Below are 288358 nucleotides of genomic sequence, written 5' to 3' on the forward strand. Positions count from 1 at the left end.
CTCAACCTGGGGCCCAATCTCTGGACCTGGGGATCACAATCTGAGCCAACCGACTGAGCCATCCAGGCAGCCTTGTTTTAAGTAGGCTTTATGATCAGTGTGGGGCTTGAACTCATGATCATGGGATTGTTTGAGACCCACAGTGGGTGTAGAGATTGCTTAAAAATAAAATCTTTTGGGACGCACGCCTGGGTGGCTCAGCAGTTGAGCATCTGCTTCAGCCCAGGTTGTGACCATGGAGTCCCAGGATGGAGTCTGCTTCTCTCTGTGTCTCTGCCTCTCTGTCTCTCATGGATAAACAAAATCCAGAGCATGAGAGTGAGCGTGAGCATACAAGCAGGGAGCCTGAAGTAGGGCTCAATCCCAGAACCCTGGGATCACGACCTGAGCTGAAGGTAGATGCTTAACCAAGAGAGCCACCCAGGTGCCCCCGAATAAAATCTTTAAAAAATAAAAAATACTGGCCTGCTTGGGTGGCTCAGTTAAGCATCCAACTCTTGATTTCGGCTCAGACCATGATCTCAGGATTGTAAGGTTGAGGTAAACATCAGGCTCTGCACTCACTAAAGAGTCTGCTTGAGATGCTCTCTAAATAAATATTTTACAAATAGATACCTGAGGCACTTCAATCTCAGATCCCTCATCTGTTACATAAATGATAATAATCTAATTTTATCCCCGCTGCTTTGAGGGAGAAAACAAAGGAGCTCATGCTCCTATACCTTCTTATAAAAGTAACCTGAGGGCAGCCCGGTGGCTCAGCAGTTTAGCACCACCTTCAACCCAGGGCGGGATCCTGGAGACCCAGGATCGAGTCCCACGTCAGGCTCCCTGCATGGAGCCTGCTTCTCCTTCTGCATGTGTCTCTGCCTCTCGCTCTCTCTCTGTGTCTCTCATGAATAAATAAATAAAATCTTAAAAAAAAAAATTAAAAAAAGTAACCTGAAACATAATCCATCTTACACCCTCACTTACATTATATTACAGTTGTCTGAGTATGTTTTCTATTAGAATGGGGGCTCCTTGAAGACATAAACCATATTATTATCTTTTCTTCACCATGGTGCTTGGTACTGAAGTTTCTCATTACTGACAACTTGGCTGACAGAAGAGAGGAGGGAAGAAAAAGGAGTTTTAAAGACTGAGGAAGAGAAAGAATTATACTGTTAGGTATAAGCAAAAATGTTAGGAAAAGGACTGGTTCCCAAATCAATCCAGTTACATTTTCCCATTCTACCACAATAAAGAGACAGTCCCATTTTCAAAGAAATTAACTTTTATTTGAAAGGAGACTACTTTTCCTCACACATATCTTCTAAAGACTCTATACTATACAATAATAGCCTGCTTAACCATTGTCCCAATACCAAAATTTCTAACAGCAAAGTATACAATTGCTCTATGTAATAAATAATAAGAGTTGTCCTTCACTGATTAAGGGAATACTTAAATTTCAATAAATTCAACACAAAAATCACACTTTAAATGTTAACAGATGTATTTTAAATACAACATGTTTTGTAGGAGCCCACAAGCTTTCATTTCTTAAAAAAAAAAAAAGAAGAAAAAAAATGACATCATTTTTAGGGTTCAAAAATTTCGTTCTTCCAAAGAAATGACCAAGTGTTTTCTTTGATAGCTTCAAACTTTCTATACTCAACTATTTGCTCCATGCCACCCCAAACTTTACATGACTGAACTAGTTTTTGTGTTACTATCTTCCCCAAAAGAAAGTTAAAAAAAGGAGTTCATCATAAATGGAGCTCTAGTACGATGTCTAATTCAATATCTAACACAAAAGAAGTCTTAAGATAATTTCTTTCCTCATTTGATTAGTCAGGAATTAATTTTCTGTAAAAGCAAACAAAGCAAACCAAAAGAGGAAAAAAAAAAAAAAGGAAGAAAGAAAAAAAAAAAAAAAAAAAAACATTTACAAGGCATAACATTGGGGGATCCTTTTTTTTTTTTACTTAGATGTTTAACTGCTCAAAATGACAACAATTACATCTTTAAGAGTTTAGTATACTAAAAGGGGTGGGAAGAGCAATACAACTGACAAAGTATAGATGGTGAATAAACCAAAGATTTTTTGTAAGGGTTCTTTTTAACAAGTAGAAGGATTAGAAGCTTGGGGAAATCCAGAATTAAACAAAACCAAACCCCAAAACCAAACCAAAACAAACAAAAACCCCCCAAAACCAAACCAACACACACACACACACACACACACACACACACACGAAAAAAAAGAGAAAAGAAAAAGCTGTCCTCATCTGCAATCATTCTGCTTATCAATAGCGTCCTGAAAGAGAACAAAAAAACGAAAGTCAAAATGACAATTATAGTTTGACTTGCCTAGTATTTGTCCTATTAACAATCTCCATACACTCTAATTTTCTAAAATAAACCATTAATCAGAAATGGTTCCTAATGCCACAAAAGTAGAAGTATACGTACTTGGGCTGTAGGAACGAGATCTCGATCGTGATCTGTACCGACTATAGTAAGGAGAAGGTGATCTTCTTCTGTAGGAAATAGAAGATTACTTAGTATACCACATAATCACTTCATTGAAGCAGGTGAAAATAAAAATTTCCCATCATTCAAATACATTCTTTGTGTGCCAATTAATATTAGAACAACGACCATATGGTACAACAAAATACTGGCAAAGATAATCTTTGCCCTCAAACATGAGAAAATAATCTCCCTCTTACTTTCTCAAGAAACCACCATATTAAATATTTGTATTTATACGTATATATAAAAATATATATAAAACACAAATTAAAAGTACCAAATAATACAACTATCATCTAATTTAGAACAGAAATTACAAATTAAAACATTACCTGTACCGGTAATCATAGTCTTCATATCTGTCATACCCACGATCATATCCTCTATCATAGTAAGAATCTCGACGCCTGCCACCTCCTCCACCTCCACCTCCGCCTCCGCCACCGCCACCACCACTACTACAGAAAAATGTAAAAATTTTACAACAATGTGATTATTTCCCAGTATTATTTAATACCAACCGGCACTTAACTAAAATGGAGGGAGGAAGGGAAGATAAGAGAAGAGAAATAACTCTCTTCATGTCAGCAACCCCATGTCTCATTTTGCGGAACTCCCATGGTATTATTCTGCTTTGATTTCCTATTCATTACATAAGTAATCAGGAATGATTTCACAAAACTCTGTAAACTATAAACTGCTCTTTTATTAACGCACTACCCAAATCAGTAGGACCTTTTGCTTCTGAACAAGATGAAATGGAGCACTGTGCTGGCAAACAGTATCAAAATGCTAAGATGTGAGTCATTAGAACGAATTAAAAAACAATAAACATCAAGATTTAAAAAAGGTTGTTAACCAACCCTGAACAGCAAAAAGAACTAAAACTACCTTACACTGAGGCCCAGCACTAAAACAATTTCAAGGTCTGATTTTTAAGTCTTTGGCAGCAAAATTAAACTAAATACTTTCTTCTATAATTTTTCCCAACTCCCAATCACAGGGACAATATTTTCATTTTAGCTTTCTGTAGGCTCTCCTTGCCAAACCTTACATTTTCCCCAGTTAAGGTTTCAAAGTAATCAAACACCTTCTTTCACTCTTAAGAAATAGTTGTACGATATTAAAAACGTTTACAAAAGACCTCTATTTCCTGCATGATGTGAAAACTGGCTTAAACAAAAAAATACACACCACTATCTGTAAAATCCTTCCCTATCCACAAGGCTTCTAAAGTCACATTAAAAATAGAAAGAGAATACTTAAAAACACACACTGCTTTTCCAGTATTTAATAATCGTTCTGTTTTTTTTTAAAGGCTTTATTTACTCATGAGAGATACACAGAGAGAGAGGCAGAGACATGGGCAGAGGGAGAAGCAGGTTCCCTGAGGGGAGCCCTATATAGGACTCAATCTCGGGACCCCAGGATCACCACCCGAGCCAAAGGCTCAACTACTGAGCCACCCAGAAGCCCACTAATTTTTCTATTTGTATGGCACCAAAAAGGACTCAGGAATGACTTTGATGGTTTTAATTTGTCTCTCTCCTCAAATAGATGTAAGAATATACACAAATAACTTTCAATTCTAATTTTATGAAAATCATTTTGTCTCTTCATTAATAAAAAATTTGTGTACATTTCTGCCTCTTACAGTTTAGCTTTAAAAACCTGAAATCTGGGGATCCTTGGGTGGCTCATCGGTTTAGCTCCTGCCTTCAGCCCAGGGCATGATCCTGGAATCCTAGGATCGAGTCCCACATCAGGCTCTGTGCATGGAGCCTGCTTCTTCCTCTGTCTGTGTCTCTGCTTTTCTCTCTCTCTCATATATAAACAAATAAAATATCAAAAAACAAAAACAAAAACAAAAACAACTTGAAATCTTACTGAGTTGGTCTGCCCATGTAGATGCCCGGTGTAGGTGTGTGTGCTCTTTTGGTAATAGAATAATCCACCCGAATTCTTCTACCATCCAGCTCCATTCCATTTGCCCTTTCCATAGCCTGTAAAGGAGAATACGCACAGAAAATCATGCATAATTCAATAATGAGAAACTACTAAAACTGCAATTAGACACATTTTCCATTTGAAATGTGAAAAAATTAAAATTCTCTAAACTTCTTTCCCCAAAAACAGACCAAGATTTTACATTCTAATCCTTGCTACGTGCATGTCAATAGCATTGAGTTTTCTAATGTACACACAGACACTTAAACAGGCCTCTGCTGAAAGACCAGGGGCAGCTGCTGAGAAAGAACCACACAACTTGGCTAACTCATGTCTAGGCAACTCCAACCAAATACTGCAATTCAGGTGACAAGCCTCGGTTAGCCAAAACCATTCCTTAGGTAACACACCGCCACCTAGTGAACTCCAAATATAAAAGAACTTCTAAACCCGCTAAACCTGCCAACTAGTTGCTGTCTTTTTATCTGCACTCACTTTCCCTATCAATTTGCCCCTAAAAAAAAAAAAAAAATTTGCCCCTAGGCACTAATACCAATAAATGGGATAGTAAGTCAACTACTTCACCAAATTTGCAAGTTCTTGGAACTAAAATTAAAGCTGCCATTTTCATTTTATTTTATAAAGAAACAAACCTGGCAGGGTGGTTATGGGAGCAATCAAAAGCTAGGACAAATACATTTTTAAAAATTTTAATTGTAGCAATCTATACTTCACAACTTTTTTTTTTTTTTTTTTAAAGATTATTTATTTATTGAGACGCCTGGGTGGCTTAACAGTTGAGCATTTGCCTTTGGCTCGGGGTGTGATCTCGGGGCCCAGAGACTGAGTCTCACATCGGGCTTCTCATGAGAAACACAGAGGCAGAGACATAGGCATTGGGAGAAGCAGGCTCCCCGGAGGACCCAGGACCCTGGGATCATGACCTGAGCCAAAGGCAGATGGCTCAACCACTGAGCCACCTAGGTGCTCCTATACTTCACAACTTTTATTTCAGGTCAGATATCTTACTCTTTAAAAATTTATACCTTTATCTCTTAATTGAGAACAGAAATAAATCACAAATATGTAACCTAAAAAGTCATATTATGTGATAGATTAAAACATTAGAGGGGCAACCTAGGTGGCTCAGTTGGTTGAGTGTCTTAACTGAATTTTGGCTCAGGTCTTGATTTTGGAGTTGTGAGATCGAGCCCCACACTGGGCTCTGCAGTGGGTGTGGAGCCTGCTTAAGATTCTCTTATTCCCTCACCCCCACCCCATCCCTGCTGGTGCGCATGCAAGCTCTCAATAAAAAGAAAATTAGAGAATGCTGATTAGAATGTCTATTACATTAGGTAATATGTAATTTACAACCTGACTGTTAGGTGTTATTTTGTTAGAATGACCTAGGGTTTTTTAACCTACACACTATTGATATTTTTGGACTACTAATTCTATATCGTGGGGGCCTATCCTGTGCATTGTGAGAGGTTTGGTATTCCTGGCCTCCATCCACTAGATGCCACTAGCATCTACAATTTTTTAAAGATAAGCTAACTTTTATTATGACTGTTTATGTTGCAATCAAATGTTGTTGATGCAGATATCAATGGCCTATGTCCAACTACTACCACATGTAAAATGGTACAAACAAGAAATGGCAGTATTTGCCATTTATTAGTTTGTTGTGTTTGTTTTTTTAAGTAAACTCTATGCCCAATGTGGGGCTCAAATTCATGACCCTGAAATCAAGAGTTGCGTACTCTACAAACTGACCCAGCCAGGTGCCCCACCATTCATTAAGGTTTGATTTAAATACCACCACTACCTACTTCTTGAGCTGAGGAATATTTAACTGAGCCACCCAGTTACCCTAAAAAGGGTTTGATACAAACTTAACAATGGGCTTCAAATTCTTTAAAATGGAATCTTCTAACCCAATCACAATCAACTTTTAGCATAGAAAGCAAGCCTACTGCTCCCTTTATAATCTAGTATGTAATATGTTAAGTAGCACAACTTCAGGGGCATTTGGGTGGCTCAGTCAGTTAAGTACTGCACTTTTTTTTTTTTTTTTAAGATTTATTTATTCATGATAGAGAGAGAGAGAGAGAGAGAGACAAAGACACAGGCAGAAGGAGAAGCAGGTTCCATGCTGGAGCCCGACACGGGACTCGATCCTGGGACTCCAGGATAGCGCCCTGTGCCAAAGGCAGGCGCTAAACTGCTGAGCCACCCAGGGATCCCCAAGTGTTGGACTTTTGATTTTGGGTCAGGTCATGATCTCAGTGTCAAGGCTCAGCAAAGTCTGCTTGACATTCTCTCTCTCCTTCTCCCTCTACTCCTTCCCCTGCTTGGATGCTCTCTCTCAAAATCTTAAAAAGACAAAACAGGGTAGCCCCGGTGGCGCAGTGGTTTAGTGCTGCCTGCAGCCTGGGGTGTTATCCTGGAGACCCAGGATCGAGTCCCACGTGGGGCTCCCTGCATGGAGCCTGCTTCTCCCTCTGCCTGTGTCTCTCTCTGCCTCTCTGTCTCTCTCTCTGAATAAATAAATAAATCTAAAATAAAATAAAATAAAAAAACAAAACAAAACAAAACAACCCACCACAATATCAAATCATTGATGTTGATAAGGATCACTATTAGGAAAAGAACAGGGATCTCTGGGTGGCTCAGTGGTTTAGCATCTGCCTTCAGCCCAGAGCCTGATCCTGGAGACCAGGGATCAAGTCCCGCATCGGGCTCCCTGCAGGGAGCCTGCTTCTCCCTCTGCCTGTGTCTCTGCCTCTCTGCCTCTCATGAATAAATAAAATCTTAAACAAAACACAGCAGCACTAAAACAAAAATGAAAAAGGACCAATACTATGTATTATATGTTAAATAATAAAACAGAGTAACAGATGAAAATGGATAAGCAAAGCTCTGTATCTATACACAGGCAGCTAATTCCACCTAAAATTAAACAGATTAAACCTAAATAACATATAATTTCTTTTTCTTAAAAAAAAGTTATTCTAAAAAAAAAAAAAAAAAAAAAGTTATTCTATACACCCAATGTGGGGCCTGAACTCACAATCCTGAAATAAAGTGTCACTCTCCTTCACTGAGCAAGCCAGGTGCCCCAAAATATAATTTAATTTTTAAAAAGTAAGTTTAATCATCTGCTTGGAGTATGAATAAGACTTAATCAAAAGAGAATACTTATGTAGTTTACTTTTCCCATTAATTCAAACACATATACCTCAGTGTGTAAAACCAGATTTTTCCCAAGATTTTTTTATTTATTCATGAGAGACACAGAGAGGCAGAGACACAGAGGGAGAAGCAGGCTCCATGCAGGGAGTCCAATGTGGGACTCGATCCTGGGACTCTGGGATCATGCCCTGAGCCAAATGCAGATGCTCAACTGCTGAGCCACACAGGCGTCCCCCCTAAAATCAGATTTCAATCAGGATATGCTTACATCAGGAAATAAATAGCTAGAAAGTGAAACTGGAAATTTCCTGTTATAATACTGAGAGGAAGAGTTTTAACCAAACTCAGGTCACAGAATGAAAGAGAACAGGTTATGGAACTGGGAAACTCTTAGTCAACTTTTAACAACATAATCACGCACATGAGAAAAATTTCAAACTGAAAAATAATTATAAAAACAAAATTACCTCCTTTGAGTCATCTATTCTTTCAAAATAAACAAAAGCAAATCCTCGTGATCGTCCAGTTCGCTGATCATAAACCACATTGACACCACTCAATGGTCCATATCGGGAAAATACTTCACGAAGATCTCTCTCTGTTGTGTATAAACTGAGGCCAAACACTCCAAGACAAGTGTTGGGATCTGGATTTGCCTGTTGAATAAAGATGTGATTTAATTTCAAGTTCCAAATTGAAATAAAAATTAAAACATACAGAAAATACTTTGCTTAGAACACCTTATCTAATACACAAAGTATACTGTTTCAAGTCACTTGGGAAAGAAGAATTAAAGAGGAAAAAAACCAGATGAGTCATATTTTACAGTTCACAGTACATTCAAGCCTTCTTTGGAGTATATTTCCATTGTAGCCTGAATAAAAAACATTCCTACTTCTTTTCTTTTTTAGATTTTATTTATTTATTCATGAGAGAGACAGAGAGAGAGAGAGGCAGAGACCGAGGCAGAGGGAGAAGTAGGCTCCCTGCAGGGAGCCCAATGCAGCACTTGATCCCAGGACCCTGGGATCACAATGTGAGCGAAAGGCAGATGCTTAACCATTGAGCCACCCAGGCAGCACCCCACATTCCTACTTTCTAGTCCAGCAACTTTCAGAATTAGACTAAGAATCTACCATAGCTTAAAGCCATATTTGTGGTTTATTCAAATGTTTTCTAGCTTACAGCTTTGTACTTAATACGACTGTATCCATTAAGCGCTGATCAGACATTCCTTCATTTTCATTCTTACCAAGGATATTTCAATTTTCCCACAATTCAGATTTGAAAAATCTATGTACAAATTTCAAAACATCATTGAATAGCGGACTCCATCACAGTTCAATAATTTGGTATCACATGAGGGAAAAGCACAGCACAGCCATTAAGCATAGGAACTTTAAGAGTCAAGCAGCTTGGCTGAAACCTGGGCTCTGCCAGTTAGCCAAAAACCAAACCTGACCGTCACATATCCAAGATTCAACTTCCTTATCCATTAAATGTATTGAAAACCTGTACAGTGCTCAGTATGTGTTAGCTATTATTACTACATGTATTTCTTTGCCAGCTTCCCCTACTCCTCACCAAAACTTTTAAATCTCAATATTTTCTTTTTTCTTTTTTTTAAAGATTTTATTTATTTATTCATGAGAGAGAGAGAGAGAGAGAGAGGCAGAGACACAGGCAGAGGAAGAACCAGGCTCCATGCAGGTAGCCTGATATGGGACTCGATCCTGGGACCCCAGGATGATGCCCTAGGCCAAAGGCAAGGCACTAAACCACTGAGCCACCCAGGTGTCTCTAATCTCAATAATCTTCAACTCAGTTTATGTTTTATTTTTATTTTTTTAAGATTTTATTTATTTATTGAGACATACAGAGAGAGAGGCAGAGACACAGACAGAGGGAGAAGCAGGTTCGGAACTAGAGGGGAAGACGTGGGACTTGATCCCAGGTCTCCAGGATCACACCCCGGGCTGCAGGCAGTGCTAAACCGTTGCGCCACCAGGGCCGCCCTATGCTTTTCATTTTAATTCACAGAGCATGTATTTCCCTCCCCCCAAATTCATCTTTTAACTACTCCAAAGTCAAGAAAATATATTAAAATGTATAAAAACAGGGATCCCTGGGTGGCGCAGCGGTTTGGCGCCTGCCTTTGGCCCAGGGCGCGATCCTGGAGACCCGGGATCGAATCCCATGTCGGGCTCCCGGTGCACGGAGCCTGCTTCTCCCTCTGCCTGTGTCTCTGAGCCTCTCTCTCTCTCTCTGTGACTATCATGAATAAATAAATAAAATCTTAAAAAAAAAAAAATAAAATGTATAAAAACAATATTCATATGCCTAAGGATGTTTTTGGAGTACCACCTTATTTTTTATTTCCTTAAGTAATCTTTACACCCAATGAGGGGCTCAACCACACCACCCTGAGATCAAGAGTCACATGCTCCACTGACTGAGCCCCTGTAGTACCACTTTAAAATAATGGTCTAGTCTCATGAAAGCAAGATATTATGCTCTGACTAAACATATAAAAGACAAGTTCATTAATTTTTCAAAACCACATACCCTGCTGCCTGTATGTCTTCTCCGGTTAGACATTGGAGAATGACTTCGGCTTCTTCGACGCCGGTATTCTGGTGTATATGACCTACTTCGAGAGCGTCTCCTGTGAGAGTGAGAATGGGATCTGGATCGAGTGTAACGTCTATGAGAATGCCTCCTTGACCTCGACCTTTGAGAGAAATAAATTTAGGTAAGTATACTGAAGCAAGATGGCTAGTGCCACGGATCTATACATGTATCCCAGTTCCTAAGGAAAGAATATTCTTCTTGTTCTCCTCATCACTATTCATGTTCTCAGTCTGTCCTTTCTATGTTCACTCTTTTCACTTTATATTACAAGCATGTTACAACTCTACCTTCTCTAAAAAGAAAAAGGGATGGGGGGACAGGAAAACAAGGAGCCACTACTTAATGGGTTTCAGTTTTACAAGATGAAAAGAGCTCCTGGGGACAGACAGTGGTGGTGGATGCACACTGTGCAACCATGTGGATATATTCTCCACCACTGAATCATATACTTAAAAATGATTAAGACTGTAAATTTTATGTTATGTGTATCTTACCACAACAAAAACAACACAAACCACCAACTACCATAGTAAAATCCTTTGATTCTTACCATCTTCTCAATATAGTTCTAAACTCCCTTCACTATTATTATTATTTAAGATTTTATTTATTTATTCATAGAGACACAGAGAGAGAGAGAGAGAGAGAGAGAGAGAGAGGCAGAGACACAGGCAGAGGGAGAAGCAGGCTCCATGCAGCGAGCCTGATGTGGGACTCAATCCCGGGTCCCCAGGATCACACCCCGGGCTGCAGGCGGCGCTAAACCGCTGCGCCACCAGGGCTGCCCCTCCCTTCACTATTAAATACCGTTTCCTTTCTAATCTTTCCTTAGCTCACTGCAATCTAGCATCTACTAAATTAATTCAACAACCCAAATGCCCATGTAACAGTCTTCATTTCCTCAAGCTTAGTCTTCATTTCCTCAAGCTTTCTACAGCATCTCACCCATTCCTTCCACTGCTGATTCCCTAGTTCAACTCTTATCTCTATTTCCGGTCACTGATTCTCTTTGCTTTTTTTTTTTTTTTTTTTTTTAATTTATTTATGATAGTCACAGAGAGAGAGAGAGAGAGGCAGAGACACAGGCAGAGGGAGAAGCAGGCTTCATGCACCGGGAGCCCAATGTGGGATTCAATCCCGGGTCTCCAGGATTGCGCCCTGGGCCAAAGGCAGGCGCCAAACCGCTGCGCCACCCAGGGATCCCTCTCTTTGCCTCTTAATGCAACAACTTCTTTTTTACTATTCATGTGACTCATCCCTAATAGAACACCCAGATCAGCAGTGATCACAGTCTTACAAAATAACTTGTTTAAGATGTTCAATAAATGTTATACATGTTAAGGGCCAGAAAGTCTAAAAAGACAACACATGGGTGAAAAGAATAAACTAAGGAGGGCAGTTTATTCAAAACAAAGAAGGCTAACGATAAAGCTGAGAGATATAAATTTTACTAGGTAGACAGGGGAAAAGTGTTCTAGGAATATCAAGAGCAAAGGTTCTTTGGCAAGACATGGAGATATGGTTCCTGGCAAATTTAGGATAGTTTTAGGTATTTTTCATTTTCCTTAGCATTATTTTATAGTCTCAATGAAAACAACAACAACAACAACAAACATTAATAAGAAAACCTGTCATTTAAAATATCAATTTTGGGGCACTTGCATGGCTCAGTCAGTTAAGCACCTACCTGCCTTTGGCTCAGGTCATGATCTCAGGGACCTAGGATGGAGCCCCATGTCAGGGTCTCTGCTTGCAGGGAAGCTGCTTCTCCCTTTCCTCCCTGCTTGTGCTCTCTCTTGCTATTTCTCTCAAATAAATAAACTCTTTGAAAAAGAAAATATCATTATTTTTAAATAGTAATGAAAAGCGAGACATTAATTAAAAACCCTTATGGAGGGATCCCTGGGTGGCACAGCGGTTTAGCGCCTGCCTTTGGCCCAGCGCGCGATCCTGGAGACCCGGGATCAAATCCCACGTCAGGCTCCTGGTGCATGGAGCCTGCTTCTCCCTCTGCCTGTGTCTCTGCCTCTCTCTCTCTCTCTCTCTGTGACTATCATAAATAAATAAAAAAAAAGATGTTAAAAAAAAACAAAAAAACACAAAACCCTTGTGGAGTGCCTAACTTTCCTCTAAATCGGATAATGATTAAGTGTTGTAAGAGAATAGAGAGCATGCATGCTCTTTAATGTTTTCAGGTGATGCTCAAGCAGAGAATGAATTAAGTGACTGAATATCTTGAGGGAAGAGAATTCTAGGCTGAGAGCAGCATGTGCAACGGTCCTAAAATGAAAATATGCTTATTTCTGTTTGCACATCCAAATTCTACACAGTGCTATTCTGTCACATGTATATTTAACAAGAATGGTTATTAATTGAGTTGGATCCTGGCTATGATGGAGAAAAAAAGACATAGCTGTGGACTCAAAAAAAGTACAGCCTTTTAACCAATTGTCTCATGCTCCACCATCAAGCAAACTCTACACAAAGACACATTATGTCTCTAATCAAGAAATTATTTATGACTTAACCATCCAGGTTGTTTTTAAACTTTCATCTATTCCCGCACAGCTGGGACATCTGATACAATGAACTTTGTGGTGTTCACTAGTCTTTACTGTCAGTGGAAACAACAGTGGTAGGGGCTTCTGAATCACCCAGAGAGGGATCCCTGGGTGGCGCAGCGGTTTGGCGCCTGCCTTTGGCCCAGGGCGCGATCCTGGAGACCCGGGATCGAATCCCACGTCGGGCTCCCGGTGCATGGAGCCTGCTTCTCCCTCTGCCTTTGTCTCTGCCTCTCTCTCTCTCTCTGTGACTATCATAAATAAATAAAAAAATTAAAAAAAAAAAAAAAATGAATCACCCAGAGACTCCTCCACTCCCCACCCCAATTACATCTGGCCAGATTTCCACTCTGGACCTGTTGAGTCTCTATCTATCTATCTATCTATCTATCTATCTATCTATCTAATCTAATCTAATCTAATCTATCTAATCTATGTAATCACGACCTGAGCTGAAGGCAGCTGCTCAACCACTGAGCCACCCAGGTGTCCTGGAATGTGAATCTTAAAAAATCTTTACTGAGCTAAATCACATACCAAGTCTCCAACGGAGAAAATTACGTTTTTGTTGTACAAATATTGCTGAAATAAAATCAAACTCCAATCCTCAATAGCCAAGTACATTTACATCAATTAACATATTTAATTTATAAAGCCAGTTTTTTTTTTTTTTTTAAGATTTTATTTGAGACAGAGAGAGAGGGGGAGAGAGAGAGGGAGAGAGAGATGCAGAGACACACAAGCAGAGGGAGAAGCAGGCTATATGCAGGGAAGCCCGACGTGGGACTTGATCCCGGGTCCCCTGGGCTGAAGGCGGCACTAAACCACTAAGCCATATGCAGGGAAGCCCGACGTGGGACTTGATCCCTGGGTCCCTTGGGCTGAAGCCAAGCACTAAACCAGCAAGCTACCAGGGCAGCCCTAAAGCCAGTTTTTTTAATATATATATGTGTGTGTATATACATTTATAAATAAAATAGCTAGCTATAATAGCTAGATAGGCTAATTGGGTAAGAGATGACTCAACTCTGCCTTATCTAAATCTTATCTTGGAACATTCATTTCTTTATTTTTTATTTTATTTTATTTTATTTTTTTAAAGATTTTATTTATTTATTTGAGAGACAGAGGGAGAGGCATAGGCAGAGAGAAACAGGCTCTATGCAGGGAGCCTGATGTGAGATTCAATCCTCTGACTCCAGGATTACACCCTGGGCCGAAGGCAGACACTCAACCACTGAGCCACCCAGGCACCCCTCATTTCTTTATTTTTTGAGGTTTGAGAGAGAGAGAGAGAGAGAGAGACCAAGCGCGTGCACACACAAGAGAGTCAGCATAAATGGGAGGAGGGGCAGTAGGAGAGAAGCAGACTCCTCCCTGAAGAGCAGAGCCTGATGCAGGGCTCAATTTCAAGACTCTGGGAATCATGACCTTAGCAGAAACCAAGAGTTGGATGCTTAATGAACTGAGCTACCCAGGCACACCTAGAACATTTATTTCTCAACTCCACATTATTTTTGTGAAATTTCTATACAAAATGCAGCAAAACCGAGGGACTTGGTAAAAACCACCCTGCTCTAAAAAAATCCAAGTTAAGTATCTTTATTATTATTTTAAGCACACTTACCTGGATTTTGATCTTGATCGAGAATGGGATTCAGAGTGTTTGGAAACTCTTGATGGACTACGAGATCCTGACCTGCTCTCCGATTTTACACGAGCAGGAGTTCCCGTTGGAGATTTTGACTGAGAGCGAGACTCCTAACAAAGAAGACAGTATTACAAATGGCACTGGTCACGTAGATGCCTAACACCTAACATTTAATGTACCGTAATTATTTATATTGATTGCTCCTGAAAAACAAATGGTTAGGCAACACCCTCCAGAAAAAAATTTCAGCTCATTAATAACCCATTGTTAATACTGCTAACTGTCCTCAATAATTCCCTACTTGAACCAGATCACCAATTCTCTATTAACTAAGAAATCATGCAAATTCATCTACAACTTGATCATACAGACACTGGAACATAAACCATACATTTACTTAACCTAGGACCCATTCATTCTTCCAGATTCTTTTAATTCTACTTCACTCTTGCTTTCTACTTCTCTTCATTCTTCATTGAGTTTTTCATTTTTCATACTTCGTGTATTCTTCCCCAATTCAAACAATTCAAAATAGCCTTAAAAAAAATATTCAAGTGCTTCTATCTGACCAATCTTCTGTTCAATTTTTTCCCCCATTCAATTTTAATTTTCTGATCTTTAATACTTTTCATTAGCCTTCTTTTATCTTGATTTATCTTCCACATTCTTGGAAAAAACTCTTCAATTTCTTCACGAACATTAACCTTAATGGAAAAAGAACATTTAGTATATTTAAGCACGTGGGGATTATAAAACTCTGCTGGAGTTCAGAATGTTATCTACCAAATGGAAAAGCCAGCAGGTAAAGTGCAAATAACTAGTTTATTAAAAAACAATTTTATAATCTTTAAAATTGTCCAAAGTCTAGTTTCTAACAATTAAAAAATTTACTGAATTTATCTAAATGTTTTTACCATATTCTTCACCCTCCTCCCCTCTCAGGTTTCATCCTAGTTCCTAAAACGTGAACAATTTTAATATAAGTACTTAACCCAAGCATAAATCTAACATTATCTGTAATCCCCCCCCACCTATGTCTTACGTTTTTACTAACTTGTAACTTGAAGATTCTTAATCATCTTAAAATAAGCTTTCACTAAGCCATACTAAGATACCAAGGTACAATTAAAGCAAAGCATTCTAGGCTGAAATTTGTACACACCCACCTAAAACTCACATATTACAGGACACATGCTGAGGTTCAAAGAAGTAAAAAAAATTATATTGGTGAAATTACTAACATCTTCTTCCAAGTATGTTTGACCACTATCTTTGCACACGGACTTAATCAGAAACATATGGTCTGATGTAAAAGCAGTATAAAGAAAAAACAAAGGGGAAAAGGGCATGAAATTCTTAAAATTCCCCCTTTGGTTTGTAAATTACTATTACATGTAGTTTTGCAACTGTGCCATTTTAATATTCTATATTATCCATGAAGTATCATAACGTACAAAAGTTACAAAATTAGTATCATGGTCTTTATTTTTTAGTTACACCAATTTTACTCATAGTTTTGCATATTTTATGCAGTTATACATATATACATATATCCCCCCCAATGACTATATTCTGTAGAAAACTGGCTTCTGAAAAGCTGGATATAAATCAACTCTCCAAATCAAATGATTTAAAATTGATTAAGAGATTTTAAAAATTTGACAGATATATGAGGCACTGATGACCAAAGTAGGACAGTTTGGTTTCTCTGTCCTTTTAAGTCTTGATTATTAGTGTTAAAAAAAATAATAATAAAAATTAATCACCGCAACTCCACACCAATTTTCATTTATGCCACAAGACTACCACGCAACTTCCTTAAAATTTTCCCCCTATTTGGAGTTTAATGTCAAAAGACTTACTTATCAAGAACTGTACTAATGCTGCTACGCCTATTTGGTTTTTTAGATGCAAACAAAAGTGAAATATATAGATAGCTACCTTTCTATTCATTATCAACCTTTCCCATTTAAGCTACCTACTACAGTAAGTCTTTCAAGCACATCTCTGATACTCTCTAAATTCCTGGACAGATGCCTGGAGCAGCAATTTAGGCTTTTTCATTCACTGAAACTGTAAAAGCAGCATATTCAGTACTAAAAAAAAAAGTAATAGCTAATTTGCTTGTAATTGAAGCATCACATAGACTGGTTCATTAAACTGAAAAGAATGATCTTCCCCTCTCTCTTGGCTTTCCCTTCTATAAAACAAATCCTGTGGTATAACATTTATCTTACTGTAGAACAGCAGTAGATGGAATATTACCTATGAACATCACCACAGCTCATGTTATACATACATATCAGAATGTACTCTGTAACACTATAAAACCTTTAATTTTACAAGTATAAAAATCAAAGTCTTATATTAAAACTGAAAATTTATTCTTAGAAGCTTATGTGAAGCTTCCTAGTGCATAATAAAAATATTATGGTCCAAATATGTGTACATTCGATTTCCAAGTCTTCCCTCATAAATGTAACAGTTGAAAATTATTCAAAAGTGATGAAAATGCCACTTCCTAGGAATTAATATAAACTAGGAAACTTCGTAGCACCTTAAAGTTTAAATTTCAGTTCTGGCACAGCAACTCATTGGAAATAGTTTAACAAAATATTAAGATATAAGAGTATCTTTTCAAAAGACATTAGAATATTCTAAAACAATCCTGCTTTTTAATTACCTAAGGTATCACCAATACCTAACAACTCCTTTGTTGCCTATCCTTCAGTTTTTATATACCAGGGAAACCTGAATCGGCCTTCATTTCTTTGCAAAATCATTCAAGGTTAAGAAAGAGTCCTCTTAATTCCCTTTCAACACCTAGTTATAAAGTTGTCACTACCATTTTAATCTCCAAAAACAATTTAGAGACTTCTCTCAAAAGGTAAATCAATTAACTGTCAGTAAACTTAACTTGAAGAACTACAAAGCATAAAATAAACTTTTAATTCTTCAGAATTACTTTTGCTATAATACAAAAAAAGGGGGGGGGCGCGCGCATCATTCTAAGAACTGGTAAAGTCTTCATGCATAGAAAAATGGTCATATGAATATTTGCCATTTTTCAGTAACTTTATTTTTCAAAAGCAGTTCCAAGTAAGTACCATTTTCATTAAACTGTGCATTAGAAACCAAGATACAATAAGCCCTTTATGGACAAATGCTAGATTATCTTTTTCTACCTTTGACTTGTCTTCATTACGAAATGGTAACTTCTTTTTTTTTTCAAAGAAATACACACAACTATTCAAAATTTGGAAACTGAATTGAAATTGCAAACAGCAAAATAAAATACTGAGAAAGGATGGTTATCTGTCCTGTTTCACTAGCCTATACTTAATCTACTCTTAAAGCTGTTCAAATTCTGCAAATTCCTCAGTAACCTGCATCTGAATCCAACAACAACAACAAAAACAAAAATACACTGTCTAGTTGAAATGGGCAGATTGACTCAACCAAATCATATCCAAGTTTTCAATAGGAATCAAACAGGCTTCCAGTCTACCTTACCTATTATAAACCAGAATGCCAGGCAGAAAGTTTTCACAGTACAACGTGCTTAAACAGTGTGTGTTTGTTCTTATAACTATTCTTTGTTATCAAGGTACCTCTGGTGGTAGCTGAAGGACACAGCCAAAAATAAAAAAAGAACTAACCATGAATACTAAGAGAGTACCACAGTATCCAATTCAAGCAATCTGTGTTAAAAAATACAGCTGCATTTTACACACTGTAAATAACCACAACAACCATGTACTATTCTTTCAATCAAGACAAAGGGTTATTAAGTATATGCACAAGTTGTTGCAGAACATGAACAATTCCTATGGTAAGCAATAATTGCAGTATATCTTTTAATACAACTAGTATTATATAATGGGTGGAAGAAAAAAATTCCAACATATATGCTTAGTACTTAAAGCCCATTAAAATAAACATATAACATGTAGATGCTAAACTATATCCTATTCTAATATTATGGTAATGAAAATTCTATGCCAAGTCATAGTGCCAAGTTTATACAAATTCAAATCTATAATAGCATAAACTTTTAAAACAAACTATCTCAAAACATTTTCCCACTACTTTATGAAATCAAGAGATCTATTTCTCTAAAAAAAAAAAACCACTAGAGCATTTAGGTAAATTTTATGTCCCAAGGGGGGTGGTACTTAAAATTACTCCAATAGCTTATAATATTTATTGTACTAAGAACTTCATTCTTTGGGGCTTATGGGAAACCACTGTTTATTCAATTCTTTAATTTCAGTCTACATAAATAGCAGTTCTGCCTACTTCCTGAGTACAATAGGCTGCTTCTCTTGGACTCTTTAAGCTTATAAAAGAAATCCACTCTTAACCCATAACTGCTATGAAAGCAATTCCTTAAAAATACCTGTATACTACATTTTTTTATTTTTATTTTTTTTTGTGTATACTGCATTTTAAGTGAGATTAAAGCAGTCTTTCCATCTGCAAAGGCTCACAGATATTCTAACACTGTGTCTTTACATTCTCTGAAATTTGGAATAATTTTGGAAATGCTTAAAGAAATTACGTAGGAATTGGCACTTGTGCATACATAATAAAATTTAAACTAGTCATAAGTGCAAAATTACCTGTAAAATTTATCTTTTGTACAAATTTTAAATATGGTTCATAAACTGGCCAGCTTATTTGTCATGATCAATTGTAATGTCCAAAAGGTTTAGCTATATTAAAAGCCAATAAATAACAGCTAAAACCAAATTGTTCACTAAGAACCTGTGATAGAATTTTCTACTTAGATTCTCATCTTCTAAGATCATAGGAGTATTTATGAATCTTGAGTAAGACAGACTACAGGGCCTTAGTTTAAAAACAACAACAACAACAACAACAACAAAACTTCTACCTCAGATTGGTCAGGCAGCCCTAGTCACTTAAACTTTCGGTGAAAAATCATGAGACAATAAAGATTATACACAACTACCTACTGATAGTAATTTAGAGGTGGAAAGGGAAACTACATTTCCTTTCCTTATTCCTCTCAGAATTTTTTTTTTTTTAAGTGTTTACTGATTCTTTTTGTTATCTGATCATTACACCATTTTCTCACCTGCACTTCTGTCCTGCTAAATCTGTTAGGACAAGGTGAATAAATAACAATCAGTATTAACTCATTTAGCATACAAATATATACTTTTTACAAAGGTTCCACGGTTAGTTATTTGATGCCTGAGCACCCACTGATAGTATCAAAGAGGTTTTCAAGCTATCGGGAAGATTTTAAGAAATTATCACGTTGATTATCCATGGCCATCTCAACTTGTTCCACTACACATACCATGGGTGAATAAATTCAGTTTTCAAAATTAAATCCATAAAGAAAACTCATATGTATTTTTTTACGACTCTCATTCCTAAATATTTAAATCTCTTTGCATTCTTTCAGATCTCATGATTTTTATTATCTTTAGGAATGGCACAAGTCATTAAGCATCTATTAACAAATCTGTGCACCATGGACCCAAGTCACATTGCTCCTTTTAAAAATCCCACCTTCTTCTTATATCAAGTAAATTAGCACCCTTCAGTGCAATAGTCACAAATATTAAAAAATCGAGCATTAAAAAGTTTCCTTAAGTTTACACATACTTTGCTTAAAATATGACAGGAGGAATAAAAAAGCATTAAAATTGGATAAATGATGGAACTTTAACAACCTAAGACGAGACTGTCTTGTTTTTTTTTTTTTTTAATTTTTATTTATTTATGATAGTCACAGAGAGAGAGAGAGAGAGAGAGAGAGAGAGAGGGGGGGGCAGAGACACAGGCAGAGGGAGAAGCAGGCTCCATGCACCGGGCGCCCGACGTGGGATCCGATCCTGGGTCTCCAGGATCGCGCCCTGTGCCAAAGGCAGGCGCTAAACCGCTGCGCCACCCAGGGATCCCTGTCTTGGGTTTTAATAGTATTACGAGAAAAATTTTATCCTTTTGTAATAGGTGGATGTGATGATAATATATGACATTGAATTGCCAAAATAACTATTTTTTTAAAGATTTATTTATTTATTTATTATAGACAAGAGAGAGAGAGAGAGAGACAGACAGACAGACAGACACAGGAGGAGGGAGAAGCAGGTTCCATGCCGGGAGCCTGACGTGGGCCAAAGGCAGGCGCTAAACTACTGAGCCACCCAGGGATCCCTTTACTAAGTATTTTTTAAGAGATAAATTGCTGACCTGATATTTTTATCTATAAAAGAGATTTTGTCTTTTTTTTTTTTTAAGGAAGAGGGTAAACTTCCCTTGTACTCTCACATTTACTTAAGTTTCATCAATAAAAAAAAAAAAAAGTAAAACCTAGCTTAAGGGTTTGTTTTGTTTTTAAAGCCAGTCACCAAGATGGGTTCTGAGTGGCATAATCAACACTCCAATTATGTCAGGTTTCAGGGAAGAAATAAAAGCTTCCCCTATTTCTGCTATTCTTTAATGAAATATCTTAACACTCACATTTTAATTCCCAATGGGTACAGAATTTGTATTTATTTTGCTTTTCACTTCTGTCATCCAGTCAAACCATCTAGTATATTAAGAAGGCGAACACCAGGAGTTGCTTAAAAATATTCTAACTACTAAAGATGCCAGAATGAACTTTGTTTTTTTTTGTTGTTGTTGTTGTTGTTGTCAGAATGAACTTTGAAAAGGAGACAGGAATAAGTATTATCTTTCCTCTTTAATTGTACTGCAAAGTATAGACAATATGGAATTGTAAGATGGACTCCTACATGAGAATCATTAACCTCTATTAAAAACAATGGGCCACTGTATGAGAAAAAAAATTGGGCTTAACATTTTCCTAAGATTTGTCTAAAAAAAAAAAAATTAGGGATAGAGGGTGAATAAAGTAAAATGATAAGAAAAGCTTAATTTTCATTTCCCTTAATTTCTATGAAGGAGACTAAGATTTTTTTTGAGCCCTAAACTAATTTTAGGTGAAGCTGTGTGAAGCAAACTCTTTAGGAAGGTGACAGGCAAAGTCATAGCTGAAGTGCCAACCTCAATCTCAGCTCCAAAAACCATTTCTACTTAAACTATTTCTGTTGATATACATACCCCAAGTAAACTGCTTTAATCAGCCTATTTATTTTAAAGGCACCCCTATTCTCCTGGATCCCTTGTAAATGTTTCACTCATTCTTTACATCCCACTGCTGTCCTGTTTAGACCAGTTTTCATAGTTTCCTTCTTTAAATAGTTCAAGTGGGCCTTACTACTCTTCTTGTACTTCTTGTACTTCTCTTCTGCTCTTTACTAAAATTCCTTTCATTATGCCACTCCCAGAATTAAGAATTAATACATGCCTTCTTTCTGCGTATCGGATTGTGTCCAAATCCCTGTATCTAGAATTCAAAACCCTCCGTCATCTGCATAGTAAGGCAAATCTACCTTCTCACTACCTCAGTAACCTCCTCATTGTCATATCCATACAATCTATTCCCTAACCATAAAATCCAATGTGAGTTTTACACATTAGGTAAAACTTTCTCTTCCCCCAGCTCACAAAACTACTCAGCCCCGTTTTCTAAATTCTATTAATTCTAGAACAGGGCACTCGATTATATACTTACTTTTACCTACATTTGAGCTGTCAGTCATCTCAAATTAGATTCCTAGTTCTTTTTCCCTCAAGAACACCTGACCTTTACTAAAAAGGCAGTAGTAGATGCTTAACAGTTCTACCTCGGGCAGAAGGGAATTTTGACAGGGTTAACTATTAGGGTTACTTACAACAAAATGCAGCCAATTACATTTTCTTTCCTAAAGTTCTTTTACTCCAGTCCTCTACATTGGAAGAGACATTATATATAATCATAATCTATGTATGCAATGAACAATGGCATTGGGATGACAGGAGGAATAATGGCAATGGACTGGGACCTGTAAAATTGATTAGTGACTATAAGATCTTCTAGGCCTCAAGTTTTTAATTTCTAAAACGATTTGAATATTCCAGTACTTGTAAAAAGATTGTAAGCAGTACATTCAAAAATATGTGAAAAATCTGGCAGTGGGGTGGGGTGTGGCAAGATTCTAAAATGCTATAAATATCAGAACTATTAGTCCTGTTTCTTCAATGTGTTCTACAGTCCACAGAAAATTACCCTCTAAGTATCTTTTCAGTAAGATGGGGTTAATGGTTGTACTATTTATCCCATAGATACAGCAAACAAATCTGACCTGTCAATGTTGACTGTTACTTATAAAATTTGAACCACTTAAAAAAACCTCAAAGACATCATTTGAAAATCCTGTTTTGAGCCTCTCTAAATGACAACACAACTGTATTCTATAAAAACTTTTAAAAACTGGTTTGTGGTTAGCAGATAAGAGATCAGAGTAGTTTAAAAACCAAAAGCACTAGTGAATACTAAACTGTTGAAACAATTTTTAAAAAGGTACACCCTTAGAAAAGCTCCTGGCATTCTCCTAATTCTTTAACCAATTAAAATTTCTATAACCAACCTACAAAAAAGAAAAAAAGATGTAACAGGTAAGGGTGCGCATATTTATTATTCAATCTGCTGAGTTCATTTCCACTAAAATACCCTCAGATATCACCTGACAAAAATATTGCTCTATGACCGTAAACACTGTAAGGTGGGAGAACCCTTTTTCTATGAAAGTAAAATGTTAATGTCTACATACATTTTAGCATAATACTGGGTGGGAATCTTACATACACTGCTTTCTTAAGTGGGTGACAGTTATCTAGAACTTGTTCCATTCCTTGACTTGATGAGTAATTAAAACATTAAGAACTTAAAGGAGAAGAAGGTCCCACATAGTCCTCTTCACTTTCCCATAAACCAAAACAAACATTAGCAAAAAATAAATTTCTGTACTGAAGTCAACGGACGAAAAGATTAATGGACAGCAAAAATTACTTCCCATAACTACCTAACATGATCAAAACAAGCAACTTACACCAAATATTTTTCTTACAAGATTTTTTAAAAGTTTAGTTGGGACAATCAATATCCCATCCTAAGAAATAAGCAGGCTCAACTACTCACTATACCTTTGATAGAGATTTTAAAAATCCAATCTTAAAGGCACTACAAAGTTGTTTGGTTTCTAACCTATTTAAATCTCTTTCCTCACAACAAATTGATCTTCTGATATAACTGGTTTCGAGTACTTTTATTACGAGCTTCTACAAATGATAAAATTCGTGCCATCCACCACACACCATCAGTGTTTTTATGCGTTTCCCCTAGTGACTACAATACCAACAAAACAAGAACTTGCTGCCTGGGGATTTTCTTTTCAGGGTTTCACACGAACCCACTTCCACCAATTACCACTAACGAGGGTAACTTCGGAAGCAGAATTCAAATTATCAATGTTCCTACTACACCTAGGCTGAGGATGACTTATCTTTGTGATCTTTATAGTCACTGACCCCCAAATAATGGAAATCCTTGAGCCCTCTTTGCTGGATGCGATTAAGAAGAGAAAATAGGGAGAGGGACTTTAGTTTTCAGGTAGCATTCCGAGTTGCAGAATAGTATTAAAACTCACTAGGTATTTTTAAAACACTGAGCCACAAAATTTGTTCAGTTACGTAAGAATAAGGTTTGTGTTTTTTTTTTTACCGTAAAAACCTGCAAAGAAGTGGTTTTTAGATGAAAGATCACAGGAAGGAATGCATTAGAAGGTGAGATATAAAGAGAGAGAGGGGGGGAAAAAATAAAAAACCCAACATCAAGGAATTAGAAAATTCAGGCGTTATAGCATTTCCACATTCATTTTGAAGTGAAAAGAAAGTAGAAGGGGACATTAAGGGAAAAGGGCTCCTCGCGTAGTTTTCCCCTCACAGCTCTCGTCTTAAGAACGCTTAAGGGTCGGTGCGGTCGTTGACTAACCACTTCATTAGGCTCGTCCCACCTTCAACCTCAAGGCTTTCGCCTTTATAGACGCAACGCCGCCGGTTCCAACAGAGACGCGGCCGCTCACTGCAATAGAGAGCCAAGGAGACACAGGCCCCAGCTAGTCCCACGCCAGCTTCTCCCCGCCCGGACAACAGCCCCGCGCAGTTTCGACCCCGAGACCCTCTACGATGCTCGGGGGTCGCCACAAATGCCACCGCAGGAAGCACCTACCACTATCCGGCCGGAGGGGAACTCCCTGCCGTCTCCTCCCGCCCCACCGCGACGGGGACCTACTCCTCGGAACAGAGGTGAGGAAGCCTCAGGGGTTGGGGAGAAGGGAGGGCGCACTGCGGGGGGGAATCGGACCCAGGAGTCCAGGTATCAGTCAGTCTCCAAAAAACGGGGGGGGGGGGGGTTATCCGCGGTGTTTGGGGGGAAAGAGTGGAACCCAGAAGCCATCTTGGTATGTGAGGAAACCACCGCGATGGCTCCAGAGAGGCTGCTCCCCGCGGGCCCCCGCAGGACTCCCCGCAACCCCGCCCGACCGCGCTCGTCCCCGTGAAACCCCGAGCATCGGGCCGCCGCCGAAGACGGCTCCCGCGGCTTTGTACTCACTCTGCCCTCGAAGTTGTTCTCCTCTACATCACTCATGTCGGCCAGGCGCTCCCCAGAACTAAATAAGAGACAAGTCTCGGCTTGAGAGCCGATGGCCTAATCAACCGCTGACTGGACCGTGGGGAGGAGGAAAGAGTCGGCAACAACGGCCGCTCCACTCCACTCCCACTCGGTCGCAGGCTCCGGCAAAATGGCGCCGGCCCCGCCAGAAACCTTCTGGCCTCCCAGTGCGCGACGTAAGGGGGCGGGCGCTCCTGTGACGTCACTAGCCCCGCCTCCCGCGAGGCTTTGTGGTGGTACCGGCCTACCTGGGAGGCGGGCGGGGGATGGCGTGTGCGGGGCGCCGAGGTGCCTGGGCTCAGAATCCCCGCAGAGTGACCTTTCTTTCTTTCTTTCTTTTTTAAATGTTTTATTTACTTACTTATTCATGAGAGACAGAGAGAGAGAGAGAGGCAGGGAGCCCGACCTAGGACTCGACCCCGTGTCCCCAGGATCACGTCCTGAGCTGAAGGCGGCGCTAAACCGCTGAGCCACCTGGGCTGCCCCAGAGTGACCTTTCTAACACGTTCTATTGAAGATTTTGAGTCACCAGGTGGGCTTTTATTGACCTTGGCCCCTTTAAATATTTTCCAAAGGGATTCTGATGGAACGGAAAAAACTGGAAGCATATACAGGATAAAATTTAGTATGTTCTTATTTTTGGGGGTATTCTCAATGCTCTATTCCTACCCTTCAACCTTTGCCCCTTGTAAGGCTATCAACATAATACCTGCGCAGGGGGATTTTAATGAAAAGTCACAGTTCTTGCCTCACTCCTGGCTGTCCCCAGTCCTTCCACCCAGAGATAACTCAATCAACTTGTTTTTTTCCTCTTTGAGTCATTTCCTTACAGCCTTGGAGCCAAGATCCCCCCCCCCCCGCCCCCCCCCCCCAGACCTATCCACTTGGTTCTCAGTCGGGGTAATAATGTGTGAGGTGATTCTGAGCTTTATCTGTATTTCACAATTTTAAAAATTAGTTTCCTCCTAAAAAATTTCCTCCCATAATACTTGGTGATAAAAGAGTTGACCTAGACTTTGAACCACAGTTTTGTTAGGAAAGTTAAACGAACAGTATTATGGAGATTACTATTCCTGAGCAAGATTTCAGAATGTGGGGCAGCCCGGGTGGCTCAGCGGTTGAGTGCCTGCCTTCAACCCAGGGCGTGATCCTGGAGACCCGGGATCGAGTCCCACATCGGGCTCCCTGCTCAGCAAGGGGTCTGCTTCTCCCCCTGTCCCTCCCCCTGTTCATGTTTGTGCTCTCTCTCTTTAAAATAAATAAAATCTTTAAAGAAAAAAAAGATTTTATTTATTTATTTTTTGGCTTTTAATTAGGCTCCATGCCCGATGTGAGGCTTGAACTCACAACCCCAAGATCAAGAGTCACATGTTCTATTGACTGAACCAGCTGGGCACCTCCCCATTACCTAATTTTAGCAAATAGTTTCTTCCCCATATGTATAGTATGTATGTATGTATTTATTTATTTATTATTATTATTATTATTATTATTATTTTGTATAGTATTTATTAATCCGGTTTTTTTTCCTGGAATAATTTAAAGCAAATCCCAGGGGTGCCTGGGTGGTTCAGCTGGTTAAGCATCTGGCTCTTGAATTGGGCCTAGGTCATAATCTCAGGGTTGTGAGATACATACAGCCCCGAATTGGGCTCTGTGTTAGGTGTGGAACCTACTTAGGATTCTCTTTCTCCCTCTCCCTCTGCCCCTCCCCACCTCCCTCTCCCAAACCAACAAAAACCCTAGCAAATCCCAGAGAGGGATATCTGGCTGTCTCAGTCCATAGAGTATGTGATTCTTGACCTCAAGGTTGTAAGTTTGAGCCCCACACTGGGTGTAGAGATTACTTAAAAATAAAATCTTTAAAAACAAAACAAAAAAAATATAGGGGCACCGTGGGGGCCCACTGAATTGGGAACTCTCTTGGTTTTGGTTTAGGACATGATCCTGGAGTTGCAGAATCAAATCCTTCATTGGCTCCAGGCACAACTCAGAGTCTTCTTGGATTTCTCTCTCTCCCTCTCTTTCTGCCTACCCCACCCCTCATCTCCCCTTATAGAACACACAGGTGGACACATGCAAGTGGTTTCTGTCTCTCAAATAAATCTTTAAAAAAATTTTAAAATAAAAATAAATAAAGCAAATCCTAGGTATGTCATTTCATGGTAAAAACTTTTTTCTTTAAATATATCCACCACACCCTTATCACATCTAATAAAATTAATTCCTCAATATCATCAAATGTCTAGTCCTCATTCAAATCTTGCTGTCTCAGAATAGTTTTCTTGAATCAAGATCATGAAGTACTTATTTATGTCTCTTAAAACTCTTTTGTTTATTTAATTTTTTAAAGAGTTTATTTAAGAGAGAGAACCAGTGCCTGTGCATGTGCATGGGGGGAGGGGCAGAGGCAGAGCCCAAGGCAGTTGCCTAACCCACTGAGCCACCCAGGCACTGCCAAGTTTTTTTTTTAACAATATATTGCAAGACTGAGGCGCCTGGGTGGCTCAGGGGTTGAGCGTCTACCTTGGCTCAGGGCATGATCCCAGGGTCCTAGGATGGAGTCCTACCTCTTGCTCCCCACGAGGAGCCTGCTTCTCCCTTTGCCTGTGTCTCTGCCTCTCTCTCTCTCTCTGTGTCTCTCATGAATAAATAAAAATAAAATCTTAAAATAAAAACCCAATATATTGCAAGAAACTACTTTTCTTATGTCATGTTAAACTGCTAACAAAAGCACTTTCCACAACTTTACAATAAACATCTCAGAGACAGTATTTTGAAAGATAATTATTTGAATAGACAAGTTCTATTTTTTCTCCTTGTTTTGAAATCATTTCAAGCTCATTTTAAAAAATTATAAAAATAGTTCAAACGATTATCTTCATCCAGCTTCCCCAAGTGTTAATGTCTTATAAAACCTCAGTACAATTGTCAAAACCAGGAAATTGACATAGTATTGACAAATCTGCAGTCTTTATTCAATTTCATCACTAATATCCCCTTTCTGGGCTAGGATATAATCCAGTATTATGCACTGCATTTAATTGTCCTCGCCCTTTCTTCAGAATAGTTCCTTAGTCTTTGTCTTTCATCTTCAGTCTTTGTCTTTTATGACCTCCACACTTTTGTAGAGTACTAGCACTAGCCAGCTTTTTGTAGACCTACTTCAATTTGGGTTTCTCTGATGTGTCTCCTGATTAAATTCAGGTTGTGTGTTTTGGCAAGAGTATCACAAAAGTGGTGTTGTATTCTACTCGATGCATAATATCTACAGGAACCTGATGTCAATGTTTATTACTGGTGAAATTAACCTCAATCACTATTTATCAAGTAGTGTTTGCTGGATTTCTCCAGTGTAAAATTGCTTTCTTTGTCTTTGTAATAAAAGAGTATCTTGTGGGGCAATTCTTTGAGACTATGTAAATATCCTGCTTCTCATAATACCTTCTTGCTTCCAGGAATTATTACCACAGAATTTGCCAAGTGGTGGTTTTCTATAACCATCATTCCTTCTACATTTATTTTTTTATTTTTATTTTTATTTTTTTTTAAGATTCTATTCATTTATTCATGAGACACACACAGAGAGAGAGAGAGAGAGAGAGAGAGAGAGAGAGGCAGAGACACAGGCAGAGGGAGAAGGCTCCATGCAGGAAGCCTGATGTGGGACTTGATTCCGGGTCTCCAGGATCAGGCCCTGGGCTGAAGGCAGGTGCCAAACTGCTGAGTCACCCAGGCATCCCCTCCTTCTACATTTATTAATTGGTATTCTACTCTAAGGAAAAGCTTTCTCTCTTCTCTTTCTTTCATTCGCTCAATTTATTTATTCAGTTATTTATTTCTATCAGTATGAGCTCATAGATATTTATTTTATTCTATGTGTTATAATCTATTGCTATTATTTTTTTGCTCAAGTTGTCTCAGATTGGGCCATAAAGAATCTCTAAGTAATTCTCTATGAATTAGTTTGAATCTATTTTTTAAAATATTTTATTTTTAAGTAATCTCTACACCCAACGTGAGGCTTGAAGCCACCATCCTGAGATCAAGAGTCACATGTTGTACTGACTGAACCAGCCAAGTGCCTCTGAATCTTTTTATTATTTTATTGCCTTTGGATTTTGAATCATAGTTAGAAAACATTTCTCTACATTGAGGTTAAAGAGGAGTTCATTCATGTTTTCTTCTAATCATTGTATAGTTTTGTATTTTACATTTAGATTCTTGATCCACTTGGAGTTTATTCTTACGTATATTATGGAGTATGGATCTAATTTTACCTTTTACTAAATGGCTACCCATTTGTCAAAGTACTATTTATAAAAAAAAAAAAAAGTCTTTGCCCCAGTTAAGTAAGATACCACTTTTATCATATACTAAATTTCCTTATGCACTTGAATCTGTTTTTGGGTTTTTTATGGTATTCCCCTGGTCTGTTCATGCTCCAGTACCATATTGTCTTTTTCTTAAAATATTTTATTTATTTACTCATGAGAGAGAAAGGGAGAGAGGCAGAAACATAGGCAGAGGGAGAAGCAGGCTCCCTGTGCAGAGCCTGATGTGGGACTTGATCCCAGGACCCTGAAATCATGCCTTGAGCCGAAGGCAAGCACTCAACCACTAAGCCACCCAGGCATCCCACCTATACTGTTTTAATTGTAAAGGCTTTTTAGTTTTAATATTTGATAGGGCAAATCCTCTTTCTATATATTGTTTTTTTTTTTTTTTTTTTAAGATTTATTTGCTGAGGCTCCTGGGTGACTCAGTTGGCTGTCTAACTCTTGATTTCCTTTTTTTTTTTTTTTTAAGATTTTGTTTATTTATTCATGAGAGACATACACACACACACACACACACACGCACACACAGAGAGAGAGAGAGAGAGAGAGAGAGAGAGAGAGAGAGGCAGAGACACAGGCAGAGGGAGAAGCAGGCTCCTCACAGGGAGCCCAGTGCGGGACTCGATCCCAGATCCCGGGATCAGACCCTGAGCCGAAGGCAGACACTCAAACTCTGAGCCACCCAGGCGCCCCTGAATCTTGATTTCAGCTCAGGTCATGATCTCAGGGTCCTGGGATCAAGCCCCTTGATCTATAAGGGCTCTGTGCTCAGTGAAGAGTCAGCTTGTCCTTCTCCCTCTGCTTCTCCTCTCACTTGCATGATCCCTCTCTCTATTTTAGAGGGAGAGAGGGAGAGAGAGTGCACATAATGCAGGAGTGGGAGGGGGAGGGTGGGAGAGAATCTCAAGCAGGTGCTCTAGCAGAGTGTAGACCTCCATGCAGGGCTTTATCCCATGACCCCAAGATCATGACCAGATCTGAAACCAAGAGTTGGATGCTTAACCAACTGAGCTACTCAAGTCCTTTCTGTATATTGTTAAGTAAGGCTCATTACTTAATAGCCACAATCCACTTAATGGGAAAAATAGTACCATTTCATTATGGACTTCCTAACAAAGGAAAAGAACTATCTTCTTAATTCTCTCCTCATTATCATCATCATCATAACATTTCTATGATCATGATGCCATCTGTACTATTTATACCCCCTATTATGAATCATTTTATATACATTTTCTCATTTAATAAAGCATCAATATCCAGGCAGATCTTGGGAGATGTTGAAAATACGGTAAAGTGTCTTTCCTTTCCCTAAGCTCAACTTCTCACTCCTGACACAGGAGGTGGTTTTGGTTATTTGAGGCTAACTTCCCTGTTCGTCTATGTTAGTGAAAGTTTAGTAGGACCGTTCATGATCAGAGATATTAGAAATAGATGGTATCTCCAGTCTTCTCATTTCAAATGCAGAAATGAAAGCTCAGGGAGAAGTCATTTACACCAATAGATAGTTTAGAAGAAAAATCTAATCCACTGTCTTGATTTTACAGAGGTGGAATTTGAGTGACCCACCCAAGATCATGTAGTAATTAAAACAGCTTTGGGTCCTCACCTTGCATCAGGCACTGTGTTAAGTATCCTACATAGTTTACCTTATTTCCATGACAACCTAATAAAAAGTTAAAAATATTGTTGCCTCTATTGCATGGGTAGGAATACTGAGGCTGAAAGTTGGTAGAGTAGATCGTCCAAGATGAGTCAGACAGCTGGCACAATGCAGAGTTGGGATTTAAAATTGGCCATGGGGCAGCCCTGGTGGCTTAATGGTTTAGTGCAGCCTTCAGCCCAGGGCCTGATCCTGGAGACCTGGGATCAAGTCCCATGTCGGGCTCCCTGTGTGGAGTCTGCTTGTATCTCTGTCTCATGAATAAATAGATAAGATGTTTTTTTTTAAAAAAAAAAAATTGGCCATGTTTTAGTGTGTCTGGCTGGATCAGTCAGAAGAACATGTGACTCTTGATCTTGTGGTCATGAGTTTGAGCTCCACATTGAGGGTAGAGTTTACTTAAAATCAATAATAAAAAATAAATAAAATTGGGTGGATTTATACTCCTAAATGTTAGGCTCCAGTGCTCCCAGCATGCCTCTAGCACCTCAGATACAGAGTTCAGGTGAGTAGACCCAAGATTTATATTAATCATTCAATCATTAATTAATTAATCATTCAAATCCTACTTGTTTATCAGGAATGGAAGTGTTGAAATTGTACACTCATTCATAAAAGTAAAGTAAAAGCAAATATACAAAAGAGTTTATACAAATGATTTGACAGTGCAGCAAGATGGTCCAAAGAAGTCATTATTTTGCAGTGATAGTTTTTTTTTTAATTTGAGTGTTTGCTTTTTTTTTTTTTTTTTTTTTGAGTGTTTGCTTTAAACATGCATACAAAAAAGACTGTTATGCATAAGTGTTTTAATGAAATTGAAATATCCTGATATTGTGTGACTTTCAATATACATCTCTTAAAAAATGACTTTTCTTATATAACTGGGGCACCTGGGTGGCTCAGTGGTTGAATGTCTGCCTTTGGCTCAGGTCTAATCCTTGGGCTCTGGGATTGAGTCCCGAATTGCGCTCCCTGCATAGAGCCTGCTTCTCCCTCTGCCTATGTCTCTGCCTCTCTCTCTCTCTGTGTCTCTTATGAATAAATTGAAATCTTAAAAAAAATAACTGCAACAACCTACAATACCATTATCACACCAAAAATTTTACAATAATTCTCTGGTACTATCTAATACTCAGTCCATATTCAGATTTCCACTACTGTCCCTAAACTTTCAAATTTTTTTGTTGAAATCTGAATCTAATCAAGCATCATGATTGCTTTTGCTGGTTTTGCCTCTTAAATCTTTTTTTTTTTTTAAGATTTTATTTATTTATTCATAAGAGACACACAGAGAGAGGCAGAGACATAGGCAGTGGGAGAAGCAGGCTCCATGCAGGGAGCCCGATATGGGACTTGATCCCGGGTCTCCAGGATCACGCCATGGGCTGAAGGCAGGTGCTAAACCGCTGAGCCACCTAGGCTGCCCTTAAATCCCTTTTAATCTAGAAAATTCCTAGTTTTCTCTTTCCCTTCTGCCTTCTCCCCTTTCTTTTTTAAAGACTTATTTATTTGAGAGAGCGTGTACTCACAAGTGAGCAAGCACAGGGGAAGAGCAGAGGGAGAGGGAGAGAAAGAATCCCAAGCAGAGGAACACCAGGGTGGCTCAGCGGCCTTCCGCCCAGGGTGTGATCCTGCAGTCCCGGGATTGAGTCCCACATTAGGCTCCCTGAATGGAGTCTGCTTCTCCCTCTGCCTGTGTCTCTGCCTCTCTCTCTGTGTCTCTCATGAATAAATAAATACAATCTTTAAAAAAAAAAAAAAAAAAGAATCCCAAGAAGACTCTATCTTAAGCTTGGAGCTCTACACAGGGCTTGATCTCACAACCATGAGATCATAACCAGAGCCAAAATCAATAGTTGATTGTTTAACCAACTAAACCACCCAGCACCCCTCTCCCATGTTTCTTCTTTTTTTTCTTCTTCTTTCCCCTTTTCTTTCATTCTTTATTTCCCTTTCTTCTTTATTTTTAAGTGACATTTGCTTGTTGGAGAGACCTGGCAACAGAGGTGTATTATGTCCCTCTTCCTAGATATTTGATTATTTCCTCATAATGTCATTTCACTTGCTCCTCTATTCTCTATGTTTCCTATATTTTAAGGGCTTGTTAGATTCAAGTTAAATATTTTTGGCAAGAATACTTCATGGGTGATGCTGTACAGTATATATCAGAAGCTACATGATGTCAGGTGATCATACTGGCAGTGATGCCAAGACAAATCACTGGGTCAAGGTTGCAATAGACAGGTCCCTTCCCTGCTAAGCTACATTCTACCAACAAGCAATCAGGGAATGGTATTTCCACACCATGTGAATATGCAATTTCCTACCAACTCTGTTGGAATCAATCATTCTATTCAAAATGGTGATTTACCACCTCTGTCTTATCTCTATATTCACCAACTGGCAATCTTCTGTCAAAACAATAGATATTTTGGAAGACCTTTCTTAATCACCCAAAAATTGATGACTCTGAAATATGGTTCCTATTAGAAAGGATAAATGTTTAATTCTTTCCCTTTAATGTCAATTTCAAAGTAAGGTGTTGGTATGATAGTTACCTCTAAAGGTGGCATAGAAGTTTTTCTTTTTTTTTTTTTTTTAGAAGTTTTTCAATGATAGATCTGAAAGGGATTCCCACTTACAGTGTTTTTCCACTTACATACATCATATCACCTAGAGCACTCATAGCAGGTGACTGCCACATTCACCTATAATCTGTAACTTTAATACTTAAAAGTAAAAGAGAGATCAATATCAAATAAAAAATAGATAAATTAGACTTCATCAAAATTTAAAACTTTTGTGTGTCAAAGGACACTATCAACAAAGTGAAAAAACATGTAATAGAAAGTATTTGCAGATTACATCTTTGATAAGAATCTAATATCTACAATATATAAATAACTCTTACATTTCAACAACAGAAAAACCCAAACAACTCTATTTGAAAATGGGCAAAGGAGGCATGCCTGGGTGGCTCAGCAGTTGAGCATCTGCCTTTGGCTCAGGGCGTGATCCTGGTATCAAGTCCCACATCAGGCTCCCTACATGGAGGCTGCTTCTCCCTTGGTCTCTGCCTTTCTCTCTCTCTGTGTGTCTCTCATGAATAAATGAATAAAATCTTAAAAAAAGAAAATGGGCAAGGACTTGAATATATCTTTCTCCAAAGTAAATATACAAATAACCAATATGCACATGAAGAGAGGTCTAACATCATGAGTCATTAGGGAAATGCAAATCAGAACCACAATGAGATTCCACTTCACACCTACTGGAATGGCTATGATGATAATTTTAAAAAACTGGACAATAATAATCGTTGATGACTGTGGAAAAATAGGACATTGAAACTCTTATACATTGCCGATGGTAATATAAAATAGTCAGCTGATGTGAAAAACAGTTTGGCAATTCAAAAAGTTAAACACAGAGTTGCTATATGATTCAGCAATTCCACTTCTAGGTGTACACCCAAGAGAACTGAAAACATGTTTGTATAAAAACTTGTACACATACGTTTATGGCAGCACTGTTCCTAATAGTTAAAAGGTGGAGACAACCTAAATGTCCATCAGCTGATAAGAAAACAAAATATGGTATATCCCTACAATAGAATATTATTTAGCCACACAAAAAAAGAAATATTGGGGGCATCTGGGTGGTTCAGTTGGTTAAGTGCACAACTCTTGATCTCAGCTCAGGTCTTTATCTCAGGGTCATGAGTTTAAACCCTGTGTTGGGCTCCACACTGGGTGTGGAGCCTACCTAAGAAAAAAAGAAAGAAAGAAAAGAAATACTGATAGATGCTAAAATATGGATGAAACTTAAAAACATGGTAAATGAAAGAAGCCAGACACAAATGGCCACATATTGTATGATTCTATTCATGTGAAATGTCATGTGTAGGCAAATCAATAGAAATAGAAAGTAGATAAGTAATCATTCAGGAGATGAGGAGGGGAGGAATAGGGACTAACTGCTAATAGGTACGGGGTTTCTTTTGGGGGTGATGGAAATGGTCTGAAATTAGATAGTGGAAATGGTTGTTGCACAACATACTGAATATACAAAAACCCATTGAAGTGTACACTTTAAAATAGTGAATTTTGGGACTCCTGAGTGGTTCAATCAATTAAGCATCTGCCTTCAACTCAGGTCATGATCCTGCCAGGGTCATGCTCCCAGCTAAGTGGGGAGCCTGCTTCTCCCTCTTCGTCTGCTGCTCCCTCTGCTTGTGCTTGCTTTCTCTCTCTCTCTGTAGTCAAGTGGATGGGTAAAATCTTTTTAAAAAATAGGGAATTTTATATTTTATATCTCAAATTTAAGCATGCTATAAGTAAAAATGGAAAAATCAACAAAGAGAAAAAAGGCATCTAAATAATTTACCTGGGGGCACCTGTGTGGCTCAGTCAGTTAAGTGTCTGCCTTTAATTTAGGTCATGATCGGAGTTCTGGAATAGAGCCCCACATTGAATCAGGCTCCCTGATTAGCAGGGAGTCTGCTTCTCCCTTCCTCCTTTGCCCCCCTCCACCTGCCTCATCTCTCTTTCTCTCACTCTCTCTCAAAAAAATAAATTAATAAATAAATTTATTTATTTTATTTATTATAATAAATTATTTTATTTATTATAAATAAAAATAAATTAAAAATAAATAAAATCTTTAAAAACAAACAAACAAATAATCTACCTAGAATATAAAACCATTATATTGACTCTTGCTTTATTTTTTAATTTTTTTAAAAAGATTTTATTTATTTATTCATGAGAGAGATATAGAGAGAGAGGCAGAGACACAGGCAGAGGGAGAAGCAGGCTCCCTGCAGGGAGCCTAATGCAGGACTCCATCCCAGGACCCCTGGATCATGCCCTGAGACAGAAGTAGATGCTCAACCACTGAGCCACCCAGGCGTCCCAACTCTTACTTGCTTTAATTCCAAAATGATGCCAAACAAAATTGCCCCAATGAAGCAATGTGAATCCATGATGGTGATGATTTTTTTTTCCTTTCCAATTTATTGCAGCAGTAAAAAAGAGTCAGATGTTATGTTCAAGTAATAGAAGGACCCTATAGAAAAATTATGGTGCAGGGATCCCTGGGTGGCGCAGCGGTTTGGCGCCTGCCTTTGGCCCAGGGCGCGATCCTGGAGACCCGGGATCGAATCCCACATCGGGCTCCCGGTGCATGGAGCCTGCTTCTCCCTCTGCCTGTGTCTCTGCCTCTCTCTCTCTCTCTCTCTATGTGACTATCATAAATAAATAAAATTAAAAAAAATGTTAAAAAAAATTATGGTGCAAAAAATTTTTTTAAAAAGAAAAATTATGATGCTGTATGATGCATTAAATATAATTAATTATACAAACTGATAATGCAGTTATATATATATATTAGTGACATGCAATGTTATATTAGGTTCAGGGAAAGTATAAGAAGTTTTATGTAATGTAACAATATCATTTATAGTTGAATATGATGTTTTGCATTTGTCTAAGAATATTAACATATAACATATTAAAAAGATCTATTTAGGATCCATATTAGCTTGTATACACACAGAGTATCTGAAAGGATATAAACAGAACTGGTATTACTCCCTTCACCTAAGCCTTTCAGTTCTCCTCCCTGCAGATAAGGAATATTTTTTACTACAAACTTTTCAGTACTTTCTGAATTTTGAATCACGTAACTATCTTGATTACTCAAAAAATATCTTAAATCACCGACATTACTTATACAAGATCATTGATTAAACTTAAGTCCAATTTATGGATTCTTTTCCAGCTTTCAGAACTTCCCGTGATTACATTCTTTTTTTTTTTTTTTTTCCGTGATTACATTCTTAAATATGTCAACCTCGTTGTACCATGGAATTTTGTTACTGTCAATCGGACCTGCACTGATAGCCAAGTCTGTTAGCTTTTTGTCCCTGTCACATGGGAGCATCAGTCCAACCTTCATAGGGTGATGATAATATCAGGGAGAACAACTTCAGAAGCAGAGAGACACCTTTGCAGAAAACAGAGAATATTCATTGCATCTATAAACACCTCAATAGGACTGACCTTGATCTGTTTGTTGTTATAGTGATATAATTTGGGTGGTGTACAGAAGAACTTTCAGCTTAAATTTATCTCCACCTTTTCCACCATGCCTTCTAGGGCTCATGGTTAGTCATCTGCAAAACCCTCTATGTTCTAAATCTCTGAGTATTTCCTTTATCTTCTTGTGCTAGCCCATTGGTTGTCAATGGGAGTAATTTGCCCTGCTCCTAAGAGGGCATTTTGCAAGCTTTGGAATATTTTTGATTGTCACAATTGAAGATGGTGCTACCAGCAATTATTGGACAGAAGCCAGGGATGCTGCTAAAGATCTTACAATGCCCAGGGCAGTCCCCACTTTAAAGAATTCTTGGGCTTGGGGCACCTGGATGGCACAGTCAGTTGTGTCTGCCTTGGCTCTGGTCATGATCCTGGGGTCCTGGGATAGAGCCCCACATCAGGCTCCCTGCTCAGTGGGGAGACGGCTTCTCCTTCTGCCCCTCCCTCCACTCATGCTCTCTCTCTCTCAAATAATAAATAAAATCTTAAACAAACAAAAAAACCAAAAAAAAATAAAACAGAAGAAAGAAAGAAGAAAGAAAGAAAGAAAGAAAGAAAGAAAGAAAGAAAGAAAGAAAGAAAGAAGAAAGAAAGAAAGAAAGAAAGAAAGAAAGAAAGAAAGAAAGAAAGAAAGAAAGAAAGAAAGAATTCTCAGGCCTCAAACCTCGGTAGTGCTAGGTTGAGAAACACTGATTCTGCCCTGAAGGAACTGCTTTTTCTGGAGCCTTCTCAAATTGTGTCAGTGTTGTCTTGTATGGGAACTTGGAGATGGGGCAGGCTTCTTTCCTCCTTATCACTGCTTCAAAACTATTCTCCCTCCCTGAATTATTTTCTAGAAAAGTTTAGTTTTGAATTCCAGATCAGACCTTATCACTCACTGCCTCTCCCTACTGCATTTGCCTACTTAGCTCCGTTTCTGTCCTTCTCTTCAACACTACACCAGTCTTAAATCTGGGTGCTCTCCCTCTCCATGTAGATGCACTTTCCAACATCCTGGTCCCTTCCTGCAAGGCTCTTGCTCTCCCCCTCCTAGTCACTCACTCACTTATTATGGAGATTGGCCTTGACTCCAATTGCAACCCCTCCATCATCTCAATTCAAGCAGTCCATCTGATTGATTGATGGATTTGGATGAGAACACTTAAGTTCTCTCAGCAAATTTCAGTTATACAATATAGTGTTATCAATGATAGTTACCATGTTCTACATTAGATCCTTAGATCTTACTCATAACTGAAAGTTTGTACCCTTTAACTAACCTCTCCCTTTTTTCCCCATCCCTCAGCTCTGGCAACCACTATTCTACTCTGTTTCTCTAAGTTCACCTTTTTTTTTTTTTAAAGTTTCCATAAATATGATACTGTGTAATACGTCTTTCTTTGGCTTATTTCACTTAGCATGATACCTTTGAATTTCACCCATGTTGTCACAAATGGCAAGTTTCCTTCTTTCTCAAGGCTGCATAATATTCTATTATGTATTTATATATATATCACATTTTCTTTATCCATTCATATGTCAATGGAGACTTAGGTTGTTTCCATATCTTGACTATTGTGAATAGTGCTGCAGTGGACGTGAGATATATACCAAGAAGTGGGATTGTTGGATCATACAGTAGTTCTAATTTTAATTTTTTGAGGAACCTTCCTACTGTTTTCCGTAGTGGCTATACCAGTTTATATTCCCACCAACAGTGTACAAGTGTTTCCATTTTTCCTCATCCTTGCCAGCATATGTTATTTTTGACCTTTTTTGGTAATAGACATCCTAACACATATGAGGTAATATCTCATTGTGGTTTTGATTTGCATAAGCTATGCATCCTTTATGATTAGTAATGTTGAGCATCTTTTCATGTACCTGTTGGCCATTTGTATTTCTTTTCAGACAAATGTCTATTCAGGTCCTTTGCCCCTTTTAAAATTGGGTTATTTGGTTTTTTTTTTTCATGAAATCCTTGTATATTTTAGACATTAACTTCTTATCTATCTGGTAAGAGATAATTGCAACATGGTTTGCAATTTTTCTTCCATTCCATAGGGTGTCTTTTCGTCTGGTTGATGGTTTCCTTTACTGTGCAGAACTTTGTTATGATTTTGTTAAATCAACATTTGTTAAGTAGAGCCCTGTGGTGCATATGGCTCAATAAAAGACCACAAGAGAAATTGAGATATAGAAGCTTATAATAACTCACAGTCCTGGTGAGATATGTACCATGATGCTTCACAAAGCCACATGGGGAGGTCAAGGCAGGGTATAGGCCGAGAGAATTACAGGACCTGGAGCACATGCCCTTATTAGGGTCTGAGGATGGAGTGCTTCCTGGGCTGAGGCTGGATTTAAACAAAAAACAGTGGAGTTTTGGTAAACTCTATGGGAGGGGGGTGGTCTCATCTAAGGTGTGCACAAGGGGTAGGCCCTGGGAGATTGGAGAAACTTTATCACAAAGGCTATTGGAAGAGTCACATTGGGAATTTACATTTACTTGTGCTCCTGAGAGACAGGATATGTTTGTCATCTGGGAGATCTACCTGCATGATGGGCTGGCATCAGTTTATTTTATTTTATTTTACTTTATTTTTTTATTTTTTAGCATCAGTTTAAAGTCCCCACAGGTCAGTTAGCCAAACAAAATGGATGCCAAGGCCGCAATGCTGTGGAGTAGCTTAGCTAAACTCTCAGCAATCCATCTTGTGATGCTTCAACATCAGGGATAACAATCACTTGTGTGGCAGATATGTTCAAAGAATAGCTACTGTTTTCTGAAGCCATCGTAAAGCATATTTAACCAAGGCAATAATGATGAAGCCTATGATTAATTAACATGCTACTGTTTGAAATCCAGTTCTTATTTATCCTCCCAGGTCGATGGTGAAAGCCATGAGAACAAACCAGGGAACTTGAGGAGTGTGGGAATTTGTTGAAATATTTTGGATATATGATGAGTGATATGTAAATCTTGACACATCTTCTAGAGGTTGGTCTGTACCTGTCCTGAGTTGTTAATGTACATGCAGCAAGAAGTTCCCTGTAAAGAACAGATTCCACACCATTCAGCCAATAGGAAATCTAATGCCAGTTGATTATTCATCACCATTTTGTAGTAGTGAGCATTATTGCTGCGTCAGACTCAGTATGCAGACTCAGCGTCTGCATGTGGTTAGTTAGGGTAGCTGATAATTGTTGAGTGGTTTTTAATATTTTATCTTAATTTGGCTAGGGTGGAAGTATTGTTCCTATGTCTGTCAAACAGTGGTAATAGCCAGTCCCAGCAGGATAGGGATAAGAATGGCTTTCTTGGTACACTAGCAGGACATCTCTAGTGGAGAGGTGCCAGGAGTATAAAAGGTAGCTGGAATATTAGAGGTAACAATATTACAGTAATAAGGGTCATCTCTGTAGACTGCTTGTAGCATTGGCAGAGCCAAGTGAACTTGCTCCTGGCCTCTTGAATTGGGTACACAGTAGAATTTGAGTTTGAATGGGACATTATTTATTATTAAGGGGCTCTGAGTATATAGGGTGAGGTCCAACATTTTCTGTTTCAATGTAGTTGGTAGCCTTTATAAAGTACCACTGTAGGGAGTTAATTATTTTGATGCTTATCCACATGCCCTGTTTGGGGTCTAGATTAGGGGTTTTATTTAGCCTTAATGAGGTTCATGGTGTTTGAGAGGGTGGGGATTAGGACAAGGGCCTGATCACTAGGAAGAACAGTGGTATAGATAGTGAAATGGGGCTGTAGGTCTGACCCTGAATGGTAACAGATCTAATATAATTTTTAGAAAAGATTTTATGTATTTATTTATTTTGGAGAGAGTGTGTGTGCACATGCATGCATGCAAGATGGGTGGAGGAGGGAGTGAAGGCCACGGAAGAGGGAGAGGAAGAGGGAAAGAATCCCAAGTGAACTCTGTGCTGAGCACAGAGCTCAATACAGGGTTCTATCTCAACCTTGAGGTCATAACCTGAGTCGAAACCAAGAATCAGACACTCAACCAGCTGAGCCATCTGGGGACCCCCAGATCCAATATCATTTTACTTGTAAGGTCTGGGTTGCTGTGTTGGAAGTTTCTATGAATGTAATCATGTCAGATCTGGCTCACTTGTTGTGGTGTGGGGCAAGGTTGTTGCGTACAACAGGGAAGAGCTTTTGGATAAGATGAGTAGAGTAGTGTAGGTAGCAAATTCAGGTGTTGAGAAGATGTTGGTGATTGTGGTGGGAATAATGAGAGTAGTAGGGTTTGTCATAGAGGCAGAGGGTAGAAAATAAAAGCTGTAATCTAGTACATTGAGCAGTGAACACAGCAGCAGGAGGTCCCTAACCATGGAATCTAAGCAAGTCATGTTAGAGATGTTGTAACCAAGTGTTTTTGGCTAGTGCTGTTTAGAATGTTTGGCCTGATGTGAAGTGATGTCCGGTGTTGCCAGGGGCACTTACAGTTTTGCAAGCATTTTGATAGATGCAAAATTCATGAGGCAAGTAGTTAGCTATTTCAGAAAAGTAGAACTCTGGGATTCTCGATGTTAATCAACTGGAGGTATTTTTGCAACTTGGTCTTGAGGCTAATAGTCATCACAGTCACTTCTTTCTTGGTATGGAGGCAATCTGGGAGGGGAATGTCCCCATGTCCAGCAAGGCTGGAATGCTTTGTCTTCCTCATCTGTCTCTTGGGTTGTGGCATTGTCATCTGAAGTACAGTCGTCTCCAGCAGTGAGCTCTCACTCAGTCTGGGGCCATGTCATCTGAGATATTTGTGTGCTTGGGATGGCAGAGACCAGCCCGGGGAAGGATGGCCTTCCCAGGTGAGATCCATGAAGGGTATGAGTGGCTGGCTGGTGTTAAATTCCAAGTGTATATAATAAGAAAAGGACTCTTGGGACGCCTGGGTGGCTCAGTGGTTGAGCATCTGCTTTTGGCTCAGGGCATGATCCCGGGGTCTGGGGATCGAGTCCCACATCGGGCTCCCTGCATGGAGCCTTCTTCTCCCTCTCCCTATGCCTCTGCCTCTCTATCTGTGTTTCTCATGAATAAACAAACAAACAAACAAATATTTTTTTTAAAAAAGGACTCTTATTTTGGGGCACCTGGATGGCTCAGTCAGAAGAGCATGTGACTCTTGATCTTGGGGTTGTAAGTTTAAGCCCCATGTTGGGCGTAGAGGTTACTTAATAATTAAAATTTTAGGGGCAGCTGGTGGCTCAGTCGGTTAAACATCTGCCTTTGGCTCAGGTCATGATCCCTGGGTCCTGGAATTGAGCCCCTCCCTGCTTAGTGAGGAGCCTGCTTCTCCCTCTCTTGCACTCTCTCTAATAAATAAACAAAATCTGTAAAAAAAAAAAACTTTAGGGGTACCTGGCTGGTTCAGTCAGTAGAATATGCAGCTCTTGATCTCTGGGTACTGAGTTCAAGGCCCACGTTGAGTGTAGAAATCACTTAAATAAATAAACTTTAGGGCGGCCCCAGTGGCTCAGCGGTTTAGCGCTGCCTTCAGCCCAGAGCGTGATCCTGGAGACCAGGGATCAAGTCCCACATCGGGCTCCCTGCATGGAACCTGCTTCTCCCTCTGCCTGTGTCTGTGCCTCTCTCTGTGTGTCTCTCATGAATAAATAAATAAAATCTTTAAAAAAAATAAATAGATAAACTTTAAACATTTAAAAAATAATTCCTAGTGTATATGCTAGAGGCTTGACTCAGGATGGAACTACAAGTATGCACTCTGCTATTAGGTGAGAAGAATGACCTGACCTCCATCAGGTCATTAAGGATGTACCTGCAAGGAGCATGCAATGTCCATGACCAAGATTTGTGGAGACTCCATCCACAATGTATATAGATAATGGGCATATTAATACATTAATTGTAGGGAGATTTTGTGGATAGCAGTTTTACAATCTAGAGACTAGCCCATTACAACTATTGGAAATTCATCAGGGCACAAATCTGCCATCCAGATAAGTCTAATTTGGCTACATTCTGCCTGGGAAATAATTTGAGACCTAGGATAAGGAGGGAGTAACCATTTAAGTATCACTTTCATTGGCACCATTTAGTGTAGATGGAGGTGAGCTTTGGGTCAGGATCAGGGCTCCACAACATGCTGGCTAAAGCCTTTCTAACAGGGCCCACACAGTCATTCTGTGGTGCAGTCGTACACTTGGCTGATAATGTTCCAGCACATCTGAAACAGGGTTAGGTCCTGGGGTCTACTAGCAACCCTCTTATCAAGGCTGTGCATAATACCAGTAACAGCCACAACAGAGAACATTTGCATTTGACTAGCTTGTTGGGCTTTCTTCCATTGAACAATCTGAATACTGACCAAAAGAGGAGTGTACTTGCTTTGGAACAAGAGACCATTAACCTCTTTCTCTAAGGTGGGATAGGGGCCTTGTTTCAGTCTATTGATAAGGGTTATAGATCCCAGCATTTCTGTTTGGATTTCATTTCCTAATGTGACTGGCATCCACCAGGCAGAAGGCCTCTTTTCCTTTCTCTGAGATCTACACTGTTCTGCTAGTGGGTCCTAGAGCTATAACTTCAATCTTCTATAAAAATTTTTTTTAAAGATTTCATTTATTTATTCATAAGAGGCAGAGAGAGAGAGAGAGAGAGAGAGAGAGGCAGAGACATAGGCAGAGGGAAAAGCAAGCTCCATGCAGGGAGCCTGATGTAGGACTTGATCCCAGGACCCCAGGACACACCCTGAGCCGAAGGCAGACACTCAACCGCTGAGCCACCCAGGCATCCCTGTTTGTTTATTTTTAGAGTAGGCTCCATGCCCAACATGGGGCTTGAACTTGCAATCTTGGGATTGAGAGTTGCACGCTCTACTGACTGAGCCAACCAGACTGGGCCAATGATATTTATATAATCGCGATTGCTAAGCAATTTGGTAGAGGTTTGTCTCCTTGGGCTCTATATATTATAAGAGCGTGAGTTTGCACCATCTGCCCTTGGTCAGGTTGCTAGCATATGTAAGATGATGAGATGGTGGAAAAGTCAACACAGTAAAGGGAGCATTCTCCTGGTGAGCAGATGAGTGATGTCCTCTCTGAAATGAAAGGGGTAGAGGTTCCCTGGAAATGCTATCAGGGGAGTCCTTGGAGGAGACTGATGATTGATGTGGGAAATTTGGAGACATGAGGTCTGAGAATTAAGCAGTTTAAGAGCCTGGAATAAAATTACTATCCAATTGGGGACCCCTTACTGTTTAAAAAGCTTAGAAAGCAAGTCTTTGAGCAGGTCACTGTGCCTGTCTCTCTATAAGTCTAGCCTCTTGGGACCAGTAAGCTAGGTTGAAATTCCACAAGATTCTATGTTCTAAAGCCTGTGACCAAACAACTTGGGAGGAGAAATGGGTTCCTTGATCTAAATCTATGATGTCTGGTGAGCTGAAGGAGATGAGCGTATATCTGGTTAAGAAAGAGTGATATGCTGAAAAGTGGTTAGCAGCAGTCTAGTGAAGGTATCAATTATGGTTGTTATGTACTTACCAACTTCAGCAGAGGGTGGCAGCAGCTTGAAAAAAATCAATTTGCTGTTGTGAATAAGGTCTGTTACCCTAGGAAGTACATGTTTTCCAGAGTCTTGTAGAGTTTTCTTTAGGACCAAAGAGGGGCGGTTATTTACCATCACTTTAGCTAGAACCAGGGTGAGGGGGACGCAATGACAGTAGGCCTAATAAGGGAGTGCCATCACTTCCCCTATGGCCTGAGAGGATATGGCCCATCCTGCTAGTGGTTATGACATCTCTGGAGGAATAGTTGTGTCTGGAACTGTGTTCAATATTTTGGGAAGTGGCCCACACAGAGCCTTGGAACAGGTGTGTAATTTGGATAAGGCAGCTACAATGTTATTATAATGTATTTCTGGTGTTTGCTGGCATGTGTACAGAGACATGATCAAGCATGATTGGCATATGTGAGTTGGCTCTCTTTCCAAGTAGAGATAACTCAGATAGGCTTTCCCTGAATCATGAAATTATTCCTTTGTTACTGTCCAGACCAGACTGTGGGCCTATTGGCTACTGTTCAGGAGTCAGTAAAAATGTGTGCCCTTGGGAGTCTCATTTTCATGGCCCATTGTAAAGTCAGGCACACGGTCACTAGCTCTGCCAGTTGGGTTGAGCCAGGAGAGCTCCCCTGGACTAGGGATATGCAGCTTAGCTTGATGATATGCTCCAGCCTCCAAGCAGGTTGCATAGCATAGCATAGCAGGTCCATCCAAACTATTAGAGGGGCCCGCAGTGAAGGTGCTTCTCGCTGCACCTCAATATCAGTGGACAAGGGGCCAAGCATGGGGGAAGCCACATCCTTCTGTATTTTGGAAGAACCCTTGATATCAGGGTTAGTCCTTTCCTAAAGGTATGAGTTCCCATTTAACAGTGTGGCCTCAGTGGCCCTGCTGAGTCTCTTTTACATTGAAACCCTAAACCAAGGTAAGATGGGAACTTGGTGTGTGAAGCTGGAAGCCTGTTAATATCTTTTTCTCTAAAAGGGTCCAGTAAGCTACCAACTTGTGGTGCTTAAGTGTCATATACGACTGCTATTTGGGGCAGATGTTTGGTCCAGAACCCCATGGACAGCCAGGTAGAGCTATGCTTCATCCAGAGACTCCATGGTAATGAAACATCACCAGTGATTCAATTCAGAAGTCTGAACCTCAAGGGACTAAAGCAGGGCCTGATGCATATCTTGTTGGGCCAGCCATGATGCAGTTTATTGAGGTACTCCTCAATAGGAAAAAGCTGATTTAGTGGCACCTGGGTAGCTCAGGTGGTTAAGTGTTTGACTTCAGCTCAAGTCATGATCTCAGGGTCCTGGGATCAAGCCCCATGTTGGGCTTTGTGTTAGTGGAGAGTCTGGCTATCCCTTTCCTGCCCCCCTGTGTCTCCCCATAGTCTCTTCCCCCTGCCCCTCCTGTGCTGCTCATGTACTTTCTCTCTCTCTCAAATAAATAAATAAATAAATAAATAAATAAATAAATAAATAAAATCTTTAAGAAAAGAAAAAAGAAGAAAAGAAAGCTGATTTTCATGTAATGGCATAAATAGGCCTAAGTAATATGGTTAAGTGTGGAACATGTAGTCCAAAGATGAAAAGACATCATATGTGCTGTGCCTGCCATAGTGTAGTGGGAGGCTTAATGGTGAGGAGTTGATATTTTATATTTTATAGCAAGAGGAATTTTGTAGCTCTCACCTGACCAACCATGTCAAGAAACTGAATAGAAGTGGCCAGTCCTTGGATCTTATGTGGAGCAAGGGTCCATCCTCTTTGCTGTGGATGTTGGCTTACTAGGTGTAAGTCTTCCTGATGACATCCTCAGAGGACCTCCACAGTAGAATGTCATCTATATGATGTTGAAGGCAGCAGTGGATTAGTTTGAGTGAATTTAGATCTTGTTTGCATAGGGTATGTGTGATGGCAGGGCTATTTAGTTAATTCCTGGGAAGCTCAGTAAAGGTATACCGGGTACCCTCAAAACTGAAAGAAAATTGAAGTGTGGGTCTTCTGTTATTAGGACCAGGTAAAACATGTCTGACTAAATCTTGGACAGCAAAGTAGGGGCCCTGGGTTCTTTGGATGTCATCTATCATCTTTATAATATTGGGAATGGGAGCTATAGTGGCCGGAATCTGTGCTTTTATTTTATTTTTTAAAAGGTTTTATTTATTTATTTGAGAGAGAGTCTCTTTTGTCTAATGTAAGTATAGCTACTGCTGCTTTCTTTTAGTTTTCATTTGCATGGAATATATTTTTCCATCCTGTTGATTTTGGTCTATGTGTGCCCTTTAAGTTGAAGCGTGTCTCTTGTAGATAGTATGTAGTTGAGTTTTGTTTTTTTTATTCATTCAGCCATTCTATGTCTTTTGATTGGAGAATTTATTCCATTTACATTTAAAGTAATCATGGATAATATGCACTTGCAAACTGCACTATTGCCATTTTGTTAATTGTTTTCCAGATGCTTTATAGTCTCCTTGTTCCTTTCTTCCTCTCTCATTCTCTTCCTTTGTGATTTGATGATTTTTTTTCTATTAAAATTTTCAGTTCAGTCATTGCATTCTTCAGCTTTGTGATTTCCTTTTGGTATCTTTTTTTTAAAAAAAACAATTTTTTTAAGGGGCGCCTGGGTGACTTAAAAATCCACTTTTGGTTAAGCAACTGCCTTCAGCTCAGATCATGATCCCAGAGTCCTGAGATTTAGCCCTATATCAGGCTCCCTGCTCAGTGGGGAGTCTGCTTCTCCCTCTGCCCCTTACCTCACTTGTGCTCTCTCTCTGGCTCTCTCTCTCTCTCAAATAAATAATAAAATATTTTAAAATTGTATTAATTTGAGAGAGAGAGAGCGTGGGGAGAGGAGCAGAGAAGGGTGGAGAGGAATAAGCAGACTCCACTTTGAGTGTGGTATCTAACACAGGGCTTGATCTTATGACTCCAAGACCACAACCCTAGCCAAAACCAAGAGTTAGACACTTAACTCACTGAGCCACTCAGGTGCCCTTATTTGGTACTTTTTAATATTTTCTATCTCTTTATTGAAATTATTTGTTGGTTTATGCATTGTTCTGACCTATGACTGTTATTTTTTAAAAAGACTTATTTATTTATTTATCAGAGAGAGAGAATGGTGGGGGTTGGGGCAGAGGGAGAGAGAATCCTAAGCAGGCTCCACACCAAGTGCAGAGCCCAACTCAGGCCTTGATTTCATGACCCTGAGATCATGACCTGAGCTGAAATCAGGAGTCAGATGCTTAACTGGCTGAGCCACCCAGGCACCCTACTATGACTGTTACTTTGAACTCTCTGTTGGGTTCTCTCACTTGTCTCCATTTCATTACAATTTATTTCTAGGGATTTATTTTTTTAAAAGATTTTATTTATTTATTCATGAGAGACCCACACACACACAGAGGCACAGACACAGGCAGAGGGAGAAGCAGGCTCCATTCCATGCAGGGGGCCTGATGTGGGACTTGATCCCGGGTCTCCAGGACCACACCCTGGGCTGAAGGCAGCAGTAAACCATTGTGCCACCTGGGCTGCCCGGGATTTATCTTTTTTTTTTTTAATATTTTATTTATTTATTCATGAGAGACACACACACACAGAGAGAGACATAGGCAGAGGGAGAAGCAGGCTCCCTGTGGGGAGTCTGATATAGGATTCGATCCCAGGACCCTGGGATCATGACCTGAGCCAAAGGAAGATGCTCAACCGCTGAGCCACCTTGGCATCCCTATCTTTTTCTTTTGTTTGGAACATATTTCCCTCTTCATTTTCCTTGACTCTCTGTGTTGGTTTCTGTACATTATATGAGATAGCCGCATCTCCCATCTGAGAGGCATGACTTGTGCAGGAGATAAACCTTGCCAATCAGCCTGACCTGAGCTCCTAGTTGCCTCTCAAAACTGTGATGATCCAAACTACCATTTTTCTTCTTAATGGCTCCCAGTAACTTAAGGTGTGCCAAGACCTGACAGTGTCCCAAAAGGAAGGATCACAGTTAGCACCTAGATGCAGGCTTATTAGAAGCTGGACTCTCAGGCAGTAGCTATGAATGTTGGGAGTTAAACCTCTTTTGGAGAGAAACTGGGAGAAAAAACTGGCATTTTTATCTGTTCCCTCTATGCTGAGCCCAGATGTAGGGCTCAGGGGTGGGGGCAGGGAAAGTTCACCAATGCCTATTTAAAAACTACTTCTTTGTTTGCTGTGAATACAAGCCCCCTTGACTATCAAAGCAAGGTGATTGGGGGGCCCATCCCTTAGGTAGAAGCTTTACAAGTTGGGACACTAGATATGTGATCCAAAACCTTTGATCCTCAGAGAGAAGCTGGTTCTCCTGAGTGAGGACTGATCTTAATGAAATGGAGTTGGGGATTCTCTCTTGATTGTGTGGTACTGTACCAGAGGTGAAGTTTATGGGAAGAGTGTATCTCATTTGCCTGATGTGTAAAAATCACTCAGCTAATTTCTTGATTTCCCTCAGAGGGAATTGCTCCACATATAGCTATATATCTGATGCAACCATGGGAAAAAGAAAGTTCAGGAGCCTCTTATGTCACCATCTTGGTCCCTCCCTCCTCTTTCCTTTTTCTTTATTTTCAAAACTTATCCCTCTTCAACTCATTTGCTTCCTTTATCACTAGGAAAACAAGATAATTTCTTTTTTTTTTTAATTTTTTTTAAAAATTTATTTATGATAGTCACACACAGAGAGAGAGAGAGAGAGGCAGAGACACAGGCAGAGGGAGAAGCAGGCTCCATGCACCGGGAGCCCGACGTGGGATTCGATCCCGGGTCTCCAGGATCGCGCCCTGGGCCAAAGGCAGGCGCCAAACCGCTGCGCCACCCAGGGATCCCGAAAACAAGATAATTTCTATAAGCTCCCACTACCTTATCTACTCACTTAACAGCAAGCTCTACCAACTACTGTTTCTTCCCTTCCATTATTATGAATGAATCATCCATGCTCTTATGAAGGGTCAACTGATTCAGCAGTGGGTGCTGAAGCTTGCTCATACAGGCTTGCAAGGACTGAATGTTAACATTGTAGGAATAGGGATCCCTGGGTGGCTCAGCGGTTTGGCGCCTGCCTTTGTCCCAGGGCGCAATCCTGGAGTCCCGGGATCGAGTCCCGCGTCGGGCTCCCGGCATGGAGCCTGCTTCTCCCTCTGCCTGTGTCTCTGCCTCTCTCTCTCTTTCTCTGTCTATCATAAATAAATAAATAAAATCTTAAAAAAAAACATTGTAGGAATATTGTGAGCTGGTTATTAAACCACCAATAGTTGAGAATTAGCCACAACAGGAGTATTTATATTATAGAAATCAGCAAATGCTACAAATTGGTGCTTTTCCTCATGTTAACATGTGGTTAACCTGTACTCCTTGGCTGTTCATATAATGTAACTTAAGTTATACACACACAATTATGTTGATGAGATCCATCCATGTTAATATGTTCATTCATTTTTACTGTCCTGCCCACACCCCAAGAACATGAGCTCCATTTTCATCAATTATATTCTCTGGTATATTCCTAGGCTTGGAGCAATACCCAGCACAAAGCAGGCTCAATGCATATTTATTTGATGCAACAAATGGGGGTGTGTCTGCAGTTCTACCTCTGCCACCTCTCTGAGTTAATATGTTTATAAGTTATTTGGGATTTTAGTAATCTTTTTGTTATTTCTTAAAGTAAAATCTATGCCCAACATGGGCTCGAACTCAACTCAGAGATCAAGAGTTGCATGCCCAGGCCAGCCAGGCATCCCAGAATTTAGATCTTAATATGTTTACTCACTTGGGTTTTCATTTTGCATGTCCTTTACAACCAGAAGAGGACAAGCTTGGAGGGAAGAATAGGTAAGAGATGGCCAATCATAAGTGTGGGGATCCTCTCTGATGTGGGAATTCAGATGAGCTAGGGCAGCCTTCAGGGTGGTAGGACGGTAGACTGCTTTGGGGATTCAATGCCACCAGGTGGCAGTATGAGCATGCTAGAAAGCCAAGGGTAGGGCTCCAGGCCACATGGGTCCCTGAATGCAGGTAGGCGTCTCAAAGATACACATTTCCTTCTTTTTTTTTTTTTCTTTCTTCCCTTTGGCCAACTCATCTTTTATTAATATTAGTCTTCTGCAGCTTTATATAAGTTGTTGTTTTATATGTCCCCTTACATTTGACAAAACTAAATTTAAAATACCGGAGCACAAGAAACCAGATTAAAAAACATTTTTAAAAAAGTTTTAATTAATTTATTCATTTTCCAACTAATCTGTACAACCAACATGGGGCTTGAACTTACAACCCCGAGATCAAGAGTTGTATGCTTGTCCGACTGAGCCAGCCAGGTGCCCCCTTCCAGTTTTTTTATTGAGATAAAATTCACATAACCTAAAAATTACCATTTAAACTGCATGATTGAGTGAGTTTTAGTATAACTACAATGTTCTACAACCATTATTACTATTTTTTGAAGAATATTTTATTTATTTATTTATTTATTTATTTATTTATTTATTTATTTATTTATTTAAAAAAGAGAGAGGGCACCAGCAGAGGGGCAGCACTGAGAGGGAGAGGGAGAAACAGGCTCCCCACTGAGCAGGGATATCTATGCAAGGGCTCCATCCCAGGACCCTGGGATCATGACTTGAGCTGAAGGCAGGCACTTAACCAACTGAGCCACCCAGATGCTCCCATTAATACTTTTTTTTAAAAGAGATTTTATTTATTCATTCATGAGACACAGAGAGAAAGAGAGAGAGACAGAGACAGAGACAGAGACACAGGCAGAGGGAGAAGCAGGCTCCACACAGGGACCCTGATGCGAGACTCGATCCCGGGACCCCAGGAGCATGCCCTGGGCCGAAGGCAGGCGCCAAACCGCCGAGCCACCCAGGGATCCCCCATTATTACTGTTAATTCCAGAGTATTTTATTACTTCAAAAAGAAATCCTGTACCAATTATGTAGTCACTCCTTACCTTCCTTCCCTCCATCCTCTAATAACCATTAATCTATTTTCCGTCTCTCTAGACTTGCCTATGCTGGGCATGTCATATAAATAGAATTATACAATATGTAGCACTTTAAAAAAAAAGTTAAATAGGCTCCACTCCCAACATGGAGTTTGAATGCACAACCCTGAGATCAAGGGTTGCATGCTCTACTGATTGAGCCAACCAGGCACCCTTGTAGCACATATTTTTTAATGGCAAGATTTATCTATGGTGTCAAAATAAGGCTATGTTCCATCTAAAATATCAGAGTTTATACAGGATAGGAAAAGCATACAGTTTTGAAATAATAAGTAACTCTAATTTGCCTTAATATTTTATAATAGAGTTTTAGTGCCTACCCAAATTGGATTTGCCTGACTTCTTGGGCAGGAACACACTTTAATTCTTTTGATTACAGTGAGATAGAGACTAAAGGATAGAAACAACAAAGACTGATTAATGGTTCATGTCCCCTTAATTTCTTAGCAAATAAAAAGCAAAGCACCTGCTCCTGGCTGGCTCAGTCTGTTAAGCATCTAAGGTCATGATCTCAGGGTTCTGGGATTGAGCCCCTAGGCAGGCTTCTTGCTCAGCAAGGAGTCTGCTTCTCCCTCTTCCTCTGCCCCTCCCTCCTGCTCTTTCTTTCTATTTTTTTCTCTCTTTCAAATAAATAGATCTTAAACAAAAACAAAAACAAAACAAAGCAGTATCCAGACATTACCCACCATATATTCAGGCTCCTGCTAAAGACAGGATTCTTTTAGTAGTCTTCATAGCTTTAGGCCAGACTGGCTGCAGTTAGTCCCTCATGGGTTTTGCCCACAGCCAACAGCACTGACACTATGGGAACTTTTGAGCTATTATCAGCAACAGTTGAGGGAAACAGGGAGAAGGGTTCGTCCTCCTTTTATAACTTTCCCAATGGTAGAAATTTTAGGTTAACAGCAACGCTTTATCACACCTTTTTTTCATCTTATTTGGGATACACAGAATATCTTGTAGTGTTTTTATAGACTATCAAAAACAAAAGATGCTTCAAATTCTGTCATATGGAATATCACCTTCTCAGTTTGCAAAGGGCATAGATCTTTCTTTAAAGCAGTTGTCAGGATGCCTGGGTGGCTCAGCGGTTGAGCGTCTGCCTTCGGCTCAGCGCATGATTCGGGGATCTGGGATTGAGTCCCACATTGGGCTCCTTGTGGGGAGCCTGCTTCTCCCTCTGCCTATGTCTTTGCCTTCTCTCTGTATCTCTCATGAATAAATAAAATCGTAAAAAAAATAAAAATAAATAAAGTAGTTGTCACTGGCTGTTGGTCCTTCTGCTGACCATGAAAAAGAAAATCATTACATGTAGGTGTGAGGGGTGTCAGGCCCAAGAAGGTTTTTCTGAGCAGCTCCCACAGCCTTGAGTTAACATCTTTACTAGTTACAAACACAGAAAGATGTATATGCTTTTTTTTTTTGTATATGCTTTAAAAATTGGAATTAACGGAAGAAAAAAATGACAGTGATGTAGGGGGAGAGTGACTACCTAAGTTATAAATTTTTATAACAATAGGAATATCCAACTATATCTTAAAAAGTACAAAAATGGGGATCCCTGGGTGGCGCAGCGGTTTGGCGCCTGCCTTTGGCCCAGGGCGCGATCCTGGAGACCCGGGATCGAGTCCCACGTTGGGCTCCTGGTGCATGGAGCCTGCTTCTCCCTCTGCCTGTGTCTCTGCCTCTCTTTCTCTCTGTGTGACTATCATAAATAAATAAAAATTAAAAAAAAAAAGTACAAAAATGTTCAGATTATATAAAGTTCAAAGAAAAAACAAGCATAAATCCATGGAAGATATTTTCATTCACTTATTATCATTCATTAAATATATATTTGCCCTGTTCTGTGCTAGATGTTCAATGATCAAGAGGATTGGGTTGCCTTTAAATATTCAATTCTGATTACATAATTTTATTTATTTATTTGTCTATTATTATTATCTTTTAAGATTTTATTTATTCACGAGAGACACAAAGAAAGAGGCACCATTTTGATTATCCTCATTAGGTGCCACAGAGGCAAGAGGGTGGTTTTCCTGAACGAACTGAGCAGTGGCTTATTACTTGTGACCAGACCTCTGGCTCTCAGTTGGATTTCTCTGCATAGAACACTAGAAATTTTTTTTTTTTTAATTTTTATTTATTTATGATAGTCACACAGAGAGAAAGAGAGAGAGGCAGAGACACAGGCAGAGGGAGAAGCAGGCTCCACGCACCAGGAGCCCGATGTGGGATTCGATCCCGGGTCTCCAGGATCGCGCCCTGGGCCAAAGGCAGGCGCCAAACCGCTACGCCACCCAGGGATCCCGAACACTAGAAATTTGTTGTTGCCACCTCCACCAAAATTGATATCAACAGTGTGAAAATCCTAAAACACCTTGCTGATGCTTACTTCAAGAAGAAGCTGCATAAATTCAGACACCAGGAAGGTGAGATCTTCAACATAGAGAAAGAGAAACGTGAGATTACAGAGCACAGCAAGGTTGATCAGAAAGCCATAGACTTACAAATTCTGCCAAAAATCAGAGCTGTTCCTCAGCTTCAGGGCTACCTCCATTCTGAATTTTCTCCCACAAATGGAATTTACCCTCACAAATTGGTGTTCTAAATTTCTTACAAAGAGGCATTGCTGAGTGGCTCAGTTGGTTAAGTGTCTGTCTTCAGCCCAGGTCATGATCTCAGTTCCTGGGATAGAGCCCCTTGTCAGGTTCTGCACTCAGTGGGGAGTCTGCTTCTCCCTCTCCCTTTGCCACTCCCTGCCCACCTTGTGCATCTTCTTTCTTTCAAATGAATAAAATCTTTTTAAAAATAAATAAATTTCTTACAAAGAACCTAATTAAATAACCAATCCATTAAAAAAGAAGGGGAAGATGGAGTACTCGAACCTGATTTTGCTTCTAGGCAAGATTCTGGAAAGGATCAAAGTATCATTTATGTGCTCTTACCAAATAAACACATTATTGCAAGTGAGAGTTTGCTAGGGACATGTATTTTAAGATTAACATTTCTTTCTTTTGATAGGATTAATGAATTTGTGAAAGAAGAAGTGAAAATGACAGTAAGTACTGAATTCTACAAGGTTTTGGAACAGTTTTCTTATTGCATCTTCCAGACTCCAAGGTCCTTGAGTGTAAGGGATTATGCTTCATTTGTCTTTGTGTCCCCAATGCCTGAAACAGCTCTTAATAATCTGCTATAGTCTGTGCTCTGGATAAAGAAGTATATTAATTGAGTGAAGAATACAAAAATACAGCTCAGATGCTGGTACAATTGAGTGGTTACCAGGTAGACAATCTTGCCTAAAGGATCCAGCCAATGGATCAATATCAAACTAGACAAATGAGAAGTTCAAACTGTGAAATAATAGGTAAAGTACAATACCAATTTGGTTTTGAAAAGGGGATATATTTGTGTGGAATAATAGAGAAAATATGTACTTCAGAAGGGAGTGTATGACTAATATGGCTGTTCTAGTGAGCAATCAATATTTAGTGAAATTAAAAATTTGATTCCTGAGTTTGTATCTCAGAGATACTCTTCACAGATCCTTGAGGAGACAGAAATGAGAATGTTTATCATAATTTTGTTTGTAGCAAAGGACGGGAGGCCATATAGGTGCGGTACTTTAGACCTGGGTGAAGGCACCTCTACTCTGGACTCTGCACTTTAGATGTCTTCACATATCACAAAGAAACAAAAAGTACATTTCTTAAAGTATACATGGGCACCTTGGTCACTGACTTGGTACTTAGGGCTAGCATGGCTTGACCTATAACCATTTGCATCCTAGGTTAGAACTCATGCTATTTAGGCCTCAGGGAAACACTTCCGCATATCTGTGTTGTCCTATGTCCTTAAAAATAGGTATGAACCCCTTCATGGTTGTGAAGGTCTGTAGGTTACACTGCTGCCACCCTTGGAGGTGGACGTGACTTTGGAGGACAGGGAGCACTTGGATGGCAAAAACGCTTAGGTGAGAGAGAAAATGAATTAATTACTTGACAAATCCTTCCTTTCAGATGCTACAAATGCAATAGATTATTGCGTAATGAAGTGTCCTTTCTCAGTATCACTGAGCATTCATTTCTTTGCTGCTCTCTATTTCAGTTTGCAGGACTCCTACATTAGCACTGTTTGTGACAGATAAATGTAGCAGCTGAGGAACTTTTGCAATAACGAACAATTCATATTACCAAATGTGTATGTGTAGTTTAGACATAACATGCTTAAAATGGAAAGTTGATGCTTTAAATTGGACATTGAAAGATAGAATTAAGAATAGTTTTGCTTTCATAAAAATGTTAAAAGGCTTAGTTAAATTTTCAGAAAACTGAATTTAAAATTCAGCTTTATTTAAACAATTTTGGCTGAATACTCTAATATCTATTAATTATAATTTGTGTATTGCATTTTAACGTAATAAATAATTTTGGATACTTTAGAAGAAAAAAGACTTCTTTGAAAGTAATATATGAAATTTCATTTTAATTTTTATTTTACATGTATTTTAACTTTTTAAAAAATTTTATTTATTTATGTGATTTGAGAGAGAGAGAGACAGAGACAGAGAAAGAGAGAGAGAGCAAAGGGAGAGGGAGAGGAAGAAGCAGACTCCTTGCTGAGCAAGGAGGTGATCAGTGGGCTCAATGACAAGGGGCTTGGGGCTGCATCCCAGGACCCTAAGATCGTGACCTGTGCTGAAGTCAGACTCAGATGAGCCACTCAGGTGCCCCTGTATTAACTTTTAAAATGAAAATATATTTAAGTTGTGTAAAATCTGAATATATTACAGATTATTTTTAATTTAGATCATTGAGAATAAATACAAGTCAAGGTCATCACAGATACAGAAAATACAAAAATGGAGCTCAAAAATAATAAAAGCTGAAGAGAAATGAAAAATAAAGTCTTTTTTAAAAAAACATATTCTGGGATCCCTGGGTGGCGCAGTGGTTTGGTGCCTGCCTTTGGCCCAGGGCGTGATCCCGGAGACCCGGGATCGAATCCCGCGTCGGGCTCCCGGTGCATGGAGCCTGCTTCTCCCTCTGCCTGTGTCTCTGCCTCTCTCTCTCTCTCTCTGTGACTATCATAAATAAATAAAAATTAAAAAAAAAAACATATTCTATGCCCATCATGGGGTTTGAAATCATGATCCCCTGAGATTGAGAGTAGTATGTCTGTTGACAGAACCAGCCAGGCACCCTAAAGTAGGAAGTCTTTAGAAGAACTAGTCTGCTTAAAATTTTAAAAGTTGAAACAATGATAGCAAGCAGACTTCTGTTGAGAATGATCCACTTAAGATTCTTGAATAGGAGATTGGAGATTGTATCTTTAATGGAGATTTAATAACCAATCAATGCAATAAAAGCAGGAAGAAAATTATTCTCTTCAAATACACAACTTGAATGGGTCAAATGAAATCTTAATAATTTCACATTCTTTACTGATTAAGGTAGGATTTGACTGAAGCAATTAGAATTAATAGAGAATTATACATGAAATCAGCAGGTGAGTGAGCAAGAGAAACCCTGAGGTTTTCAATGTTTGTTGAACAATGATCCTGGACAATGATTATCATATTCTTCTGTTTCACCTGAATGATTACAATTTTTAATTTTTATTTTCATTCAGCAAAAATTTAGTAATTTCCTTTGCACCAAAATGCTTTCAAATGGAATGTAAAACTATAGGATTTATATTTTATATTTTAAGTTTAAAGCTATGTATTCTGTTACTGTTACATATCTCACAACCAATTTTCAAGGTCAGTTTTGGCCAACAAAAGTATTTGTGACTAGAAATATTTAGATTTCTTATTAAAAGAACGGAAATGTCACTGGCACACACATGCTATTATGGAGCCGGGAAAAGAAAAGACTGAGTAATCAGCAAACAATGGTAGCATTTATCAACGCAAGTAAACACTGACATAGGACATTATTGTAATACTCTTAAAGTAATATTATTTTAATGGTGCAACATTTACAGAAAGCAGCAGAACATTTCGAAATTCAGAATAAATGATTTTGAAAGTTGAAGCTAGAATAGATAAACATTTAAGACAAATAATGATCACTATCTAGGATGGGGAAAATTAAGTATAAGATTATTAATTTAATGGCTAGTAAAGCAAGAAAAGAAATCATATACAAAAAACCCTGAAATATTTACATTATCAACTTCAACTGGATTGTACAGTCTTGTTGAGTAATTATACACACATGTATATACACACACTTTTTTTTTTTTTAAAGATTTTATTTATTTATTCATGAGAGACACACAGAGAGAGAGGCAGAGACACAGGCAGAGGGAGAAGCAGGCTCCATGCAGGGAGCCTGACGTGGGACTCGATCCCAGGTCTCCAGGATCACACCCTGGGCTGAAGGCAAGCGCCAACCTATCCAGGGATCCCTCAAAACATTAAGTTTTGTCAAAATAATTGGATTTAATTTAGACAAGATATAAGATGCATTAGAAAAGCTTAAAAAATAGAAGATTTCAAGCCAAGAGCAATTTGTGGCCTTTGGAGGAAAATGAAATTTTTTTGAAGTTGCACTGTTGACAATTATTTGGTATAAACTATTCATTGTTATTACTAATGTTAGCAAAATTTTACAAAAAAAAAATTACACAGCTGTTTAACTTTTGAAAATAATGAATTTTTTAATTTTAGAGAAAGTAGTTTTTCAAAATAAAAAGATATTCAACAACAATGCCATTCAAATAAAATATAAGGAAATTAGAACAAAGAAACAAAAAGGTTTTATATAAATTTCATAAATAAGATTCAGGTATCAATAACCATCAAACTAAGTTCCATGCAGCATATTTTCTGGCTGTGATAGGTTCAGATAGAGTCTCAAATGAAGAGACTTTAAACAAATTGATTAGTACACTTGTTTTGATTTGCTTCATAATATTACAACACTGAGAGTTTTAAAAGAGGAACTTAAGGGCAGCCCCAGTGGCTCAGTGGTTTAGCGCCGCCTTCAGCCCAGGGTGTGATCCTGGAGACTTGGGATTGAATCCCATGTCAGGCTTCCTGCATGGAGCCTGCTTCTCCCTCTGCCTGTGTCTCTGCCTCTCTCTCTCTCTCTCTTTGTGTCTCTCATGAATGAATAAAAAAATCTTTAAAATAAATAAATAAATAAATAAATAAATAAATAAATAAATAAATAACTTAAATATTCTAAGGATCTACGTGATTTTAAGAGATAATGAGGTGGCAATATAACTGAAAACTAGTAAAGTGAGAATATTTGTAATATTTTGTTACAATAATTTATCATATGCATTACAATATTGCAATGTGATGGCACCATTTTATTATCATGGTATATAAGGTTAGAGATAATGATGCAGAAAAATGTTAGGGTTTGGAGCAAATAGCCAAAAAAGAATTCCTGAGACATCTTTGGTGCAAAAAGTGGTTTTATTAAAGCATAGGGACAAGATCCATGGGCAGAAAGAGCTGCCCTGGGGTCTTGAGGAGTGGCCAATTATAGACTTTCAAGTTGGGAGGGGATTAGGAAGAGCATAAATCTCTAAGGAATTTTGGAAGCAAGGTTTCCAGAACCTTGAGGGGCTAGCTGTGGTTAGGAAAAGGTCATTTATTACCATCTAATAAAACTTAAACATGAGACCCTTCAGATATTTATTGGCAGACCATATGCTTAGGGGATGATTGCTGACATATATCTTTTTAAATTATTTAATTAATTTATTTTATTGGAGTTCGATTTGCCAACATATAGTATAACATCCAGTGCTCATCCCGTCAAGTGCCCCCCTCAGTGCCTGTCACCCAGTCACCCCAACCCTCCGCTCACCTCACCACCCCTTGTTCGTTTCCCAGAGTTAGGAGTCTCTCATGTTTTGTCTCCCTCTCTGATATTTCCCACTCATTTTCTCTCCTTTCCCCTTTATTCCCTTTCACTATTTTTTATGTTCCCCAAATGAATGAGACCATATAATGTTTGTCCTCTGACTTATTTCACTAAGCGTAATACCCTCCAGTTCCATCCACGGCCAACATATATATATTGAGGGGTAGAGATAAAGGAAGTTTCCAAGGAATTTTTACACGCTAAAGTAGACTTACAGAATCCTGGGGGTTAAACTGAGATTGCCTTTTGCCCTTAGCAAAGTATTAACATCAAGGCACCTGAGCTCCCAGAGGAAGGTTGCTATACCTGTTTCAAGGACTCATCAATGGGCTGTAAGTAGCAAGGAAATTTAATTTTTTCTTTTGCCTTTGTTTCCTACATCAATGAGAATAGTGGTCCCTTTGTGGAGGCACAGACTGAAAGGGACACTAGGGAACCTTCTGAGGAGCTGATCTATATTTTGATCTGGATGATGGTTACATGACCATAAGCGAGTAAAAAGGTATTGACCTGAAATCAAGAGTCAGACGCTTAACCAAATGAGCCACCCAGGCATCCTTCATCTATTTGTGAATAATTTTTGAATTATTTATTTTTGACTCTAGGTGTGACCTCGGCTGAGCAAGATTTCTGCAAATTAATAAAAAAAAACCCTATATAACAACTATAATCAAGAAAGTTTAAGTTGGCATTACTGCCACTAGGAAACAAAATAGGGGGACTTTTTTTTCATAGTATGAAATTAGTTTTTATTTTTACTTTAAAATAAATGCTTAACATTTTTCCAAAACTGAAACTCAATGTGGAAAGAAGGGCAAAGGACCCCTGCCCCGGAAGCCAGTGAGCAAGGCAGACATCGTGACTTTAGTGGTTCTTCCTGCAGGACTAGTCTAGAATAGAACCCCCTTCCTGTCCTACTGTCAGTCGTCCCCACCAGGGTGCTGGCCGCAGGGGGACCCCACCCCCACCCCACCCCACCCCCAGACCCACACAAACAAGGGATTTGAAAAGCGCAGAGGGGGGTGGGGGGACATCGCTTAACAAGTGAGCAAACATTGGCAGAAAATCCTTCCTAGGGCAGCTCGGGTGGCTCAGTGGTTTAGCGCCGCCTTCAGCCCAGGGTGTGATCCTGGAGACCAGGGATCGAGTCCCACGTGGGGCTCCCTGCATGGAGCCTGCTTCTCCCTCTGCCCATGTCTCTGCCTCTCTCTGTCTCTGCCTCTCATGAATAAATAAATCAAATCTGAAAGAAAGAAAAAAGGAAAGAAAAGAAAAAAGAAAAGAAAAGAAAAGAAAAGAAAAGAAAAGAAAAGAAAAGAAAAGAAAAGAAAAGAAAGAAAATCCTTCCTAAGGAGACTGAGTGGAGGTGGATCTCTGGGGGCAGGGTGGTGGCCTTGGCCGGGTCAGGCAGTGCAGGGCGCTGGGCACCCTCATCCCTGCATCGGGAGGCGCCCTGGCCTCTCACTCCAGCTCACCACAGGGACATCTTGAAGTTGAACTTGAGCTTCAGCAGGTATTTCAGATTGACTTGAGCGATGTCAGTAGACAATGTACTGGTTGGCTACAGCAGGCAGATGTTGTTGATGCCAGAGGAAATCCCAGTTCCAAGAGGGACTTCTGTGCCATCCAGAGTAATACTAGCAGGAGGGTCAGGGGTCGTCTTGCCCAAACCTTTGACACCATGCTTGCCTTTGGGTAGCTTGCTGATATGATATGATAAAGCGTGCTTTAGCTCGTACATGTTCCCAAGGGCAACTTCTCCCAGCAGGATCAGGCTTCTGGGTCTCTCTGGGACATGTGGCAATAGTTGGCACTCTTGGAGACCGTGTCGGCGAAATAGATCCCTTACCAAACATGTAGCCTGTCACAGGTGCTCCCCGGTGGGGCTATCCAGAGGCCCTGGGACAGGATCCCCGTGAAGTTGGTGGCCCTGGACCCGTGCCACAGCAGCCTCTGGTTACACAGCTCCTTGAAGGGCTTGTAGCGCTGGATCTTGCCCTCACGCTCGACCTTAAAAACATCAATTACCTCTAGGTCATGTGCTTTGCGCGTGGTCGCGTGAGTGTTCTTAACTTACTTCCTGATGGTCTTGGCTTCCTCAGAATCGCTGTCCACCACCTTAATGTCAGTCTTGAGCTTCTCAGAGTTGATGTTGATGGGGTCCTTGCTGCTGTCGTCAGAGCTACCCCTGAGCAGACTGTAGGCGACCTCGATGTCCAGCAGGTTGTCTTGCATTTCCACCTTGGCCTGCACGCAATCTGCGTTGCTCAGGAATGGGGGCTTCTTCATCTCAAAGTCGTGGGGGATCAGGGTGCAGAAGTGATTTGAGAGATCCAGGATCTGGGAGTCTCTGCTGCCCTGGGACACCGCCTGCTACACCTCACTGAGGATGGAGATCCCGGGATCTGCCGTTTGCTCAGCTTCCCCAAGGGCATCTTCTGAAGGTCAATCTCATACTCCACCATGGCTTTCTTCATACTTTCCACGTCAAAGATCATCTTAATGAGGTCCTGCACGAGCTTGGGGAACTTGGACTTGGTGCTAGACTTCACCGTCAGCTTCTTCACTGCCTCTTTGTCCTGGCCGAAGTCAATCTCCAGAAGGTAGAATTTTTGAGGATGCTTCATTATGTTCTTGGCGTGCCAGGCATTCCCAGTTTTCTCTTCATATGATTTCATAAAGTACTCAATGACTTCCTCCTTGGATGGCAACCGGCTCCAGTTTGTTGCTGCCAATGATGGTGGGAGGACATTTTGATTATAACGATTTTAATGGAATGAAGGAGAGAAAAAATTCTGGAATAAATATCTCATTTTAAAATTACATATGTCACAGCGCCTGGGGGCTCAGTCAGTTACGCCTTCAACTTGGGTCATGATACTGGGGTCCTGGGATCGAGCCCCACATCAGGCTTCCTGCTCAGCGGTGGGCCTGCTTCTCCCTCTCCCTCTGCCCTTTCCCCTGCTTTTGCTCCCTCTCTCTCTCTCAAAAATCTTTAAAAAAATAAAATAAAATTACGTATGTCATTATTACTCATCCAGGTGTCACCAGTCCATCAACAGAATAACCAGACATGTGCAAAAAGAATTAAATTTAGTCCTCTTAGGTGTTTTTGCCAATTCTAAGTCATGTAAAAATCAGAGTTGTACAACTATGTTTCTGTTTTGTGCTTATGAAGGAATATTTGTCAAAGAGAATAATTTTACAGTGTTATGTAAAATATTTAGACATATGGTATATAGGCCTCCTGGGTCTTTTGCCTTAGGCCCCAGAAATGTTAAGGATGAGGCTGATAAAGGGAGTGGACAGGTAAAATGTGGCATGTGGTTAGATTTATATATCATGATATGGTTGATTAATAAAAAAATAACATTGAGAGAAATAAGCTGAGTACCAGTTAGGATTTTCAATGATGCAGATTTACTTAACATTAATTTAGCATCTACACAGCACCTGATATATGCTAGACACTGTTCTTAGCACTTAATAAATATTAGCTCATTTAATATTCATAACAGTCCTATGAGGTAAGTACTATTTTTTCTCCATTTCTTAGATGACAAAACTGTGATACATAGCCTAGGCTAGGTAGCTTGCCCACACTCACACAGCTGGTAGTGTACTCAAGTCTGGCTCCAGAGTCTTTATTTTTTTTATTTTTATTTTTTGTTAATGAGAGACACAGAGAGGCAGAAGCAGACTCCCAGTAGGGAGCCTGATGCAGAATTTGATCCCAGAACCCTGGGATCACGACCTGAGCCAAAGACAGATGCTCAATCACTGAGCCACTCAGGTACCCCTGGCTCCAGAGTCTTAACCAGTACTCTGTACTTTTTACCTAAATAAATGTAAGGAAGTATATGGGAAGAACCTCCACTTAATTACATTGGAGTGGGTTCCTGTGAGGGGAGGGGAATAGGATTGGAAGTAAAGGAATGAGTAAAGGCGCTAATACCTAAAGATGAGCCTTGCATGGACCCATGTGATTATGAGATGTTAGGACTGCTATAACAAAATATTATGGATTGGGTGGCTTATAAACAGCAGGAACTTATTTCTCACAGTTCTGGAAGCAGGGAAGTCTGAGAGCAAGGTGGTGGCAGATTTGGTGTCTGGTGAAAGCCTGCTTCCCCCAGTTCACAGACAGCCTTCCTCCCTGTGTTGTCCTTTGGCAGAAGGGGCAAAGGAGTTCTTTGGGGTCTTTTCATAAGGCTACAAATATCATTCATGACCTAGTCATCTCCGAAAGGCCTCACTTCCAAATTTCATCACACTGGGATCAGATAGATTTATTTATTTATTTATTTGGATTTTATTTATTTATTTGACAGAGAGAAAGAGAGAGAGCACAAGCAGGGGGAGTAGCATGCAGAGGGAGGAGTAGGCTCCCCGCTGAGCAGGGAGCCTGATGTGGGGCTGGATCCCGGGACCCTGGATCAGGACCTGAGCCTAAGGCAACTGCTTAACCCACTGAGATTGGGTTTAACATATGAATTTTGAGGCAGTTGGAGTGGGGGTGGGGACACACAATCATTCAAATCTATGGTATTGATTTTCAGTTTCCGTACTCTATTTTTCCACGCTTGATTTTTTTTCCAATCAATGGGTATTATATTTGGAATAAAGAAAACTGCATGCATATGGTTATATACATGTATATGCATCTATAGTATTTATGAAACTACTAAGCTGAAGTGAGGTTTCTGACTCTAAATCCACCATGCTCTGTCCTTGAGGCTGCCTAAAATTTTCATTGGTTACTTGGCTTAAGAAATTTATGGCTGGTCCACTGAGATGACATACAGATTTTTAAAAGTCTAAGGGGAGTACAGGAATATTTATGTAATTTTGTGACAAGTATGTTTAAATTCTGCCTTCATTTTTCAAGGAAAAGTTAAGAGCACAGACTCTAGAAATGGAAGGTCTGGATTCAAATTCCTCTCTACCACTTGTTAGCTATAGGCCATTGGGAAAATTACTTGACTGATCTCTTTGCTTGAGTTTTCCCATCTGTAAAATGGGAGTCATAAGTAGTATTTATCTTTTGCGTTATTATGAAGATTGGTTGATTTAATACATGTGAAATGCTTAGAACAGTATTTGGAAAGCAGAAATTTATCATTTATTCTTTGCTTAATGATGCAGAAATCTAGGACTTTGAGCCAATCCTTTGAGTTAATCCCAAGATATTTCTTTTTTTTTTACCCTTATCTGCAGAGAAATGCAAGTCAGTATCCTTAATTCGCACATTGGAATGTAAATCTTGCTCCATATATGCTGGTGCTGAAACGCTTGAATGTCCTTTTGGTCTCCCCATGAATCTCTGCTTCTGGGTTTTCACTCATGTTGTGAGCCTTGTGAAAACAACATCAGCAACAGGAGCACCTGGATGGCTTATTTGGTTAAGTAACCAACTCTTCATCTCAGTTCAGGTCTTGATCTCAGGGTCATGAGTCCAAGCCCCAGGTTGGGCTCCATGCTGAGTGTGGAGCCTACTTAAAAAACCAACAACACTGTCCTTTCTCATTTTAAAGGTAATACATCTTTATCAGGAAACTTTGGGAAATATAGATTAGCAGAAAAAAAATTGCCCATAATCTCAGCAACCAGATATGTCAATTTTATTTATTTATTATTATTTTTAAAAGTTTATTTAAGTAATCTTTATACCTGATATGGGGCTTGAACCCACGACCCCAAGATTGAGAGTTGCATGCTCCTCCAACTAAACCAGCCAGGTTCCCCCAGATATGCCAATGTTAATATTGCTGTTTATATTCTCCTAGTCTTTTTTTTTTTTTTGCAAGCCTATATATAGCTTACCAAGCTGTAATTACACTATAAATACTGGTTTATAATCAGTCTTTTCACTTAACAATGTATTGAGAACATTTTTATATATGATTAAATATTCTGCTACTGCATCATTTTAATGGCTGCATAGCATTCCATTTTATGGATGCACAATACCCTAACGTATTCTAGCAGTCCCCTACAACTAGACGTTAAGATTATTTCCTCTCTTTCTCTGCTATTACACTTGAGACACAGGAAAAGAGCCCCTAATATCTGGGTGCTGGTTTGGTACTATCAGCTGGTGATATTAGTACTATCAGCACCTTGATGCTACTATGACCTGGCCTGGCACTCACAGCTATGCCTTGATGTCCTCCTGTTAATGTAAATAATTTCACAGAAAGCCAGTATTAGACAAGGCTGCTTTGTGATTAGGATGGACACCTGTCTGAACACAGACAAACACATATAGTACATTGTCCAGAATTATGAAAATGACCAACCAACTCCCTATCCTGGAAAAATATGAGTTGCTTGTTTAGCAATTCCACCTTTAGCCTCAATTTAGCTTTAGCCTCTTTCCTACACCTAGATAAAGCTTATTAAGATAACAAATCATATAATTGTTTCAGTTTCTTGATATCACCTAATATTGTCCAGCACTGGATATGTTTCTGATGATCCTTTGGCTGGAGAACATTGGTATAGTCATCCTAGTTTTCGAATTATTAGCTATATTATACTTGCAAAAAATATTCCCTGCAAAAGCAATAGGTATTCAAGTGGGACAACCCAAGAGAAATGTTAACTATCTATTTCTATAAATTCTGTTTTACCCCTATATCCAATCAAATTATCATTAAGCAATATGTTTGCAATGTGTTACCTGGGTTTCCTAAGAAATACCTTTCTCTCATTTTACACTGTATTTTGACTTTAAGAGTCAGATTACAAAAAAAGGAGGGTCACATAAAATCATGGTCAAAGGTAGCATACCTTTGTATTTTCTATAAAATTTTTATAAAAATATATGTAATGGTGGGGCAGCCCTGGTGGCTCAGTGGTTTAGCGCCGCCTTCAGCCCAGTGCCTGATCCTGGAGACACAGTATCGAGTCCCACATCAGGCTCCCTGCATGGAGCCTGCTTCTCCCTCTGCCTGTGTCTCTGCCTCTCTCTCTCTCTTTCCCTCTCTCTCTCTCTCTGTGTCTCTATGAATAAATAAATAAAATCTTAAAGAAATATATATATGTAATGCTTTATAGTAAAGTGCTAGGGAAAAAAGTTGACTCTCTTTGTGGTAGCTGTTCTCCAAGGCTCCAACGAATTTTCCTGATATTCAGACCCTTGTGTAGTGGTTCCTCTTACAAGGAATCCAGCTGCCCTATGACTTATTTTAACAAACAAAATGTGGCAAAAGTAACACTGTGTCAATTCTAGGCCTACTGTTTAAAAAGACTGGTAACAGGGCACCTGAGGGGCTTAGTCGGTTAAGGGTCTGCCTTCGGCTCATGTCATGATCCCAGAGTCCTGGGATCCAGCCCTGCATCGGGCTCCTTGCTCAGGAGGGGCCTGCTTCTCCCTCTCCCTCTGCCTGCTGTGTGTTCTCTCTCTCTCTCTGTCAAATAAATAATAAAATAAAATCTTAAAAAAAAAAAAATAAAAAGACTTGTAGCTTCTACTTCTGTTTTCTCGGAACACTTAGTTTTGGGAACTCTGAACTCAAGTCAGAAGTCCAGTTACCCTACTGAAGAGGCAACAAGAAGAGACCAAGTCTACATGGGGAAGAAGAGATGGAGGCCCAGAGACTACATGGATAGGAAGGCCCAACCCTCCTAGTATCCCAGCTGAGCAATTCTCCCAGCTGTTCACCATTGTGCAGCAATTCTGAGTGTCATCTAGAACTTCTCCAAGCTGTTTGAGCTCCCAGATCTGGAACACTAAAAGCATCCAGCTGATTAGCCCAGTTGACCCATGGGATCGTAAGTGGGCCATAATTAAATGGTTGTTGTTTAAAACCACTAAGTTTTAGAGTGGTTTGTTAGGCAGTAATAGACTTATTTCCTTATGCTCTGTTAAGAATGTTGCCTTTTCTTCTTTTCCTTACTGTGAGAACTGTGTGATTCACTGTGATTTTCCTTCCCACCTTCACTTCCCGGAAACTTAGAACCCTTTAGTACTCATTTTGAGTTTCTTCCTTCTGTTAAGGTTTGAGTTTTGCTGTTGTCATTGTTTTCTAGAAGTTTTGTTTTGTTTTGGTGTAATCATCCTCTCTTTAACCTCCATGATCTCAATTGGCCACTGCCCTCCCACTTCTGGGTTGAGTGTTTCTGTCCTTTGCACTTTGTGGCTGATATGAATCCTTGCATTTAGCTAAATATTGTTTCCGATCCTTTGTCCAAGAGCAAGGTAAAAGCTGGAGATAAATTTATATAGTGAGTATGGGGAAGTGAAAGCATTGTGGCTATGAGCATGAGCTTGGAGTTAAAATACAGGTGGCTTTCAGTCTGGGCTTTATACCTTACTAGCTGTCAGATCTTGGGGATGCCATTTAACTTTTCTGAACCTCAATTTTCTCATCTGTTAAATGATACAGTGATAAAAAGTAAACTGAGGCAATGTATGTAAGGCATATCATAGTAAGTGCTTGATAAACAAATAGAGCAAATTCCTTAAGTAACCTGATCAGAATCTAAAAAGACACAAATACCCAGAGCAACAGGCTGTATCTACCAATGTGAAATTTGTAAACATACATTTAAGACACTCATTTTGGGATTTCAATTCTCCTTTTTATTATCTGTGACCTAGGGCAAGTTATTTAAACTGGTAAAGCCTGTTTCCTTGTGTAATAGAATGTTAAAATAGGACTCTTCTTATCCCCATTTAAAAAAAAAAGATTTTACTCATTTATTCGTGAGAGACAGAGAGAGGCAGAGAGAGAGAAGCAGGCTCCATGCAGGGAGCCAGATGTGGGACTCGATCCCGGGACTCTGGGATCACGCGCTGAGCCAAAAGCAGATGCCCAACCACTGAGCTACCCAGGCGTCCCTCTTATCCCCATTTTGAATGAGTTCCCCCAAAATGATTACCAACTATCCAAATTCCAAAGTGATGGGTAAGCACCAAATTGGAAGTGGAAGTGAGGTGGCTGAACGTTGGTTTCCCAACTCATAACTGACCACACCCCTATCCTGAGGGGAAGGCTGGAAAGAGAATAGCATATTTAGAGAGAACTATCTCTCTAGGTATCCTGTGAGGTCCTGACTCTGAAGTGGTCATGTATTACATTTAGTGTCATGTATCTTGTTCTCCTTTAATCTGGGCAGTTCTTCGGCATTTTTGTCTTTTATGACTTTGGTATTTTTAAGATTATAGGTCATTTTTTTTTTTTTTTTTGTAGAACATCTCTCAAATGTGATTTTATTAGATGTTCTCTATGATTGGATTGAAATTTTGCATTTTAGCAGGAATATTTCATAACTGACTCTGTGTTCCTCTTAACATTTTACATCAAGTGGCACATGGTGTCAGTTTGCTCCATTATTCATGTTAACTATTTCTTTTCTTCTTTTTAAATAGGCTCCAGGCCAAATGTAGGGCTTGAACTAATTCAAGAGTTGAATGCTCCACAGACTAAATCAATGAGGGGCCTCTCATGTTAACTTTGATTGCTTGGATAATATGATGTCTGCTAGATTACCATAAAGTTGCAGTTTTCCCATTTATAATGAATAACTATTTTGAAGGAAGATATGTTGAGACAACATAAATTTCCTTTTTCTTCATCAAACTTCCACCAACTATGTTTAACACTCATTGATGATTCTTGCTTGAATCAATTAGCGCAATGACAATTGTAGAATGAGAAGTTGGAAGTCAACCTATTACATGAGACTGGACATTTTAATTATTGAACTAAGACTATTTTAGAAGCCTAGAAACAGACTTTTTATTTTCTGAGTGACCAGAAAATAACAGGACTTGCCTTAGATTTCATCTCTAAAGAACTGGTTTGAATGGAAAGGGGAGAAAAGAATGACAGTTTTTTTCCAATTATAACTCATGAGAGTCCTACCCATCTAGTGTATTGGCCATCCTCATACCTCATATGACATAATAATAGTGCCTACTAAAATGGTTGTTGAGGAAAGTAGGTGAGCTAATTTAAGTCAAATGCTGAGCACCTCCTGGTATGATACCCCTTTTTATTGTGACTTTGCTCCTCCTCCCAAAAAGAAGTGGAGTCTAGGTATCTACCTCTAATTTGAGCTGGCCTGTTTTTTGTTTCAGTCAACAGAATGTGGCAGAGCAACATGGTGGAAGTTCATAGGCTGGGTCTTAAAAGGCCTTGCAACCTCTGGTTTCACTCTCTTGTTGTCCTGACACTATTGGTAAAGTAGTCTAGACCCTCTGGGGACAAGAGACCATGTGGAGAGACTTGGAACTGGCAGGACAAACATGTCAGTGGGGCCATCTTAGACCACCCAGCAACAACAGTCAAGGTGTCAGATGATTCATAGTGATTCCAGGTGAGACTAGTAGAAGAGCCATACGGTTGAGCTAAGCTCAAATTGTTGACCCTCAGGACTGAAGGACCTTGGAAAAGAGAAGGCACAATGTGGGGGGTGTGGATGGGACAGGCCACAGGTGGAATGAAGAATGATTAGGTTTGAGAGTATAGTCCTAAAGGATAGGACTTAGGCCAAGAGGTGGATGGCACAGGAAGTATTTTGTTGTTGTTGTTGTTTTTCAAAGTATGGAAGAGGGATCCCTGGGTGGCTCAGAGGTTTAGCGTCTGCCTTTGGCCCAGGGTGTGATCCTAGAGTCTTCGGGGTCGAGTCTCGCATCAGGGTCCCTGCATGGAGACTGCTTCTCCCTCTGCCTATGTCTCTGCCTCTCTCTCTCTCTCTCTCTGTGTGTGTCTTTAATGAATAAATAAATAAAATCTTTAAAAAAATATGGGAGAAATTTAAGCAGAATTTCCTTGAGATAAACTTCCTTTGAAAGTCGTGAGTTTAATATCACTGCAAGAATTTTAAAAAAGAACTGGGTGACCTTCAGGGATGGTCATCCCTACTGTTGGGGATGTTGTAGAATGGATGGATTAAAATCTTGTGTGATTCCCTTCCACCCTTACAGTTCTTGGATTCTTTATTTATTTATTTTTTTAAGATTTCATTTATTCATGAAAGACGCAGAGAGAGAGGCAGAGGCACAGGCAGAAGGAGAAGCAGGCTCCACTGAGGAAGCCTGATGGACTCGATCCTGAGACTCTGGGATCATGCCCCAAGCCAAAGACAGACGCTCAACCGCTGAGTCACCCAGGCATCCCCAGTTCTTGAATTCTGAGAAAACTCTGCACATTGGTTTGGCCTGGCAGTTCTGAAAATACTTTCTTTTTAGTATTCACTATAGTAACAATTTTAACAGTTTTCTACAAGTTTACAGTAACAAAGATGATTCATTGCAAACATCTGTCAAAGCTATTCCTTTTCGTCCTTTCATTTTATAAAACTACAGAGTTTGAGCTCCTATAGTCTTCTGAGTCCCTTAAAATTTTATAAATTCTAATAATTTTATAAATTATAAGATATTTTCACATGTTGACATCTGTAAAATCAGGATGTATCTGCAATCACCATCAACCAGGTGGTAGTTATGACATAGATATAATTATCAGATTAGATGTAAATATGGCCATGGCTGTTTAAACTGTCATCACTTCAGCTGAGTCAAATGTATTATGGGTAACACATATTTTGAATGCAATTGATGTTTTGAATGACTTACAGAATGAATGGTAGTAGTTTGATAGATAATCCCAGAGATAATTTGTAGTGCTTTTTATTTTTATTTTTATTTTTTTAAGTTATGTTTAGGGATGCCAGAGTGGCTCAGTGGGTGAGTGGTTGAGCCTCTGCTTTTGGCTTAGGGCGTGATCCCAGAGTCCTGAGACTGAGTCCCACACTGGGCTCCCTGCATGGAGCCTGCTTCTCTCTCTGCCTATGTCTCTGCCTCTCTCTTACTCTCTCTCTCTCTCTCTGTCTTTCATGAATAAATAAATAAAATCTTAAAATTTTTTAAAAATTTATTTGAGGGGGCGGGGTTGGAGGGCACTTGGAGAGGGAAAAAGAGAGTCCTAAACAAATTCCTAGTGGAGTCTGATGTGGGGCTTGATCTCATGACCCTAGATTACTACCTGAGCTGAAACCAAGAGTTGGATGCTTAATTGACTGCACCACCCAGGTGCCCCAAAAGATTTTATTTTTTTAAATAATCTCTGTACCAAACATGGGGTTCAAACTTGACCCCAAATCAAGAGTGGCATGCTCTCCTGACTGAGCCAAGCAGGTGCCCCAGGGAGTGTTCTTTTAAGCAATGCTGCATCACCAACATTCCTGATGGTATGGAGGATGAGATTGTATAGAAAAAGTCTAATTTATAGAAAAGCATTGTGTCAGAGTTTGATTAGAAGTGGTTTTCTTTTATTATAATTCATAAAATAAGGATATATTCTACAACCGGTGGCATCAATTGATACTGATAAAATACAGTAGCGATTAACTTAGCTAACCAGTGTTAGCACTTACTACATGCTGGCCAGGCATAGTAGGAAGGGTTTTAAATGGGTTATCTTGATTTAGTCTTCATTGGAACTCTACAAGGTAGGTACGTTTATTATCCAAATTTTTTAAAATGTGGAAAGTGAGGCCCAGAGAAGCTGCTGTTCCTAGGGTTTTGTCCCTAGTGAAGGATGGAGGCAAGATTCTAATGTAGGCAGTCTAATTGTAGAAAAGGGTTTTATTTTATTTTATTTTTAAAAAAAGATTCTATTTATTTATTCATGACACACACACACACACACACACACACACACACACACACTGAGGCAGAGACACAGGCAGAGGGAGAAGCAGGCTCCATGCTGGGAGCCCAATGTGGGACCCGATCCTGGGACTCCAGGATCATGCCCTTGGTTGAAGGTACATGGTAAACCGCTGAGCCACCCAGGGATCCCCAGAAGGGTTTTAAAAAGCACTACATTGAATTGTTTCCCATTAGTACTGTTTGGCCCATGGCATATGCTCTCTTATTTTGAAATTTCTTATATTTTTTGTCTTCCCACCTAGACCATAGGGATCATTCAGCCAAGATTTTTTTTTTTTTTTACCTCACATCTGGGTCTTCAAAACCTTGGCATTGTGCCCAGTTAATGCTTATTAAATATCCAGAGACAGAGCAGAATTTTACATTCTGTGTTCTGACTTGGTCTTAGGTTACAGCCTTCTTCCAGGGGCTATGTCAGTGCTAATTTAGTTGCAAGAAACAGAAACTATAGTAGAATTTTCACCTTTTTTGGTTATCTAGCATCCGAGGCCTTCTTGTATGGGGAACATCTTATTAAGATGGCAGCTTTTGGGGAGACTGTGCTGTGCTCCCCTCCTTGGTTTCTGCTGAAGGGAGTTCCTTTCTCTCCTACTCTTTGCAGCTGGAACACTGGTAAGTAGCCTTAGGCCTGACCCTTTAGCCTCTCCCACCTGGGCCTTTAAAGTCTGGAGCAAATGGTGCATGGGTGAAGAGACTGTTAAGATTCATGAAACGTACCTGTGAAGTGAGCAGTGTCACATAGCAATGGTAAAGGTATTCTGACCAGATTAGCCTTGTTAAAAGACAGTCATTGGACCACTGAACACTCCAGTGAAGGCTCAATTCCTATCCATCTTCTCGCTTTGGTTTTAGAGTGTCTTGTTGATTCACTGAAACCCTGACATACTTCCTTTTATTTTTCTTAAGATATTTAAGATCAGTTTCTGTTGCCTGCAATCAGGAAATCCTACTGATCCCTTCAATCAAGATGGCTTAAGACAAGGGCACATTTATTATAGGGATAGAGAGGTATCTCATAGAACTCATTTCAGATAGGCTTCTCTGCATAAAATAGCTATGATGCCCTTTGCCACTTTCTATCTTATCTTGATTTCCATCTTGATTTACTGTTCTTTCTAGCATTTATCATCTGACTTAGGATTCCTTTGTGTATTGGCTTCACTGGACTGTCACTCCAGGAAAGCAGGGGCTGCTATTTCCCCAACATCTGGTTCATTGCTGAAGGAATGCTTAAATAAATGAATACAAAGGCTGAAACAGAATTGAGGTTCACAAAGGATTGGAATCAAAAATAGGAAAACCATCAGGAATGGGGCAGGTTCTCTCCCAAGGATTAATCTTTAGGCCCATGTGTTTTTCTCTACCTTTCTCTTCCCATTTGCTTTTTTATTTTTATTTTTTTTAAGTAAACTCTGTGCCCAACATAGGGCTTGAACTCATGACCCCAAGATCAAGAATTACATGTGGCATGCTCTACCAACTGAGCCAGCCACCTCCTTCTCATTTACTCTTTTATTTCTCTTTACAGACTAATCTGAGGGAAGGGAGGAATAATGAGAAACAAGATGCTTTAAACCAGAGGTTTCCAATCCCGGTGGCTCATTAGAATCATTGTGGGATTATTTTAAAAACATTAATTCCTGAGCCTCACTCAAGAGCCCCTGAATAAAAATTTCCATAAATGGGGCTCTGGAATAGTTTTAAAATCCATATTTAGTGAGCCAGGTACTGAATTATAGTTCTGAGAACATCTGCCCCCAGCAAATTATTATTTCCCCAGAATATTATATGGGGTTGATTTTAACAAATGTTTATTGAGAATACCTAATATGAGCCAAGCATTGATGTAGGTGCTAGGAAACTGTAGGAAAGAAAACCTAGGGGCGCTTGGGTGGCTCCGTGGTTGGGGGTCTGCCTTTGGCTCAGGGCATGATCCTGGAGTCCCGGATCAAGTCCCACATCGGGCTCCCTGCATGGAGCCTGCTTCTCCCTCTGCCTGTTCTCTGCCTCTCTCTCTCTGTGTCTCATGAATAAATAAATAAAGTCTTAAAAAAAAACAAACAAACAACACCAAAGTCTCCAGTATTCTTTTTTTTTTTTTTTTTAATTTGGGAAAGACAGGGTGCACGAGAGAACACAAGTGGGGTGAGGAGCAGAGGAAGAAGTAGACTCCCTGCTGAGCAGGGAGGCCAATGCGGGGCTCTATCATGGGACTCTAGGATCACGACCTGAGCTGAAGGCAGACGCCCAACCTACAGAGCCACCCAGGTGCCTCTAAAGTCTCTAATATACTTATGATCAATCCCATATATAGGAAAAGGGAAAGAAATACTTTTATTTTTTTTGTCTCATCACACAAGTATTCAGACTTCAACAATTATTAAAAGAGTAGAGTCCTAGATGGGATGTCAAAAGGTTCAATTTCTAATCTTGCCTCTGCCACCAATGGTCTGTGTTTTCTTGGGCAAGTCTCTATTCTGGGCCTTAGCTTCCTCGACAAAAAAAGCTGAGATAATATCTCCTTTCTGTACCTCTCAAAGTGTTATAACAATTAGATGAGATAATGCAAAATTGAAAATTATAATTTTAATTATAATTATAATATTTATCACTGGAATCATATGATTTAGTAATATCTATATTACTCTTTAATTACTTTCCTTATTGGGCTCGTTTTCCCAACCTCCTCATAAAATCACCAGGCATAGGGTCTGTTTTGTGCTTGCCGCCTGTTCTCCAAGTCACTAGGCATAAAGCTGGGTAGTTGGTGCTCCATAAATACTTGTTGATAGAGTGATTGAATTTGATAGTTATTTGTACAATAACTGAGAATATATGCCCTCTTGTTATCATCAGCTATAAGAGCAGGGAGGCAGGAAGTGAGGAGAGAGTATAGTTAATGCCTGCCAAATTTTCTCTTCATTCCCTCCCTCTCATTTTTAGTGGAATCTGAGACGGCTGACAGGATGTGGGTGGGAATAGATGGATCCGACAGGGACTAAGAGTTTCAAAGCTACATCTATCTGTTCTACTAAAGAATTGATCTGAGTAGTGTGCAAGGGGAATGTATCGGAATGTGTGAATTTTATAGAACATGTTAAAGTGGAATGTATGACAGACAAAGCTCTTGGGATTATACAAATTAAATACAATGAAGTTGGGTGATGCTTAGACCAAAATGTTAATACAACTTTGCACTATGTAACATCTTTTTTCTAAATTGACAGTGTCATCCATCTTGATTGACTAAATCTCATAATCTGCTTGAGAAAAAGTAGAGATATCTATATATTAACTTTTTTTTAAGTTTAAAAATTTTAAGTTTTAATTTTAATTCCAGTTAGTTAACATATGTTATATTCATTTCAGGCATACGATACAGTGACTCAACACTTCCATACAACACTCTGCTCGTCACAAGTGCCCTCTTTCATCCCCATCACCTAGTTAACCCATTCCCTCACCTGATACCTATGCATTTTTAACAAATGGGTAAACTAAGACATTGCCTAGGAAAGCAGCTTAATCTTTGGGATTTAGAAAATGCAGTTATTAAAAATTGAATCCTTTTTATCTAATTTAGAATATTTGGAGGATTTATTTTTTTTTAAAGATTTAATTTATTTATTCATGAGAGACAGAGAGAGAGAGAGAGAGACAGAAAGAGAGAGAGAGAGAGGCACCACACAGGCAGAGGGAGAAGCAGGCTCCATTCCATGCAGGGAGCCTGATGTCAGACTCAATCCCAGGTCTCCAGGACCACATCCTGGGCTGAAGGCAGCGCTAAACCGCTCAGCCATCGGGGCTGCCTGAGGATTTAATTTCTAAATCTAGTTCCTTATGTGGAAAGAAGGTATAGTAATGAGATTTATTTATTTATTTATTTATTTATTTATTTATTTATTTAATTTTATTTATTCATTCATGAGAGACAAAGAGAGGCAGAGAGGCAGAGAAGCAGGCTCCATGCAGGGAGCCCGACATGGGACTCGATCCCCAGACTCCAGGATCATGCCCTGGGCCGAAGGCAGGTGCTCAATCGCTCGAGCCACCCAGGCGTCCCAGTAATGAGTTTTAAATGCAATAGCATCCATCATCTCATTTACTTTACATGAGTAATCATTCTGAATTTTAAAATAATGAACAAAATGTAGGTAATTTTGTGGCTAAAAAGATTTATATTTGCATCTTCTCTTTGGTTAAAATCTAACCCACTGAGTGTATGTGAGCATGACCTTCAGATGACTGGGAAATATAGTGGTCATTATGATCTTGATAATTTGGATGTTTATCTTTGCCTTTTTCTGCAATTTATATCTGGGAGTTTGTTTATTTGAGAGAGAGAGAGAGAGAGAGAGAGAAAGGATGAGCAGGCGGAAGGGGAAGAGGGAGAAGTAGGCTCCCTCCTCAGCTGTAGGGCTGGATCCCAGGACCGTGACATAATGACCTGAGCTGAAGGCAGATGCTTAACTGACTAAACCACCCAGGCACCTCTGATTCTATACATTACTCAGTGTTCATCATGATGAGTGATCATCATCTATTTCGCCCATCACCTATTTCACCTCATCACCTATTTCACCCATCCCGCCAACCACTTCCCCTCTGGTAACCATCAGTTTGTTCTCTGTAGTTAGGAGTCTGTTTCTTTGTTTGTCTCTTTTTTCCTTTGTTTAGTTTCTTAATTCCACTTATGAGTGAAAACATATGGTATTTGTCTTTCTCTGACTTATTTTGCTTAGCATTAATATTCTCCAGCTCTATCCATGTTGTTGCAAATGGCATTCTTTTTTATGACTGAGTAATATTCCAGGGTGTGTATGTGTGTGTGCGTGCATGTGTACCATATTTTCTTTATCCATTCATCCATCAGTGAACACTTGGGCTGCTTCCATAATTTGGCTATTGTAAATAATGCTAAAATAAACATGGAGGGGACATATATCCTTTCAAATTCGTGTTTTTTGTAAATACCCAGTAGTATGATTGCTGGATCATGGGGTAGTTCTGTTTTTAACGTTTTTGAGGTAACTCCACACTATTTTCCAGAGTGGCTATATCAGTTTGCATTCCCACCAACAGTGCAAGAGGGTTCCTTTTTCTCTGCATTCTCACCAACACTTGTTTCTTGTGTTTTGATTTTAGCCATCTGACAGGTGATATCTCATTGTGGTTTTGATTTGCATTTCCCTGATGATGAGTGATGTTGAGCATCTTTTCATGTGTCTGTTGGCCATGTTTTCTTATATTTTTGATTAAGAGCTTTCCTGTAGTTAGCAGGGTCCTCTCACATTCCCAAACCCCAAAGAAGAAAGGCAGATAAGGGTGTTCCCTCTCCTGGCATGGAGACTTCCCCAGATAAAACCTTTGGAACACTATGTGGAAAAATAACACTGTCCATGAAGGGTCAGCCAAATCACCAGAACATCATGATGTAGGAGGTACAAAGATTCCATTAACTTGAATGTGCCCCTCAAAGCCCAGTGGAAGATGCTTCTAGTTTTAGGCCATACCAGCAGTGGTGTCTTTCAGGGAGGCTGTATTCATTTCTCATCTGTGTTTCCTTCCTCCTATTCATACTCTAAGGAAAGAGCCACATCTCCCTATAGGTTTAGTCCAGAGTTCTTATGGCCTCACCAAATCTGAGCAATATTTCAGGCTGAGCTGTGTCCTCCTCTGTTTCACTAATAAGAGTAGAAATAGGTCCTCCAATTCCAATTCTTTCTCTCAGTTGGGTTTCTAACTCTTTTATTGTGGGACAGTATGGTTAACTTCTGGAAAGGCTATATTTTTAGTAGCATAATATTAGTAGCCTTATCTTTTAGGACTAGACTACCTTCTTTACTATTACGTTGCTAACAAGGCACTTTGCCTATCTGAGACTTCAACTCTGATTACATTTATTTGAACAACTGATTACAATCTTTTGTTTGTAGGTCTCGCTTTGATAGGTGAAAGTGAGTTTGGTAATACATCTCACTCCATCTAAGAAAATGGTTTCTAAGTTGCAAAGTGCTATAAAAGGTAATGATTATTATTATAACCTCCCAAACCTTCCAAATTAATTTACTTTTTGTCCACCAAGATGTGGGATAGAACAGAGGTGATAAGAAATCTAAAAATAGCATTGAATTAATCTCTTGGTCAAGGAAATCTCTATCAGAGTCAAACAGCATTTATTAAATATAAATGATGTCCAGAGATCTGTATATGAGGTCCGCAGAAAGATTCATTCATTCACCATGAATTTACTGAGTGCCTACTACTGGTGTCTGGTAACAGTGGATAATAATCTATCTTTTTATTTATTTTTATTAATCTAACATAGGAGATTGATTTAACATACCTAAACATTACATAACAAGAAAGAGTCTCATAGACAAATACATAACTATCTCCTCTTAGAACTTTGCAAAGTAAGTAAAAGTTCCTTAATTTGGCATTTAAGTTCTACCAAATTCTTGCTCTGTCCTACTTTTTTCTTTTCTTTCCCCACATATCTCCTTCGCAATATTATCCAATAGAAATATAATGCAAGCCACATATGCAATTTTATTTTTTCTTATAGTCTTATTTGAAAAGTAAAAGATAACAAGTGAATTAGTTTGAATAATGCATTTTATTTAACTGCATATACGGAAAATATTACCATGCTAACAGATAATCAATATTTTAAGACTATTAGAGATATTTTACATTTTTTGTACTAAGTCTTCAAAATTTGGTGTATAGATTATACTTACAGCTCATTTCAATTCAGACCAGGCACACTGCAAATTCTGAAAAGCCACATGAGCTTACTATATTGGATAGCTCAGGTAATCCAGATTACCCTGTTTTATACACATGACCTATATTGTCTCTTTTCTTTTATGCCTGGCTATCATGCAGACTATTAGATAGCATGAAATGGAGAAAACTTTCTATGTAGCAGGTACAGTCCATTGTGGCTGCTTGTATATTTACCTTCTCCTCCCTACCTCCTACCATAAGGGACCATCTCATGATTTTACTTGCCTCCATATCTTTAATACTTTAACGTGATCACAGTGATAACAAACAACATTTCCTGAGGGCTTGTCTTGTGCTAAGCACTATGCAACCTGCTTTACACATGTTAATTCATTTTCTCATTTTAATTTTCATAACATTCTTTGATGTACCATTACTATTACCATTTTACAGATGGTGAAACTGAAGCTTAGAAAGGTTAAGGAGCTTGCCCAGGATCAGACAGTTGTAGGCTCTAGAATTGAAAAAATGCAATCTGACTTCAGACTTATGCTCTTTTATTTTTAAATCGGGAAACATAATACATACATGGAAAAATGTATAAATTATGCAAATAAATGTATAGTCTAATTATTATAAAGCTCATAACAGTGTAATCCCTATGCATATCAAGAAACAGAAGATTTGAGGGGGCCTGGGTGGCTCAGTTGATTGTGTCCAACTCTTGATCTTGGCTCAGGTCAGGTACTCAGGGTTGTGAAATTGAGCCCCATCCCCGGCTTCCCTTGGGTGTAGATCCTGCTTAAATTTTTCTCTCTCTCTTCCTTTGTGTCCCACCCCCCCCTCTCTAAAATAAAAAAATAATTATAATAGAAAAAAGAAATAGAAGATTTGTAGAATTCCAATCCATTGCTTCTTCCCAGTCTCCATAGAGTTCCTTCTTAGAGGTAGCCATTAACCTATTTCCTTACTCTTCTTCACAGTTTTAACACCTAGTAGGCATTCTTTTTTTTTTTTTAAGATTTATTTATTCATTTGAGAGAGTGAGAGAGACAGAGAGCATACAAGTAGGGGGAGGGGCAGAGGGAGAGAAGCAGACTCCCTGCTGAGTGCAGAGCCCAGCAGGAACCTGAGATCATGAGCCCGGCTGAAATCAAGAGTCAGATGTTCAACCTACTGAGCCACTCAGGCTCAGGCACTCCTTAAGTATGCACTTTATTCATATTTTTTAACTATAAAAATGGAATAATACACTGTATATTTTATTGTGAGCGGTTCCTTTTTTTTTTTAACATTATATATACGTATATCTCTTTTCGAAAGATTTATTTTTAAGTAAACTCTACACCCAACTTGGGGCTTGAACTCACAACCCTGAGATCAAGAGTCACACATGCTCTACCAAGGGAGCCAACCAGGCATCCCTTAACAAGTATGCTAGGGATACTACCTGGCTGGCTCCCTTGGTAGAGCATGTGTGACTCTTGATCTCAGGGTTGTGAGTTCAAGCCCCAAGTTGGGTGTAGAGTTTACTTAAAAAAAAAAAAAAAAAAAAAAAATATATATATATATATATATATATATATATATATATATATATATACTTGTTAAAGATTTTATTTATTTGACAGTGAGAAAGAGAGCACAAGCAGGGGGAGAGGGAGAAGCAGGCTCCCCACTGAGCAGAGAGCCCAACTCAGGGCTTGATCCAGGACTCTGGGATCATGGTCATGAGGAGAAGGCAGGCATTTAACCTACTGAGCCACCCAGGTGCTCCCTTAACATTATATTTTTAAGATTCATATATATCGTTGCATATAGTTTGTTCATTTCCTGCTATATTCCATAATACAACTATGCCATAATTTATTTAGCCATTGTTATTGGTAGAGGACATTGGATTGTTTATCATTTTTAGCTGGAACAATAGTACTGCTATTAACATTCTTTGACATACATCCTAGTGCCCATAGCATGACTTTCCTTTTTTTTAAAAATATTTTATTTATTTATTCATCAGAATGAGAGAAAGAGATTGAGAGAGAGAGAGAGAGAGAGAGGCAGAGACACAGGCAGATGGAGAAACAGGCTCCATGCTGGGAGCCTGACGTGGGACTCGATCTCAGGTCTCCAGGATCACACCCTGGGCTGAAGGCAGCACTAAACCACTGAGCCACTCAGGTTGCCCTAGCATGACTTCTAAGAGTATATACGTGAAAGTGACATCCTGGCTCACATATGGGCCTGTGTTCAACTTTAGTAGATAGGGCCAGTAGATTTTTCCAAACAGGACTATTAATTTACTCTCCCCATAGTGAAGTGAAAATTCCCATTGCTCTACTCCTGGTTGACACCTTGTCGTTTTCCATCTTTTTCATTTTAGCCACTGGGTGGTATAGTATTCTCTTAATGTGGCTTCAATTTCCCTGTGTTCATAGAAAGTTGACACTTTTTCACATGTTTACTGATTATTTGGATTTATTTCTTAGTAATGTGCCTGTTCAAATCTTTTTCTTATGATTGTAGTTCTTTACATGTTCTGGATGCAAGACACTTCTTGGTTATAGGTGCTATACATTTTTTTTCAGTTTTATTGAGCTATAATTGACATTCAGCTCTGTATAAATTTAAGATGTATACTATAATGCTGTAAGTTTCTTATTAGACTCTAAAGCTTGCTTTTTGACTCCTTAATGGTGTCATTTGATGAAACTGAGTCTTAAATATTAATGTAGTCCAATTGATCAGTTTATCTGTTATAGCTAGGATTTTTTGGATTAGTTTAAAAAGTCTGTCCTCCAGTCTTTTTTTTTTTTTTTTTTAAAGTAAATTCTATCCCCCATGTGGGGCACAAGATCAAGAGTCTCATGTTCTATGGACTGAGCCAGGCAGGCAGTCCAACAAGTCTATCCCCTACTCTCACGATCATGAATATATGCTTCTATTTTATCTTCTAAAAGCTTTATTGTTTTGCCATTCAAATTTATGTCTATTATCCACCCGGAATTGCTTTTTGTGTGTGCTGCAAAGGGCCCAATTTCATTTTTCCCCTTCCAAATGAGAATATATTTCTCCTAGCGCCAATTATTGAAAACAATTTTTTAGGTTTTGCTATGCATCACCACCATGACAACATAAATTCTATGTATGGGTGAGACTTTCTGGGGTCTTTATTCTGTCCACTAGTAACTCTGTCTATTCGTGATCCAGTATCACAATGTTTTAGTTACTATGGCTTTATTTATTTATTTATTTATTTTAATTAATTAATTTATTTATTTACGATGGTCACACAGAGAGAGGGAGAGGTAGAGACACAGGCAGAGGGAGAATCAGGCTCCATGCACCGGAAGCCCCACGTGGGACTCGATCCCGGGTCTCCAGGATCGTGCCCTGGGCCAAAGGCAGGCACTAAACCGCTGCACCACCCAGGGATCCCTACTATGGCTTTATGATAAAACTTACTATCTGGTAGCACAAGCCTTCCTCTTCCTCTTTTTCCTTTTACTTTCTTCGCTTCCTAGGAATGCTTACCTCTGCTCTTCCATAAAATTGTCTAATTGGCTTAAGTTTCACACATACAAACCCCAAAACACCTATCAAGTTTTATCTGGAACTGGATTATATCTACAGAAAATTTGGGGAGACTTGACCTCATTCAGTGTTGAAACTCCTATGAACATATCTCTTGTTTAGGTCTTCTTCAATGTTTGTTTGACTCCATGACCATCATGGGGCTTTGAACTCATGACCCTGAGATCAAGAGTTGCATGTTAGAGCAGCTGAGCCAGGCAGGCACTTTTTCTTCAATGGCCTTTTTTTTTTTTTTTTTTTTTTTTTTTTAAGAGAATGCCCAGGCATGCAAGTTTTAGGCAAGGTAGGAAGGCCCCCCTGAAGGTGAGGGAGAGAATCTTAAGCAGACTCCATGCCCAGTGGAATTTAATCCCACCACCCAGAGATCACCACTGGAGCTGAAATCAAGAGTTGGCTGCTCAACTGCCTGAGCAGTCACCCCTCTTCAATGTTTTTTAATTACTTCATGTAGGTCTTGCCCTTTGGTTTATTCCTAGGTGCTTAGTATTTAATTTGAAACTATTTTAAGTGGTATCTTTAACAAAATTCTTTTCTCCTAGAATATCAAAATACATATTGATTTTTTTAAATGTGATTTTATTTTTTTAAAGATTTTATTTATTCATGAGACACACAGAGAAGCAGAGATATATGCAGAGGGAGAAGCAGGCTCCATGCAGGGAGCCCAATGTGGGACTCGATCCCAGGACCAGAGGATCACTTGGGGAGCAGAGAGTAGACTCTCAACCACTGAGCCACTCAGGGGCCCTAAATGTGATTTTTTAAAATTAACTTGTTTAACTCTTATTAATTATAACAATTCATCTGTAGATTCTTTTAGATTTGCCACATTCATAATAATGACATCGATGATCTATGAAAAATAATTTGTTTTTTAATCGTTAGTCCTTTTGTTTTCCTTGCCTCACTCCACTGACCAAGGGCATTGGGGGCAATAGCAGACATTCTTGTCTGCAGCACACTTTTACTTTATCTTTTTTAAAGATTTTATTTATTTACTCATGAGAGACACACAGAGATAGAGAGAGGCAGAGGGAGAAACAGGCTCCACCCCGGGCTGCAGGCGGCGCTAAACCGCTGAGCCACGCGGGCTGCCCTGCAGCACACTTACAATCACTATTAAGTCCCTTTGCCTGCGGCTCACAACCTTGGAATTGTTAGTCGCCTGCTGGAGGGTCAGGAGTAGGACGCCCACACGCTCCTTTCAGCTACTGCAGGATGTTGAGACCGAGCGCCAGCCTCGGGTCAATTCATTTTCCAATCCAGTGGCAGCCGGCAGCTTCCTGTGGTTCCTACGCAACGGCGTCGCCCGGCCCCAGCAGTAGGAGCTGTCGGGCTTAGAAGCACGTGCCGCCTCTTCCGCATTCCTGGACTACATCCCCCATAATGCCGCGCGCCGCGACCGGCTGGTCTCCGAAGTGGGGGAAGGGCCAGGACGGGCCGGGAGGCGGAGCGGAAGCGGACTGCGAGGGACGAGAAGAGTAGAATCTCCACGAGCTGGGAACCACCTCGTCCGTGATTCTCCGTCTTTGGCCTTTCTCCCTCCCGACCTGGAGGCTGCTCCGCTGGCGCGGGACGCCACTGACGCCCGCTGATCGACTTTCGCTACGCCGCCCCGGCTCGGGAGCCCGTTGGCGGCGGCGACAGTGACAAGAAGCCCGCGGGCAAGGTAATGGGGAGGGGGCGAGAGGGAAACGGGGCGGGGGGGGGGAGGCGACTGCGCCCGCCCGCTCGCCCGCCCGCCCGCTCGCCCTCCGCGCGCCTCTCCGGTATTCCCCTCAGGCCCGGCGGCCGCCCTGCCTCCGCGGGGTCCCGCCCGTGCCCCCCGCCCCACCGGGCCGCTGCCCCCAGGTGTCCGCGGAGAGCCGGCTCGGGATGGGCCGGTCGCCCGCGGCGGCGGAGCAGCCTCTTTGTGTCCCTGCCCCTCCGGGTGTGACCGCCGTGGCCCCGTGGGCCCCGGGGCGGAGAACCGAGCGGGGCGGGCTCAGCCCGGTGGCCGCGGGCGCGGGGGAGCGAGCTCCCGGCGCAGGGATGGATGGAGCGCCCGCGCGGAGCCGCGCTCACTTGTTCTGCTCTTGACAGCTCAGCCCTGTTCCACTTTGAGGGAGAAAGTCAAACGCCCCCCTCCCTCACCCCACTCCCCCCCCCCCCTTCAAACTCCGCTCCCGGGTGCCTGGTAAAGATGAACTTAAACTGCTCGTCGACTGTGACTTAAGACTCTGGAAAGCGGCACTGAGAGTGGCTCAGGCAGCCTGGGTTCCCATCCTGGGCGACTCACTCACTGCCTGGCTTCGTGACCTTGGTTCATTAAAAGGCTCTGAGCCGGGGGTTTTCTCGTCCATCAGAGGGAGATAACAGTACACACCTTTAAGTCGTTGGAATAATAATAATAATAAAAATTAATGTGCCAACAACGCCATTAATTCCTTTGATGAAATAATATCCTTCGAGTATTACTTTCCTTAGTTATGCTGAAGTGGCCTCTTCTGGATTTATGAGTTTTGTGCTTTTCTTTGCTTAATGATTAGCGCGATTAGGTTGTGTGTTCTTCCCCTCGTACCTTGTTCAACCTTAAACCTAAGGAAGGAATTCCTTTAAAATACGCTCTCTTCTTAATTTCCAACGGCTTTAAGATGGCTGAGAATGTTCTTAGGAAACTGATGACTCCGCTTTTCGGAGGATCAGCTCTGGAGATACAAGGACTTTATACACCGTCTTTCCCCCCCCCCCCCCCCCCCCCCAGCCGTGCCCTTTGGGAGAATCTTTAGAGGAGCTTAAGTGTTTGTTTTAGCAGAGTAAGCATCTAGGTGTTCTGCAGTTCCTGATGTAGGGCTTCGCCATCTTTTACCTTATGTCAACTTTCCCCCCCCCCCCACCGGTCTCTACACTTTCTCACTGGTTAGTAATTTTGCCCCTGTGGGATTTTTGTTTGCCAGTGATAGTTTTGTTCCCAGAACAAGTTGAGTGAATGCAATAAAATTTAGGAGGAATGATTTGAAACAGTTCACATTAGTTCCTCTGTAGTTTTGATTCTTGCGCTGTTCTCTCCTGATATTCACTGACCTTGGTGATGAGTTTTTCTTTAAGGACATTCTTATGGCCCCTAGGTGATTTTTTTTTTTTTTTCATTGAAAATGTCTGTTTTGTAGTACTTTAGGGTCAATCACTATCGTGTACTATGTGAAATAACATGTCCCAAGTAACGCTGTTTTTAAATGTACGCTTACAGTGGGAGAAAAGCCAGTAGGGCCTGATGAATTTTCTATGTCCTGTCTTCAGTGACTGATGCATTTAAGAAAATTTTAAGAAGAAAAGATGAAGTCGGATGAATGTGTTTCATGAGGATCATAGAGAGCAAGAAAATAAATAAGGGGAAAACCTATTTAAACTGTGGGAGATGACAGGTGCATATAAAGATTTTTGATTCTCTTAAAACTATGTAGCAGAAATTCTCATTTTGAAAAAAAAAAAAGTTTCCTTGTTGGTGTTAGGGCTGTACAGGACAGGGTAATGGACTGTGGAAATAGGAGCCCTTGGTTTTTGTCTTAGATCTCGGTCACTGTCTGTACCCTAATGTTCCTTTGTGTCCTTCTTTTCCTCATGCCTAACCTAGTGAATTGATCTGATCCCAAGGACTCTTCCAGTTCAGACTTTCAATGATGAAGTTTTTTTGGATGTTCCTTTTTAACATGGAACAAATGGATATAAGCCTTTTTATTCATTTATTTGTGTCTCAGGGTTTTTTTCTTTCCACCTGGAGGAAGGGCACACACAACTAGGAACTAGAAAGCTGCCACAAACTAGAATCTACTGATGGGTTCATTCCTCTTTTACGAATTGTACATGTTTTTTCTACATTCTTTTTTTTTTTTTTTTTTTTAAGATTTTATTTATTCATGAGAGAGAGAGAGAGAGACAGGCAGAGGGAGAAGCAGGCTCCGTGCAGAGGGAGCCCGACGTGGGACTCCATGATCACACCCTGGGCGGAAGGCAGGCGCTAAACCGCTGAGCCACCCAGGGATTCCCCCTGTTTTTTCTACATTCTTGACATGCTTAGTTCTCTTTCTCTCTACTGTGTATCCCTTTTATTTTGCTCATAGCCTCTGTTTACCTATTGTGCCCGTTTCTTCGTAATTCTAGTTTGTCAGTCCCCTAATCCAAACTTCATTCTTTTTGTGAATTCTTTCCCTTTTGCTTCAATTCACAACATCCTGGTGTTCTTAGGGGCTCTTTTCTTCCCAAGACCTCGGGCAGAGGTGCCAGGTGCTAATCAGCTATGGAAGGGGAGGTGGGCTCATGGGGCACAAAACGTGATTGGCTGAGGCATTAGGCAGGTGACTGAGATAACTGGTACAACACAGTATATTTTAGGTTAAATTTTTCTGTGGCATAGTGATTGAATAGTTTCCCTTTTGCCCTAAAATTTTCTTTTCTTAACCCTGAATTACTTTACCCATTTTCTTACATCTTTGTACTCTCTAGAGCTATTAACTTCTCTCTTTTCTCCCAAGTATACCATCTAAAGATGATCTGATATCTCAATATATGTTTCTGTATCTTAGCTGGAATTTTAGTGTAGTTTCTATCAAGGCAGTTCACATTTTAAATCTTAGACCTAATTAGGAGAGAATGGCTGTATCTGTTATTTTTTTCCCCCTAGATATTAACTTTGGGCAATATTGTGTAGAAAAAATATTTTAAAAATGGGCCTTTCTCCCTGAAATTACATTCCGAGGTCAAGTCTGTGGAGGACTTATTTCTGAATTTTTTTTGTAGAGAACTGTCTGAACCTCTGAGCTCTGGTGAACATACTGTGGTTTTTTTTTGTACAGAATATCTGCTTCTCTAACTGTAAATTCCTTGGGAGACTATTAGGCTCTGATCTCCTGTAGGACCTTTGGCTGCGTGAGAGCTTCTCTCCTTGCTAGTTGCTGCTTTTGCTGTTACAGCTACTGTAGTATATGTGCCACCAAAGCGAGCACACTGTTTAATAGCTACTTTAACTATAGTCATGAACAAGCACAGGAAGCAGCACTGAAAAATGCAAAAACAGGATTTGAAGGGAAAATTTTTTTTAGATAGATTACTATCTATTATTAATATTTTTCATGTTGCTAATTGCAATGTTTGCATTAAAAGAAAAACCCAAGTATTTCAAGACAGGCAGTGTGGTATAAAGTGTTTTTAAAGTTTTTGACTGCAACCCATAGCAAGAGATATTTTTATGTCAAGACTCCATAGATAACACAAGTGTGTTTGTGTGCACGCATGTGTCTGTGTAAGAAAAAAAATATAGGTATATAACTGAAAGAAAACTGACATAAAACAAAATCTGTAGTGTGTACAGTCTACTTTGATAGTTTCTATTTTACCTTTTTTTTTTTTTAAGTGCCATTTGCAGACTGTTAGGTTGATTTTTGTTCTTTGCTTTAGAAAAACACAGGAGTCCTGTGCTGAAAGTTTGGGTGCCCAATTTCCCCCCATTTGTTTGCCACCAGGTAGTCATTAATCCTCTTTGTCCTTCACTCTCCTTTTCTTTAAAATGAGGGTGAACCTCTGCCTTGACTATAGTAATAATGTTGAACTAAACTATTTGTCTTCACATTCCTGGCTAGGGAGAAACCACTGAAAAATAGCTTAAATACCTAGTTGTTTGCATGTTAGCTATTTGTTAAGTGGCATTAAAGAACTACCTAGATTTTATCCGATACCCCATCTTACCACATTACCTTCTTCGTATTATTAGAAAACGTTAATAGGAAAATATTTATATATTTTTCTGTGCAAGGATCACGATATCAGATTATTACTATTCCTGTATATTACTGAATAGTGAACTGCCATTCTCATAAGAAAAGGGAACACAAAACTTTTTGCTTGTGGATTTCCTTCTGTTCACTTTGGACGATTTCTCCAAACCAGGCCATTCCATGCTGGGGATTGGGATCCCCTCCCATTTCCATTTATTTGTACTAAGAAGACCTAGGAATAAGGAATTTACTGCCTGCTCCCAAGATTCTGGTCAGAAAAGAATTCTAAAGGTTTTAGTTGGAGAGAAATTGGAACCAGACTTTATTTCCTCTTCTTTCTCAGATCAGACCTCCTTAGAGGGCCTTCCTTGACCTGATATTTCGCGTAGACTCCTCAGATATCCTCATGTCACCCTGTTTAGTTTCTCCATAGCAGTTTATGACAAGTTGAAATGAGCTTGTTTCTGTGTTTGCTTGATTATTGTCCCACTCTGGCTGAAACATAATTGTCATTAAGAAAAAGAATCCTGTCTTGTTTTCACCTTGCACATCTCTAGTTTCTGGCACATAGTAGGTACTGCAATAAATATTGTGAATGAATAAGTGAGCAAATGAATGAATAAACTGAGTTCTTTTATGCTTTAAATGAAACTTCATATAGTAAAGGTTGTTCCTGAGCCTAGGCCTTTATGTAGCCCTCCCCTACCCCCAAATTCTTTTTTCTGGAAATATGTTTTTTCTTATCAGTGCCTGCTGATCATTGTGAAGATGTCTTCATCTAGAAGATCTTGTATTTATCTTTGCTTTACTTCATATTTTTGTGTTGTTTTTTTTATTATGTAAAAAAAGCTAAGCTAAGTTTTTAAGATTTCTTAAAAACTTATTGTAGCAACTGTGTAATACTTTGATTTATGATAATAAAGTGTATTTGAAATTTTAATGTGCCTACTTGATAATTTAATCAATAGTCCAAGCATATATTTTCAGAATTTTAAGATCATAGCTCTAAACTGCTATTACTGTTTTCTGGTTATGTTCTTTTTTCCTTTTTTTTGGATTTTATTTATGTATTTGAGAGAGAGTGAGAGATAGGTTGGGGGGAGGGGCAAGGGAGAAGCAGACTCCCTGCTGAGTAGTGGGGGAAGGGGGAGGATGGAGGGCTGGATTCCAAGACATGCCCTACCTCCTCCCCTAGCCTTAGATGCTTAACTAAATAAGCCACCCAGGCACCCTCTGGTTATGTTCTTTTAAAGCAAAAGAGAATAAGCTTCATTTAATATTATAGTTAATCCAGTATTTATAAACCTAGCCTTCCTAGTGGAGGTAAAGAAAGTAGTATGGTATAGAGAAAAACCTAAATAGTGAGTCAGGATCTGTCTTCTAGATCTATATAGTTTCTGCCATTAACTGTCTCATTTTAGTCAAGATACCCGGGTTTTATTACATTTGATATGTCAGGGGATTGGATTAGATATCTTCTTAGGTTCATCAAGCCCCAAAATGGATGATTAAAGATACTTTAATTTTATCTCGAAATTTCCATCTCTCTGCCTCTTTACCTTCCCCCACCCCAAAACATTGCTGGGAAGTCATTGTTGCTTGGGAGAAGGTGGGGTTAGACTCAGGGAGTGTGCTTAAAGTAAACTATAAATATCCTTACTGATTGCCCACAGAGCTCTGTGGGAGTTGTGGCAGTAGTGTAGGGGAGGTTACTCTTGCCCTTAGGAACATGGGATTGAGGAGACAGGGCTCATGACTGGATGAGAAGATGATGTGTGAAATCAGCTCATATAAAGTAATGTGCTGTAAGAGAGAATGAGTGTGGACTAGGGTAAGGTGATGAGGTTTTGTAATCCTTCTGGCTAAGGTAACATTTAAACAGATACTCTAGTCTCATTTTAGGCTATTTGGAAGATGGACTCTTCTCATCAACAGTATGCCATTATATCATCTTTTAGGACTGGATAATTCTTCAGTGACTAGTACCAATGAAATATTTCATGTTTTCTGCAAATTCTGAGAAACTTATTCAGACCTTGCTGATAGCTATTAACTAACTGAATAAGAGAATGTAAGGAAACATTCTTCATAAATAAAAATAATATAAATGTAAGATGTTATTACTATCATATAAGGCAGTGAGAAGGCTGGCTTGACTGGGGAGATATTTTTGTGACTGATGGGAAATAAATTTGCCTTTGGGGACTGGATTATTGGAGGGCCATGAGAGCTAATCAGAGGAGTTTTATTTGGGTCTAATAAAACATCTGTGTTAACTCAGATTATCAAGAATTACTGGCATTGCTGCAGTAGTGCCTGACACTAATAATAAAGATGAGTGTATATTGAATAGTGTGAGGTGTCATTTATCTTTACCAGTATTAGGTAGCTACTTTTGTCCCCATTATATAAATGAGGACATCGGGGTCTAGGGAGATAAAATAACTTGCTCAAGGTTTTAAAGATAGAATATGTAATTTCGTATGGAGTACCTTGAGGCTGGAGGTGGGGCAGGAGTGGGAGTGCTTCTTCTTTTTGAAGAGGCAACATTTGAGCTAAATAATACTAAAAAATGAAAAGGAACTAGGTACAGGGAGAACACCCCAGGCAGGTGAATAGCAGTGGTATATAGATCCTGAGGTCAGAAAGAATTTGGTTTGTCTTGCCTAGTGTGGCTGTAGCACAGTGAGCAAGGTGGAAGTGGTGTGAGATTAGGACAAGAGATAAGGGCCAAAGTCAGGTTTTGCAGGGCCTTGTGGCCTGATGAAGACTTTTCATTTTATTTTAAGTGCAGTGGGAAACTGTTGAAGGGTTTTTTTTTTTCTTTTAAAGACTTATTTATTTATTCATGAGAGACACAGAGACACAGAGACACAAGCAGAGAGAGAAGCAGGCTCCACGCAGGGAGCCCGATGTGGGACTCGATCCCAGGACTCCAGGATCACGCCCTGAGTCGAAGGCAGGCACTAAACTGCTGAGCCACTCAGGGATCCCCTGTTGAAAGGTTTTTAAGCAGGAGAGTGATATATGACTTTGTGTGTGGTAAAAAATACAAACATAAAATGTACCAATTTAACCATATTTAAGTGTGTAGTTCAGTGGCATTAAGTATGTTCACATTCTTGTACAACCATCACTATTACACATCTCCAGAACTTTTTCATCATCCCAGGGTAAAACTCTGTACCCTAAACTTTATTTTTTTTATTTTTATTTTTTTAAAGATTTATTTATTTATTCATTCAGAGAGAGAGAGAGAGAGAGAGAGAGACACAGGCAGAGACACAGGCAGAGACACAGGCAGAGGGAGAAGCGGGCTCCATGCAGGGAGTCCGACATGGGACTCGATCCTGGGTCTCCAGGATCACGCCCTGGGCTGCAGGCGGCGCTAAATCGCTTCGCCATCGGGGCTGCCCTGTACCCTAAATTTTAAACGATAGCTCTCTTCTCCGATTCTCACCCCTAGCCCCTGGTAACTACCATTCTACTCTCTGTTTCTATGTATCTAACTGTTCTAAGTACCTATATTAAGTGGAATCATACAATATTTGTCTTTCTGTGTCTGATTTATTAACTTATTATGATATATATACACACACATACACATATATTTAAAGTAGGCTCCATGACCTACATGGGGCTTGAACTCATGACCCCGAGATTAAGAGTTACATGCTCCACCGATTGAGCCAGCCAGGCACCCCTTAATATTGATATCTTTAAAAGTTAATGTTGTAGCTTGTATCAGAGTTTTATTCTCATTTAAAACTGAATAATATTCCATTGTATGTATATACTGCATTTTATCTGTTCATTTTTTGGATACTTGGGTTGTTTCTACCTTTTGGCTATTGTTGAATGATGCTGCAGTGAATATATAGGTGCACGAATACCTCTGAGGCCTTGCTTTCAATTCTTTTTTGATTATACCTAGAAGTGGAATTGTGAGATCATGGTAATTTTGTGTTTAATTTTTTGAGGACATACTGTTTCCCATAATGGCTGCACCATTTCTCATTCCTGTCAGCAGTCCACAAGAGTTTGAATTTCTCCACATCTACCATACACTTGTTTTTTTGTTTTGTTTTGTTTTTTTGATAAATGTTATAGAGGAAAGAAAAATTTTTTTATCCTCTACCTTTTTAGGTTCAATACCTGGGGCTTTGCAAATTAAACTGCCAAAAGCCAGATTAACTGGGGGAAAAGGTTTATTTCATATGCAAATGAGGGGCATTACAGAAAATGAAATGAAAACTAAAGAAGCAGGTAGGCATGAGAACTTATATGTCATTTAGACAAAGAGCCGTAAATTGTGAAGATCTGATAAGACAAAAGAAAAGGAGTTTTAGCTTCTAGAGGCAGTAAATTGTGAGAAGGTAATTTATGGAGGAAACTAATGGAAGGTAAGGGTTGTTTAAAATGTGTTTGTACGGATTTGTCTGAACATCAACTCCCTGTCTACCATGATGAGAATGTTGTCCCCTCCCTCCCTCCCTCCCTCCCTCCCTCCCTCCCTCCCTTCCTTCCTTCCTTCCTTCCTTCCTCTCTCTCTCTTTCTTTCTTAAAGATTTTATTTATTTATTCGTGAGTGACACAGAGAGAGAGGCAGAGACACAGGCAGAGGGAGAAGCAGCCTCTTGGCCAGGAGCCCGATGTGAGACTCGATCCCAGAACCTGGGATCATGACTTGAGTCAAAGGCAGACACACAACCACTGAGCCACCTAGGTGCCCCAGTTGTCTTCTTCTTTCTTTCTTTCTTTCTTTCTTTCTTTCTTTCTTTCTTTCTTTCTTTCTTTCTTTCTTTCTTTCTTTCTTTCTTTCTTTCTCTTTCTTTCTTTCTTTCTTTCTTTCTTTCTTTCTTTCTTTCTTCCTTTTTTCTTTCTTCTTTCTTTCTTTCTTTCTTTCTTTCTTTCTTTCTTTCTTTCTTTCTTTCTTCTTTCTCTTTCTTCTTCTTTTTTTTTTTTAAGATTTTTATTTAGTTATTCATGAGAGACACAGAGAGAGTCAGAGACACACACAGGCAGAGGAAGCGGCAGGCTCCATGCAGGGAGCCTGATGTGGGATTCAATCCTGGGACTCCAGGGTTATGCCCTGGGCCGAAGGCAAGCAGTAAACCGCTGAGCCACCCAGGGATCCGGGATCCCCAGTTGTCACCTTTCTTTTTTTCTTTTAATTTTATTTATTTATTTATTTTTTAGTTGTCACTTTTTTTTTTTTTTTTTTTAGTTATCACCTTTCTGATGGGAAATTCATATCTTGGTTTTAGGTGGAAATGGGGAGAGCAAGGCAAGGAATGCTTCCTGCGTCTACTGTTTCTTAGCTATCTTCAGTTCCAAATAATCCTTAAACCACAGTGGGATACATACTTTGGGGTGGTATACTCTGATGCCTTTTCTATCATCCTAATAATGGGTATGAAGTGGTATCTCATTGTGGCTTTAGTTTGTATTTCCCTAATGACTAGTAATTTGTACATCTTTCAATGTGCTTGTTGTTCATTTACATATCTCCTCTGAGAACCATTGGAATTGTGACTATTGAAATTGTGACTTGTATTTATTTATTTATTTATTTATTTATTTATTTATTTAAATTTTATTTATTTATTCATGGTAGACAGAGAGAGAGAGAGAGAGAGAGGCAGAGACACAGGCAGAGGGAGAAGCAGGCTCCATGCAGGGAGCCCGACATGGGACTCGATCCTGGGTCTCCAGGATCACGCCCTGGGCCAAAGGCAGGCGCCAAACCGCTGAGCCACCCAGGGATCCGTTTTATTTATTTTAAAAAATATTTTATTTATTTATTTGAGAGAGAGAGATAGAGAGAGAGATAGCAACAGAGAGCACAAGCAGGGAGGAGACAGAGAAGCAGGCTCCTCGCTCTTCAGGGAGCCCAACTCGGGGGCTCCATCCCCGGACCCTGGGATCATGACCTGAGCTGTAGGCAGATGCTTAAGTGACTGAGCCACCAGACACCCCTGTGACTTGTTTTTATTTTTATTTTTAAAATTATTTTATTAGAGTTCAATTTGCCAACATTTAACATAACACCCAGTGTTCATCCCGCCAAGTGCCCCCTTCAGTGCCCATCACCAAGTCACCCCAACCCCCCTGCCCACCTCCCTTTCCACTACCCCTTGTTTGTTTCCCAGAGTTAGGTGTCTCTCATGTTTTGTGTGGCTTGTTTTTAAAAGAATATTTTGTCTGCTCTGAGGACAGTGGCTTGAAGTGGGGTTGGAGAGAAATCTGGGAAACCACTTGAAACAGCTGCAGGAATCCAATTGGAGATGATGATACTTGGACCACACTCCATTGCCTCTTCAGAAGATCTAGTGCTCTATAGATAACTTCATCTTAAGTGTGTCTCCTCTCCTTCATTCTTCTGTTTTGGGCCATATACATTAATATCATTTGTAATTTCTGCCATTGCATGAGAGCTTTCCCCTGGGAATCCTAAATATATTTAGGAGTCTGGGGCAACTGTGTGGCTCAGTCATTTAAGCAGGGAGCTGGCTTCTCCCTCTCTCTCTGCCACTCTCCCTGCTTGTGCGTGCGCTCTCTCTGTCAAATAAATAAATCGTTAAAAATGTATATATTTAAGAGTGTATCTTAGGTCAAAGTAACGATGATGAAGGTATCGATGATTTGATTTTGGCCTTTAAAAACTACTTGGGCCAAATTTGAAGTTTGACTTTTTAGTCAGTAATAGACAGTTAATATGGTGGTCTAGAAATTGGGATTAAAAGTTTTCAGATTGTACACTATTTTGGTCGAGCAAGGACTCTAATAAATACTGTGCTCGATTGTAGCCATAAGCCATGGGCGACAATGCAGATCTTTTAGGTCTAGTTGTTATTTCCCTTGTGATGACCTAGGTGGCCTTCCAGGAGCTTGGACCAGTAAGATCTTTTAGGTCTAGTTGTTATTTCCCTTGTGATGACCTAGGTGGCCTTCCAGGAGCTTGAACCAGTACTTGAAACTGAAGGAAAAAATGGGGAAGTTCAGAGTACAAGTTCCTCTCTCACTTGCAGCTTTGAATGTTGCACAGAAAGGAGATATTAAACCCTCCCTTTTTTTTTTCTTTTTCTTTTGTAGAGATTGAGTCTAAGAATAATTTCTCTTTAAAAATACTAAAATAACTTGCCTTTAGTTGCTAAACAATTAAAATCTTGTCTGCCTTTTTCTTTCTATGTGGCATAACAAAATATCTTTCAGGGAACACAACAATATATTCATATTGATCGCAGGGACTAAAGTGATTCCAGAAGAAATTGTTTTCACTCTCCTTCTACTTCTGTCTAGTAAATGTAGGGCTTAGCTTACTTACCCTGGCAGGAATGACTTGGGTTATGGCAAAGATACTATTTTTTCCTGCTCCTTTTTCCTTCCCTTTAGGGTCATTATAGGTAGGTCCAGGTAAGAAGCCTCTGTCACTCCTGATGCACTGACTTGTACCATTGAATTTAGTGGTCCTACCAGTAACTCTCATTGCTGCTTCATGAAGAAATTTGAGATTTGGCGAGGGGTTCCCATTTTTTGCTGCACATTAAAATAACCTAGGGTGCATTTTAAAGGTATTTATTTATTTATTTATTTATTTATTTATTTATTTATTTATTTATGTGAGAGAGAGAGAGTGAGCATGAGAGAGCGGGAGAGGGAGAAGCATGCTCCCCATTGAATACGAAGCCCACGTGGGGCTCTGGGGTCATGACCTGAGCCACCCAGGGGCCCCTAACTTAGGGCTCTTAAAAACAAAACAAAACAAAACAAAACAAAACAAAACAAAAGCATAACAAGATGGATTCCTGGCTCCCTCTCCCTAGACATGCTAATTTAATTGGTATGGGGTATGACCTGGCATGGGGATTAAAAAAAAAAAAAAACTCTTCAGGTGAGTTTAATGTGAAGCATTCTGAGAAGATGCCAAAGGCATGTTTATATCCTTTTGGGAATCTTAGTCACCTCTGCTGGTCTTGCTTGGAATTACTTGTGGAAATGAACCTTTATAATAGTTTTCAGACCCTCTTGGATTGCTTCAGAGAACCCTCATGGGCCTTTGAACTGCTCAGCCCTTTGTCAGGTATTAGCTGCTGGCTCCAGGCCATCTTTTTAACTTGGAGAAGGCTCCAGGGTGCCTTTTCTCCTTAGTAGCTCACTTTATTCCTTGGTGTCCTTTTATAGTTCCCTAGTATAGAGAGGGATAATGGCTCCCAACTTCTCACTTCTTTGCTATTCTCAAAAACAAACCCTTTTCCTGTTAAACGCTTAATTTCTTGGGGTACCTGGGTGGCTCAGTCAGTTAAACATCTGACTCTTGATTTTGAGTCAAGGCTATGAAGACCTTTGTTTTTTTTTTTTTTTTTTTTTTTTAAGATTTTATTTATTTATTTGAGAGAGAGAGGGTGGAGGGAGAAGCAGGCTCCAAGCAGAGCAGGGAGCCCAACATGGGGCTTGATCCCAGTACCCTGGTATGGTGACCTGAGCTGAGGGCAGACATTTAACCAACTGAGCCACGTGGGCACCTCTATGAAAACCTTTCATGTAGGCCTCTTTTCTGAATTTAATAGTCAGCTAGTATATAGTTAATATAGAGCAATAAGGGGCTCGTTACTTATTTTTAGGCCTCCCACCCTGAGAAACACTCCCTGTCTCAACCCACCTCCCTTCCTGGATCTCTTGTTCTCTGTCTAAAGCCATTACAGTCTGGGGGTTTGTCATTTGGAGTTTTGTAAAACCTATGAATTCTAGTAGGGCTGGGTTTAAGGACCTTTTCTAAAGAAATAGGCAGACCCTGAATGGAGTTATAGATTCCGAGCTTGTGGGCTTGTAGCTCTTGCCAGAGTTCAGGCAAGTGAGGTCCATGGCCTAGGTAAAACTCTTAGGCAGGTTTTTCCAGGTTTTGAGGTCATTGCAAATAGTGAATGAAATAGCTGTTGTGAAGTATTTCCTTCATTTGATAAGAACTCAGTAGTTGTTTATGGCTATAGTTTCTGCTGTTTCTGTTTTTTTGCTATTGCTACAAAAGAGGAGCAGAGGTTCAGGGTTTGAGCTTTGAATCCTATCTCTACCACTATCCAGTTGTATGACCTTGGACAAATTAACTTCTTTGCCTCAGTTTTTTTCACTTGTTGAGTGAAAACACTATTAATGTGGGAGTTGTGAAGATTTAATGAGTTAATTCATATAAGGAGCTTAAGCCAGAATCTGGTGCGAAGTAAGTGATTGTAGTAAGGCTGTTATTTAACTAAAGTACTCTCTTTGCCTCTGGTTTTGGCCTTGAATATATATAGTGACCTAAAACTTTCCAGGCCATGATTTTAACCTTTATTTGCCAAAATACCTAGGAGTCTGTGTTCTTAATGTCACTATTCTGGTTTTGTTGTCATGCCAGCTATAGAACTCTGTTGTGACAGCTTCAGGGCAGATACCCCGTTGGTCCATCTACTGGGTGCTAGGTCAGATCATGTAGCACACAGGTCAGACTTGAAAAGACATAGGAGCCAGTAAAGTATTTCTAAAGGAAAAATATATTTAATATACTTATGCAAAATAACTCTTTTAAAATTTTCTTGGGCTTCCAGACTTCCATTTTCTGAACTCAAAATATCTGTAGAAAAAATACTAGGTTATGTTTACTTGACTTTGTTAAGTAAAGTTCAGTAATACAGTATTGATATTAATAGTAGTATTTCAATAACATCATTCATTGTATGGTAACTAAAGAAATAAGTAGAAGTAGAAGAAAAATTGAAAAGGCAGTTAATTCTTATTTTTTAATATAGTTATTACTTTATTATAGTAATTAATATATTCTGTTAGTGTAGTGAGGATGGGCGCACTTCAACAAGAGTAGATGGGTGTTCTTCAAACCTCTGAGACCCAGAATTTATTACTAGTATATCAGGGACTGGATGGCAGGGTAGGTGGAAGAAAGAGAGGGACTTTTCTAAACTGGACAAGTGAATTGCCAGGGTAGAAGATCCCCTGCTTACACATATCTCAACACATCTAGAGAAGTTTCATTACAAAATTTTGTATTTTGATTTTTCACGTAAGATATTAAAAGATACTCTTTATTTTTTGTTTAAAAAAAGATTTAAAAGCACCTGTGCTATAAAGCAGAATTTTAGACCATGGAACCCTAGTTTCTCTCTTGCTTAGCTTATATGTCAGCTCAGTAAACATCTGTTAAAAGTGATTAAATGCTCTGCACAGTTAGCCTTTATTCATTTCTGGTCTTATCCTCAAACTAGATTTTACTAGTTTGGCTATGTGATTATACCCTATTAAGCAGATTAAAATCAGTATATCTTTAATTTGCTCATACTGCAGGAAGTTAAAAAAATTTTAAGGATTATTTTTATTAAGCTATGAAATGCAGTTTTTGACTCTGGATGTATTTCTACATAAAGAATTTAACTCCATTGGGTATAATTGAAGAGTTTTCTTTGCTGGACACTTTAGTGATCCATATACATTACTGTCTAGGTCTTTCTAGATTTCATGATTGTCATCACCTTTATCTTTTTTTTTTAAGTATAATCTTTCAATTTTTCTTTAAATTATAAAAGTACATTCTGGTATCATTTAAAATTTAGAATTGCAGATTTGGAAATACAGGGAAATTTTTTGAACTGTTTTAGCACTTCTCATTATGTCTGGCATAAATTTAGAAGTATAAGCTTAGAGACTGTAACTTCTCATTTTAGGTTGGATGCTCGAGATGATCTTGTTGCCATTAGTAATATTATCTAGTGACATTTCCAAATATTGTCACACTTAATTATATTGTGGGATTTTGATTTCCCAGACTATTTCACCTTTCCTCATATTCTTTCACTTTGGTATCTCCTTTTTTTTTTAAAGGAAGAGGAGGAAGAGGAATAGGTTTTAGACATTTAGGTTGGAAACCTGTATTTGAATAGACTCCTATAAATCTTATTACAAATAAGATTTAGTTACAAATGACAAGTCATTCAAAGAGTTTTGTGACCACGGTCACACTTCAATTCATTGGCGTTTATGTCTAGTTTAAATTGTTGAAGAGCAATGTAAATGAAACTAATAAAAGACCTAGAAGCTTGCATAGTGCTGGAGAGCAAGTTGTCAAAGAAGATCATACAGTTTCAAATCACAATGATTTATAGAATATCTTCTTAAGTTTGTCATTGTCCTGTTACTAGTATAGGTTAGGACTAATTACCTTTTCTCTCCTCAATTTTACAGAGTTAATTGAGAGTTGGAGCAAACTTGCTGAAGATGAAGAATATACAATATTAGAGAAGGAGATTTTTTTTTCAAAAGTCTTGATTGACGGCATACATCTAGTCATCGTTCTTCAGTTGAGTGTGTTTGCTTCATCAGAAATGATTTTTACAATCTCAAGAAAAACCATGTCCCAGAAATTGAGTTTACTGTTGCTTGTATTCGGACTCATTTGGGGATTGATGTTACTGCACTATACTTTTCAACAACCAAGACATCAAAGCAGTGTCAAGTTACGTGAACAAATACTAGACTTGAGCAAAAGATATGTTAAAGCTCTAGCAGAGGAAAATAAGAACACAGTGGATGCTGAGAATGGTGCTTCTATGGCAGGATATGGTAAGATAACCATAGAATCTTCCTGATTTTCTCCTCATCAACCTACCCCATTTAAAGATAGTTATGGAAGGAAATCTAGTTCGTTACTTCATGCATAGGTCTTTCCAAAGCAAATTTTTCTTGACTTTTTATTATGAAAAGTTTAAAATGTATGGAAAAATAGAAACTATGATAAATACCCATATATCTGTTGCCTAGATTTAACAATTATTAACATGTTACAAAATTTGTTTTGTCTAATTTTTAAAGACCAGTTAAATAGTAGAAATTGTGACATTTCACTGCTAGATATTTCCATATGTATCTCTCAAAAAATGACCTTTTAGTACGCAATTATAAAGGCATTATAATAATAGCTAGTTCAGGGGTGCCTGGGTGGCTCAGTTGGTTAAGTGCTTGCCTTTGGCTCAGGTCGTGATCCTAGGGTCCTGGGATCAAGCCCCGAATCAAGCTCCTTGCTCAGCAGGGAGCTTGCTTCTCCAACTCTCCCTCTTTCTGCCACTCTCCCTACTTATGCTCTCTTTCTGTCAAATAAACAAATAAAATCTTAAAAAAACCTAGCTGTTATTTACGTTTTTCCAGTTGTGCCAATATAGACCAGCAATTATATAACATTTATCAGTTCTTAAGAAGCAACATTTACCTGTATCAACATTTAGTTGATTTGTTTCTTAAACATTGTTTAGTTGCCATTCTCCCCTTCACATCATGAGTTCCTGCTGTGTTTTTTTCCTGCTGTGTATTTTTTGTATTTTGGGGTTTTTTTTTTTAAAGATTTTATTTATTTATTTGAGAGAGAGAGAATGCGTGCATGAGTAAGGGTAAGGGTTAAAGGAAGAGGGAGAAACAGACTCCCTGCTGAGCAGGGAGCCCCACACAGGGCTTGATCCCAGGACCCTGAGCCAAAGGCAGATGCTTAACTGACTGAGCCACCCAGGAGCCCCTTCCTGCTGTGTTTTAAGGTCTCTATGCATGTTATGAAGTTCTTTCTTGCCTTCAAGACTTAAAAAAAAAAAAAAAAAAAAAGAGAGAGACAAGAGAACACTTTGTATATGAGTGTGTGGGCATTTTCTCTATTTCAGTGTTTTGGTTTTTTTTTTTTTTTTTTTGTTATACATGTACGTATTTAAAGACTCAAAATGTGTTGAGTCTGGTAATTTAAAAGGGTAGTTCTTCCCATCCCCAACAGTCCTTAAATTTCCCATTCCTTAGAGCCAGTCATTTAAAATTATTTAATTTGACTTATTTATATCTCTAAATAACATGCTATATGAGCTGCTTCTTGATTTTTCAATTATTTCCCCACTGTGCAGGGTGAGGGTTCAGCTTTTTTTTTTTTTTTTTTTTAAAGATTTTGTTTATTTATTCATAGAGACAGAGAGAGAGAGAGAGAGAGAGAGAGAGGCAGAGACACAGGCAGAGGGAGAAGCAGGCATCATACAGAGAGCCTGACGTGGGACTCGATCCAGGGTCTCCAGGATCATGCCCTGGGCTGCAGGTGGCGCTAAACTGCTGCGCCACTGGGGCTGCCCAGCTTTTTTTTTTTTTTTTTTTAATCCAAAATTGTATCCCACCCACCTGAGGCTGCTTTCACACACACGTCCTTCTAGTCCTGCCATCTTCCCATAATAATTTTGTTAGAACAATATTCAGTATTTGCATTGTTAGTATTAATTATGTTCATTACTGAGCCATGTAATACATTATTACTTTTCTTTTCATGTATAACTTTATTTTCCCCTCTAGAATTAGTAAGTACTGATTTTTGTTTCTTTGCCTAGTTTTCTACCCTAACTTCCCACAGTTCAGTCTTCTCCCAGTATATTCAGACACATTAGCTATTTCATCACATTCTTTATCTTGAAATCTTTCCTAGAGCCTTCTGTTCTGTTCTTGTTTGGACTATTTCTTCTCTAGGCTTGTGGAGATGAATTATTCCGGGATCTTACTCCACAATCATCCTGGACCTCCCTTTACCTTTCTTGTTTTTGGATCTCCTATTCCCTAGAATCCTGTGGCTTCTTCTTTATTAGTGACTCCCACATTTTAGAGGTACAGATCCTTGTAGTTTCCTCAGAAAGGTATAAAGGAAGTCAAAGTTTTGATTCCTTGTATATCTGAAAAGATCTTTTTATCCTTCTATCTTCATGCTTAATTGAAAATTTGACCGAGTATAGAATCCTAGTTTGGAGATAGTTTCCCCTTGGATTTTTATTTTTTTTAAGATGTATTTATTTATTTATTTATTTATGATAGACATAGAGAGAGAGAGAGAGGCAGAGACACAGGAGGAGGGAGAAGCAGGCTCCATGCCGGGAGCCCGACGCGGAACTCGATCCCCGGACTCCAGGATCGCGCCCTGGGCCCAAGGCAGGCGCTAAACTGCTGAGCCACCCAGGGATCCCCGCCCTTGGATTTTTAAAGGCTTTTTTCTTTTTTTTCCTCCTTAGCTTCTGGTGCTCTTTTTGAGACTCTAATGCTGTTCTGATTCTTCATCCTTTATATGACTTACTTTTTGGAAGTTTGTGTGATCTTTATCCCATAATACTGTTCTGAAATTTTTCCAGATGATGTCCCTGGTATGGATTTCTTTCATACATGTGCCGGGACCTCAGTGGGCACTTTATTTATTTTCCCCCAAATCTCAAAAGTTTTTTTTTTGTTTGTTTGTTTTGTTTGTTTTTTACCAGTACTTATGATATCTAAGAGATGTAACATTCATGACTCGGGATAATGATCATGCTATGTTTGTCTCCACATATCACCTACAACATCCCGAGTGGTCTCCACCAAGTCAGCTGCTTCCAATAAGGATATACTGTTCCTGTTATGAAATTCCTAAAACCAAAATATATCAATTTTTAAAACATAATTATACCTTAGCAATATAGCCAGAATGTTTTCAGACTTTTCAACTGCTATAACTCTAATAATACCTGTTATATCACTTTTTCACTTTTTCTACCAGATGATATATTACACCTTTATGCAGATACCTTGCAAATATAAATTTCATGAAAATTAGTAGAAGAAAAAATAAGAATTGCAGAAAGTCTATTTTATTTTTACCCTTGGCCTAATATTTATCTAATAGAGGTGGCCTTAATGCCATATAAATATTATCAATTATGGTTCTCATATCTATTCACTCATTTAGTGTGTTGCATGATGTTACCAGTGATGTAATCATAGTACAAGGTTTATTTTACATTTCATCATTGTTACAAAAAAGTTTAATACTGAAATAATATTGGGAACAAATAGAAAATTACTATATATTTTGAAAAGAATAGACTTTTTTTTTCTTTTTTATTTATTTAAAGAATCTCAAGCAGACTTCCTAACTGAGCTGGGAGCCTAATCTGGGGCTTGATCTCATAACCTTGAGATCGTCATGATCATCAGGTCATCTGAGCCAAAATCAAGAGTTGGACACTTAGCTGACTGAGCCACCCAGGTTCCTCTAGAATAGAATTTTTTGGAACTACTAAAAATGGTCACTTACTTAACCTCTCTGTAGATGTCAAAGAATAATCAAGTATAGAACTAAGACTTTTTCTATTTCAATTACTTTAATATGCTAATTTGAATAAAATGAACATTCTTTCAAAAGAATGCATTACCTCTACGTAGATAAACTGTTAGTGTATTAGGTTTTTGTTTTTCCCTGTCCGCCTGCAAAAGTAATTATGTTTTTTTTTTTTTTTTTTTAGTAATTATGTTTTGAGAAAAGTATTTACTAGAGATGAAAGTTTAACTTTCTTAAAAGTTTGTATTTCTAAGATGTATCCATGTTAAATATACATCTTAAGTAAACCCTGCTACTTGTGAAGGATATATTTTGTTTGTAACCATCAAGTCATGATTTGATTTGATTTTTTAAAATTTATTTAAAATTTTTTTAAAATTTAAACTCAATTTAGTGTATTATTAGGTTCAGAAGTAATTCAGGGATTCATCAGTCTTATATAATACCCAGTGCTTGGGGCATGTGGGTGGCTCAGTGGTTGAGCATCTGCCTTGGGCTCAGGGCATGATCCTAGGGTCCCGGGATCGAGTCCCACATTGGGCTCTCTACAGGGAGTCTGCTTCTCCCTCTGCCTATGTTCCTGCATCTGTGTCTCTCATGAATAAATAAGTAAAATCTTAAAACAAAACAAACCTAGTGCTCATTATATCCCATGGCATCCTTAACGTCCATCACCCAGTTACCCTATCCCCCCACTCCCTACCCTCCAGCAATCCTCAATTTGTTTCCTATAGTTAAGAGTCTCTTATGGTTTGTCTCCTTCTCTGATTTTGTCTTGTTTTATTTTTCCCTCCCTTCCCCTATGATCCTCGTTTTGTTTCTTTTTTTTTTTTTCTCGTTTTGTTTCTTAAACTCCACATATGAGTGAGATCATATAATTGTCTTTCTTTGACTGACTTATTTTACTTAATGTTGTACCCTTTAGTTCCATCTGTGTCATTGCAAATGACAAGATTTCATTTTCTGACGGCTGAGTAATATTCCAGTGTGTGTGTGCATGCGTGTATACTGCATCTTCTTTATCCATTCATCTGTCAGTAGACATCTAGGCTCTTTCCATAGTTTGGCTGTTGTGGACATTGCTGCCCCTTCCGATCATTACATTTGTATCTTTGGGGGTAAATACCCAGTAGTGCAATTGCTGGGTCATAGGGTAGCTCTATTTTCAGCTTTTTGAGGAACCTCCACACAGTTTTCCAGATTGGCTGCACCAGCTTGCTTTCCCGCCAACAGTATAAGAGGATTCCCCTTTCTCCACATCCTTGTCAACATCTGTTGTTTCCCAACTTGTTAATTGTAGCTATTTGAACCCATGTGAGGTGGTATCTCATTGTGATTTTGATTTGTATCTCCCTGTTGCCAATGATTTTGAGTGAGCATTTTTTCATGTGTCTGTTGGCCATTTGTATGTCTTTTTTGGAGAAATATGTATGTCTTTTTTGGAGAAATCTGTCCGTATATTCTGCCTATTTCTTCTTGACTGGATTATTTGTTCTTTGGGTGTTGAATTTGTAAGTTCTTTATAGATTTTGGATACTAGCCCTTTAAGACATTTGCGAATACTTCCTCCCATTCTGTCTGTTGTCTTTTGATTTTGTAAACTGTTTCCTTTGCTGTGCAAAAGCTTTTTATCTTGATGAAGCCCCAGTAGTAATTTTTGCCTTTGGAGATGTGTCTAGCAAGCAGTTGTTCTGGCTGAGGTCACAGAGGTTGCTGCCTGTGTTCTGTAGGATTTTGATGGCTTCCTGTCTCACATTTAGGTCTTTTATACATTTTGAGTCTATTTTTGTGTATGGTGTGAGGTCCAGTTTCATTTTTCTGCCTGTGGCTGTCCAATTTTCCCAACACCATTTGTTGAAGAGACTGTCTTTTTTTCTTTGGATATTCTTTCCTACTTTGTCGAAGATAAGTTGACTCTAGAGTTGAGGGTCCATTTCTGGGTTCTCTATTCTGTTCTGTTGATCTGTGTTTCTGTTTTTGTGCCAGTTCCATACTGTCTTGATGATTACAGCTTTGTAATAGAGTTTGAAGTCTGGAATTATGCCACTGGCTTTGGTTTTTCTTTTTCAACATTCCTTTGTCTATTTGGGGTCTTTTCTGGTTCCACACAAATTTCAGGATTGTTTGTTACAGCTCTGTGAAAAAAGTTGAAGGTATTTTGATAGGAATTGCATTGAATGTGTAGATTGCTCTAGGTAACATAGACGTTGTAACAATATTTGTTCTTTTAATCCATGAGCATGAAATGTTTTTCCATCTCTTTGTGTCTTCCTCAGTTTCTTTGATGAGTGATCTATAGTTTTCTGGATACAGATCCTTTGCCTCTTTGGTTAGGTTTATTCCTAGGTATCTTATGGTTTTGGGTACAATTATAAATGGGATCTACTCCTTAATTTCTCTTTCTTTTGTCTCATTGTTAGTATATAAAATGCAACTGATTTCTGTGCATTGATTTTATATCCTGCCACTGCTGAATTCCTGTATAAGTTCTAGCAATTTTCAGGTGGAGTCTTTTGGGTTTTCCACATACAGTATGATGTCATCTGCAAAGAGAGTCTGACTTCTTTGCTGATTTATTTCTATTTGTTGTCTGATTGTTGAGGCTAGGATTTCTAGTACTATGTTGAACAACAGTGGTGAGAGTGGACAGCCCTGTCATGTTCCTGACCTTAGGGGAAAAGCTCTCAGTCTTTCCCCAATGAGAATGATATTATCTTTTCGTATATAGCTTTCATGATATTGAAGTATGTTCCCTCTATCCTTACACTGTGAGAGTTTTAATCAAGAAAGGTTTGTACTTTGTCAAATGCTTTTTCTGCATCTGTTGAGAGGATCATATGGTTCTTGTCCTTTCTTTTATTAATGTAGTATATCACATTGATTTGCAGATGTTGAACCACTCTTGCAGCCCAGGAATAAATCCCACTTGGTCTTGGTGAATGATCCTTTTAATGTGCTGTTGGATCCTATTGGCTAGTATCTTGGTGAGAATTTTTATATCCATGTTCATCAGGGATATTGATCTGTAATTCTTTTTGGTGGTGTCTTTGGTTTTGGGATCAAGGTAATGCTGGCCTCATGAATTTGGAAGTTTTCTTTCGTTTTCTATTATTTGAAACAGCTTCAGAAGAATAGGTATTAATTCTTCTTCGATGTTTGGTAGAATTCCCCTGGGAAGCCATCTGGCCCTAGACTCTTGTTGGGATATTTTTGATTACTGCTTCAATTTCCTTGCTGGTTATGGCTCTGTTCAGGTTTTCTATTTCTTCCTGTTTCAGCTTTGGTAGTTTGTATATAGTCTCTAGAAGTGCATCAATTTCTTCCCGATTGCCTAATTTGTTGGCATGTGGTTTCTCATAATATGTTCTTATAATTGTTTGTATTTCTTTGATGTTGATTGTGATCTCTCTTCTTTCATTCATGATTTTATTTATTTGGGTCCTTTCTCTTTTACTTTTATAAGTCTGGCAAGGGGTTTTTCTATCTTATTAATTCTTTCAAAGAACCAGCTCCTAGTTTCATTGATCAGTTGTACTATTCTTTTGGTTTCTATTTCATTGATTTCTTCTCTAATCCTTATTAATTCTCTTCTCCTGCTGGGTTTAGGCTTTATTTGCTGTTATTTCTCCAGCTCCTTTAGGTGTAAGGTTAGGTTCTGCATTTGAGACCTTTCTTGGTTTTTGAGAAAGGCTTATATTGCTATATACTTCTCTCTTAGAACCACCGTTGCTGTATCCCAAAGGTTTTGAACAGTTGCGTTTTCATTTTCATTTATTTCCATGAACTTTGTAAATTCTTTAATTTCCTGATTGACCTATTCATTCTTTGGTAGGATGCTCTTTAACCTCCATGTATTGTGATTGAGTTCCAGTTTCAAAGCATTTTGGTTTGAAAATATGCAGGGAATGATCCTAATCTTTTGGTACTGGTTGAGACTTGATTTGTGACCCAGTATGTGATCTATTCTGGAGAATGTACCATGTGCCCTTGAGAAGAATGTGTATTCTGTTGCATTAGAATGGAATGCTCTGGGGACAGCCCGAGTGGCTCAGCATAAACACACTGCTTTTGACCCAGAGCATGATTCTGGAGACCCAGGATCCAGTCCAGCGTTGGGCTCCCTGCATGGAGCCTGCTTCTCCCTCTGCCTGTCTTTCTCTCTCTCTCTCTCTCTCTGTGTGTGTGTGTGTCTCTCCTGAATAAGTAAATAAAATATTAAAAAAAAAAAAAGATATAATGCTCTGAATATATTTGAAGTCCATCTGGTTCAGGGTGTCATTCAATGTCCTTGTTTCCTTGTTGATCTTATGTGTAGATGATCAGTCCATTGGAGTAAGGGGGGTGTTAAAGTCCCCTGCTATAACTGTATTATTATTAATGTGTTTCTTTAATTTTGTTATTAATTGGTTTATATAATTGGTGCTCCCGTGTTAAGCATAAATATTTATAATTGTTAGATCTTATTGGATAGGCCCATAAATTATGATATAGTGTCCTTCATCATCTTTTATTACAGTCTTTGGTTTAAAATCTAATTTGTCAGGCATCCCTGGTGGCTCGGTGGTTTAGCACCGCCTTCGGCCCAGGGTGTGATCCTGGAGACCCGGGATCGAGTCCTGTGTTGGGCTCCCTGCATGGAGCCTGCTTCTCCCTCTGCCTGTGTCTCTGCCTCTCTTTCTCTCTGTGTCTCTCACGAATAAATAAATGAAAATCTTTAAAAATAAAATGTAATTTGTCTGATATAAGGATTGCTACCTCAGCTTTCTTTTGATGTCCATTAGCATAATGTGTGGTTTTCCACCCCCTCACTTTCACTCTGGAGGTGTCTTTGGGTCTAAAATGAGTATCTTGCAGTCAGCATATTGATGGGTCTTGACTTTTTAAAAAATATTTTATTTATATATTTGAGAGAGAGAGAGAAAGCATGAGCCAGGAGAGGGGCAGAGGGAGAAGGGAGCCTGATATGGGGTTTGATTCCAAGATCCTGGGATCATGACATAGCTGAAGGTAGACACTTAACTGACTGAGCCATCCAGGTGCCCCTGGGTCTTGCTTTTGCTTTTTTTTTTTTTTTTTATCTAATCTTACACCCTGTGTCTTTGCCCATTTACATTCAGAGTAACTACTGAAAGATATGAATTTAGTGCCATTGTATTACCTGTAAAGTCATTGTTTTTGTATATTGTGTCTGTTCCTTTCTGGTCTATGTTCCTTTTGGGCTCTCTGTTTGCTTAAAGGACCCCCTTTAATATTTCTGGTAGGGCTGGTTTAGTGATCACAAAATTCTTTCAGATTCTGTTTGTCCTGGAAGCTTTTTATTTCTCCTTCTATTTTGAATGATAGCATTGCTGGATAAAGTATATTAGCTGCATGTTTTTCTCATTTAGCACCCTGAATCTATCATGTCAGTCCTTTCTGGCCTGCCAGATCTCTGTGGATAGATCTCTTGCCAGTTTACTGTTTCTACCCTTGTAGATTATGGACCTCTTGTCCAGAGCTGCTTTTAGGATTTTCTCTTTGTCTCTGAGATTTGTGGGTTTCACTATCATATGTTGAAGCATTGACCTATTTTTTTTTAAGATTTATTTATTTATTCATGAGAGATAGAGAGAGAGAGGCAGAGACATTGGCAGAGGGAGAAGCAGGCTCCTCACAGGGAGCCCGATGCTGGACTCAATCCTGGATCCCAGGATCACGACCTGGGCCAAAGGCAGGCGCCCAACTGCCGAGTCACCCAGGTGTCCCGCGTTAACTTATTTTTATGGATTTTGAAGTGGGGGTTCTCTGTGTCTCCTGGACTTAAATGCCTGTTTCCTTCATCAGATTAGGGAAGTTCTCAGCTATAAATTGGGCTAGTATACCTTCTCCCCTCCTTCCTTTCCTCTTCTTCTGGGGTCCGAATTATTCTAATATTGTTTTGCTTTATGGTGTCACTTATCTCTAAAAATCTCCCCTCATGATCCAGTAGTTGTTTATCTCTCTTTTTCTCAGCTTCTTTATTCTCCATCATTTTGTCTTTATCACTAATTCTCTCTCCTGCCTCATTTATCCTAGTAGGTGGAGCCTCCATTTTTATTGCATCTCATTAATAGCCTTTTTGATTTCACTTTAATTAGATTTTAGTTCTTTTATTTCTCCAGAAACGAATTCTCTAGTGTTTTCTATGCTTTTTTCAAGCCCAGCTTGAAGAAATAATTGTTATAATCGTTATTCTGAACTCTACTTCTGATATCTTATGTCCATACTGATTAGTTCCTTCAGTCAGTACTGCCTCTTATTCTGTTTTTTGAGGGGAGTGTTTCTGTCCTGTCATTCTGTCTAGAGAAGAATAGATGAACAAGAGAACAAAATACTAAAATGGCAACAGCGACCCCAGAGAAATATACACTAAACAAATGAAAAGAGACTTTGCAGAAAGTGGATGCCTTCCTATTTGTAGAATTGCAGCAATTTTTTTCTTAGATCTCCCGTTGAGTTTGCAGGTGTTCAGAATAATTTGATAGCTATCTAGCTGAATTCCTGGGACCAGACAAAATACAGTCTCCTACTCTTTCACTCTCTGGGACTCTGCTTGTCAAATCATGATTCTTTATTTTCCAAGTCATGATGGAACTAAATGGAACTAAATCCGTGAAAATTGAATCCTAAAGTACCTTTATCAAAAGACTGATATATAGCTACTTATCAATTACAACTCTTGGAGCTGTTTCAAATAATTCTTTAAAATAATTGGTTCTTTCTTCACTAATCTATTTATTTCCATGATGTGCTTGTTTTATCCAAAACTGGAACTCATTAATTTGTGTAGGAATACTGACTATGTTATATTCTTATGATTCAATTTTGACAAGTTAGTGTCTGATTTTCATAGAACTATACCCAACCCAGCTTTCTAGATTACTCAAAAGATTCTGTTGTTTGGGACTAAAATTTCTGCTCCATTCCTGATCCTCTAACAACATTGGTGCAAATACTTACCTTGCTGCTTGCTTGGGAAAGGAATTTATAGGTGATTCTAACATAGATAAAGAATGTTGTTATGTAGATTCTGATTGGCAATTATTTCAGGTTGCAGCTTGAGAAACACCAGCACTTTATCTTTTGTGTCATCAAAATTAATCATGTTGGAAAAGAAGATTCCAGTGTTGGATTACTGTACCCTAAGGGGCATTTGATTCCTGTCATTCAAAAAATTGTGATTTCAGTATAGTTGTATATCAGTGGCCAGTCCCAGGGTCCAAAGTAACTCTGGGCACTAGTGAAGATGAAAATCTTTGGAATGTCCCTGTCCCACCTGCCATGATTTTGGAGATGAGGAGAGAGCATCAGTGGGTACTTTAAATTTAAATCCTGAAACTTACATTCTTCAATTTGGGGATATTTTTCTTAAATTATTTATTTGACTTCTTCTGCCCTATTGTTTTCATCCTTTCTTTCTGAAATTCTGTTTTTCAGCATTTGGGCCTTCTGAACTGATCCTTGAATTTTCCTTTATTGACTCTCCAATTTTCATCTCACTATCTTTTTGCTTTATTTTTTGAGATATTTACCATTTTCAACTCTATGGAGCTTTTCATTTTCTCTCATATTTTTAATTTTTTTATATTTTTAATATCTAAGAGCTTTTTTATTTCTCAAAGATTATCAGTGATAGGTTTTTTTTTTTAAGGCTTTATTTATTTATTTGACAGAGAGATAGCAAAAGCAGGGGGAGCAGCAGAGAGGGAGAAGCAGACTCCCCACCGAGCAGGGAGCCTGACATGGGGCCTGATCCCAGGACCACAGGATCATGACCTAGCCAAAGGCAGATACTTAACTGACTAAGCCACTAAGCCACCCCAATGGTAGGCTTTTTGAAATGTTTTTTTGTTTTTTAAGATTTTATTTATTTATACATGAGAGACACACAGAGAGAGGCAGAGAAATAGGCAGAGAGAGAAGCAGGAGCCTAATGTGGGGACTCGATTCCTGGACCATGATCACAACCTGAGCTGAAGGCAGATGCTCAACTGCTGATCCACCCAGGCATCCCTCTTTGTTTCATCAAAATATATCTGATGATCCTTAACCTTTTGCAACTTTATTTATTTTAAAGATTTTATTTATTTACTTTATAAAGAGAGAGCGAGAGCAGGGCTTGCACCCTTGTAGAGATTGAGGAGAAGTGGACAGGGGAAGGGAGAGGGACAAGCAGACTCCATGCTGAACACAGAGCCTGTCATGGGGCTTGATCTCACAACCCTGAGATAATGCCCTGAGCTGAAATCAGAAGTCAGATGCCTGACTGAGCCATCCACATGCCCCAAGATTTTATGTTTTTTAAGTAATCTCTACACCTAATTTAGGTTTCAAACTCACAACTCTGAGATCAAGAGTCCCACATTCTATCAACTGAGCCAGCTGGACTCCCCTGAGGCTTCTTTAAAGAGTGAGATACTAAAAGTTTAATAGGACGTGTTGAGTTGTCGTGTGGCATTCAGTATAATATGATCTGGTTGGGACATTTTCTTGGTAGTATCTGTAATATTTGTAATGACTTCTGATACCAACTACCTGGAGTTAGGTCAAGTTTCACAGGTTAAGAGCATAATCCTCCACAATCCTGCCCTCACTTCACACGTTAGCCATAAATTTGGGTGTTTATAGGCCACTCTCAGTTCTGACCAGTTGACTAGAAATTTGAGTGTTCCCACTACCCCCTTAGGGTTGATAATGAATTAGATCACCTTAAAGAACTCCCTGAAAGCACTATACTTACTATTATTGTTTTATTATAGCAAAAAGAAAACTAGAACTAGCCAAAGGGATACACATAGAGCAAGGTCTTGGAAGGTTTCAAATGCAAATTTTCTGTTGTTTTCTCTTTCTTGAATTAGTTTGCATTACCGCAGTGTGTGACCATATTAAGAGTACTGTAAATTAGGGAAGCTCACCTGAACTTTGTATACAGAATTTTTATTGGGGTTTTATTGTGTAGGTGTGATTGCTTGGATTATTGATCAGATGGTCGAATTTGATTTCCAGCCCTTCTCTCATTTGAGATTACTGAAAAGTCCGGAATCCCAAATCACAGAGTTTGATCTTTCTCGCATGCCAGCCCCCATCCTGAATAATCTCATTAGCATAAACTATCTAGGGGCCCAGTCTGAGTCACCTTGTTAATGTAAACTATCAGGTTGGGTCCCAGGGTTTAACTGTGAATAACAGACTCTCTTATCACTCAAGAAATTTAAAACAGTTGGAGGCTACCTTCCAGGAACTAGGGGCAAAGGCCAGAGGAACTCTATTATATAATCTCAGTGGCTGTTTGTGGTATCCCAAATATCAGTGTATTTAGGTCTTTCCTCTTGAGCTGGTCAGATTCCCTAGAGAAGGACTTCCAATCTCTTGCTGGAGAGTGTAGGCCTCCCAAGTGTTCTAGGATCTGAATGAGAGGAAAGGCTGGGCAGCAAGAGGTAGTCTCAGCCTCACTGAGTGAATGAAATGTAAATGTTAACTTACTCCTTGAGTCTTCAGTGTGGTCCCCAGGCCCTCAATTGTTTTACTGGCTTCAGAAAATGTATTTTAGGGATCCTTGGGTGGTTCAGTGGTTTAGTGCCTGCTTTCAGCCCAGGGCGTGATCCTGGAGACCCGGGATTGATTCCCACATTGGGCTCCCTGCATGGAGCCTGCTTCTCCCTCTGCCTGTGTCTCTGCCTCTCTCTCTCTCTCTCTCTGTGTGTGTGTCTCTCATGAATAAATAAAATCTTTAAAAAAAAAATGTATCTTAGATTTTCTGCAATGAGCAAGGGGCTATTGCCCAGTTAGGGAGTCTTCTAGATAATTTAGGAATCACATATCATTATATGTAAATTTTCACTCAATTCTCCTGTTTTAGTCCTATCTTTACCTGTTTCCTTTTCTTTCTTTTTTTTTTTAAAGTAGGCTCCGCGCCCAACATGGAGCACATTGAGGGTCTTGAACTCTTGGTCCTGAGATTGAGACCTGAGGTGAGATCAAGAGTTGGATCCTTGGGCACCTAGGTGGCTCAGTGGTTGAGCTTCTGCCTTTGGCTGAGGTCGTGAACCCGGGGTCCTGGGATTGAGTGGGGAGCCTGCTTCTCCCTCTGCCTGTGTCTTTGCCTTTCTCTCTGTGTCTCTCATGAATAAATAAATAAAATCTTTGCAAAAAAAAAAAAAAAAAAGAGTTGGATCCTTAACTGACTGAGCCACTGAGGTGCTCCAACCCCTATTTTCATTGGTACCCTCTATAAGAGTTCCTGGGCCTTTTAAGAACTCCACAGTTCAAAAAAAAAAAAAAAAAAAAGAACTCCACAGTTCTGTGAGATAATTAAATTGCTTCTTGGTTTTTCTTCTAAGATCCAACTTTTTCAGGTTTGCTAAGTCAGTGAACACTCATCCTGCTTTCCAACTTCTGGAGTTGTGTTACTATTGTCTCCTCTTCTGTTATCTTTGGCCTCATGGATGTATGCTTTTTTTTTTTTTTAATATTTATTTATTTATTTATTTATTTATTTATTTATTTATTTATTTATTTATTTATGATAGAGAGAGAGAGAGAGGCAGAGACATAGGCAGAGGGAGAAGCAGGCTCCATGCACCGGGAGCCCGATGTGGGATTCAATCCCGGGTCTCCAGGATTGCGCCCTGGGCCAAAGGCAGGCGCCAAACCACTGTGCCACCCAGGGATCCCTGGATATATGCTTAAAAAAAAGAAAGAAAAAGAGCAAAAAGCGCCCTTACTATTTTGGTGGAGTATCCACATACCTGGGATGCAGGGATGTAAGAGCATCTGGCTCTGGGGGCACTGAAATGGAACAGGTTCTGCCCTTGCCTTGACAAAATCCAGAGGCAGAGACGTGGGCAGTGGTGAAACAAGAAAGGAATTGATTTCAGTGAGGCCACTCCTGGGAGACAGTGGACTAGTGTGTTCCAAAGACTGTCTCCAAAGTGCTGAAAATGCTTCTAGGTTTATGTAAAGAAAATGTGGGACAAAGGTTGGTAGTTTGGTGGGGGTAGTTTGGGTTCCCATCTTGGGATGCTTTGTCCACAAGATCTTGAATTAAGAGATAAGCTGGAAAGAAGACCTTAATCAATTAGAAAGTACAGACTGAGGTCAAAATGAAGGTGGGTGAAGTCCTCTTTTCATCCAGAGTCAGCAAAGGTTAAATATCTTTTGAATTTATCTTTATCTGGAAATGCCCTGGACACTTTCTATTTTTTCTTCTCCCCTTTATGATGGTTCTTATGAATTGATGAGGGTTAGCTTGCATTGGCTCTTGAGGATCAAATTAAGATGACTTAGTGATAAAGGAGTTGGTATACACTGAGATGGAGGTACTTGTGGCAGATAGAGATGCAGAAATTACATTGTTTTGCTTTCTGCTTAGTCCAAGGACACTGATAGAAACAACAAAGATACAAACCTTTTAGAACAAGAGGAATGCTTGAAAATAAATTCCTTCTACTTGAGCAAAATAACTGTTATATTTTAAAGGGTAGCAGCCATCTGTGCTATGCTGCCCAGCTGTGCATAACCACTCGATTTTTAAAGCAATCATCAGACCTATCTACATATGGTATTTGATAAACTATGTTTTAAAATTTAATATAAGGTAAAAATATTTCTGCCATTGAATACATACCTATATAATTTAATGGCCACGTGGTATTTAACCAATTCCCTGAAATAAGGCTTTACTTATTTCTGATTATAAATATATGTTTATTATGAACATTCAGATATTGCAGAAATATACAACATAGATAAGTAAAAGTAGGGCAGAGAGAATGTCAGTTAATTTTACCCGTATTGGGGGAGTGTACTTTTCCTTTAAGAGCTAAATAGTAAATATTTTCAGATTTGTGGGTCATATGGTCTCCATTGCAATAAATGAGAATGGCTGTGTTCCAGCAAATCTCTTTTATTTACCAAGAAAGCAGCCAACCAGCTGTAGTTTGCCTACACACTATCTAGCACATTGTTTTATTTCAAACAAAAATAGGATTGTACTGTGGATAGTAGTTTGCAGCTTATCTGTTTTCACTTAATTACTGTGAATATCTTTCCATGTTATTACATATAGGTCTATTATCTTGTACAGTGACTTAATGTTTCATTTTTAAAAAATATTTCATGTTTATGTGAATGTTTCTGAAGGATAAATTTGCTAGAAGTGGAATTTCTTGGCCAAGGATATGTATGTTAAATTTAATAGATATCTGTAAGATTGTCTTTCAGAATGGCTCCACCAGTATACATTCCTATTACCACTTTCCCACCAGTATGAAAGTGCCAGTTTTTCCACACTGACAATTTAATTTTAAATGACCTCTACATGTTTGCTTTTGCATTTCTTTGTTTACAGGACCGGTTAAAAGATTTTGTTAGCTATTTGTATTTCTTGCTTGTGTGAGTGAATTGTTTGTATCCTTTGCCAATTTTTCTGCTGAGAAATTTCTTAATTAACTGATTCTTTATAAAAACATTAATGCTGTTATTAAATGTTACAGATGTTTTTCCTCTGGTTTTTCAGTTGCCTAATAACTTGGTATATTATTTAAAAATTCATGTAGTAGAATGTATCTTTTTTTATGTTTTAGTTTTTTTTTTTTTTTTTTTTTTTTTATGTTTTAGTTTTATGTTTAAAATTTTTCCTTCAAAGCTTACACTCTAATATGGTAGGGTTTTTTGTTTTTGCTTTTACATTTATGTAATGTAATTGAGATTTCTGGTGTAAGTGGGAAGAGATGCAGGTTCTTTTTTACAAATTAGGTAGCCTGTTATTCTAGATTGGTTACTTGAATCCTATCTTCTGCTTCATTAATTTGACATGGCAGTGTAAATTACAATAAAATGAGAATTTTACAAGTTCTGGAGTACTCGAACCTTTAACCATCTATAGAAACTATTTCACTTCCTGTTGTTACACAAAAAAGCTATAGTTGATCAAAAATATTATTGAATGGTCTTCCCTTGAAATATTTATTTATTTATTTATTTATTTATTTATTTATTTATTTCTTTTCCCTTGAAATATTTAACCTTTTTTTTCCCAATTGGGAAAAAAAAAGCTACTTTATTTATTTTTATTTATTTTTTTGCATAAGCTACTTAAAAAAAAAAGATTTTATTTATTTATCAGCCAGAGAAGGGAGCATGTGTTGGGGGAAGGGACAGAGAGCAAGAGGGAGATGCAGACTCCTCACTGATCAGGGAGCCCAGTGTGAGGCCTAATCCCAGGATCATGACCTGAGCTGAAGGCAGACGGGCTGAGCCACCCACCCCTAAGCTAATTTTTAAAAAAAAAATGTTAGTCTACAGTGGATTGTTAACTATTGCAGAGGTCATAGGCAGATCAGTTCAGCTTTATAGATCACTGTCTGATGTAATTTTGTTTCTTCTCATATAACATTATTTCTTGGATTCTGGGTTTAGCCTAGAACAATGAATTTGGGATACTTGATCTGAGTTTCACAGTGACTATTCATGGAATGCTTTGCAGTTGATGCAATGTTTCCTATACTGTTTCTGAATCTATCTATAACAATACCAGTGTTTATCAGTACAGACTTTTTCCATCCAAAGACTGACCTGTCTTTTAAGAGTTTTGGTTTTATTTATTGTATGCCAATGTGACTAAACATTTTTAAAAGATAGACTTCAAAAACATTTTGGGAGAATTGGAGAACAATTTAATGTTAATATCTATTTATTTACTTATTTTAAAGATTTTATTTATTTATTTGAGAGAGAGCAAGAGAGTGCATACAAGTGGGGGTAAGGGCAGAGGGAGAGGGAGAAGCAGACTCCCTGCTGAGCATGGAGCCCAAGGTGAGGCTCAGTCCTAGGACCCTGAGATCATGACCTGAGCTGAAGGCAAATGCTTAACTGACTGAGACATCTAGGCACCCCTAGAGATGGGGACTTTGGGAAGACGGACATCCCTCTTTTCCCTGTTCTTGTAATACCCATTTAAGTACAACTGAAAACTCTGAACATTTATGTAAAACAAACGTAAGGATCTGGAAGAGAAAAAATAAGACTGGCTACGGATGCGAGGACATGTATGATCCCTGTTTTGTTTTGTTTTTTGTTTTAAATTTTTTTTAATTTTTATTTATTTATGATAGTCACAGAGAGAGAGGCAGAGACATAGGCAGAGGGAGAAGCAGGCTCCATGCACCGGGAGCCTGATGTGGGATTCGATCCGGGGTCTCCAGGATCGCGCCCTGGGCCAAAGGCAGGCGCCAAACCGCTGCGCCACCCAGGGATCCCTTGTTTTGTTTTGTTTTGTTTTAATCTCATGTATTCCAGACTTTGAGCTGAAGAAGCCAGTAACCTCCCCAACAGAAGCCTGTTGTAGCCCAAGAAAGGGGCAGCCTGGCAAGATAGAAAACTTTTAGACAGTAACACTTCTCCAGCCAAATATCACAGAAAAATATTGTGGCTGCACCAGGACCTGCATGATCAAAGGCCAAATGGAAAACCTATATTTCCACCCTTGTGGCTATAATGAGGCATCCACATCTCCCTTCCTTATGGTAGACCTCCCTTATGGAGACCACATGAGGAGCCAGGACTTCCATGCCCACTGGCAAGTAATGAGGTGCCCATCCCCCACCCTTGGGGTGATGTCAGAGGAGTCTTAGTGGAGTGTCAGGACTTTCACTATTGCCCAGGGATAAGGAGACCATTCCTACAACAATATCAATGAAAAGTATCAATGGGGACCTGGAACTCCTGCCTCCATTCAGCAGTGATGAGGAGCTCATCACCCTCAGATGACAATGGAGGCTAAATGGGGAACCTGGGTTTCTTCTATCTGGCAGTAGTAAGAGGTCACCCCTCTGCCCTGCCACAGTGGTATTACAGACTACTAACATAGGATGTTTAAATAAGTCCAGGACTTCATAAACTAATATATGTGTCCAGATTTCAAATATAAATCGCTTGTTGTACCAAGAATTGGGAAAAGCTCTAACTGAATGAGAAAAGAAAATTGACAGGTGTTAGAATTATCTGAAAAATATTTTAAAGCAGGCATTAAAAATGCTTCAGTGAGGAATTAATGAACATAGAACAAAGGAAAAAGTAGCCTCAACAAAGGAATAGAAAATCTTAGCAGATAAATAGACCATATAAAAAAAATGGAAATTTTTAACTGAAATGTACAGTAATTGAAACAAAAAGCTCAGCAGATTGACTTAACAGAATGGAAATGAAAGAATCAGTGAACTGGAATATGGAACAATATAATTACCCAATCTGAACAAGAGGAAAATAGACTGGGAAAAAAAACCCCTAGAGATTTAGAAACCTGTGGGGCTATAACAAAAGATGTAATGTTTGTGTCATTGGAGTTTTGGAAGGAGAAGAGAATAAGGGCAGAGCTGGAAAAGTACTCCAAAAATAATGGTTACCTGAGATGCCTGGGTGGGTCAGTCGATTAGATGTTTGCCTTCAGCTCAGGACATGATCTCAGTGTCCTGGGATCAAGGCCCGTGTTGGGCTCTCTCCTCACTGGGGAGTCTGCTTCTTCCTCTCATTCTCCCTCTGTTCTCTCTCTCTCTCTCTCTCTCTTGTAAATAAATAAAATCTTAAAAAAAGAATAATGGTTGTAAACTTCCTAAGTTTGGTGAAACATAGACCTCAAATTCAAGAAGTTGAGTGAACCCTAAATAGGACAAGCCCCCTAAAATATATCAAAATATATCATAAATAAACTTCTGAAAACTTAAAGAGCTACTAGAAAAAAAAATCTTAAATGCAACTGGAGGAAAAATGACACCTTTCTTCACATAAAATGAGTCAGAGGTGGTAAAGAGAGGTGAAGCTTATGTATTTCACTCAGATTGGTAAAATGACTGTGATAAGTTATGTATATGGTGTAATATCTAGAGCAACCAGTAAAAACTTTACAAAAAGATACATTCAGAAACACTATAGATAAATAAATTTTAAAAATTCTAAAAAATATTCCAAACGGCCTACAAGAAAGCAGGGGAAAGAAAACAGAGAAGTGAAAACCAGAACAATTAAAACAAAAAGTTAAATGGCAGACTTACATCTTAATGTATAACATTTGCATTAAATATAAATGTTCTAAATATACTGGTTAAAAGACATTGGCAGACTGGATTGGGAAACATGACCCAAGTATGTACTATCTGCAAGAAACTTATTTCAAATTTAATAATATTGACTGGCTGAAAGTAAAAGGATGGAAAAAGATATATAAACAATGTAAAGTAGACTTCAGAGTGAAGAAAACTAGGAAAGTCAGAGAAGGACATTGCATAATCATAAAAGGGTTAAACTGCCCAGAAGAAATAACAATTCTAAATTTGTATGTGTAAAGTGGTAGAAATTAAAAGGAGAAATAGGTAAATCCTCAATTATAACTGAGCTCTTAAAAACTCCCCCTCTCAGGAACTGATAGAACTACTTAGATCTTCTATATCTTGGCAGATATTTGAAGAACAAGTTCTAACCAATGGGATCTTACTTTCATATATAGAAGCTCCATCAACAGCAGCAGGAAATACTTGTTTTTTGAGTCCATCGAATAGTTACCAAAATAGATCATATCCTATGCCGTAAAACAAACCTCAATCCATTTAAAAAACTTGAAATTGTACAGAGCGTGTTCTCTGACCACAATGAACTAAAATTAGAAATCAGTAATAGGGAAAATCTCCAAGTAATTGGAAAGTAAAAACCACATTTCTAAATAATCTATGGATCAAAGAAATCTGAAGGGAAATTAAAACATTTTTTTTGAACTAAATGAAAATGAAATTATAGCATAAAAATTGTGGGAACTCTGTAAGTATTAGGGAAATTTAATTTATAGTTTAAGAATTTCCAAAAAAGACCTCTCTAGCCCCAGATGCCTTCACCGGAGAATTCTATCAGAAGTTTAAATTGGAATACCAATTCCACACGGTCTTTTCCAAAAAATGGGAGAGAACATTTCTCTCCCATATCTCTCATGAGCACAATTATGAAAATATTAGCAAACAGAATTCAGCAACATATAACAAGAAATTTTTTTTAAAAAGACTATTTGAGAGAGAAAGAGAGGGAGAGGGACAAGCAGACTTTGTGCTGAGAGCAGAGCCTGATGTGGGGCTTGATCCCAGGACCCGAGATCATGACCTGAGCTGAAATCAAGAGTTGGTTCCTTAACTACCTGAACCACCCAGGTGCCCCATAAGAAGAATTTAACCTCAAGACTAAGTGGTGTTTATTCCAGGGATGCAAGGCTGGTTCAAATTTTTTTTTTAATTTGTATTTATTTATGATAGTCACACACAGAGAGAGAGAGAGGCAGAGACATAGGCAGAGGGAGAAGCAGGCTCCATGCACCGAGAGCCCAACGTGGGACTCGATCCCGGGTCTCCAGGATCGCACCCTGGGCCAAAGGCAGGCGCTAAACCGCTCCGTCACCCAGGGATCCCGGCTGGTTCAATTTTTAAAATCATTCAATGTAATCTATCATGTTAACAGGCTAATGAGAAGTAAATGGGTGTTAAAATGAAAGGGTAATGGATTTTTATGGTAATGGAAATATTCTGCATTTTGTATTGTCAGTATTCTGATTGTAATGTGTATGTAGTTTCATAAGATGTTACTATTGGGAGAAACTAGGTAAAGGTACAGGAATTTCTGTATTTCTTACAATTATATGTAAATCTATCATTTTATCTCAAAGTTAAAAATTTACTACCATTAAATAAGAAAAGCAAACCAAACCTGTAATGAGTAGTTTTTTATATTCTAAATATGTTAAAGGAAAGTTAACTTCAGAATTTCTGTTCGAAGTGATTTTGATGTGGCTATTTAAAATGTAGCTTATTTATGGTTTATATTATTTAGTCAAGTTCATTTTCCAGCTTTTCTTTTCTCATTCAAGAAAAATAAGGCTTCTTTTATGTCCCTAGGCATTTAATTTGTATTTAAAATTTGACAGGAACATGTCTGGATCCACTTATGTGGTCTAAACACTGTGCCTTGCACTCTTAAGTAAAGAAGTAATATAATTTTTATCGAATGACACAGTTTATTCAGTAGTTAGTGGGAGAAGGTGGCTGTATTAGAAATGTAAAAGATTAAACAATGTACATTTGATTGTAGAGTTTATGAGGTTTTTGAAACCACTTTTACCTAATAGTACTGTCTTTGTTCAATTTAAATTAGTTCAAGTTTCTTAGGAAACATTTTATTGCTAGCTTCATAATAAACTTTATAGTGGGTAAGTCACTCTGATAGCTAAGAAGTGACTTCTAAGCTTTCTTCCTTGTACCGTTAAGCTATTGTTACTGGTGGTAAAATGTCAATTTGAATTTGAAAAAAAATAATAAGGAAACGTTTTTGACTTTTATATTAAATACTTTTATTTTCAGTAGTCATTTTGTGTTTTACTGCATTTTAGTACTTTTTTTGTGTACACACATGGTTATCTTTGTTTACATCTGCCTTTCCTATATGACAGATTTGAGGCAGCTCGTAAGAATACAAACAGAAAAACCTGTTGAGTTATAAATAAGAGATAAAGCAGAGAGACATAAGTTGGGGTTCCTGAAGGTGTGTATACCTGCTGTTTGTGCTGGTCTTGTGCCTGGTTGTCTTCAGATTTGTTACTTACCCTTTGTCTTCTGTTTTGTATTTCAAGGGAGACTGATTTGAGTAGGTGGTGTTCCCCAAGTTCCCAAATCAGTGAGCTTCTGCTTGGGTTTAGCCAAAGGAGGGCATTGGCAGTAGTTTGGAAAGTTGGAAGAGGGAAAGCCTTGATTTCTAATTTTCTATTTTTTTCCTTCTCCGTCTGCCTCAGATGGTATCTCTTTGGTAGCCCCAGCTTCTTACAAACTGCGTGCCTTGGTTTTGTTTGCCACTGGGTGTCCTTGCATTTGGGCTCTGGTCACATCCCTGCTTTCTCCCTCCGTTCCATAGGTCTTGGTATGACAGTGGCTTCCTACTATGCCTCACAGTCCTGATTATGCTTAGTGTAGTTATAATCTTTTTATATGCACCATCTTTAGTATATTTAATAGCATTATATCCTCCTTTTGGTTTTTGTGTATAGTGAAATAATTGGGCTAGCTACTATTTTGATGGTATCTGTGTTTTTGTTAGAGTTCAATTTTTTTTCTTTCTTTCCTTCCCCTCTCCTCCAAACTATTTGATTTCTTCTTCCAGAATAGGAAGCTTAAAGCAGAAATAGAACAGCATCAAAGGGCTTTACTTCTGGGGCACCTGGGCAGCTCTGTCAGTGAAGTGTCTGACTTCCAGGTCATGATCTCAGGGTCTTGGGATCTAGTCCTGGTAGGGCTCCCTGCTCAGTGGGGAGTCTACTTCTCCCTCTCCTTCTCCTCCCTTCCCCCTGCCTGTGTGCTCTCTCTCTAATAAATAAATACTTTTTTTAAAAAAAGGTCTTCATGGGATGCCTCGGTGGCTCAGTGGTTGAGTGTCTGTCTTTTGGCTCAGAGGCAGAGAAATAGGCGAATTCCGCATTCGGCTCCCTCCATGGAGCCTGCTTCTCCCTCTGCCTGTGTCTCTGCCTCTCTCTCTCTGTGTCTCTCATGAATAGATGAATAAAATCTTAAAAAAAAAATCAGATTTCCTAAATCTGATCCTTCACATCAGTCTCAACAATGATATCACCTACTAAACACGAGTCAGATATTGAAATGTTTATTTCAAACATTTGTTGGGTGTCTGCTGTGTGATAGGTATCAAAATGGTGAGCTGAGAATAAAAGGATGGATATAATATGGTCTCTGATTTCAAGTAGTTTTTAGGGGTTCTGAAAAGAGGCCCACGGTAGGAAAGGAGTTATTGCTAGCACCTTCAGTGATAGGGCTTTATGGAGAAATACTGTGGACTCTCATATAATATAAACATGTATGTAATTCCTGTAAATAGGTAATCCCATCAAATGTAAACATAAATTTATATTGTGAATTAGAGAAAGGAAATTTTGGTTATATTCAAAAGAATCTCAAGTTCAGGAAACAGTATTTTTGTTTGTCAACTGATTTTATATCATGGAGCAAAGTAGTTAAAATCTGTGTTTTTTTTTTTTTGTAATGTTTTATTAAAAACAGATGATTTTAGGGATACCTTGGTGGCTCAGTCAGTTAAGCCTCTCTCTTTTTTTTTTAAATTTTTATTTATTTATGATAGTCACACACACAGAGAGAGAGAGAGAGGCAGAGACATAGGCAGAGGGAGAAGCAGGCTCCATGCACCAGGAGCCCGATGTGGGATTCAATCCTGGGTCTCCAGGATCACGCCCTGGGCCAAAGGCAGGCGCTAAACCGCTGTGCCACCCAGGGATCCCGCCTCTCTGACTCTTGATTTCAGCTCAGGTCATGATCTTAGGGTCATGAGATCAAGCCTCGTGTTGGGTTCTGTGTTGGGTGTGGAGCCTGCTTGGGATTCTCTCTCCCTCTGACCCTCCTCCTCTCCTTGCTGTCTGTCAAAAAACAAAACAGTTAATTTTAGAATATTTGAATGGGTACATTTAACAATTTAGGACATCGGTTTTTGTTTTGTTTTGTTTTTAAAGATTTTATTTATTTATTCATGAGAGACAGAGAGAGAGAGAGAGGCAAAGACATAGAAGGAGAAGCAGGCTCCTTTTGGGGAGCCTAGTGTGGGACTGGATCCAGGATCCTGGGATCATGCCCTGAGCCAAAGGCAGACACTCAACCGCTGAGCCACCCAGGCGTCCCTTTAATAAACAATTTCTAATCACTCTCTACCATTACCCACCACTACTATTCTCACTACTTTCTGATTTTTTTTTCACTTTTTACACATTGTGATAACTATGTATATAACATAAAATTTGTCATTTTAACCATTTTCTTTTTATTTTATCTTTTTAAAGTTTTTATTTATTTTTTTGACAGGGAGAGAGCACAGTCAGGGGGAGCAGCAAGCAAAGGGAGAGGGAGAAGTGGGCTTCCTGCTCAATTGACGTGGGGCTCGATACCAGAACCCTGGGATCATGACCCGAGCCAAAGGCAGATGCCTAACCAATTTAGCCACCCAGGCACCCTCATTTTAGCCATTTTAAAGTGTATAGTTCAGTGGCATGAATTATAGTCTCAGTGTTGTACAACCATTACTATTATCTTTCTAAAATTTGCATCATTCTAAACAAGAAACTGACCATTAAGCAAGAACTTGCCATTTCCCCATTTCCTGACCTTTGGTAATCTCTAAGCTACTTTCTGTTTTTATGAATTTGTCTGTTCTAGGTAGTTCACATGGGTGGAACTATACAATATTTGTCCCTTTTTATATCTGGCTTATTTCACTTTGTATAATGCCTTTAAATTCATGCATGTTGTTGCATGTCTCAGAACATCATCCCTCTTGGGGCACCTGGGTGGCTCAGGCAGTTTGGTGTCTTACTCTTGGTTTTGGTTTAGGTCATGATTTCAGGGTCGGGAGATGGAGCCCTACATTGGGCTCCAAGCTGGGTGTGGAACTTGCTTAAGATTCTCTCTGCCTCTTCCTCTGACCCTCCCCACTCTAAAAAAAAGGACATCATCCCTTTTTATGGCTAAATAATATTCCATTGCATTCATATCCACATTTTGTCAATCTCTTCGTCTGTTGGTGGACATTTGGGTTGTTTCCACCTTTGGGATATTATGAATATTGGTGTACAAGTGTCTCTGGGTCTCTTTTCAATTTGGGGGAGTTTATACATACCTAGGAATGGAATTCCAGGGTCATATGGTAATTTTATGTTTAGCTTTTTGAGGAACTGCCAAACTGTTTTCTACAGTGGCTGTACCATTGTATATTCACACCAGCAGTGTATGGGAGTTCCAGTTTCTCCATATGCTTATTACTAAGGCTTATTTTCTTCTAAAAGAAATTTTTTTATTGGAGTATACTTAACAGTGTTAATATATTAATTTCAGCTATACGATATAATGATTCAGCAATTCTGTATGTTACTTAGTTCTCATCAAGATAAGTATACTCTTAATCCTCTATTTTATCTGTCTCCCCTATCTACCTCCCCTCTGGCAACTACCAGTTCTCTGTATTTGTGAATCTGTTTTTGGTCTTTTTTCCTTTGTTCATTTGTTTCTTAAATTCTTCATGTGAGTGAAATCATATGGTATTTGTCTTTTTCTGTCTTTTTTCACGTAGGATTATATTCTCTAGCTTCATTCATGTTGTTGCAGATAGCAAGATTGCATTCTTTTTTATGGCTGAGAATATTCCATTGTATGTATATGATACAACTTCTTTGTTCATCTATGGATGAACACTTGGGTTGCTTCCATATCTTGGCTATCGTAAATAATGCTGCAATAAACATAGAGATGCTTGTATCTTTTCAAATTAGTGTTTTTGTTTCCTTTGGATAAATACTCAGTAGTGGAATTACTGAATTATATGGTAATTCTATTTTTAATATTTTGAGGAACCTCCATACTTTTTTCCACAATGGCTACACCAGTTTGCATTCCCACTGATAGTGTACAAGCATTTCTTTTTCTCCACATCCTTGCTAACACTTGTTATTTCTTGTTTTGTTTTTGGCTATCCTGACTGTATAAGGTGATATCTCATTGTGTTTTTTAGTTTAAAGATTTTATTTAATTCTTTGAGGGAGAGAAACAGATTACACGAGCAGTGGGGAGAGAGAGAAGCAGGCTCCCCGCTGAGCAGGGAGCCTGAGGTGGGACTCCATCCCAGGACTCTGGGATCGTGATCTGAGTCAAAGGCAGATGCTTAACCAACTGAGCCACGCAGGCACCCCTCTCATTGTGGTTTTGATTTGCATTAATTTTCCTGATGATAAGTGATGTTGAGCATCTTTTCATGTATCTGTTAGCCATCTGTAGGTCTAATTTGGAAAAATGTCTATAATAGTCCTTTGTCCTCCCCCCCCCCCTTTTTTAAGATTTTATTTATTTGAGAGAGGGCCAGAGAGAGCACGAATGGAGGGGAGGGGCAGAGTAAGAGGGAGAAGCAGACTTCCTGATGAGCAGGGAGCCTGATGCAGGGCTCAATCCTAGGACCCTGGGAACAAAACCTGAGCCGAAGGCAAATGCTTAACTGACTGAACCACCCAACACCCCTGCTTTTGTCCATTTTTAATCATATTATTTGTGTTTTTTTGGTGTTGAGTTGTATAAGTTCTTTATATATTTTGGATATTCACCCCTTATTGGGTATATTGTTTGCACATATCTTCTTACATTCAGTAGGTTGCCTTTTGTTTTGATGGATTCCTTCCCTGTTCAAAAACTTTTTATTTTGGTGTAGTCCCAATACTTTAATTTTAGTTTTGTTTCCCCTTGCTGGAGAAGACATATCTAGAAAAATGTTTCTATGGCCAATGTCAAAGAAAGTTCTTCTTATGTTTTCTCCTAGGAATATAGGTCTCACATAAAGGTTTTTAATCCATGTTGAGTTTATTTTTGCGTATGATATTTAGAAAGTGGTCCAATTTCATTCTTTTGCATGAAGCTGTCCAGTTTTCCCAGAACCATTTGTTTTTTTTTTTTAATTTTTATTTATTTATTTATGATAGTCACACAGAGAGAGAGAGAGAGAGAAAGAGAGAGGCAGAGACATAGGCAGAGGGAGAAGCAGGGTCCACACACCGGGAGCCCGATGTGGGATTCGATCCCGGGTCTCCAGGATCGCCAAAGGCAGGCGCCAAACCGCTGCGCCACCCAGGGATCCCCAGAACCATTTGTTGAAGGGATTTTTCCTATTGTCTATTCTTACCTCCTTTGTCAGGAATTAAGTGACCGTATAAGCACAGATTTATTTCTGGAGTCTATTCTGTTCCATTGAGCTATGTTTCTATTTTTGTGCCAGTACTGTACTGTTTTTCCCTTTCTTTGATTATAGCCATCCTAGTAGGTTGAAGTGGTATCTCATTGTGATGTTGGGCGTTTCCTGTGCTTATGACGCATTTGCACATCTTATTTGGGGATATATCTGTCTATTCAAGTCCTTTGCTCATTTAAAAAATTGGGTTGTTCGGGATCCCTGGATGGCTCAGCAGTTTGGTGCCTGCCTTTGGCCCAGGGCGTGGTCCTGGAGTCCCAGGATCGAGTCCCACATCAGTCTCCCTGCATAAAGCCTGCTTCTCCCTCTGCCTGTGTCTCTGCCTCTCTCTCCATGTCTCTCATGAATAAATAAATAAAATCTTTTAAAAAAATAAATAAAAAACTGGGTTGTTCATCCTTTTGTTGTTTAATTTAAGACTTCTTTATATGTTTTTGAGATTAAGCCCTTGTCAGATACATGATTTGTAAATATTGTGTTCTATTCTACTTGTTATTTTCACTTTCTGGATAATGCTCTTTGATGCCCAGAAGTTTTCAATTTTGATGAAGTCGAATTTATCTGTTTTTTATTTTGCTTGTGCTTTTTCTGATCTCTTTGTAACAGAACCATCAGCAAACCTATCAATTGCTGTTAGATGATTGTTGGGGCTCAAGTTGCTTTTTTTTCGGTATCAGCATAAAATAGCAATATTAGTTGACACGGAGTACCTCATATATACTAAGTACCTTTAGGAAGCTTGAAAATATAATTCTAAGGATGAGTCATAATCGTATTCTTTCCAAGTAAATCCTATTGAAACCCCTTAAACCTCCAAAGAGATGTAAACTTCCCGGTCATTCTGGAAAAAATTTAAGTCCGTACCACTTGCTAGTATCTCTAATACACTGATCAGTTTTCTGGCATCTCCCCTGAATCCTAGGCTCTCTCACTCACACATACACTTCAGCCTCTGGAGGATCCAGGTTTCTTGTTTCTGCATTTCATTGAATTTCTTACTTAGCTCACCCAGTTTTTACCTTACCTGCCTTGTCCACAGTCATCTTTACAAACTGCTTAAGAAACTCAAGATAAATGGGGTTCCTTACAGAGGGAATACAACTCTGAACCAGACTTTAAGTGTGTTTTATTGCACTAGAAAAGTGAGTTTCCCTTACATTTATAACTCTGAAATTCCTTTAGGAAGCTCTATATATGATGCTATTTGCTATGCTATGTTAAAATAATTAGGTTTTTCCTATTTGTAGTATGAGTGCTTTCTCTCTAGTATATTTTCTCTCAGATGGCTCGGTAATGTTTCACTTTCCCTCTCCCCTCAAACTAGGAAAATACAAATATGAAGTGCTCTATCAGTGTTTAATACAGTTTATTCTGATTTTTTCCCCTAGCGGATCTAAAAAGAACAATTGCTGTCCTTTTAGATGACATTTTACAACGCTTGGTAAAGCTGGAGAACAAAGTCGACTATATTGTTGTGAACGGCTCGGCAACCAACACTACCAATGGCACCAGTGGAAACCTGGTGCCAGTAACCACAAATAAAAGGATAAATGCATCAGGCAGCATTAGATAGCAGTTGAAGATCACCTGTGCTGCTACATCCACCGGGGATTATATCCTATGGCAGAAAGCCTTTCAGTTGCTGGCTAGGATAGATTAATACTGTACAATAAAAGCCCCACGCATTTCTGAGGAATATGCTGGATTCACAGAACTCTAATTCTGTATATATATTTTAAAAGTTATTAGTTTGCTTTCAGGCAAGTCTCTTGAATGCTGTATTATATCCTTAAAGGGAATTTGATAACATTATTGATGTAGTAAGCAGGTAGGTGATCTTTGTATAAATCTTTTGTTTGAGATCAAGGTGAAACAAAAACACTGAAAGATATGGGTTCATTTCTATAAAATATTTATTTAAATATATCACATGCTTTTTTAGACAAGTGGAGAATATTGTTGTTGAATCATTTTGTCATTTGTTCTCAATAGATTTAACTGTTAAACCAAGACTATTAGAAAATGTGCTTACTTCCAGTACTATATTTTGTTACTCAGATTATGAGCAGAGAAAGGAAGTATAAAGTTGAAAATAGGATTTTGAAGTCATGACCCAAAGAATGTCTTCATTTGCACTATCCTTCAGAATAACTGGAGGTTAATTATTGTATATTTTGAAAAATTACATATCTAAGAGTATAATCTTGAAATGGTTAGCAGCCACTGTCCATAACCCATTCTAAACATTGAGACAAATAACATAAAAATAGTAATCTCTAATCTCATACATAACATTTTCTTACATGTATCATAAAGAATAGAAGATATTTTTATGATCAAATTTAACATAAGTATTCATGATTTTTCACATACATGAATATTAATTTAAGTGTTTAACCCTTTGAGTGTCTATGTTATGTGGAAAGTACATTATTTCCTTATTTGAGTAATTTTTGCTTTTATTATGTTGACAGTGGAAGGGGCGAGTGAGATATTTGTGAGACTGGGACATTTAAAGTCTTTAGCCAGGTGTATATAATAAAGGTATTTGTGTTGCATTAAATTGCTTGGAAATGTTGACATTATGTAAGAGTATCTGGCTTTATGAAGTTGTAGATTTGTGTAACAGATACATTAGGTATTCATTTTATATAATGACCACTTAAAAACAATTAAGAGCATTTAAAATATAATTTAAGTTATGAAGATTGACTCTCTTCAGGAAAACAGCTACTGTATATAGCACAAGAGATCCTAATCTTGGGTAATTCTAGGATAGAGCAAAGTACACCTTTATTTAAATTTCCGTTGTAGCAAATTTAATTGCCGTATAATGCCCAATATTTCATAGTATTTATTCTCTATTATAATAACTGCTTAAGTGCAGCTAGCTTCTAGACTTAGACTATATTGAATTTAGTTTTGGATATTGTATTGTTCGTTATTATAATATGCTACCACACATAGTAGCAATAATTAAAATGTTTTATTAAAATAAGTATGAGAAAATATTGTTTCATGAAAGGTAGCTTTCTAAACTCTTTTCTCTATACTCTATGTGAAGAAATTAATTACATACCATTGCCAGGTGAAGTTTGGAATAATTGTTCAGTCTTAATAGATGTGGACATTTTTGTTTTTCATTTGTTTTCAGGGATGAAATAAAATATATTATTTGTACTTACAAAGTGTAACAAGTTTTTTTTTTTTTCATGGTGGTTGTACATTTAATAAGTGGTAAATGATTGAAATGAATCTTAGATAACTTTGGGTTTTGTTCTATCAACTGCAGATACCTTTTTCAAAAGAAAACAATGAAGGGGTGCCTGGGTGGCTCAGTCACTTAGGTGGCCAGCTCTTGGTTTTGGCTTGGGTCATGATCTCCTGGTTGAGATCATGAGATTGGGCCCTGCATCCAACTCTGCACTCACTGTGGAGTCTGCTTGAGATTCTCCCCTTCTCCCTCTGCCCCTCCCACTCATGCTCTCTTTCTCTCTAAATTAAATAAATAAATCCTTAAAAAGTAAAAACTCAACAGTAAACTTCAACTTGAGGGTACAAACCTAGGAACCACCTCTGATCATAAGCACCAGACTTGGTCCCATCAATCCCTGAACTCAGACTCTCCTGTCATGAGTAAAGCAATTTTCCATTGTTTGTGGGGTTTTTTTCTAAAGATTAATTTATTTACTTGGGGGGAGGGGCAGAGGGAGAGTGAGAGTGAAGACCCTCAAGCAGACTCCGACTGAGCGGGGAGGCTGACATGGGGCTTGATCTCAGGACAGGAGTCAGACATTTAATTAGTTGAGTCACCCAGCTGCCCCTACTTTTGAGTTTTTCAAAGTCATAGCATACTATTTATATTTTAAGTTAATTAGAACATTAGCACAGGGCATCACTAAACATACAAAAAACTCAAATTTATTTCAGGGTTCCTTTGGGTTATTTCAGAATATCGTTAAGGAAAAAAAAAAAGTAAATGTTATTTCACATAGTTTATGATAACTTGGGTTTCATTTGTCTTTAAGAAATACTTAGGACCTTGACTCAGGAGTTAGTAGGCTATAGAGGCTCAGGTCTGCTTTTTTTTTTTTTTTTAAAGATTTTATGTATGTGAGAGAGCGAGTAAGCTCAGGCAGGGCAGCTGCAGAAGGAGAAGGAGAAGCAGAATCCTCACTGAGCAGAGATCCTGATGTGGGGTTCCACCCCAGGTCCCCGGGATCATGATCTGAGCCAAAGGCAGACACAACTGACTGAGCCACCCAGGTTCCCTATTTATTTAATTGAGAGAGAGAGAGAAAGAGCACGCATGCACGTGTGTGTGTGTGTGTGTGTGTGTGTGTGTGTGTGTAGGGGGGAGGGACTGACAGAGAGCATCCTAAGCAGGCTCCACCTTGAGCAGGAGCCCAATGTGGGTATCAATCTCATGACCCTGAGATCATGACCTGAGCTGAAACCAAGAGTTGGACACTCAGTGGACTGTGCCACAAAGCACCTCAGGTCTGCCTTTTTAGTGACATCACGTTCTTCCTTATTTTGAATTTATAGAATCTGCCCCATCTCATTTTATTCTGTCTCAGAAACCTGAAGTGTTGGGATCCCTGGGTGGCTCAGTGGTTGAGCATCTGCCTTTGGCTCAGGTCATGATCCTGGAGTCCCAGGATGGAGTCTCATGTCAGGCTCCCTGCGGGGAGCCTGCTTCTCCCTCTGCCTGTGTCTCTGCCCCTCTCTCTCTGTCTCTCATGGATAAATAAATAAAATTTTTTTTTTAATAAATAAAATCTTTAAAAAAAAAAAAAAAGGAAGGCTAAAGTGTTAATAGCCTACATGGGAACCTCTGACATGTACTTTTGATTTAATTGCAAATAGTGTTCTATTTTTAACCAAACACTTTCAGCTGAATAGCTATTAATCTAGTTATATTGTTTTATTTTTAAAGATTTTATTTATTTATTCATGATAGTCACAGAGAGAGAGAGAGAGAGAGAGGCAGAGACACAGACAGAGGGAGAAGCAGGCTCCATGCACCGGGAGCCCGACGTGGGATTCGATCCCGGGTCTCCAGGATCGCGCCCTGGGCCAAAGGCAGGCGCCAAACCACTGCGCCACCCAGGGATCCCCTATTGTTTTATTTTTTAAGAGAAGTGTTTACTTGCAAAGGGACATGATGTAATGAAAGAGACTTGAATGAATGAATGAATAAATGAGCGAGTTAATTGAAACAGTGTTTTAAATCATTGAAAGCCCTGAATGATTCTTAACTTTTGATTGGGGAAATGGTAGAGTTCATCTTTTGAGAGAGCTAAAGAGCTAGAGAAAAGAGAAATGAATATGAAAATGAGAAAAAATACAGAAAACCAAAATCTGAAATTTTTCTACCTACAGATAACTGTTGTTGACATTTTAGTATATAAATGAGAATCTCATCTCTCCTGCCCACATTCTCTATTGTCTTATCGTTTCTACTTAAAATAAATCCAGCATTCTTACTGTGGCCTGAAAAGCCCTAATTTGCTCCTGCCTGCCTCCTAACTTCATCTCTGCCTTCCTCTTTAATTCCTCTTCAGCTATATTGACTTTCTCTTCCTGGGACATTCCAAGCATGCTTTTGCCTCAGCAACTTGAAACTTGGTATTCCTCTATTTGTAACTTGAATTCCCAGATATAGTCACACCCTACCCCACAAATTCAGATGTTGGCTCAAATGTTACTTTTTAAAAATTAATTTAATTTTTTAAAAAATTATTTGAGAGACAGAATGAGAGAGTGGCAGAGACACAGGCAGAGGGAGAGGCAGGCTCCATGCAGGGAGCCTGACGCAGAACTCGATCTCAGGTCTCCAGGATCACGCCCTGGGCTGAGGGTGGCGCTAAACCGCTGAGCCACCCCGGCTGCCCTCAAACGTTACTTTTTAAGGGAAGTTGTCTCTGACCACCTACCTAAATTAGCATGCCTCTAGCACTCCTTACCCTTTTTACTTTTCTTCATAGTGATGATATACTTAACATTAAATTGTGTATTAATGTATTGGGTTTTTTCTGATGCTTCTGAGAATCTAGGCTCCATGAGGACAGGGACTTCATTTTGTTCACTGATACATAATCTGGGCATATGCAACTGTGTCTGGCACATAACAGGTGCCTGATAAATATTTGTTAAAAGTAGTTACTAAGCCATCCTACACTTTGGCTTTGTGCATCTATACCTGTATTTATATTTTTAAAAAATTATACCATACATTCTTTTTGTATAATGTATGAACTTCTTTTCAAGTCAGTAAGTATATAACTTTTATGGCTATTCTGTTGTGTGGCTATATCACAGCTGATTTATCTTTCACTCAATTACTAGACATTTTGGTTGCAGACAAAGGATTTAGACGTAGGTATGGGAAAAGGCTAAAGGTTATTCTCTTTTCATTATTCCATGCTGTCATTACTTTAGGTGGTAGTGGGTGATACTACGAAGTGTGATTAATAGCCATTTGGGGGAGATAAAATAAGGAGATAAAATATCTCCATTTGTATAAAATTACAAGGACAGAAAATCCAAAATGGCTGATCATCCTCAGACCTTGTTTTATAAACAGCAGGTTAGGAGTGTTTTGCAGAGTAGGGAAAAGACTAGGAATAAAATATGAAGTGACTAATTCATAATTGGGTTGGAGATCTGGGAGACGATTGGTTCGGGGTCTGACCTGTGCTTAATCAGATCAAGATAGTCCTTTTGCACCTTTTTGGCTTAACATGAATCAGTAATTTTAGTCTGTACTTAAGGAAGTTAGGCTATAAAGATCTTTAAAAAAAAATTTTTTTTTAGGTTTTACCAGTGTCCATATCTTTCAAACATATTTCCAGAATGACTTTAGGACCTTCTCTGAGTCCTTAGGTCAAGTATAACTTCACATTGTTTCTAATTGTTGATTAGCAGCATCATTTGAATAAATCATTTTTCATTTAACTTTCTCAGCTGCTTAACTCATCCACCTACCTTCCCCCTTTCCTTTACTATTAACCAATTTTCAGGCAAAGAAATAAACTATGGTTTTGAGGGGTCTTTTTAGGTGGGAGGGTACTGTGGTAGAAATGGTACCAAGGCTTAGGAACAAAACATTTTGAGCTACTGGTGTTTGGAAATTTACGCATAATGTTATGTTCAGTTTTGAGATAAATGGGGTTTTTTTTTTGGTTTGCTTGTTTGTCTTTCATCTTCATGAGTTTGAAAAAAGAGATAAAAAATCCCTTTTACTCTTTTCTTTGAATCTGAATTGGGAGTTTCAGTCCAAAAGCCTTGAGTGGATGACTGAAGCAGGAGGGCACAGAAAGGGGACCCCTGCCAGGTAAGGGTCACTTGCCTGCCTCTTGGTTGGAAGCTCTATACCTCCTATATTAAAATGATTCAAAACTGGAATGTGCTCTGGGAGGAAAGCTTTACAGCAGGAAGAATTTGGAGGGTTTGTTTTTAATAATGCCCCTCATTCAGTGGGATCATTATGGTCATAATGATTATTGAGCATCTACCAAGGACTGTGCCCTGTACTGTGCTCTGCATGTAAAGTAAGTATCATGTTTAATCTAACAATTTTGTGAGGTTCTATCACCCCTGTTTTCTAGATAAAAAGACTATGGTGCTGAGAAACGATATGGGTATAGATCTTACAGACCGTACACAGATTTAAACCCAAAAGGGTCTGTCTCCAGAGTTTGTGGTCTTGGTCACCATGTCTTACTCTGTATTCTTCTAATCTTGGCTTAAGTACACTCCATCTTGATCCTATGACATAGGAATTCCTTTCCTTTGATTCAAAAGAGAGATCTGCTTCTTTTCGCTCCTTGCTTTGCTCTTAAAGGCCTGTGTCAGCAGCGAGGAGTCTGCAGGGCATCACACGATATACATTTGACACCCAGGCATTGATGGTAACCCACCACTCAGGATCCTGATGCCCAGTATGCCCAGGGTTTGGGAATCATAGGAGGTGAACCCATTCCTGGGGAATTGGTTGGGAGCACCAGGCTCTAGTGTTTTTGAGAGTGTGTCTTACATCTAATCTTGGAATAAAGGGAAGAGAGGGATTGGCTTAGTGCAGATTCTTCCAGGGTGAACAGAATCTTCTCAGACTATCCCCAGGCCATTTTTTTTTTGTGCCCACCATGGGATTCAGGGCACTATTAATGCACCTATAGCAGTTTTCTGTCACCGTGAACTCTAGTACTAAGATTTTATTTGCAAGGCTCAGGTTAGGGATTTTTCTGGGTCCAAAATATTTCTATCATTTTCTACTTCCTAGAGGCTAGACAGAGTGGGATTCAACACTCCCTTGGTCTGTTTTCCTCCTTGTAATCTCCTTAGGTTTTATAGATGGACCACTTGATGACTCTTGAAGAAGCCTGAGATTGTCTCAGTAATGACTCGAGAGTGTATGATTTTTTAAAAAGATTTTATTTATTTATTCATGAGAGACAGAGAGAGAGGTGGAGACACAGGCAGAGGGAGAAGCAGGCTCCATGCAGGGAGCCCGACGTAGGACTCCATCCCGGGTCTCCAGGATCACGCCCTGGCCGAAGGCGGCGCTAAACCGCTGAGCCACTCGGGCTGCCCTCAGTAGTGTCTGATTTAAGAGTTTCACATATTTCTAAAATACTAACAGAGCCTTAAAAACTTCTAGCCATTTCTCCAAAGCTTGCCTGTTGATTTGAGAGCATTTTATTTTAAAATATTTTTTTTGAGTAGAGGAGAGAAAGAGAATCTCAAGCAAACTATGCTAAGCATGGACCAGATCTCAAGACCTTGAGGTCGTGATCTGAGCTGAAACCAAGAGTCGGATGTTCAATCTATTGCACCAGCCAGGTGCCCCAAGATTTGAGAGCATTTAAATTGTGGGAGGTCTGGATCTATGTCTTTTCTTTCTCTGGGATTACTTCTGCCCGCTGCACATGGTCCACACAGAGGTCATCAGACTGGAATTGATCTTTCTATAAAGTGAGGTAAAAAGTGACATGGAAGTCCTCCTTGTTTTTAGGCTTCTCCATTATTGTTGGCTCCATATAATAAAAGGGCAGCTGTTTGGTCTTCCCCTGAACCTGATGTATTTAAAAATGTAAAGAATGTACAGACTGCTTATTGCTAACCTGCTTACTGCTAGCTGTTTAGCTACAAATACCCTTCCTCCTTAGCTTCCAGGCAAAAGAGTCGCTTGTAGGAGGAAGGCAGGTAGAAATTGGGCGGGTGGAGGGGGTTGATATATGAATGTAGTTCTCTTTTTCTCCTCAGACAGGGTGTTGTCATTTTCTGCTTTGGAAAATAACTAAGTGGCACTCGGAAGTAAAGTCTGCCAGGGAAAGTGGTATGACTTAAGAATTTTAAGATACAATCTTTCTGTCTCCTCTGCATGACTTAATTCTTTTTATCTTCTTTCCTAAATATGTATTAAAAACAATATTGGGTTTTAATATGGTACTAAATAACCATGGCGAACAGCAGAAGGTAGCTGTTTGTCTGATTGGAACAAGTGACTTCTGACACAGAGCCTCAGCTCGAGCTGAGAGACCACCGAAGCAGTTGCTCTGCCCGTGTTTCTAGGGTGGTAAAGTCCTGAGGCTAACAAGGAGGCCAAGGCCACAACTATAAAAGGAGGCAATTGTTCTTGTTGGTTAGGACTCAGTTAACTTTATTTATTTTTTTAAAAGATTTTTATTTATTCATGAGAGACACAGAGAGGGGCAGAGGCACAGGCAGAGGGAGAAGCAGGCTCCATGCAGGGAGCCCCGATGTGGGACTTGATCCTGGGACTCCAGGATCGCGCCCTGGGCTGAAGCCGGCGCTAAACCGCTGAGCCACCCGGGCTGCCCGGACTCAGTTAACTTCAGCAGGGAAATGACAGCCTTGGATCCTTCTTTTACACTCAGGAAGATTTAAGCTATACCTTCCTTCCCCTCTGTCTTCTTTGGGGAGTCTATGCCTCACATACACTGGTGCCAAAGTGGGGAGAATCGGTTTCTTCACAACTCAGGCCAGATGGAAAGTATTTTCCTTTGCTTCTGCAAAATTGAAATAACCAGGATTTCTTCCTTGTGATGAGGCCTGAGTGCCGGCCACATGGGAAGCGTGTTCCAAAGGTAGGCACAAGGAGCCCTTTCGCCATCTCAGAATGTAATGCGGGAATTCCAAACAGAGGAAGGCCAGCCCAGAACTGGTCAGGACCATGAAGCAGTCCTATTGTTTCCTGTCTGTCGGGCTTGCCTGCCCTCTCTTACATCATATAGTCCAGACCTTTCCATTTCCTTGCCAACAGTAAAGGGACAGGCAGGGCTAGATAGGGAGAGCTAGGGGTATGTGTGTGTGTGTGTGGGGGGGTGTCACAGAAATCCCCAAAATGCAGACGGAAGTGGAAAGAAACCAGAGATAAGGGAACACTCCAGACCACCCCGCCCCAGGTGTCTGAGGAGGGAGTCTTATTTATGACAGTCTCTTGTGTCCAACAGAGAATAACCAGACCCTGAAAAGAAATAAGCCATTAAAGATGACATCGCTCATCCTTAATCAACGGTGCCACCAGTAGAGAAATTGGAAAGATTTAAGTTCCCTGCTTGGCCTTCAATAAAAGACTTACCTCAAAAGCCCTCAGTGTCCCAAGCACCCTGTTGGGCCCCCTCTTACCCCCGAGAGCTTCTTTCCCCCACTCATCTTTGCTTTATAAAAACTGTATGGCTTTACTCTCCTTTGTTGGAGAGATTTCATCCTCTGACTCCGTGGGCCGTGAACTCGCTCTCCTGTCACCTGGAATGCCCAGTCCTTCTCTCTGATGTACTCTCTAGTTTTACCTGCTTAGGATTCCAAGTTTCTGGTTCCCAGCCTCAAAGGATCGGTCCCTCTTCTCTGGGATCTCCTATCACCTGTGGTCTCTGTTTCAGCAGTCAGCCATTGACGCTCTTGCCTCTGGAATGCTCTTCTCTCTGCTCCTTGACCAGAGGCGGCTTCTCATTCTTCGAGTCTCAGCTGAACCAACACCTCCACAGAAGCCTCTCCTCACCTCCTCTGCGAATGCAAGAGCCTTTTCTGTATATTCAGAGTCTGGCAGGTCCCCAGCACCTGCACGGGTGGCTGCTCTGCCCTCTGTTTCTAGAATGATAAAATTTTCATCTTTGTAAGTTTGAAAAGGGGGGAAACATCCCCTCTTACTGTTTTCTTCAAATCCATACTGGGAGCTTCAGTCCGAAAGCCTGGAGTAGACGGTACCTGGCTTATAGTGAATAGTGAATATACACTGTGTTAGGTGGATATATTTTAAGTAGGATGTTATTGAACCTTTTATCCTAGTTATTTTTTTTAAAGATTTTATTTATTCATGAGCGATACAGAGAGAGAGAGAGCGAGAGAGAGAGAGAGCGAGAGAGAGAGAGAGGCAGAGACACAGGCAGAGGGAGAAGCAGGCTCCATGCAGGGAGCCCGATGTGGGACTCGATCCTGCGCCTCCAGGATCATGCCCTGGGCCAAAGGCAGGAGCTTAACCGCTGAGCCACCCAAGGATCCCCTATCCTAGTTATTTCTGTTTAAAAAAAAATAGTCATTATGTAGTTTAATATAGAAAATAAATATTATTTTGAAGTTGATTGTTTTAAAATACTTGAGATTTTTAAAGTTGAAGTTGAGAAAATTTGATTCTTAGCTTCCATTGCTAGACTTTTGGCAAATATGTAATTTCTGACTCAGTGCATCCAGATCCAAAGCTGATGCCATCCTATGTGACCTCATGGGGTTTGGTACAATAAACAGAGTGTGCCTAAAACCCTGTGAGTTCTTAAGAAGAAAATATATAAAAGAATAATCAGATTGTTCATTTCGAGTTCCTAGCATGAGGCCTTGTAGGTGTTCAAAATTTGTTAATTTAACACGAGAAAAGAGTCTGTGGACCAGCACATAGAAAGCAATAAAAAGATATTTTGTATATCTACAATTCTTTTTTTTTTAATTTTTTAAATTTATTTATGATAGTCACACACACAGAGAGAGAGAGGCAGAGACATAGACAGAGGGAGAAGCAGGCTCCATACACTGGGAGCCCGACGTGGGATTCGATCCCGGGTCTCCAGGATTGCGCCCTGGGCCAAAGGCAGGCACCGAACCGCTGCGCCACCCAGGGATCCCTATATCTACAATTCTTAATCATAATGCAGTGTATATCCAGGATTTATTTTCTTAAAAAAACCTTAAGGACTATGTAGTACAATGTTTCAAATGACAAGTTATGATTCATTAGGAAGATATATCAATTTAGTGGGTTGTGACCAACATTTTGAAGTCTTGGAACAAAATTGAAATATCAGATTCCATCATAAGTAATGAGGCTAAGTGTCCCTTGAAATTTTTGACTCAGATCTCTCTGTGTGTTTCCTGAGTCAAGATGTAAAATGTATTTCTTAGGTAGGTTGAGGTTTAAAAGTTTTTTTAAAGCCACCAATATAGTATAATTATACAGATTATAATTGAAATGGTGCCGTTCTCATTTTGCTTGATATAAGAAAAATAATTTGTATAGAATTCTAGTTTACCGCTAGCAGCAAGGAGAAAAATAAAAATCTATACTGGAAAAGCCATATAGGACCTCCCTGCCCTATCCTGAAGACTAATTATACATTTTTCTTAAAAGGAATGAAAATGTATGTTTTTCCATTCCCTGTGACAAGTCCTTTTCTTTCTTCAAAATATTCTTGCTTGCTCCTTAATATATGTACTTGAAGAAAGCTTCTTCACTGAACCTGCTTCAAAAAAGGCAACAGAGTTTTAAATTTGTTTTTAACATTTTATTATGAACATTTCAAAACTGCAGCAAGGTTGAAATAATATGTCCAGCATCTAGATTGTACCATTTTGTGTTATACTTTACCACATTTATCTATGAATCCATGTTATTTGTTTCTGCTTTTTGAAACAAATTGTAATTATCAGCACACTTCACCAGAGGTACTTGAGCATGTATATCAATCATTAGGTTCAATATTTAAAGGTTTTTCATTGGGTGTAAAATTTATATACAATAAAATGCACAAATGTTAAGAGTTTCAACAAATGCATTAACCTGCCTCAAACTCTTGTTTTTTTTCTTTTTTTTTTAAGATTTTATTTATTTATATATTTGAGGGAGATCACAGAGGGAGAGGGAGAAGCAGACCCTGCACTAAGCAGAGAACCCAAAGCAGGGCTTGATCCCAAGACCCTGAGCCAAAGGCAGATGCTTAACAACTGAGCCACCTAGGCACCCCCCTAACTCCTATTATATAGAGCATTACCCTCACACCAAAGGCCCCTCAGTACCTTTCCTTGTCAAATCTTCCCCCATTGTGCCACCCCCAAGGCAAATTTTTTCTACCACAGATTAATTTCACCTGTTTGAGAATTTCATATAGTATGTACTCTTGAATCTGGCTGCTTTTGCTCATCATCATGCTTTTGATTTTCACTTTATGCTGCTGCATGTGTCAGTAATTTGTTTATTGTAGAGTAGTATTTCATTGTATGAATGTAACACAGTGTGTATATTCTTTCCCCTTTTGTGAACATCTGGGCTGTCTCTAGCTATTATAAATAAAGCTACTATGAACATTATGGGGGGAACATTCTTAATAGAAGTATTTTTGTGAACATAAGTTTTCATTTCTTTTGGATAAATACCTAGGAGTGCAATTACTGAGTCATATGGTAAGTGTATTAAGATATACTATTTTTTTCTAAAGTGGTTGTGCTATTTTACATTCTCACTGGTGATAGAGTTTTGATTGCATGTGTGCACATTCCCTCGTGCTCAGGGTAGGTAATAGCTAATAGAAGGGTCATAGTACCTCATTCCTTTGAAACGTTCATCCCATTGTGCTCCTATGAGAACGTAGCTGTAGATGGTGAGCAAACTTGTAAAATAATGTGAGAGTCCTGAACTGCTCATACGTACACTGGAAAAAAGGATATTCCACCAACAGAGGGATGAAAAAGCATTGCCTTTGAGACAGAGAATAAAGGGACCCATGGAATGACCCTTGACTAGTAGCTGTTCTGATGTCCCAAAAGTTGTTTCATTGCTACTTATACAGAAAGTAAAGCCTAGCCCAGAGGAGAGAGTTGTTCCTTGGCAATATTCTAAACCAAGTTGCTAGCTATTCTCCTGGGGATAATTGCATATTTTTTTTCTTGTATTATAGGTTTATTATACAATTCTCAGGTACTTGGTTAGAATTGGTTTTTAATTTCTACTTCATATTCCTGTCAGTTTGTATGGTTTTCTTTTATTCTGTCAATGTGGTGAATTCCACTGACTAATTTTCAAATATTACCTACGTTTGCTTTCAAAGTTGTAATGTATTACTCTTTGTATGTGTTATTGTATTCAATATGCTACTATTCTGTTTTAGGGATTTTTTAAATTAAAAATATTTTTTTACTTTTTATTTTTTAATTTTTATTATATATGTATATTTTATTGAAGTTCGATTCGACAGCATGTAGTATAATTAAACATTTTTTTAAAGATTTTATTTATTTGAGAGAGTGAGCACAAGCAAAGGGAGCAACAGAAGGAGAAGCAGGCTTCCCTCTGAGTGGGGAGCTCAATGTGGGGTTCAGTCCCAGGACCCTGAGATCATGACCTGAACTGAAAGCAGACGTTTGACTGACTGAGCCACACAGGTGACCCAGTTTTAGGGATTTTTAAAACAATAGATTTATGAGAAAGATATAGATCTGTTATTTTCCTTATAGTTTTGATACTGAGTTTATTCTGGTGTCATAAAACAAGTTGAGAATTATTCTCTTTAAGAGTGTGTAAGAGGGATGTTATTTCTTTGTTGATTTAGAAGAAATTGCTAGTGAAGGATGTGGCCTTGAGATTTCTTTTGGGGAAGGTCTTTAAATATGGGTTCATTTTCTTTAATAGGTATAGAGCTATTTAGATTTTATTTATTTTCATAAGATTTTATTTTTGAGTTATCTCGATGCTCAGTGTGGGGTTCGAACTTACAACCCACATGCTCTACCAACTGAGGCAGCCAGGCCCCTATTTAGATTTTATTTTTGTGTTAGTTTTAATAAATTGATCTTTCCCTAAATTTTTCTCATTCATTTAAATTTTCAAGTTTATTGTCATATGATTGTTAATATCTTCTTATTGTTTTTAATATCTATAGTATGATTTGTAATGATGTTGTCTTTTATTTTTATGAGTTTTTGCTTTGCTCTTTTTTATGCTTTGTTCTATATTTCTTAGTTAAAAGGTAAGAAAGATTCTATACACATTGTTTGTGACATGATTTGTGCATTTAACAATATATTCTGGAGATGATTTCATAGCAGTATTTGAGAGATTTTCCTTTTTTTCTTTTTTACTTCTACATAGGACTTCATAATATGGCTGTTCATGCAATTAGTCCCCTATAAATGGATGTTTGGTTTGTTTCCAGTCTTTCTGTTGTAACAGTTCTGAAGGGAATAACTTAGTATATATGTATTTTTAAAATTTGTGTTTTGGTTATGATCTCATTTACATCTATGATTTAAAAAGCAAAACAAACAAAGAAAAAACCCACAAAATCAAGCTCATAGAGAACAGATTAGTGGTTGCCAGTGGCAGAGTTTAGGGGGTGAGCAAAATGGATAAAGGGAATCAAAAGGTACAAATTTCTAGTAATAGGATAAATAAGTCATGGCAATGTAATTTACAGCATGGCAACTATAGTTAATAATACTATATTGCATATATGAAAGTTGCTAAGAGTAAGTCATATCACAAGAAAAAAATTTTGTAACTATGAATGATGATGAATGTTAACTAGACTTATTGTGATCATTTCACAATATACAAATATGGAATCATTATGTTGTATACCTGAAACTAGTATAATGTATGTCAATTATACCTCAATAGAGAAAATGAGTGGGAAATATCAGAGAGGGAGATAGAACATGAGGGACCCTAACTTTGGGAAACGAACTGGGGGTGGTAGAAAGGGAGGTGGGTGGGGCTGGGGGTGACTGGGTGACGGGCACTGAGGGGGGCACTTGATGGGATGAGCACTGGGTGTTATGCTATATGTTGGCAAATTGAACTCCAATAAAAAATAAATAAATAAAAAATAAAATAAAATGAAAGTTTTTATCATGAAAAAAAAATAATACCTCAATAAAAAAATACATTAAAGAAATTTTTCTGGTGTTATCTTTGGGGTAAATTCTTAGAAATAGGATTTCTTAAAAATGGAGAAGTTGGGCAACCCTGATGGCCCAGTGGTTTAGCACTGCCTTCCGCCCAGGGCATGATCCTGGGGTCGCAGAATCGAGTCCCATGTCGGGCTCCCTGTATGGAGCCTGCTTCTCCCTCTGCCTGTGTCTCTGCCTCTCTCTCTCTGTGTCTGTCATGAATAAATAAATAAAATCTTTAAAAATGGAGAAGTAATAGGTACAGATTAAAAGCAAATAAGAGGGGATCCCTGAGTGGCTCAGCGGTTTAGCACTGCCTTCAGCCCAGGGCGTGATCCAGGAGTCTCGGGATCGAGTCCCACGTCGGGCTCCCTGCATGGAGCCTGCTTCTCCCTCTGCGTGTCTCTGCCTCTCTCTCTCTCTCTCTCTCTATCATAAATAAATACAATCTTTAAAAAATAATAAAAGAAAGATGTAACAAATATGATACATGATTTTTAAACTTTTATTTTATTTTAAAGATTTTCATTTATTTATTCATGAGAGACACAGAGAGAGAGAGAGAGAGAGAGGCAGAGACACAGGCAGAGGGAGAAGCAGGCTCCACGCAGGGAGCCCGACGTGGGACTCGATCCCGGGACTCCAGGATCACGCCCTGGGCTGAAGGCAGTGCTAAACCGCTGAGCCACCCAGGCGTCCTGATTGTTTTTTTGTTTTTGTTTTTTTACTTTTAAAAAACACTTTATTTATTTATTTAAGAGAGAGAGTGAGCATGAGCAAGCTAGGGGGAACAGAGAGAAGCAGAGACAGAAGTGGACTCCCTACTTAGCAGGGAGCCAGAGGCGGGACTGATCCCAGGACCTTGAGATCACCACCTGAGCTGAAGGCAGACACTTAACCCACTGAGCCACCCAGGTGCCCCACAATAGATGATTCTTGATTGATTCCTGCTATGAAAAAATAAGCTATATGTAACATTTTGAAGACATGGATAAATTTAAATATAGAATGGGTATGAGATGAAATTAGTTTTTTTTTTTTATGTTGTGGTAATGCCATTGTATCTAGATAGGAGAATGTCTTTTTTTTTAGATGTGTAAAGTATTTTGGCATGAAATGTCATGGTGTGACATTTACTTTGAAACAGCTCAACCATAATAATAAAAAATATGGATAGATAGATAAAGCTAATATGACAAAATGTAAATGTTAACAATGTTTGAATCTAAGTAGTGGATTTATAGGTGTTCATTTTATGATTTTTTTCCTACCTTTGTATATGCTTGAAAATTTCATAATAAATAGTTAAAAAATAAAAAATTGTAGGGGCACCTGGGTGGCTCAGTTAGTTGAGCATCCAACTCTTGATTTTGGCTCAGGTCATGGTCTCATGAGCCACGAGATCAAGCCCTGCACTGGGCTCTGTGCTTGGTGGGGAGTCTGCTTGTAGATTCTCTCCCTCTGCCCCTTCCCCTACTCACACATGTGCACATGCACCCTCTCTCTCTCAAATAAATAAATCTTTAAAAAACTATATAAAATTTTTATCTTTCTTATGAATTATTATTTATATTCTTATGTTGTGACTTTCCTTATCCATAATAGGAATTTTTTCTGGGACATCTGGGTGGCTCAGCGGTTGAGTGCCTGCCTGCCTTCGGCTCAGGGCATGATCCTGGAGTCCCTGGATCAAGCCCCACGTTGGGCTCCCTGTGTGGAGCCTGCTTCTCCCTCTGCCTGTGTCTCTGCCTCTCTCTCTCTCTCTGTGTCTCTCATGAATAAATAATTTAAAAAAAATTTTTTTCTTAAAAGTTTGTTTTGGGAACACCTGGATGGCTCAATGGTTGAGTGTCTGCCTTCGGCTCAGGGTGTGATCCCAGAGTCCCACATCAGTATCTCCACAGGGAGCCTGCTTCTTCTGCCTATGTCTCTGCCTCTGTCTCTCTGTGTCTCTCATGAATAAATAAATAAAATCTTTTTTTTTTAAAGTGTGTTTTGTCTGATATCAATGTAATTATCTCATAATACTAATATACTATCCTGGAATACTAGTGTAATTTCTTTGGGTTTATATTTGCTTGGGGGTCAGTTCAGAGGCTGCAACTAGAGAGGAACCATGTAAGGAGAGCTCTAAAGAGCTCTGTAAAGATGCTGTCTAGGGGTGGCTGGCTGGCTCAGTCAGAAGAGCATGTGACTCTTGATCTTGGGGTTGTGAGTTTGAGCCTCACTAAAAAAATGTAAATAAACTTTAAGAAAAAAAGATGTTGTCTGCGCATGTGGCTGTACATTGTGGCTTTCATCCTCTAGCAGAAGGCTGGGCTGGTCTCCAAAAATGCTTTGAAATCATCCTTAATTGTTGCTGGGAACTTTCATGCCTCTAACATTTGTCCTCAGAAGACTGGGACTGCTGGGGTGTCCTCTGTTTCTGAAGAATGTATTCTTGGAGCTAATACCTCTGCTGACCTTGAAGACACTGGTTGTGTCTTAAGTTTTGGTGATGGTATTGTTCGAATATCTGGGCTGAGGAATGCTCAAGCAGAAGAAATGGTAGGTTTTTCTTCCAAGCTTGAAGTGTATGTGTCTGAACTTGGAAGCAGATATGTTGGTGGTGTTGCATTTGGAAATGAATACTAAGGAAGGAGACACTGTGAAGAGGACGGGAGCCATTATGGATGTTTTAGTTGGCAAGAAGCTCTTAGGTCGTGTAGTAGGTGCCATTGGTGATTCCAAGGATCATAGGCAAGTTGGCCTGAAAGTGCTTAGGATCACTCTCCCAATCTCTGTGCAGGAACCAATGGAGACTGGCATTAAGGCTGTGGATAGCTTGGTGCCAATTGGTCCTGGTCAACATGAGCTAGTTATTGGTGGCTAGCGGACTGGTAAAACATCAGTGATTGACATAATCATTAACCAGATATGTTTCAGTGATGGATCTGATGAAAGGAAGAAGCTATATTATATCTACATTGCTGTTGGTCAAAAGAGATCCACTGTTGGCCAGCTGTGAAGAGACTTACAGATGCAAATGCCACGAAGTGCCCCATCGTGGTTTCAACTACTGCTACTGATGCTGCCCCACATCGGTACCTGAATCTTTATTCTGGCTCTTCTATAGGAGAATATTTTTAAAATATTTGTTTATTTATTCATGAGAGATGCAGAGAAATGCAGAGGCACAGGCAGAGGGAGAAGCAGGCTCCCTGTGGGAGCCCGATGTGGGACTCGATCCTAGGACCCCCGGGATCGTGCCCGGAGCCAAAGGCAGACGCTCAACCACTGAGCCACCCCCGTGTCCCTATAGGAGAATATCTTAAGGATAATGGCACACATGCTCCAGTCACCTATGGTGAGTTATCTGTTTAAACAGCCTGTTGCTTATTGTCACGTCTCTGCGCTCATGAAGACTATCTGGTGATAGGTTGTACTTACACTCCCATTTGTTGGAGAGAGCAGCCAAAATGAATGATTCTATGGTAGTGGCTCCTTGACTGCTTGACCAGTCACAGAAACACAGCTGGTGATGTGTCTGCTTATGGTCCAGTTTGTCCAGCCCTGATGGACAAATCTTCTTGGAAACCGAAATGTTCTACAAAATTATCTGCCTTACCATTAATGTTGGTTTATCTGTGTCCTGTATCAGATTTGGTGCCCAAACCAGGGCCATGAAACTGGTGGCAGGTACCACAAAGCTGGAATTGGCTCTTAAACATGAGGTTGCTGCTTTTGCCTGATGCAGTTCTGACCTCCATGCCTCCACTTAACAACCCTTGAGTCGTGACGTGCATCTGAGTGTCTGAAGCAAGAACAGTGTGCTCCTGTGGCTCCTGAGGAACAAGTGGCTCTTTGCTGGTGTAAGGCAGCATCTTGATAAACTGGAGCGGTTTCTATTTTATTTATTTATTTATTGGCTGGAGTATTTAAAAGCAGATTTTAAAAGGCATGGTATTTTATCCCGACTACTTCATTATGCCTTAAAAGACAAAAAAAAAAAAAAAAAAAAAAAAAAAAAAAAATTCTTCTATTACCACAAAGTAATTTTTATATTTATCAAAGTGAAATAAAAATCTCTTAGGTTATAGAACAAACCATTCAAATTTCCCTATCATCTCAAAAATGTCTTTCTTTTTAAATTTATTTATTTATTCATGAGAGATACAGAGAGAGAGAGAGGCAGAGACACAGGCAGAGGGAGAAGCAGGCTCCATGCAGGGAGCCCGACATGGGACTTGATCCCAGGTCTCCAGGATCACGCCCTGGGCCAAAGGCAGGCGCTAAACTGCTGAACCACCCAGGGATCCCCTCAAAAATGTCCTTTTATAATTATTATTTTTTCCAGCCAGGATCCAAACAAGGTCCACATTTAGTTCTTACAGTTTCATTTGCAGAAGTGGTCCATTTCCTCCTCCCTCATTTGATTTACTTCCTTTTTTTTTTTTTTTTGTAATATATTTTATTTAAATTCAATTTGCCAACAGATAGTGTAACACCCAGTATTCATCTCATCACATGTGATTTACTTCTTGAAAAAACTGGGTCTGTAGTCCTGTACAATGTTCAGTTGCATCTTTATGTTGCTTTATTTGCTTTCCCACCCCCTGAATTACCTGCAGTTAGAAGTTAGATCTAAAGACTTGATTAAATTCTATTTTAGATTCTTGATTAGAATATACTACAGGTAATGTTATAGGCTTCATATTATTTCATCATCTCAAGAACCACATAGGGTCAGATGTGTGGGTAACCAGCTGCAGAGCTTATTTGAGAACCGAATCTCATAGTCCTCAGCACATTGGGGATAGGTGAGGTCCTGAGTCTGTGGTCTTGAGTGAGCGCACGGACTCTTTTTTTTTTTTTTTTTAAGATTTTATTTATTTATTCATGAGAGACACACAGAGAGAGGCAGAGACATAGGCAGAGGAAGAAGCAGGCCCCTGCAGGGAGCCTGATGTGGGATGTGATCCCAAAGACAGAAGCTCAACCACTGAGCCACCTAGGTACTCCCCAAAGTTAATCATTCCCATAGCTAATCTGCTAGCTCTCTTAATAAAAGTTGGATGAGACAAAGCCTCCAGGTCCGAGTCTAAGTGTTCTCGGTCCCCCTGCTCCCACAGATTAAAATTCAGTGAGACTGAGTTTTCTTCATATTGTTGTCTCCAACTACCCTGGCTCCATGGCACAGATGGCTTCACTTTAACTAGTGCTTCAGTTGTTTATGTAGTGACAGTCTGATTCCTTCACTGTAAAGTTTTCCAGCAATCTTTCACTTAATGATTTTGGTATCCATTGATGAACACTCTGATTCACTTAAAAAATAATTATGGGTTGCAAGATGGTGATTTTTCAATCCAATCATTCCTTCATTTATTAGCTAGAATTCTTGCGTATAGAAGAACTTCCTTACATCCATGAGGATTATTTGGTTATCCTAAAATACTGTTCATACCAGGAAGGCAGGACAGGTCTTTAATTATTTCCTTTTAATTATCCAATTTTACAGTAATGTGTTAGTTACCTAGCAACCTCCGTGATGTCCATAGAGTCTTTCTCTCTCTTTTTCCTTTTTTTTTTCCTTTTTGAATAGCACTCTGAATTCACGGATTTACACATTCAATGTGTTTTTCTCAGTTGCAGTTGTTGACATTCAAATTATTCTATTTTGGGTACAAGTGGGAAACTTTTGAGGCTTCTGTGTTTGTTTGATATGACAATATTAGCTTTTGATAGCTTCTTTGTTTTCTGGCACAATACGATATCCCAAGCTCAGCTGGTATATTTCTTGGAATTGACTGTTTGTCTGGAAAATCCCGAGTCCTTTTAGTGTGAAATGGTGTTTTGAGACCACAAAATGGGATTCTTGTTTCTACTGAATTATTGTTACTTCTTGGCCTTTTCAGTGGAAGGACCTAGAAAATAAGTATAAAAAATTTTAAAGTACAAGTTTATACTGATTTTTTAAAGATTTTATTTATTTGTTCATGAGAGACACACAGAGAGACAGAGACAGAGGGAGAAGCAGGCTCCATGCAGGGAGCCCGATGTGGGACTCGATCCTGGGACTCCAAAAGCACGGCCCAAGGCAGATGCCCAACCGCTGAGCCACCCAGACGTCCCTATACTGATGTTTATAACTGTAATTTAAAATTACAAGTTTTTTTTAAGATTTTATTTACTCATTTGAGAGAGAGTATGAATGGAAGGAAGACGGAGAGAGAATCTGAAGCAGACTCCACACTGAGCACAGAGCCCAATGTGGGGCTCAATTCCACAAGCAGGAGATCATGACCTCAGCCAAAACCAAGAGCTGGACGCTTAATTGACTGAGCCACCCAGGCGTCCTGCTTTTGTTTTTGTTTTAAGATTTATTTATTTATTTATTTATTTATTTATTTATTTGAGAGACAGAGAAAGAGAGAGAGCATGCAACGAGGAGGGGCACAATGAGTGAGAGAGAAATAATCTTAAGCAGACCCTCCACTGAACATGGAACCCTACTCTGGGCTCGATCCCAGGTCCCCGAGATCATAAACTGAGCCAAAATCAGGAGCTGGGCTCTCAACTGACTGAGCCATCCAGACCCCTCACAAGGCTTTTTTCCTTTTTCTAAATTGACACTTTATGCTGAACATTAGGTCCCTAACAGCTTTAACATAAGTTTCTCAGTAGTAGTATATTAAAATATGGATATATTGGTTTCCAAATAATAATATAATTGTTGCTATTAACAATAAAACTACTAAATGACACTAGATAACTTAAGATTAGTTGCCTTTTTAATTCATTTGCCCTAAGAATATATCCCATTCAGAACTGTTAAGTCAAAATATTTTGTTCAAAGTTCAGTTGGAATAATTCTTTTTCTCCATTGTCACCAAACTGATACACCAGTAGGTTCATTTGCTTCAGTTTGTTTTCAAATTCTAGGTATTGGGTTTTATTTTCTTTTTATATTTAGTTTTGTGTTTTTGCTTCCTACCTCCTTCTTGAAATACTTCTTTTGGGGGAAGCCTGGGTGGCTCAGCAGTTGAGCATCTGCCTTCTGCCTAGGGCATGATCCTGGAGTCCCAGGATTGAGTCCCACATCAGGCTCTCTGCGTGGAGCCTGCTTCTCCCTCTGCCTGTGTCTCTGTCTCTGTGTCTTTCATGAATAAATAAATAAAATCTTTAAAAACAAAAAAGAAATACTTCTTTTAGGACAATACTTTTTCTTGGGTTTTTAAATTTTATTTATTTATTTATTTATTTATTTGGCCTCGCTGGGGCTTCTATTCAGTTTCCTTTCCTGGTTCCTCCTCCCCTCCTGCTGTAAACTTTGGAGTGTACTACTCTCTACTTAAGTTCACTTCCTAGTGAACACATCTTGTCTCATGGTTTTGTTTTGTCTTTTTTTTAAGAAATTAAAAAAATATTTATTCATGAGAGACAGAGAGAGAGAGAGAGGCAGAGACATAGGTAGAAGAAGAAGCAGGCCCCAAACAGGGATCCTGATGTGGGATTCAACTCCAGGATTACGCCCTGAGCCAAAGGGAGACGCTTAATCACGAGATCCATCCAGGCATCCCTGTTTCATGGTTTTAACCCCATTTGTTTTCTTACCACTCTCAAATTTATATCTCCTGCCTGGAATTCTTCCCTGAAATGCAGATTTAGATATCCAAGTTTTCATCTACTATCTGTACTTGGGTATCTAATAGGTAGTTTAAATATCACATGTCCAAAAATGAACTCTTGATTTCCATCCAACTGTTCCTCTTGGCAGCCTCCTGTATTTCAGTAAATGACATATTTCAGTATCGTGTCGCTCAGCCCAAATACCTAGAAGTCATCCTGACTCTTCTCTCTTATATTCCATAACTGTTCCATCAGTATATCCTGTCAGCTTCTATCCTTGGAATATATTAAGGATCCAATCAATTCTCCATTCCTCACCATCTCCACTGCCACCACCGCCCCCAACTAAGGTGCTATAAATTCACCAGGATTATTATAAAACTTTCATAACAGGTCTTCCTGTTTCCACCCATGCTTCTCCTTCACGAACTATTCTCAACTTGGCAGTCACAGCGAGCTGTTAAAAGTCATTCCTGTGTTCAAAACTCTCCAATATATTCCTTCAAAAATAATCTGGACTTGGGTACCAAAACATCTTTTTAACTTGTTTCATTTGTACCATTCCTTCAAATAAAGTAATTTAGTACTGCTCCCCCCCCCCCCCCCCGAATATCTGGGTTTAAGGAAAATGGATGGAAATAGGTGCAAAAGGGCTGGTCATTTATTGCTATTTATTAAAAGTGGGTGATAATGACATTAAATTATACTCTTCTCTTTATTTCTGTATATATTTGATAAATAACATATGGTAGCCATTAGCCATGTGTGACTATTGAGCACTTGAAATGTACTAGTCTGAATTTGGTTGTCCTGTGAGTATAAAATACACACTGAATTTTAAAGACTTAGCACAAAAAAAAAAAAAAAAGGAAAATAACTCATGAGTATTTTCCTATATTAATTACAGGTTGAGATGATAATATTTTGGATATATTGAGTTAAATAAAATATATTATTAGAATTAATTTTACTTGTTTCTTTTTACTTTTTAAAATATGGCTACTAGAGGGGCACCTGGCTAGTTCAGTTGGTTAAGCGTCTGCCTTCAGCTCAGGTAATGACCCAGGGTCCTGGGATTGAGTCTTGTATCAGGCTCCCTGCTGAGCCGGGAGCCTGCTTCACCCTCTCCCTTTGTCCCTCCCCCTGCTTGTGCTTGCTTTCTTTCTCTCTCTTTCTCGCAAAAATTAATAAATAAATAAATCTTTAAAATATGGCTAGTAGAAAATTTAAAATTACATTTGTGGCTCATGTCATCTTTCCATTGGATCCATAAAAAGGTCTCTTATGATCTGGGTCCTATTTTCTCTTTGATCTCATCTCTGCTTTTTTCCCTTTCCCTTGCTTGCATGACTCCACCCATATTGGTCTCTTTGCTAAGAACAAGCAAAATACACTTCTGCCTCAGGACCTTTGCACTTGCTAATCTGGCTGCCTGGAGTGCTCTTTCTCAGTGTCTGTGTGGCACACTCTCTTGTTTTTTTTTCAGGATTCTGCTCAAGTCACCTAAGTTTTCAGCAATACTTATTTGATCTATATAAAACCTTATCCCCTTCTTTCTATTCCTCTTAATCTTCCTTCTTTTTTCTTTGCAATACTTATCATTACATACTTTTTGAGTTTTGTTCATTTGTGTTCCTATATCCTGAGAATCCAGAATAATGCTTATACAGCATTGATATTTGGTAGCATTTTCCAGAAGGAATGTCTATAGATTGTGCAAATAATCATGTCAAGTTTTATACTGATTTCTGTAATTCTGCAAAAATAAGGTTCAGGTTTCCTAAATGTATGAAGAGTAAAAATTATTAGAGTAAAATAAACTTTAATTATAGCTACAAGAAATTACCTGCATAAGAAAACAGATACTTTATAAAATAATATAAGATGGCTGTTCCTTTCAAAAGAATTAAGGTAAAATAAATAACCTTATACTAATTAGTTTTTTTTTAATTTGGACATAAAATATATTAGTTTCAATTTGGTTATTAGTTTTAATTTGGACATAAAATATTATATTAGTTTTAGGTGTACAACATAGTGATTGGATAATTTTACACATTATTAAATGCTTACCACTCTAAGTGTACTTACTATCCATCACCATGCAACATTATTGTAACGTTATTGATATATTTTTCATCCCCATGACTCTTTATCTTATTTTTTAATTTTAATTTTTTTTTTTTAAGAGAGGGGTTGAGGGGCAAAGGGAAGGGGAGAGAAAGAATTTTAAGCAAGCTCCATGTCCTGCATGAAGCTCCACTCGGGACTCAATCTCACAACCTTGAGATCGTGACCTGAGCCGAGATCCAGTTGGATGCTTAACTAACTGAGCCGCTCAGGTCCCCTGATTTATTTATTTTATAACTGGAAGTTTGTACCTCTTAATCCCCTTTACCTATTTTGCCCATCCCCAACCCTCTCCCCTCTGTCAATCGCCAGTTTGTTCTCAGAGCTAATACTAATCAATTTCTCTATATTTGTGTAATTAGTAACAGAAATTTAAAAAATACTTATGATGAATTCAATAAAGTAAATAAAATACAGATCAAAACTTACCAAAGTGTTGGAAATGGTTTTTATCCAAAAGATATCCCATTTCTCAAAAGAATTTTCCATTTTACCCAAAAGATATCCCATTTCTCAAAGGAATTTTCCAAATTCTCTTATTAGTCTGGAATTTTTACTGTATAAATGGTAATCCAGTAAACTAGGTCATGCCAAGGAGCTTAAACATTTTTGGGGGTACACAGAAATTTTGTGGTGCTAGTAATTATAACAAAACTTGATCTGTTTATAAAATAACTTGACCACAGTCATTGTTCTTTATTTCAAGCTAAAATTACAAAGCAGGGAAAGGAACCAAAAAAGGAAAAATGCAGAAGGACTATTTTTAGCCTATTGTCTTTATCTTAAAATGTAAGATGACTAAGTGTAGTAATGAAAAAATTTAAAAGCAAGGAGATTTTTTCCTTATCTGAATATATTTGCTTCTCTATTTTAATTTCATATAGTCCTGTTCACAGCATCCCTTTAACTATAACTGAAAAACTGAAATGATACCAACAAGGTATATGACTATTTGGAAAATGAAAATTTCATAGGCAAAACTGGCATATCAGGACTAGCACTCTGTTGAAAGACCTTTCACTAAGTCTTTAAAAGTATACCCTTAGTGATTTTTTGGAACATTATTTTATCCTTGTTTAACAAACTTCTACTAAATGTATATTGTGTGTCAACACTGCACCAACTCCCCAAGGTTACAAAACTATATTTTCATCATGGCTATCCTTCACTGAAAACTGAAAGTCAAGTAAGTGCTTTACAGAGAGTATTTTAGTTAATTCTCATGGAGAGGGTGGTGGTTAATTTTATTACTCTCAATATACAAATTGGGAAACGGAGGCTTTCCAAAGAGTTCTGCTTTCAAAGAGCTAGAGAGATAACAAGAATGGATATAATATGAAGTGCTGGCTGCTGCTGTAGGCAGTACAGAAGGATTGCCTGGGGCGGGGTGGGGTGGTGGTGGCAATGAGGAAGGCCTTCCAGAGAACAGGATGCTTGTTCTAAATCGGAAAGGCAAGGAGGAGCATGCATGGTGAAGAGTGCAAAATATTTAGTGTATTGAAAGACACTGAAATCTGAAATGATTGGAGCATTAGTGAAAACTTTTCTAATAAGCCTTTGATTTATTCATCACATACCACACATTTGGTATTTCCTTAAACAAAGATCTGGCTTGGACAATGAGGGATCATCTGAGTCGGATGAAGGTCTGGGAGTGTTGGTCTGGTTTGCTAGGATTAGCATATTGGTGAGAACTCCACGTCCTAGGCTTGGGCTTTACCTTTGCAGGTCTCTCGGGGCAGAGTCCACTCTGAATAGCAGAGTGATTAAGAGAAGAAACTCTGTGCCAGACTGCCCGGGCTGAAATCTCAGTTCTGCCACTTCTTATCATCAGATGTGACCTCGGATAAATTATCTAATATTTTATTTTTATTTTTTTAAAAAGGATTTTATTGGGACGCTCAGTGGCTCAGTGGTTGAGTGTAATAAATAAGTAAAATCTTTAAAAAAGAAGAAGGAACATTTAAAAAAATAAATAAAAATAAAAAGGATTTTATTTATTTATTCATGGGAGACACACGGAGAGAGGCAGAGATACAGCCAGAGGGAGAAGCAGGCTCTCCAGTGTGGGACTCATCTCAGGACCCCAGGATCACGACCCCAGCCAAAGGCAGATGCTCAACCACTGAGCCACCCAGGTACCCTAGTTATCTAACATTTTAGTGCCTTGGTATCTTCATGCAGAAAATGAAAACAACAACAATAAAACCTACTTCATCATAGGATTGTCATAAGGATAAAAGGAGTTAATACATATAAAGGTCTGAGAACAGTGCCCGGCACATAGAAAGCTCTACGTAAGTATTATACTAGTATTACTTGAGACAGGTATTTAAACAGAAATGCTGGTTTGTTCCTTTATTTTTTTTTAAAAGATTTTATTTATTTATTTGAGAAAGTGACAGAGCAAGCATGAAGAAGGTGGGGGGTGGATGGGCAGAAGGAGAGGGAGAAGCAGACTCCCCTCTGAGCAGGGAGCTGATGCGGGGCTTGATCCCAGGATCCTGGAATCATGACCAGAGCCAAAGGCAGATACTTAACCACCTGAGCCACCCAGGAGCCCCTAGTTTGTTCCTTTAGAATAAACTTTGTTCCTATCTAATGATGCTTGAGTTTCCTAGCTTCTACCTTTTCAGTGTTAAGATACTTGAGAAGCTAAATTTTTTTTAAAGATTTTATTTATTTATGAAAGACACACACACACAGAGGCAGAGACATGGGCAGAGGGAGAAGCAGGCCCCATGCAGGGAGCCCGATACAGGACTTGATCCCCGGACTCCAGGATCACGCCCTGGGCTGAAGGCAGGTGCTAAACTGCTGAGCTACCCAGGGATCCCCGAGAAGCTAAATTTTGAATCAGAAAGTTGTTTAGTGGGGACTGGCATAAAGTATTTATCCTCAGCACTGGTAAAGGCCAGTGAAGCATTGGATTTCTTCTCCCAGAATCATTGTCTTACTGCTGTGTTTCAGTCCGCCCAGCGAGATGCAGCTAGTGGGTTCAGAGTGGAATGGAAATAGAACTTGGAAGGAATCCCAGAAGTGCTAGATGTTAAGTGGGATCTTTTTGATTTTTTTAAAAGTAATCTCTATACCCACGTGGGGTTTGAACTCACAACCTGGAGATCAAGAGTCACATGCTCTACCAACTGAGCCACCCAGGTGCCCCAAACCAGGATCTTTTTGTTAAGACATCCTCGGTGACCTGTTTGAGGCATTCCTCCCTATTTTACTACTTCCTCTGGTTGGAATGTGACTAGGCTTTCCCTAACTTGGAAAGACTTTGTAATAGTCAAGGAATTATAGGATATGATCAATGTCCCATATGGACTAGAGAGAGGGAAGGCTTTACTATAGAACTTAGAACCTTCAGCTAAGTAGAAGAGACTCAGGAACTTGGACCTCTGAGAGACATGTTTCTCACGTTTGGTTTGGAAGTGATGCTGCTATAGGCCATCAGAGACTCATGATATGTCAGGATGAAAAAAGTGTACTGTTCAGGTACCAAATAACCATGTCAGTATGAAGTCTTCCAAAATGCAGGCCATAAAATGCTGAAAGTGAAGGTACTCTACACCCAAATAATATTCCAATATGTTCATATTGATGGGGGCTTGTCAGGAGGCTGTTTTCCAATTGCCTCCTTCCAGAATGAAGGTGAAGTTATAGGCACCCTGGAGTTCTTCTTCTTCTTTTTTTTTAAAGTAGACTCTACATCCAGTGTGGATCCCAACATGGGGCTTGAACTTACAACCTTAATATGAAAACCTGAGCTGAGATTAATAGTTGGACACTTAATGAATTAAACCACCCAGGCACCTCATGGAGTGTTTTTTTTTTTTTTAAGAGCTTATTTATTTGAGAGAGAGAGAGAGAGCATGCATGTGAGTGGGGGAGGGGCAGGCAGAAAGATAATTTCAAGCTGACTCCCTGCCAAGCGCAGAGCTCTACTCGGAGCTTGATCTCACGACGTTGAGATCAAGGCTCGACCCTGAAACCAAGAGTCAGACTTTCAACCCAATAAGCCACCCAGGCACCCCTGGAATTCTTCATTAGTAAAGACCCCTTGCTCTAGAAGCTGGTTCAGAAGATCAGAGGTCAGTGAGATCCAATAACTCATGGGTAGACCAGTCTTAGACTTCTCCTGTGGCCATAGATACAAAGCTCACCTTCTTTTGTTCTCATGAAGAACACTGGGGCTACCTGTGAGATTTTAAAGGATTTTACTGTCATCTAGAGGGGAGAGACGAGTTATACAGTTTAAGTGCTAAGTTCTGTGATAGAAGGTTCTGGGAAAGGACAGTCTTTGGGAAGTGGGGGAATCAAAGATTTCATAGAAGATGAGATGCTTGTCCTGAATTTTAAAGGTGAGGAATTTGCATAGCAGACAAGGGAGGATATTGGTAGGTGTTCTGGAAATACAGCCATTTTAAGCACTAAGACCCGCAAACCTAAAATTATCTGAATATTCATGAAGAGTTTTCATACTATTAGCTATTTCAGTGTTTTTAAAGGGCCTAATACAGTACGGCTGGGAAATAAAATTCCTTCCTTTCCAGAGCTGGGGAAATTTGATCTGAGTTTTGGGGACAGGGGTTTGATAGCTGCGTATGTCCAGGAGGAGGGCTGATGCTGTGTAAGCCATTTTGTGATAATGAAGGCCAAGGGCCCAGCAGAGATGTCAGCCATGACGTCATTTAGCTGCTGAATCAGCTAGATTTTGTTTAAGCCATTTGAGTTTTCTATTATTTTTAGTAAAATGCATTCTTATCTCTAGAGAATTCAGTTCCATATGTGCTTAAAGAAAGAGACTCTAAAATATAGACTTGGCTGAGTAGAGGAGTTAGGATAGCAGGCAGTGAGGACCTAGGCTGGTGGTAATAGTAGGAAGGTTGGTCAAATTATTATTGACTATGTTCTGGGACCATGAATATGTAACAGTAACAAGGAGAAATGTTTGGGCAAATCTCAGATTTTTGATGTGTGTTGGCTGCTTGTTACTGTTGAAAATAAGAGGATTGAAAAGATATACAATCAACATAATGTAAATATAGTTTTATTAATATCAAGTAAAATAGAGTTTAAACCAAAAACAACACTGGAAATGGACTTACTTCATATTGACGTGTAGTTAATGCACCAGGAATATGTAACAAGTATAACAACTCCAATTCTAAACTTATATTGCCTAATACAGGCTTAGGATTCAAAATGTATAAAACAAAAAGTAAAGGAAGTGATTTGATAAAAGCAGAAGGGGCACATTATAGATTAGGCTGCTTACAACTGAACCCAGCAATCAATCTTAGCATTATGAAGAGAGACAAGCAAACCTTATATGTATATTCCAGATGGAAGTATCCACACCACCTATGAGGTATTCTTGCCAAAAATTTGGACCTCAATCTGAGCAAGGATTAGATACTTCATAGGAAAGGTAAGAGTACGAGGAATAGATCAAGTATAACCAAAGGATGACGATCAGGGACACTTAAGAATGTGGAAAATTCTATAGGAAAACAGGCCTAATGTTCTCATTTAAAGTGGGGAGTGGGGTGGGGAAGGATAAACCTATAGATTAAAATAGATTGAGGACACTGTCTTAGCCTGGGTTCTCTTGGAAGTGCAAATATTTTATGTGACAGTGTGGATCCAGAGATACAGGAAGTAAAATAGAGAAGGAAAAAGTCAGTGTAAGGACAGGTTATGGATCAGGAAACTGCTCACTCCTGTGGGATCCACATAAAATGCATCTCCACTCCTGTGGAGCCATATGAAATGCATCTCAGAAACATCTGTAGGGGAGAAAGAGGGACATATTTATTGGCTCACATTCCCCATTGGTTAAACTTTGCCCTCAGGGCATTAACATGCACTTCTGCATTTTTTGTGCGTGGATGAAGAGCAAACAGTTTCCAGCACGATGAACAGAGAACCCCAGGAACAGGGAGAGAAAGGCATGAAGGGTGGGTGGAGGTCTGTCCAGGTTGTACTTGTGTGAAGCAGGCTGAAGGCCCCCTGGCCAGTGCAGCAAGGTCTAAAATAACCAGATCACAGCGGTTTAGTGCCGCCTGCAGCCCAGGGCGTGATCCTGGAGACCCGGGATCGAGTCCCACATCGGGCTCCCTACATGGAGCCTGCTTCTCTCTCTGCTTGTGTCTCTGCCTCTCTGTCTCTGTCTCTCTGTCTGTCTGTCTGTCTCTCTCTCTCTCTCTGTATCTCATGAATAAATAAATAAAATCTTAAAAAAAAAAAACAAGATCTGAAATGGTACATGAGAGGTCCATGTATCAAAGTGTAATGTGTGGACCTTATTTGGATTCTGATTGTAACCAATTATGAACCAACATATTTGAGACAATTGAGGAAATTTAACACTGGATATTTTTAAATAAGTATATTTATTTTTTAGAGGTACATACTTAAGTATTATAAAAAACACAATTATTAAATATTAATGGAAAAAACTGATATAACTACAAGGGGAAATTGCCAGAATCATCAGAATGAAAGCTTTTAACATTTTTCTTTCAACAACTGCTGTATCAGACAATCAGTAACACAGACAATCTGAACAAATAATAAGCTTATTTTAATGGACATATAAAAATACTTCCCAAACAACTGAAGAACATGTATTCTTCTCAAGCACATGTTGAACATATCCATAAACTGGCCACATACTAAGCTATAATACATATCTCAACACATTTCAAATAGTAGGAATCATTCAGACCACATTCTCTGACTACAGTGCAATTAAATCAGTAACAAAAGGTAAGTTTAAAAAAACATATATTTGGAAAATATCAAAACATCTACATGGGTCATACATAAAAAAATCATAATGGAAAGTACAAGTCAAAAATGTATGATAATAGAAGTATTAGATAGCAAAACTTGTGAGATACAGATGAAACAATGACTATTATTATTTTTTAAACAGGAGCAGATGTGAGTATCTATCTTCTTTTATTTTTTATGATTATTTATTTGAGAGAGAGTGCACACCTGCAAGCAGTGGGGGAAGAGGCAGAGGGAGAGGAAGTTGACTCAGTGCTGCATGTGGAGCCCAACATGGGACTCGATCCCATGACTCTGAGATCACAACCGTGAACAGAAACCAAGAGTTGGACACTTAACTGACTATGGCACCTATGCATGCCCAGATGAAACAATAATTAGATGGAAACTTGTAGCCTTCAGTGTATATATTGGACAAGAATCAATGCTGAAACCTATTTAGCTAAGCATTCAATGTAAGAGGTAAGAGAACAACAGAAAATCCCAAAGAAAATAAAAGAGAAGTTCCATTTCTGGTAATATGGCAGGTTAGTTAGGCTATTTGGGCCAATCTTCCTGCTGAAAACAACAAAGTGTTAGCTAAAATATATATATTTTTAAATTAAACCGTCTTCTTAAAAGCATTAAACAGTTATCAGGTTATAGAGTATTATCATCATAACATTATTTTCCTGTATCATATTATGAAAAATTTCAAACACACAGAAACTTTATAATACAATAAATACCTGTATACTAACGAATTAGATTCAATGGTAGTTGAGCCATTGAAAGTAAATTGCTTGACATTATGAGACCTGACCCTAAACACATTTCAGTATGCATTTCCTGAGAATTAGAACTTTCTTTTTTTTTTTTTTTAAAGATTTTATTTATTTTTTCATGAGAGACAGAGAGAGAGAGGCAGAGACATAGGCAGAGAGAGAAGCAGGCCCCATGCAGGGAGCCCGACGTGGGATTAGACACAGGAACGCCAGCATCAGGCCCTGGGCCAAAGGCAGGCGCTAAACCGCTGAGCCACCCAGGCATCCCAGAACATTCTTCTATACAACCACAGTACTATTATAAGAGCTCAGACAATAGTAATTCCTAATATTATATGATATCAAAATCAAAGCTTTGTGGTACTTTGACTACCATACATTAATTAGTACTTGTTTTGAAGCTGCAATAATATAGGGGAATTTTGGTAAAGTGCAGACAAATAGACCATGATACATAATAAGGAGTCTATAATGAGATTCATACATATTTGGACACTTGATATATCAGTAGAAACAGGAAAGTTTTCAATAAATGATGCTAGGACAGTTGGATATTAGAACTGAAATACATATATTAGGTCCTTAACTTTATACCATAAACAAAAGTCAGTTCTAGCTAAATTAACATTCTAAATATAGCCTTTTAGAAAATAATATAGATGCAGATTACAGAAACAAATTGCAGAAAACAGAATATATAGTATATTTATTTATGACCTTTGGTAGTAAATGATTTTTGAAAGAGGACAGAAAAAGCACAAACCATAAACAAAAAATTTGACATTGAATAATTTGTGTTAATTTTGTGCTGCCACCTGGAGAAGATATTTATAGCATAAACAAAAAATTATTATACAATATATGTAAAGAACTCCTATAAATCAATGAAAGAAATACACAAAATGGGTAAATTTATGACCAGGCATTTTGCAAGAGAGGAAAATAGAGATGCTTAATAAAAATGAAGAGATGTTCAGTGTCATTAATTGTTAGGGAGATACAATTAAAACAACAATGTTGGCAAGAACGAAAAGTGGAAAATTTCAAATGTTGGTTACAATATGTTTTATACTGCTGCTGGGAGCACACTTTGGAAAACAATTCAACCTTGTATAGAAAGGAGGACACTCACATATCATTAAGACTGAGCAATTCTACACCTCTATACATACCATAGAAGAATTTCCAACCCACCAGAAGATGCATTAGAAATAAAAATTCTCGGGGATCCCTGGGTGGCTCAGTAGTTTAGCGCTTGCCTTTGGCCCAGGGTGCGATCCTGGAATCCCGGAATCGAGTCCCACGTCGGGCTCCCGGCATGGAGCCTGCTTCTCCCTCTGCCTGTGTCTCTGCCTCTCTCTCTCTTTCTATGTCTATCGTAAATAAATAAATAAATAAATCTTAAAAAAAAAAACGACAACAACAGAGAAATAAAAATTCTCAGAGCACCTACGTGCTTCAGTCAGTTAAGCATCTGCCTTTGGCTCAGGTCATGATCCCAGAGTTATTGAATGAGCGCCACATAGGGACTCCTGGCTCAGCAGAGAGCCTGCTACTCCCTCTCCCTCTGCCTGCTGCTCTGCCTACTTGTGCTCTCCTTTAAAAAAAAAAAAAAAAAAAGAAAGAAGAAAGAAAGAAAGAAAGAAAGAGAGAAAGAAAGAAAGAAAGAAAGAAAGAAAGAAAGAAATTAAATTTCTCTGTACCACCCTAGACCTAAAATCAGAAGCTCTGAGGATGGGGCCAACAATCCATTTTATAAGCTCTCCAGGTGACATTAACATACATTAAATTTCAGGAACAGTTGTTCCAGAGAAACTTGTTTAAAGTCATAATTTATTTTACAGCTGTATTGAGGTATAATTATATATCATAAAATTGTTTTAAGCATACCCTAGAAAAACACTTGTATGACGAAAGATGTACATTGGACATTCAGTAACAATGTATAGAATAACAAAAAACTGGAAACAACCTAATATCCATTATAGTAGAATGGATAAGTAAATTTTACATAATGGCTGTGGTCACTCATACATACAGTTGATCAAAAGAAAGAAAAACAGGGCGCCTGGGTGGCAAGTTGGTTGAACTTCCGATTGCATTTTGGCTCAGGTTGTGATCTTGTGGTTCTGGGATCAAGTCCTGCCTCTGGTTCTGCGTGCTCAGTGCAGAGTTGGCCTGAGTCTTTCTTTCCCTCTCCCTCTGTCCCTACCCACCTGCTCCCTCTCTCTAAAATAAATAAATCATTTTAAAACAGAAGAAAGAAAGAAAAACAGTTAAAGCCTGCTTTTTTTTTTTTTTTTTTTTTTTTTGCCTGCTAAATTTTTGAGGAAACTGTATAATCCTCAAAATCTTAACCCTGTTTGGAAAATTCATGATTCTTTCACCCTTACCATCCCCTGGATCCTGCATTTGCACCAATGGGGAGTGGATTGTGAAAGTTGTGTATTTCCCGCAGAAAAGTCACTTTCTCCAATGCCCACATCAGATGCTGCCATAGATGGCTTTGGTACCAAAGAGGTAACATCAGGGGTTAGGAAGGGATGGTTAAGGGAAATCCTTCCGGAGAGCTAAACAGGGTCTGCTCCATCTGGTGGGTCATGCAAGGAACTCTCTTCACTGTTGGAACTTGGAGTCATTATTATTCCTGCCTGGCAGGATGTGGTATTTACCATGGACTAGGGTTTTCTGTGTTTTTCCCACTCTCCCCTTTTCTGAATGAGAGTTTTTATTGTAATTATCCTATTCAACCCTTATTCGTGTAATATTGGGTACTTTGGGGAAGGTGAGGGGGGCAAACGACTGTCTCATCTTTCAGCTGTCAGCTGCCAAACTATTTAAGAGTGAATGGCAGAGCAGATGGCAGAGATTCCAAATCTCAAAATGGATGAATAATAAAATAGCTGGCTGAAAATTTGGGTTGCTTTCCTTCGGGGTCTGATGAATACATTCAATGTAAAATGCCTGCATGCGAGGAAAGGTATGCTTGGGTATTAAGCAATTCAAGGGGGCGCCTGGGTGGCTCAGTGATTGAGCTTCTGCCTTCGGCTCAGGTCGTGATCCTGGGGTACTGGGATCAAGTCCCACGTCAGGCTCCCTGCATGCAGCCTGCTTCTCCCTCTGCCTGTGTCTCTGCCTCTCTCTGTGTGTCTCTCATGAGTAAATAAATAAATTAAAAAAAAAAAAAGCAATTCAAGGGGTGAGCTATGGCAGATCTTATGGTCTGACTAAACAAGTACTTGTGTGTGTGTGTGTTTTAAGATTTTATTTATTTATTCATGAGAGACACAGAGGCAGAGATACAGGCAGAAGCAGAAGCAGGCTTCCTATGGGCATCTCAATGCAGGACTTCAACCCTGGACCCTGGGATAAAGACCTGAGCCAAAGGCAGTCAACCCCTGAACCACCCAGGCATCCCCCAAATGCATGTTTTTCACCCTCTCCTTGACCTTCTCTCTCATAAAGCCTGGGAAATTTAAGTACTGTACTTGTTTTCCCAGCCTCCTTTATATAACTAGGGGGTGGGGCATGTGACATAGTTCTGGTCAATGACACATAAGTGAAAAGGTTTTGGAGGGCTTTCTAGGAAAACTCTTTCTTGATAAAAAGGAATAGCTGATGTTAGCTGCCCCTTCTTTCTTTTCTTGAGTTGGGATATGATTTCAGGATCTCTTGTAACCATGGGGAAAATGCCCTGAACCAATGCCTGTAACTGTCTACCCCAACATTTCTTCAGAGTAACAATGACAACAAAACCCCCTATATTTAATTAAGACACTGTTAGTTGACTTATTTTGTTTGCAGAAGAAAACATCCCAAATATACATCACTGCAAAATGGTGATAATTCCTATCTTATTTTATGAAGACTATATATGCAAAATATCTAATACTTACCAAGGCAAATGTCTTTATTTCATGTCTCTCTGTCCATTCTATTTCCTAGATCAATTAAGACAACTTTTGGTAGGAAATTATAGTCCCATGGCACTTTTAATTTTTTAAAAGATTTTGTGTATTTATTAGGCAGAGGGAGAAGCAGGCTTCCTGCGGGAAGTCTATGTAGGACGATCCCAGGACCCTGGGGATCACGACCTGAGCCAAAGGCAGAGATGCTCAACCACTGAGCCACCCAGGTGTGCCAACACTTAAACAAACAAACAAACAACAAAAGTTAAAACCATATATAGTATTTTAATGAAAAGGTGTCATTTTCATAAAATGTTAGAGTAATATTTTCTATTTTGTTCCATAGTGTTGTCAGTGACTTCTTTGGTCAGAGTTGACTGGAAGAGCCTACAACTGCATTGTCTATTTTAATTATTTCCCTCTAGACTCATTAACTTGTACTTGCCTACATAGACACTCCCCTGCCAATTTTTTATCAGCTCACATAGCCTGGCACTTTCTGCTATATTTGTTAAGTTAGCTGATTTACATTGCCGTTTTAAAAAATTTTTATTTTAATTTTTGAAGATTTTATTTATTTATTTGAGAGGGTGAGAGAGCATAAGCAGGGGGAGCAGCAGAGGGAGAGAGAGCAGGCTTCCAGCTGAGCAGGGGTCCCCATGGGGGGCCGGATGCCAGGGCGCAGGGATCATGACCCGAGCGAAGGCAGGTCATGCTTAACCTTCTGAGCCACCCGGGCGCCCCACATCGCAGTTTAAAAATGTTTATTTATTATTAATTTTTTTAAATTGCAGTTTTTTAAATGCCAATTTTGAAACCACAATATCAGCGAAAAGCTCTGTACAAAGAACTAAGCCATGTTCTGTGCGTCCGCGATATGCAAGGCATCGCACTCCCTCGTCACTTGTTACCCTACAAGGAGAGCTGCGAGACCCGGGAAAGGGAGAGGCACCCGCGCCAGGTTGGAGCCTGCGGTAAAGAGCAATCCGGGCGGCTCGGGCTGCTCTAGGGGACGGGTTTCTCCCGCCGGGATGCCACGGCCAGGTGGAAGCGCGCACCCCGCGCCCCGCCGCGGTCCTCGGCCCGGCCAATCCGGAGGCGGGCGGCAGGGGGCGTGGCCGGCAGGGGCAGGCCAATCCGGAGGCGGGCGGCGGGGGGCGTGGCCGGCAGGGGGCACGGCCAATCTGGAGGCGGGCGGCAGGGGGCGTGGCCGGCAGGGGCAGGCCAATCCGGAGGCGGGCGGCGGGGGGCGTGGCCGGCAGGGGGCACGGCCAATCTGGAGGCGGGCGGCAGGGGGCGTGGCCGGCAGGGGCAGGCCAATCCGGAGGCGGGCGGCAGGGGGCGTGGCCCTCAGGGGCGCGGCCAATCGGGAGGCGGGCTGCCGGGGGCGCGGCCGGCAGGGGCGGGCCCGGCCTCGCTCCCGGGAGGCCCGCGAGCCGGCGCGCCCATGGCCGCCTCTCGCTTCCCCGGACGATGGAGCGGCTGACCTTACCTTCCGGCGGCGCCGCGGCCGTGGACGACTACCTGGAGTACCGGAGGTGAGGCTGCGGCTCGGCGTGGCGAGGAGAAGGCAGGCGGGCCGCGTCCCCCGCGCCGGAGGAGGCTCCCGGAATCTGATCCCCGGCTGTTGCGGGAGGCTCACAAACCTTCATTGGAGTTTCGTCTTTTTGTAATATTGTAATGACACGTAGCTCACCGTAGTTGCAATAAGTCTCTCCCGAGGCTGTTTAACAGATCTCCCGCTCCGACCCCTTCCAGGAGGGATTATTAACTCTTAGATTTGTGCGGAGGTGCAACTGTGTTTTTCTAAGTGGCCTGTGACGAGTTACGCTTGGACTGCTCGGGCCTCGTCGTTTGCATGGTGGTTTAGCAATAGGGTGTGTCGTGAGCTTCCAAATGCTCCCAACCCCGAGGTGCTGGTTTTAGGAGAAAGACTGGTGGTGGTGCGGGGGTTCCCGAGAAACTCCTCTCACGGAGATGGAAACATAGCTGCCGCTTTGGTTTGAGGATGCGACTCACTGCCCTGGGCCCTGACCAAGGCTGATGCACCTGCGGAGACATGTTATTTTTTCTGGTCTCCCCAAGAAAGGTTTTTGGCAGTTGGGAGACTGGGTGAGTGGGAGTTCCTGGAGAGGGACCAGCAGGAGCATATGGCTACGGTTGAAGGCGCCAGGGGCGTCGGGGTCGGGGAGGAGGAGAGGGGAGGCCGTTTGGCCAGGGAGGGGGTCGGAGGGAGGAGAGTGTGTGTGTGTGTGTGTGTACACGGGAAGTGAGGCAATCACTGCCCCGCCTGAGAAGTCTGAGCAAGAGGGGGTGCTCTGCTTAAAGACGGCCGCCCCAAATCACCCAGGGTTGCTAGGACAAACGGCTTGCTTAGTTGGCCTCCGCTCCTTCTGATGGTCCCGGTGGAAGTTTTGGGTAACACCTAGAAACGGTTGGTAATTCTGAGCCAGATAAGTAAGAATGAGGAGCTTGGTGAGTCAGGCTCATCCCCCCGGGTCTGGTGGGTCCAGGTAAGGCCGTGAGTCCTGTGCCCAGAACGGTTTCCACCCAGTCCTCACCAAGGGCAGGGCCGGCTCCTTTAGCCTCCAGGGCTTTTTCCTGGGAGTAAGTTGCTGGGCCTTGGTGTTGGTTGATTACTTAGATAATTAGTTTAGATAAGTGGACTGTCAGCCTCCAGATATGGTCTCTTGTCTGGTTCAGAAAATGTCAAGACCTGGTGGAAAATGATTTTTGCAAATACAGTTACCTGGAAGAATTCACTATAAAAGTTAGAGCCTTGCCACTCAAAGTGTAGCAGTCATGGACCAGTGGTGTAGGCCTCACTTGTGACCTTGCTAGAAATGCGCACTCTCAGAACCACTCCAGACCTATTAATCAGGATCTGCATTTGAACTAGATCCCTCGGGGATTCTGTAATTACTGTGAAGTTTGAGCTGTGCTGGCTTGGCTTAGCAAATACAAATGATCTCTATCTTTAAAGACCTGTATTGATTTTGATTTTTTTCAGTACCTATTGGTAAACTTCATGACAGCTATTATAATGTGAGATGACCCAAAACTTTTCTCAGAATAAAATCCCCCCCCCCTTTTTACTATTGTGTTTCTAAATTATTTAAGTAAGGAAGAAGGTTGTGATGGCTTCGTAGCTTCTGCATTGGTTTTATTTATCTACCTCAGCTAAAGGCTTGAAAGTATGGAAAAAGTATGGATTGCACAAAAAATTAAGTAGCATCCTACAAACAAACATCTTTCATGACTTTTAAGGGGTGATATTTTCAAGGAGAAATTTCTTCAATTCTGAATAAATTATTTTACTTGCGCTTCCTTTTTCTCCAGGGATGTCAACTCTTAATTTCTTAAGAAATTAAGAAATAGTGGTAGCTTAATTTTTCCCATAAAACTTTAAAGTTGATGTTTTGGAATTAAACAATGATTATCCTGGGATCCAGGGATCATGCCCTGAGCCAAAGGCAGATGCTCAACCTCCTGAGCCACCCAGGTGTCCCAGGAGTACTATTTTTAAAGAAGGGAAATATTAGATTTTTTTTAGCAGGTTAGGCATCAGCTTTAATTTTTTTATTTTTTAAAAAATTTTATTTATTCATGAGAGACACAGAAAGAAGCAGAGACATAGGCAGAGGGAGAAGCAGGCTCCATGCAGTGAGCCCAATGCGGAGCTTCATCCCAGGACCCAGGATCACGCCCTGAACCAAAGGCAGACGCTCAACTGCTGAGCCACTCAGGCATCCCAGGCTCCAGTTTTTATTGAAAAGTGTGAACATGTTTGCTTCAGAATCAAAGGAGAAAATGAGATTGAATTTGCGGTAATTGTTCGGTGGTAAACCTGGATCAGTAAAGTCAGATGTCATGAGTTCAAGAGTTTTTTTTTTTTTTTTTTTTAATAATCCTCTTTTACTTGGAAAGCAAAAGCTTTACTACTATTTTTTTTAAAAAAGTGTTTTTTGTTTTTTGTTTTTTTTAAGATTTTGTTTATTCATGAAAGACACAGAAAGAGAGAGGCAGAGACATAGGCAGAGGGAGAAGCAGGCCCCCTGCAATGTGGGACTCAATCCTGGGACCCAAAATCACAGCCTGAGCCAATGGCAGACACTCAACCGCTGAGCCACCCAGGTGTCCCAAGCTTTACTAGTATTGTGTGTAATTTTGCTATTAACATAAGCCTAATGTAAAAAAAAAAAAAAAAAAAAAAAGCAAAGCTGAAGCAGCATTTCCTTTGACTTTATAAGCATAGTTTAATTTTAGTTTAGTGTTTTTAACCTAGAAAATAAATATTCAAGGCTTAAAATAAATTTTTATTGTTGTAGAATAATAAATATTCAAGGCTTAAGAGATGTTTTTATTGTTGTAGAATTGTTGGTGATGACGATGGAGGGAAACTTTTTACTCCTGAAGAATATGAAGAATACAAAAAAAAAGTATTACCGATGCGCTTACAGAACAGGTTATTTGTGAGCTGGCGATCACCGACTGGAATGGATTGTAAGCTTGTGGGGCCAGAGACACTGTGTTTTTGTACACATAGGTAAGATATTGCTCTGTTTTCTGGTGATTAGAAAATATAAAACTGTAGCACAGCGTATCTTCCTTCTGTAAATAACATTATTTGTGATAATTGAGAAACATTTAAAAATAGGCCTTTATATAATACCCTAGAAATTGTCTGAAGTGTTTTTTTTTTTTTTTTTTTTTGCTATAATTAAAAATTTCTCTTATATCCTATGAGAACTTATTCTGGAGTCCATCAATCTAAGCATCTCTTCTCTTGCAGTTGGTAAAATGAGTGGTGACCCTGCAGCTTTGCTAGATGTCTACTTCACCCACTACCAGATAAGTTAGTAAAGGATGGGCCATCAAAATGCCAAACTGCTTTTAAGAGTTTGAGTTAACCCACACTGAACAGGTTATTTACCTATAGATAGAAGAAGCATTTCTCCTCAGACTTACTAATCTCCCTTTGTACTTTAAGAAACATGTGTTGATACCTTTCTTTTAAAAAATTTTAAAAAGATTTTATTTATTTATTCATGAGAGACACCCACAGAGAGAGGCAGAGACACAGGCAGAGGGAGAAGCAGGCTCCATGCAGGGAGCCCGATGCAGGACTCCATCTCAGGTCTCCAGGATCATGCCCTGGGCTGAAGGCAGGGGTCTAACCATTGAGCCACCCAGGGATCCTCTGTTGATACCTTTCTTAAACAAAAATACAAGCACACCGCTTTTTATTACAAATGGTCCTTTCCCAAGTAAAGCACACAGAAGGAAAGAAATTGCAGGAGATTCCAGTCACTGAGTGTGTATTGCCTGTACCTGAGGTTTGCATTTGGCCGTGTTTGTTGTGTTCTACTTTAAATTTTACTGCTGTCACAGGTCACAGTTGTAAAGCTCAAAAGGACAGAGTTGCTGCTTGGAAAAATCACTGAACCTATTATGTGTTTTCAGGTAACAACTTTTTAACTTTCTGTTCCAAAGAAACCATGGAAGGAGAACCGCCCTGTTCTGATAGTTTCTGGGGCTCTTTCATGAGAGACTCTTTGTATAGTTGCTATTTACATACAGACTTGCCATCTGCCAAAGGTTGTTAAGCAGTTGCTAGGATGAGTAATGTTGTATATAGATTGACTTGAAACTTATTTAGCAACCCCAACTAAAAACAGTGTGGAGAAATGGAGGATAAGGGTTATGTTGATATCTTTTAGAATTGAAGAGGAGTTTGGTAAATTTGTGTTGGTTTTATCACTTACTTTGTATAGATTTAGTGCCAGTCTCATTTATATATATTTATGTTGCATGGAATTAACCTTCAAAATTAACCCAACCTAAATTCAATCGAAAAGTTCTTTAGTACTGATCACTCAGTGAGATCCCTGTCTAAACTATTATTTTTCCCTATTACAAATATTGTAATTATTATTGAGATAAATGAAGAATATATAGAAAAATAGAAGGCTCACAACCCAAAGGCAGCTACCGTCAATACTTTTTACTCTGTTCATGCAGTTTTTCTTAGTTGCTAATTATGTGTACATATAAATATTGAACAAGTTTTTAATGACAGAGTATGACAAAGTATGTTTCCACATTGTTGTGTAGTAATCACAAATAAGATTTTTAATACCTGCTCAATATGCTATCTAGTCCGGTGGTGTGTATTGTGTGTTCCCCAGAGCTGTGAGGGAGTCTCAGGGGTACCCTTGGAAGGTCAGGTTAAGGGAAGGACAGAATCCAATTCTGGCTCTTTCCCTTGCTTTATCCAATTCTGCTTTTTATCTATTTTCTATATCATGGTTCTGTAAAAAACTATATTTACGGAAGAGGTTCCAGTGCTAAAAATTCTAGAAACTGTTGTCTAGTGATTTATTTACTCATTTCCTTACTAATATGTTGTGTATGTGTGTGTATTGCTATTATAAGTACTGTTGCTGATATTATCTTTCTGCACAAATCTCTATACACAGAATTATTAGGGTATATTTTTGAGAAATGAACTATCTGGTTGAAGGATTTTTTTCAATTAAATTTGATGGTTTTATTTTTATTTGTTTATTGAAGTACAGTTGATTTTTATGTTAGTTTCAGGGGTGTAACACTGATATGACAATTATATACATTAGGAAATGCTTTATGCGAAATTGAATACACCATGGAAAGGATGGATCTTAACTGTCTTGAAACATTAAGTGAGAGAGGTTCTTCTATAAGACTCTTGACAGCATTGTGAATTATGTATAGTTTTTTCTTTGCTAAGTGAAAAATGGTATCTCATTGCTATTTTAATTTGTACCAATTATATTAATATTAATAATAATAAGCTTAATATTTTATTGAGTATCTCCTTAAGAGCAAGAAGTGAGTGGCCTATTTAAGAAAATTAAGTGTTTTAACAAAGAGCTTTGGCTTTTAAAAATGTTGACACTTTATTTTGAAGTTAAAATTTAAAAATTAAATTACATTCATATATGTTTATTGAACTCATTTCAGTTTTAAATAGCAAACCTATGAAAAATTTAAGTAGTGTACTTTGATAAAAAGAATTTTGATAAAGAACTCTTTCCACACTAGTGCTAAGTATTTTAAGGGAGTTATAGTTCCTTGTATATTGTTGTGAAAATTCTTCTTAAGTAACTAAAAATGAAAATCTAAAAGAGTGAAGGTTTTTTTTCTGACCAACGCAATTTGTGACATAGCTGACGGAAATACTGTAAGGGAGTTTATTTTTGCCTTACTAACAAGAACAGGAAAATAAAAAGAATAATTTTGTGTTTAACAAAATAGAAATGGTAATTTCCAGCAATACTTGCACTGTTTTTTAATATCCTCCTTTTTATTTATTTCTTTTAGGTATAAACAACATAAAACTGACTTTGAAACGATTCTGCAGCAGCGCCCCATTAGTCTCCCTTGCCGAGTGACAGGCTGCCCATGCAGGACTTACCTCTACGTCCCTCTGAATGGCACGCAGCCCATTCGCTGCAGGTGCAAGCACTTTGCGGATCAGCACAGCCCTGCGGCTGGCTTTATATGCAGTGTCTGTGAGTTACATTATTATAAACATACCAACAGAATGTTTGTATTTCTTTATTGAATATTTAACATGCCTTTTTGCCAGTTTTATTCAGCTGGGTGGTCAATATTAAACAACTCAGAAAAGCTTGATGGAACTACTCTAAAATGTTATTTTTGTGGAAAACCTCTGATTTGTATGTTTTGCAATCAGAGCCGTAATCTCATGTAATTCAAATAAGTTAATGAGAACAATAGATTTTAAAGAATACCTAGATGCGATCTGATTTTAGTTTATTTATTTACACAACCTCGAGATTTAGAGTAGTGTGCTCTACTGACTGAGCCAGCCAGGTGACCCAGATTTAAATTTTTTAATGGGAATTTTATCAACTAAATTCTGAGAGGTTTTTAAAAAGGATCGGAAAAGTTGAAAAAGATTTTATAATTTCCTGGTAGATTATCATGTAATTGCCTAAAACACAGGCTGATGGGAAAAGCAAAAAGTAACATAATTTTAGCACATTATATGTGATAGCACCCTTACCTCAATACCTATACCCAAATCCCAGCCCCTATCACATAGGCCCTTTCACTTGATCATCCTTTTAAAAACCCCTTGACATAGGACATTACTTCAGTATTTTCTTCAGGAGGTAAGTTATTCTAGTTTTCATAGTAGTTGGAATTTAAATATGTCATAAAACATTTTTAATGACAGTGGCAGGAATAAGTGTATTTCATTGGCTAAGTATGGAAGTAGTTAGATAAAATTTAGTTATGTGCCTTGGTTTCCATACACATTTTTTAGAAGTGTGAGTGTGTAAAATTTTGTTAATAGTGAATTCTGGCCTCCACTTCAATGTGGCTTTTAATATATATATATAAAACTTTTATTAAGATATAATTCACATAGCATATAACTCATTTATTTCAAGGGTACAGTTTAGTGGGTTTTTAATATACTTATAGAATTGTGCAACCATCACCATAGTCAATTTTAGAACATTTTCATCACCCCCAAAAGAAACTCCATATCCATTAGTAGTCATTCTTTATTCCTTCCTCTTCCCCAGCCCTGGGTAACCAATAAATACTTCCTGTCTGTATGGACTTGCCTATTCTAGACATTTTGTATAAATGGAATAAGGTAGCCCTTTGTAACTGGCTTCCTTCACTTTGCATAATGTTTGTATGAGTCATTCATGTTGTAGCATCCATGAGTACTTCTTTCCTTTTTATTGTTAAACAATATTCCATTGTGTCCTTTCTATGTCTGTGGGTTGATTTTCCTATATGACTTTTATGGGGCAACCACAGGGAGGCCTCCACATTGTCTCTTCACCTGGTCCTACCACTGGGCTCACCATACCTGCTTCTAACTCAGTGTTTGAGGAGAAGGCCTGTATTTCCTGGCTTTCTAACGTTACCCCAATTTCTTTTAGTCCCACTTGGTTTTTTGAATACTTTTTTCCTGCTACATTCCTTACCTTATCTTACTCATTTCAGCATCTTCCAGGAGTAAGAGCAGTGGCTGGGAGGGAGTTCAGGGGCTGGAGGCTAGAGTTGTAGAGGCCAGAGGACAGCATATAAGGGATCCAGATTCAGATGATTGTGGCCAAGCTGGGCATTTTTTTTTTTTTTAAGCTGGGCATTTTTAGGGCAGAGAGCTCAGTACTTATTTTAGAGACATATTTAACTCCCTTTATGTATTGATTCAGGTTCCAAGTGTTCAGGATTCCATAGTTGCTTCACTTGTGCTTGTGGTCAGCCTGCATATGCTCATGACACAGTAGTGGAAACTAAGCAAGAAAGACTGGCTCAGGGAAAACCAGTGGGACAGGATGTTCCTTATGCAGCGATGGGAGGCTTAACTGGCTTCAGCTCACTGGCAGAAGGCTACATGCGATTAGATGACAGTGGGACTGGTAAGTGGTGATCTACGGAATGTGAGCTTGTCATATATATAGGGCGCCTGGGTGGCTCAGTCTGTTAAGTGAGCTTGTCATATTGTTTTTATGTGTGCTGACGATAGTGAAGTCCTGTATTTGTTTCACACTTTATATTCTTTAGTTTTTTTTTTTCTAGAAAACGTTCTCTCATTTGATTTGTATTTTTTTAAATAAAGGTTTTATTGCCGCTATACACTGTATGGTCCTTATAGAAAACACAAGAGAAAAGATCACTCCTACCCCAATACTAGGACCCAAATCCCAACCCATAACCATGTCTTTGTAGTGGCTGAGTATTTCTTTTATTTGATATAATACACTTCACTTGTTGCCCAATTATATGCAATTTTTTGCCATTATAGCCATCTCATTTTAGAAACAGGCTTATGTCTATGTGTGCATATGCCTATGCATGTGTATACATGTTATCACATTTATAATGTATGCACACACTGCTTGCATACATGAAGGTTTTAAGTATATAATATAGGGAAAAGTTCAGTTGGATAGATCTTGAGCTATTTTTTTTTTTATTCTTCTGAGTTGAATGAATAGGATTAGGAAGAATATGGTTCCTAATTACTTTTTTTTTTAAATTTTTATTTATTTATGATAGTCACACACACACACACACACACACACACACACACACACACACAGAGAGGCAGAGAGAGAAGCAGGCTCCATGCACCGGGAGCCCGACGTGGGATTCAATCCCGGGTCTCCAGGATCGCGCCCTGGGCCAAAGGCAGGCGCCAAACCGCTGCGCCACCCAGGGATCCCGGTTCCTAATTACTTTAAATACTTCTGTGTGTATGGATTTTTTGGTATTCAGTTTTTTTCAGTACAAAATTACATAAATATAAATGAATGTTATCTTGTTGTAAAAGATTCAAATAATAGAAATGAAGTATTGTAAGTCCCCCTTGAACACTTCTCTTTACCCTAGATTCTTTCCCAGAGGGTAATTTGGTGTCATCAATTGATAATTTATTTTTCTTTTTAGCATACATATTTATAGTTTTAACTTGGAAAAAATTGGAGAGCTTAACATATCAGAACACACAAATCTATTTAATTCTTTTAAACCCCTGCATAATATTCTATTATGTCACTTTGTCAGATTTCCTTTTTTTTTCTTTTACAAATAGTCCTGCCAAAAACATCCTAGAACTTGTTTCCTTATATGCTTCGAAAATCTGATCCTAAGGTAGACACAGAGAAGTAGAATTGTTGGGTTGAAATGTGGGAAGTTTTAATACACTCTGTCAAATTGCCTTCCAACAATGCTGTATTTGTTTATACTTCCTCAACTGATTTTTTTAGCTTCCCTATTTCTCACATTTATGCTAGTCACTGATGTTGTCAAACCTAATTTTCTGTCAGTCTGACATGTGAAAATGATATTTCAGTCTGATTTCCCTGGTTATCAGTGGGATGAGAATCTTCTCGTATTTATTGGCCATTTTACCTTCATATACTTTGCTCACTTTTATGTTTTTATCTTTTCTCATTTATTTATAGGAAGTCTGATATATTCTGTATACTAATCTGTCATTTATTTTGCAGATAGTTTCTTCCAATCTGTCCTTTTGTTATTTATTTTTTTTGTATAGTTTTTAAATTTTGGAGGCAATTTTATAATTATGTTCACCTTTATTTCACTTTAATACTTAATTTTTTTTTGTTTTTTATGTTTAGTTTTTTCATGTACTTGGAACACATTTTTTTTTTTTTTTGTGAAAGTGTGAGGTATGTGTAACTTCAGTTTTTGTTCAAATTGATGACAAGTTATCCAAATTCCGTTCTTTCCCAAATAATTTGAAACTTTACATTTCTCACATTCTGTCATACTTACTAGTTTGTGGCATTCACCTATTTGTCTATCTTTTGCCAATATTACTTATTTTTAATTATTATTTTTCATAGTGTGTTTTGATATTGATATGGTGAATGCCTCCTGTTTGTGTGTGTGTTTCAAGATTCCCTTGATTTATCTATGTATGCTCTCATCTAGGTAATTTTACAACTAGCTTGTTAAATTCCATAAATAAATCATTTTTCAATTTTCATGGGTGCATGATTATATTAAGCTCGTGGAACAGTTACTGAAAATCCAGTTCCCAATGGCAAAAAAATAATGATAATAATGATGATGTTGATGATGATTGCAGCTTTGTACTTCTAGGAGTCTTTCTAGTTTCTTTACATTTTTTTTTAAGTTTTCATTTATTTATTTGAGAGAGATGATGAGAGAGGGAAAGAGAAAGAGAGCATATGAGCAGGTGATAGGCTCAGAGGAAAGGAGAAGCAGGCTCGATCTCAGGACCCAGAGATCATGACCCAAGGTGAAGGCAGATGCTCAACTGCTCAACTGACTGAGCCACCCAGGTGCCCTCAGCCTCTTTACATCTATTAACTCATGTAGTTCTCACAATAACTCTGAGTTTGGTGTTATTATTACTCTTATTTTATAGATAAAGAAACCCAGCACAGAAAAGTGTATATCTTAGTTCTTTGTTATTGACCTAGTTAGTAAGTGGTAGGCTTGGGTTCAATCCAGAATTGTTCTGGGCTAATTGGTCTGCCTCACTGTTACCTATTTCTGTGTGCAACTACCATGATGTTTTCAATATTAAAACTTTATAATAAATTAATATTTATGACTTAATTACTTAAGAATTTTCCTGGCTTTTTCTTACTAATTTTTTGAGAACTTTGGCATTATTTTTTGGCAACATTCTATTATTTACAAAACATTCTATTTTTACAAAAACATCCAATTATTTAGTTGTTATCAGGCTGAATGTAGATTAATGTAGGAATAATTGATATTTTAAAACGTTGAGTCTCTGCATTTGTCTTCTGGGTAGCTGAGTAGAATTCTTTTTTTTTTTTTTTTTTTTTTAAGATTTTATTTATTCATGAGAGACACAGAGAGGGAGGTAGAGACATAGGCAGAGGGAGAAGCAGGCTCCTTGCAGGAAGCCTAATGTGGGACCCAATCCCTGGATCCCGGGATCACACCCTGAGCCGAAGGCAGATACTCAACACCTGGGCCTCCCACTGATTGGAATTCTGAAGTTATCTTCATGAAAGTCCTCAATCTTTTTCTTAATTTTCTTTCTGGGTATTCCATTTTTTTATAGCTACCATATGTAGGGTTTTTCCCTTTCTTTATATTTTCTAGCTGATTATTATTTGTTTATAGAAAAGCAAATGTTTTATGCTGCTTTTGTTACCAATCCTTTATTACTTAATCTTAGAGTTTAAAATAAATGGTTGCGGGCAGCCCCGGTGGCTCAGAGGTTTAGCGCCGCCTTCGGCCCAGGGCGGGATCCTGGAGACCCGGGATCCAGTTCCGCGTCGGGCTCCCTGCATGGAGCCTGGTCCTCCCTCTGCCTGTGTCTCTGCCTTTCTCCCTTTCTATTTCTCATGAATAAATAAAATCTCTAAAAAAATAAAAATAAAATAAATGGTTGCTGTTATAAATCATGGTATTTTTGCCTTTTCCAATATTTCTGGTCTTATTCTCGACTAATTACCATGGCTGGCATTTGCAAACAGTGCTAAGTGATAGTGGGAATAGCTGCCATCTTTGCCTTCTTGTGCCTTCTGGTATTTTGTCAGTCTTCTTTATAACAGAAAGAGAGAAAACCTCTGCTTTTTGGCCCCTGAGGGAAGGTAGGGTGAGGAAAGGTGAGAGTGAGGAGAGGAAGCAAGATGTTTTTGTCTTGATTTCAGATGTAGGGGAGCCTGGGGCAGAGGGTCATCTGCTCTATTAGCCATGTAGAGTCCTGGACAGAGATGACAACTTGCTGCTTTGGTTCCTTTTTGATGTAGGAGCCCATAATACCCAGCTCCTTGTGGGTGTTTGGAAGGCCGCTGAGCTCTAAGGCAGTGGACCTGCCATGATAGTTGTCATGGCAAGGGGATCCTGAGCAGAGCTAGAGGTGTGTCCTCTGAGCTCTGGGGGATTCAGTAGAGAAGTGGCAGGCATTGATGGATTTGTACTTCTAGAGAAAGCAAGTGTGAGGCCCTACCGAGCTGTGAGACTACACTACCACTTAACCAACCTTGAGCATTTGAGATCAGTAGTGCATGCAGCAACCAGAAGACAGCATAAGGACCTCAGTGGACCTCCAGCCACATGAGAGAGGAACTGGAGAAGGAGGGGGCAGGAATCTAAAAGAATGAGCATTGTCCCACACTGTTTAGGTCATAAGAGAGGACTCATTTTAAAAGCCGAATAGGACTAAAAGTTTATTTCCTTCCCTCTCTGCTAAATGGGGAGAGGAATGTAGGGGAGGTAGTGGTTTGTGAAGAAGACAGAGTGCTTAATATGTTTTCTTTACAGCTTCCTTCCTTTTGGTCCAAAGGTCAATGTTGTTAGCGATTGGCCTTTGTAATTTTGTGGTGTGGGGTTGTGGATATTTTTTCATTTCATTGAATTTTTCTTTACTTTTTCATACTTCATTTTGAGATGGTTTTCCAGTGAGGAACAGAGTAAAAATACACTTATTTTGCCCTCTTCAACTACAGGTTCTTTATCATGAATGTCTTGTTTTATCTTGATAGTGTTTTTGTGACTGTATTAAGGTTTTGTACTTCTTTGTCATAGTTCCACTCATGCATAATTTTTTCTGTGAAAACGATATCTGAGAAATACAAACATACTTTTACCTAATTCCCTTTTACTTTATATGGCAGATAAACATCTAAATAAAAATTCCTTTTTTATAGAAAGATTTTTTTTCTAATTATTCTGCTGAAGTTCTAACTTATTTTGCATTGAAATAACTTTTTTTTGTCCTAACAAATAAGGATTTAATTTCCATTCTTTTATTTTGTTCTCAGGTGCACCTTCAATTGAATTTTTAGACTCTCCAGTTACAACCATGGACCACCCATTTCTAAAATCATTTCAAGCATCATCTAGTTCTTCTCCAGAAACACTGAGAGATGGTAATGAAATGAAACTGACAGATATGTTTGGATGTAGTAAATAAGAATGTAGATTGATTTGTTTTCTTGATCTTATTTTTTTCCCTCAGTATTACCACAATTTAGTTTTCTTTTTTTTTTTATTTAGTTTTCATTTTACTTTTAGTTTGACCCATACTGAGAAAAAGCAAGAAACTTCCCTTTTTTTTGAAAATTGTTAAATCTGAGAATTATGAGGATTCTAATAATAAAATAATTTGAAATTTTAAAACCTTACACGTTCTTGTTTTGATGTCTGAATAAGACAGCCCTCTAGTGGCTCTCCCAAGCAGGATGTAATTTGGCAATAAGTATAGGTTAGTAAAGTTTTGTCATTTATAAATTATATGTGTACATATAAATTATACATAAACATTATACATATATATTAATTTTATTCATTTTTAAGCACTAGTATTCTATTTCCCTTATTAAAATAAGAAAAAAATTGAAGAAGGAATTTTTATGATATATTAGGTATTTAATATTTACAAATATTTTTATATGGGATTTTTCTTTTTATTTGTATTTTCCTAAAACTTTTTCATATACCCTGTCTCCACAAGGGGCTTTAGGGCTGCGTATACAAACAACACCCAACGAAGTAATGATAAAATATAGATAGAGGAAATCAAAACCAAGAAAAAGGACACAGTTGTGTCAACTTCTAAGGTTGATATAATTGCTGCTGATGCTTCAGTTTTGACTGAGTGTAGTGGCAGCTAAGGTACGGAGGAAGGTGTGCTTTTCATTGTTAGAGAGATACTCATATTATTATGGGTTCTAAAGTTATACCAGTGCTGGATTTTAAAGATGGCTCTATCATATGACAATGATATAGTGACCCAAGGTCCTTAACTTTTTCAGAAGACTACACAGGTGCACTCTCCTGCCTGTACCTTTCACCTCAGCCTGCGGTCCTAAGACACAGGTTACCCAGGTTTTCTCTGTATGGGGTCAAGGGTGGGGACAGAGACAGCTCCCCATCCCAAGACTCAGTATGTAGATCTTTCAAGATGGTGGTGATGAAGTCTGAGGCCGGCAGGGCTGCTTCCACTTACTTCCGTCCAGCCAAATATTTGCTGGTCATTGTCACTGGTCATTGTCCTGGCACTGGGCTATTTTGTGGGTTGTCTTCTGACCACAGAGTATTATCCCTTATCAGAGCTTTGGGCCTCTGGGACTCTTCACTCAGGACTTGGTGTACCATCATCATCACACCCTCCTGCACAATGGGTGTTGGCTTGTCTGGCTGATCAACATGGGAGAGTCCTTGTAGCCATGGTTTTGTGCAAGTGAAAAGGCATAACGAATACTAGGCCTCAACTACTCTGGTTCCTACAAATCTTCCTCTTTGGGATAGGGTCTCTTTCCATCTTGATTGCTTACAGACCAAAATGCCAAAAACACACGAAAAGAAGATATCCAAAAGCTTTCTTTATACTTTTGACATTCAGCTTCACTGTTTTAGTGGCAGGGGAGATGTTGACTTTACTTGATCTTTCTACTTTCCAGAAATGTAAGACCCTCTAGTTGTTCATTATTCTTTCAGATGCTCTGGTTAAGCTTGACTAGATAATTGGGAAAGGATTTAAGCTTCCCAATTCTACAGACTAACCTATGTGGCAGAGGGATTCCAGCTACCTTCTTGAGGTGCTTGGCGGTGATGGTGCTCTTTCTAGCATCTGGTCTAAGCTGTACTAAAATTGCTTATTGGTATAACTTTGCTCCCACCTTCTGACTAGAACACCTTACCCCTATCACCCCATCTTAGCTCTCCTTTCCCCAAATTTTTTCCACTTTTCTGAACCAAGGCAAAGGGACATTTCCACAACACATCAATTCCACACATACTAGGCACCTGGGAGGCAGGATCTTAACCTCTCAAATGTGCATTTCTCCCACCACCAAGAAAGGTAAGGAGGATAAACAAGTGCCAGGAATGGGCCAGGCCGAGCAGTAACATAGAGGCACAGAGGACAGGTTGAGGCCCAGGAGGAGAGGACTGGGAAATGCCTTCCCTGGTGGTGCCAGCCAGAAGCCATCCTTCCCTCCACGTGGCCCCGAGGACACAGCACCCTGTGGCGTGCAGGGGTCTGATGGCCACTGCTAGATTGTCCCTGCTGGTCAGAATCACATCTTAGATAGCTTGATTTTTTTTTTTCAGCACTTGACCCATTGCCTTGCCCACAGTGTTCTATCAGTGTTTTCTGATCAAAACTCTGATTGAACTGTCCTCTTGTTCAGGATCATTCCCGTTATAGGAAAACTGCAGAACCCTCTCAGTGTATATTCTCTTCTGAGAGAGAAGCACAGGACCACCCCTGGCTGGTGGTGCTGCCTTCTGTGGTCCCCCAGTAGGAAACCTGTATCTTTTTTGCACTTGCCTGTTGTAAGTCACTTTGTCTCCAGACTCTGTAACAATCTCTGTCCAGCCCCGGCTTACCTAGACATTCCTGAGCTACAGATTCTAAATGGAAGCTAGTTACTACCTCCCCCCACTCACCTGATTAGACCTTATTACTACTGACTGGTCAGGGAAGGAGGGTCACTGACTCTGTCCCCTGACTTTGGCAGAATGACTGTCAGAATGAAAACGTGATTTTCTTTCCTGAAGCAATTTTAAATTCCTTTCATAGCACAAATTAGTGCTTGTTTAGCTTTAAAAAGTGAATACCCACTGGGCGTTATACTATATGTTGGCAAATTGAACTTTAATAAAATATATATACATATATATTTTTAAAAGTGAATACTATGGAAAATGGTTAAAATTATTTTAGTTTTGAAAAGTTTCAAAGTAGGTAGTATCTTGGTTGCCTGTACAAACTGCCATAGCCTAGTCAGATGCTATAACAAAATACCATAGACTGAGTAGCTTATACACAAGAGAAATTTATTTCTCATGGTTTATTTCTCGCTAGAGACTGGAAGTCCGAGATTAGGGTGCCAGCATGGTTGTGTTCTGGTGAAGGTCTTTTCTTGATGCACAGCTGGCCCTTTCGCATTTTGTCCTCATACAGTGGAAGAGTTGAACAAGGATCTCTGTGGGGTCTCTTTTATAAGAGCACTAATCCCATTCATGAGGATTCCACCCTCCTAAGTACCTCCCAAAGACCCCACCTCCTAACACCATTGCATTGGGCATTGGGATTTCAACATATGAATTTGAGGGGAACACAAACATTCAGACTATGGCACAAATCTTCTGTAATTACTTTTGTATATTATCTGTTATGGTGTTACATGAAATTCTAGTTTTGCTATAAAATTTAAAATGTAGTTGGACAAAGCTAAGTGTGCTTTTATATGAAAGAGATATGAACCAGTTGCACATTAGGGGAATGTTTGCCAATAAACATTACTTTGTTTTGCAATGCTCTGCATTCTAAAGAATTAAGTAGGGGTGCCTGGGTGGCTCAGTTGGTTAAGCATCCAACTTGATTTTGGCTCAGTTCATGATCTCAGGGTCCTGGGATCAAGCCCTGTGTTAGGCTTTGTGCTCAGCTGGGAGTCTGCTTGAGATTTCTTTCTCTTCCTCTCTCTCTGTCCCTCCCCCGGCCCCCCAAATAATTAGGTAGTAGGATCAATTACCACTTAGATCATTCTGGTTTGAAAAATAAAACATTATCATCAGTAAGAGGAAAGTTTTATTTCTGTTTTTTTTTTTTATTTCAGCAGAATTTATAGTTCCATAAATATATTACTTACAGAATTATTTTCCTTATTAGCAGGTACAAGTAGTCAAGTTTCTTCCATAAAGAGACCTGAGGAGGATGATATGGCTTTCTTTGAAAGACGATACCAAGAAAGGGTAAGTCTGTGGTGAAATCTGCTTATACTAGGCATTTAACTTGTGACAAAGACACAATTACATGTTGATTGTGGAAAATCATTAAAAATAATTTATAAAGTCTTTAGTTATAGCTGATGTTGGCCTTGAGACTTACTTAGAATGATTCAGAGAGAAACAGGATGAATGAATAATATGATACATAATACAGTAGTTAATTTATGAAGGTCATAAAGATTAAATATACAGATAAAATTGTCAATAATAAACATCAGCTATCAGCAGATTTTTAAAAAATATTTTATTTATTCATGAGAGACACAAAGAGAGAGGCAGAGACATAAACAGAAGGAGAAGTAGGCTCCCTTTAGGTAGCCTGATGCAGGACTTGATCCCAGGACTCCAGGATCACGACCTGAGCTAAAGGCAGACACTCAACCACTGAGCCACCCAGGTGGCTCAGCAGACTTTTAAATTAAATGTACCTTGAATTCTTTTTAAAGAAAGATTTATATATTTTAGAGAGAGAGAGAGTAGGGGGAGGGGCAGAGGGACAGGGAGAGAATCTCAAGCAAATGTCCCACTGAGTGAGGAGCCAGATGTGGGGCTAGATCTCACAACCTGGAGATCATGACTCCAGTCGAAATCAAGAGTTGGATGCTCAACCAATTGAGAAACCCAGGTGCCCCTGGATCTTGAATTCTTTATAAGTAATATCTCTTCTCAGTATATCAGGTATATCTAGACTCAAGTTAAAATTATTCATTAGCCTTTAAGGAACTGGACACTAAATAGAAATGTATTTTAGCAATTCCCAGGGCTCAACAACTATATGATGTGTTCCCGGCTTTCTGTAGTGATAATTTTCATCAGTTATCTACCACACTATAAACTCCTTGGGGATAGGGATGCCTGGGTGGTTCAGCGGTTGAGCGTCTGCCTTCAGCCCAGGGCGTGATCCTGGAGTCCCGGGATCGAGTCCCACATCGGGCTCCCTGCAAGGAGGGAGCTTGCTGTGTCTCATGAGTGGATAAATAAAATCTTAAAAAAAAAAAAGAAAGAAAAACCTCCTTGGGGATAAACAGTATTTTATTATTCTTAATATTTTCCCCAGAACTAACTATAGTACCTGTACATAATAAGTTTTCAATAAATATTTATGGAGAATTGAAAAAGGAATTAATTGATACTTACTTTCAAACATATCATATACTTAGATATTTGATGTGTTTCATGGCCATGTTCACATTTGAGAGTTTTGTTTATGTTTGTTGCCAGATGAAAGCATGTTTGATAAGGTATGGGGGGTGGTATCCACCATGTGGTATAGTCCCCAAAGTGCTTTCCTTAGGATTATTTTATAGTTGCTATGTGGGTGTTTATTATCTCTCCAATTGGGTAATAAGAGTCATGAAAGTAAAGACACTCTTGTCACTTTTTGTTATAGCTTGTTAAATAACAGAAGGTGTGGAGAAAGGAGACCATTAAATAAATTCACCTTCCAAGAGGAGAGGAAGGGAGTAGGGGAGAGAGATCAGCTTGGTTTCCCTGATGAAGAATTTTGAAGTAGAGGGGGAGAGTCCTGGATGATTTAAGGCAGAGCTAGAAATAGAATTTTTTGCAGTGATGAAAGTGTTCTATACCTGTGCTATAGCTATTCATATGTGGCTAGATAATTCTAAATTAATTAAAACTTAAAAAATTATTTTCCTCAGTCACACCAGTCACATTTCAGGTGCTCAGTGGGCCATGTGTGGCCAGAGGCTACCTTACTGGAAAGCTCTCATCTAAGAGAAAGAGGAGGTAGTAGGATCTCAGGGAGGGAGATGAAATGGCCAGAGGGAGGGTTAAAAAAAGACTTTTTACAACATCATTAAGGCTAGACTTTTAATCACATCAATCTCCACTCTTGGAATACACATGCTCACAGCTGGATTTTAGTTTTTCCTTCACAGGGAAGGGACGGGATTCTAGAATTACTTCCTTTCCTCAAGAAGTCTGGGTTGTGTTGACTGCCTTGAAAACATGTCTGTAGTATTTGCTTGTGGGAGGATAATGGGGGGCAGTGATTGTTTTAGAAGATGTACCTGGCCAATCCAGACTGAGTATTATAAATAGACCTAGAATTTATGGATTTACAAGATGTAGTTTATAACTCTCCAGCTTGTGTGATTTATGGATTTATGAGACACAGCTTATAAACTTTCCAGCCTGTGTGATTAATGGCATATAAAAACAAAGAAGCTCAAACCTCAACAACTTCCTCTGAGCTGATATGTACTATACGTGTTGTTGGTACTTGGATTTTACTACAAAAAAACAAGATATGTACCACTGAGGGAAAAGATGATTAGGAAGCCAAATCTGATGGGTCACAGCCCCTTTAGAAAGCAATGCATATCTGGTTTTGCTTCTATCCTGGTACAATGGTAACATGTAGTATGGGGAAGAATCTACCATAAATGTGAGTTGGCTTTGATAATTGAAGCCTTTGTGGTAACATAGTGTACTAATTACTTTTAGGTATATTGAAGCGTAGGTATTATTGAAGAGTTGCATCATTGCTTTTTTTTTTTTTTTGATTATTATTTTAAAAGATTTTATTTTTATTTATTCATGAGAGACACAGAGAGAGAGAGAGAGGCAGAGACACAGGCAGAGGGAGAAGCAGGCTCCATGCAGGGAGCCCGATTCGGGACTTGATCCTGGGACCCCAGGATCAGGCCCTGGGCTGAAGGCGGCACTAAACCACTGAGCCACCCAGGCTGCCCTTCATTGCTTCTTTTATGTATTAGGTCAAGTTATTTTCTTCCATTGTGGATGGTCTTGTATCCCTAAGAAAGGAGAAGTTTATTAGGGAAACAATTATCAAAGGTGAACTAGGTGAAAGGGGCTATTAGTTCCAGGAAATTGAAAAAGAATAAAAGGAGCAGGAGGAGGTATCTTTGCTCTTCAGACACTAGATTAGGTGGATGTATTTGCTAAGTACTAAGTGAGAATGCCCTGCTTTGGCTTTGTTTGGTCATTCAGCATCTTGTCCCTTTTTTGACATTACTATAAATCTAACACTTGGCCATGAATGAGAAAGGAAAAGGGACTAGCATTTGTTGATTGCTTATTAAGTACCTGGATTTTGTATATATGATCACATTTATACCTTTAGAACAACTCTGAGAAGTATCTATTACTATGATCCTTTTTTTTTTTTTTTAAACAAATGAGAAGGGGCACCTGGGTGACTCAGTGGTTGAGCGTCTGCCTTTGGCTCAGATTGTGATCGCAGGGTACTGGGATCGAATCCCACATCAGGCTGCCTGTAGGGAGCCTGCCTCTCTCTGTGTGTCTCTCATGAATAAATAAAATCTTTTAAAAAAAAAAAAAGAGAGAAAACTGTTGGTTTAATATTTTGCCTCAAGTAGTTAATAAATGGTAGAGTTAAGATTCAAATACTCATACTCAAATACACATGCTCTTCTATGTGACTCCAAAGCCTATAATCTTTGCCTTAGTAAAGGGTATGCCTTTGGAGGTCCTGCAGATGACCTGCTGACTAATATAGTGTACAAGTGATATGAATGTATGGTTTTTGAATGAGATTCCCAACCAACTCAGGAGGGAGAGGGGAAAACGGGGGATGAGACAGAGGTGAGATATATAAATTTTATTATTGGGAAGTTATTATTTACAATTTGATGATTGGGTAGACTGGTTTGACTAGATCCCTTCTGGTTTCTTGATATTATTCCTGTTACCTTAAAAGGTAGGAGGCCCTCCACCTACCATGCCCCATACTTTCCACCCCTTTCTCCTTGAAGGATAAGGTAGTAGGTGCTGCTTCAGGAAATTTTAAGAGGCAGTGGGCTTTGTGTTCTTTGTGGCCTTTTTTTCCCCATAGAAAGGGTTTAAATGTTTTTAAAAGGTCAGAAGGCCACTACTTAGGATATGTAAAGATATGTCTTTGCTTCACTGACACTGGAAGGCAGCCTTCAAGGAGTTAACTGTGGAAATGTAAAATCCAGAATTATAGGTATCTGTCCTCAAAGCAGTCCATGTTCCAGAGATAATCCAGCTGCATTAGGTATGTTCTGTAGGGAATGTGCATAGACTGGATGTAAGGTTAGGTATTTAAGCTTTTGTAAAACATTTTTTTTAGTGGCAGGTAAAGTTAACTTATGAATTTTCTCCAAAGCAATATTCACTATATGTTATTTTTATAAAATGCTTCTGCAAAGTTGTAATCATACCATATTTTTTAAGAAAATATTTTATTTATTTATTTGAGAGGGAGAGAGAGCACAAGCAGGGGGAGCAGCAGAGGGAGAGAGAGAAGCAGGCTCTCCACTAAGCAGGGAGCCCAAAACAGGGCTTGATACCAGGACCCCAGAATCATGACTGAGGCGAAGGTGGACGCTTAATCAACTGAGTTACCCAGGCGCCCTAAAATCATACCATATTTAAAAAATGCAATTAGGTCCCCTTGACTATTAGATTTTGGCTTTAAAATTTAGCAGCTTAGGGATGCCTGGGTGGCTCAGCGGTTGAGTGCCTGACTTTGGCCCAGCGCGTGATCCTGGGGTCCTGGGATTGAGTCCCACATTGGGCTCCCTGCATGGAGCCTGCTTCTCCCTCTGCTTATGTTCCTGCCTCTCTCTCTCTCTGTATCTCTCATAAATAAATAAAATCTTAAAAAAAAAAAAAAGAATTTAACAGTTTAGTCACAGCTAAATAACTGTGAAATGGCTGTGATAAATGAGACATGATTCCAGATAAGGTGTGTATAACCTTTTTTTCTTTAGAATGTTTTACAGATTATTTTATCAACAAATATTTTAATTTTACAGATAAAGATGGAAAAGGTTGCTAAGCAGAAAGGAAAAGCACCATTGCCATCAAGTACAAAACCTTCATGAAGACTATTGGGAAAATTAAAACCATCATCCAAATAGATCTTGTTTGTGTTTATTTAAATATAATAATACACTTTATTTTCTCTCAAATTATTTACTTCTCTTACTATGTAGAAACGTCATTTTGATTGTTTCCTTTATTTAAACAAGTGAAAATACTTTATATTACTTTTGTCAACATTCATGATTTAATATTTTGTATATATTTTTTATCTCTCCTAACAAATGAGGTTATTTTCATATTGGTCAAAGCCTGAAAATACAGTAACTGTTTTTAGTTTGTCATAATTTAACTTTTTGAGGCTATTTAAAAAATTAAACATGTTATTGGGGGTTTTGAACAAATATATAAGGAGGGAACACTGTTTAAAAATAGTAAGTTAAAAATCTCTTTTTTATTTGTCAAACTTTGTAATCTTGATTTATGTTTTTAAATAAAAATTGTATTTAAAAATTATTTAGTCATTTTTTAGTGGTGTCTTCTTTTTTTTCTAATATATTTTTTTAAGATTTATTTATTTATTCAGAGAGAGAGAAAAAGGCAGAGACACAGGCAGAGGGAGAAGCAGGGTCCATGCAGGAAGCCAGACGTGGGACTCAATCCCCGGTCTCCAGGATCACACCCTAGGCTGCAGGAGGTGCTAAACCGCCGAGCCACTGGGGCTGCCCTAGTGGTGTCTTCTGATTTTTAAGTTGTTTTGTTGAGGGGATCCCTGGGTTGCTCAGCGGTTTGGCACCTGCCTTCAGCCCAGGGCATGATCCTGGAGTCCCAGGATCGAGTCCCGCATCAGGCTTCCTGCATGGAGCCTGCTTTTCCTCTGTGTCTCTGCCTCTCTCTCTCTCTCTCTCTGTGTGTCTCTCATGAATAAATAAATAAAATCTTAAAAAAAAAGTTGTTTTGTTGATTATGCATTGTATGTAATTGTATTGAACTTATTGTGCAGCAATTCAAATCCTCTTGGCCCCACCTCTTACTCAAAGACTGCTGTGAAACAATTCTAGGCAGGCTTCTGACAGCTTCTCATGGAAGCCATTTGATGGCATTTCATCTTGAGAACATCTCATGATTCTCTTGTTTTTTTCTCCAGGGATCCTCTGATTGTGTGGCTTGGGATGCTTACTGGAGCTCCTTTGCATCATAGTTGTATGTTGGGAGTGTTAATGACCTTGGGACCATCCTTGACTTATGGATAAATGCTCTTTTTTCTGCTGGGAAGAGAATTCTGAGATGCCTTTCATAAGCTTCCTCAGAAAATCCTGTGGGATTGACTACCAGTTACCCATAGCAGTGGCCAGCTCTGTAATTCATTCTTATGTTAGCTTTCTCTAACTTCTCCCTTTCTGATCCCTCTCTCTGGTTCTCTCAGATTACTTCTCAAAGAATGCTCACTTGTATGAGAGTATTTGTCTTAGACTTGCTTTTGGGTAGTGGGTAAACCCAAGCTAAGATGGGTACCAGGAATGGCCTTAGAAAGCAAACCCTCTGGATGGGATTCTGTGACTGGTCCATTCACTGGACAGATGACAATAAAGACCCCATAGCTAGAGGTAAGTGGCATAGTGATAACTCCTGTCATGTGGATGTGTCACAGTTACTGTATTAGATTAGGGCAACTCCGGTGGCTTAGTGGTTTAGCGCCACCTTCAGCCCACGGCATGACCCTGGAGACCCAGGATCGAGTCCCGCATTGGGATTCCTGTATGGAGCCTGCTTCTCCCTCTGCCTGTCTCTCTCTTTCTCTCTAATTAAAAAAAAAAAAAAAAAAAAAAAAAAAAAAGATGTGGGTAGAGTGTGGGTGGAAGGTGAAGTATTAGGTTATATAGTAGCTGTGACATTACAGTGGAATGGGACTAATGGAAATTATAAAAATGGAGGTGTTGGTTAGTTATCGTTAACTGCTTTAACAAAACTTTGAAAAAAGAAAATGACATAGATTCATGTTAGCTATTTAAGTCAAGGCATGCTGTAAAAGAGTGTCTCTATAGCACCCTTTAAGGAAAATCTAATCAGCAGATGTTGGCAATCTGTGCTGACAATCCAACCCAAATAGTAAAGGAAACTGAAGACACAGCCTTGATTATCTCCTCCAACAAAGTCAGCATGTTGACAGGAAAAGACTGGAACCTTGAATCATAGGGTGGGAACATTTGTGTTTGTGAGTCTGAGAATCTTGAGCCTTCATGTTTCCTTGATTCTCTGAGCTGCAGAAGTGGCCTCCCCTCCTCCACTTTTTTGGATGGAGAGCAGCCTTCACTTACTTGGAGATCCTACAAAGAATTTATCTGGGGGACTTGCATTGTAAGATGACACTTGTCGTCCTAAGACTTGTCCCTGCCACCTCTCCTTAATTCCAAACTGATAACTAGGGTCAGATCTCAGCATACCCTAACTGGGGAAATACAGTCCTTTCTATAGGAGGATAGGTTACAATCTGAATAAACTGCAGGTTCTGGTTAAGATGTATTGACAGGAGCCCATGAAGCATGCCTGGGAGTAGATCTTGAGGGTGTTAGAGGGGATGGAATATAAGGCCTGATAGGAGAATGTAACATGGTAGCACTTAAACTCTTGACTTGAGTTTTAATACCTTGGGTGTCTGGAGTTCGTCCTAACACATTGCTAGGACGGCATCTGGAAGGTATGGTGGAAATGCTAGAATTTATTTGGCATGGTATTGCGGAAGGGGTCACAAAGCTCAAGGAAGTCACAGTGTTAGAATGGATTTGTTGTTTGAAACTTGAGAAGCTACCACTGAGTGCTTTCCCTGGGAAGGCTCAGATGACACTCATAACTGAGGCAATAAAAAATGTAATGGTGAAGAATATACTGGCGACTTTGAGAAGCCTGGCTATGGCTGATCTCTATCTATAGGCTAGAATTGATGGTAGAAGATGCTGCCATGACACTGGGCTCCTTGATATCAGCATCGATGATGGGATGCAGAAGGGCTGAAGGCCAAATTGTGGAACCTAATTGTCAGATACCAATGGATATAATTTTTTAAAAGATTTTATTTATTTATTCATGAGAGACACGCAGAGGCAGAGACATAGACAAAGGGAGAAGCAGACTTCTTGCAGGGAGCCCGATGCGGGACTGGATCCCCGACTTGGGATCATGCCCTAAGCCAAAGGCAGATGCTCAACCGCTGAACCACCCAGGATGTACCCCAATGGTCGTAATTAATGGGTACCAAAACATGGATCTGTGATGGAGTTTAAGATCATGATGTTTCAAGGGGCAAGACAGAAGGACAGCTGATTAGTATGTTATTTGACTTGTTTCCTTTTAAGATTTTATTTATTTATTAGAGACAGAGAGAGGGAGAGAGGCAAGAGACACAGGCAGAGGGAGAAGCAGGCTCCAGGCAGGGAGCCTGATGTGGGACTCAATTCCCGGTCTCCAGTTTCAGGCCCTGGGCTGAAGGTGGCGCTAAACCGCTGAGCCACCCGGGCTGCCCTGTTATTTGACTTGTTTATCCACTTCTATAACTCCTGGATTCCTCACCCAGTTTTCAGTCTCAGGCAGGTCAGATCTAGAGCCCACTGATGGAAGGAAAAGCCCAGATTCCCTTAGGAAGGGTCCTCAAGTATATATGATACCCCAAAGAGGCAGCCATTTACCAGGGTATATGCAGTGGAGAAAGAGGAATACTCAGATTTTTCAACCAAGGCTTTTTTTTTTTTTTTTTTTTTAAGATTTTATTTATTTATTCATGAAAGACACAGAGAGAAAGAGAGGCAGAGACACAGGCAGAGGGAGAAGCAGGCTCCCTGCAGGGAGCCCAATGATCCCGGGTCTCCAGGGTCACGCCCTGGGCTAAAGGCAGCACTAAACGGCTGAGCCACCGGGGCTGCTCTCAACCAAGGATTTTTAGATATAGAGTCTGAGCTAATATGGATCCCAAAGGACCCAAAACACAATTGTAGTCCTCTGGTTTTATGCAAGCCCAGTGATAAATGGAGTCCTGACCAAAGTCCATCTCAGTAAGTATAATGGGTCTGGCCCCACTCTTTATTTCTGAAGTACCTAAATATACATAATTGAGATATACTCAGAAGCTGATAGAATCCTTGGGCCTACATTGATAGCTCTTGCTTCATGCCCCAGATACTTTTCAGATTCTACATGCTTTTGTCAGAGTTAATGACCCAGGGGGCTCCCTTGACCAAAGTGTTTTGTAGGTCAGTGAGATATAGAAGACTTGAACTATTAACCAACTTTATGTAATTGACATTCATGGAACACTCAACACAATAATAGTAGAATTACCCACCTCCCCCCCTTTTTTAATGCTCAGGTAACATTTACTAAGATTGACCATATTCTAGGTCACAAAACAAGTCTCAATACCTTTAAGATGATTCAGATCATGATGTTCTCTGACCACAGTGAAATTAAATTAGATATCAATAACAGATATCTGGGAATCTCCAAAATTAGAAAGTTATATAATACCTATCTAAATAATCCATGGACCAAAGAAAAAAAATAAAGGACTCAAAGTACGTTTAACTGAATGAAAATGAAAACACAACAATATCTGTGTGATTCAGCTAAAATAGTACTTATAGGAAAATTCATAGTACCAAATGCTATATCAGAAAAGGAAGATCTCAAGTAACCTCAGTTTTCACCTTAAGTAAGCAGAAAAAGGGCAAATGAAAACCAAAATAATTAGGAAAAAGGGAATAGTAAAGACTAGAGCAGAAATGGGAAACAGAAAGGCAATAGAGCAAATTAATAAAACAAAACACTGTTTCAGAAGACCAGTAAAATTGGTATAGCTAGACTCATCAGAAAAGGATAGAGAGAACACACAAATCACCAATATTAGGAATGAGAGCGATGACATCACTATATGTATAATAAGAATATTAGACGTACAACAAGGGAATATTATAAACAACTTTATGCCAACGAATTTTTAAAAAAGATTTTATTTATTCATGAGAGACAGACAGAGAGAGAGGCAGAGACACAGGCAGAAGGAGAAGCAGGCTCCTCGCAAGGAGCTTGATGTGGGACTAGATCCCCAGACCGGGATCACACCCTGAGCTAAAGGGAGACGCTCAACCGCTGAGCCACTCAGGTATCCCTATGCCAATGAATTTGACAGATTGAAATAAATTCCTTGAAATACAAAAACTGAAGCTCATTCAATAATAAATAGATAACCCGATTAGCTCTATATTATATACCATTAGCTCATATATCAAATAAAGAAATTAATTTGTACTTAAAAACCTTCCCACAAAGAAAATTCAGGCTGCACTGTGAATTTTACCAAATATTTAAGGAGTAAAGATTACTAATTCTATGTAGCCTTTTCTAGAAAATTGAACTTGGGAATTCTTTACAACTTATTCTATGCGGCCAGCATTACTCAAACATGAAAACAAAACAAAGACATCACAAGGAAACAAAGTTTCAGGCTAATTCCTCTCAAATACATATGTAAAAATTCTTAACAATTTTAGCAAATATAATACAAGAATAGGGGCACCTGAGTGGCTCAGTTGGTTAGTTGTCTGCCTTCGGCTGAGGTCATGATCCTAGTTTCCTGGGATTGAGCCCTATGTCAGGCTCCCTGCTCAGGTGGGAGTCTGCTTCTCCCTCTCCCTCTGCTTCTTTCCTTGCTGGTGCTCGTGCTCTCTCTCTCAAATAAATAAAAAAATCTTTAAAAAAATATGAGAATATATAAAAAGGAAACACATCATAATCAAGTGGTATAATCCAAGGGATGGAAGCTTGGCTTAACATTTGAAAATTAATTAATGTAATTCATCATATTAACAAACTAAAAAAGAACCACTTGATCACCTCAATAGATGTACACGCATTTCACAAAATTCAAGACACATTCAAGACATTAATTCAAGAAGTAAAGCAATTTCTTCAATCCGATAAAGGCTATTTACTAAAAACTGACAGTTAACATCATACCTAATGCTGAAAGCCAAATGCTTTCCTCCTAAGATTAGGAACTTGGTAAGGATGACTGTCCTCAGCACTTCTATTCCACATAGTGGAGGTTCTAGCCACTGCAATAAAGAAAGATAAATAAAAGATCTGGATAGATTGGAAGGAAAAAGTAAGTCTTTATTTGAATATGACATTATATAGGTAGATAATTCTGTTAAATATATTTTAAAGACTCACTAGAAATAAATGACTTTAGCAAGGGTGCAGAAGATAAGATCAATATGCAAAAATTATATTACTATATACTAACAATAAGACAACTAAAAATTGAAATTAAAATAATACCATTTACAATAGTATAAAAATTGTTAGGGATAAATTAGACAAAAGATGTAAAATAATTTTACATTGAAAAATACAAAACATTGCTCATTTATCTAAATAAATGAGGATATATAGAATGTTCTTAGATCATAAGACTCCATATTAAGATGTCAATTCTCAAACATGTATAAATTCAATGTAATTCCAATAAAAAACTCAGCAGACTTTGTGTATGTAGACATTGACAAGTTAATTCTAAAATTCACATAGAATTGTAAAGCTAAAACAACTTTGAGAAAGAACAAGATTGGAAGGCTTTCAGTACCTATCTTTAAGACTTATTATAAAACTGCTGTAATATAAAATTACTATAAAAGACTTACTATAATCAAGATGATGTGGTATTAGACTAAAGAAAGCAAACAGATCAGTATAACAGAATAGAGAATCCAGAAATAGTCCTACACAAATACAGTCCATTGATTTTTGACACTGACGTCAAGGCAATTCAATGGAAGAATAAAGGTATTTTCAACAAATGGTGTGGGAAAAACTAGACTTCCAAATGTAGAAATACAAACTTCTCATGCTTTGCATCTTATACAGAAAATGAACTCAAAAAGGATTATAGATCTTAAAAAAAAGAGGCTAAATTAAACATATAAAACTTCTAGAAGGAAATATAGAAAACGTTTGTAAATTGGGTTAGCTAGTGATTTCTTAAATACAACACAAAAGTATGCTCCATTAAAGACAAAACATAGATTGGATTTCATCAAAACTAAGAACTTTTGCTCTTTGAAATACCCTTTTTATTTTATTTTATTTTTTTAAAGATTTTAAAAATTTATTTATTCAGGAGAGACACAGAGGGAGAGAGAGGCAGAGACACAGGCAGAGGGAGAAGCAGGCTCCATGCAGGGAGCCCGACGTGCTTGATCCGGTGTCTCCAGGGTCACGCCCTGGGCCGCAGGCGGCGCTAAACCACCGAGCCACCCAGGCTGCCCCAATACCCTTTTTAGAGAATGAAAAGATAAGCTACAAACTGGGAGAAAATATCTGCAAATTTGAAGGTTACCATTAACATCAAATTCTAGAAAATGCAAACTCATGTAGGACGACAGAAAGCAGAACCTGTCACATAGGGTAGGTGCGGGGAGCCACGTACTTTAGAGGCGCATGAGGAAAACTTTGGGGGGCGGGCGAAGGAAATGATTGTTACCTTGTGAGGATGTGTGCACATATGTTCACTTACCAATTGTGCACTGTTAATACCTGCAGCTTACGGAGTGTCAATCACACCTTAATCAAGCCGGAGACAATTTTTAACTGTTGAGCAAGGTTTGCCACGAAGTGTTAAGATCTGCACATAAACCGCAGAGCCAAGCTGTATTAATTTTTGTCCTTTAGTGTCGTGAAAAGGCTGCAGCATGAGAATGATCTGGTGCCAACGTGGGGCTAAGAAATGCTTGTAAAGCCACTAATCTAGAAATCACGTTCTCATTTACCAAACTCACTTTCCATCGTGTAAAATGAATGTTTGGGATACTTCTAATTTGGCTCTTTTAAATTTTTATGATAGTCACAGAGAGAGAGAGAGAGGCAGAGACACAGGCAGAGGGAGAAGCAGGCTCCATGCACCGGGGGCCCGACGTGGGACTGGATCCCGGGTCTCCAGGATCGCGCCCTGGGCCAAAGGCAGGCGCTAAACCGCTGCGCCACCCAGGGATCCCAATTTGGCCCTTTTAAAATTGAAATCACTGTGAGCAAATTAGCAAAGACTATGGAATCCAAACCACGATCTATCGTCCTTATTTGAAGCCTTGTAGAATGAATCGCCATCAAGACTCCCAGCGAGGGGTGCAGAGGCCCAGAAACAATCCCAGAGACAGACTCGGTGCGCAGCTCCCCGCATGCGCGGCCCCGCCCCCGCGCGCCCCGCCCCCGCGCGCCCCGCCCCCGCGCGCCCCGCCCCAGGCTTGTTGTCACGTGGACGAAGCAGCCACTCCCAGCAAGCTTGGCAGAAGGCGCAGCGTCGTGCGCGCAAGCGCAGTGCGAAGCCGGAGCGGCCTCTGCACGCGCTGTAAGTGTCTGCACGTGCGCGACGGCGGGCTGACGGCTGGCTGCGGTGGCGCGTGGAGGGCCGAGGGCCCAGCATGTGGGGCCAAGGACACTTTTCTAAAACTTCTGTGGCGGAAAGTGTGAGGTCAGTAGTAGATACTTTGGTAGGTTCGGTAGTGGCCACCTACGGGACCGTCTTTTCACCCGTCGTTGCGGTTTCGGTGCCCCACGTATGGGGCGAGGCCCGTTTCCTGGCCTGCCTTCGCCTTGGCATCGCCGCGTACTTCTGAGGGTGAGGACACCCCAGCTTTTGCGGGTGGTGCTGGGCGGCGAACCCGGCTTGCAGGTACTCGGGCCTGAGTGTTCTCGGTGGAGGTGGGGTCTCTCGGGCCCGTAGTGGGGTGGAATTTTCCCTGCCCGCAAGTTCTGTGCCATTGAAACTTCAAAATACCTCATAAAGTGAGTGTCCGGGAGCTGCCCATTCCAGATTCCTGCCATGAATTCGAGTTTGGGAAGTGCCGACCCGTAATCCAGTTCCGTCGGAAGCGGGCGCGGCGTCCGTTTCTTCATAGTCGTCGTGGGTGAAGTCTTGACCGCCTTTAAAATAAGGTCTTAAGGATGAACTTGGGATTTCTGACATTTTCAGTTTGGATCGGTGGCTTCTAGAGAAATGAGCCTCTTCAAACAGATTCCAACTTGGTATTACGACTTTTTGCTCAGTTAAAAATTTTATTATTTTTTTACCCATTGGCGGAGAACAGTGCTTGTGAAGATATATTCATGCCACTTAATGTACGGGAAACGTTTTCAGGTGTAACAAATCAGAAGAAATGAAACTTTTATTTTATTTTTTCCCTTGTGACAGCTAATTTATCTCTTTCCAGAGTTGAGAGAGAGCATATGAAACTTTAGTGTTGACTTTTAAAGCTCTTAGAGTCTAAAGTGCAGTAGTCTAGTGCATTAATGATGAAACGATAAACGGGTAGACATTTGTTTTGAAATATTTTGGAGTTGGAAAGTATATTCTGTAATGAAAATTAGTTTTGTTGTAATGGGCAAAATTTGATTCATTTTGCAGTCTTTGGCTGCGGGGGGTATCTTCAGAAGTAGAGACCACTGTACCTTTTAAGTAAGATTGATTACCAGTCTGAAGCTTTCCTTCTCTGTATATTTGTAGTGTTTCTTTTTGTTTGAACTCTAGAATCCATACTCTCCTTCTGGGAGGGCATCGGTTACTTTGAAACAATATGCACATTGTTCTGAAGTATTGATTTATGTAACTGATCTGAATATGCCTAGATATCCACTACAGTGTAAATTTGTTAACGCTTAGGGGAAGAGAGAATTTCCAAGATAGATTGTATATGGTGAAATGCAGAATACAATATTCTCAGATAAAAGAATTAAATATTGAAGAAAATCCCTGAGGTCTTTTTTGGTAAGAGTTTGAATTTTGATTATTTAGGAAAAAAAAAATACCTGTATGAATTTGAACATTATATAGTCGTTATTCATTGTAAATGCACAGATTTTTAGAACTAAATTCAAGGTATTGTTTTAGTTTTTCAGGAATTGTCCAGATGGAGGAAGATAAGCATTACAATAAAGGTACTGACCCCAAATTATTTTTCGATGTAAGAGCTACATGGTTTTGATTAACTTCTAATTTTCATTGCATTTTGATTTGGTTTTAGTTGAAGATGTGGTTGGAAGTCATGTGGAAGATGCAGTAACATTTTGGGCCCAGGTAAATAGCCTGATTGATTTCCTCCTCCCTCTCCTTCCTCCACTAACCCACGTTCTGCCCAACAAAAACAAAAATAAAACCCCCCAAATACAAATATCCTTGTCATTCTCAGTGCCTCATTATTCTTTGCATTAACACAAGAAATTAGAAGACAAGTGGCTACAGCTGAGACTTACTACCTGCCTTATGAGTAGTATGCTTATAATACACTGAGTTAAAAAAGAAAGCAAGATTATAATTGTGGTTTCAGTATTACACTCAATTGAACACCCAAAAGCTAGGCTGCAAAATTACTGAATGTGCTAAGAAACTTGTATTTGTGAAGTTACAGCCCCATCTAGGGGTATTTTATAAAATTGTTTCTTAAAAGATTACGTTTTTAAGTGTCTTTTTTTTTTTTTTTAAATGGCTTGGTTTTGAATTTGAGATAGAATAACTTTTTCATCATCAAATTGGAAGCACTAGTGGAACATTTATAATTTTCTATTGTCAGACTTCAAGTCAGATAAGTTTTCTTAGTTTTAAATATAATAGCACCAAAATGCTTATGTTCCAGAATTTAAGGTAAATCCCCCTAGTGCACATAATTACTTGCTAATTTTTAACTTTGCAAACTGCGTATGATGTGAGAGGGAAGAGAATGACATTTTTCTATACTTCCTGCAGTCTGAGAACTCTTTTGTGGAGGGTAGAGTGAATTGGCAATGTGGGAAATAGAATTTATGAGAAGAAAACTTGTAGAAGAATGTGATTAGCCCAGAGTTTTAAAATCAATATAGAAAACATTGTAGAAGGGTGATATTCATAGAAAACTGTGGTAATTTGTGTCTCTTGCTTATGCAGATATTTTCTAAAGGACGCCCATATATTCTATGCCAGTTGTCTCTGTATTAGTAACAGCTGTGTCACTCTCAACAGTGTCCCAGTTTAGGTGATAAATATGCTTAAGCTGATAGCATAAAGAAGATTTTCTAGGAGCACCTGGGTGGCTCAGTCAGTTAAGCATCCAGCTCTTGATTTTGGCCCAGGTCATGATCTTAGGGTTGTGAGATCTAGCCCCACATTGGCTTCTGTACTGGATGTGGAGTCTGCTTAAAATTCTCTCCCTAACCCTTGCCTCCCCAACATCTCTTAAAAAAGTATATAAATAAAGATTTTTAGATCATCACTGCCCAGTGGGAATATGTGAGCCACATAAATAATTTGAAATTTAGCAGGCACTTTAAAGAGAGAAACAGGTGAAATACATTATATTAAATATATTTTATTTAACTTAGTGTATCTAAAATATTTCAAAATGCAGTCCACACAGATATATGTATAGGTATTTCATTTCCCTTTTTCATATTAAGTTTTGAAATCTGGTATGTATTTTAGACTTAGGGTATATCTCCGATCAGACTAGCTACATTTCAAGTGGGTATTGGCTATTGTATATGGTCAGTGCAGCTGTAGACTTTGATTTCAGTTGACCATTATGTGAAGCTGTTGATTGAATTTGGAGGTATTACTTAAACCAGGAGTCAGCAAATTTATCCTGTAAAAGATAAGATAGTAAATATTTTAAGGATAGTAGACCATATAGTCTATAGAAACTATTCAACCCTATCAGCTCTTCTATAGTGTTTCTGGTCAGTTTAAGTTCAGTTTCCTTTTTTTTCCTTTTTTCCTTTGTAGTAATACTGATACTCATCATGATGTCTTTGGAATGGCTCTTTCCGAGTTTTTTTTCAGTAATCAGAGATAATCATGTTCTTTCTAGCCTTACTGAATATTTTGCTGATGTATTTTTTAAGAACATATGTATATGTTTATTTTGAAATAACACTTATAGGAAGGTCATAAAATTAGTACAGCCTTTTTAAAGAATATTTTAATTTAAATTCATTTTAGTTAACTTATAGTGTATTATTAGTTTCAGAGGTAGAATTCAGTGACTTAATTGCGTAGAACACCCAGGGTTCATAACATAAAGTGCCCTCCTTAATGTCCATCTCCTAGGTACCCCATCTCCCTCAGTTTGTTTCCTATGATTAAGAGTCTCTTATGGTTTGCCTCCCTCTATTTTTTCTTTGTTTTTGTTTTAAAGATGTTATTTATTTGAGAGAGCAAGCACAAGTGGGCTGAGGAGCAGAGGGAGAAGCAGGCTCCCTGCTGAGCAAGGAGCCCGATGTGGCGCTTGATCACAGAATCCCGGGATTGTGATCTGAGTTGAAGGCAGACACTTAACTGACTGAGCCACCCAAGCACCTCCCTCTCTGTTTTTATCTTATTCTGTTTTTCCTTCCCTTCCCCTGTGTTCATCTGTTTTACTTCTTAAAATCCACATGAGTGAAATCATATGATATTTGTCTTTTTTGACTTATTTGGTTTAGTATAGTATCCTCTGGTTCTATCCACATCATTGCAAATGGCAAGATTTCATGTTTTGATGGCTGAGTAATATTCCGGTGTGTGTGTGTGTGTAGGTATGTGTATGTATGTGTATCACATCATATTAATCCATTCATCTGTTGATGTACGTCTGGGCTCTTTACGTATTTTGGCTTTTGTGACATTGCTTCTATAAACAGGGGTGCATATGTCCCTTTGAATCTGTATTTTTATACCCTTTGGGTAAATACCTAGTAGTGCAATTGCTGGGTCATAGGGTAGTTCTATTTTTAACTTTTTAAGGAACCTCGTTGCTGTTTTTCAGCTTGACTGCACCAGTTTGTATTCCCACCAACAGTGTAGAAGGTTCCCCTTTCTCTGTATCCTTGCCAACGTCTCTGTTTCCTGACTTGTTAACTTTTGCCATTCTGACTGGCATGAGATGGTATCTTATTGTGGTTTTGATTTATAGTTCTCTAATGCTGAGTAATTTTGAGCATTTTTTCATGGATCTGTTAGCCATTAGTACAGTCTTTCTTTATGCCCTTCATCTAGCTTTGGTTATTGCTAACATTTTACATAACCACAATATAATTATCAAAGCCAGGAAACTAACATTGGTATCATGCTATTAACTGCAGCCCTTACTCAAATTTCAGGAATTTTTTCATTGCGTTTTTTTTCTCTTCCAAGATCCCACATTGTATTTAGTTGTCCTGTATTTTTAGTCTCCTCTGACATTAAGAAAAAAAAAATTTTTTTAGGATTTTATTTATTTATTCATGAGAGATACAGAGAGAAAGGCAGAGACACAGGCAGAGGGAGAAGCAGGCTCCATGCAGGAAGCTGGATGCACGACTCGATCCTGGGACTTCAGGGTCACACCCTGGTCCGAAGGCAGGCGCTAAACCGCTGAGCCAAGGGATCCCCTCCTCTGACTTTTGATAGTTCTTTTATTTATTTTTGTCTTTCATGACTGACATTTTTGATGAGTACTGGTTATTTAATAGAATATTCCTCAGTTTAGATTTATTTGATAGTTTTTCATAAATAGATTGGCAATAATATTACAGAAATGATACCGTGTCCTTGTTAGTGTATCATATTGGGGATTCATGGTATTGCTATGTCATTATTGAAAATGAGGTAGCTTCACTTGTTTAAGGTGTTCGTTCACTGCTGAGTTTCTTCACTTTAAAGTTCTTTTTTAATTGATGTTTTAGAGGGAGATGCATTGAAATTATCTAATCTTGTTTTTCTTCCACCTTTTCATCCACAAATTTTATTATTTATTACTGTGGTCTTTGCCTAAAGATTTTCTGTTTCTCCCAGCTGCATTTATTAATTGGAATTTTTCTGTAAGGAAGAACTCTATCTGCTTCAGTCATTTATTCAATTATTTAAAGAAATATGGGCTCATGGTTATTTATTCCATGGGTTATAAACCAATTCTGTCACTATTTTGTTTGAATTGTTCCAGCTTTAGGCATCAAGAGGTTGTTTACATTGGCTGCTATGCCTTTTAAACATGCCTCCATTTCTTTTTTGAGTATTTCTTTACTTTCTGGCACCACCAGAAGTTCCAGGATCATCGTTTACTTTCCTAACTCCTGAAATCTATCACTTTCCAAGGAACCCTGATTCTTTTTATTGGAGAATGATGTTTAGAAATCAAGATCTGGACACTAGGTTTTTGCTTATTGCTACAGGAGTGTCATTGATTTTTAGGCCCTTTCAGCAGAAAGAGCTGGGAAATATATATTTATGAAAACTTACACATATACACATCTATATTTTTGTGTCTTCTTTTCATGTATGCATATACACCTACACAAATACGTATACACATACCGATGCCTACTATGAGTTCATACGAATACCTTCCAGTTTTCATCTAACAGTGCAAGATCATACTAGCCTTCTCCCCTTGTTTGTAATTTCTTCCTCCCTGCTATCATTATGGTATATATACTTATTTGTTCAATTGTAGTATATACTTAAACTATTTTAAAAGAGTTTCAGAATTTTAGCCTATATCCATGAGAAATGAATTTATTACCTAGACTGCAGTATTTGTGTATAGTGAATCATATACATTTTGAAATTTTTAAAAAATTTGTTTATTTGAAAGAGAGCATGAGGCAGAGAGAGCACGACCAGCAGGGGAAGGGGTGTAGAGGGAGAAGCAGGCTCCCTGCTGAACAGGGAGCCCAGTGTGGGACTTGATCCCAGGATGCCGGGATCATGACCTGAGCCAAAGGCAGAGACACTCAACCGACTGAGCCACCCAGGCACCCCTACATTTTGAAATTTTTTACATTTGTTTCCTTTACCCAGCAACAAATATAAGAGAAAACTCATGTTATTTGACTAAAAAATGCTGTCCATTTTGAGCAATTAGAATTTGATCTGAAGTACAATCCAGAGATAGTTGTTTAAAGTTACCTCTTCTCGGGGATCCCTGGGTGGCTCAGAGGTTTAGCGCCTGCCTTTGGCCCAGGGCGTGATCCTGGAGTCCCAGCATCGAGTCCCATGTGGGGCTCCCAGCATGGAGCCTGCTTCTCACTCCTCCTGTGTCTCTACCCCCCCCCCCAATCTATCATGAATAAATAAATCTTTAAAAAAATATGAAGTTACCTCTTCTCATGATTTAATAGTATTTGATTTCTTAGTTTGAATTCCAAGTAATTTGAACTCACTGCACTGCAAAGTAAAAATTCCTTACCTAGAACCATTTCTTACAAGAATTCATTTGAATTACAAAAAATACTGCTGTAAGAATTTGATTTTTTTTTTTTTAAGATTTTTATTTTAGAGAGAGAGAGAACATGAATGAGGGGAGGGACAGAGAGGAGAATCAGACTCCCTGCCAAGCAGGGAGTCCCATGCAAGTTCGATCCCAGGACCCCAAGATCACAACCTGAGCTGAAAGTAGACACTTAACCGAGTGAGCCACCTAGACACCCCTAATTTGATTTAATTTCTAATGCTTCAAAATCTTTTAAGTATTAAGCTAATAGAACTCTCAATTATGTAACACTGTCAAATAATAGTTTACCGAATTTTATAATACACTATTCTTCCTTCTAGAGTATTAGTAGAAATAAGGATATTATGAAGATTGGTTGTTCACTCTCTGAAGTTTGTCCCCATGCCAATTCAGTTTTTGGGAATCTTGATCCAAAGAAGGTGAGTCATATTCTTGGATACGATTATTTCATCTCTCTCGATAGCTTTTTTATGTCTTAGATTTTATAATTGTTGGAATTTTTTGAACAGAAAGGGCAGATTTTTAGAACTTATGTCAACTGTAGTCATAGTAAGTTTATTCTTTAAAAAATACTTATGGACTATATGCCATGTACCAGGTAAGCATTGAGTATACAGTGGTGAACAAGATAGAATCCTTGCATTTGTTATGGATTGGCAAAAAAAAAAATCTGTAAAAGTTATCTTTATAGAGTAGTTTAATGATTTCTTTTTTTAAATTTGGGTATAACATAAGACATACAGTAATGTGTTCATGTCTTAGCTGTATAGCTGAATGAATTTTTATGTATCTATGCGTCTATATAATCACCCAGATAAATACAGTCCATCGTCCCAGAAAATTCCTGCAGGCACTTTCTCAGTCAATTCTTGGTCAGTAGTCCCTCTGACAAGAGTTAATTATTCTGAATTATGTCATCATAGATTCACTTGACTGTTCTTAAATACAGCATGTACTCTTTTGTGTATGTCTGGCTTCATTCAGCAGTTTCTGAGATTCTTCCATATTGTGCATATTTGTGTCTTGGTAGTTCCTTTTTAAGCTATGCAAATTTCATTGTGTAAATACACCATTATTTATCTGTTCTCCTTTGATGGGCATTTGCATTGTTTGTATTACTGTCAATTAAGCTACTGTGAAATACTTATATAGCTTTTTGTTGGATGTATTAATTCTTTTGAGTTTATACCTAGGAGTAGAATTGCTAAGTCATACAGTAGGCAAGCCTCACTTTGGTAGATACTAGCCAAATAGTTTGGTGAAATATTGAACTAGTTTTCATTCTTACCAGCAAAGTATGAGAGTGATGAGGAGGTATTTAAATTAAAGGAGGCACTCTAAGGCACAGAGTGAGTGCCTATTTAAATTTTGTGTCATGTGGGATGCCTGGGTGGCTCAGCAGTTGAGTGTCTGCCTTTGGCTCAGGGCATGATCCCGGCATCCCAAGATCGTTCCACATTCGGCTTCATCCATGGAGCCTGCTTCTCCCTGTGCCTCTGTCTGTGTGTCTCATGAATAAATAAATAAAATCTTAAAAAAAAAAAATTGTGTCATGGATGCCTTGTTTGCATCACCCAGCTCAGAGCTCTGGTTATTTAAATAAGAGGGCTAGACATTATATTTTGATATGGAATTAAGTGTATAGAATAGTGTATGTAAAAGGAGCCCATTTGTGTAAATAAAAAGCATAAACATATTCTAGCACATATGTAAAATTAGTGTAAATGTAAAATTCTTTTCAGGAGGTGCATGGTGAAGAGGGTTGGGAAGGAAGTCTTACTCTTTACCCTTTTTGATGTACTTTGATTTTCTTTTAATAATGTGCTTCTGTTTTATTTTAAAATAATTAACATCCTGATGGCATATATAAAAATGTGCAAAAAGAAGAAATTAGAAGGAAAGAATGTAGCTTGGCATGGAACATCAGAATGGATAAGGGAATGCAATTTGTAAATTTTTAGGATTTTTTTGCTTGCTGAAAAATGAAGTAGGATAGTTGGGATAGTGTACCATGCTGCTTGTGCCCTCTCTTGACCTCCAGTTGTTGAATGTTAGCTGAGGGAATCAGAATTAGTGCTTATTGAACACATCTATCATTTGTAACATTTGCTGTTAGATATCTGTTGTGTGTCTGAATTGGTTGTACTTTGTTGCTTTGGGGAGTTAAGGATTTTTGTATTTCATACTGTATATGTCTTTTGCTTCAGAATCTGAGTTTGTCCTACCTCAGAGTGATATACCTAAAAGTAATTTTCTATTTCACTTAAAGCATTGTTCCTCAACTTTTCATTATGCCCTTCTAAGGCATTTTTTCCCCTAATGATTCTCCTTACTTCAAGGAGATTGACATCTTGACAATCATATTGTATGTTTATGTTTTCAGGTAGGTTTGAACTTTGGAACGATATAAACCATTGTAAATTTGAAGACACCCCCTACCCCTGAACCAGTTTTCATTCCCTTGGGAATAAAATTTCCTGCATTGAAAATGTTTGATTTAAAGTGGTTATCAACCTGGACGATTTTGTATTCTTCACTCCCACCCTCAGGTGATACTTGGCAATATCTGGAGACATTTTTGGTTGCTACAACTGGAGGGTATGCTCCTGGCATCTTGTAGGTAGAGGCCAAGGGGGATGCTGCTAATCCTGCAGTGCACAGGACAGAGAGCCTGTGACCCATTTCCTTGCCAAAGAATTATTCTGTTTGAGATGTCAATAGTGCTGAGGTCTTGAAGTATGTAAATTTTCCTTTGTTTTTAAAAATTAAACATAATTAAATTAACATATAAACTTATATGAAAATTCAGTATTAAGGATATCTAATTTAATTTTATTCATTTAATAGCACTAGAGTCTTTTATAAAAAGTAAAAAGTCTAAAAATCTTTCTTGGCTGGTAGGACACATGGATTCCCCACATGGTTGTGAATTAGACTTAAGTGGTATGTACTTGGCATGTTTATATTTTAAGAACAATTAATTGTACCAGTTATGTCTTCAGATATTGAAACAGCATGATTTTAAGACTTTGATGCTTATGCTTCTTTTTGAATTTTGTTTTTATGTCTTTCCTCTTTGTTTTTGGAAGCAGAATAGCATTATGGACTCTGAAGTCAAATTGCCTGACTTTGAATTCTGATTCTGTTGCTTACTGGTTTATGACTTTGGGCCTATAATGGTGAACACAATATATCTGCCTCATACATTTGTGAGAATAAAATAAGTTGTATATAAAGTGCTTATTGCCGTATAGTAAGTACTTAATAAATGCTAACCATTATTCTGATTTATTTAGCATGCTTTGAATCATTAAAATGCCAAGTAATTTCACTTTCTTTTTCTCTTTGCAGATTTATGGTGGATTATTTTCTGAAGATAAATGTTGGTACAGATGCAAAGTACTGAAAATCATCAGTGATGAAAAGGCAGGAACAAGTGTTCAGCTTTTTTTTTTTCCCCTGAGTAATGATTATCTTGTTTCAAAATATGCTTATTTAGCCCTTCTTTGCTTATACATAGTAGTAATAAGATCTGGTTCAATTGAACTTATAAATTGATTAAAACATGTTTTTTTTCCTAGTGAACAGAAAAGAAATAAATAGCTTAAAAAAAATCCAGGTCAGATTCAGGAATATTCTTCTGAATTTAAATTGTCATATAATCACCACAGATTGTCCAAGAGTAGATTACATAATTTGTAGATGATATTTGCTGACCAGTGGTTCTTAATCATTAATGTTTGATCCTTGCTAAATAACTTTTAAAAGTTCATTCTATTAAGATTGAGTAGGGAAAGAACATTTGATCTATTCTTAAGAAGTTCTTTTTAGGGATCCCTGGGTGGCGCAGTGGTTTGGCGCCTGCTTTTGGCCCAGGGCGCGATCCTGGAGACCCAGGATCAAATCCCACATCAGGCTCCCGGTGCATGGAGCCTGCTTCTCCTTCTGCCTGTGTCTCTGCCTCTCTCTCTCTCTCTGTGACTATCATAAATAAATAAAAATTTAAAAAAAAATTACAAAAAAAAAAAAAAAAAAGAACTTTTTATCTTTTGCTTAGTTGATTTGCATATTATTAATGAAGATTTGCTTGCTGCTTTCTCATGCTTTGGTTGAATGTAATGATTTTTCCTTGTGTATTTGAGTTTTTTACATTATGAACTCAAGGGAGATTTTAAGATTTGTGGAGATGAGATTCAGAATAGCTGGTGGCAGTTGCACCTTGCAGCCTGTGTAAAAACATCTCTGTAGGCTTCCCTTTACTGTTTTTTTTTTTCTTGTATTGCTTTACTGGATTTAAAAATATTTTCTCGTGTATATATTTTATAAATTGTTTTAAGTGTAATAAGGAGATAAGATGAAACAATTTGAATAATGCTCAGAATAACTTTAAAAAAGTTTCTTGATTTATTACCATCCTAGCTAATGGTTTATCTTAGTGAAATAGACCTAATTAGACGTTTTCCTCACTGTTTGACAACTGGAGATATATTGTGTTTGTTTTTGCCTGGGCTTTAACTTTTTTAAAGTAAGGGGCAAGATGGCTTTTGACCTTGTGATATAAACTCTTTTTCTTTTGTTACTTTCTAAATTACATACAGAACTGGAAGTGAGGGTGAATTTGATTCATTTCCTAGGTCTGACACCTGGGGTGGGTTTAATTTTATCCAAGGAAGTTTGATAGTTTGGCCTTTCTTTTCAGATTTTACTGTTTCCAACTTGAATTTAGGAATGTTGATTGATTTTAACATTCGAGTTAGGAGAGTCCATAAGCATCACAGATTTATGTTTATTGAAATACTAGCTGTTTAAAAAAAAAAAGCCAAAATAAGAAATGGTACTGTTGGAAATAGTACTGTTTGGCATTTGTTAACTAGTTAAACAGAAGTTACTGGGATCTCATAGACTATTGATTTTCTTATTTTGAGGATATTGTTGGAGCTCTTGTTTTTGTCAATTTGAGGTAAAATGCTGTTTTGATTTATAGGTAATTAACAGAAAGCAAATTCGTAGTTTCTTTGGAGATGTTTAATCTAAGTTTTGTGTTAGTATTTGTCTCATTTTTTTCCTAGTGTCTGGTGAGATACATTGACTATGGAAATACTGAAATTCTAAATCGATCTGATATAGTTGAGATTCCTTTGGATCTGCAATTTTCTAGTGTTGCCAAAAAATACAGGCTTTGGGGACTGCAGATTCCTTCTGGCCAAGAAGTTACCCAGTTTGATCAGGCAAGTCACAGATTTTAAATATTTTTGTTAATGGAAGTAAAGCTGTATGCTTGAAACAAAATATAAATGTAGTTAAATTTTGCTGATTTTCTTTAATATAAAAAGCTTGTATAAATTAGTGAAAATATGAATTATAGGATAATTCAAAAGTAATTATGTAATAATTATAAAATATGAATTATAGAATAATTCAAAGCAATTATTTGTGTTCCTCTTTGCTAGGTGAATGTTTGTGATTATCAGAGTGATATGTATGTGTATATATTTACATAGTAAGTGTAGATAGTTTCTTCTCTTGTGACTGTTTAAGAGAGTCAATGATGGAGGAAATGATGAATATAATTATTGTTATCTCTTGCTTTTGAGAAAGTATTTATTAAATAAAAGTGATCTTTAACTTAGCCCTGGCCATAAATAACACAAAACTGAAATTAGTGGAGTTGTGAATTAGTCAAATTTTTATCACTTTGGCAAGGGCTCATACTGTTTGGTGTAGTAGTTTTCAGTGGTGTTTTATATAGATTTCAGTTTGTATCCATTTCAATTAAATTTGGGTTAGTAACCTAATTCTGGCAGCCACCTGATAATTTTAGAGGTAGTCTTCCGGGAATTCTTCCTCCTTTCAAATCTCTGGTGCAATAATGATACTCTTTTGGTGGGTATTACTGCTGTTGAGATACTATTGCTAAATAATCAGATTTGTATTTTTTTTTTTAGCAGCTCAAATAACTTATGTAAAAATGTTTTAACCAGTACTATATGGAATAGTAAGATTCAGAAACCTTTTTGTTTCCATTTTGTTTTGTTTTGTTTTGAGAATCTTAGGGGTTGTTGGGTATAGTTTTGTCTGCAGTATAGCTACTTATAAGAAACATTTCTGTTCTTGGAACTCAGACGTTCATAAATACAGAGTAAAGCTTAGATATTACTGTAAAATTATACCCCTGAGTTTATGGTTTAAAAATCTGAAGTTTTTTATGTTTTCCTTTAATATAGATGTTTTGACCAAGGAGAGGTTTGTTTTGAATTTCTTGTATGCCTAAAACCCTAGAATCTTAAATTTGCTGACCTTAGAAATTATCTGCTCTCACTTTGTTATTTTACAAATAAAGAAATTGGGTCTAGAACAATTAGATGACTTTTTTAAAGTCATAAAGCTAATTATGGCTGGATGAGAGCTGGAAATCAAGTCTGTTGCTATTCTTATAGTAAGATGATGTAAAATTTATGTTGATTGAAACAAACCTAAATCAAGGATAAGTCATTTTTAAAAGTTAGTTTTGGGACTGAGGAGTAAACTTTAATTATTGGGAATGTTTTGTATGCTTTATAGATTCTTTACAGTTGATACTATTTGTATTTGCATGGTTAAGTTAGTAAAAAGAGTACTGATTGGAGTTCAGCTGATTAGCAAACTGGACGTTTTCTGGAAAACAAAAAACATGTTTAACCATTCTCAGCTCAAGGCTCAAATATAATTTCCTATATAAAGTCCTTTGCTAATACCCACCATCCATTCCCCTGCATCTGTTTCAGTCACTCAGTAGTAAGGCATGTAGAATTGCATTTTTCCCCTCCCCAAGATAAGTGGGTTTACAGCGATAAGACTTTTTTTTTTCTTTTTTAAAGATTTATTTATTTATTCAGAGAGAGTGAGAGAGAGGCAGAGGGAGAAGCAGGCTCCACACAGGAAGCCCGACGTGGGACTTGATCCCAGATCTCCAGGATCACACCTCGGGCTGCAGGCGGCGCTAAACCGCTGCGCCACTGGGGCTACCCAAGACTGTCTTAATAGAGACAATATTTTATTCATTTTTCTATGCCCGTTCTCCTTGCTTTTGCGTGTTGGATGTTAGGTGAGCGTCCAACTTAACCTAGCATTTGAACAAATAAATGAATAGTAGGGAGTTAGTTTAAATAAAAAGAAAGTGAGTGAGAGAGAAGAGAGACTTCCAGAGGGTGACCTAGGCACTGGAATACCTTCAGTATTTTTAAACCAACACTGTCTTTCTTATGTTATAGCACAGTTGAAATTGATAACTCATAATAGTGGTTATAACTGCTGTAGATCAAATGAAGATTTACGTCCTAAATGCCTTCCTTATTTTAAAAAATTTATGTAGAACCAGGGAATGAGATTTAAAGATGGAATTTGGGTTTAACAGATTAAAGGCTTTTTAGTCTTTTTTCTAATATATCCAGACAAGATTAGGTAGACTAAAGTAGCAAGCAAGGGATGCTTTTTTTGTTTCTGAATAAAGCTTACCAGTTTAGAAACACAATGAAATATATCTTAGAAAAATGACATCATTCATCCTTTTTTTAATCATTGAAAGCTGTGTGTGTGTGTGTGTGTGTGTGTGTGTTTAAAGACTGTTTTATTCATTCATGAGAGACAGAGAGGCAGAGACACAGGCAGAGGGAGAATCAGGCTCTCTGCAAGGAGTGCGATGCTGGACTCAATCCCAGATCCCAGAGATCACGCCCTGATCCAGGCATCCCAAAGGCTTTGTGTTCTAAAACAATCGCCAGGTTTTTTAAAAAGATAAATCTTAGAACTTTTAAATACCTAAGTGTGTTTTAAAAATAGATAAATATATTTCTTTTTCTTGCAGGATTTAATGGAACTCTAACACATTTCTCACTATAAAAACTAAATATTTGACATTTAAAAAAAGAATATGTAGAATATGTATGGCAAAGTATAATATTAAAAAACCTGTGTAATCCTCTATTTGGTTTTTTTTTTTTTTTGTTAGATTTTAGGAGGAGAAGTTAGATTTTATTCCAAGTTTAGGGTGTTCTGTCTTTGTAGATTGTATATGATTTGGGAAGAATTTTGTTGAAGAACTAAATGTGATTGGCGACATAATGGAATTTGACCTCAGAGAAAAGTCTAAAAATCAGATTTTTGCATAAAATATTTAAAGTAGGAGGGATCCCTGGGTGGCGCAGCGGTTTGGCGCCTGCCTTTGGCCCAGGGCGCGATCCTGGAGACCCGGGATCGAATCCCACGTCGGGCTCCTGGTGCATGGAGCCTGCTTCTCCCTCTGCCCCGTCTCTGCCTCTCTCTCTCTCTGTGTGACTATCATAAATAAATAAAAATTAAAAAAAATAAAGTAGGAGTAGTATACCTTTAGAGCATTCAGCTTTATGTGATTGGAACTCTTGTAGAAAATAGATTATTTGCATTTAAATCTGTTGCCCAAAGACAGAGTTTCTTGAAGTATTAAGAATTTTGCATATTCCAATAATAATTCTCAGACACTGTCACTCCCATTATAACATTGGTTAGGAATGGAAGTCATACTTGATTTTACATAGACCTCCAGCATAAAGGTGATGATGTGAACAAAAGCAAAAGAAAAAAAATTAAATTTCCTTAAAATTTACAGCCATTGACAAGTCCTTGAGACAGGCAGAGTGACCTTCCTCTAGGAACTTAACTGTCTCCTTGTTAATACTTTGCTAAAAGCAAAAGGCAGCCTTAGCTTCATATTAGCTCGACCTCCAAGATCCTCTAAGTCTCCTTTAACATGTAAAAATTCCTTTGGAGATTTCCTTTATCTCTGCTCACCTCTCACCCCCAAGATATATGCTAGCAGTCATCCTCAAAGCAAATGGCCCACTGATAAACACCTGAAGGATCTCATGACTAAGGTTTTACTAGACAGTAGTAAGTTACCTTTTCCTAACAACAGCTAGCCCCTCAAGGCCCTGGAAACCTTGCTTCCGAATTCCTTAGGGACTTAATGCTGTCATGCTATTCCTGACCTCCTCCCAACCTGAAAGTCTGTAATGGGCCACTCCTCCTGACCCCAGTGCAGCATTCTGCCCACGGATCCTGTCCCCGTGCTTTAATAAAACCACCTTTTTGCACCCAAGATGTCTCAGGAATTCTTTCTTGATCATTCCTGAACCCCAGCATTTTCACATCAGTTGAAACCAAAGTTTCTGTGTGAAAGAGATTAACCAAAACCACATTCTGATCGGAATCTTAATCTGATACATTTTTATGAATTATATTTTGAGTTTGTTAATTTTGCTTGCTTGATCTCATTTGTTGGTGATGCCTTCTGAATCATCTTTGCTATCTATATTAGTATTCTTGGAAAATTCAAGCCTCTCAGGATGTATGTATTTTAAAATTTTATGATTGGAAAAATTTGTAAAACCCATGTTTTTGTAAACCTAAAATACTTTTGTCATTTTGGTTTGTGGATTAAAAAAACTTTTTTTTTTTTTTTTTTTTTTTTGGATGGTTGATGATCCTTGAGCATTTATAGTTTGCTGCCTTCTCCCTTCCAGGTGCACCCTTCCAGATCCAGGGGTTCTTAAATTGGGGTTAAAATGTATCATAGATAATTTTTTCTGTAATGCTATGTTTTTTATTTTATGCATTTAAAAACATTTTTCTGTGTGAGATTCCAAAGATTTCACCAGCCTGATAAGGGAGCCCATGGCATAGAAAAGCTTAAGAACTCTTACATAGGTCTCATTTCTACTCTTTATAATATTGTGTAGTTAAAAAAGAGAATATAGTAGTTACTCCATACCAATGTTTTTTAGTTTTTTAGACTTTGAAATTTTTTTTCTTTCTGTTCTTCCTTCTCCTCCACGGACTTTGAAATTTTTTCTTTACTCTCTCTTCTTCATCTTCTTCCTTCTCTTCCTCTTTAGTTTAAATGTGGCCAGCTTGTATTTTCTAGTTTTTAGTTTGGTCTGTCTCTCTTTTTTTTTTTTTTTTTTTTAAGATTTTATTTATTTGAGACAGAGCATGTGTGTACAGGATGTGACAGAGCTTGAGCAGGGGTGGGGAGGGCCAGAGGGAGAGGGAGAAGCAGGCTCCCCCCTGAGCAGGGAGCCTGACTCAGACTCAGTCCCAAGACCTCCCCCACTCCATTATGACCTGAGTGGAAGGCAAGGCAGAGACACCCAGGTGCTGTTAGTTTGGTCTTTATGCTCTTTTTACTTGGATTATCGTTGGTATGATTTCCTTTTTTTTTTTTTTTTTCTCTCCTACCCTTGTCTTACTTTAAAGCCAGAGTACCTAACTCTTTTTTTCTTTTCATTTTTTAAAAAAATGTATTTTTAAGTAATCTCCACACCCATCATGGGGCTCAAACCCAGAACCCCAGGATCAAGAGCCAGCCAGGCACCCCTATCCGGAGTACATAATTCTGCCTATAAAACTATTTTTAAAGCTTTCTTGACTTTGAGTACCTTTTCTAGATACTAGAATTCATTTTTATGTGCTGTACTCCTCAGGGCCATTTTATTTCATTGGGCCAAAATGGTCAACACAATCTGCTTGGTTTAAAACAATTATTCTAGGAAAAAACCCCAAACAGTTATTCTAGGATGTTTAATTGGTACACATTTAAGAATTTGTAAATATGGCTGCCTATACAAGTATTAGCTCTACTTCTGGAAAGAAAGATTTTAGTAAATGTGTAATGAAAATATATTCATGCAAGTGGAGAAGTATATTTGTATATAACCAACAACAAGGTAAGACTACTTTTATAGAGTTTTCAGAATGAAGAAGTATGACTATTTGAAAAACTGGGTAGAAACAAAATAAATGAAAAATATGTTGGTGTAGTTGGTTTACATCTCTTTTCCCCCTATCTTTCTTAGGGCAGAACCTTTTTGGGGAGCTTGATTTTTGAAAAGGAGATAAAAATGAGAACTAAAGCAACCTATCAAGATGGAACAGTTATTGCTCAGGCTGAGTATGGCAGTGTGGATATAGGGGAGGAGGTGGCTAAGAAAGGATTTGCAGAAAAATGCAAACTCACTTCCAGCACTAATGCCTGTGAGGAAAAAAAATCAGATCCTGGTCAGCTTGTCCTCAAGAACCTCAAAAGCCCCATTCCCTCATGGGGGCATAGATCAAACCAGTCAGCCTTCACCCGACCAAAGGGGCGCTTAAGTGGGAGGATGACTCTTGACTTGAAGAATGAGAATGATGCAGGAAATCATGTGACATTTCCAAAGTAAGACTGTTGTGGGGTTTTTAGTCTTAACTAGTTTCTAATTCATGGTTAGAAGCTCTTGTCATAGTAGAGGTCAAGGCTTACGGTTTTGGAGTCCTCACCTGTGTCAGTGATTTTGAGAGATGATACTCATTTCTGCTTGTCTCAAACATGTATTCCTTTCTGCTTTAGCAGGAAAATTTTCATTAAAAGCCATTTTGTAAGAAAAATCGTTCCTCAATGGTCTAAAGTTCATATATCAGCTCTTCATAGTAATTCTTTTGAATATGTTTATCAAAAATAAAAATATACCCCTAAATCTGAAATATTCAGGCAGAACCAGAATTTCAAATAAACTCTGAAGTTTTCCCATGGCTTTAAGACTATTTTAATGAATGTCAGGGAATCACCTTTTCTTTGTAACGAAAGAGAAAGTCTTTGTTGTTCCTCCTGTGATGACTTATTATGATGAAATTTGATTATTAAAAAGGGAATTCACTTTTTAGATAATTTTGAATTATAAAGTTGAAGCAGAAACCCAGGTTTAATAAGTACCAAACCTAAGTACCAAACCATTTATAAGCTTCTGTATCATGATCCAAGCCATGATGCCATGTCTTGGGTGATGTAGTTTTTTTTGGGATCTTGGAAACAAAACTAACAACTGTCAAATGGAGTGGGGTTGATGGGGAGGGGGAGGAGGAACTGGAAGAAACTGATAAAGGTCGCTTTTTACTCTATGTGCTGGAGTTGATTTTGCTGCAGTTTGGATTATATTTGAGCGTTGGTAGCATTGTTTTTGAAATATGACTTCAGTTATAAAATTTAGCTTGCATTAAAATATTTTTTAGTGTTAGATAAAGGCTTTAGATTAGTTTTCAAAATAAACTTAAGATATATTACGGTATAAAAAGCTCCAAATGATTTAGTTTAGATTTATGATCTCTGTCAGCCTTATACAGTTTGGTTTTTAAAATGAGTGAATTTGTTTTTAATAGGGAAAATTTGGCTGTTGGAGACTTTAATTTAGGGTCTAATGTCAGCCTGGCAAAAATTAAGCAGGACCAGAAACTGATTGAAGAAAATGAAAGACTTAAAACAGAGAAGGAAGTTCTTCTTGAAAGTTACAAAGCTTTAGAGTCCAAAGTAGAACAGACTGCCCAGGAACTGCAGGTATAGTATGTTTGCTGGTATAAAGTAAAGAATGGGCATCTGGGAAATCTGTACACTCATCTGCTCTTTTTTGTTTAATTTGCTATCACTTTTTGTTTTCTTCCCTTTCTTTCCCCCTTTTCTCATTTTCTCCTTTCTTTATATTTGTTTACAGATGAAGTTTTTTCTTATACTTCCAATTTACCATCGTTGGATTTCACTTAATGTTTGCAAGATTAGTAATTTCTCATTTACGTTTCCTTTTATGTTCTTTTAACAACTTTTAACTGTGGGAAATGTCAAACATTCTAGAAGGAGAGTTGAATAATTAATCCTTATTTACTCATCACTTGATTTTTGCAATTGTTAGATACATGGTCAGTCTTTCTAAAAAAATTACACCTCCTGAGTTACTTTTTTTTTTTTTTTTCCTGAGTTAAAGATTTTTTATCCATTTGTTAGAGTGAGTGAGAGAGAGAGCAAGCGAGTGAGTAGGGGCAGAGGGATAGGGAAAAGCTGACTTCCTACTGTGAGGCTGGATCCTAGGACCGAGGATCATGACCTGAGCTGAAGGGCAGACACTCAACTGATTTAAGCTAGCCCGGTGCCCCAGAATGATTTTAAAACAAATCCCATTCATAATATTCTACTGTATATGTTTTAGTGTATGCCTCTAGTAGAAAATAACTTCAAAAAAGACAACCATAATACTGTTTATACTTAAAAATTAACAATAGTTCCTTAATATCTTGTTCAGATTTCTGGATTGTTCTATGAATGTCCTTTCATTTCTTCCAGTTGGGATCCCAGTTAGACCTGTGCGTTGCATTTTGCATGATAAATCTCTTAAATTGTTTAATCTGTGAACCTCTGTTGCTTAAGAAGGTCCTTTAACTCCGTATGTTTGCTTTTATGGTAGTTAGGTCTCAAGGTTTGCTCAGATTCAGGGCATTTTTCCCCCCAAGAATACTGTGTATTTTTCAGTTGTGTAAGTTTTGTCTGACACTAATTTGCCATCCCATCACTGTTTCTCCAATTCATCATCACCAACTGGATGTCCTACAATTCACTTGTGATACTAAATACCAGCTAGGATTTGCCACAGACCCCACAAGTTAAGGATTCAGTCCCATAAAACTTCTTCCACTTCAGATACCAGCCACAATCAAGTTCCCGGACTACCTATACTTCTGTAAATTTGAGGGTTCCTATGATCCCTACTTCCCTTGTTTAGTAATTCACTAAAACAACTCACAGAACTCAGGGAAGTGCTATAATTATGATTACAGTTTTATTATGAAGGATATAACTCAAGAACAACCAAATAAAAGGAGGTGCATGGAGGAAGTTATGATGGGGGTGGAAGGTCGGTTAGGGGACCTGGGAGAATCTTAGCCACACGTTCTCCCAGTACATAGGTTTGTTCACCAATCTGGAAGCTCCCTAGAACCTAATTATTTGGAGTTGTGGTTTTTTTTTTTAGATGAGAGTTTCATTAGGTCTGATTGATTAAATCATTGACCATTGGTAATTGAACTCAATTGTCAGCCATTAAATCCATATGTGGTATTTTCCAGAGCACATTACCAAAAATGAAGTGGCTTGTTCTATCAGTACCCAGAGAGGAGTGTTGAAATCTCCAGATACTATTATTTTTGTCTGATTCTTCCTTTTTTCTGTTAAGTTTTACTTTGTGAATTTGAAACTTTGTTATTGCGTATACATTTAGAATTTTGTCTTTCTGATGAATTGACTCATCCTTATGTAATAACCCTATTTATTACTGGGGCTCCCTGTATTAAAGCCCACATTGCCTGATATTATTATAACAAGGTTATATCTTTTCCATCCTTTAATTTTTATCTGTTTCTTTGTATCTATGAGCAGCATATAGCTGAATCTAAGCTTTTTCATCCAAAGTGATAATCTCCTAGGCTTTAATTGGAGCATTTAGCTAATTTTTATTTAATGTAATTATTGATTTTCCCACTCCTGTTTCTTAGATTTATGTAATTTTGGAGTAATTATAATAACAATTCCATGTAATATAAACAGAGTTAAGAACAGTCATTACTGATTCTTCATGGTCATCCTGTTCAATGAATGGGAGCAGAATGACATGCGCATACCTGAATGTAGCATACTAGTAATAAGCATTCAGCTTGTGCTGGTTCTGTCTTATTATTTAACTAAAGAATTGGAGAGAATGTGAGTACTAAAGAGTGTGTTCAAATACTGAGTAAAATTTCTTTTTTTTTTTTTTTTAAATACTGAGTAAAATTTCAATGTTTATGTAATAGCTGGTTTGTAGTATGATTAGAATAAAACTGCCAGGTGTTTTTCCATATTACTGCTTGATACGTTATTTTGGGTAATCATGGTACACTTGTATTTGGGATAATACTCAGAATCAGGGAATTTATTCTAGGTTGAGTCAGTGAAGTGATGTTTTTGATTCTTTTGTAATGTAGAATGACACAGGACTTTATAAAAAATAGTCATTAATCTTTTGGTGTCTGTAGGGATCTTTTACTTATCTTTTTAAAATTTAAGTATTAAGAGAGAAAATATGTGAAATTTATTTCTATTTGGCTTCTTTTTAGGATGAAATAAAGTCATCTGTGTGGAGACAGAAAACTAGAATAGACTATCTTTTTCAGATCCCAGCTACTAGGGAAATCAGTTGTCCTGTGGCTTAACATTAAAAAAAGTTTGTTTCAAAGATTTTAAAATTTATTTTAGAGCATGAGTGAGAGAGAGTATGAGTAGAGGGAGTAGTAGGGGGAAGAGGAGGATCTCAGACTCCACACTGAGTGTAGAGCCTGGTGTGGGGCTTGATCTCATAATCTTGAGATCATGACCTGAGCCAAAGACAAGAGTAAAATGCATAACTGACTGAGCTACCCAGGCGCCCCCCAATTTTTTTAAAGTAATCTCTATGCCAAACATGGAGCTTGAACCCATGATCCTGAGATCAAGAGTTGCATGTTTCACCAACTGAGCCAGCCAGGCAACTCTGGTGTTCTTTAACCTTTAAAATTTTAGTTATGGCTTAAGATCATTTAAGTGACAGAAATATAGTTTCTTGTTTGAGACTCACTAGGATGTGCTTGTTTTTTGTTGCAGCAAGAGAAAGCGACCACCATGGATTTGACTAAACATTTAGAAAGCACTCTGAAGACTTGTGTCGGTACCAGAATGGAAAATCTGGCAGTTAAGGTTGAAATATTGAAAGAAATTAGGTAGGTAAAAACATATTTTTGAGAAGGATAATTTGTTTAATTTTGATTTTTTAACGGTTTTATTTATTTACTTAGAGAGCACAAGAGTAAGGAAAGGGGCAGAGGGAAAAGAGGAGAGAGTCTCAAGCAGACTTCATGTTGAGCATGGAGCTGGACTAGGGCTCTATCTCACAACCCTGAGATCATGACCCTGAGCTGAAACTAGATTCAGGTGCTTAACTGAGACACCCAGGCGCCCCAAGAAGGAGAATTTAAAATAATTGCTAATTAGTACTTTGTTTAAATTATAAGCCCACCATTTTTTGACATTTAATCTATATATTTTTATGCCTTTAAGGAAAGAGACTAAAAACAGTTATTCCTGAGATGAATTTTACAGTGTTTTTGTTAGCATTCCTTTGTCACTACATGGAGTTAGATTGTTCAGTGTCCTATATGAGAGTGAAATTAAAATCAACGCAAGTTCTAAGTAGTAGTTTGATGTGAAACTATTATGCCCAGTTTTGTTGCTTGGTGTTATTTTTAGGCTTATACCCAAACTGAAGACTTCAGTAATTTAAATTACCAACTAATACACTATTTAAAGAAAAAAGTGGTTTTCATACAGTCAGAAGGAAAATGGTCTTCATGGAGTCAGAAAAGAGGAAATTGGTTAGCTAAAGTCTTGTGCAGAGTATATTTAGCATTTCTCTGTATATGGGTTATGTAGATATTTTATATTAATAGATGATTGCCTTATTGTTGGTTAGGGATAATTTGTACCCCTTTCTGGAATGTGGAAAAAAAATAGTTGTCAAGACAGCCTAGTTCTCTTTGCATGCTACACTAAGAACTGAAATCAGGAATTCATTTTTTCAAGTACTTTGAAACAGTTAGAAGATGTTATCTGAATTAATACTGTGTGTTGGTGTTTTATCCAGTGGAAATTTATATTCTCCATTATAAATCTATCAGTTGGCATCTGGTTTATAAGCCTCTAGATTGACTCATTTTATTCTCTAGAGGCTAATTAACTTTTGATGCATTACCAAAAATGAAGTGGCTACACTGGAACAGCTATGAGACAGACTTAGGACCAAAATAATCCAATACATTTTGGTACATCTTTGAGGAAATGATGTGTTATTAGAATGGTGGCAGTCTAGTTGGAAAGTAGAGAAACGAATATGGATGGACCTTGTTGGTTTTGCTAGCTGTCCTGCTTATCCGATTGCTTTTTTTCTTTTCCTTTTCCTTTTTCTTTTTTCTTTTTTCTTTTTTCTTTTTTTTAAGATTCTATTTATCTATTCATGAGAGACACACAGAAAGAGAGAGGCAGAGGGAGAAGCAGGCTCCATACAGGGAGCCCAATGTGGGACTCGATCCTGGGTCTCCAGGATCACACCCTGGACCCAAGGCAGTGCTGAACCGCTGAGCCACCGGGGCTGCCCTTCTTTTCCTTTTTCTTTTCTTTCTTTTTTAAGATTTTATTTATTTATTCATGATAGAGAGAGAGAGAGGCAGAGACACAGGCAGAGGGAGAAGCAGGCTCCATACCGGGAGCCCGATGTGGGACTTGATCCCGGGACTGCAGGATCACGTCCTGGGCTGAAGGCAGGTGCTAAACCGCTGAGCCACCCAGGGATCTCCTTTTCCTTTTTCAATGCCACAAAAGCTAGTCTGTGTATTAGGGCTACATAATCTGTACCTGTAGTCTTGGTAAACAAGATTGGCTAAATCTAACATTTTTAAAGAATTGTCCAGAAATCTAACTGTAGACCAAAATTGAAGGTTTATTTGACATCATTTAAAGTTCTGCAGACTTTTGAAATTCTCCTTTACGTAAAAGTTTTTTAATAAAAGTTTTATTTGATTTTTTTTCTTAAATGTATATTTATTTTTAAGAGCACGTGCACGTAAGCATGAGCAGGGGGGGCAGGAGCAGGAGCAGAAGAAGAGGGGGAATAAGAATCTCAAGCATACTTCCTACCTGCATGGGACCCAAAGCAGGGCTTGATTTCATAACCCCAATCTGATGGCCTGAGCTGAAATCGAGTCAAACTTTGACCAACTGAGCCACCCAGGTGCCCATCAATCAAATATATTTTGAATTACAAGTTATACCAGTTAATTTATGATTTTATATAAGGTTTTAACAAGTATCTCTTCATAGCTGTGTTAAAAATAGTAACTTTAGACAATTATTATTTAAGGGTAACTTTTTCTCACATCAACTTACAAATTTCTTGATCTTTTCGTTTTCACTTCTGTTTTTAAATAGACGTGTCAACATCAATGTTCGTTTTGGAAATGACCTTTCAGATGCTATGCAAGTGCTAGAAGAAGAGTCCTTTACCATCCCAGCTTCTTTGACTGAATTAGAGAGAATTTGGGCAGAATACAGTCTTGCTCAGGAGAACATACAAACTTGTCAAAATGTGGTGGGTCAAGACTTTTTCTCTATTATGGTTTTATTTGTTGGACATAAGGGGATATCATTTGGGAAAGCAGAAGGATTGTAGATATTGTAGCAATACTTTGCATGAAATATTTAATTTTTATAGCATATTCATATTAATAATTTGATTCTAATTTTATTACCTTGTTAAAGGTAGAATAGATAAATGGTGATTGTGGATAAAGTGTTAACAAGATCTTTTCCCCTTTTGCATTTGACCATTGGTCAGTTCCTTCTCTCTCCCCTTGGTTATTTGATAAAATGATATTTTAGTCATATTACTAGGCAACAATAGTTAGGTAAATAAAAGTCCTAGCAAGTAATTTATATCTAGACTTGAGGAACTGTAAACTACAAATACTTGGTGGGGGCTTTTGTAACTGGACATACCATCCTTGAGGAACCTTGGAAACTGTGCCTGTAAAGATGGTGGCTTTTGAGGGGGTTGAACCTTGTAAGCGAGGATGGCTCTGACACCTAATGTATCTTGTTTTTGAATTTGAGTGGTGTGTTTTATGTTGCAGTATTGGACTGGGCCTTACTATTAAGTGCTATTTAAGCTACCCATTACTGAGAGGTGGTTATTTGTGGGTAGGGGAATGTATGAAGAACAGATTATTTCCTATGAAATCTTTATTAGCATAGGTACAAGTATATTGCCTATCACAACTTTCTTTAGATTATTATATTAAGCTGAACAGAACTCCTTATTTTTCAGATAAAGATACCACAATCATAGCTTTCCATAGCGTCTGTGAGTTCTGTACTTGTGTTTGGAGTTCCCCCTTTTTGAATTATTGGTGGCTTCTGCCCCTGGGGATTATACTCTGAAATTCTTATTGCCAGTTCATGCCTAGGTTGCCCAGTTGGCAACCTTGCTGGCTTTAAGTGAGAAGTGAAACAGAATAACTAGGCCTTTGGAAATGGCAGGAATGTTAAATTTGGAGAAGAGATTATATTTGTGTCATTTTACATGTTAGACCCTAACCATTTACTTCTGATTATGGAAGAAAACAATGTGACAGAAGCAATAAATTTTGTATCTGTATGAAGTACAGGTGATGGGTACTTTATAATCTTTTTCTTATACTTTTAAAATGTTTACAAGAAATTAATAAAAAATTGAGGAAATTGAGACCTACAGGGTTTAAGGAAATTGCTTACATAAGATTACATAGTTCTAAATGTTAATACAGAATTTGAACTCCGGTATGTCTGACTGCAAAGTGTATTCTTTTTCCTTAATTAAACTATGTTGTCAATATTAAAATAATTCATGATGTATTTTTATGTAATAAGATGAAAAAGAACTACATTTTAATTTTTGTTTTTGTGGTTTGATTCAGGAGAAAGAGAAAGAGGGCTTAATGTAGCTGTAAGACTTGGTATTCTAGTAGATTTAAAAAAAATTACTTAAGTAATCTCTACACCCAGTGTGGAGCTCGAACTCATGATCCTTGAGATCAAGAGTCATATCCTTTCCAGACTGAGCCAGCCAGGTGCCTCTGATTTTTATTTTTTAAAGCATTTACTTGTTTCTGCTTACTGCTGACATTTCAGGACTTACTTTTTTTTTTTTTTAAAGATTTTATTTATTCATGAGAGAGACACAGAGGCAGAGATGTAGGCAGAGACATAGGCAGAGGGAGAAGCAGGCTCCCATGGGGATCCTATGCGGGACTTGATCCCAGGACCCTAGGATTACAACCGAGCCAAAGGCAGACACTCAACCACTGAGCTAGCCAAGTACCCTGATTTTTAGGCTTCATTGCCCTGATGTTCATTTGATAGATGGAAGAGTGGTTTATTGAATTAAATACAGAGTTAGAACTGCTGCTTAAAGTTGCCTTTATTTTTTTAAGAAGGGGTAAAGAGGGGGCAGAGGGAGAGGGAGAATCTTAGGCTCCATGCCAAATGCAAAGCCTGATCTCACAACCAACCCTGAGATCATGACCTGAGGTGAAATCAGGAGTTGGATACTTAATTGAGCCACCCAGGTGCCCCGCCATTTTATATCCCTTACTGAACTTAACTTGTGTCTTAATAATATTATTTTCATTTGTGTATTTTGCACAGTACCTTAAATTGATTGCCATGTATATTTTCGGTGAAGAGATTATTTTTTTTCCCTGTATACTTATAAAATGGTCTGGTTCAGCTTACACAAAGAATATTCTAAAATTCAAGCTTTTAAGTGTATGTGTCAGAAACTATTATAGTAGCAGAGACACAAATTGATTTAAGACATGATCCTTTCTCTTGAATATGGGATATACATACAGTTTCAATACAGTTTGGTAAGTACTATCTAGAGTTAATGCATAGATTCTTAGATGTCTGTCATATGCTTGTTTCCAAACATAGCCTCTTAGACCTAAAATTGGAGTTTTTACCATGGTGGAGATTAACTGAATCTTGAAGGATAAGTAGATGAAGGAATTGGAGGTGGAATGGGAACAGGAGGGAGTTAGTGTGTAATTAATAATAGGACTTGTATAATTTTTTAAGAAAAAATTCATTGCATATATAATGGGAAAAATTAGAGCAGGATTATTAAAAGTCATTTCTAATTAAGGGAAAGAAAGCTCGGTGAGTTAGGTGATCTCAGGAGAGAGATAACTTGTCTTAAAAGCTACTGTTTGGAGAACGTAATGTTAAATTTTACTCTAAGACATCAGGTTTTTTTTTGTTTTTGTTTTTTAAATAGGTCAATGTATTAAAAAGAAAAAAACACCACAGCCCACTTGATATACTATTAATGATGGTTATTCTTTGTTTTCTTTCTTCAGGATGAAGGGAGTATTTTGATTGCCAAAAGAAACGAAGTGCAACAGAAGCTGAACATGGCAATGGAAGTTTTTATTCTGGAAGTAGATGAGTTACCTCTTAATAAGCGCTTGAAAACATTGCAGGTTAGAATTCAAAAAGATATATTTACATTAAAATGTTTATCATTTGATGGTGAAATTAGCATTTACCTTGAGACTTCACATAGTAATGATGGCTGCAAGAATTTTTCTTTGATGAATTCTAATTTCTTAATAGAATTAAAATTTTACATAATTTAATGTTTATGTACGTATGTGTGTCTATCCTGCAAATAAGGCAAAATAGACCTATCAGGCTTGCTAGAGCAGCATTCACTGGGAAAATTCATGAAGATAGAAGTAGTAGCAGGCATGTGAGTCCCTGTTGTCTTTTGGATTCTAGCAGAAAATCTAGTAGGGTCACATGCCAAGAGTTGAGGAGAGGAGTCCTGATCCAGGATCAGGGGCTAGAGTACCATAGCTATAGGATGTTATGGAACCTTTCTTCAGCCTTCTCCTGCCATCTCAGCAATGATTTTATTTGGCGTGAACAGGCATGACAGTGTTCCATTCCACCTATTAACATAATTTTTCTCTTCACTTATTCAGATATTTTTTTAATGTCCTTTAATGATGTTTAAAATAATTCTCTAAAAGGCCTCGGCATTTCTTCACTTAACTCCAAGATATATATGCTTTTGGTTACTTTTGTGGATACTATCTTACTTTCCATTCCTTAGTTATTTTTAATGGTTGGCAGAATACTGTTGAGATATATATGTGTGTATGTATGTATTTATTTTTACTGTTGATTTTTATATATTGATGTCTCTGGCAACTCTCCTGAACTTTTTAGTTCTCATTTCTCTAATATTCTTTGAGCTTTCTTTGTGGACATACCATTTGAAAGCAGTAACCTGCTTCTCCATTTCCTTTTGATGTATCTTTGAACTTTTACTGCTTTGGTCAATATTTTTAGGACGATGTTAAATAGTGGCTGTGCTAGTTGACAGTCTTGTCTTATTTTGGACTGCAGGGAATGAGCTTGCTAGAGAGTTGGAAAAAAGGATATTTAGGGACATCTGGGCACTCTCTCTGTCTGCCTGGAAGAAGATATAGTTTAGATCATACCATGTAATAGTATAAGTTCTTCAAGAATAGCGAAGTAAACTTTGCAAACAAAAGGGCAGTGAGAATGTTCCTATCTACAGTACAATTTTTACTTTACCCTGTGAAGATTTATTTCTTCTCATGAACTGTTAGTAAACATAGGTTTGCAACCAATATCGTTTTAAAAACTCTTTTCTTCTTAAAGTTTAATCTTATGGGACTTTTTGCTATATCTGGTTTGTTTCCCTTCCTACTGTTCACCTAGATCACCAGAATATTCTTTAAACTTCTCTCTGTTTTGGTGAGAAGTTGTTTAATATTTACTTGTATTCTTCAAATACTTAAGAAATAAAACTTAAACTTCAATAATGGAGGTCAAAGAAATTAAAGTTCATGATTTCTGATTTCCTCAACATTTATTGAGACTTCCTTTGTGGTCTAAAATACATGGTTGGTTGTTTATGACTGTTCTTGTAACTTAAAAAAGAAAGTATATTCTGGTTATTCTTGGTGTGAAGTTCCTAATGTATAGCCTTTATTTTTATTTTTTTTATTTTTTATTTTTTTAAATTTTTTTTTTTAGGCTTTATTTTTAACCTTTAATCTTCTATATCTTGGGCAGCCCCAGTGGCGCAGCGGTTTGGTGCCGCCTGCAGCCTGAGGTGTGATCCTGGAGACCCAGGATCGAGTCCCACATCGGGCTCCCTGCATGAAGCCTGCGTCTCCCTCTCCCTCTACCTGTGTCTCTGCCTCTCTCTCTGTGTCTATCAATAAATAAATAAAATCTTAAAAAAAAAATCTTCTGTATCTTTGGTTTTGGGTCTGATCAGTTTATCAGTTTTGAGATATTTTTGTTATAAATTCTAGTTAATATATTTTGTGGTATGTTCTAATTCTTTAAATTGTTAAAATTTCAGTGTTTTATTGTTGGGTATTAATGTATTTATGATTGTTATGTATCTTAAACTTTTTAACCATTATGTAACCTATTTTTCTTTTATGGTGTTAAAATATTGTTTCCTTTTAAAATTATTTTTCCACCTATTTATTTTCTTTTTGATGGATGACTTGATTAATGTATTATAATTACTGTTTTATTAGAACTTATTTCTGTAATTATTTCATGTTTCTGTTTATCATGGTTTCTTTTCTTCCCCTTTTTCTACTGTCTACCCCTAGTATCTTAGAACATTTTTTTATAAATTTATTTTTTATTGTTCAATTTACCAACATATAGCATAACACCCAGTGCTCATCCCGTCAAGTGCCCCCCTCAGTGCCCGTCACCCAGTCACCCCCCGCCCCCCCCCCGCCCACCTCCCCTCCCACCACCCCTAGTTTGTTTCCCAGAGTTAAGAGTCTTCCTATGTTCTGTCTCCCTTTCTGATATTTTCCACTAATTTTTTTCTCCTTTCCCCTTTATTCCCTTTCACTATTTTTTATATTCCCCAAATGAATGAGACCATATAATGTTTGTCCTTCTCTGATTGACTTATTTCACTCAGCATCATACCCTCCAGTTCCATCCATGTTGAAGCAAATGGTGGGTATTTGTCGTTTCTAATGGCTGAGTCATATTTCACTGTATACATAAACCACATCGTCTTTATCCACTCATCTTTCGATGGACACCGAGGCTCCTTCCACAGTTTGGCTATTATGGACATTGCTGCTATAAACATCGGGGTGCAGGTGTCCTGGTGTTTCATTGCATCTGTATCTTTGGGGTAAATCCCCAGCAGTGCAGTTGCTGGGTAGTAGGGCAGGTCTATTTTTAACTCTTTGAGGAACCTCCACACAGTTTTCCAGAGTGGCTGCACCAGTTCACATTCCCACCAACAGTGTAAGAGGGTTCCCTTTTCTCCGCATCCTCTCCAACATTTGTGGTTTCCTGCCTTGTTAATTTGCCCCATTCTCACTACTGTGAGGTGGTAATCTCATTGTGGTTTTGATTTGTATTTCCCTGATGGCAAGTGATGCGGAGCATTTTCTCATGCACTTGTTGGCCATGTCTATGTCTTCTTTGGTGAAATTTCTGTTCATTTCTTTTGCCCATTTCATGATTGGATTGTTTGTTTCTTGGCTGTTGAGTTTAATAAGTTCTTTATAGATCTTGGAAACTAGCCCTTTATCTGATACATCATTTGCAAATATCTTCTCCCATTCTGTAGGTTGTCTTTTAGTTTTGTTGACTGTATCCTTTGCTGTGCAAAAGCTTCTTATCTTGATGAAGTCCCAATAGTTCATTTTTGCTTTTGTTTCTTTTGCCTTAGTGGATGTATCTTGCAAGAAGTTACTGTGGCCAAGTTCAAAAAGGGTGTTGCCTGTTTTCTCTTCTAGGATATTGATGGACTCTTGTCTCACATTTAGATCTTCCATCCATTTTGAGTTTATCTTTGTGTATGGTGCAAGAGAGTGGTCTAGTTTCATTCTTCTGCATGTGGATGTCCAATTTTCCCAGCACCATTCTTAGAACATTTTCACTTGCTTTGGCTGTGTTTGTCACCTTTGTATTTCCCATCCCAAAATCAGCTGATCAGACAAGTACAATTGTTTAGGTTTTAGTCACGGAGTGTTATGAATATTGTATATGATAACTCAGATAATAAACTTTAGAGTTATTTGCTCATTCTTCGTAAGTTTTTGGATATCTTTTGGTTTTCTCTGTGTATTGGAGTATTTTTTCTAAGAGTATTTTTTTTTTTAAGATTTATTTATTTATCTGAGAGAGCACAAGTACGTGTGAATAGGGAGAGGAGCAGAGGGAGAGAAACTTCAAGCAGACTCTCCACTGAGTGTGGAGCCCAGTGCAAGACTCTGTCTCATGAAATTATGACCTGAACTGAAATTAAGAGTTGGATACTTAACTGACTGAGCCACCTAGGTGCCTCTCTCTAAGCGTACTTTCATTTTTTTAAAAGATCTTATTTATTCGAGAGAAAGAGAGAGAGAGAGAGAGGCAGAGAAGCAGACTCCACATGGGGAACCCCACGTGGGACTTGATCCCGGGACCCCAGGACCATGCCCTGGGCCGAAGGCAGGTGCTAAACTGCTGAGCCACCCAGGGATCCCTTCTAATAGTACTTTCAAAGAGGTCTTTGTGTGGTTGATTTCATAAAATATTAAATGTCTCAGGTTATCTTTTTTTTAAGATTTTATTTATTTATTTGAGAAAGAGAGCATGACGGGTGGGGGTGGGGTGGAGGAGCGATGAGGAGCAGAGGGAAAAGGAGAAGCAGACTCCTGCTGAGCTGGCCTGATTTGGGGCTCCATCCCAGGATCCTGGGATCATAATCTGCGCCAAAGGCAGACACCTCGCCGACTGAGAAACCCAGGTGCTCTTGTCTCGGGATATTTAAACATTTCGAGGTTTAAACAAATGCTTGCATTTAAGTACTTTTAAACAGTTGTTTAATTGGCTATAAAATAGTAGGTTCAAAGTCCATATTTCTTTCAAACTTTTGACAATAATCCATTGTTTTCTTATTCCCAAAGTTGTTGTCAGTTTGATTTTTACTCATCTGTGACCTTCCCAAAGCCACTGGAAACTTCAGTGTTTTGACTTTGTTCCTAAATTGCACTAACCATATTTAAGTTTAGATTTAATATGAGTTAATTCAGTCTGAAATTTTATATCTTTCATTAACTCTAGAGAATGTTTGATAATTATTTCTTACGATACTATCTTTCTTTTCTCCATCTCCCCACCCCCCCCATTTACCTTTTCTCTTATCCTGGGACTTCTATTAGAAGGACATTTAAATTTGTTATATCCTCTTCATGCATATTTTAATTGTTCACCCATTTTTTTCTTTTTTATCCCTTTCTGTGTCTTTTTGGAGGGATCTGAGGCATCCTTGACTTAACCATCTAGTTCACTAATTGATTCTCTAGCTGTATTCTTTTTGCCATTTAGTCAACGTATTGTGTTATTTCAAAGATTATTTCTTTTGTACCAGTTAATTTCAGTTGGTTATTGTTTGTAACTACTTGGTTTTGCTTTGTGTTTTTAATATTCTTTTCGTTGAGAATGTTTGTTATGCTTATTTTGAGTTTTTGATTTTGCTTTTTTTTATAAGTTATATTCATTTCAGAGTTCTTGTATTAGTCATACATTTTATCCTCCTCTGTACCTCCGCTTAAAGATCTCCTATTTCCCTTGGAGAACTCTAAGCTTAGTCCTGTGCTATTATGTAGGTATGAAGTAGGGTGGTAGAGGGGTTCTAGGGAGGGGTGGAAGCTTGGAACGTAACTTCAAAGAGTTCAGGTGGGTTTAGGGAATAGGATGGGGTTGTTTCTCAGAGCTTCTAGGGTTATAGTCTGGACTCAACTACTTCTCCTTGGCTTTTCTTCTAGATGATCTTATTCTTCAGTGGACTTCTCAGTTCCTCTGCCTAAGCTCCTCTTTTCTAGGAGCTACTACCCTTGGGTGTAAATGCTACCAGGTATTCAGGGGAAAAGGAAAGGAAAGAAAATGCTTAGTGGATGGCCAGCATTTTTGTAATGGTTATCAGTTTTTGCCTCATTGAGGTTCCTATACTCTACTTGTATAAACCCTTTGCTGCTTGCTTTGTGCTACTGCTTTCCAATGTGTGAGAGAAGGGCATCTGAAGAAGGTTCTCTTTTCCCACATGATATTTTCTGCTGTGGTGGCAGGCCTTCTGCTTTGCAGTGACTTGCTTATTGCTGAGCATCAACTATCTTCTGTCTTTCCAAGGGTTTCTCAGAGTTTTGTAATAAAAATTTCTGGGATCTTTTAAGTTTTCCTCTTGTCTTGGCAACATTTCTAGACTTTAATTCCTAGGGAGAGCTAGTAGGCTCTCTTGTCTCTTTTAGTTCTTTTCTCTTCTCTTCTCTTCTCTTCTCTTCTCTTCTCTTCTCTTCTCTTCTCTTCTCTTCTCTTCTCTTCTCTTCTCTTCTCTTCTCTTCTCTTCTCTTCTCTTCTCTTCTCTTCTCTTTCTTCTTTTTTTTTCCCCCCAAAGACTTTATTTGTTCATGAGAGACACAGAGACAGGGGCAAAGACATCAGGCCACAGGGAGCCTGATGTGGAACTTGATCCCGGGAACACGACCTGAGCCAAAGGTAGATGCCCAACCACTGAGCCACCTAGTCCTTTCCAAAATCCTTATTAAGTACATACATATTTTCAGGGTCTTCCTTAATTGGAATTTTTTGTCTAACTTTTACTGTTGTAACCCAAATAAATCCCCTTCTGGGTAGTTTTATATTTTCATATCTAATTTTTCTAAGTTTTATTTATAAGATGCTTAAGTATAGGGATTCAACGTACTACTTTTTTTGTTTCAGATTTTAGTAAGTGCTTGAATCCTAATATGAAGTTAATAAACTTTAATAAAGAGAAATATATTTCTATAGGATTTGTCAACCTCTTTAGAGGCAGTGTATGGACAGGCCAAAGAAGGGACAAAGTCTGAAGAAATACTTAAGAAGTTTTATGACTGGAAGTGTGATAAAAGAGAGGAATTCATCAGTGTTAGAAGTGAAACAGAAGTTTCTCTACAACGTCTTGTAGCATGGTTCCAGAACACTGTAAAGGTAATAAGAGCTCTTGCCCAGTGGTGGTTTTGGTGTTGTAGTGTAAACCAGGGGATATGGGTTTTTTAAGAATAATTTTCCAAATATAATTTACTTCTTTTCTGAAGGGAAGAAAGGAAGAGGAAGAGAGGGATTAAGGGGAACAGGGCTTGGATGGAGGTGTGGGGGATTTACATAATTGTATTCTCTAGGAACTTAAATGAAAAACAGCTTCATAAACCATTGTAGGTATAAGATAGTATCACTGGAATTTATTACAAGTGTAATGTATATTATTCTGTAGTTAATGGTGTAGAGATAAGGGTCTGTATATACATACAGATAGTAGAGCTTTCCTCTAATTTCTTTTTTAGTAAAACATGTGTTTTAGTATTAGTTGGCTAACTGGTTGTGCTAAAAATATATTAATTATTTGGCAGTGTTTAAGGTTTAAAGTGTTAGGTATCTTAAATATTTCCAACATAAATGGAGAATACTAGTCTCAGTTGATACTAGATATTAGATACGGTGTTTTGTTTATTATTCTTTTTTAGTTCTTAAGAACTAAAAAATTTTCCAAAAGCTCTTGAGGCATGTGGTTTTGCATTAATGTATTTGGAATTCTAATTAAATTTCAGCCTCACTTTATTACTGATTCTGTGTTTTCTCTGTTCTTCTGTCTGCTGTGTGACCTTCTCAGCAAGGGCAAGGACACCCAAGTTGTCATTTATCTGTGTGAATGATTTACATCTATGCATTTCTAGCTTTGTCTTGGGGTGGGGTGGGGGAGTCTTTAATCTCCAGCTACCTCCAGAACTCTTCATTTTGGTAATTTTTAATGGATATATTAACTAATTATTTCTTTGTTGTCTTTTGTTATTGATCAGAATGTCTTTCTGCTTAGGTTAACTATAATGTATCCTTTTCTTTCATTTCCATAGCTTTTCCTAAAAACAAATCTCCGTAATCACATATCTAATGTCTGACATCAAGGTGACTGCTTATGACTTTTATGTTCTATGTTATAATTTGGGCCCTTGATTTTATTCTAATAACATTTGATTATAAAGTCTGTTTCCTGATAGAAAATACCTTTGTTTTCCCAATGAGATGGAAGTCATCTGGGTTAATCTTTAATTTTTAATCTCCAGATTCCTAAATACTTAGCATATCATCACTAAGTAACAGATATAATCATATGCCTCTTTTTTTTTTTTTTTTTTTTATTAAAGAGCTGACATCGTCTGCCTACTACCTATCAGATTTAAATTTTTTACCTGAGCGTTTATGGTTCTTACCAGCTTTTAATCAGAGTGCTGCTTTTACTATTCCTCACAGAATCTTGGTCTTATTTCTGTTTTTTTCTTTTCCATACTTTTCCTCTTATGTCTCTTACCCACAGATTATGTTAAAAAAAATCTGTTTTATGTATGTAATATGTGTGTGCCTTTTCTTTTTTGATGTGTAAGTTTCGTGAGGGCAGTACCTTATTGTTTCCTATTTCCTCCACATTGCCCATTGCATAGGCTAATGCTCTGCTCTAGGTCTAAGGATACAATACTAATTGGAATAATTAAATGAATTCCTTTCATGTTTTAATTTTTTTTGCACATGAGGCTTTTGATCTCTCTGTGGAAGAAACACAAACTTCTAAAGACACAATCAATAATGTTGATGAAATCCTAGAGAAGACTGAGTCAAGTGTCTGCAAAGAACTGGAGATATCTCTGATTGTGAGTGTTGATATTCTTTATTACTGTTTCCTTTGAAGCAATATGATTTTTCTTGTTAATTAGAAAGGATGAAGACTGATCTTAGTTCTCCTCTACTGTTTGAAATAGTAACACTGTCAAATTCTAATCCAAACACAATACAAACTCTTACCCTTCCACAGTGATAATTTCAGTTTTTTAAAGTTTTTATTTTAATGCTAGTTAACATACAATGTTTTATTAGTTTCAGGAATACAATACAGCTAATTCAACACTTCCATACATCATCCTGTGCTCATCTGACAAGTACACTCCTTAATCCCCATCACCTATATATCCCACCCCCTTAGCCCCTTCCCCTCTGATAACCATCACTTTTTTACATATGTACTTTTTTTTCTTCCAAATTTTAATTTAAATTCTGTTTAGTTAACATATAATGTAATACCAGTTTCAGGAGTAGAATTTAGTGATTCATCACTTATATATACCACGCAGTGCTCATCATAAGTGCCCTTCTTAATACTCATCACCTATGTTTTCATTTTAATAGTACATTTCACATTAAAAAAAATAAAACCTAATGTTTAATTCTAGGAAAACTCCTCTTAATCTGAATACATCAGCTTTCTATGTCATTTGATTCTTGAGTCCATCGTACCTAATGACTGTAAGAAAAGACTCTTGAGAATTTGTGAAAAATTAAAATCTGAGAAACCTCTGGAAGTGTGTATGCAAGACTGATTAGTAGTTCCTTTCTGTACCATGTATATTCTCTATTGTACCAAGTTAAAAATTAATGTAGCTCCTCAAAAGCATTTTGTAATGTTATTATTGCTCACTGAGATTCTTTCCCAGTCTTTTGGGCTGCTTACCAAAGTCTCATTGATTATATTGTTCATTTTACTCGTTTCTTTTTACTTTTTGCAGTTTTATTCAGGTTAGCATTGAAAAATAAATATATGTTACTATATTTCTCTATTTTTAAATAATATATCTTTAATAGTATTTATATGGTTTATTCAGGCTTTATTTATTTTTCTATTGTTGAAGTATGATTAACATACAGTATTACATTAGTTTCAGGTGTACAGCATAGTAATTTAACAGTTCTCTACATTACTCAGCGCTCGCCAGGATAAGCTTCATCACTGTCACTTTGCAACACTATTAAAATATTATTGACTAGGTTCTCTATGCTGTACTTTTCATCTTCATGACTTATTTTATAGCTGGAAGTTTGTATTTTTTTTGTCAGATTTAATTTTATAAGTGGTGTTAATAGATGATTTCTAAAAATAAAGTGTTGGAGTTGTATTTGTTGTTTAGTTCTTAAATTTAGTGTAGTGATATCCCTGATTTCCTTTAACACTGCTCTAGAAATTTGTAGGGATAATGTGTAATGGGAGCAAAATTTTCTATATGAACATCTTTAACATCAGTCTCTCTTCTGTCTAGAAAAAGATATGTTTAAGAAATATTTTGAAATGGAAATAGAATTTTGTTAAAGGCATCATTTTAAAGTTTATTCATTGTTATTGAAAGTTTAAGTTATTTTGGATACTCCATTTTGAATAATTCCATGTGTATGATTTATTTCACTTAGGAGCACGGTGATGCAGACAAGGAGATCATTTTAAATACATACAGTCAAATACTACAGAAGATCCATTCAGAGGAAAGGCTTATTGCTACAGTACAATCCAAGTATAAGGACAGTATTGAGGTTGGATTATGCTTTATTTTTTTGGTCTTCCATATTGATGCCTTGAGTTTTTTAATGCTTAAATTTTTCTCAAGGAGTTTAATACCCATTGTGTAAGTAATTATTTATTATTACTAGAAAAACAGCATAACTATTATTAGGTGGTGTGTAATCAAATTCACCCTATAGTGAAAATAGTGATTTAGTTGATAAAAATATATTGATTTTTTGGATTGTCTTAAATCTTTGCTTTCCTTGTATACTTCAAAACCTAACCTTGACTGGGGCACCTGAGTGGCACAATCTGTTGAGCATCTGACTCTTGGTTTCAGCTCTGGTTATGATTTTGGGGTTGTGGGATGGAGCCTTGCATTGAGCTCCACTCTCAGTGTCGAGTCTGCTTGGAATACTCTCTCAGTTTCTTTCTGACCCTCCTGCTCGTGCTCCCTCTCAAATAAGTCCTTAAAAAAATTATAAAACCTAACCTTTACCATCATTATCTTTATGCCTGTACAGATGTATAGTAGAAAATTTGCTTAATACAGAAAGCTAAGAAGAAATAAAAACATTGATTATAATCTCCTTAGCCTAAGAGGTACTCAGAGCTAACTTCAGAGTGTTTTCTTTATGGATAGTGACTTTTGTATGCATACATATATCATGTACATTGCATTATTTTGTAAACTGTTTTGAAAATGTTTCTTCATTTAATGGTATATTATGAAAACTGCCCCATATGATTCATGATTCCTCTACACTGTCATTTTGAGCAACTAAAGCATCATCACTGCATAGATGTACAACATTATTTAACCTTTCATCTGTGTTAGATGTTTAGGTTACTTCCAGTCATTTTTAACCATAATCAACACTGTACGTAATCTTTGTACTAATCTTCAGATAGTTTCCTAAAAATTCTTAATTACTAAGTCAGAAGGAATCAACATTCTTAAAAATTGATACGTATTGTCACACGACTTTGGGGAAAAGTAATTTTAGTTTATATTCTTACTAGAAGATTCACTTTACATCATATCTAGCAAAGGTGTCTCACAGTAGTTCTCAGCTTGAAAATATTTCTTTTAACTTTGCTACTCTGATTGCTGGGACTCATGTTCTCCTGAATAGAAATGTGGATAACTAAGAAATCAGTTAGTAGATTATCTTTTTGAAAATTGTGGAATTTATTTCAATCTGAACTCAGTAAATAGTAGTTGAATCTTGATAGAGAAATAAATGGTCAGTAAGTGACTTCAATAAATATTTTTGTCGCTTTTGAAAATAAAATAACTCCTTTTCTTTCTTAGTTTAAGAAGCAGATTACTGAATGTTTAAACAAGAGCTCCAATGTGGATCACTTGCTGTCCATTAAAAAGACACTGAAAAACTTAAAAGCTCGACTGAGATGGAAATTGGTTGAAAAGAATAATTTGGAAGAAGTAAGGAAACACTTGGTTTTTTTTTTTTTTTTTGAAACACTTGGTTTTTACAAAATTCTGTGTGTATCTTATTTTACTCTGCTATCTGAAAGTCATGCACAAATACATTCCTTAAAATAGAACCATTACTTACATTTTGTTTTATGTATTTTATCTTTTTTCTGTATATGTAAATAAGATTATTACATTAATGATGTCAACATTGTACCATGTCATTAACTGTTCTTTGAAAACATTTTACATGGCTGCCTTTGTTTTTAGTAACAACTATTTTAGAACAATTTAAAAATTATTTTGGTTTAGACTACTATAATACCTATTATAATATAAACCTATTACCTGCAAGGTACTCTCCTACAGGTAGAATTTAAGATCATGATATTTTTGTTGGCTCTGTTTTTAATGGCTGGACATACCATTCCTCGAAAATGCTCTACGTCGTTTTCATATAATAGAACTGGAAGAATTCAGACACTCTAATCTGGACTCACCTTTTGGTTTGAAACTGAATAAGCTGGTAATTATTTGTGTCCCTTCAGGACTGATTTGTGAACTAAAGGGATCTATATTATATCTTAATCCAACTTGATCTATCTCTTCCTCTTTGGAGAACTTAATTGGACTTGGAGTGAGACTGATTTAATGGTTTAAGATTTTTCTAGTTTTTTGTCCTATTCTGGACTGGGGAGTGGGGGTCTTTTTTAGTTTAATTTTTTTAACTTTTGGAGAAATACGACATTTTTAAGGTGGCTTATTTATTATCATTGGAGTTTTATGGAGTCTTTGTGAGTCCTACATTGTCTTTCCTCTAATAGACACATTTACTTTTTTTTTTTTTTTTTTAAATAGATCTCATGTAGAAAACAATTCCAGGGAATTTAGTTGTATTCTGGTTCCTCTTCTTGACATTTACTATATGATGGCAGTTGGTCATCTTCTTAGAGAAAATCTACAGCAAATTAAGAGACAAGTAAAATCTGTGTTGATCTTTTTATCCCCCTTTTTGTAGGTTTGGGAAAAGTCTCACTGTTAGAGTAATATATAGTCAGCAAGTGATATGAAGGTCTGTTAGGTGCTAGATACGGAAAGAAACATATAAATCAGTGATTTGCTGTAGAAATTACATTCTTACTAGGAAGATTTGTTTTCAGTCTACTTTAATAAGCTCAAAAGGTCACTTTTTTCTTTTTGATTAAAGTCTGATGACCATGATGGATCTGAAATTGAGAAAATAAAACAAGAAATAACTCAGTTGCGTAATAGTGTCTTTCACGAAATTTATCGTGAGCAGGAGGAATATGTAAGTATTCTTCGAAGTTCTGAATTTTTGTAGAAATTGAATTCACATAGCCATTTTATGAAGTGGACTATAATGACAAGGCTGTGGATTATATTGGCATAGTTATGTTTGCATAGTAATGTTTATGTGAATTTAGAAATTCATTTCTGATGATAATTCACAACCACTGTACCAAATGTGGAAATTACAGAAAATTATAGAGAAGAAAAAATATCACCTGTAATCAGCTGTTCCATTCAGTTATAACAGTAGTAATCACTGTTAACATTTCACTTGTTTTTAGTCATCTTTCTGCCTATTTTTACAAGAGTGGAGATTAGAGCACAAATATATTTTTACATGCTGCTTGATTTCTGTTTCACATAAAGATTTTTTTCCTTTAGTAAAATCTAAGTCAACACTCTTTTAACCTAATGCTGCAATGAAAACATTAATGGAGCAATGTAATTTAGTTGAAGAATATAGCAATGCAACTGCCTGAATTTTGGGAGTTACATCTTTAAGTCTCCACTCTTATAACTAGTATTTTGTGGCCTTGGGAGAGTCTGTCAGTGTATTTTCTCTTTAAAATGGAAAAAATATGGGGCTCCTGGGTTGCTCAGTCTGTTGAACATTAATTGGACTTATGACTTCATCTTAGGTCATGATCTCAGGGTTGTGAGAATGAGCTCTGTGTCAAGCTCCATACTGGGTGTGGAGCCTGCTTGGGATTCTCCGTCCCTCTCTCCCTCTGCCTTTCCCCTCCTGCTTGAGTGCGTGCTTGCTTCCTTGCTTGCTCGCTCACTCACTTTCATAAATGAATGATGAATGAATGAATAAATAAAAAATAAAATTTTTATGTTTCAGGGATGTAATGGTGGAATAAAGGTAGACACTACTTTGAACAATAAAAATACAATGAAAATAATATTGTATTCCAATATCTATATTAATCAGAGAGGGAGAAAAACCGTTAAGAGACTTTGAACTATAGGAAACAAACTGAGGGTTGCTGGAGGGAAGGTGGGAGGAGGGATGGGGTAACTGGGTGATGGGCATTAAGAAAGGCACTTGGTGTAATGAGCACTGGGTGTTACATTCAACTGATGAATCACTGAATTCTGTGGCTGAAACTAAATACACTATGTTAATGGAGTTTAAATAAAATAAAAAAGAATAATAGACATTTTAAGTGTTATTATGCTTTATTTAGCAAACTCATCTATGTGTGTTTAATTATTCAGCTTATGAACCTTGAATAAAATAGCCATATTCCAGTCATATCACAAGTGCCTAGAAGTTTTACTTAATAAATGTGACAAATGACTTTTCTAAGGAGCCTCATTTTTCATATTTGCTTCAAAGTGGCTTTTGTAGAGCCTCATATTTGTTTCTTCTTTCAAGGCTTTTATGATTTTTTTCCCTTCTAAATAGCTATTATTTTAAAAAGTGTGGTCTTAATATTTTGAGAAATGACAATTTTATGATGCAAATTGGTATTATTAAACACATATTTTCATGTTAGCTTGGAAGTGAATATGTACTTTGATCTTAGGCAAAATACTGTGCCCATATACGTATACCAAGCTTAAAATTGATAATTAAATTTTTCTTCTGTTAGTAAGATGGTAACTTTGACCCAAGATGGCTCTTGGTTTTTATTGGATATTTCTTGTAGTAGAAGGCAAAATCAGTGATTATATATCATTTTAGGTTATACATCTTATTAGGTTGTGTATCTTGTTAGATTTATAATAAAGGAGATGCTTTATTAGATTTTTTTGTTATTTTGTGTTATTTTTTCCTGAAGGGCAACATGTCACAATTAAATATATATTGATTCTTAATAAAAAATATTTTTTGAATTTAGGAGAAGCTGAATTGCTTGGTGCAGAAATGGTTCCCTGAGTTGCCTCTGCTTTATCCTGAAATAGGATTACTTAAGTACATGGTAAGCTTTGTTGCCCCTGAGAATTATTATTCTATAGAAGGTTGAAAAGTGATGATATTAAAATCGTGTGTCAATTATTAAGTTTATGATATCCTTACTATGAAGATGTTCCTGATGAATAACTTCTGGGCATGGTTAGAACTTTTCTTTAAGACTGTCTTTAGTATTGGGGCACCTGGGTGGCTCAGTCTGTTAAGCATCAGCCTTTGGCTCAAATCATGATCTCACGGTCCTGGGATTGAGCCCCACATCAGGCTCCCAGCTCAGCAGGGAGTCTGCTTCTTCCTCTCTGTCTCCTCCCTCCCATGGATGTTCTCTCTCTCTCTCAAATAAGTAAAAAGTCTTAAGAAAAAAAAGGTTAAAAAAAAAAAAACAATAGTATTGGCATACTGTATTCTAATGTTTGTATTAATTTGCGTGTTTTTCTCTGTTTCCTCTTTTCCTTGTATCTGTTCAGTACATTGCATGTGTACATTGCATTCAGTACATTGCACTTGTTTGAATTACAGGTGTTTATTTTTTGAGGTGATAAAGCAATTTTAGCTGTTGTTTCAACAGTTAGACTAAAAGGAGGATGCTGACAGTCATGAGGAATTTAAGCAGAATATATCTTTTCAGTTAGAGCAGGTGGGAAAGAATTCTAGAGAATTGGTTAAGTAGAGATGTTGACATGGCCATAGTTTTCTAGGCAGGCAGGATTCAAAGCCTGGATAATCAACATATTTGACAGAAGAGCTGTATGGAGCAGGATTGGTAAACTGGCTCTCAGAGTAGAATCTGTTACCTCTGTGTCTTATATTACCTGCTAAGGATGAGGGACTAGATGGAAACTCTATTCTTTAAGATTGTCATTAAATTCATGATAATAGCTTGACTATAGTATAGAAATGGTTATATAGAGTTTATGAAGTCATGAATATGTAAGATTAAAGTCCCCTTAAATTGTTAAAGCAATTATTGTAAGATTTTTCCAGACTAGACATTAAAATAATGTGAGATTTTCTTCACAGTTATTTAATTTTAGCTTAGACACTCTCTCATGTAGGATAGATGAGTATGTGGTGCTGTGTAGGATTTGACAATTAGTTTTTAAAAGTATGCTAATCTCTTTACTGTGGAAGATTATAAAACTTTTTAGTCGTAGCTGATAGGCTCCTTTAATGATTTTAAGATGTTTGACTGTGATGTTTGTGCAGGAAACTCCTGTAAGTTGATTGTATTTTGTGGTTTACTTAAAAATATTGACAACACATAAAACTAAAAACCAGAAAACAATTTCACAACCCCTTACTAAAACTATACCACAATAATGCTTACCTTGATCTAAAATGTTGATAGATTTTATCCAAAAAAATTATTCCTTTTAAAAAGTGGCAGAAATATCTAATAGAATTAAAATATTTGAAAGCCATTTTCACTTTTGAGAATTCTACTTCAGAGGTAGAAGTGTTAGAATTCATAGTAGTCATAATTTTTAGACTTCTCATTCTACAACTATTTTTGTATCTATCATTTTAATATTTTTAAGAAACACGTGAAGTCTTCCAAGTAAACATCAGGGTTTTCTTGGGTGCATATCTGGTTAATCCCAGTCATATTTGAAATTTGTTCTAGAACAGTAGCAGTCATTAAATGTATTTTGATTACACATAAAGTGAGAGGAGTTCAAGAGCCAGCAACTAGAAAAACTAGGAAGCTTTCAGTATTTTTATTTTATTGGTTTCTCCAGTACAGTTGATGATGTCCAAATCATCTCCTAGCGCGTAGCTAATTATGTTGATGATTTAAAAGTACTGGGATGGTTTGCATTCTTTAACTGTAATACAACTTTGTGCCTAGAACTCTGGTGGTCTTCTTACTATGAGTTTGGAACGGGATCTTCTTGATGCTGAGCCCATGAAGGAACTTAGCAGCAAGCGCCCTTTGGTTTGTTCTGAGGTTAATGGGCAAATAATTCTTTTAAAGGTAAGTTTAAGTTCTGATCTATGGAAGATTCGGAAGTATAACGGGGAGTGGTGGTTATTACTTTTCAGGAAAGTGAAAACCCACTGCTTGTTTTCTAAATTGTATAAGTTGAGGGGCGCCTGACTGGCTCAGTTGATTAAGCATAAGACTCTTGATTTCTGCTCAGATCATGATTGCAGGGTCATGAGATTGAGCCCCATGTCAGGCTCCACTCTGGGCATGGAGCTGGCTTGAGATTCTTTCTCTTTCTCCTCCCCCACATCTCTCTCCTTCCCCCTCTCAAAAAAAAAATTATATGTTTTGACTGGCACTATGATGATGTTTCCAGTTTGGCTGCCAGAACTAATTTTGAATTCAGTTTCCCTCATTTCCCTCAATAATACATACCTTTAATAGGATATAGTTGGCTTTTCTTTTTTGGATGAACCCACTACATTCTATAGAAAGGCTTTATAAAATTCTTCCTTTACTTACACTCTCTTTGAAATTTTAGCTGTTTTACCAATACAGTTTTCTGTTCTTTGATTTCTTTATTGATCTGAGGAAACTTGATCATAGTAGGATAATTAATTTTGCTCAAGTGTCAATGCATTATAGAATGTATATTAAGGTACAGGTAGAATTGTTTTTTCCTTTCTAAATTATAGCATTCAAAGCAGAACAGGTACTTATACAATTAAAAAATAAAATTAGATGTAATTTAACTTCTATAAAAATACTATGTTTAAGTTGAAATGGTATATAATTAGAGTAAGATTTTTAATGTTGGAATTACAGTTGCCTCTCTTTTTGGTACCAGGGCTATTCTGTGGATGTGGACACAGAAGCTAGGGTGATTCAGAGAGCAGCCGCCTACCACAGAGCTTGGAGAGAAGCTAAAGAAGGGTCTGGGTTACTACCGTTGATATTCCTATTTTTGTGTAAGGTAAAGTTCTTATGCTTGTGTGTTGCAGAAAACATTTACAATAAGTTTTAGCTCCAAGCTTTAGAGAGGTGGTTTATTCCTTTTAATGTAAAGAAAAAGTTATCTTGTATAATCAGTGTATACTAAAAATACATTGAAGAATTTTCACTTTGAGTTTTGTTCTGTTTTGCTTTTAGTCTGATCCTATGGTTTATCTGATGGTCCCATACTATCCTAGGGCAAACCTGAGTGCTGTTCAAGCCAGTGTGCCTTTAACTTCAGAAGTAAGTAAAAAACACTATTTTCATGGATATATTAAATGGGAAAGTAACACCGAATGTTAAAGGACATGCTATATGCTTTATGTACTATGTAAAATTTTGACTGGTATTATGCTGTGTAATTGCCACATCAGCCCTGTGATATGACTTATCCCATTATATACAGATGAGAAAAATAAGGCTCACAGAGATTAAGGGACTTGTACATGGTCCTCAACAAAGAGGCAGATATGGGGATTGAAATTACCAAAGCGCTTGCTTATAACCATTAAACTGTGCTGTGTGTAAATTGCGTAGTATAGTGCTTAGTATTATAAATGCTTAACTGGCAGCTTTAATTTGCATTGTAAATTTGGATTAATAGTAAAAATAGAGGATGCCCTGATTCTTCTTACAAACACTAAATTTAGTATTTTCTAGATGCTAATTTTATGCTCATTATTTGTATAAGTCGTCTTCATAGGGACTGCAGTGTTTTAAGTTATATGTATATGATGTTACATAATCTGGGCTTCTGGCTTTTATTCTTTTTCTATTCTGTATTCTTATTAAAGGTTGATTTGGAAGAAGGTTTACTCACTTCTGGAAAAGTCTTTTAATTAAAAAAAGTTCAAGTATTAAAATGATTTGCCTACTTCCTGACTTCTTTTGTGTGTACTTATCTGTAGGAAGCTTTAAAGGTCATGAAAGGTGTTGCCCAGGGCCTACATACATTGCACAAGGCTGACATAATTCATGGATCACTTCATCAGAACAATGTATTTGCTTTAAATCGTGAACAAGGAATTGTTGGAGATTTTGACTTCACCAAATCTGTGGTAATATATTGTGGTTTTACAAATAGGTTCTAGACTTCATTTAATATTATTAGACATTAATTCAGCTTTTTACATAGTATGGTAATTTATTATAAGATCTTTGTCATGGTTAAGGCATGTAGTGTCATGTAGGGTAAGCAGTTAACTGTTACCAGCTAGGGATTATAATAAGAGTCTCTAAATTTGTGCATTATATTTTTTAACTTTTTAAATATGAGGAGTAACCTAACATTACAGTCAATGGCACTGACAGCAACAGTTGTTACTTTCTTTTATCATCATCAATAAATATTTAATTGCTTGGAAATACACAAGGAAAACTAGATGGACATTTGTCTCTGCTGGTGCCCTCCCCCACCAGTAGATTAAATATAGATATACATACTTTGCTAATTTTTGATTAATGGAATATTTTTAGAAACTTAGGAACCTTGAATTTTTCCTTTTTTATTCATTCATTCATGATACAGAGAGAGGCAGAGACACAGGAGGAGGGAGAAGCAGGCTCCATGCCGGGAGCCTGACTTTGGACTTGATCCCGGGACTCCAGGATCGCTTCCTGGGCCAAAGGCAGGCAGGCGTTAAACCACTGAGCCACCCAGGGATCCCCCCACCATTTTTTTTTTTTTTTTTAAAGATTGGAACCTTGAACTTTTCCACTTAGTTTAAGTGATGATTCAATTATGTTAGCTGTTAATTTGGTGTCATAATATTTAGTGCCTCAGAAGAGGAACTTTTTGACGTAGGAGATATCAGACAATGAAAGAGCATATTGTGCTTTTTTTTTTTTTTTTTAAATAGAATGGGAAGGCTCAAAATATACACGATCACATGGGAGCAGTTTTCTTTTTCAAAATAACTTTATTGAAATACAATTCACGTAATATAAATGTTCACAGTTCAGTACTAGCTTTTAGTGTAGTCACAAAGTTGTATATTGATCACCACTATTTAATTCCAGAACATTTTTAACATCTCCAAAAAGAAACTCTATACAAATTTATAGTCATTCCCCATTTCCTCCTTTACTCAGCCCCTTGGAAAAAACTAATCTTTCTGTCTCTGTAATTTGATATTCTGGATATTTCCTATAAATGGAATCATACAATATATAGTCTTATGAAAAGCTTATTTCATTAACGTAACATTTTCAAGGTTCATGTGTCTTGTAGTATGTATCTGAACTTCATTTCTTTTTAAAAATGCCCAAATAATATTTTGTTGTATGGATGTACCATATTTTGTTTTTATGTGCTTTAGTTGGTGGATATTTGGATAGTTTCTTTTTTTGATCATTATGAATAATGCTGTTGTGAACATTATTATACAAACTTTTGTGTGGACATATGTTTTCATTCCTATTGGGACTGAGATTGTTTTGCTATATGGTAACTGTTTCACTTTTTGAGGAATCAAACTATTTTCCAAAGTGGCTCCATCTTTTTATGTTCTCATCAGCAATGTATGAGGATTTTAATTTCTCTACATTCTTGCTAACATTTTATTGTCTGAGCAGATCCCTTTTGACTAGTAGTAAGTCTTAATGTTTTATATTTTCGTTGTCTGCAAGTCATAGGGTAATGCCACCTGTGTATATGTAGTCTTAATGGTTTTCATATGGTAGCTCAAAAAATGAGAAAATGGAAATGTAAAACTGTAACGAAATGTTGGATTTTAAAAGACTTATACAGAGTAGATGTATTGAAATATTTTTATTAATTTTTCTGAAAATTAAGGTAATGTCCTAAGAAAAATAACTGAATTAGGAGTTTAAAAAAGTTCTCAACTCTTAAGGATCTTGGTTAGTTTACCTTTTGAGCATGCCATTTGAACAACTGTGTATATATATCATGACTACTCCAAGAATTATTCTTCCTCTTTTACTAATCTGTCAACTGTTATTATCTCCCCATTGTTTTAATCTTCATTTAAAATTACTTTTCTGAGATACTGATTAAACTCACCTTTGCTCTACTCTTTTCATACTACTCTCAGATTGAAGTATTAATCAGGAAGAAAAATTTGAAAAGTAGTCTATTGTCAAGATCATTGCTTTTATGGTGCATATGAATCACCTAGGATCTTGTTAATATGCACATTTTTATTCAGCATTTCTAGGATGGAAATTCTGCATTTCTAACAAGATCTCAGGTGATGCCTTAGCTCTAGGTCTTTTTGACCACACTGTGAGAAGGAAAGATAAAGATAGTGGAAGAAGAGATAATTAACACTTAGTGGTATGTACTAGGTATTTATTGTGCTAATTACTTTTATCTTTTTTCAGTATTTTTGTAAGCTAGGTATTATTTCCATTTTACAGTTAATTTAGGTTCAAGGGGTTAAAGCCCAAGGTCACACAGCAAGTAAGTGGGAGAGTGGGAATTGCAGCCAAGGTCTGTCTGAATCCAGGGTTCACGTTCTTACCACTCATCATCTTTTGACACATAAGAAATAGTATACTTAGAATATAATCAGTAAGGAAGGAAAGTACTTTGTAGACTTCTAGTTTTTAAAAACGCTGTTTAGAATTTTCAGAATTAAAAAATAGCACTCCTTCTTGCACTTATGTACCTTATATTTAAAAGAAGTTCTAAATGTTTAGATAATTGGTGTTTCTTTATTTTTTTTTTTTAAAGATTCATTTATTTATTTATGATAGACATAGAAAGAGAGAGAGGCAGAGACACAGGAGGAGGGAGAAGCAGGCTCCATGCAGGGAGCCCAAAGTGGGACTCGATCCCGGGACTCTAGGGTCACGTCCTGGGCCAAAGGCAGGCGCCAAACTGCTGAGCCACCCAGGGATCCCCTGTTTCTTGGTTTTGAATCTACTTGAGTCTGTAATGTGAAATGTAACCAGTGTCTCACTGTTAATTTTATGAAACTGATTTTAAGAGTAATTTACAATAGCAGATATTGAGTAAAAATATTTGAAAGCAAGAGAGAATGAAATATTTCAAATGAATTAGTTTTTTGTGTTGATTAAATGCAGAGGACTTCACAGAAGGCTACCTCATCTGTGTTGCCTCTAAAATATTTAACCTATTGTTTTTATAGAGTCAGCGAACTTCAGTGAACATGATGGTTGGTGACTTGAGTTTGATATCACCTGAACTGAAAATGGGAAAGCCTGCTTCTCCAAGTTCTGACTTGTATGCTTATGGTTGCCTTTTATTATGGGTATGTTATTTTTTATTGAAATAGATCAGTCATATATATAAAAATATATATAAATATGTGCAAATATATTTATATATATTTAAATATGTAAAGTGATGATTTTATAGTGGTTTTCCTCAACATATTGCTCTGGGTAAAAAGCAGTGGTAGATTTTTAGTAGAAAAAGTAGTAGAAAAATTTAGTAGAAAACTTTTTTCCTTTTTTTTTTTTTTTTATTTAAGATTTTATTTATTTATTCATGAGAGATACAGAGAGAGGGGCAGAGACACAAGCAGAGGGAGAAGCAGGCTCCATGGAGCCCGACGTCAGACTTGATCCCGGGATTCCAGGATCATGCCCTGGGCTGAAGGCAGGTGCTAAACTGCTGAGCCACCCAGGGATTCCGTTTTTTCCCTTTTTAAAAAAATTTTATCGTAAACTATACTTCCTATCTCCTGTTGTGTACTTACTACAAATTAGCTTGATATGTATTTTACATATGCTATTGTTTTAGTTTTATTAAAGTCAAGATTAACAGTAAAGATTTTAGTTTTATTAAAGTCAAGATTAACAGTAAAGATTTTGTCCTATATAAATCTATAAACAGTTCATGCATATGTGGAAAATAAATGAGCCCTGAGTAAGTGTTCTGTTTTCACTATAAACCACGTAGCTGCTTTTTTATCCATGGCTTAAATTTACTCTTCCTACAGATTATGAGGGATTAAGTATTAACAAGGGAAGGATGTCTGTTTTTACTTCTTTTGCTTAACATTGTACTGAAGATTCTAGCCCAGGGGTCCAAAGTTTTTTTTATAAAGGGCCAGATGGTAAATATTTTAGGCTTTGTGAGCCATATGTTCTTTCTTGCTGTAGAAAGTAGCCCTAAACACACACATGTAAATGAATGGCTCTGTTCTATTAAAATTTTATTTATGGACATTGAAATTTGAATTTCATGTAATTTTCATGTGTCATGAAATAGTATGCTTTAATTTTCTTTTAAACATTTAAAAATGTAAAAACCATTCTTGGCTTTTTTTATTTTTTTTTTATTTTTATTTTTTTTGCTGATCCTGGTTTTAGCCAGTATAATAAGGCAACAAAAAGAAATAAAATGCATACAGTTTAAAAGTGAGGAAGAAAAACTGATGATGAGATGACTAATTATATGCCGTCTTTAGGAATGTACTTAAGAGCTACTGGAATTAGTAAGTTTATAAAGGTTGTAAGACGCAAAATTAATAATTAACTATGTTTCTATATACTAGCAACAAATAATAGGGAATTGAGATTAAAAAGTCATTTACATGAGTATCAAAAATACGAAAATAAAATTTTTAGGGATAAATATGACAAAAAATTTGCAAGACCTATACCCTGAAAACTATGATGTATTGTTGAGAGAAACTAAAGAAGACATAAATAAATGGAGAGCCGTATCAGGGTTATGGACTGGAAGACTTAGTATTGTGTGGATGTGAATTACTAAATAGGTCTATGGGGTCAATACAATTTCAACAAAATCCTTCTAGGCCTTTTTTTTTTAAACAGTAATTGACAATCAGATATAATTTATATGAAAATACATAGAACTGAGTTAGCTAAAATAATTTTGAAAATTTAAACTACCTGATTTTAAGACTTAATAAAGTTATAATAAATCAAGATATTGTGGTGTTGGTTTAAAGTTAGATATAGAGATCAATGGAACAGAATAAAGGCAGTTGAAATAGTAAAAATATATGATTTGATTTTTGACAAAGATTTCAAGGCAATTCTGTGAGGAAAAGGATCATCTTCAAATTGTACTCTAACAGTTGAATATCTGTATATAAAAAAGAAATTTTGATTTAATCCTTGCACAATTTATAAAAATTAAGTCTAAATGTGTTTTAGACCTAAGTGTAAAACTGAAGCCTTTATTTTATTTAAAATGAATTAGCATATAGTGTATTATTAGTTTCAGAGGTAGAGTTTAGTGATTCATCAGTTGCATATTCCAGTGCTCATTATATCATGTGCCCTCCTTAATGTCTAACACCCACCTACCTCACCCTCCACCCCCTTCTACTCCAGTAACTCTCAGGAGTCTCTTGTGATTTGTCTTCCACTCTGATTTCATCTTATTTTTCCATCCCCTCTCCAGTGTTCTACTGGTTTGTTTCTTAAGTTCTACATATAAGTGAAATTATATATTTGTCTTTCTCTGGTAGACTTTGTTTAGCACATAATACCCTCTAGTACATCCACGTCATTGTAAATGGTAAGATTTCATCTTTTTGATGGCTGAGTAATACTCCATTTTGTGTATGTATATATACACACACACACCACATCTGCTTTATCCATTCATCTGTTGATGGACATCTGGGCTCTTTCCATATTTTGGCTTTTGTGGACATTGCTGCTATAAACATTGGGGTACATGTGCCCCTTTGAATCATTATTAAAACTGAAGTCTTTAAAATTGGAATAAAACATAGGAGTAAATTTTATTGACTTTGAGTTTGGCAAAGATTTCCTGTAAGAGGATATTTAAAAACGTCAAGTATAAAAGAAAATCAGTAATTTGGATTTGATCAAAATTCAAAACTTTGATTTTCAGAAGACATTGTTACAAAAATGAAAGGCAAGTCACACACAGACTGGGAGAAATATTTGCAAAAGACTTATATTCAGTTTACAAAAAACTTAGTAATAAGACAACTCAGTTTAAAAATGGGCAGAATTGTTTAAATAGACATCTTACCAAATAAGATACCTAGATGGTAAATAAACATGGGAAAAGATGCTCTCAGTATCTTTAATTATTAGACAAAAGCAAATTAAAACCAAAATGATCTACTACTATGCCTCTGCTAGGAAGCCTAAAATTAAAAAGATTGACCATACCAAGTACTGACTAACATGTATAGCAGCTATAACTCTCATATATTGCTGAGAGAAATGTAAGTGGAGCAACCATTCTGGACAACAAAATTTGACAGTTTGTTAAAAGGTTAAACATGTACCTACCATGTGACTCAGCCATTTTTACTCCCAGGTAGTTAGCTAAGAGAAATGAAAGCATATGTCCACACAGAATTGGACACAGATACTCAAAGACATTTTATTTGTAATAGCCCAAAACTGGGATTAAACTGAAATATCTATCTAACTGAATGGTTAAACAGTGCTGTATATCTATTGGAATACTACTAGCAATAAAAAGAAAAGAACTATTAATATAACCAATAATATGGAAGAATCTTGAAGTAATCCTGCCAAGCTAAAGAAGCCAGGGGAAAGAAAAAGTACGTATTTTATGGTTCTATTTATATAAACTTCTAAAAAATATATACTTATCTATAATGACATAAAGGAGATCATTAATGCCCTGGAGTCTTGAGGGTAGAGGGGAAAGGAGGGATGGATTACAAAAGTGGCATGAGGAAATTTCTTGGCATAATCACTATGTTCCATTAGCTTGATTGTGATTTAGTAGATCTGTACATATATCAAAACTAATCATATTACTTTAAATATATGTAGTTTGTTTAACAGCAATTATATCTCAATAAAGCTGTTACCAAAAGAGTGTTTATACCTATGCATGTGGTAATCATTGGGCATCTTGCCTCCCCATTTAATTATTCACAAGTTTTAGCCTTTTGCTGGCTTAGTATTTACACATCATAGTCATAGAAATGATTAAACTGGCATCATTTTAATCTTTGCTTTAGTAATCTATTTCTTCTTCATATCAGAGGGATGGAAATAAAAGTCTTGCATATTTTTATGTTTCTCAGAGCTGTCGTAAAATATCATTTGAGTATGGTAATAGTCTTTATTTCATCTATTTTCTTTCTTCATCGAATGGTAGTAAAGAACTATATGAGTCAGTATACTGTTGTGCTGAATTTCTGCTCTTTATTGTTAAGGTCTTTTTAAAACTTAATTTTATTTTTCTTAAGTAATCTCTTTGCCCAATGTGGGCCTTAAACTCACAACCCTGAGATCAAGAGTTGGATGTTCTACCAACTGAGCCAGCCAGGTGCCCCTAAAACTTTATTTTTTAATTAGCGTGTGTAGTACAGTTCACTGTTTTTTGGCATACAGTCCTATGAATTTTAACATGCGTATAGATTAGTGTAACCATCACAATTAGGATACAGAGCGCTTCCATAATTCAAAAAAATCCTATATGCTGTGCCTTTGTAGTCCCTCCCCGTAACTCTTAAGCCTTGGCAACTACTGATGTTTTCTCTATCACTGTAGTAGTAGTTGGGTTTTTTTTTTTTTTTTTTTTTTTTTAAAGAATGTCCTATAAAGGACTCTGGGTGGCTGGGTGGCTCAGTTGGTTGGGTGTCTGCCTTCAGCTTGGGTCATGGTCTCAGGGTGCTGAGATCGAGCCCTGTATCTGCTCCCTGCTTGGCTTCTCTCTCTCCCTCTCCTCACCTTGTGCTCCCTCTCTCTCAAATCTTTTTTTTTTTTTTTTAAAGAATGTCCTATAAATGGTCATTATGGATCTTTTAAGACTAATTTCTTCACTCAGCATGATGCCTTTGAGATTCATCCAAGTTTTTCAGTGTATCAGTAGTCCATTCCTTTTTTATTGCTGAATAGTATTTTATCAATGTACCAAGTTTATCTGTTTACCTATTAAAGGACATTGGGTTGTTTCCAGTTTTTGGCTATTATAAATATAGCTGCTGTGAACATTTATGTATAGGTTTTATGTGAACATGTATTTTACTTTCTTTAGGATTGAATACCCAAGAGAGAGCTAGTTGGGTGAATTGTAATTATATGTATAACTTTATAAGGATCTACCAGACATTTTCCTATACACAGCAGTGAATGAGAGTTTTAAATGCTCTTCATCATTGTTAACATTATTGCCATTATTTTCTTTTAGCCATTTCTCATAGGTCTATAGTAGTCTCATTGTGGTTTTAATTTACATTTCTCTAATGGATAATGATGCTGAATATCTTATTTGCCTTCACATATCCTCTGTGGTGATGTGTCCATTCAAGTATATTGCCCATTTTCAAATTGGATTTCTTACTATTGAGTGATGAGCATTTAAAAATATATTCTAGATGAGGTGCCTAGGTGGCTCAGTTGGTTAAATGTCTGCCTTTGGGGACACCTGGGTGGCTCAGTGATTGAGCATCTGCCTTTGGCTCAGGGCATGATCCTGGAGTACCAGGATCGAGTCCCACATCAGACTCTGTGTATGGAGCCTGCTTCTCCCTCTGCCTGTGCCTCTGCCTCTCTCTCTCTCTGTCTCTCTCATGAATAAATACAGAAAATCTTAAAAAAAAAAAAAAAAGTCTGCCTTTGGCTCAGGTCATGATCCCAGGGATTGAGCTCTGCAGTGGGCTCCCTGCTCAGCAGGAAATCTGCTTCTCCTCTGCCCCTCTTCCCACTTGTGTGTGCGCGCAGTCCTCCCCCCCCCGTCTCTCTTTCATAAATAAATAAAATCTTTATAAAAAAATACATTCTAGATGCAAATCCTGTGTATCATTTACAAACATTTTTCCTAGTCTACAGCTTATTTTCATTCTCCTAACAGTGTCTTTTGCAGAGAAAAAGGTTTTAATTTTGATGAAGCTCAATTTGTTATTGTTTTTCTTCTATGGGAGTGTATTTTAGTATTCTAAGAAGTTTTTGCCTAACCCAAGGTCATGATGATTTTCTCTTGTATTTACCTCTGAAAGCTTTGCAGTTACATGCTTTACATTTAGATCTAGGAAAAGTTTTGATGTAATTTTTTTGTAAGGAGTGAGATTTATGTCAATGTGTGTTTTGCATATGGATGTCCAATTGTTCCAACACCATTTGTTAAAAAGACTTATTTTCTACTGACTTTCTTTTACATCTTTGTAAAATATTAATTGGTCATGTTTGTGTTAAGTCTGTTTCTGGACTCTTTATTCGTTCCATTAATACCACACTGTCTTGATTACGGTATCTTTATGGTAAGCCATAAGTACTGGGTAGTAGGTACAGGGTCAGTGGACTGGGACAAGGCCCAATGAAGGCAAGTGTTTGTGGTGCCCTGGCCCAGCCATGGTGCAGACCTGGTAAATGGATGTGTCTGCCAGTGACTCAAGATGGCCCCATCATGCTGAGCCCAGCCACCTGATCAGCCTGGAGCAGCTACATCAGCTTAGGGTTGTTTTTTACTGAAAGCTGGCTGCTGACAAATAGAATGATCTAGAATTAGAGAAAATCTGAAGAGAGAGAAACTACTCCTGAATTGACATAATAACCATATGTGAAGATAAACTACCAAATTATGAAGAAAAGATTAAGATGTTCTATGAGGAGCATTTGCACCTATATGATGAGATCTGGTACATCTTAGATAGCAGTGGGTACTTTGATGTGAGAGATAAAGAGTACCAGTGGATCCGCATTTTCATGGAAAAAGGAAACATGATAAGTCTTCCTGCATGGATTTATCACTGCTTTACCCTGGAGGAAAAGAACTATGTGAAGGCCATAGGGCTATTTGTGGGAGAACCAGTGTGCATGGTGTACAACTGGCCAGCTGACCATTGTGAGGCTCGGGGGAAGAGCAGTACATGGAAATTTTGGCACAGTGTAGAGATGCTTCTGGGCCCAGCTCACCCTTTGCCCTTGTCAATGTTCTGAACATGATCAAAGCAGTGAACCTGTCCTTACTCATTGTTTCTATATTGAAGACTTGAGGCTAGGTGAGCTTTCCTTTACATTATATGGTCAGAGTATGTTTTCATGAAAGGAGCTTTAACATAGAAGTGATTTTTACATGGGAGGAACTGGGAATGTGGACAAATCCATTCATCTTACCTAATGTAAGATCAGTGGTCAGTCACCGTGTGTCAGCACATCTGCTCATCTTCAACTGAATGAAAGTCCCTCTCTCTAAATGTAAGTTCCAAGCTATTCCATCTGGACCTGTTTTTTTTTTTTTTTTACTGTAAGCAGATGTTGGTTGATGACATGCCTGCTTTGTAAGAAGGTATCATAGTAGATGATAGTACTGGCCTGATAGAAGACACTTTTCTCCCAAAACTGGGTAGGGAGTGCTGTTGGGCGTAAGCTCCCATGTTGGTGGGAGGGGAGCAGGATACTCAGAGTTGCTTATGCCACTTTCTTGTTCAAAACAAAATAGCTGCCTTGATTTTATATTCTTAGCTTGGAGTCCTTTATATTCAGGTATGTATTCATTAAAATCCCCTCATTTAGAAAAAAAAAATTGGGCAGTATAGTTAGTGTGAATTCCTTTGTCAGATTTTACATATTTGGATATGTTTGCCTTTCCATATACATTTCAGAAACAGCTTATCTATGAGTACCAAAAACCCTGCTTTGATTTTAGTTGGAATTACATTAACTGTAGGTCAGTTTGGGGGAGAATTGACATCTTTACCAGACTGATCCATGAACTCCATTTATTTAGGTCGTCTTTGATTTTTTTAATCAGCATTTGTTATTTTGAGCTTACAGATTCTATATATGTGTTGTTTCCTTTTTTGGAGCTATTGTGATATTTTAAAAAAAGTTTTTTAGTTCAAGTTCTTTTTTTATTTTTATTTAATTTATTTTTTCAAGTTCTTTTTTTTTTAAATTATTTTATTGATAGGAAACTTAGTTTAGCACCAAAGATCACGTATACTTTTATCTTCCTTCTTAAAGAATTAGGCAAGTTACAACAAAAGCACATAGTGCAAAATTTATAAAATGACAGAAAGCCAAGACCCAAGGGCTATGTTTGAAAAGGCAGTATTCAGAGTTCAACTGGAACATCCAGTTCATTATCAAAGGATCTTATTCCAGGGGCATGAATGGATGACTGTCACTCTATGGCTTTAAAAAGTTTTAGAATTAGCAAAATTAAAATAAGTTTATTTGATATTAAAACTCTAAAATAGACTCTGGAATAGATTAGGTATTTTGATGATCATAATAAGATATTTTGGTTTTGTGTAATTTTTTGCTTTATGATACCCCCATTAAATGATAAGAATATTATGAAGACTGCTTTTAACTATAGAAAACTATGTTTGAGTATGCAGGACCCTTTTACCTCCAGTAAACCATAACTTTTCACTGGTACATTTGAAAGGTAATGTTTTATCTTAAAATCATTTATATTCTTCAGATATTTTTTAGGTTATAATGAAATTCTTTTTTTAAAGGTTTTATTTAAGAGAGCATCTGTGCACACGAGTAGGGGGAGGAGAGGTAGAGGGAGAGAATGAATCTTAGGCAGACTTGGAGCTGAGGGTGGAGCCCATCACTGGCTCTCTCTCATAACCCTGAGATCATGGCTTGAGCTGAAACCAGGAGTCAAATGTTTAACTCACTGAGCCACCCAAGTGCCCTGGTTATAATGAAATCTTTAAAGGCTTTGCTGGAAGCCAGTTTTAAAAATTAGAGCAATTTTGACATTGTTATATTGAAAAAAAGTTTTCAAAACACAAAAGTTGGGGCTGCCTGGGTGGCTCAGTTGGTTAAGCATCTGCCTTTGGCTCAGGTCATGATTCTCAGGGTCCTGGGATCAAGCCCTGTATCGATCGGGCTCCTTGTGCAGCATAGAATCTGCTTCTCCCTCTCCCTCTGCCCCTGCCCTGCATGTGCACGCATGTGTGCTCTCTCTCAAATAAATAAAACCACAAAAATTGTGTTTTTGTGTGGGTACTGCTGGGAGGAAACAATAAAAAGAGGTGAATGATATTTTTCTTTTATTCAAATGACACTTTTTCAGCCTTATCTAGCCTTAATCTAAAATGCAGTCCTTTTCTCTGCTTTAGTTTTCTCTTAACATTCTGTGTATTTCTTTTATTTGTGGTTATTATTGTCTGCTTTTGCCAATAGAATGTAAGCTGCTTGGGGGCAGCTTGTGTGTCTTATTTGCTGCTATAACCACAATATGCTGGTGTAGAAGAGGCACTCCTATTAATGAGTGAATGCATGTCTTTATAGTATCAGAATGAATGTTTAAATTTTAGTCACAATTATGTACTGAAATAGTACTCCCTTTTTTTTTTTTAAGTATACCATGTGTTTTGTTGAGCTCATCTACAGATTTCTTATTTATGGCTCCTTGTACATTTCTTTAGAACCTTGTTTGAAGATTTTTAAAAATTCCAACTCCTAACGTAATTCTGGGAGATGTTAGTAGTCATTCGGATCACCCATTGCACAACTAACCTTGGATTTTCTGGACCTTCTTAACTTGAGATGCATACTTTCTTGCAATTTAAGTTATCTTCTAAAACCAGGGTTTTGTGATCCCCTTTAACTTTTTTAATAGAAGTAGTAGAATCCAGTCCAGTGCGTTTTTATCCTGGCAGGATTCTCTAACCTCTTATTTTACAATAACTGCTTTTATATCTCCAATATGTTTTGCCCACTGTCTTTCTTTTCTCCCAGTGTATCAGCAACCTCTTAGCTTTTCTTCTTTCCTTCCTCCGCTTTGAACTCCATCACAGAACATCCAGACTACCCTGAATTCCCTTTTATTCTTTTTCTTCTATGTAAACCTCTTTAAGACCTTAATTCTAGGTATGTTTTATGGCCTACTATATATGCTTAAAATAAAAAGTTTTTGCCCATTTTATTTTTTTTGTTTTTGACCATTTTAAAAGAAGTTTTAGTTTCATGTGAATACATGTTTTATAAAAATCATATATTTGATTTTTTCCCATAGTATGGCCAAATATTATTAAATTAAGGATATTATTATATCTGTTTATAATATGATAACATCCTCACTTGTTAGGAGCACATACTGCATGTTTGGCATTTAACTAAAGTGCTTTAAGAAACTATCTCATTGCATCATCCTAAATAGTCATGTGGTGGAACACATGGTTATCCCAAGTGTGGACATGAGGATTGTGTGACTTAAGAAGTGAAGGTCCCATCACAGAATTTCAGTCTTTTGAGGCTCTGTGCAGACCACCTCTTCCTTCACTAAACATATTAAGTCTTAAAGGCATAGTCTCCACTGAAGCCAGTGATAAACAGTTGCAGAAGGGGGTCCAGGGCTTAGAAATAAGTTACCAATAAATGTCATCATACTGATTACTGTGGAGTCCCTTACATTATATAATCTGTTTATCAAGGTATCTCTAACCTTATCTTCTGTGAATGGTTTGGTGAGAAGTCCTCTTCTTAGAAAGTCTTGCGAGGATGTGTTTAACACTTCTTTTTAGAATTTGGATATACTTTTCACACATTATGCATTGTTTTGAGTCTTAATCCAAAAATCAGTGGGGAAAAATAGTATTCCTTGTTCTATTATTTCTTTAGACCTAGGTCATGTGGCCTGTGATGTGTGCCTCTCAGGAATATTCCAATAAAGAAGAAATCTTACAAAAGGAAAAGGGATGGCAGCCCCCTAAATTCTGGAAGTGATTTTTTAAAAAGTTTGCTGTTGTGATTCCTTCAATTTTGAGCTTTCTTTTTTCTTTTTTTTTCCCTATTCATTTATTTATGTATTTTAAAAGATTCCATCTGTTTGAGAGATAGAGCAGAGCAAGAGAGAGCAGGAACAGTGGGAGGAGCAGAGAGAGGGAGAAGCAGACTCCCCACTGAGCAGAGAGCCTGACTCTGGGCTCTATCCCAAGACCCTGAGGTCATGATCTGAGCTGAAGGCAGATGCTTAATCAACTGAGCCATCCAGGTACCCCTGGAAATGATTCTAGCATCATAAGCAGACTGAGTGGAATTGATCTTACTGTTGTAGAGTTGGATGCAAGAGAATTATGGGTTTTAGACTGAATGGATCCACTGACATTTCTAGTGTTCTCTGTACAGGAATTTCTTGTTTCTGAACCTGCTTTGAGGACCCAATCAAGAGCCTGAGACTCATTATTCTTTTTTTCTTATTAGATCCAAGTGCAGAGAGCTTGGAGGAGTTTCTCAAAATGTTAATTTTGAGGATAGTTTATTCTCTTTACCCATATTTTTACTCTTGTAATCTTTTTTCCTTCCTGATATTTCAGTATTTCTTGTTTTGTCATTTGCTTTGCTTGAATTTCTTTTCACCATTCCTTTAAGATAAATCTGCCAATGACAGATTCTTAGTTTTCCTTCATCTGGGAGCACGTTGATTTCATCTTCATTTCTGAAGAATACTTTTTGATGTGTGTAGAATCCTGGGTTTATATTTCTTTTTGTACTTGAAAAATGTTGTGCCACCTTCTTTGAGCCTTCATGGTTTCTCTCATGAGAAATCCACTGTCATTTGAATCATTATTTGTCTCAGGTAATGTGATGTTTTTCTCTAGTACTTTAACAGTTTTCCTTTGTCTTTAGTTTTCTACAATTTGATTATGATGTGTCTTTGAATGTGTTTTTTGAGTTTACTCTCTTTGAGGCTTGAATTTACAGGTTTATGCTTTTCACCAGATTTGTGAAATTTGGTTCAGCAGTTATTTCTTTACATATTTTGTTGGCCTTGTACTCTTTTTTTCTTTTCTTTCTGAAACTCTGATGACATAAATTCTGGGTTTTTTTGTTACTATTCCACAGGTCCCTGAGGTTCTGTCCAGTTTTTGGCTGCTGTTCAAGTGAGTGTTTTCTATTTTTTTTTCTTTAATTTCATTGGTGCTTTGCTCTGTCATACTCCTTATGCCATTGACCCAGTACAGCGAGTTAAAAAATTTACGTTTTTTTTTCAGTTCTAATGTTTTCTTTTGGTTTTCTCTTTTTTCTTTGCTGAGTCTATTATTTTGTTTGTTCCATATGTGTTTGTAATTTGTCTCTAAGCATTGTTATGATGGCTTCTTTAAAATCTTTGTCAGATAATCTCTACATCTGTGTCACCTTGGTATCTGTCGATTGTCTTTTTCTTATGCAGGTTGGGAATTTTTTTTTTTTTTTTTTTTGGATCTTAGTTTGACATGTGGTTTTTGATTGTATCCTGAACATTTGGGTATTATGTTTTGAGACTCTGCATCCTATTGAACCTTTATTTTTTGCAGACTGGTCCTCATTTAGGTGTAGTGTTCAGTTTCAGATATGGTTCGATCTTCATCTCCCCAGTGGTCTCTGCTGACCCCAGCAAAAGCAGAATGCTGATTTGCAGTGAGTTCTTGCTGCTTCTCATTGCTGATTGTGGTGGAAATTCATCTCTCCATTGAGTTTTGTTGGCACTGGGGAGCAAGAGCCATACTGAAATAACTGCTTTACCACCACCACCTTATTTTACTTCCTTGTGCTGCCTGGTAAGCATGGAAGTTCTAGTTCCACTGGGTCCTGCTGACACTTGGGGAGTAGAGAAGGAAAAATAGAGTCTCACTAACACTATCACATTGCTTTGTTCCACTTTGTTGCTGCTGAGTAAGGTTAGAAGTTAGCTTCCTTGCTAGGTCCCACTGACAGTATCAGTTGGGTAGAGTGCCAGCTAATGCAGTGTCACATTGCCTTGTTCTGTCTCTTTGTTGATGGTGGGAGTGGATGTCCAGCTTCCCACTCAGCCCTGCTGACACTGTGAGTAGGATGGGATAGTTTTTCATTTGTTACTTGGGTGGAGTAGGGAATGTTACCAAAATTTTTTTCTGCTGCTGGACCACCCTCTTCCCAATTCTTTGGGTAGAGGGAGTTGGCTTTCCCAGGGGCTTTTTTTTTTTTTGGATATATGGCTCTTAGTGTTTCTGAGTTACAGGTTTTTCTGTACTCCCTCTGGGATATAGGAGGATCGAAAGAAAACCCAGGAAATTCACCAATATGTCATTCCTCAAGTTCCAAGGTCCCTAGCGACTTCACCTTCTTTCCGCTTTTCAGAGTCGTCTTATGTTTGTGTGTTGTACTATATCCACACTTTCTTTTTTAAGACTAATGCTAGGGGCATCTGGGTGACTCAGTTGGTTTAGCCTCTGACTCTTGACGTCGGCTCAGGTTATAATCTCAGGATCTTGAGATTGAGTCCCGCATTAGGCTCTACAGTCAGTGTGGAGTCTACTTAAGAATCTTCCTTTCCCTCTGCTCGCTCTCTCCTCCTTTCCTCCTCTCTTGCTCTTTAAGTAAATAAATAAATACATAAATCTAAAAACAACAAGATCACACCTGTTTTCAGAGGTGCTAATATACAATTCATATGTTGTCATTCTTCTTTGTAACAGACACTGCAAAATGATTGTGGTCATGTTTACTGAGCTCAGATATGACCTCAAAATAGCACCTATAAGGAATAGTATTGATTGAAGAACAAGCCTGTTTCCCATCCTGGATGAATATATTTTTTGTGAATAAACCGCTACGATATCTCTAATCTAGCAATTACAGGAAAGGAAATCTAGTCTGTCATGTAAACCATTATCTCTAAGATAAAAGTGGGCCACTTAGGACAAGCAAAACTATTATCTTAATTTTTGTTTTCTTGTGGAAAGTTTTACACAAAAACAAAGAATAAATGATGAAACCCTTTATACTACTCGTCAGCCAGATTCAACTATTGTCAATGTTTAATTACCAAGCTCTTCATAGTGATAAGACTAGGGGCCCTCATAAAGACAGCATTTCATATTGCTAACCCAGATGTCCCAAGTTACCTGAAATTTAAAAAACAAAAATAGGTAATACTTAATTGACTGCTTACTATGTATCAGTTACTTTGCAGGTATTTATCCAACTTAATTCTTTTTTTTTTTTTTTTTTTTAAGATTTTATTTACTTAATCATGATAGACATGGTGAGAGAGGCAGAGACACAGGCAGAGGGAGAAGCAGGCCCCATGCATGGAGCCTGATGTGGGACTCGATCCCAAGACTCCAGGATCATGTCCTGGGCCAAAGGCAGGCGCTAAACCCTGAGCCACCCAGGGATCCCTATATTCATCTTAATTCTTGTAGTGGGCTTATAAGTGAGGCAACTGAGGCAAAAAGAAATTAGGTGATTTGTCCAGACCCCATGGCTGCTAAGTGGTGGAAACTAAACCTATCGAGTCTGGCTTCAGAATGTGCACTCTCTACCCCTATCCCATTTCTCCTAGCTTCCTCCAAACAGTCTGGTCATCTGAACCGACAATTTACAGTCATCTTCTGTTCTTCCATTTCTATCGCACCCTTCTAGTTAATCATACTTTAGCATTTTTATTATCTTATGAATTCTTAAGTTCCCTTATATCTCTTAAACCAGTGTGCTGGTTCACTATCTCATTTTTTACGGCTTATTAGTAAGAGGCTTGTTAGAAAAGTAAGAGGCTTATTATTAGGAAGCATGTACTGTGCTCCCTCTGCCTTGGAGAAAACAATCAATTGCCTCAGAATTAATGGAAAGACAGGCATTGGATATAATGAGGTAGAATCACGCACAAAACAAAGTGAAAAGGAATTAAGACTCAATGTGGGCATATGAGAGAAAGAATGAACAGAAAGATAAGCATTATTAGAAGGTAAGACATTGTTAAATAACTAAAAGTCAACTTTAAGTAAATTTTAAAGATCTAATTAGCTTTATTAATCAGTTCACGAATCTGGCAGCATCCCATCTAGTAAGTAGAAGGGAGCTCCAGAGTGTTACAGAATAGGAAAGGTTTTTAAAGGTAAAGAGGGAGTAGAAAAAATTATTTGCAAATAATCCATTGTTTTAGGCAAGATCATCCTATAGGTAATGGAAGAATCTGTCAGTAAATTTCCTGGTGCTGACCAGGAAATTCCTATGTTGGTTATGTGGAGATTACATTTCAGGGAAGGTGATGGGGAGGTTGAAACTGCAGTTAGGTAGTAAGTCTTGGTTTACTGATGTGGGACCTTTACCAAGTGACACCATTTTTGAGCCTGTGGTTTTCTTTTAATGCTTTCTAATTTATAATCTGCAGTTTGCTTTGCTTTGATGCAGGATATGACATAGTTGTGAGGACTCTGTTAGAGTTCAGTCAGGAAAACCGAAGTCACCCTTTACATATTTCAGTTATAAAGGGTTTTAATACAAGACCTTAAAGCTTTCATATACTTTGGAAGTGTAGGATAACAGAGATAAGGGAAATTGTAATCTATTTTGGCATGCAATGCTCTTTTGTCTGTTTTGTTTTTTAGATTCCACATATAAATGAAATCATATGGTACTTGTCTTTCTCTGACTTATTTCTTATAGTATAATATTTTCTAGGTCCATCCATGTTGTTGCAACACTTAAGGTGATTATTGATATATTGGGGGTAAATCTACCACTTTCTTGTGTTTGTTTCTTGTATTTCTTACTCATTAATTTCTCTTTTCTTGCCTTTCTTTGGGTTGCTTGAATATTTTTTAAGAGTTCATCTTGATAAAAAAAAAAAAAAAAAAAAAAAAGAGTTCATCTTGATTTATTTATGGTGCTTTGAGTGTATTGCCTTTTATAGTTTTCTTAGGTTGTTATGGTTATTACAATATATGTATGTGTCTTACTGGATTCTACTGGTATCAGTGTTCTAACACTTTGAGTAGTGTAGAGGCCTTTTGTTTAGGTTCCTTCACCCAACCCACTTTTAGCTATCATTGTTTTGAGTGTCACATGGTGTGATTGAATTACTTTTGTTTCAGACATTGTATATGATTTAGGAAACTTACGATGAGAGGGATGGTCTTTGGCATTCCCTCATATTTCTGTTCTTTCCATTGTTATTCCTTCCTGATGCTCCATTATATTTTTTTTTTAAAGATTTTTAAAAAATCTATTCATGAGAGACACACAGGCAGAGGCACAGGCAGAGGGAGAAGCAGGCTCCACGCAGGGAACCCAATGTGGGACTCAATCCTGGGACCCTAGGATCACACCCTGGGCTGAAGGCGGTGCTAAACCGCCGAGCCACCAGGGCTACCCTCCATTATATTTTTTAAAATTTATTTCCTTTTTTTTTTTTTTTTTTAAAGATTTTATTTATTCATCAGAGACAGGCAGAGGGAGAAGCAGGCTCCATGTAGGAAGCCCAATGTGGGACTCAATCCCAGGGTCCCCTGGATCACACCCTGAACCAAAGGCAGACACTCAACCGCTGAGCCACCCAGGCGTCCCTCATTTCCTTTTTTTAAAAAATATTTATTTGAGAGAGCCTGTACACAAACAGGGGGAGGGGCAGAGGAGACTGCTGAGAGGGGAGCCTGATGTGGAGCTCAATCTCAGGACCCTAAGATCATAACCAGAGCAGAAAGCAGATACTTAATCAACTAGGCCACCCAGGTGCCCCCAAAATTCATTTTCTTTTTGATTGAAGTACTTCCTTTAGTCTTTAAGAATGTATTGTCTAGTGACATATTCTTTTCTCCTTCTTGAGAACATATGATTTTACCTTTTTTCTTGATGGATAGTTTCACTGGATATAGAATTTGTGGTTGAAAGTTCTCGTCTCTTAACAGTTGAAAATGTTCTGCCACTTCCATCTGGTTTCCATGTTTTCACATAAGAAATCCTCTGTTCAAATAGGTAATGTTTTTCTTTGGTTGCTTTCAAGATTTGTTTTGTTTTTAGTTTTCAGAAATTTCATTGATTTGAGTTTATCCTAGTTGAGTCACTTTCTGTTTTTTTTTGGATGTAGGGCGGTGGGTCATAAGACACCCTTTCACTGTTGTTCCTCCAGTCCTGGGGTCTTTAGCCAGTTTTCTTCTTTAACCTTTCAGAGACCTCCTTTAGCTATGTTTTTTACTTCCAACATAGTTTTACTTAGTGGTGAGGAGCAGAAAGAAACCATAAGTCCTTTTGCTCATTTTTAAATTACAATGTATGGAACTTATTTGGATCTGGATTTAAATAAACTATATACAAGTAAAATAATTTCTGATGTTTATGAGATGATTAAAAATTTGAAAACTTGGGGTACCTGACTAGTTCAGTCTCTGGAGTATGTGACTTGACCTCGGGGATTGTAAGTTTAAGTCTCACATTGGGTATAGAGATAACTTAGAAATAAAATCTTTTTTTATTTTTTTATTTTTTAAAATTTATTTATGATAGTCACAGAGAGAGAGAGAGAGAGGCAGAGACACAGGCAGAGACACAGGCAGAGGGAGAAGCAGGCTCCATGCACCGGGAGCCCGACGTGGGATTCGATCCCGGGTCTCCAGGATCGCGCCCTGGGCCAAAGGCAGGAGCCAAACCGCTGTGCCACCCAGGGATCCCTCAGAAATAAAATCTTAAAAAAATTTGAAAACTGGATATTTTATACAGGCATATATTGTTTCATTGTGCTTCACTTCATTCCATTTTGCAGATGCTGCATTTTTTACAAATTGAAGGTACAGAATTCTGTGTCAGGCAGGTTTGTTGATGTCAGGTTTTCAACAGCATTAGCTCACATAGTGTCTCTGTCATATTTTGGTAATCTTGCACTGCTTCAGACTTCTTTATTATTATTATATTTATTATGGTGGTCTGTGATTAGTGATTATGACTTACTCAAAGTTAGATGATGGTTAGCATCTTTTTAGCAATAAAGTATTTTTAAATTAAGATATGTATATAGGTTTTTTAGGCATAATGTTACTACACACTTAAATGTTATTACAGCTTTTACATGCACTGGGAAACTAAAAGATTCATTTGACTTGCTTTATTGTGATAGTTGTTTTATTATGGTAGTCTAGAATCAAACCCCCAATATTTCTGATGTATGCCTGTATTGAAGAATTACTAAAAAAAAAAAAAAGAAAAAAAAATTACTTTTTGGTGTGATGATATCATTGTGTCAAAATAAAGACTTTATCTTTTAGAAATATGTACTAAAATATGTACAAATGAAATTATGAAATGTATAGGATTTACCTCAAGAATAACATGTAGGTTTATACATAAGGCTGATGGTTTTGGGGGCTGGGTGATGAGTATATAGGATTCAGAAAATTTGGGTATATAAGAAATCTCCACATGTAATAGTTTTAAAAGTTTAATATGTATTTCTTGAACATAGGTTAAGTATTAGGAAGGAAAGAAACGTGCTTGATTTACTTTATTTGTACTTAATGTATGAAACCAACATGGTATAAGCCACAAAGTTTCGATGTTTTTACTTGAAATGTGAGGAAGTATTGCAGTTTCTTATACTATATTCATCAACTCTGTTAATACTTGAGGAGCCCCGGGAACTGTTTAGTTACTTGGAACAAGTGGTTATTAACATGAAAGTTTTTTTTTTTTTTATCCTGTAAGAGCTAATGTATGTCCTTTGAATGAGTTGTTCTCTCTTCTCCAGAATATGAACAGTTCCAGAATTGACTGCTTATAAGATTGGTATTTTGCTACACTGGGGATTTATCCATTTTCGTTTTCTTTAACAGCTTTCTGTTCAAAATCAGAAATTTGAGACAAATGAAGATGGAATTCCAAAAGTGGATCAGTTTCGTTTGGTATGCGACCTTTTTGTCATTTACTGGTTGGAAACGTATGCTGTAGTTGTACCAGTAACGTAAACATAAATATTGGACTGAAAATGTCCTCTACTTTTTTTAAGAATGCAAAATAGCGTTCATAATAAATAAGAAAAATTCAAATGCCTTGCTTACACCACTGCCAGAGAATTGTTGCTAGAGAATACTGCTGGATTGTACATTTTTCACACAAATTATGTAATATAAGTAATAAAGAAAAAATAGTCTTTGCTGTATCTTCCAAGATCATATTATTTAAAATATTAAAAACATTAGTTTAAAATATTAATATTTTACTAGTTTTTATAAGTATCTAGCTGTGTCTTTTCTTTGTCATATATCTGTCATTCATATTGCTTTGCCAAATATAAACATACATTTATATATGTATTCAGTCAACATATTTTGAGTATCTAGTCCATACTAGGAATTGAACTAGATGCTGGATTACCAGGATTGCAGTTTTGAATAAATGAATAATTTAGAAATATGAACAGGTAAACAACCACGATCCCTAAGTAGGGTATTAAGAAAGTACTTTGGAGAGAGCTAATTTTTAACTCTGCAGAGAAAGGGGGAGGGAAGAGAGAGGTAGAAGATGCCAGCAAGTAGCTTGAGGTGAATCTTCAAGATTGAAGTAGGAGTTTACAAGAGAGAGAATGAGGTGCTGGTATACTAGGTAAAGGCGGTAATACATGAAAATATTAAATTCTTTTGAAATGGAGTAGTCCTGTATGACTAGATATTAAGAGGTTATAAATATGGCAGTAAATAAGTTTATGGAAGTATAATCTCTAAAAATTTCTCATGCAATTTTTTTAAGAAAGAAAATACTTATTTTAAAATATCTTACAAATGTTTTTATGACTTTATTTTTTTTAAGAGCAGTTTTAGGTTCATAGCAAAATGAAGAGAGAGGTACAGAGATTTCCTGTATCCTTCCTTCTCTCACATATGTATAGTCTGTCCATTAATATCCCCCACCATAGTGGTCCATTTATTACAATTGATAACCTGTATTGACACATCATTATCACCTAAAGTCGGTCATTTACATTAGGGTTTCCTCTAATGTAATTGAGGAAAGGCACAACCCATTGAAAGCGTGGTGTCTTCCTATGAGTTTGGACAAATATATAATGGCATGTGTTCACCACTATAGTATCATACAGAGTATCTACATTGCCCTAAAAATCCTTTGTGTTCTGCCTGTTTATCTCTGCCTTCCCCAGACCACTGGTTACCGTTGGCCCTTTTACTGTCTCCATAGTTTTGCGTTTACCAGAGTGTCATGTAGTTAGAATCACACAGTATGTCACCTTTTCAGACTGACTTTTTTGCACTTAGTAATGTACATTTAAAGTTCTTCTAGGGCAGCCTGGGTGGCTCTGCAGTTTAGTGCTGCCTTTGGCCCTGGTCGTGATCTTGGAGACCTGGGATCAAGTCCCATGTCGGGCTCCCTGCATGGAACCTGCTTCTCCCTCTGCCTGTGTCTCTGCCTCTTTCTCTGTGTCTCATGAGTAAATAAATAAAATCTTAAAAAAAAAAAGTTCTTCTAGATCTTTTCAAGGCTTAATAGCTCATTTCTGTTTAGTGCTAAATAATAATCCATTTTCTGAATATACCACAGTTTATTTACCTGTTCACCTGCTGAAGGTCATCTAGGTTGCTTGTAGGTTTTGGTAGGTATGAATAAACATCCATGTGCAAGTTTTTGTGTAGACATAAATTTTCATTTTAATAGGTCAATACCAAGGAGCATAGTCACTGGCTTGTATGGTAAGAGTATGTTTAGTTTTGTTAGTGTCTAAAGGACTGTACCATTTTGTATTACCATTCCTGTTGCTTCACGTCCTTGCTAGCATTTGGTATTTATCAGTATTCTAGATGTATAGCGGTATCTTGTTTTAATTTACATTTCCTTGAGAGATGATGTGTGGAGCATTTTTCATATGCTGATTTGCCATTCATGTATCTTTGGTGAGGTGTCTGGCAAGGTCTTTGGCCCATTTTTTACTGTTTTCTTACTGTTGAGTTTTTTTGTGTGTGTGTTACTGTTTTAAGAATTCTTGTGTATTTTGAAAAACAGTCCTTTATCAGAAAATCTTTTGCATATATTGTCTCATAATCTGTGGCTTGTCTTTTAATTTTCCTGATAGTGTCTTTTACAGAGCAGACATTTTTAATTTTAATTTTATATTCTTATATTCTTTTTTTTTAAATTTTTTATTGGTGTTCAATTTACTAACATACAGAATAACCCCCAGTGCCCGTCACCCATTCACTCCCACCCCCCGCCCTCCTCCCCTTCCACCACCCCTAGTTCGTTTCCCAGAGTTAGCAGTCTTTACGTTCTGTCTCCCTTTCTGATATTTCCCACACATTTCTTCTCCCTTCCCTTATATTCCCTTTCACTATTATTTATATTCCCCAAATGAATGAGAACATATAATGTTTGTCCTTCTCTGACTGACTTACTTCACTCAGCATAATACCCTCCAGTTCCATCCACGTTGAAGCAAATGGTGGGTATTGTCATTTCTAATAGCTGAGTAATATTCCATTGTATACATAAACCACATTTTCTTTATCCATTCATCTTTCGTTGGACACCGAGGCTCCTTCCACAGTTTGGCTATCTCTGATTTATCAGTTTTTTCTTTCATGGCATTTGGTGTAGTATTTAGAAAGTCATCACCAAACCCAATTTCATCTAGGTTTTCTCCTATGTTATCTTCTAGGAATTTTATTGTTTTGCATTTCACTTTTATTTTATTTTAATTAATTTTTAAAGATTTTATTTATTCATAAGAGACAGAAGGGTGGGGCAGAGACACAGGCAGAGAGAGGGAGAAGCAGGCTTCATGCAGGAACCCTGGCATGGGACTTGATCCCCGGTCTCCAGGATCACGACCTGGACCGAAGGCGGCGCTAAACTGCTGAGCCACCTGGGCTGCCTGCATTTCACATTTAGATCCATGACCCATTTTGTGTTACTTTTTGTGAAAAGCATAAGGTCTATATTTAGATTCATTTTTTTGTGGATTCCAGTTCCAGTGCCATTTGTTGAAAAGACCCATCTCCACTGTATTGCCTTTTCCTTTTTGTCATATTATTAGTTGAGTATATTTTATGGGTTTATTGTATGCCATTAATTTATTGGTTTATTCTTTAATACCACACACTTTTTTTTAAGCTTTTATTTATTTATTCATGAGAGAGACAGAGAGGTAGAGACATAAGTTGAGGGAGAAGCAGGCTCCCCATGGGGAACCTAATAGAGGACTTGATCCCAGGACCCTGGGAACACACCCTGATCCCAAGGCAGATGCTCAACCACTGAGCCACCCAGGCATCCCTATACCACAAGTCTTGATTACTGTAACTTTATAGCAAGTCTTGAAGGTGGGTCGTGTCAGCCTACAACTTCATTCTTGAATATTTGTTTATTATTCTGGGTCTTACTGCCTCTCCATGTAAACTTTTAGAATTAGTTTGTTCATATCCACAAAATAACATGCTAGGAGCTTGGTTGGAAATATACTGGATCTATAGATCAAGTTGTGGAGAATTGATTCCTTGACAATATTGAGTCTTTATCCATAAATATGGAATATCTTTCCTTTTATGTAGTTCTTCTTTAATATCTTCCATCAGAGATTTGCAATTTTCCTCAGGTAGATTTTCTACCTATTTTGTTAGATATATACCTAAGTATTTTGTTTTTGGTGTTCAAATTCCACTTGCTCATTGTTGTATATAGGAAGGTGATTGAGTTTTGTATGTTAACTTTATATGTGGCAAGCTTGCTATTATAATCAATTACTAATTTCAGGAGTTTTTTTTCTGATCTTTCAGATTTTCTATATAGACAATCCTGTCATTTGTCTATGAACCAGTTTTATTTCTTCCTTTCAGATAACATGGTCTCATGCCCTTTTGATTATTTGGACTGTAATGAAGGAACACATATAGTTTTATTTAACTCTGTAGTCCTTTAACTTATTTGACCACAGAAATCCTGTGTTTTATAACATCCAATATCCCATGAAATTAGCTTTTCATAAACACACATTAGAAATGATTCCTAAGGAGCTTTGCTATACTTCTTGGATATGAATAAAAAACATTGGAGACAAGTTTTGGGAGACTGAAATTATTTATTACACTTACTGGCTGTAGTGTAGAATGGGATAACAAAAAAGGTGATAATACTTTGTACTTTAAAAGCTTAGGATATGGATTTCTTGCCATTAGAAAAATACAGGTATTGCTGTTAGAGGTTGTATCTTCACACAAAGTGACCACTTGAAATTCCTGCTCTTTCAGACTTGATATAAAAACTATACTTTAACAAATTTTCCTGAAATTTAGCGATTTAACACACATTTACTGTTTTACTCCTTGTGAGTCAGGAATCTGGGCTTAGCTTATTTGGGTTCTTTGCTTCAAGGTCTTTCATAGGCTGGGTCAAGTTGTTGACTGGGCTGTCATAGTCATCTTAATTCTTGACTGAGGAAGCTCTGCTTTCTTTTTTATTTTTTATTGGAGTTCGATTTGCCAACATATAGTATAACACCCAGTGCTCATCCCGTCAAGTGCCTCCCTCAGCACCCATCACCCTTTTACCCCATCCCCCTACCCACCTCCCCTTCCACTACCCCTAGTTCGTTTCCCAGAGTTAGGAATTTCTCATGTTCTGTCACCCTCTCTGATATTTCTCACTCATTTTCCCTCCTTTCCCCTTTAATCCCTTTCACTATTTTTTATATTCCACGAGTAAATGAGACAATATGTTTGTCCTTCTCCGATTGACGTACTTCACTCAGCATAGTACCCTCCAGTTCTAACCACATTGAAGCAAATCGTGGGTATTTGTCATTTCTAATGGCTGAGTAATATTCCATTGTGTATATAGACCACATCTTCTTTATCCATCCATCTTTTGATGAGTGCCAAGGCTCCTTCCACAGTTTGGCTATTGTGGATATTGCTGCTATACACATGGGGTGCGGGTGTCCTGCCATTTCACTGCCTCTGTATCTTTGGGGTTAATCCCCAGCAGTGCAATTGCTGGGTCGTAGGGCAACTCTATTTTTATCTCTTTGAGGAACCTCCACAGTTTTTCAGAGTGGCTGTACCAGTTCACATTCCCACCAACAGTGCAAGAGGGTTCCCCTTTCTCCACATCCTCTCCAGCATTTGTGGATTCCTGTGTTGTTAATATTCCCCATTCTCACTGGTGTGAGGTGGGATCTCATTGTGGTTTTGATTTGTATTTCCCTGATGGCAAGTGATGCGGAGCATTTTTGCATGTGCTTGTTGACCATGTCTGTGTCTTCCTCTGTGAGATTTCTGTTCATGTCTTTTGCCCATTTCATGATTGGATTGTTTTTTTTTTTTTTTTGATTGGATTGTTTCTTTGGTGTTGAGTTTAATAAGTTCTTTACAGATCTTGGATACTAGCCCTTTATCTGATATGTCATTTGCAATTATCTTTTCCCATTCTGTAGGTTGTCTTTTAGTTTTGTTGACTGTTTCTTTTGCTGTACAGAAGCTTTTTATCTTAAGTCCCAATAATTCATTTTTGCTTTTGTTTCTCTTGCCTTCATAGATGTATTTTGTAAGAAGTTACTGTGGCAACTTCAAAAAGGGTGTTGGTGTTGCCTGTATTCTCCTCTAGGATTTTGATGGAATTTTGTCTCACATTTAGATCTTTCATCCATTTTGAGTTCATCTTTGTGTATGGTGTAAGGGAATGGTCTAGTTTCATTCTTCATGTGGCTGTCCGATTTTCCCAGCACCATTTATTGAAGAGACTGTCCTTTTTCCAGTGGATGGTCTTCCTGCTTTGTCAAATATTAGCTGACCATAGAGTTGAGGGCCCATTTCTGGGTTCTCTATTCTGTTCCACTGATCTATGTGTCTGTTTCTGTACCACACTGCCTTGATGATCACAGCTTTGTTTTTTTTTGTTTTGTTTTAATTTATTTTTTATTGGTGTTCAATTTACCAACATACAGAATAACCCCTAGTGCCTGTCACCCATTCACTCCCACCCCCGCCCTCCTCCCCATCAACCACCACTGGTTTGTTTCCCAGAGTTAGGAGTCTTTATGTTCTGTCTCCCTTTCTGATATTTCCCACACATTTCTTCTCCCTTCCCATATATTCCCTTTCACTATTATTTATATTCCCCAAATGAATGAGAACATATAATGTTTGTCCTTCTCCGATTAACTTACTTCACTCAGCATAATACCCTCCAGTTCCATCCATGTTGAAGCAAATGGTGGGTATTTGTCATTTCTAATGGCTGAGTAATATTCCATTGTGTACATAAACCACATTTTCTTTATCCACTCATCTTTCGATGGACACCGAGGCTCCTTCCACAGTTTGGCTATTGTGGCCATTGCTGCTATAAACATCGGGGTGCAGGTGTCCCGGCGTTTCATTGCATCTGTATCTTTGGGGTAAATCCCCAACAGTGCAATTGCTAAGTCGTAGGGCAGGACTATTTTTAACTCTTTGAGGAACCTCCACACAGTTTTCCAGAGTGGCTGCACCAGTTCACATTCCCACCAACAGTGCAAGAGGGTTCCCCTTTCTCCACATCCTCTCTAACATTTGTGGTTTCCTGCCTTGTTAATTTTCCCCTTTCTCACTGGTGTGAGGTGGGATCTCATTGTGGTTTTGATTTGTATTTCCCTGATGGCAAGTGATGCAGAGCATTTTCTCAGGTGCATGTTGGCCATGTCTATGTTTTCCTCTGTGAGATTTCTGTTCATGTCTTTTGTCCATTTCATGATTGGATTGTTTGTTTCTTTGGTGTTGAGTTTAATAAGTTCTTTATAGATCTTGGAAACTAGCCCTTTATCTGTTATGTCATTTGCAAATATCTTTTCCCATTCTGTAGGTTGTCTTTTAGTTTTGTTGACTGTATCCTTTGCTGTGCAAAAGCTTCTTATCTTGATGAAGTCCCAATAGTTCATTTTTGCTTTTGTTTCTTTTGCCTTCGTGGATGTATCTTGCAAGAAGTTACTGTGGCCAAGTTCAAAAGGGGTGTTGCCTGTGTTCTCCTCTAGGATTTTGATGGATTCTTGTCTCACATTTAGATCTTTCATCCATTTTGAGTTCATCTTTGTGTATGGTGTAAGGGAATGGTCTAGTTTCATTCTTCATGTGGCTGTCCGATTTTCCCAGCACCATTTATTGAAGAGACTGTCCTTTTTCCAGTGGATGGTCTTCCTGCTTTGTCAAATATTAGCTGACCATAGAGTTGAGGGCCCATTTCTGGGTTCTCTATTCTGTTCCACTGATCTATGTGTCTGTTTCTGTGCCAGTACCACACTGTCTTGATGATCACAGCTTTGTAGTACAATTGAAATCCGGCATTGTGATGCCCCTGGCTCTGGTTTTCTTTTTCAATACTTCCCTGGCTATTCAACGTCTTTTCTGATTCCACACAAATCCTAAGATTATTTGTTCCAACTCTCTGAAAAAAGTCCGTAGTATTTTGATAGGGATTGCATTAAATGTGTAAATTGCCCTGGGTAACATTGGCATTTTCACAATATTAATTCTTCCAATCCATGAGCATGGAATATTTTTCCATCTCTTTGTGTCTTCCTCACTTTCCTTCAGAGGTGTTCTGTAATTTTTAGGGTAGAGATCCTTTACCTCTTTGGTAAGGTTTATTCCTAGGTATCTTACGCTTTTGGGTGCAATTGTAAATGGGATTGACTATAGAAATGTCAATGATTTCTGGGCATTGATTTTGTATTCCTGCCACACTGCCGAATTGCTGTATGAGTTCTAACAATCTTGAGGTGGAGTCTTTTGGTTTTTCTAGGTACAGTATCATGTCATCTGCAAAGCGGGAGAGTTTGACTTCTTCTTTGCCAATTTGAATGCCTTTTATTTCTTTTTGTTGGCTAATTGCTGAGGCTAGGACTTCTAGTACTATGTCGAATAGCAGTGGTGAGAGTGGACATCCCTGTCGGGTTCCTGGTCTTAGGGGAAAGACTCCCAGTGTTTCCCCATTGAGAATGGTATTTGCTGTGGGCTTTCTGTAGATGGCTTTTAAGGTGCTAAGGAATGTTCCCTCTATCCCTACATTCTGAAGAGTTTTGATCAGGAATGGATGCTGTATTTTGTCAAATGCTTTCTCTGCATCTATTGTGAGGATCGTATGGTTCTTATTTTTTCTCTTGTTGATATGATGTATCATGTTGATTGCTTTATGAGTGTTGAACCAGCCTTGCATCCCGGGGATAAATCCCACTTGGTCATGGTGAATAATCTTATTAATGTATTGTTGGATCCTACTGGTTAGTATCTTACTGAGAATTTTTGCATCTGTGTTCATCAGGGATATTGGTATATAATTCTCCTTTTTGGTGAGGTCTTTGTCTGGTTTTGGAATTAAGGTGATGCTGGCCTCATAGAACGAGTTTGGAAGTATTCCATCCCTTTCTATCTTTTGGAACAGCTTTAGTAGAATAGGTATTGTTTCTTCTTTCTAGAATTCCCCTGGGAAGCCATCTGGCCCTGGACTTTTGTGTCTTGTGAGGTTGTTGATGACTGCTTTAATTTCCTCCCTGGTTATTGGCCTGTTCAGGTGTTCTATTTCTTCCTGTTCCAGTTTTGGTAGTTTGTGGTTTTCCAGAGATGCGTCCATTTCTTCTAGTTCACCTAATTTATTGGCGTACAGCTGCTCATAGTATGTTTTTAAATCGTTTGTATTTCCTTGGTATTGGTGGTGATCTCTCCTTTTTCATTCGTGATTTTGTTCATTAGTCTTTTTTCTTTTTAATAGGGCTGGCTAATGGTTTATCTATCTTATTAAGTCTTTCAAAGAACCAACTCCTGGTTTTGTTGATCTGTTCTACAGTTCTTCTGGTCTCTGTTTCATTGAGTTCTGCTCGAATCTTTATTACCTCTCTCCTTCTGCTGGGTGTAGGTTTTATTTGCTTTTTTTCTCCAGTTCCTTTAGGTGCGAGGTTAGCTTGTGTATTTGAGTTTTTTCCAATTTTTTGAGGGATGCTTGTATTGCGATGTATTTCCCTCTTAGGACTGTTTTTGCTGTATCCCAAAGATTCTGAATGGTTGTATCTTCTTTTTTTTTTTTTTTTGTATCTTCATTTTCATTAGTCCATGAATCTTTCTAATTCTTCTCTGATTTCCTGGTTGACCCTTTCATCTTTTATCAGGATGCTCTTTAACCTCCACGTGTTTGAGTTTCTTCCAAATTTCTTCTTGTGATTGAGTTCAAGTTTCAAAGCATTATGGTCTGAAAATATGCAGGGGACAATCCCAATCTTTTAGTATCAGTTGAGACCTGATTTGTGACCCAGTATGTGGTCTATTCTGGAGAAAGTTCCATGTGCACTTGAGAAGAATGTGTAATCATTTGCATTTGGGATGCAAAGTTCTATAAGTATCTGAAATCCATCTGGTCCGGTGTATCATTTAGAGCTTTTGTTTCTTTGGAGATGTTGTGCTTAGAAGATCTCTCATTTGCAGAAAGTGCTGTGTTGAAGTTTCCTACTATTAGTGTATTATTATCTAAATATGTCTTTTCTTTAGTTATTAATTGATTGATATACTTGGCAGCTCCCACAATAGGGGCATAAATATTCATGATTGTTAGGTCTTCTTGTTGGATAGGACCCTTTGAGTATGATATAGTGTCCCTCTTCATCTCTTACTACAGTCTTTGGGATAAACTTTATCTGATGTGAGGATTGCTGCCCCAGCTTTCTTTTGAGGACCATTTGAAAGGTAAATGGTTCTCCAACCTTTCATTTTCAGGCTATAGGTGTCCTCAGGTCTAAAATGAGTCTCTTGTAGACAACAAATAGATGGGTCTTGCTTTTTTATCTGGTCTGAAACCCTGCTTCTTTGGATGGGATCATTTAGACCCCCCCCGCCCCCCGTTCAGAGTTACTATTGAAAGATATTAATTTAGTGTCGTCGTAATTCCTGTTCAGTCCCCGTTTTTGTGGGTTATTTCTTCGGGCTTCCTCTTTCTTTTACAGGGTGCCCTTTAATATTTCTTGCCAGAGCTAGTTTGGTGGTCACCTATTCTTTCAGTTTCTGCCTATCTTGGAAGCTCTTTATCTCTCCTTCTATTCTGAATGAGAACCTTGCTGGATAAAGTATTCTTGGCTGCATGTTCTTCTCATTTAGGACCCTGAATATATCCTGCCAGCTCTTTCTGGCCTTCAGGTCTCTGTGGAGAGGTTTGCTGTTAATCTAGTATTTCTCCCCATATAAGTTAGGGATCTCTTGTCTCTTGCTGCTTTAAGGATTCTCTCTCTATCTTTGGAATTTGCAAGTTTCACTATTAAATGTTGAGGTGTTGAACTGTTTTTATTGATTTGGGGGGGTGGTGAGGAATCTGTCTATCTCCTGGATCTGAATGCCTGTTTCCCTCCCCAAATTAGGGAAGTCCTCAGCTATGATTTGTTCAAATATGCTTTCTGGCCCTGTGGCCCTCCTGGCGACCTCTGGAACCTCAATTAAATGTAGATTTTTTCCTTCTGAGGCTGTCAATTATTTCCCTTAACCTTTCCTCATGCTCTTTTAATTGTTTTTCTCTTTTTTCCTCAGCTTCCTTTCTTGCCATCAGCTTGTCTTCTATGTCAGTCACTCTTTCTTCTACCTCATTAACCCTTTTTGTTAGGACCTCCAGTTTGGATTGCATCTCATTTAATTGATTCTTAATTTTGTCCTGATCTAAATTCTGCAGTCATGAAGTCTTTTGATTTCTTTATTGCTTTTCCCCGGAGCCACCAGTAGCTTTATAATTGTGCTTCTGAATGGCTTTCTGACATTGAATTGTAATCCAAATTCTGTAACTCTGTGGCAGAGAGTACTGTTTCTGATTCTTGCTTTTGTGGTGAGTTCCTCTTTCTAGTCATTTTGCTTAGTGCTGAGTGGCTGTATGAGTTGGGTGAGTCAAGAATATCAACCATGACCTAAATATATTTCACCCTAGATGATTCTGCTGAGTTTAGAGACCAGAAATTGAAAACAAAGTTCAGAACTTAATAAAACAAAAGTACCACTAAAGTGAAAAACAAATTTTAAAACAAAGTAGTAAAAAATAAAAGGCCAAGAATCCCAAAGAAGAGAAAAAAAAAGAAAAAAAAGGGGGGGGGATACTGGGACATGGTGGTGGTGACAAAGTTGTAGTGGAGGGGTTCTAGAAGGTGATCCTCTTGTTTCTGAGTATATTAAGTTTTGTATGTTAGAAGATGCTCAATATAAATTTATATAAACCAGAAATACTTGTAGAAGGCCCCAACATTGACAACCAATACATAAATGAGATAAAAGAGGGGGGCAGATAGGAAATGAAGAATCTCATGGAATGAACCAGCATGGTATACCACTTGGTTCTGGGTGCGTGCTGGTCATGTTTTAGAAGGTATTAACTTCTGCCATTGTAGAACAAAATGAGGCAGAGAAAACAAAAATCACAAAACATAAAAAACATATCTTGAATATCTCCCAAAATTAAGTTGAATATGTTGAAGGGAATCTAGAAGTAGAAAATATATCTAGGAGCTGTAATTGTAGAAATATGAAGGTCAAAAGGAAGAATCTTAAAAATGAAGAGGTGGTAAAATACTGTAGTTAAGGTGGGAAAAGAAAAAAATAGGAAATTTACAGTCTGATATAAAAACAAGTTGTACTGGAAAAAGGAAGAAAAAAATAGGGGTACCCTCTGATAATATATACTGTAAATCCCTCGACTTCCCCTGGAGCTTTCCAGCGGTGCTGGGTCAAGAACTTGCTCTTCCCTTGTGCTTCCAGCTGGTCTTCTGGGGGCAGGGGCTGCTGTGCTGATTCTCAGGTGTGTGTACCAGGAGATGCCCCACCCCCTGCTGGCTACGGGCTCAGTGGAGCTGTTTACCCTGTGAGGCCCCTGTTCCCTGGTGGCCCTGGACACAGCTCCCCCAGTAACTACTACAGTCTCCCAGTCCACACTGGCCTAAATGGTCTCAGGGCAGTGTGGGTGAGCTGATCTGCACAGCTTGGGGGCGGGCGCCTGGCAACAGGAGAGTCCTCGCTGTCCTGTGTCCTCCCCACCTCCCCCTGTTCCAAGGAGAATGCAGGATCGTGGATTGTGTCTCCTTGGCACCTTGGGATTCGGGGCCCTGTGCTGCTGGAATTGCGCTTGGGACGCAGCTCCCAAAGGCAGTAGGGCACTCAGATCCCTCCGTTGGGAGCTGCCGCCTGACTGACCGGCTTCTCCCTAGTAGGAAGATCTGCTTTCAAGCCCACGTGATTGTTGGTAGAATTCAGTTCCTCTTCAGTTTACAAGAAATTGCACTCCATTCTTTGCTGTATTTCCATCATGGTAGCTTGTTTCATCAAAGTGTAGTAGAGTAAGGATAGAAAGTCTGTTAGCTAGACCAAAGTCACAGTTTTTCATAACTAACTCTGTAGGTAATCATACACAAAAGGAAGGGATTACATGATGACATGAATACCAGGAATTAGGGATCAGTGGGGAACATCTTAGAAGTTTGCCTGCTACGGTTCTATTCTGTTAGCTGAGTGCTAGGCACTCTGCTAGGTGTATGTATAAAGAAGGTGAATAAATATAAGAAGTTTTTATTTAATGTGTTTGATATAACTGCTAATGGAGATCAAATTAGAGTACTTGGCTGTGTAGTATTTGCTTGGGTAATTTTTTAAAAAAGATTTTATTTATTCATGAGAGACACAGAGAAAGAGAGAAAGGCAGAGACACAGGCAGAGGGAGAAGCAGGCTCCACGCAGGATACCTGATATGGGACTTGATCCCAGGACTCCAGGATCATGCCCCGGGCCGAAGGCAGGCACTAAACCATTGAGCCACCCAGAGATCCCTTGCTTGGGTGATCTGAGGCAGCTGTTAGTGCTAGAAATGGGGTTGTCTTTATCTATATTCTATAATCACATGTAGTTATCAAACAAATGAGGGAACTATAATTTAGACAATACAGGGGCCATATTACAGGTGGAGAGAAATCATAGAATTATGCAATTATTAGATATTATTCGATATTAGAAGATAATTCACTAATTCTCAGTCCCCAGAAGAATTTCTTTAGCAGTAGGTCCAATCAGATGGCCTTCAGTCTTTGCTTAATTACTTTTAAGTTCAGACAGCTTCATTCTATTCTCTATTGTACAACCTTATGTTTATTTGAAGGTAGTTCCTTTAAATAGATGTTCCTTTATATACATGTGTGTGATAAGATATTCACAAAAAGAAGCACATCCCTATTGATATGTCCCTCAGCTACCCAGGTCTCTTTTCTGGAAACCCCAGTGGTGTTGCTAGTTTCTTGTGAATCTTGCCAGAAAGATTCTATGTATGTATCATAGATAGGTATATGTATGTGTCTGTCCTTTTAAAAAAAGATTATTGTTTCATTAAGTTTTTTTAAAAAAATATTTTGTATGCTCAGTAAGGGCCTACTAGGGTGGGGTTTTGCGTGTGCATCATTGTATCCCCAATGTCAGTAGTTGATACATAATAAGACTTAAGTAAATATATTTTGAATGAATGGATGAATGAATGAATCTTTACTGTATTTTTTCTGATAAATGTTCTTCATGTGCCATTTTTTGGACCTGCCTTTTTCCTCTATTTCTCTCCTGTATTTTTAATCTATCTGAAGTCCATTTTTTGTATATATGAAGTAAGGTTCAATTTTTTTATATATATATATATATATATGTGGACAGATAGTTGACCCAGCACCATGTACTCAATAGTCAGTCTATCCCTACTGATTAGTAATACCACTCTATGCTGTGCCAAGTTTCCACGTACTCATGAATCTGGGGCTCCATTTTGTTCTTTGGATTATTTATTGATCCCTATGCCAACAGTCTGCAGTTACACATTTTAAAATATTGTGTCTTTATAGAGTGGACTTTGTTTGACATTCCTTTCTTAGGTTTTTCTTCAACGTTGTCTTGGTTATTCTTGCCCTTTTATTTTTCCTTATGAATTTTGGCACCAACTTGTTAAGTCCTCTGAAAAACATTATTGAGACTTTGTAAGTATTTTGAATTAATGGGTTAATTTGAGAATGAGAATTGAATATCAATAGTATCTTGATATTCTGTTGTAGTTGGGAAAATAATACCTCCATTTTTTTGGACATTATTATTATTTTACTCTTTTTTATATTGCATGGACTATAAGAGATTTTATTATTTTAAAAACAATTTCGTAAGTGGTTTAATTATATTCAGAAGTACATATATCATGTAGCAGAACTTGATTATATTGAGAGGTAATTGACAGATAATATTAGTTAACATATAACATTAGTTTAGTTTTATAATGATTTGATATTTGTACACAGTGGGAAATAATGACCACAATAACATCTAGTTAACATCCATCAGCATACATTGTTATAAATATTTTTTTTCTTGGAGTGAGAACTTTTAAGATTTACTCTCTTAGCAATTTTCATTTTTTTAATAAATTTATTTTTTATTGGTGTTCAATTTGTCAACATACAGAATAACACCCAATGCTCATCCTGTCAAGTGCCCACCTTAGTGCCCACCACCCAGTCATCCCCACCCCCCGCCCACCTCCCCTTCCACCACCCCTAGTTCATTTCCCAGAGTTAAGAGTCTTTCATGTTCTGTCTCCCTTTCTGATATTTCCCACTTATTTTTTCTCCTTTCTCCTTTATTCCCTTTCACTATTTTTTATATTCCTCAAATGAATGAGACCATATAATGTTTGTCCTTCTCCGATAGACTTATTTCACTCAGCATAATACCCTCCAGTTCCATCTACGTTGAAGCAAATGGTGGGTATTTGTCATTTCTAATGGCTGAGTCATATTCCACTGTATACATAAACCACATCATTATCCATTCATCTGTCGATGGACACCAAGGCTCCTTCCACAGTTTGGCTATTGTGGACATTGCTGCTAGAAATAGAAACATTGGGGTGCAGGTGTCTCGGTGTTTCACTGCATCTGTAACTTTGAGGTAAATCCCCAGCAGTGCAATTGCTGGGGAGTAGGGCAGTTCTATTTTTAACTCTTTGAGGAACCTCCACACAGTTTTTCAGAGTGGCCGTACCAGTTCACATTCCCACCAACAGTGTAAGAGGGTTCCCCTTTCTCCACATCCTCTCCAGCATTTGTGGTTTTCTGCCTTTTTAATTTTCCCCATTCTCACTGGTGTGAGGTGGTATCTCATTGTGGTTTTGATTTGTATTTCCCTGATGGCAAGTGATGCAGAGCATTTTTGCATGTGCTTGTTGGCCATGTCTATGTCTTCCTCTGTGAGATTTCTGTTCATGTCTTTTGCCCATTTCATGATTGGATTGTTTCTTTGCTGTTGAGTTTAATAAGTTCTTTATAGATCTTGGAAACTAGCCCTTTATCTGATACGTCATTTGCAAATATCTTCTCCCATTCTGTAGGTTGTCTTTTAGTTTTGTTGACTGTATCCTTTGCTGTGCAAAAGCTTCTTATCTTGATGAAGTCCCAATAGTTCATTTTTGCTTTTGTTTCTTTTGCCTTCATGGATGTATCTTGCAAGAAGTTACTGTGGTGGCCAAGTTCAAAAAGAGTGTTGGTGTTGCCTGTATTCTCCTCTAGGATTTTGATGGAATTTTGTCTCACATTTAGATCTTTCATCCATTTTGAGTTTATCTTTGTGTATGGTGCAAGAGAGTGGTCTAGTTTCATTCTTCTGCGTGTGGTTGTCCAATTTTCCCAGCACCATTTATTGAAGAGACTGTCTTTTTTCCAGTGGATAGTCTTTCCTCCTTTGTTGAATATTAGTTGACCATAAAGTTGAGGGTCCACTTCTGTATTCTCTATTCTGTTCCATTGATCTATGTGTCTGTTTTTGTTCTTAGCAATTTTCAAATAGGCAACACAGTATTATTAAGTAGTCACCATGCTGCTGTACATAATATTCTCATGATTTACATGTAAAATAAATATTTATAGTTTGTACTTTTTGACCCCTTCACCAGTTTTGCCCACCAACTTCTCACCACATTGCCTCTGGCAGCTTCTAATCTGGTCTCTGTATCTGTGATCTTGGTAGTTGTTTTATCTTTTTCTGACTTAGTTCACTTAGTATATTGTGCTTAAGATCCATCTATGTTATCACAGATTGCAAGATTTCGTTCTTTTTTTATGGTTGAACGATAACTTCCATTTTGTGTGTGTGTGTGTGTATCATTTCCCCCCCCTTTTTTTGGCTACAGAATAGCACTTTATTCTTTCAAAATTCCAATTGCTTAACATACAGTGTTATATTAGTTTTGGGTATACAATATAGTGATTCAACAATTCCATACATAACCCAGTGCTCATCATGACAAATGAACTCCTTAATACCCATCCCCCATTTCAACCATTGCCCTACCCACATTACCCTCTGGTAACCATCAGTTTGTTCTCTCTGGTTAAGAGTCTCTTTCTTGGTTTGTCTTTTCCTTTTCCTTTTCCTTTTCATTTTCCTCTCCTCTCTCCCCTCTCTCCCCTCTCCCCATTTTGATTTATTCATGAGAGGCAGAGATACTGGCGGAGGAAGAAGTAGGTTCCATGCAGGGAGCCTGATGTGAGACTTGATCCTGGGACCCCAGGATCACACCCTGAGCTGAAGGCAGGCGCTAAACTGCTGAGTCACCCAGGGATCCCATCTTTTTTTTCTTTCTTTTGCTTATTTGTTTTGTTTCTTAAATTCCACATGAGTGAAATCATTCGGTATTTGTCTTTCTTTGACTTATTTCACTTAGCATTATACTCTCTAGGTCCATCCATGTCATTGCAAATGGTGAGATTTCATTTTTTATGCCTAAATAGTATTCCTGTGTTTGTGTGCATACTACATCTTCTATATCTGTTCATCTACGGGTGGACACTTGGGCTACTTCTATAATTTACACCATCTTTTCATATCCCTTCATCTGTTGATGGACATGTAGGTTGTTTCCATATCCTCGCCCTTATAAATAATACTACAGTGAACATGGGGGATGCATATATCTTTTTGGGTTAGTGTTTTTTCCTTCAGAGAAATGCCCAGATGTGGAATTGCTGCATCATATGCAGCAATTTTAAATTTTAAATTTAAAATTTAAATTTTTAAATTTAAAATTTTAAATTTAAAATTTTTAAATTTTTTTGTGGACCTTCCATACTGTTTTCCACAATGGCAGTACCAGGTTACCTTCTCAGCAAATAATTTTTTTATTTTTAGAGGGAGAAAGAGAATTGTATGCAGGTGTGGAGGTGCAGAGGGAAAGGGTAGAAAATATCAAGCAGGCTGTGTGCCCATTGTGGAGCCTGATGGGCTTGATCTCATGACCCTGAGATCATGACCTGAGCCAAAATCAAGAGTTGTATGCTTAAGCGACTAAGCCACTAGATTTTGTAATTTTTAGTTTATACTTGCTGAAGGTGCTGTCCTTAAGTATGTTTAGAAACATATTCTATAGAGTGCACTATGGCATTAATTTAAAAGTATTTAATATTTGTTATATTACTGCCACTGTGCTAGTTGTTGAGGATGAAGTGATAAACTAAAATTCCCAGTCTTAAGGATCTTAGAGTCCAGGGAGAACATTAGCAATAAACAGGTGATTTTTATTCAGTGTAGAATATGTTTGTTTCAGGTGCCCGTGTGGCTCAGTTAGTTAACCAGCTGCCTTTAGCTCTGGTCATGATCCCAGGATTCTGGGATATAGGCCCACATTGGGCTCCTGGCCCAGCGGGGAGCCTGCTTCTACATTTCCCAATTGTTCATGCTCTCTGTCTCTTGAATAAATGAAATCTTCAAAAAAGGAAAGAAATGTATTCTGTTTGGAGTCATCATACAGGGGCAAAAAAAAAAAAAAAAAGCATATCCAGGTGCTTTGTCAGACAGGTGGAAATAATAGAGCAGTTATTACAGTGTGATAGTACAAATAACTTTTAAAAAGTTCTTTGAAATAGTGGTACCTAATAAATTCTGGCTCCCCATAATGATGATAATGGTAGTGGTGGTAGAGGAAGTTCCTGGAGAACACTTCAAAACTGATCCATAGGCAGTTGACCAGTAGAAGAGGTTTCCCTTCTAAAGAAGCTTTAGTGTAAAATTTTCAGTGTCAAACTCTGACCAGTGCCATAAAAAAAGAGGAAGAAGAAGAGGGTAGCCTTAAAATGTTCTTTTTAAAGTTTCTTTCTTTTTGAGATATTTCACCTACGATCTTATTACAGGTTTTCCCTGTGATTTAATTCCATTGTTTATTATTGGAGTATTGCTTATTGCTTTCCAATAAGTAGTTGAATTTTATAGAAATCTTAAAAAATCTAAATAGGAAAAATTGATGTTAGCTCTGTTTATTGATTAAAAGTATTTTTGAGTTGGATCCTTCTTCCTTATTTCAGATTTGTCCTTTTGTTTTGATTTTACTTTTGTTCTGTAACCTTTTTCCTTGCAGGGTGATAATGTCAAATCCCTCCTCTATAGCTTGATATATTGTAGAAGTTCAATGACTGCTGAGCAAGTTTTGAATGCAGAATGTTTCTTGGTGCCAAAGGGGAAATCAACTCCAAACCCAGAAAAAGATACTGAATATACACAATATAAAGAAAAAGAAGAATTAAAGATGGAGAACTTGGACCAATATAAGGAAAAGACAAGAAATGGTGAAGCCAGCTTTGATTGATGGATTAGTATTTTTTTTGTTGTTGCAGATGTTCCTTTTAAAACTTTTTTTCAGTTGGCTAAGTAAACAAAAAAATTCGGAAGTGTTCTGGAGCTGGTTGGGTTGTGTCTTTGGTATTCCATTTGTGAAAAATAAAAGATGTTTGGCTGTGCAAAAAAATTATGTACTTTGAAATCTCATTTAACTGGAGTTGTTAAGGAATGATTTTCTGTGTATGGTACATTTTGAATTTGCATAGACAATGATACTTGTAATAGAAAAGGTTTTTAGATATTTGGACAAATCCTATACAGATTTTCAGTTACATGAGCCAGCCGATGGTGAAGGGTGATACATTCAACAAATAATTGGCCATATACCCAGTTCTGGGGATATAAAGGTAATTAAAACATTGTCCTTACATTTACAAAGCACACAATCTATTGAGAAAGTCAGAGATATAAACAAATCTTACTAATACAATGTGGAGTATCCAGTGGTAGCTCTGTACAGAGCTTTACAGGAGTACACTCAAACTGTGGAAGAGGGATGTCATGGTAGGCTTTTCTGGAAGAGTACGTTAGTTAGATTTGATAGAATGAGTAATAAAGTTGAAGGAGGGGCAAGAGTATCTTAATTGGCAGGGAAATACGATTAAGGCACCGAAGGGAAAAACTTTTTGTTGTGCTTAATAGTATAAAATAGGCAGGGAATAGTTATATAGTAGGTGACTAAAGGCTTTGTACAAAACAAAATCATACCTACCTAATCATTTTATAGAAAATGTGGAGTCATTGAAGAATTTTAAACAGCTTAAGTTCCTTCAAAATCCATCTATGTACCACCAAGATAGGAGGTAGGGAGACTGTTTAGAGGGCTAATATAATAAAGTAGATGAGAAGTGATGAAAACAAGGTCTAGGGAAATAGAGATAGTGATGAAACTTATGGGACAAATTTATGAAATAATTAGAAGGCAGACCGGTTAAACTTGGTGATTGAAGTGTATGTGGACTAAAGTAGTATGGTAGTCTCCAGTTGTCTAATTAAAACCCAGCCTTCCTTTCTTCCTTGATAATAGATTCCAGTTTCATTTGGGATGGCAGTGTGTTTGTCTGAAAGACTGTATTTACCATTTCCTACATTAGTTGAGGCCTTTTTGAATAAGTTCTTGCAAATAAGGCTTCTTAAAAGGAGCTGACTTAGCTACGAGATGTGCCCTTTTGCCCTTATTTCTTTTTTATTGCCGAGAAGTGAACATGGTGGTTAGAATTTAAGCAGTCTTGTTGGGTCATGAGGTGACCTTGAGGATGAAACCCATGACTGGGATGATGGAGCAGCAAATTAGAAGGAACTGATATCCTTAATTATTCTGGAGCCTCTGGACTAGCCTCAAGTTTTAATACTAGTTGGGAGAATAAATTCTTATATCAAAGTATGGTTCCTGTACCAGCAGCCTCAGCATCACCTGGGAACTTAATAGATAAGCAAATTCTTGGCTTCATTCCGATATACAAAATGAGAATCCAGGGGTAGAACCTGAATATCTGTGTTTTGGCAAGCGCTTTAAGTCATTCTAATGCATGCTAAAGAGAACTATTGCCACATGTTCAAGCCATTGCTACTTTTTGGGTTTCCTATTTTATAGTAGACCTTAATTTTAGCTTATTCAGTTATAAAGATACTGTAGTTAGATTTATTTTTAAAAATTACTTATTTATTCATGATAGAGGCAGAGACACGGCAGAGGGAGAAGCAGGCTCCATGCAGGGAGCCTGATGTGGGACTCGATCCCAGGTCTCCAGGATGAGGCCCTGGGCTGAAGGTGGCGCTAAACCACTGAGCCACCGGGGCTGCCCTGTAGTTAGATTTAAAGTAAAGTTGAATTAAAGAGAACAAAAAATACATAACTTTATACCAGTGTTTAAAATAAAGAATTAGACTAGCATTTTCCAAATGTGTTTTGCTGAACCCTTGTCCCTTGGGATGTCCAGCACAAAAAGTTCTGTGATTAGTTGTTTGGAAAATAACAAATGGTAAATTGGAGATTGATTATGCATATTAGATGGTAATGTTTCTAAAAAGTTGTCTAGAAAAAATTCCTGTTTAGTTTTTTAAAAGATTTTATTTATTTGAGAGAGAGAGCACAATCTAGGGGAGCAGGAGAGGGAGAAGCAGACTCCCTGTTCAGCAGGGCCCAATGTGGGGCTCAGTCCCAGGACCCTGGGATCATGACCTGAACCAAAGGGAGACATTTAACTGAGCCACCCTGGTGCCCCTGAAGCCTGTTTCGTTTTATTTAGCCCAGTGTTTGCCAAAATTGATGAGATCCCCTTTTTCACATAATGCCTAGCAACTTCTCTCTTGTGAAAGTAGGGTAAGAATCAGATTTTTTTGGCATACTAAGGTAGTGTTTTTATTTATAAGTATTAAAATAACAAATGATGTGTGATGGAAAGAGACAGATTTGTAAGTATCTCTTCAATGCCACAAATATTTCTTGAAATATGGGTGTATATATATGTAAAAGCAATGCAAAGCCAAGCAGAAATGTTCACTGCTGTAGGGGCAGTTTGAGAATGATGCAGTATGTAATAAGTTCTAAGAAAAGCAATAATGGGCAGCCTGGGTGGCTCAGTGGTTTAGCTCCGCCTTCGGCCCAGGGCGTGATCCTGGAGACCTGGGATCAAGTCCCACGTCAGGCTCCCTGCATGGAGCCTGCTTCTCCTTGTGCCTGTGTCTCTGCCTTTCTCTCTCTCTCTCTCTCTCTCTTTCTCTCTGTGTATCTCTCATGAATAAATAAATAAAATTTTTAAAAAAAAGAAAAGCAATAATGTATGTCAGTACAAGAAAGGAAGGCAAGAGAAGAATGATGAGATTGAGGAATAGACATTTGAACCATTGTAGAGGAGCTTTTGGATTTTACTTGTTTGGAACTGTAGAAGGTATTTCAGGCCAAGGGAATTAAGAGAACTCAAAGAGTAGATTTGGGAAAAGGCAAGAATTTGGCCAGAGTATAGGACATTAATGGAGGAGCTGAGAAATAGGCTTGGAAAAGTATTTTGGGGATGGATCACAGAGGGTTGTAAGTTGCTTTATAAGAGATGAGGCTATTATAAACTTATGAGCAGCTGAATCACACAATTCTGTTTACTTTTGAGTAAAATAGCTAACCAGAGAGGCAGGGAAATAAAGGAGATGAGGAAGGAGTCAGGATGACACATTTCACCAAAGTAAATGAGGAAAAATGTCCTGTTTTAGATCAAGATACTGAAGAGGAAAGAATTAAGAGTACAAACTTTTTCTCAAAAGAAATTAGTGGGAAGCCTCTGGTCCATTTCATAATGCCAAGTCATTTCAGGCTGTATTTAAATGTCAACATTTGTTAAATTCTTAGCATCTTTCTTTTAACTCAGAAAATGACATGCTTTGTCATTTCTTCATTGTTGTATAACCATATCTTCTGCTATTTAAACTACATGTGGAAGCAGTTCTGGATTGGCCATAGTAAGGACTGCTCCATAAAAGCAGTAAGAACACTGACAGAACATTGTCAAAATCAACTTTTTCAGAACTCTGGGGACTATCAAGGACTTGGAACAATTTGAAGAGTATACTTAAGGAAAAACAGCTGAATCTTGGTAAGAATTGCAAGTTTTGTCGTGTTTTAACTTGCCCTATTTGGATCTCCCTGTCCCCAGCCCTGCGGTAGCCTTGTAAACCAGCAGCCTCACAATTATGTTAGCTGTGAAAAACCAGTGGCTTAATAGCCAGTGGAAGTGGCAGGATGTTTTGAGCTCCTCAAGACGCACCATTGCCAGAGAATTGTCACTATTTGACCTGTTTGGCAACTTTCTGGGAAAATTCCTTGCATAGTGCTTGTCCTTATTTGACTTGATTTAGACTTTATTCAATGGAAAAACTCTTCTTCCAGGGTATTTGTTGGAAAAAAAAATCATGGCAGTTTAACATCACAGCTGCCTGAGGTGGTAACACCTGGTGAGGGAAAACAGTGTAATAGGAAAAATCTGAGAGTGATATTCATAGGCTGCACTGAAAAGCTCTAATGAACTCTTGGGGTTCTAAAAGGCTATGGACATGTTCAAGGCTATGAGCATGTCCTGCAAAGGCTCGATCTTTCATCTCTGGTTGACCTTGAGATTCTGGAAAACAGGATGTGAAGGCAAAGGCAGACTTAAACTGCCAGGGTGTTGAAGGTGTGGTCCAAAATATAACCTCTCAGCAAAAGTTGGGAAACTTACTGGTTTCAGGCATTTTAAGGAAACGTCTGTCCAATTATTAGCTGACTACTAAGCTAAGCTGAACATGGAAAGAATATAGATTTCATAGACTTAGTCCAGGAAAGTAAACATCATCATCATTGTCAATAAAAATCACAGTAACAATAAACAGGATCGAGAGGGGGAAGTCTGATTTCTAAAGTTGGAAATTATTACATGTAAAATTTCCAGTTTTGAGCAAAAAAAAAAAAACGCGAAGAAACAGGAAAAATATGTGCAAGAAAAAAATAATAAAAACTGTCTAAGAGCAAGCTTGGATGTTGGACTTAGTACACAAAGAGTTTTTATCATCTATTCTAAATATGTTCAAAGAACTTTAGGAAACTGTATCTCAAGAATTAAAGGAGGGGTGCTTGGATGGCTGAGCTGGTTAAGTGTCTATCTCTTGATTTTGGTTCAGGTCATGATCTCAGGGTTGTGAAGTCAAGCCCCGTGTCAGGCTCTGTGCTGGGTGTGGAGCCTGTTTAAGATTCTCTGCTTCTCCTCCCCACTCCCTCACTGCAAAAAGAAGGAAAGTGTGAGAACAATATCTCACCAAATAAAGAATATCAACAAGGAGAAACTATAAAAAATAAATAGAAAAGTAGGTATCTTAAAAGTATAATAGTGAAAAATTCATTAGGCTTGAGCAGATTTGGATTGATAAAAGATCAGTGAATTTAAAGATGGGTCAACTGAGATTATTTTTTTTTTTCTGAGATTATTTTGAATGAGGAAGAAAGAAAGAATGAAAAGGACTGAAAAGACTAAGAGGCTTGTGGGACTTCAAGGATACCCATAGCCTAGTGGGAATCCAGGTAGAGAGGTCAGAAAGGGGTAGAAAGAATATTTGAAGAAATAATGGCTGAAAATTTTCCAAATTTGATGAAAAACATGAATCTGCATATTCAAGAAATTTAGAAAACTCCAAGTAAGATAAAGAGATTTACAAAGTCATCATAATCACACTACTAAAAATTAGAGCTAAAGAAGGAATCTTGAAAGTAGCAAGACTAATGACTCCTTGAATACGAGGTATCTTAATGAGAATAACACCTGATTTTCATTAGAAGTAATAAAGGCTAAAATTCTGTTGGATGATATATTTAAAGTGCTGAAAGAAAAACCTCTCAACCAAAATTTTATATCTAGGAAAAATAAAGGCAAGGCATGTCTAGGTGGCACTCTAGACGGTAACTTCAATCCATACACAAAAATAAAGACACTGGT

The 288358-nt window shown here is 38.1% G+C and overlaps 4 protein-coding genes and 3 pseudogenes across 24 annotated transcripts; 5 read left to right on the top strand and 2 right to left on the bottom strand.

Moving 5' to 3' along the window:
• Positions 1-1474: 1474 nt before the first annotated feature.
• On the bottom strand, positions 1475-25257 carry TRA2A (transformer 2 alpha homolog). 6 transcript variants are annotated; one of them, XM_038557108.1, is made up of 9 exons: positions 25040-25257; positions 14908-15209; positions 14482-14615; positions 10228-10393; positions 8130-8318; positions 4408-4523; positions 2853-2978; positions 2458-2525; positions 1475-2302 (listed from the first exon to the last, which is right to left on the bottom strand). In XM_038557108.1, exons 4-9 carry the CDS (start codon positions 10258-10260, stop codon positions 2292-2294), a joined length of 543 nt encoding a protein of 180 aa, XP_038413036.1. In that variant the 5' UTR covers positions 10261-10393; positions 14482-14615; positions 14908-15209; positions 25040-25257; the 3' UTR covers positions 1475-2291. The 6 variants fall into 6 exon arrangements, with proteins under 6 accessions (XP_038413036.1, XP_038413035.1, XP_038413034.1 ...); XM_038557107.1 differs by having other exon boundaries at positions 14897-15209; XM_038557106.1 differs by adding an exon at positions 24419-24508 and having other exon boundaries at positions 14482-15209.
• Positions 24620-130559, top strand: CCDC126 (coiled-coil domain containing 126). Of its 8 annotated transcripts, XM_038557109.1 has the most exons (5): positions 44542-44672; positions 54773-54809; positions 78262-78349; positions 99631-100008; positions 128764-129071. In XM_038557109.1, exons 3-5 carry the CDS (start codon positions 78319-78321, stop codon positions 128946-128948), a joined length of 594 nt encoding a protein of 197 aa, XP_038413037.1. In that variant the 5' UTR covers positions 44542-44672; positions 54773-54809; positions 78262-78318; the 3' UTR covers positions 128949-129071. The 8 variants fall into 8 exon arrangements, with proteins under 8 accessions (XP_038413042.1, XP_038413040.1, XP_038413037.1 ...); XM_038557114.1 differs by lacking the exons at positions 44542-44672; positions 78262-78349 and adding an exon at positions 24620-24732 and having other exon boundaries at positions 128764-130559; XM_038557112.1 differs by lacking the exon at positions 78262-78349 and having other exon boundaries at positions 44535-44593; positions 128764-130559.
• On the bottom strand, positions 61112-62388 carry LOC102154588 (annotated as a pseudogene).
• A 12448-nt stretch (positions 130560-143007) lies between the features above and the next one.
• LOC100682545 lies at positions 143008-156338 on the top strand (annotated as a pseudogene).
• Positions 156339-166162: 9824 nt separating this feature from the next.
• Positions 166163-187962, top strand: FAM221A (family with sequence similarity 221 member A). Of its 4 annotated transcripts, none has more exons than XM_038557117.1 (7): positions 166163-166303; positions 169138-169311; positions 172128-172318; positions 174011-174217; positions 179099-179206; positions 182956-183038; positions 187859-187962. In XM_038557117.1, exons 1-7 carry the CDS (start codon positions 166239-166241, stop codon positions 187925-187927), a joined length of 897 nt encoding a protein of 298 aa, XP_038413045.1. In that variant the 5' UTR covers positions 166163-166238; the 3' UTR covers positions 187928-187962. The 4 variants fall into 4 exon arrangements, with proteins under 4 accessions (XP_038413045.1, XP_038413046.1, XP_038413047.1 ...); XM_038557118.1 differs by having other exon boundaries at positions 182959-183038; XM_038557119.1 differs by lacking the exon at positions 174011-174217.
• An 8273-nt stretch (positions 187963-196235) lies between these two features.
• On the top strand, positions 196236-282957 carry STK31 (serine/threonine kinase 31). 6 transcript variants are annotated; one of them, XM_038557121.1, is made up of 25 exons: positions 196236-196380; positions 197797-197843; positions 197930-197982; positions 203446-203544; positions 206477-206551; positions 208195-208353; positions 213994-214352; positions 215330-215504; positions 218610-218725; positions 220986-221145; positions 223952-224074; positions 230457-230636; positions 232232-232348; positions 233934-234053; positions 235340-235471; positions 236670-236771; positions 238621-238701; positions 240541-240666; positions 241466-241591; positions 241768-241854; positions 242520-242669; positions 245724-245846; positions 257347-257384; positions 264066-264134; positions 282672-282957. In XM_038557121.1, exons 1-25 carry the CDS (start codon positions 196331-196333, stop codon positions 282868-282870), a joined length of 3066 nt encoding a protein of 1021 aa, XP_038413049.1. In that variant the 5' UTR covers positions 196236-196330; the 3' UTR covers positions 282871-282957. The 6 variants fall into 6 exon arrangements, with proteins under 6 accessions (XP_038413049.1, XP_038413053.1, XP_038413052.1 ...); XM_038557125.1 differs by having other exon boundaries at positions 282643-282814; XM_038557123.1 differs by lacking the exon at positions 196236-196380 and adding an exon at positions 196755-196934.
• On the top strand, positions 251887-252474 carry LOC102153874 (annotated as a pseudogene).
• Positions 282958-288358: the final 5401 nt, after the last annotated feature.

This window comes from Canis lupus, chromosome 14 (genome assembly GCF_011100685.1).
Source record: "Canis lupus familiaris isolate Mischka breed German Shepherd chromosome 14, alternate assembly UU_Cfam_GSD_1.0, whole genome shotgun sequence".
Taxonomy (NCBI): domain Eukaryota; kingdom Metazoa; phylum Chordata; class Mammalia; order Carnivora; family Canidae; genus Canis; species Canis lupus.

Coding starts and splice junctions, on each gene's coding strand:
- TRA2A (XM_038557103.1), bottom strand. CDS start 25,075: ATGAGTGATGTAGAGGAGAACAACTTCGAGGGCAGA. Junction 10,394..14,481: donor CGATCAAGATCAAAATCCAG/GTAAGTGTGCTT, acceptor TTTCTCTCAAAG/GTCGAGGTCAAGGAGGCATT. Junction 2,526..2,852: donor GACTATGATTACCGGTACAG/GTAATGTTTTAA, acceptor TATTTCCTACAG/AAGAAGATCACCTTCTCCTT.
- CCDC126 (XM_038557109.1), top strand. CDS start 78,319: ATGGTTTCTAAGTTGCAAAGTGCTATAAAAG. Junction 78,350..99,630: donor GTTGCAAAGTGCTATAAAAG/GTAATGATTATT, acceptor TCAATTTTACAG/AGTTAATTGAGAGTTGGAGC. Junction 100,009..128,763: donor TGCTTCTATGGCAGGATATG/GTAAGATAACCA, acceptor TTTTTCCCCTAG/CGGATCTAAAAAGAACAATT.
- FAM221A (XM_038557117.1), top strand. CDS start 166,239: ATGGAGCGGCTGACCTTACCTTCCGGCGGCGCCGCGGCCGTGGACGAC. Junction 172,319..174,010: donor TGGCTTTATATGCAGTGTCT/GTGAGTTACATT, acceptor GTATTGATTCAG/GTTCCAAGTGTTCAGGATTC. Junction 174,218..179,098: donor ATTAGATGACAGTGGGACTG/GTAAGTGGTGAT, acceptor TTTTGTTCTCAG/GTGCACCTTCAATTGAATTT.
- STK31 (XM_038557121.1), top strand. CDS start 196,331: ATGTGGGGCCAAGGACACTTTTCTAAAACTTCTGTGGCGGAAAGTGTG. Junction 206,552..208,194: donor AAATCATCAGTGATGAAAAG/GCAGGAACAAGT, acceptor TTTTTTTCCTAG/TGTCTGGTGAGATACATTGA. Junction 221,146..223,951: donor TACAAACTTGTCAAAATGTG/GTGGGTCAAGAC, acceptor TTCTTTCTTCAG/GATGAAGGGAGTATTTTGAT.